Source organism: Schistocerca cancellata, chromosome 9 (assembly GCF_023864275.1).
Source record: "Schistocerca cancellata isolate TAMUIC-IGC-003103 chromosome 9, iqSchCanc2.1, whole genome shotgun sequence".
NCBI classification, from domain to species: Eukaryota; Metazoa; Arthropoda; class Insecta; order Orthoptera; family Acrididae; genus Schistocerca; species Schistocerca cancellata.
Window position 1 is genome coordinate 94,302,085 of NC_064634.1, and position 288,358 is coordinate 94,590,442.

Below are 288,358 nucleotides of genomic sequence, written 5' to 3' on the forward strand. Positions count from 1 at the left end.
TTTAGTGGTATAAGTACTATCCTTCCACAGGATGTACGCTACTGGCCATTAAAATTGCTACACCAAGAAGAAATGCAGATGAGAAACGGGTATTCATTGCACAAATATATTATACTAGAACTGACATGTGATTACAATTTTACGCAATTTGGGTGCATAGATCCTGAGAAATCAGTACCCAGAACAACCACCTCTGGCTGTAATAACGGCCTTGATACGCCTGGGCATTGAGTCAAACAGAGCTTCAATGGCGTGTACAGGTACAGCTACCCATGCAGCTTCTACATGATATCACAGTTCATCAAGAGTAGTGACTGGCGTATGGTGACGAGCCAGTTGCTCGGCTACCATTGACCAGACGGTTTCAATTGATGTGAGATCTGGAGAATGTGCCGGCCAGGGCAGCAGTCGAACATTTTCTGTATCCAGAAAGGCCCGTACAAGACCTTCAACATGCGGCCGTACATCATCCTGCTGAACTGTAGGGTTTCGCAGGGATCGAATGAAGGGTAGACCCACGGTTCGTAACACATCTGAATTGTAACGTCCACTGTTCAAAGTGCCGTCAATGCGAACAAGAGGTGACTGAGACGTGTAACCAATGGCACCCCGTACCATCTCGCAAGGTGATACGCCAGTATCGCGATGACGAATACACGCTTCCAATTTGCGTTCACCGCGATGTCGCCACATATGGATGCGACCACTATGATGCTGTAAACAGAACCTGGATTCATTCGTCGTTGAGTACACCACCGCAGGCGCTCCTGTCTGTGATGCAGCATCAAGGGTAACCGCAGCCATGGTTTCCGAGCTGACAGGCCATGCTGCTTGCAGACGTCGTCGAACTGTTCGTGCAGATGGCTGTTGTCTCGCAAACGTCCCCATCCGTTGACTCAGGGATCGAGACGTGGCTGCACGATCCGATGCAGCCATGCGGATAAGATGCCTGTCATTTCGACTGCACGGCGTTCTTTATTACCCTCCTGAACCCACCGATTCCATATTCTGCTAATAGTCATTGGATCTCGACCAACGCGAGCAGCAATGTCGCGATACGATAAACAGCAATCGCGATAAGCTACAAACCGACCTTTATCAAAGTCGGAAACGTGATGGTAGGCATTTCTCCTCCTTACACGAGGCATCACAACTACGTTTCACCAGGCAACGCCGGTCAACTGCTGTTTGTGTATGAGAAATCGGTTGGAAACTTTCCTCATGTCAGCACGTCGTAGGTGTCGCCACCGGCTCCAACCTTGTGTGAATGCTCTGAAAAGCTAATCATTTGCATATCACACCATCTTCTTCCTGTCGGTTAAATTTCGCGTCTGTAGCACGTTATCTTTTTGGTGAAGCGATTTTAATGGCCAGTAGTGTATAAGCCCTAGGAAAAGCCCAGGATTTTTTAGAATTCTATGAATTTTTCAATATTTTAGTTTTGAGTCAAATTTTTGTAATTTTGACTGGTCGGAACTGATACTCTCACAAAGAATTTTATTTGTAGCCCACTACTGCATAAAAATACTGCAGCAATAAAACAAAAACATAAAAGAGAGCGAAACACCAATATAAAACTTAGGTTGCAAAGAGAATGTGACATTTACGACAGAAAACACAAAGTGCACACAAGCATCCACTGACAGCACAATGGTTCAAATGGCTCTGAGCACTATGGGACTTAACAGCTGTGGTCATCAGTCCCCTAGAACTTAGAACTGCTTAAACCTAACTAACCTAAGGACATCACACACATCCATGCCCGAGGTAGGATTCGAACCTGCGACCGTAGCAGTCGCACGGTTCCGGACTGCGCGCCTATAATCGCGAGACCACCGCGGCCGGCTGACAGCACAATGTATCAAAGGCTTTAGGACAAAGACTATGCAGTACTTACAAGCGAACCTTCTTACCCATTCGCCAAGTGTACAAGTTAGGCGGCTCGACAACATATTCCTGTCATGTGACGCACATGCCGTCGCCAGTGTCGTATATAATATATCAGACGTGTTTTCCTGTGGAGGAATCGGTTGACCTATGACTTGCGATCAAATGTTTTTGGTTCCCATTGGAGAGGCACGTCCTTTCGTCTACTAATCGCGCGGCTTTACGGTGCGGTCGCAAAACACAGACACTAAACTTATTGCAGTGAACAGAGACGTCAATGAACGAACAGACAGATCATAACTTTGCGAAAATAAAGAAAGTAAACTTTTCACTCGAGGGAAGCTGCTCACGCTAACCACGGGACCACGGCACTCCTGAGCTCACATTGTCTTTGATGTTGCCTATCTTGCGCATGGAATACTCAGTTTGTATATTTTGCTTATTTTTTCATAGTTCCACACAACTTCTTCCTGTTTTCTCGATTGATCTGTGTTCAGTTTTTCAAGGCCTATCCACTGTGCCAACTTATAACTAAATCTGAGGGGGTGCGATGGGAGGTCCCCTTGTTAGTAACAACAAACTGCTTTCAATGAGCCTGGCATCACAACTGTTTAAATTAGGTTTGTCTGAGCAGTTGCTAGCAGGCTCAAGTGTAAGCACAGAGCTTAAAGTCACATATGAGTCACTCCTCCTCCCACTTCTCTCTGCTTGAAATACTAATAAGGAGCGCATTGGTGGCCGGGAGACCCCCCCCCCCCCCCCCCCCCCGCGGGGTGGTTCGGCTGGTGCTCCACAAGTTCTTTAACGCCACTACGGCGACTTGTGAGTGAATGAGGATGAAATGATGATGAATGACACACAACACCCAGTCATCTCGAGGCAGAGAAAATCCCCGACCCCACCGGGAATCGAACCCGGCGACCCCGTGCGCGGGAAGCGAGAACGCACGGACTCTGCTTGAAGTGTGGCTGTCAGAAGTATAAGCAGTAGCTGCGAGCAGCCAAGACGCTAGCCATAAAAATTTCACTTGTGTGCCCAAGCTGCCAGATTTGCGCATGTGTAGAGCAGTTGAGTTGTGGTGGGGGAGTATAGTCTCCACGTGACCAGCATTTACCTTTTGTAATTTTGCTGTTCGTTCTTCATTTACAGCTCTCGCATCAAAACGGATTTCTGTTATTGATAGCTATGAAATGAATTAAAATACATTCACAATATCAAGGAAGATTAAAGTATGTTATTAATGACAGTTTTCTAATTTTATTTTATTACCTCTTTATTGGCAGTCATGCATTAATCGCTTTGCACAACAATGAAGTTATTATTCGGTTTGCAGAAGAAATTTGGCTTTTATTATTCTTTTGTACAGAGGCAGTCTATTTATTTGATAGGAAGTGTTTCATTCCAGACTATTAGCTAATTTCAACCGTTTGCTGAATTTCAAGTGCTCATTTTCATCTTCTGGCACTTATGGAATTACGCCATCATAAAGAACCTAACATGAGATAATATGGTAATGGTGCTTCAAGAAAATTGGCTCACAAAAACCATACTGAAAAGCTTTTGCAGGATTTTGCATATCTGTCTTCCACGAAAAACAATATTTTTCGATCACAAGACAATTTTGACATTTGTCAGGTACCTCATTGAGACTTGACATTATTTCTTAATTGTGTTGTTTACATATGTAAGTAAATGTGCCTGCTGTCTCGTATTTAGTGTAGCTCATGGATCACTGTGACTGAAAAAGAGAACCAAACTTCTCTCTTAAACAATATGTAGAGGAGAGCTTTTCACGTAGTAAGTACAATACATACAGTATAATATACAAAATGTAAGACTTTGTTGTATCAAACAGTGGAAACTCGAGGTTGGTATATCAACACACACACACACACACATGCATGTGTGCCAATATACACATACAATTACACATACACATACACACACAACCACACACACATATACACACAAACAAGCACACATGATCTCTACCACCAGCAGCTCCAACTGAAGTGCGACTGTCACATGAACAGCAATGAGGAGTAGTGCATGTAAGGTGGTGGAATAGCAGGATATGTGTGGGGGAGAGAGAAAAACACAGTCTGGCAGAGCGTGCAGGGATTAGAGACTGCCTGGTGCAGTGCTGGAAGGTGGGGTGTGGCAGAAAAAATGGGAACAGGAAAATATACTAAAAAAAAATGGCACAACCATGAGCAGCTGCATGGAACCCTACTGTGCCATCGTGTTTATGAACCATCTAGAGGAAATCTCATCTGGTTCAGGTTCATCGATGGTATTTCCATGATCTGGACTAGGGGGCCAAGACACCCTATCTCCATTCCTTCACAACCTCAACACCTTCTCTTCCATCCACTTCACCTGTACCTCCTCAACCCATAGTGCTACCTTCCTAGGTGTTGACCTCATCCTCTCTGATGGCTCCTTCCACAGTTATGTCCACATTAAACTCATCAATCACCAACAGTACTCGCATTTTGACAGATGCCATGCCTCCCACACCCAGGGATGGTGTATTTGCAGTGACAAGAACTCCCTTTCCCAGTATGCTGAGGGGTCTCACTAAGGCCTTCACAGACAGGCACTATCTCCCGGACCTAGTCCACAAACAGATTTCCCATGCCATTTTCCCACACACCCCTAATCTCCACCATCCCCAAGAGCCACCTGCAGAAGAGAGCCCCCTTCATCACCCAGTACCACAGTGGACTGGAACAATTGAATGACATCTTTTGTCAGTGCTTTGACTATCAATCATCAAGCCCTGAAATGATGGACTTCCTAACCTACATCCTTCCCACCCCTCCCAAAGTGGCGTTTCATCAGCCACCCAACCCTGACACCATCCTAGTCCACCCCTAGGCAACTCCCAAAGTCAGCCCCTTGCCACTGGGATCATATCCCTGTGTTAGACCCAGGCGCGTAATGGGGCCCCTTAGGGATATGGCTGCAAGGGAGGGGAAGAAAACCGATGTGCACTCCATGTGCATACTGGGGGGAGTCATTCGAGATGTGGAAAGGGTCCTTCCAGTTGCCATGAAGGGTACAGGGTGCACCCATCTGCAGGTGGTCGCTCATGTCGGCACCAATGATGTCTGTCGCTATGGATCCGAGGAAATCCTCTCTGGCTTCCAGCGGCTATCTGATTTGGTGAAGACTGCCAGTCTCGCTAGCAGGATGAAAGCAGAGCTCACGATCTGCAGCATCGTCAACAGGACTGACTGTGGACCTTTGGTACATAGCCGAGTGGAGGGTCTGAATCAGAGGCTGAGATGGTTCTGCAACCGTGTGGGCTACAGATTCCTCGACTTGCGTCATAGGGTGGTGGGGTTTCGGGTTCCACTGGAAAGGTCAGGAGCGCACCACACACAGCAGGCGGCTACACGGGTAGCAGGGATTGTGTGATGTGGACTGGGCGTTTTTTTAGGTTAGATGGCCTCGGGCAAGTACAGAAAGGGCAACAGCCTCAAAGAGGGTGGGGCAAAGTCAGGACATGCGGGACCACGCAGCAATTGGTATTGTAATTGTAAACTGTCGAAGTTGCGTTGGTAAAGTACCGGAACTTCAAGAGCTGATAGAAAGCACCGAAGCTGAAATCGTTATAGGTATGGAAAGCTGGCTGAAGCCAGAGATAAATTCTGCCGAAATTTTTACAAAGGCCCAGATGGTGTTTAGAAAGGATAGATTGCATGCAACTGGTGGTGGCGTGTTTGTCGCTGTTAGCAGTAGTTTATCCTGTAGTGAAGTAGAAGTGGATAGTTCCTGTGAATTATTATGGGTGGAGGTTATACTCAACAACCGAGCTAGGTTAATAATTGGCTCCTTTTACCGACCTCCCGACTCAGCAGCATTAGTGGCAGAACAACTGAGAGAAAATCTGGAATACATTTCATATAAATTTCCTGGGCATATTATAGTCTTAGGTGGAGATTTCAATTTACCAGATATAGACTGGGACACTCAGATGTTTAGGACGGGTGGACAGAACATCGAGTTGCATTATACTGAGTGCACTATCTGAAAATTACCTCGAGCAATTAAACAGAGAACTGACTCTTGGACCTACTGATAACAACCAGACCCGAACTTTTCAACTCTGTAAGCGCAGAACAGGGAATCAGCGATCATAAGGCCATTGCAGCAACCCTGAATATGGAAGTAAATAGGAATATAAAGAAAAGGGGGAAAGGTTTATCTATTTAGCAAGAATAATAGGAGGCAGATTTCAGACTACCTAACAGATCAAAACAAAAATTTCTGTTCCGACACTGACAATGTTGAGTGTTTATGGAAAAAGTTCAAGGCAATCGTAAACTGCGTTTTAGACAGGTATGTGCCGAGTAAAACTGTGAGGACGGGAAAAACCCACCCTGGTTCATCAACAAAGTTAGGAAACTACTGCGAAAGCAAAGAGAGCTTCACTCCAAATTTAAACGCAGCCAAAACCTCTCAGACAAACAGAAGCTAAACGATCTCAAAGTTAGCGAAAGGAGAGCTATGCGTGAAGCGTTCAGTGAATTCAAAAGTAAAAGTATATGTACCGACTTGACAGAAAATCCTAGAAAGTTCTGGTCTTACGTTAAATCAGTAAGTGGATCGAAACAGCATATCCAGACACTCTGGGATGATAATGGCATTGAAACAGAGGATGACACTCGTAAAGCTGAAATACTAAACACCTTTTTCCAAAGCTGTTTCACAGAGGAAGACCGCACTGCAATTCTTCCTCTAAATGCTCAAACGAACGAAAAAATGGCTGACATCGAAATAAGTGCCCAAGGAATAGAAAAGCAAGTGAAATCACTCAACAGAGGAAAGTCCACTGTACCTGACGGGATACCAATTCGATTCTACACAGAGTACGCGAAAGAACTTGCCCCCCTTCTAACAGCCGTGTACCGCAAGTCACTAGAGGAATGGAAGGTTCCAAATGATTTGAAAGCAGTACAGGTAGTTTCAGTTTTCAAGAAGGGTCGTCGAGCAGATGCGCAAAACTATAGGCCTATATCTCTGACATCGATCTACTGTAGAATTTTAGAACATGTTTTTTGTTCGCATATCATGTCATTTCTGGAAACCCAGAATCTACTCTGTAGGAATCAACATGGATTCCGAAAACAGCGATCGTGTGATACCTTACTCGCTTTATTTGTTCATGAGACCCAGAAAATATCAGATACGGGCTCCCAGGTAGATGCCATTTTCCTTGACTTCCGGAAGGCATTCGATACAGTTCCGCACTGTCACCTGATAAACAAAGTAAGATCCTACGGAGTATCAAACCAGCTGTGTGGCTGGATTGATGAGTTTTTAGCAAACAGAACACAGCATGTTGTTCTCAATGGAAAGACGTCTACAGACGTTAAAGTAACCTCTGGCGTGCCACAGGGGAGTGTTATGGGATCATTGCTTTTCACAATATATATAAATGACCTAGTAGATAATGTCGGAAATTCTATTCGGCTTTTCGCGGATGATGCTGTAGTGTACATAGAAGTTGCAGCATTAGAAAACTGCAACGAAATGCAGGAAGATCTGCAGCTGATAGGCACTTGGTGCAGGGAGTGGCAACTGACCCTTAACATAGACAAATGTAATTTATTGCCAATACATAGAAAGAAGGATCCTTTATTGTATGATTATATGATAGTAGAACAAACACTGGTAGCAGTTACTTCTGTAAAATATCTGGGAGTATGCGTACAGAACGATTTGAAGTGGAATGATCATATAAAATTAATTGTTGGGAAGGTGGGTGCCAGGTTGAGATTCATTGGGAGAGTCCTTAGAAAATGTTGTCCATCAACAAAGGAGGTGGCTTACAAAACACTCATTCGACTTATACTTGTGTATTGCTCGTCAGTGTGGGATCCGTACCAGGTCAGGTTGACAGAGGAGGTAGAGAAGATCCAAAAAAGAGCGGTGCATTTCGTCACAGGGTTATTTGGTAAGCGTGATAGCGTTACAGAGATGTTTAGCAAACTCAAGTGGCAGACTCTGCAAGAGAGGCGCTCTGCATCACAGTGTAGCTTGCTGTCCAGGTTTAGAGAGGGTGTGTTTCTGGATGAGGTATCGAATATAATGTTTCCCCCTACTTATACCTCCCGAGGAGATCACAAATGTAAAATTAGAGAGATTTGAGCTTGCATGGAGGCTTTCAGGCAGTTGTTCTTCCCACAAACCATATGCGACTGGAACAGGAAAGGGAGGTAATGACACACCGTTGGGTGGCTTGTGGAGTATAAATGTAGATGTAGATGTCCTGTCACAGGTTTTTCTAACCCCATCAAAGGCTGACCCACAAGCAAAAGCAGCCAAGTTGTATACCAACTCTGCCACAATGATTGTGTATCTTTTTTTATTGGTACGACTACCAACCGGCTGTCCATCAGTATGAACAGCCACCACCAAACTATGGCCAAGAGCAAAGTATATAATCCTGTGGCACAACAAGCAACTGAATACAATGTGCTGAATTTCAATGACTGCTTCACAATCCAGCCATCTGGATCCTCCCATCAGCCACCATCTTTTCTGAACTGCGCAGATGGGAATTATCCTTACAAAACTTTCTTCAGTCTTGAAATTATCCTGACCTCAACCTATGCTAACCTAATGTCCTCACATGCTCCACCCCAACACTTTCAGCCCCCTTGTCCTATTACTTCCCCCTGTTTCACATTCCGTCTCTGGTTGCAGTCAGTTTATTTACTGATTGTCATTTTTTATTAGCAGTTTACTATTGCTATTTGAGTTTACATATTGTCATTTTGTCATTTGGAGATAGTGAATCAGCTGTGGATGCTAGAAACATCTCTGACATATTCTTTGTTTGAGTTCGATAGAGGGGTGACAGCAGTAATGGCAGCCAGATACATGTGCACCATGTTTGCAGATAATGCCATTGGACAGATCATGGCAAGAAAATGGTTTTCTTTTGAAATGAAAGGTTCTACACATTCAGAAAGACGTTTGGGTATTGAAGACTGTTTAAAGGCATTAATCCTCAATGACCCACATCAGTGTACTCAAGAAGTGATAAATAAGGCGAACTGTGATCATTACACCATCATGCAACTGTTGCATGCAGTGAGAAAGCTTCAAAAATTGGATGTATGGATAACGGATGCTCTAAGCCAAAATCACAATATCAGCTGGTGGCCATATGTGTATCTTTGCATGTTTGTCATCAACTAGCTCTTGAACAACGTTGACCATTCCTATACTGTGTTGTTACTGGTGATGAGAAATGGTATCTTTATGTTAACGTAAGGAAAAGAAAGGAATGGTTGAGTGTAAATAAACAGCAACTTCCTGTAGAAAGACTTGTGTGCATCACAAAAGATAACATTATGTGTCTTGTGAAACAGTGACTGTGTGGTGTACTAGTAACCGTCACTGCTGTTATTTATTGTCAACAAATGAAATGTCTTGCAGATGCAGTCCAAGAACAACAACCAGGAAGACTGTGTGAAGTGATGCTGCTACATGATAACAACTGCCTGCTTTTTGCTAGACTGACAAAAATCATTATACAGAAGCTGGGTTGTAAAGTCATTCCACACCCACCTAATGCACCTAATCTTACACCCTCAGACTTAAAGGAACTTGCTTTCTGAATGAAAATGGGCTTCAAACATGGCTCAATGAGTTCTTCGCCTCAAAACCATGTGATTTCTACAGTCCCAGAATTGAAAAGTCACCCCAGAGTTGGCAGACTGTTTTAAATATTGAAGGAGAATACATTATTGATGACTTAAGTCCGTGTTATGCGTATCTGTTGTGTTTATTAAACTTATGGAAACAAGTTATGAACTTTTGCACCAACCCAATACTTTGCAAATGCAACAGCTATACTTCGAGTTCATTGTTGTGATGATTCCACCATATGATGCTGGCCTCAGCATGGTTCTCATGGTAAGAACTGTTGACAGAGAGATGCCTTGGAAAAGCATCAGTTTTGAACTTTGCCACTACGCATGTGGGAAGGAGTCATGTACAGCCCAGGATGCAGGCAGTCAAGTGTTGCAGCGGATGTGCTGTGCTTTCCACTTCTGGCTTCTGTTCTGTAAACACAAGCCTACCCTGTTCTCTCATGTTCCACCCGGGACCTTGGTTGAAGGGCTATTTCCAAACAGATGCAAGTTCCTGAGCTACATCTTCTGCATCCCTTTACTCTGAAAGAAAACTATTATATGGCCTGATTTTTACCAGATTTGCACCTCTTGTTCTTAAAAGGAACTGAGCTACATGCCAACCCACCTATACCCCTCCTGATCATTCCTGTGTAATGCAATGGATTTGTGCACTGCCCTTTTTGGAAGTAAGTGGGGGTTTTTTGTCAACTCAAAACAGTACACAACAGTCATTTGTTTACCTTTTCATTCTTCTTGTTTTTCCCACCCACTCCATTTGACATAAGCTGTCACTCCAGCTGGCTTCATTGCCATAGCAAGTATGTGTGTATGTTCTGTACATGCATTTTTGAGTGAGATTGGATGTTAAAATATTAAAATCACAAAGCTGACTTCTGGAATTCAAAAACAACCATGAGAGAGTGAAGGAGATTAGAGGGACAAATCAAAGTTAAATGTATAACTGTGCTTTTAAACATTATTTATTGATTGAATTAAGAAAAGATATAACTATTTACATTTTAATCAAAAATAAAAAAGAGAAAATAAGTTTTTTTTAAATACTGCTGGTTTTCAAGAATGATAATGTACTCATTTTGTATAAAACAGTCACAAAACATATGAATAAAAGATAAATCCTATAATATGGAATTTTAAACAATTCTTTTTTATGTTACTGATGCATGTAGGGTGATCATTTTGATTGGAGGAAATCTGAACTAGTAATTTTTGAAGCTGTTATTAATAACTGATTGAAGATTGATTTAATATACTATAATACTGATATACATAGGTAACATAAAAATTACTAAATTTCTAGAACAATATTACAACCTTAAACATTTAAAGCAACTACTGAGAGAATATCTGCACTGTTGAAATGACCACCATACTGCTTGCATTGGTTGTTTCCTAGAAATTTCTGTACTCATTTTGTAATTCACATCAATTCTAATGCAATACAATGTCCTGTCAAATATTCAAACTATTGTATTTGTGAAACAGTGAAAGACCAAAAGATGGCCAAACAATACTCTTTATCAGAAATGCATTACTTGAGGCTATTACTGACATATATTTATATATATCTAGATATTATTGTCACAATTTATTATCTTTCTTTGTAGAATTAGGCAATGCAGAGAAACATGAGCTCTCTTGAGGTAGCAAACTCAACCACGTACCAGTAGGATCAAGTATTTTGAAATTACTGTAAAGGCTGCACCATATGTAAGGTAATAATTTCTTAAAGAATCATAACTGTATCATATGAACTCAAATTAATAATGGCAGCTAAATACATCTACAGAGAACAGAAATGATATTGATGAGCTGCATCAATCCTTGGACAAGATGCAAAGTTCACTGCCTCTATATCAAAGGAAATTATGCCTTTTGAAAACTAACTATGCTGTTTCAGTCTAAACATTGTGCTGAGTATTTTTAGTTACACATTCATGTCAAAGTGGCTGTATTGATTCAATACAAATAAAGCAAACTTGGTCAATAATTTTAAAATTAAATATATGCAAAATCTAAGCAACTGCTTTCCAAAGCTGTTGTATTAAAGAACACAAAATGTACATCGATCTTATGCACAATATAGACATATACATTTATATACATACTTTTTTCAAGGTTAATGATATTTACAGAGTAATTACAATAATTTAACACAACTTTAAATTATCTAGTTGGTGCTTTTTAATTATAATTGAGGTACTATTGTCTGTTATGATTAGAGAGAAATACCAGATTTGTTTCTGACCAACAGAAATTATCTTTAATCATTTATGAGGATAATTGAATGTGTAATTTAGCTCCTGTCAGACACTGACTACATACTATCTTCTGGTAGATCTCTTGCAAATTTACATAGGAAGCAAGCATAATATAATTTTAGTAGGAATGAGTCTGTGAACGAGTGTTCACATTATCACATGGTATATTTAAAATGAGAGAGCTAATTTACTTGCCCTTGATTTTGTTGCTGCTGTGAATTACACGTATGTTCATCACTGTTATTCCTTCATGTAACATAGGCACAAATAATAATATAAAATTGCGATCTGGCAGGTTGGCATTTAAACATGCTTTAATTTCTTTATATTAAAATTATTTCTATATAAAATGACTTTATCAGATCTTTTCAAAACAGAACTGCTGTCTTCATGACAGTATAGTCTTAGTTGTACTATTTTGACAAACTGGATACAAATTTTATAACTATTCTTTTATAGCTTGTTGAATTCTATTTTCAGCTGCAGCAGACAAACAACAGATGAATAATTTAAGAATGATTTCATTCTGAAAAATAGTCAGTTGGCATACAAATTGATGTTATGTAACAGTCAGCAATATATTTGATGGTAAGATTCTTATGTCTGGTATTTTGAATATCTGCATTTAATTAACTTACAATCTCTGTATAAGGTTACTCAATAGACTGTGAAGTACTGTAAAAATAACTTTACAGATGATGTAGTAACTAAAGACACTCCCCCTATTAGTTATATGTTATAATAACTGAAGATCCTTTGGAACCACTTTGCCTAACCTGTTGCGTCTGCGGCATTTTCAATGACTGTTCTGAGTCTTCATTTCAGAAACAGTCAGCAAACCTTTGCATCAGAAAGCATTGTTTCAATGGGGCTGCTGTAACCTTTTTTAAAAAGTTTTTTTTCAATAGTACAGCTATATAAGCTGCCATTGTTTGACTACAATAAGTTAATTTTTTTCTTATAACATTACATTGAGACACGAGCATAACAGTAACTACAGTTCAGTTTTAAAACACACAGCATCAAGCTGAAACGACCATTCAAATAAGCATGTATGTGGCAAGTAGTGCTAAACATGCCTTTGACAGACAACTGATGGTGTGGGTTCCAACTTCTACCTCTTTAGCATCAGTACTTATAAATCAGGTTCTTGAATATGAAGAACTCAACATAGTACACTGCTTATCTAAGACTCTGCACATTGCTGACAACAACACATATTAGCAACACTATTTTTTCAGAACTTTTAGTTACATAAAATTGAAGTACCTGCAGTTGTAACTAACAGCATCACATCTTTGAAGAACAGCAGACACAGATCACAACATTCATTGTACACATAATGCAAAAGTTCTCTATTAAATATTTGGTATCTCCATTACACTTAGCATCCTATCAGTCACTTCTCCATATCTCACTCAATGTGACGAAGACATCTACGGAAAACAGGTTTTGTAAAGACACTAATTTAAAGATAGCTGTCCACATATTTTTACGCAATAATGGCAATAAAGAGGGGAAAAGTGAAATATTTAACGTTATTCATCTCTTTCCCTACATATAAATAGTTATAATTAAGTCTTTGGTATGAATTTCTTTTAATACAAGAGGATCTGGCACGAATGCATCCCAGAACTTGCGGACTCTCTCTGGTTACACACAGTTTATTTGACACAAAAGTCACAGTCTAATCAGAAGTTTCCAGCTGTCACCTATGTGGCTTGCATTACAATCATGTCTGCACAGTGGCAACCATTGTCACTGCAATTTGAGCTCATGGAGGCATGTAAAAGCGTTCTCTGCTAAGGCGAGCAGGCAGGAGGCAGGTTGATTTTTGGACAGTGAGACGATCTACTGCAGCTCCTATGCTCTGTCCCTCACTCTTCTGTTTCTGAGCTGCATACAAAAAAAGATGTAACTATATAAAAAAATTCATGTTATCATCACAAAAATATAAATATATATGTAGTTTGTGTTTCTCAGAACGTACAACGTTAAAGTTGTCAAATTTATTGTAAAAGATACATAGGAAGCTGAAAAAGAATCATTAGCACCTTTTTCATACAAAAGTTTCAATAGATGAAAAAATACAGAGAACGAAAGTTTGAAATTAATTTATAGATATTACCACAGTACTATTTACAGTTATAATTTTTTATTACACAGGACCAAATTAAAATTACAGTGTAAGGTCATGACTATAAAAAAACTGCTGCAATGTACATTTGTACAGGCATTATTGCACATCAACAAGTGCAATATCACTTTTACATGTACGGATAAATGTATTTTTTGTACAGTCTTAGTTTCAGTGAGCTATGTTAAATATATTCTTACCTTTTAGTTCATTATAAATCTTTAGTCCCATATATAGTGGCGTCTGGGAACAAAATTTTTATTGCTGTGGTGTTAAGTTTAAAACTTTCTTTATGAGCAGTGCTGTAATAATGCTTGAAATGGTAATTTTCAAGTTTGAAATGCTTATTGTAGAGGAAAATAAAAATTTCATAAATGTATGAAGAAGGTACAGTTAGTATTGTTAAGTAATGGGGAACATGGGTCTCTGTTTGTCATCACTTCACTAAATCACATACCAAATAAAGTAGCAGTTTCACCTGACATGATGGAAAGGTAAGGATTTTTCAGCAGCTACATTACTTGTCCATTCTGTTTCACTTGAAAATAAAGTTTTGGACATCATGAAGTCCCATATCAGTCCCTGAATGCTATACTAAATTAAGATGTGTAACATGCTTTTCTTTTTAATTCTTCCTGAAGATTAGTACCTTAATGTTCAAATAGCTCTGTTGTGTTTTCCAGTATCACATTTGATTTTGTAAACCATGCATTGCTTATTTACAGATTTGAAGAGAAGAGAATTAGGGACACTGCCCTACAATGGCTTAAATCCTACTTACTAAACAGAAAGCAAAGAATTAACATCGCTTTAAATAGGGCAAATTATTATTCTGACTGGAAAAATATATCTCAAGGTGTTCCACAAGTCTCCATATTAGACCCAGTCCTATTTCTCTTGTATGTTAATGACTTACTATTAAATATCAGCTCCCTATATCCCTTGTTCATTCTATTTGGTACAGGTCTTACAGACTTGACAAGTATTCTATGATGGGTCACAATAGCATTTTGTAAGCTATCTCCTCTGGAGACTCTTGAATTTTGTTAGCATCCCACCAATGAATCGAAGTATGCCACCTGCTTTACCTATGACAGTGTATGTGATTGTTTCCTTTCATATCTCAATGAATTGTTAAAACCCCCTCAGGTATTTGTATGAGTTGCTTGATTCCAGTTGTGATGCATTGATACTGTAGTCATAGGATACTACATTTCTGAGTATTTAAAACAAGTCACCAATGCTTGCCCCTCTTTTGAAATCTTACCAAAATACTAAAAGGTATCAGATAGATTATATAATGGTAAGACAGAGATTTAGAAACCAGGTTTTAAATTGTAAGACATTTCCTGGGGCAGATGTGGATTCTGACCACAATCTATTGGTTATGAACTGCAGATTGAAACTGAAGAAACTGCAAAAAGGTGGGAATTTAAGGAGATGGGACCTGGATAAACTGAAAGAACCAGAGGTTGTAGAGAGTCTCAGGGAGAGCATAAGGGAACAATTGACAGGAATGGGGGAAAGAAATACAGTAGAAGAAGAATGGGTAGCTCTGAGGGATGAAGTAGTGAAGGCAGCAGAGGATCAAGTAGGTAAAAAGACGAGGGCTAATAGAAATCCTTGGGTAACAGAAGAAATATTGAATTTAATTGATGAAAGGAGAAAATATAAAAATGCAGTAAATGAAGCAGGCAAAAAGGAATACAAACATCTCAAAAATGATATCGACAGGAAGTGCAAAATGGCTAAGCAGGGATGGCTAGAGGACAAATGTAAGGATGTAGAGGCTTGTCTCACTAGGGGTAAGATAGATACTGCCTACAGGAAAATTAAAGAGACCTTTGGAGAGAAGAGAACCACTTGTATGAATATCAAGAGCTCAGATGGCAAACCAGTTCTAAGCAAAGAAGGGAAGGCAGAAAGGTGGAAGGAGTATATAGAGGGTTTATACAAGGGCGATGTACTTGAGGACAATATTATGGAAATGGAAGAGGATGTAGATGAAGACGAAATGGGAGATAAGATACTGCGTGAAGAGTTTGACAGAGCACTGAAAGACCTGAGTTGAAACAAGGCCCCGGGAGTAGACAACATTCCATTTGAACTACTGATGGTCTCGGGAGAGCCAGTCATGACAAAACTCTACCATCTGGTGAGCACGATGTATGAGACAGGCGAAATACCCTCAGACTTCAAGAAGAATATAATAATTCCAATCTCAAAGAAAGCAGGTGTTGACAGATGTGAAAATTACCGAACTATCAGTTTAATAAGTCACAGCTGCAAAATACTAACGCGAATTCTTTACAGACGAATGGAAAAACTGGTAGAAGCCGACCTCGGGGAAGATCAGTTTGGATTCCGTAGAAATGTTGGAACACGTGAGGCAATATTGACCTTACGACTTATCTTAGAAGAAAGATTAAGAAAAGGCAAACCTACGTTTCTAGCATTTGTAGACTTAGAGAAAGCTTTTGACAATGTTAACTGGAATACTCTCTTTCAAATTCTGAAGGTGGCAGGTGTAAAATACAGGGAGCGAAAGGCTATTTACAGTTTATACAGAAACCAGATGGCAGTTATAAGAGTTGAGGGGCATGAAAGGGAAGCAGTGGTTGGGAAAGGAGTAAGACAGGGTTGTAGCCTCTCCCCGATGTTATTCAATCTGTATATTGAGCAAGCAGTAAAGGAAACAAAAGAAAAATTTGGAGTAGGTATTAAAATTCATGGAGAAGTAGTAAAAACTTTGAGGTTCGCCGATGACATTGTAATTCTGTCAGAGACAGCAAAGGACTTGGAAGAGCAGTTGAACGGAATGGACAGTGTCTTGAAAGGAGGATATAAGATGAACATCAACAAAAGCAAAACGAGGATAATGGAATGTAGTCAAATTAAGTCGGGTGATGCTGAGGGAATTAGATTAGGAAATGAGACACTTAAAGTAGTAAAGGAGTTTTGCTATTTAGGGAGTAAAATAACCGATGATGGTCGAAGTAGAGAGGATATAAAATGTAGACTGGCAATGGCAAGGAAAGCGTTTCTCAAGAAGAGGAATTTGTTAACATCGAGTATAGATTTAAGTGTCAGGAAGTTGTTTCTGAAAGTATTTGTATGGAGTGTAGCCATGTATGGAAGTGAAACATGGACGATAACTAGTTTGGACAAGAAGAGAATAGAAGCTTTCGAAATGTGGTGCTACAGAAGAATGCTGAAGATAAGGTGGGTAGATCACGTAACTAATGAGGAAGTATTGAATAGGATTGGGGAGAAGAGAAGTTTGTGGCACAACTTGACTAGAAGAAGGGATCGGTTGGTAGGACATGTTTTGAGGTATCAAGGGATCACAAATTTAGCATTGGAGGGCAGTGTGGAGGGTAAAAATCGTAGAGGGAGACCAAGAGATGAATACACTAAGCAGATTCAGAAGGATGTAGGTTGCAGTAGGTACTGTGAGATGAAGAAGCTTGCACAGGATAGAGTAGCATGGAGAGCTGCATCAAACCAGTCTCAGGACTGAAGACCACAACAACAACCAAAATTGGATTGAATATTTGTGTAGCTTTTTATCTGGTAGTACTTCATTATAGATAACTACATCATCAACAGAAAGTCATAAGTTACTATTAATATTTTATACAAGAACATTAACATACAACATTAACATCAGGGGTTCCAGCACATTTCCGTCGGTCATCTTTGAAGTTACTTCTAGATCTGTTTATAACTCTCCATCCAAGATAAGAAACTGCATTCTCCCCACCAAGAAATCCTGAGTTGCACTTTTGATAACAAGCATATGTTTGGTACCAAGTCGAATGCTTTCCGAAATTCAAAGTACTGCACTGACCTGACTCCCTGATCCATGGCTTCCAGCATGTCATATTAGGGAAGTGTGAGTTGAGTTTAGCATGATTGTTTGACTGATGTTTCCAGAATCCATGCTGGTTGGCTCGAAGGAGGTCATTCTGGTCAAGATACTTGTTTATGTTTGAGATTTGAATATATTCTACAGTAGATGAATGTCTTCAAAAACATTGGATGGTAGTTTTGTGGGGCACTTTTTGTACACTTCTTGTATGCCGATGTAACCTTTGCTCTCTTCCAGCTACTGGACACAATTTCTTGTTCAATGTATCTGTGGCATGTTATGGTTAAAATACTGGCTAACTCAGCTGTAAATCCTGTGTAGAATTTGATTGGGGTTCCATTGGGTCCTAAAGCTTTTATCAATTTTAGGAATTTCAGCTGTTTCTCAGCACCATTTTCACTAAATTCTATATCACATTTTCAGTGGTGTGACAGTTAAACGGGGGCAATAGTCTTGGATTTTTGTTGGTAAAGGAACATTTTAAAATGTAGGTCATCATGTATGCATTTGCTTCCTACTTTCAGTTTGACAGCTATAAGTATTTCATTCAGCATCTGTCTATCTACAACTCTGTGCTTTGTTTTACATCTGTTTCTTTAGAAGTTTCTTTGTAATGACTGTACACCATGAAGGATCTATCCCATCATGAACTATTTAACTAGCTACCAGTACATATCTATCCAACACACAGTCAACTTAACTTTTAAACTTGTGCCGTAATTCTTTTACATACTCCTGCCTAGAGCAAAATTTTTCAAGTTCCTCTTTGTGACATGAGACTATTGCTTCTTTATCTAGTTTGCTCAACATTTAAGTTCTTTCTGTTCATCTTAGTGCCTCTTTGTATTTTGGTTAATCATTGTTGCTATGACTGCCTAGTAGTCACTGACATCACATTCAATGTAATAATTTTCAAATATATCAGGTCTATTTGTTGCCATTGCATATAATGTGTTATGTTTGTACTATGCATGGCCTCCTAAACTATCTGTTCTAGGTAGATTTCAGAGAAAACATTTAGCAGTGTTTAGGATGTCATGTCATGTCATACCAACCACTGACAAACCTATAGCTATCCCAAACAAATTGTTGGATGATTAATCTCTCTTCCGATGATGAGAGTATGATTGGGAAATATTCATACTAGTGAACTGTGAGTTTTTTGTTCATCTTGGAGTGAGTCTGGTGGTCAACAGAAAGCTCTGATTATAAGTTTATGTCAACCCTTGATACTGACTCTTGTCCAGACACTCTCAGATGCAAATTCAATTTCTGCCTTGGTGGATTTGAATTTCCTGTTACTGTGACAAATAGATCACCTCCATTTGCCATTAGCCTATCCAATCAGTTGATAGAGTTATCTCAAAAATGTCATTGCTACCTATTTTGGCATCTTGAATAATAACTGCTTTGGTGCTCTTGTAAATAATTTATTTAATGATTAGTTTCATAGCTTAGAAGCCATGTTACCAGGCCAACAACATTATCAGGTTAGATATGTTAACTCATGACATTAAACTTGTAACATAGATGGGTCTGAACAGTCCTTGCCTATGAGTAAATGACTCAATTAGTGATTTGTCAAGTAAGCAGAAAGCATGAGTCTATGATTCCTCAAGCATACCATGCATCTGGAAGGTCTCACATAACCAGTTAACCATTGGACTGAGGCTCAGAACCCATCAAAATTGCTGTGAATGCAGCAGACTGCGATGGATGGAGAAGCAGGCAAGAGAATCTTAATTAAAAGCAACACTAAATTTAAATCAAAGCATGGTATTTCGGTCTGAGTGGACCTTGCAAATAAGAAAAGCTCTACCTATCTCACACAGCACTAAATCAGACTTTGTTTTCCAACATACCAGTAGAGGAATGTTTTGATATTCTGAGAAAAGTGATGTGCGGGTCTAATGTCAATTCTGTGGAATTGAATGACTTGAGACCAATCACAAAACTATTTTCAGTTCCAAGAGACTCTGCATAAACAGACAGCTTAGCTACAGGGTCCCCTCTTAGTCAACTTTTGGCTGAAATATTCGTTCACCATTTTGAACAATAGTTTTTGAATCAAGAATTTTTGAGTACAGAGTGCAGATATTAAATATTGGTTCGGATACATAGGTGATGTGCAGTGTATGTAGACAGGCACTACAAGACAGCTCAACACATTTTTGCATAACTTAAGGAGAAGGTCAACAGAAAAATAATTGGTTCACAATGGAAATTGGCAACAAGCCCATAATCTTCCTAGATCTCATCATTGACAGCAATAAATGGACACATTGTTTCAGAATTTACAGAAAAACTACAACTACAGACACAGTAATACCTACTTGTGCACCACACCCAGTAAAACACAAACATGGAGTTTCCCTCTCAAAGATGCACCATCTCATATCTGTTCCCATGCCAAGAAAGCTTTCAAAGTGAAGTTAGATACAATTAAATTTATTGCCTCAGCCAATGGCTACAATCCTGTCCTAACTGACACATCTTGCATAGGAAACAAAACCTGAAAATTATATCACTCCTCTATGGTCCCTCTGCTGGCCCTTCCATTGTCTGCCAGAAGAGATGTTTAGTACCACACTTAGGATAGGTATCACAGATTCTAGCAAAAACACTGAAACCCTGCAACTTCACTTACCAAACAAAGACCAAAAACTCAAACTGCTAGAAGCCCTGGAATCCAGCAAACATCTGTCCCACAGTCCTGATTTAATCTTACATGACAAAATGCAGCTTAATACTTCCCCTCTTCTAAACTTCACGTAATAGTGTTAGTTTTCCATTACTTCCCAAACAGTCTGTTCCTTCATATTCCTCGATATTTATATGTTTATTCAGTTCATTTTATTTCATTATGACTACTTGTGTACTCAAAATGTTCTGTTGCTACATTTGTTATGTCTTGTTACAATTGTTACATCTTGCTTTTACTTGGTTTGTGTATCACCTTCTGTGTGTAATACTTCTTGAAGTAGTCTTATCAGGTACTAATTTTATTTTATTTTTGTTTATTTAATGTCAACTGTTATATAGGCACTGTTTATTGAGTTTCATGTTAATGTTTTTTTCTGGCTTGCTCCCTTTATATATTGTTTGACTTTTTACCTCATAAACTGCATGAATAGTGCAGTGTCAAAGATAACATTTACTGTGTGTTTGTGCCTCAGTCTAGATGAGTAACATCTTTTCCAATGCTGTTTACAAACGTTTGTTGATGTCCTTGTAAGTGGAAAATCTGTCATCCTGAATAAATTAATTCTGTAGAACATACACAATATAGTGCTTACCATTTATTACTTACAGACTTCTGTGATATAGATGTGAGCCCCAAAGTAAATGGTTTATCAGGCTGCAGTGGTCAAATGACAACAGTAAAGTATCCACATCAAGACTGATACAAAATAGTCAGCACTTCTAATTCTGTGATACTGATCCTAAGGGAAACTGTTCAGAGAGAATTTACTGGATGAATAACAGGAAGAAGGTCACCAAGCACACGCAGTAGATGAGAAATTCAAATCTTTCCTAAAAACTTTCTTACGATGCTATGAATTCCTTTAAAGAGGATAATGACAGTGTAAGCTGATAGAAAGGACAGATAACACCTTGAATCAAAGTATCTTGTGCCAGAAAGAGAGAACTTTATTTATTATTGAGGGCTAGCACTAATCAAAACTTAACTAGCAAACGGACTTGCCAATTTTCATAACACAAGCGGGCACAAGTATGCATTTAAAGAATAGCAGTCTTTACATTACCAAGGAAAATCATGGTTTAATTAAAAAAGTGATAAAATAAACTTACATAATATACACTAAAGCACTATATAATTTAATAGTAATGAAATAAATTTTCATATATTACTCTGTTCCCGTAGAAAGGTGTTGCCCAACAGTAACGACACACTCGAAGCATTAAACAGTGCAGTTGCATCAGATTCCAGACAGCCACTTATTCAATTGCACATTATCTCATAGAGAACTGCCTCATTTTAGGATTGTGTTGTAAGCTCATAATTTGGGTCATTTACTTGCAAAAATCATAATTTTTTCTGACCTAGATCACCTTTTATTTTATATTACTGCAGCTCACTTGGGCTTATGACAACACAGTTTATCACTGTGTTAACTAAAGCAGTAATGAATGGACAGATATTGCTCACAATTATGAAACAACAATCAAACAGTACAAAACAATTTTACTTGTATTTGGCACACTTTTTACATAGACGCACCTGCTCCATGGTTAAAGGTACTCTACAAGCAATATTGCAAAAGCTGACATTGTGTCATCAAAAGACAAAAGCTATGCACTCTGCACAAAAACTTTCATACTTTATTGTCTTTGTGAAAATGCTTTGGTTGATACAGTCTACATAATATGATACAATGCTTATACAGTCCTCAATGTGTTAATCCATACTTCCATACTAACATTATTAAATGTGAAAGTAACTTTTTGTGTAACATTTCATGACTAAACAGATGAAACAATGTCAGTGGAATTTGGTAATGAGCTACATCTTTTTTTTTACATTAGTGAACAAAAATCATGTTAAAAAATTATTAAATTTTTTGCACAATGTACACATTATGTAATGTATAGTGACTACAATAGCGCAATGCATAGATGCCTGCTCCTGCTGATGACCCTCTGCGCACACCACATGGCAGCAACTGCATTATGCAGTGGTGGAGGGGGAGGGGGGATAGGGGTGGCACATCATGAGCTATGCTTACCTGCACAGCTCTTCTAAAATATCATCATATTCTTTAGGAGACAAGATGCCTTTTCATCATAAGTGGAGGCATATAGCTGTGGCCAACAACAGGAAAGAAATTATGAATATTATTGAATTTCACACTCTTTTCACGGAATGCTGTAAGCATCACCATCATTAAATTTTTTTAATTTAACTGCTGCAAAACTCTGAGAGTAGATGTATAGTGTTTGTCCCATCATTTGGTTGTTTCTTATGTAATTGAAAAAGAAAGTCCAGCAAAGCCAAAGCAACTTGACTGCATCCCCTTGAAGATTCTGCACCCAATCAGGTGTAGGGAATCATGCCTTCTTTTGTTTGCTCCTTAGTATGGCTTATGATGCATGGATTGTATATTCATACTTGTCTAGCATAGAAAATCTAAATGATGGCTAGTTTTGGAATACATTGATTTTGTTGCATGGCAAAGCAAGTCTTAATGGCAGTTGGATTATCTTCCTCCATTACATCATAAAACCCCTTAGCACAAAACTTATTTAATCTGTGTCTATTTCATAGTTCATTCTTCTTCTCAGACATGTTTATGCTTTTATTTCCATTAACATGAACTTAAACATGGAAAACCCAGGATGGAATGTAACAGTATTATGAAAAGGATAGTTGCTACTCACCATATAGCGGAGATGCTGTATCATAGATAGGCACAACAGAAAGACAGTCAAACAAGTAAGCTTTGGGTAAAAAGGCCTTCATCAGAATTAGACAACATACACCCACACACAAACACATCTCACACACATATGACCACAATCTCTGGCTGTCTGGCCTGGGCTGGCCCCTGGCTGCGGAGACTGTAGTTGTGTGTGTGTGTGTGTGTGTGTGTGTCTGTTTATCTCTGATGAAGGACTTGTTGGCTGAAAGCTCACTTTTTGACAGTCTTTTTGTTGGGCTTATCTGCAGCTCAGCATCTCTGCTGTATGTCGAGTGTCATTTCCTTTTCATGGTATTGTTAAAAACCAAACTTTCAAGTGGAGGAGACATTGATGTGAAGAGTACTAAATGATACATTGAAATATTCATAAAATATATGCTTGTATTTTGATAAGGGGCACTGTTTCAGTCCTAAACTTGTTCTTCCTTCACAGAATCTCTGGAACATCCTATTGACTGTGAGAACTGAATGCAAATAATCTTTCATACACTTTTCCCTGCCTTGTGGTTCTTTCTGCATTTGCATTTCTTTGCATCATTTTTAATAGCAATAGGTTCTTATCCTTTCCTGATCTGTTATCTCTTTTCCACTGGCAGCCTGCATATTCATGATCCAGTTCATGGCAGGGGCAAGCTTTGCTCTTTCCTCCATAACCTCAGGACATTCTTACAAATCAGCTTCATCTGGTCCTTCTCAACTCAACAAGCTATCTTCTTAGATGTTGATCTCTGCCTCTTAGAATGCTCCATACATATTTTTGTTCATATTAAGTGCACCAACTACCAGCAGTATGTCAACTTGGCAACTGTCCACTGCTCCACATCAAAGTCTTCCTTACGGCCTCACCACCCATGGACACCACAGACTATAGTGGAAATCTGGAGTTGAAATACACCAATAATCTCACAAGAGCCTTTACTGACAGACAGTATCCTATACAGCTCATCCATAAACAGATCTCCCATGCTATCTCCTCTGACACCACTAAACCTTTTAGCCAGCTACCAAACAGCACTCCATCTGGCCTTCAAAACCTTAATCATTCACCAGGGCTTCTGCTACCTACCGATGTGCTCTGAGATGAGGGACATCCCACCCAAAATCCTACCCACATCTTCCAAAGTTTTGTTCCATTTCTCAACCAACCTACAGAATATCCTTGTCCACCCCTATTCCAATCCACCTCCCAGTCCTGCATCCCATGGGTCATTCCCTTGTGGTCGACCCAGGTGCAAGATCTGTCCCACACAGCCACCACTTCCTGTTTCTTACACTATGAAAGACAAGGCCACTTGTGAAAGCAGCCACATTATATATCACCTATGCTGCAATTACTGCACAGCACTCAAGTAGACATGACAAGCAACCAACTGTCTACTCACATGAAAATCCACTGTCAAACTGTGGCAAACTGAAAACTTGACCTTCCAGCTGCCAAACATGTTACACACCACAACACAAGTTACTTCAACAGTTGCTTCACCATGTGTGCCGTTTGGATATTCCCTTCAGACACACTGGTTTCCCTGAACTACACTAGTGAGAATAGTGTACTTAGTGTTCTCGCAGTCCTCCAGGCCTACCTGCCTCGTCTTATGTTTCCACTTCTCGCTCTTGTCCACACCACTCTTTCCCTGTCCACATAATTTCTTCTTCCACCCAACACTCTTCCTTCCCCATCCCCCCAATCCCCCCCCCCCCCATGCGGGCCTGACCCCCCCCTCTCCACCCCATGGTGCTTGCTTTCCTTCTGCCCTTCTGTCCCTCCTCTTCTGCTCTCTCTTCCCATTACAGTCATCTCCATCTCTTTCCTCCCTATCTCCTTACTCATCTCCACTTTACTCTCCTTCACCCCTCCATTTCTCCCCTTCCCTACTTCTCATATTCTCTAACCTCTGAATTCTTTTCGTCTTGTTCCAGAATCACTCACCCACCACACAGTATCCCACTACCCTCTTCTTAACCCACCAGTATCCTATCCAGCTTCCCAAGCAGTAAGGTGTGCCGGTTCCCGGCATGAATCTGCCCAGTGGATTAGTGTCAAGGTCCGGTGTGCTGGCCAGCCTGTGGATGGTTTTTAAGGTGGATTTCCATCTGCCTTCGTGAATGCGGGCTGGTTCCCCTTATTCTGCCTCAGTTACACTATGTTGGCAATTGCTGTGCGAACACTGTCTCCACATATGTGTACACCATAATTACTCTAACACACAAATATCTGGCATTACACTCGTCTGGTATGAGACATTCCTTGGGGGTTCACTGGGGGCTGAACTGCATAATAACCATGGATTTGGTGTGAGTGGAATGATCGTCATTTTCTTAATGAACACAGTATGAAAGAATCATTTTACAAACACTAATGCACTGAATTTAAAATAAAAAAGTTTTTTTTATTTATAAGGTAATAAACATGTAATAGAACTACTATAATACTTATTTACAATGAACACATTGCTGCTCTGAAATGGTGCAGAAGTTAGATTGTACTAAAACACACACACACTTATCTGCAATGAACACATTACTGCACTGAAATTGTGCAGAAGTTATATACACACAAATCAGTTGGTTCTACTGAGAAATTCATCAATGGAGTAGAAGATAAGGAAAGATAAACCTATGTTTCCAGCATTTGTCGACAAAAGAAAGCTTTTGACAACGTCGACTGAAACACTTTCTTTGAAAATCTGAAGGTAGGAGGAGTCTTATACAGGGAACAAAAGGCTATTTACAATTTGTACAGAAACAAGATGGCAGCTGTAACAGTTGAGGGGCATGAAAAGGAAGTAGTGATTGAGAAGGGAGTGAAACAGGGCTATAGCCTATTGCAAAAGTTATTCAGTCTGTAAATTGAGCAAGCAGTAAAGAAAACCAAAGAAAAATATGGAGAAGGAATTAAAGTTCTGGGGAAAGAAATAAAAACATTGAAATTTGCTGATGACATTATCATTCTGTCAGAGACAGCAAAAGACTTGGGAGAGCAGTTGACCAGAATGTATATTGTATTGAAAGGGAGATATATTATAAGATGAACATCAACAAAAGCAAAACAATGACAATGGAATATAGTTGAATTAAATCAGGTGATTCTAAGGGAATTAGATTAGGAAATGAGACACTTAAAGTAGTAGATGAGTTTTTCTAATTGGGCAACAAAATAACTGATGATGGCCAAAGCAGAGAGGATATAAAATGTAGATTGGCAATGGCACAAAAAGCATTTCTGAAGAAGAGAAATTTGTTAATGTCAAATATAGATTCAAATGTTTGGAAGTCTTCTCTGTTGATCCAAGACATCAAGGGATCACCAATTTAGTATTGGAAGGAAGTGTGAGGGATAAAACTAGTAGAAGGAGGCCAAGAAATTAATACAGTAAGCATATTCAGGAGGATGTAGGTTGCAGTAGTTATTCAGAGATGAAGAGGCTCACACAGGATAGAGTAGTGTGGACAGCTGCATGAAACCAGTCTTTGGACTGAAGACCATAACCACAACAACAACAACTACACATACAAGGGAAAAGAGAATTTTATAGTCTAGGCACATCTTTTGGTCTAGTGGTAAAGCAGCTGACTGGAAATCAGGAGGTCACAGAATTGAATCCTGGTGGAACCTTGGATTTTTCAGTGTGCATTTTATTGAGCCCTCACTTCTCAATCATGTGAGGTGTCACCAGAAATGACACATGGGTCAGATTCTATGTAAACCTGTAGGTTCACTTTCCCCAGTTGTATAACAAGTGTAGGTTAAGGACACACAGGTTGCCAAACTGACATCCAGTTGAAAGATATGCACCAGACTAGTGAGCCACACAAAATTATTATTTGTGGTCTACACAAAGGCATTCACAAGTTAACAGAAAATGCCAATTTTATTGTTTAGGTCTTTCAAGGCAGACTTTTTGGAATGATATCTTGTTTTGCTTGTATATAATCATTTATGTGTGCCATGATGAGTTCCCATTAAAGGGTTAGTGTCAGAAAATTTTACAGTGTTCTAAGTTACCATCTCAAAATGTTTTGAGAATAAAGAAAGGCAGGGGATGGATCTATAAATAAAGGTGTCTTGCTGTTCTTCATTTTCATAGATGGGAATTACTATCATATACTTTCAACTTTCAAGAAGTTATTATTATTAAAGACTATCACTTGCTTACAAATATGATGTCTTTTGGGACCTGATAAGCACGTTAGTTGTAAGTTATCTGCTGACTGTATACACCAACCATGATGTTACAAACTGAGGAGAATTTTTTAGAAGCCTATGAATGCACAATTTCAAAACTGAATAAGACAAAGTAAAGGCAAAATGTTGATCATTTACATCAACTTCTGAACCAAATTTTAGAAAAGGTTGAATACTGCCATGTCTATAAGCACTCCAAATCACAAGGTTTTAATAAATTATATGCATTCTTAGCGTTACAGCAAAGGTTGACAAATTCAGTAAAATTACTCTCAAGCACTTTTACTTTCTTTGCATAGCAAGCAGTTGTCATTAATAGAGTAGACTGGTACACCAGGCTGCCATATGCCACATTGCTTGTTATTGTAATGATGCTTACTAGTGGAAATAGTATTGCAATAGATTTTATTGCTGTCAGGACATCTACAGCTTAGTTTTGAACAAGTATTCATTTGATGTTCTCATGTTAATCTACAAAGAAGTATTCCAGGCTAAAGCAGAATGGATGACGATTTTGTGATCCTGAAAATGGCATACAGGTCAAAGAATGTTCAGGTGGGAGAAAACTCTGATTTAAAAAGAGGTTGCGTTGATCTGAAATGCAAAGGAAAAAGTATAAAACAGGACCTCTTATTAAATGCACTCATGGACTTGAGGTAGGTTTTGTGCCCAAAAGCTAAGGGAATGAAACAATGCAAAGCTACTGAACTCTGTTATGAAGATATTATCCAGTTTCATCTTTAGGTGACAACATTGAATAAAATAAATCAACATAAATTTCTGATAAAATTTATGAATGTTTCTTCACCACAGTGCAGAGTAGTGGACACCCAGAATGCAAAATGGAAGAAAACAGTGACAGTGAAGTATACCGTTAAAAAAAGGAATGACGAAGTAGTACCCGTCTGTACTGTCATTTTCCAAGGAGTTTCTGATTTGTGGGTTGGAGGATCGTTTATGCTACCTAATTCATTTCAAAGTAAAATTAAAGCAATAGCAGCCCACAGTTGCAAAAAAGAAATCTTTTGACATAGGTTTCTGCACTGCTATGTGTGCCTTCATCAAATGTAAAACACTCAAACTTGCATGTCATGTATAAAACTAAATATCAAGTGCTAAAGCTTTAGGCAAAAAATGTTTGAAATATTATACATAGAAGGCAAGCCACTATGGGCTGCTCACATTTATCAAGCTATGATAGCATCAGACCCTGTTGCTACCGTAGCTTGATACATGTGAGCAGCTCATAGTGGCTTGCCTTCTATGTACTCTATTTCAAAAATTTTTTGACTAGAGCCTTATCACTTGATATTTAGTTTTATATGTGACATATCAGTTGGATTGTTTTACTTCTGTTGCATGCATTCATACCACTGCTGAAACCTAGGTCAAAAGACTTCGTTTTTACTGCTAGTGCTTTAATTTTACTTTGAAATGAATGGTGTCTTAAATGTAGGGTGCAAGGTTAAAGACAATAGTGTGGAAGTGTTGGCCACAGAAGGAAGAGGTTCATTCTGTGGGAGCCCTGTACCCAGCCATAATATGAAGGATCATGGTTGTGTGCAGAGGTGTCTGAAAGTTGATGGAGACCATCAGCCACATAGTCATTATGATTCATGACAACTGCGGTAGTCTTCACCATATGCCTCACTGACAACAGCCAACCAAACCCCACTTAGAATCTTGTTTAAAACACTTTCAACCTCCTTCCAACTGTGATCTCCCTCCCCTTCCACCTAGACATCCTCGGTAATCTTTCAGGTATTTGTCACTTATAACCTGACCTCAGATTACTAAATCACTCCCCAGTGAGTCCAAAATTGCACACAGTATCAGTATCCTGAAAACTAATCCAGACTATAACATCTTTCCCACAGACAAAGGCTCCACCACAGTGATCATGAATTGTAGTGTCTATGTGGCTTAGGGCCTCTGCCAATTTTTTGACACCTCTGCACACAAACCTTACAACCAAGATCCCATCCCAGAAAAGCAACAGAACCTCCTACAGCTCCTCAGGACCTTACGTTCATCCCAAATCTGATACCTGAATTAGTGTCCCTCCTCACAGTAACAACTCTATGCACTACTACCTCTCACCTACTCCCCAACCTTCACAAAGCCAACCCCACAGGTCTCCTTGCTGGTTGATTAATGTGGCTATGTACATTGCTTCTATGGAAGGAACATCTGGCTTTGTTGACCAGCATCATTAGCTACTGACAGGTGTTAATATACATCAATGGAGACAGTTGAAAATGTGTGCCCCTACCAGGACTTACATGGCAGACGCTCTATCCATCTGAGCCACCGAGGACACAGAGGATAGTGCGACTGCTGGGACTTATCACCGGTATGCTCCCCGAGAGACCCACATTCTCAACTTATAGTCCACACACTACATTTGTAGTGTCCCTGCCATTATACCCATAACTTGCGGCAGACAATCCACCAAGTCCCGTAAGAGTTCAGGCAATTCATGTGCATCCGCACTGCAGAAGGTCATCAGCTGGTTAGCCTTAAACGACATGAAGATGGCATCTGTTCTTTCGGACATGTCCAAAAGTGCCCTTCCTGGCACAAATTAATAATACAGACATGATTGAACAATGGTACTGAGCATCTAAGCATGGTTGAACTACAGACAACATGAATCATTTACCTCCTTCCTGGTGGAATGACTGGAACTCATCAGCTATCAGACCCTCTCCATCTAATAGGTGCTGCTTATGCATGGTTGTTTTCTTATTTGGGTGGGTTTAATGACAACTCTGAACAGTCAATGTCTATCTTCAGGAGTTCTGGGACATGGGACATGCAAAACTTTTTTTGATGTGTGTATTTGATGAATTATGGCAGTGTTTGATTGTTAGTGACTGAAAAATTATGTAATATGAAGCAAATTTGTGACAATAATAAAAAATCAATGAGAGGAGAGATGGAGGGAAATTATATAAGTGATGATCATAAAAAGATAATGGATAAAGTAGGAGATAGTGGGTGAAAAGAAGATTAAGAATGTAATGGTTGAGAGGAGACCATTCTGTGCACCAATAAACAAACTGTCATAAAAGATGAATAAAGAAGAATTTGAATGTGGAGGCAAGGCAGAATCAGAAGAAAAACTTAAACCATGGTATACAGAAGAAAGGAAATGTTTTAAAATAGAGAAACTATGGGACCCTGAATAGGAATGGGTTAATCTGCATAAAGCAGAACCTAGGACTGTGAAACAGTCTGCAGACAGGATGGTACTTATGGTGCATTTTATTTGAATCAACTGTGGGTTCTTGGTGAAACATTGTAAATTAACTAAACAAACACTGTTTTTAGCCTTGTTTTAGAATTTATTATTAATGTTATCACACAACCTATGTCTCAGGTTATAACCCCATTTTCAAGTACATTACTGATTCCCAAAGATGATAATTCACAGATAAACATGATGACAAGGTGAAGATAATCATCTCAACTTCTTAAGGTATCAATCCATAGCTTAATGTGCATTTATGTCCATGACCATTTTTAACAAAGTACTTACATTATTACACATTCACCAATTATACTACAATGACTGGACCAAAGTTATGCATCAACCAAGATATTTTTAACTACGATGGACTGGGGCCCAAAGTTTTGCTTCTATCCTGGGTTGTGATCTCATCTAAAAGAGGTGAATAATTGAACTGGGTTTGCTCATTTTTAATTTCTAAAATTTCTAACTGGTTCAGTTTGGCCCTTTGTACAAGTCCTACACACAGAGGAAAAGGGGGCTAAACTCAAGATGGTGGCTATCACAATGTGGCAGACTGAGTCTATTGAGAAATACTTTAAAATTAAACAATAATTCACAGTTTTGAACATAAAGCAAAACCAATTGCATGAGAGTAATTATGACATCAAGGTGCACGTATTGAGATGTTAGTATTGTGTGTGTCACAAGAACTACTGAAGTCAGGTCATAACAGGAAATGAGTACTTTGATAAGAATCATTAAAAATTAATATCAGTTGAACAGTTCATGGACAAAGTATTAAATGATGGCTGAGGACACAAGCTATCATCACTAAAAGCCACATCTTCTTGTATATTTTATTTATGAAGTTATTATTTGTTATGTAAATGTGCCCCCCCCCCCCCCCCCCCCCCCCCCGCCTACTATGAGCTATGAGGTTGTCGTTGGTGTGGAGGCTTGCATGCATCAGCAGTGGTACATATAGCTGTGCCGTAGGTGCAACTACAATGGAGGGGTATCTGTTGAGAGGCCAGACAAATGTGTGGTTCCTGAAGAGGGACAGCAGCCTTTTCAGTAGTTGCAGGGGCAACAGTCTGGATGATTCACTGATGTGGCCTTGTAACACTAACCAAACTAGCCTTGCTGTGCTGGTACTGTGAATGGCTGAAAGCAAGGGGAAACTACAGCTGTAATTTTTTCTGAGGACATGCAGCTTTACTGTATGGTTAAATGATGATGGCATCCTCTTGGGTAAAATATTGTGGGTAGATCAGTTTGGATTCCGTAAAAATGTTGGAACACATGAGGTAATACTGACCCTATGACTTATCTTAGAAGAAAGATTAAGGAAAGGCAAACCTACGCTCCTAGCATTTGTAGACTTAGAGAAAGCTTTTGACAATGTTGATTGGAATACTCTCTTTCAAATTCTGAAGGTGGCAAGGGTAAAATACAGAGAGCAAAAGGCTATTTACAATTTGTACAGAAAGCAGATGGCAGTTATAAGAGTCGAGGGGTATGAAAGGGAAGCAGTGGTTGGGAAGGGGTGAGACAGGGTTGCAGCCCATCCCCTGAACATCAACAAAAGCAAAACGAGGATAATGGAATGTCGTTGAATTAAGTCGGGTGATGCTGAGGGAATTAGATTAGGAAATGAGACACAAAGTAGTAAATGAGTTTTGCTATTTGGGGAGCAAAATTACTTATGATGGTCAAAGTAGAGAGGGTATAAAATGTAGACTGGCAATGGCAAGGAAAGCGTTTCTGAAGAAGAAAAATTTGTTAACATCGAGTATAGATGTAAATGTCAGGAAGTCATTTCTGAAAGTATTTGTATGGAGCGTAGCCATGTATGGAAGTGAAACGTGGATGATAAATAGTTTAGACAAGAAGAGAATAGAAGCTTTCGAAATGTGGTGCTACAGAAGAATGCTGAAGATTAGATGGGTAGATCACATTACTAATGAGGAGGTATTGAATAGAATTGGAGAGAAGAGAAATTTGTGGCACAACTTGGCTAGAAAAGGGATCAGTTGGTAGGACATGTTCTGAGACATTGAGGGATCACCAATTTAGTATTGGAGGGCAGCGTGGAGGGTAAAAATTGAAGAGGGAGACCAAGAGATGAATACACTGAGCAGATTCAGAAGGATGTAGGCTGCAGTAGGTACTGGGAGATGAAGAAGCTTGCACAGGATAGAGTAGCATAGAGAGCTGCATCAAATCAGTCTCAGGACTGAAGACCACAACAACAACAACAACAACAGAAACCAGATGGCAGTTATAAGAGTTGAGTGGCATGAAAGGGAAGCAGTGGTTGAGAAGGGAGTGAGACAGGGCTGTAGCTTATCCCCAAAGTTATACAGTCTGTATATTGTGCAAGCAATAAAGGAAACAAAAGAAAAATTTTAAATAGGAATTTAAATCCATGGACAAGAAATAAAAACCTTGAGGTTTGCTGACAACATTGTAATTCTGTCAGAGAACTTGGAAGAGCAGTTGGATGGAATAGACAGTATCTTGAAAGGAGGTTATAAGATGAACATCAACAAAAGCAAAATGAGGATAATGGAATGTAGTCAAATTAAATCAGGTGATGCTGAGTAAATTAGATTAGGAAATGAGAGACTTAAAGTAGTAGATGAATTTTGCTACATGGGGAGCAAAATAGCTGATGATGGTCAAAGGAGACAGGATATAAAATTTGTTAACATTGAGAATAGATTTAAGTGTCAGGAAGTCTTTTCTGAATGATTTGTATGGAGTGTGGTCTTATATGGAAGTGAAACATGGACTATGACTAGTTCAGACAAGAAGAGAATAGAAGCTTTTTAAATGTGGTGCTACAGATGAATGCTGAAGATTAGATGGGTAGATCATGTATCTAATGAGAAGACACTGAATAGAATTGGGGAGAAGAGGAATTTGTGGCACAACTTGACTAGAAGAAAGGATTGGTTGGTAGGACACATTTTGAAACATCAAGAGATCACCAATTTAGTATTGGAGGGAAGCTTGGGGGGGCAAAAATCATAGAGGAAGACCAAGAAATGAGTACACTAAGCAGGTTCAGAAGAATGAAGGTTGCAGTAGTTACTCGGAGAAGAAGAAGCTTGCACAGGATAGAGTAGCATGGAGAGCTGCATCAAACCAGGCTCTGGACTGAAGAACACAACAACAAAAATATATAAATGTGACAGATCAGTGTATTCTCCACAATTACATGAACATGAACACAGCTTGGTGTTCCTAATACCATACACATTGTAACTAAGTATTGTGAATAACCTATTATGTGGTTCTTAGTTTACTTAATCAAACATTAAATTTGGCCTATATTAAAGCCTTTTGTTGCTCAAAACTGTAATTTAAATGGAATATTTGGTACCTCCATTGAATAGAGTGCAAAGAGATGCTTCTATTGAAGAGACCACTTTTGTTTTTATAATGTTTTAACAGAAATTCATTAGACTCATGATAATGTGAATAACTGGGGCAGGGGGAACATGAGAGAAAGACCTTTCATTTAACTTATATTGTAATTTGTATGTATTTTAAACAGTGGTCCATTTTCTGTATTTTATACTCATTATGAATTTTGGGGGGGGACCAGAAAGCTTATAAGCAAGAGTGATCAAAAGTTAGAGCATATGCAGTGTTGAACTTTGATTTTTTTCCCCTTCAGGTATAGAATTATTATTCAATAGACTGCAGGAATCTACTCATAATTATGTGATTTCTGATATGTTGATCAGCATAGTGAATGTTATTTATTCATGAACTGGCAAATATTTTGTGTTTTGCTTAACAGAATGGGACTCTGTATTTCATGGACCAATGTCATTTAAACATTAATTGGAGAATCTGATATCACTTTAAATACACAGTCTTCACTGAATTTGAAAACTTTTTCATTCTGTTTCATGATATTGTTTAATCATTTGGAGGACCACCATTTTAATTTCTGTGCTTTAACAGGTGAAATAAATCATCAATTCATTATAACATAAAAGATTTGGTTTTCACTATATCAGTTGCTTAGAAGAATACAACTTTTTTCATCATTTTATTAACACTTACTTTGCTGAAACTTGTGTATATTTAAATTTGCATTACTTGCTAATGCTTAGATAAATTTGACCAAAGGGTCACAGGACAATACTATTTTTGCTGTAAATTTAGTTGTTGGGCATGAAAGCAGACATGTGCAGTTTAACCCTATGACAATATTGAAGCAGTACTCCAAACAGAGCTGTATGTCATCTGACTACCTCCACTTTTAACCTCTTCACAGGGTTATTTAGTAAGCAGTGTTGTGGTAGGTCTGTCACAGGCTGTTATTTATTCAACAGTTTGATGCAGAAATCTGGCAGACAAGAGGATCAGAAAATGTAGTGACAGACATTTTATTGAGGAACAAGTATCTGGGAGGCGGCCAGTTTTAAAATTCTTTATGTTGAGGTAAGTATAATTTTCCTCTTGTGAATATTTAATTTGTGCTCAACTTTCAAGTGCCTGAGAAGGTGCCATTGTTAAAGTTGTGAATTTTGATAAGGATATATTTTCTTGGAGAGAATTTTATTTGTGTGTAAATTTTGCCTAGCTGTGATACATTGGAGAATGTTTAATGATGCTTAACATGAGTGATGTTACTTGAAGTGTCAGGGTGAAATTTGGAAGAGACTGCTGTAGAAGTGTAAATGGAGAGGACCCATTGAACTGAGTGCTTAAAATAAGTGATCAAGAGTGTGCCCCGTAAAAATGAAGAGGCAGATGAAACAGAGTAAGATATTCGCACATGTTAGAACACTACCTGTTGGTGTCACTGAAAGCCAGCAGCAGTGTATGATGAACTAAAACAATTGGCTGGAAACTACCAAGAAGTTGAAAGGCAGTGAACTATCGAGAGACGAGAGGAAGGTGTAAGAATTATGGATTGAAACAAAGGGAATGCTGGTGCAACATCATAATGTGATCTGATGTGATTTTCATGTTCAGTTTCATGTGTAGCTGTTTTATTTTATTTCTTTTTGGAAGAAGTAAACATACTAAAATGAACTTTTAAATGTTAAATGTTGTTAACATCTTTTACAATGTGAAATAATGGCTAAGTTACAAAAATGGAAATTTATTGTTGGTTATCATTGGGCATTCCCTTAATTTTTGTAATTAATTTTCTAAACAAAAAGTCAGCCTTGATTAAATTAACCATAAAAATGTCATTTTGTTGCATTAATAATTCAAAATCCTATTTATTACCAAATAGCTTTACTCAACAATGTTGGTAGGATGGAATTTGTAACCTTCAAAATTTGGAAGTTAAAATCCAGGATGGAATATTGACAATATTATGAAAAGGATAGATTGCTACTCACCATATAGCAGAGATGCTGAGTCACTGACAGGCATAACAAAAAGACTGTCAAACAAGTAAGCTTTCAGCCTTTCGGCTAAAAATGCCTTCATCTGACAGTTGCAGCAACATCACTGTTTCTGCAACTGTCAGATGGTTTGGCAATTCGTTTATATAAAAACAATGGAGGGCCTAACACAGTGCCCCAGGGTTTCGTGATAGGTTCTCTGTTGTTCTTGGTGTATATAAACAATTTACCAAACCATCTGAAAGTTGCAAAAAAGGTGATGTTCGCTGATAACACTGGCATTTTTATAAAAGGATTAACTGACGATAATCTACGGCAGAGTGTCTCTAGAGCAATAAATGAGACAAGAAAATGGTTTAGCGATAATGCTATCATCATAAATAAGGATATAACAGTATTGATGAATTTCAGTAATATTAAAAGTAATGCTAGAAGAAGAGTAAAAGCTGAGTTAGGAAACAACGTTATTGCACAAGCTCCATACATAAAATTCCTAGGTATGTTGGTGGATGAGCACTTGAGATGGAAAGAGCGTCTAGAAGTTTTGAATAAAAAACTAAGTAAACTCTGTTATGTGCTAAGAATGCTTCAGGAATGTTGCAACACTGAATCATTGCTGTGTGCCTATTATGCTTATATGAACAGTTTGCTTAGATATGGTGTGATCTTCTGGGGAAATACAGGTATTGCAAAACAAGCTTTCAAACTTCAAAAAAGGGCTATTAGAATAACGAAATGGGTTCCCTGTAGAGTGTTATGCAGGGAAATATTTAAATAATTTAAAATAATGGCTCTTCCTACCTTATACATCTATGAATGTGTCTGCTTTCTGAAAACTCACCAGGAATTTTCACCATTAAATAATCAGGTTCATAACCATGAAACAGAGATGATTTTCACAGAGACACTCACAATGGAGCGCTCTACCAAAAAAATGTAAACTACCAGCCCAAAATACTTTTTAGTACATTGCCTTCTACAACAAAGAAAATCAAAGAATTTCATAAATTCAACGTAAATCTTAAACAATTTTTACTAACACATAGTTTTTATAACATTGAAGAATATGTGAATATGGAAAAGTAATATTATTTATATATACTGACATGAAATAGTTATATTTATTATCCAAGTTTTTGTAACAAAATAAATATAATAAATTATATTGTAACTGACTACATCCATACAATGTATATTGTTAGTGGATGAAAAAAGATATTGAATCAGAACTACACAAAACACATACGCACACTCCTGCAAATGCAGCCCTCACATATATGACCCTAGTCTGAATCTGTCTGGCCTTGGCAGCCAGAGACTGTGAGCATGTGGATATGTATGTTGTCTAATTCCAATAAAGGCATTTTTGGCCAAGAGCTTATGTGTTTGGAAGTTTTTTGTTTTTGGTTAATGGTGTGGGTTCCTGTAGTCATGTCCTAGTTCATGAGCCACGGGCAACGTCTGAGTGGCCAAGTAAGTGGTCCCAACAGTCGGGATACCAGTTACTTTGGAATAAGGCTGAGCATCTCTGACATATTCTGAGTCGTGGTCACCTTTGTGCTCATACGGCAAAGACTACCTAATCCACCGGTTAGTCCCTCAAGCGTTAGGGGTAAAACCCAATGGGACTCGGGGCAAGTAAGGCTAGCAACCTGCTTCCCTGGTACTTTAAATATGATGCTGTCAACAATCAGAGCAAAATGCCTCGGACCTTTGGAGGTGACGGACTCCCACCTCTAACTGACAAACCAGGGACTCCTAAGATACAACTTGGCAAACAAATGGTAATGAGATGGGGAGCTATTAATATCAATGGGGGCTACTCTGGGAAGAAGGTAGAGCTGGCAGAGGCTGCAAGTAAGATGGGGCTGGACGTTTTAGCTGTTAGTGACATTCGGGTAAGGGGTGAGAAAGAAGAAGAAGTGGGAGAATACAAGGTCTACCTGTCAGGAGTCAAAGCAGGAATACCACAATGGGGTGTACGGCTTTACATCAGGAAAGAAATGTAACTCAGCGTAGTTGCAATAAGGTATGTAAATGAACGACTGATGTGGATAGATTTGACAGTGTCTAGCAAGAAAATTAGGATTGTGTCAGTATATTTGCATTGTGAAGGGACAGATCAAGATAAGATGGATAGTTTTTATGACGCACTCAGTGATGTAGTTCTTAGAGTAAAGGACAAGGACAATGTCCTGCTCATGGGTGATTTTAAAGCCAGGATTGGAAATCGAACAGAAGGGTATGAAAAGGTTATGGCTAAATTTGGAGAGGATATGGAGGCCAACAGGAACAGGAAACAACTCTTGGATTTCTGTGCCAGTATGGGCTTAGTAATCACATACTCATTTTTTAAACATAAGAACATTCACCGGTATACTTGGGAAGGCAGGGGAACCAGATCTGTCATTGACTATATAATAACAGATCAGGAATTCAGGAAGGCTGTGAGGGACACACGTGTATTCAGGGGATTCTTTGATGACACTGATCATTATTTAATCTGCAGTGAAATTTGGATTGTGAGGCCGAAAGTGCAGGAGGTCAGGTCCATATGTAGGAGGATAAGAGTGGAGAAACTTTAGGATAAGGAAATCAGGCACAAGTACATAACAGCGATCTCAGAAAGGTACCAGTTAGTTGAATGTAGTCAATTACAGTCATTGGAAAAGGAATGGACAAGGTACAGGGACACACTACTAGAAGTGGCTAAAGAATGTCTTGGAACAGTAGTGTGTAAAAGTAGGATGAAGCAAACAGCTTGGTGGAATGACACAGTCAAGGCAGCCTGTAAAAGGAAAAAGAAGGTGTATCAAAAATGGCTACATACTAGAGCTCAGGTAGACAGAGAAAGTTATGTATAAGAAAGAAACAAAGCCAAACAGATAATTGCAGCATCCAAGAATCAGTCTTGGGAAGACTTTGAAAACAGGTTGGAGACCATGGGTCAACCTACTGGAAAACCATTCTGGAGTGTAATTAGCAGTCTTTGAAAGGGAGGTAAGAAGGAAATGACAAGTATTTTGGACAGGTCAGGAAAACTGCTGGTTAATCCTGTGGATGCCTTGGGCAGATGGAGGGAATATTTTGAAGAGTTGCTCAATATAGGTGAAAATACGATCAGTAATGTTTCAGATTTCGAGGTAGAATGGGATAGGAATGATGATAGAAATAGCATCACATTTGGGGAAGTGGAGAAAATGGTCAATAAATTGCAGTGCAATAAAGTGGCTGGGGTGGATGAAATTAAGTTGGAACTCATCAAATACAGTGGAATGTCGGGTCTTAAATGGCTACACAGGATAATTGAAATGGCCTGGGAGTCGGGACAGGTTCCATCATACTGGACAAAACAGTAATCACACCAATCTTTAAACATGGAAAGAGAAAAGATTGTAACAACTACAGAGGTATCTCTTTAATCAGCGTAGTGGGTAAAATCTTCTCAGGTATTGTTGAAAGGAAAGTGCGAGTATTAGTTGAGGACTAATTGGATGAAAATCAGTGTGGGTTTAGGCCTCTTAGAGGTTGTCAGGACCAGATCTTTAGCTCACGGCAAATAATGGGGAAGTGTTATGAGTGGAACAGGGAATTGTATCTATGTTTTTTAGATCTAGAAAAGGCATATGACCGGGTTCCTAGGAGGAAGTTATTGTCTATTCTATGAGATTATGGTATAGGATGCAAACTTTTGCAAGCAATTAAAGGGCTTTACATGGATAGTCAGGCAGCAATTAGAGTTGATGGTAAATTGGGTTCATGGATCAGAGTAGTTTCAGGGGTAAGACAAAGCTGCAACCTGTCTCCACTGCTGTTCATATTATTTATGGATCATATGTTGAAAACAATAGACTGGCTGGGTGAGATTAATATATGTGAACACAACATAAGCAGTCTTGCATATGCGGATGTCTTATTTGTGATGGCAGATTCGATTGAAAGTTTGCAATGTAATATTTCAGAGCTAGATCAGAAATGTAAGGACTATGGTATGAAGATTAGCATCTCTAAAACGAAAGTAATTTCAGTGGGAAAGAAATATAAACGGATTGATTGCCAAATAGGAGGAACAGGTGGACGGTTTCAAGTACTTAGGATGCATATTCTCTCAGGATGACAACATAGTGTAGCAAAGCTAATGCAGTGAGCGCTCAGCTATGATCTACTCTCTTCTGCAAGAAGGAAGTCAGTACCAAGACTAAGTTATCTGTGCACCGTTCAATCTTTCAGCCAACTTTGTTGTATGGGAGTGAAAGCTGGGTGGATTCAGGTTACCTTATCAACAAGACAGGTTACGGATATGAAAGTAGCTAGGATGATTGCAGGTACTAGTAAATGGGAACAATGGCAGGAGGGTGTCCACAATGAGGAAATCAAAGAAAAACTGGGAATGAACTCTATAGATGTAGCAGTCAGGGCGAACAGGCTTAGATGGTGGGGTCATGTTACACGCATGGGAGAAGCAAGGTTACCCAAGAGACTCATTGGTTCAGCAGTAGAGGGTAGGAGGAGTTGGGGCAGACCAAGGAGAAGGTACCCGGATTTGGTTAAGAATGATTTTGAAGTAATAGGTTTAACATCAGAAGAGGCACCAATCTTAGCACTGAATAGGGGATCATGCAGGAATTTTATAAGGGGGCTGTGCTCCAGTATGAATGCTGAAGGGCATAATCAGTCTTAAATGATGATTGATTATATATATATATATATATATATACGGTTATAATAGAAGGAAACATTCCACGAAGGAAAAATATACCTAAAAACAAAGATGATGTGACTTACCAAATGAAAGTGCTGGCAGGTCAACAGACACACAAACGAACACAAACATACACACAAAATTCAAGCTTTCGCAACAAACTGTTGCCTCATCAGGAAAGAGGGAAGGAGAGGGAAAGACGAAAGGATATGGGTTTTAAGGATATGTTTCCCTCTCTCTCTCTCTCTCTCTCTCTCTCTCTCTCTATATATATATATATATATATATATATATATATATATATATACAGGGTGTTTCAAAAATGACCGGTATATTTGAAACGGCAATAAAAACTAAACGAGCATCGATAGAAATACACCGTTTGTTGCAATATGCTTGGGACAACAGTACATTTTCAGGCGGACAAACTTTCGAAATTACAGTAGTTACAATTTTCAACAACAGATGGCGCTGCAAGTGATGTGAAAGGTATAGAAGACAACGTAGTCTGTGGGTGCGCCATACTGTACGTCGTCTTTCTGCTGTAAGCGTGTGCTGTTCACAACGTGCAAGTGTGCTGTGGACAACATGGTTTATTCCTTAGAACAGAGGATTTTTCTGGTGTTGGAATTCCACCGCCTAGAACACAGTGTTGTTGCAACAAGATGAAGTTTTCAACGGAGGTTTAATGTAACCAAAGGACCGAAAAGCGATACAATAAAGGATCTGTTTGAAAAATTTCAACGGACTGGGAACGTGACGGATGAACGTGCTGGAAAGGTAGGGCGACCGCGTACGGCAACCACAGAGGGCAACGCGCAGCTAGTGCAGCAGGTGATCCAACAGCGGCCTCGGGTTTCCGTTCGCCGTGTTGCAGCTGCGGTCCAAATGACGCCAACGTCCACGTATCGTCTCATGCGCCAGAGTTTACACCTCTATCCATACAAAATTCACACGCGGCAACCCCTCAGCACCGCTACCATTGCTGCACGAGAGACATTCGCTAACGATATAGTGCACAGGACTGATGACGGCGATATGCATGTGGGGAGCATTTGGTTTACTGACGAAGCTTATTTTTACCTGGACGGCTTCGTCAATAAACAGAACTGGCGCATATGGGGAACCGAAAAGCCCCATGTTGCAGTCCCATCGTCCCTGCATCCTCAAAAAGTACTGGTCTGGGCCGCCATTTCTTCCAAAGGAATCATTGGCCCATTTTTCAGATCCGAAACGATTACTGCATCACGCTATCTGGACATTCTTCGTGAATTTGTGGCGGTACAAACTGCCTTAGATGACACTGCGAACACCTCGTGGTTTATGCAAGATGGTGCCCGGCCACATCGCACGGCCGACGTCTTTAATTTCCTGAATGAATATTTCGATGATCGTGTGATTGCTTTGGGCTATCCGAAACATACAGGAGGCGGCGTGGATTGGCCTCCCTATTCGCCAGACATGAACCCCTGTGACTTCTTTCTGTGGGGACACTTGAAAGACCAGGTGTACCGCCAGAATCCAGAAACAATTGAACAGCTGAAGCAGTACATCTCATCTGCATGTGAAGCCATTCCGCCAGACACGTTGTCAAAGGTTTCGGGTAATTTCATTCAGAGACTACGCTATATTATTGCTACGCATGGTGGATATGTGGAAAATATCGTACTATAGAGTTTCCCAGACCGCAGCGCCATCTGTTGTTGACAATTGTAACTACTGTAATTTCGAAAGTTTGTCCGCCTGAAAATGTACTGTTGTCCCAAGCATATTGCAACGAACGGTGTATTTCTATCGCTGCTCGTTTAGTTTGTATTGCCGTTTCAAATATACTGGTCATTTTTGAAACACCCTGTATATATATATATATATATATATATATATATATATATATATATATATATATATATATATATATATATATATATATATATATATAAAAAGAAAGATGATGAGACTTACCAAACAAAAGCGCTGGCAGGTCGAAAGACACACAAACAAACACAAACATACACACAAAAATCTAGCTTTCGCAACCAACGGTTGCCTCGTCAGGAAAGAGGGAAGGAGAAGGAAAGACAAAAGGATATGGGTTTTAAGGGAGAGGGTAAGGAGTCATTCCAATCCCGGGAGCGGAAAGACTTACCTTAGGGGGAAAAAAGGACAGGTCACTCGCACACACACACATATCCATCCGCATATACACAGACACAAGCAGACATTTGTAAAGGCCTTGCCAGCGCTTTTGTTTGGTAAGTCTCATCATCTTTCTTTTTAAATATATTTTTCCCACGTGGAATGTTTCCCTCTATTATATTCATAAATATATATATATATAGCGCTGGCAGGTCGATAGGCACACAAACAAACACAAACATACACACAAAATTCTAGCTTTAAGAGGGAAGGAGAGGGAAAGACAAAAGGATATGTGTTTTAAGGGAGAGGGTAAGGAGTCATTCCAATCCCGGGAACAGAAAGACTTACCTTAGGGGGAAAAAAGGACAGGTATACACTCGCACACACACACATATCCATCCGCATATACACAGACACAAGCAGACATTTGTAAAGGCAAAGAGTTTGGGCAGAGATGTCAGTCGGGGCGGAAGTACAGAGGCAAAGATATTGTTGAAAGACAGGTGAGGTATGAGCGGCGGCAAATAGAAATTAGAAATTAGCGGAGATTGAGGCCTGGCAGATAGCAAGAAGAGAGGATATGCTGAAGGGCAAGTTCCCATCTCCGGAGTTCTGACAGGTTGGTGCTAGTGGGAAGTATCCAGATAACCCGGACGGTGTAACACTGTGCCAAGATGTGCTGGCCGTGCACCAAGGCATGTTTAGCCACAGGGTGATCCTCATTACCAACAAACACTGTCTGCCTGTGTCCATTCATGCGAATGGACAGTTTGTTGCTGGTCATTCCCACATAGAACGCTTCACAGTGTAGGCAGGTCAGTTGGTAAATCACGTGGGTGCTTTCACACGTGGCTCTACCTTTGATCGTGTACACCTTCCGGGTTACAGGACTGGAATAGGTGGTGGTGGGAGGGTGCATGGGACAGGTTTTACACCAGGGGCGGTTAAAGGGGTAGGAGCCAGAGGGTAGGGAAGGTGGTTTGGGGATTTCATAGGGATGAACTAAGAGGTTACGAAGGTTAGGTGGATGGCGGAAAGACACTCTTGGTGGAGTGGGGAGGATTTCATGAACGATGGATCTCATGTCAGGGCAGGATTTGAGGAAGTCGTATCCCTGCTGGAGAGCCACATTCAGAATCTGATCCAGTCCCGGAAAGTATCCTGTCACAAGTGGGGCACTTTTGGGGTTCTTCTGTGGAAGGTTCTGGGTTTGAGGAGATGAGGAAGTGGCTCTGGTTATTTGCTTCTGTACCAGGTCGGGAGGGTAGTTACGAGATGCAAAAGCTGCTTTCAGGTTGCTGGTGTAATGGTTCAAGGATTCTGGACTGGAGCAGATTCGTTTGCCACGAAGACCTAGGCTGTAGGGCTGTAAAGGCCTTTACAAATGTCTGCTTGTGTCTGTGTATATGTGGATGGATATGTGTGTGTGTGTGTGAGTGTATACCTGTCCTTTTTTCCCCCTAAGGTAAGTCTTTCCGCTCCCGCGATTGGAATGACTCCTTACCCTCTCCCTTAAAACCCAAATCCTTTTGTCTTTCCCTCTCCTTCCCTCTTTCCTGATGAGGCAACCGTTGGTTGCAAAAGCTAGAATTTTGTGTGTATGTTTGTGTTTTCTTGTGTGTCTATCAACCTGCCAGCGCTTTTCAAATGTCTGCTTGTGTCTGTGTATATACGGATGGATATGTGTGTGTGTGTGCGAGTGTTTACCTGTCCTTTTTTCCCCCTAAGGTAAGTCTTTCCGCTTCCGGGATTGGAATGACTCCTTACCCTCTCCCTTAAAACCCAAATCCTTTCGTCTTTCCCTCTCCTTCCCTCTTTCCTGATGAGGCAACCGTTGGTTGCGAAAGCTTGAATTTTGTGTGTATGTTTGTGTTTGTTTGTGTGTCTATCGACCTGCCAGCGCTTTTGTTTGGTAAGTCTCATTATCTTTCTTTTTGGATATATTTTTCCCGCGTGGAATGTTTCCCTATATATATATATATATATATATATATATATATATATATATATATATATATATATATATATATATATATATACACTCCTGGAAATGGAAAAAAGAACACATTGACACCGGTGTGTCAGACCCACCATACTTGCTCCGGACACTGCGAGAGGGCTGTACAAGCAATGATCACACGCACGGCACAGCGGACACACCAGGAACTGCGGTGTTGGCCGTCAAATGGCGCTAGCTGCGCAGCATTTGTGCACCGCCGTCGTCAGTGTCAGCCAGTTTGCCGTGGCATACGGAGCTCCATCGCAGTCTTTAACACTGGTAGCATGCCGCGACAGCGTGGACGTGAACCGTATGTGCAGTTGACGGACTTTGAGCGAGGGCGTATAGTGGGCATGCGGGAGGCCGGGTGGACGTACCGCCGAAGTGCTCAACACGTGGGGCGTGAGGTCTCCACAGTACATCGATGTTGTCGCCAGTGGTCGGCGGAAGGTGCACGTGCCCGTCGACCTGGGACCGGACCGCAGCGACGCACGGATGCACACCAAGACCGTAGGATCCTACACAGTGCCATAGGGGACCGCACCGCCACTTCCCAGCAAATTAGGGACACTGTTGCTCCTGGGGTATCGGCGAGGACCATTCGCAACCGTCTCCATGAAGCTGGGCTACGGTCCCGCACACCGTTAGGCCATCTTCCGCTCACGCCCCAACATCATGCAGCCCGCCTCCAGTGGTGTCACGACAGGCGTGAATGGAGGGACGAATGGAGACGTGTCGTCTTCAGCGATGAGAGTCGCTTCTGCCTTGGTGCCAATGATGGTCGTATGCGTGTTTGGCGCCGTGCAGGTGAGCACAACAATCAGGACTGCATACGAACGAGGCACACAGGGCCAACACCCGGCATCATGGTGTGGGGAGCAATCTCCTACACTGGCCGTACACCACTGGTGATCGTCGAGGGGACACTGAATAGTGCATGGTACATCCAAACCGTCATCGAATCCATCGTTCTACCATTCCTAGACCAGCAAGGGAACTTGCTGTTCCAACAAATGTCTGCTTGTGTCTGTGTATGTGTGGATGGATGTGTGTGTGTGTGCGAGTGTAAACCTGTCCTTTTTTCCCCCTAAGGTAAGTCTTTCCGCTCCCGGGACTGGAATGACTCCTTACCCTCTCCCTTAAAACCCACATCCTTTCGTCTTTCCCTCTCCTTCCCTCTTTCCTGATGAGGCAACAGTTTGTTGCGAAAGCTTGAATTTTGTGTGTATGTTTGTGTTCGTATGTGTGTCTGTCGACCTGCCAGCACTTTCATTTGGTAAGTCACATCTACTTTGTTTTTAGATATATATATATATATATATATATATATAAAAACCAAGATGATGTGACTTACCAAATGAAAGTGCTGGCAGGTCGACAGACACACAAACGTTCATCTTTCCCTCTCCTTCCCTCTTTCCTGATGAGGCAACAGTTTGTTGCGAAAGCTTGAATTTTGTGTGTATGTTTGTGTTCGTTTGTGTGTCTGTCGACCTGCCAGCACTTTTATTTGGTAAGTCACATCATCTTTGTTTTTAGGTATATTTTTCCTACGTGGAATGTATCCATATATATATATATATATATATATATATATATATATATATATATATATATATATATATATATATATATATATATATATATATATATATATATATATATATATGGTTATAATAGAGGGAAACATTCCACGAAGGAAAAATATATTTAAAAACAAAGATGATGTGACTTACCAAATGAAAGTGCTGGCAGGTCGACAGACACACAAACAAACACAAACATACACACAAAATCCAAGCTTTCGCAACCAACGGTTGCCTCGTCAGGAAAGAGGGAAGGAGAAGGAAAGACAAAAGGATATGGGTTTTAAGGGAGAGGGTAAGGAGTCATTCCAATCCCGGGAGCGGAAAGACTTACCTTAGGGGGAAAAAAGGACAGGTATACACTCGCACACACGCACATATCCATGTGTGGATGGATATGTGTCTTGGTCAGTTCTGTGATTGTCGAGTAATATTAAAACAGGGCCATACAACTGTTCTGTATGAATATCTTTCATACATATTTAGCAGCTTCTCAGTATCTTACAAAAGAGTTTTATAACTTCGCACTTTGTTGTCATTCTATTTCATATCGCTACAGACTGATGAAGTGGATCCTTGATTTTACATTATTTGATTTCACATTGTTCACGATTCTACGCCACAAATTTGTAGCCCCTCTAAAAAGCCCATGAGATCAATGCTAAAAATTCCTCAATCTTACATTCCTTGTAAGATTTACCTCAGTTCATACTCAACATTTCACTCGACTTTGTCCTGTTTTCTTCCCGTTGATATTTGATGTAACGGAATGAGTTATAAGTGGCACAAAAGACAGGTGGTTCGCACCACGGGTGGTTGCAGAGTTAAGGGAATATTGTAGGCTATTGTGGAGAAAGAAGATTTGAGAGAGCAAATGCTGATGTAATCCTCGATCAGTGTTGCCAACACAACTTGCAACATTTAGCTTCACCGCACAATTATTACACAACTACTGCTAGGTTGCAGCAGTAATGGGAAAAATAGAGAGTCAACGAAAAGTGTTCTGGACTGAGCTAATACAGGACAAACGGGCCCTGCCACCACCTTTTCTTGTGCCACCTATAGCTTCAGTCTTATCTTTTTGCCTGTTCTTCTAATGTATTGTATTCCGCAACAATATCAATCATCAACTTTTCAGATTCAAACACTGAATCTTGAAGAATATGCTTGGTGATAGTTGAGAAAATGTCACCAATTTCTGGCTAGTGAACTCTTATTGGCTGGCGACTTGTTAAGTCACCCAAGAGCCAGCACAGCCACCACACCACACTACCACATACGAAATGAGCTTGCCTACTGCATGTGTGGAGAGGGGGAGTAGCCCTTCAGTGACAGGAGTGCTGGTAGGGGTGAAAGTATTTTGTGAAGAGCTGAAAATACAACACCAAAAAAATTTTGCATCATCCCGGTTCCCAAAACTCCTGAAGATAGTTGTTGACTGTAGATATTATATCACAGACACAGTCCCTTTGACTGTTCAGATATGTCACTAAACCCACCCAAAGGCATAAAAAACTATGTACGAGCAGCGCCTATTAGATGGAGGAGGCCCTACAGCCGATCAGTTCCAGTCATTCCAGCATGATGAATGAACACGGCTTGTGTTGTCTGTAGTTCAACCATGCCTAGACAGTCAGTACTGCAGTTCAATCATGTCTGCATTGTTCCTTTTGTGCCAGGAAGGGCTCTCAACAAGTGCAGTGTCCAGGCATCTCGAAGTGATCCAAAGCGATGTTGTTCGGACATGGAGGAGATACAGAGAGACAGGAACTGTCGATGACATGCCTCACTCCAGCCGCCCAAGGGCTACTACTGCAGTGGAAAACCGCTACCTACGGATTATGGCTCGGAGGAACCCTGACAGCAATACCACCATGTTGAATAATGCTTTTCGTGCATTGTGTTATGACTCAAAGTGTGCACAATAGGTTGGTTGATGCGCAACTTCACTCCTGATGTCTATGGCGAGATCCATCTTTGCAACCATGACACCATGCAGCGCAGTACACATGGGCCCAACAACATGCCGAATGGACCGCTCAGGATTGGCATCATATTCTCTTCACCGATGACTGCTGCATATGCCTTCAACTAGACAATTGTTGGAGACGTGTTTGGAGACAACTAGGTCAGGCTGAACACCTTAGACACAGTCTACAGTTAGTGTGTCAAGGTGGAGGTTCCCTGCTGTTTTTGGGTGGCATTATGTGGGGCCAACGTATGCTGGTGGTCATGGAAGGCCCTGTAACAGCTGTACGATACATGAATGCCGTCCTCCAACTGATAGTGCAATCATATCAGCAGCATATTGGCAAGGCATTCGTCTTCATAGATGACAATTCGTGCACCCATCATGCACATCTTGTGATTGGCTTCCTTCAGCATAATGACGTCACTCGACTAGAGCAGCCAGCGTGTTCTCCAGACATGAACCCTATCGAATATGCTTGGGATAGAAAAGGGCTGTTTATGGACAATGTGACCCACCAACCATTCTGAGGGATCTATGCCAAGTCGCCATTGAGGAGTGGGACAATCTGGACCAACAGTGCTTTGATGAATTTTTATATAGTATGCCATGACAAATACAGGCATGCATCAACGCAAGAGGATGTGCTACTGGGTATTATAAGTACCAGTGTGTACAGCAATCTGGACCACCAGCTCTAAAGGTGTTGCTGTATGGTGGTACGACATGCAATGTGTGGTTTTCAGCCAGCCATCGTGGCCGACCAGTTCTAGGCGCTACAGTCTGGTACCGCGCGACCGCTATGGTCGTTGGTTCGAATCCTGCCTTGGGCATGGATGTGTGTGATGTCCTTAGGTTAGTTAGGTTTAAGTAGTTCTAAGCTCTAGGGGACTCATGACCACAGCAGTTAAGTCCCATAGTGCTCAGAGCCATTTTTTGTGGTTTTCATGAGCAATTAAAAGGGCAGAAATGATGTTTATGTTGATCTCTATTCCAGTCTTTTGTATAGGTTCCAGAACTCTCAGAACTGAGGTGATGCAAAAATTTTTTTGATATGTGTATACAGATGATGTGCTATGACATAGATTTCACATGAAACTAGAACAAGGTTTTTGCGATAGCACCTTTTGAAAACTTTCATGTTCAAATCTTTCATGATACAGTTGCAACAACTGCATAAGCTACTGATGTCAAAACTTTTCACCGCAGATCATAAAGATTGGCAGCAGAGGTGGAGGGTGTGATGTGAAACTGTAGCACCTGAGCTTTCTTTCAAAATTACATTTTACAGTGTACAGAAATTAACTGAGCTGACTTCTAATAAGTTTGTAACGTTAACTGGAGAATATAAACTCATTTTTTCACATCTCTGTTTCTCTCGTCAATCCTAAAATAACACTTTAACAGTGGTGAGCATATGGAGTGCAGCTCATGAGAAAAGCATTAAGCAATAACAGCAATAGTGACACTGTGTATCATTAAGTAGACGTCTGCATTTATGGTCATGGTTTAACCACTTAGCTGCTGTGATGCTTTTGGTTTAGTTCAACATGTTCATCAAGTTTTGCTTTTTGTGAGTGATCACAAAGGATGCTCTCTCAAAAACGTGTTTTGGTTGTAGCATGTTGGAAAACAGCTTGGTTACCTTGTATCCACACGCCAATTTCATTTTTTATGAATTTTTACTTGCTGTTACACATCACTCATTTTTTAAGAACTAATGAAATTGATTACCACAAATTATCATGTAAACATTGTATTGTACATTTAATTTCCTTCTTTAGACAGATTTTATACAAATTATTGAAGAGGATAGCAATTTTTAATTGTGTATGCCAATTACATGTGTTTTTGCTCATATTTTGGGGGGTTTTAACATTTTTCTTGACTGCACATTTTCCTCAATTTTGCATATTTTAAGGCTGAACTGCAGAAAAATGTAAAATAGGGATTTCACAGTATTGCCAAATTTCTTATGACACAACTGACTTTATTTGTCTTGCACTTGTGAGAGTATACCAACATTTACACATTTCTACATTTACATGTACATCTACATAATTACTCTGTAATTTATACAATAAGTCTTGGTTTATAGAACCATTTTCAGGCTATTTCTTGATAATTCAGCTTTTGAATAGCCTGTGGGAAGAATGAACACCTAAATATTTCCATATGAGCTCCGACTTCTCTTCTTACAGTTGTCATTTCCCCATATTTAGGTGGTAATCAATAAAATATTTTCAGATTTGGAGAATTTCTGGAAAGATTTCACTGCAAAGAGAAACACCCCACTCACTTATCATTTCCATGACACTGTTTACCATTTTGTAATAATACAGTACAAGCTACCCTTCTTTGAAGTTTCTTGATGTCATCTGCCAATACTTTCTGGTAAGGATCTCATACCATGCAGCAATACTTCATCTTCTCATTGATCTGCCAATAAAACACAGTCTTTGTTTTGCCTTACTCACAACATTTTCTATGTCATGGTTTCAGTTTAAACTGTTTGTATTTAACTGAACTGACTAATTTTAAATTTTTGTGATTTTTCATGTAACTGCAATTTAAGAAATTTCTTTTTAGTATTCATGTGGAAGGTCTCACACTTTTACTGTTTACAATATTGTGAAAAGGGAAGATGCTACTCACCACATAGCAGAGATTCTGAGTTGCAGATAGGCACAACAAAAAGACTGTCATAAATAAGGCCTTCTTCAGTATCAGATGGCAAACACACACATACATACTCACGCAAACGTAGCTCACACACACGACTGCGGTCTGAGGCAACTGAGGTCACACTGCAAGCAGCAGCAGCAGTGCATGATGGGAGTGGCAACTGTGTGGGGGTTAGGAGGAGGCTAGGGTGTGTGGGGAGGGGGATAGCTGTGGGGAGCGCAGAGGGACAAGGTGGAAAGAGAGTAGGGCAGCTATGTGCAGTCGGGAGGTTAGATCGAGGGAGCAGGGGGGGGGGGGGGGGGGGGGATGGTGGTGGAAAAGGAGAGAAGTAAAAAGATCAACATGCAAACTAACCTTACATCTGCAGAAAGAACAACAGTCAACCATCTTAAAACTGATCCTGATCTTACAATCCTACCTGCGGATAAAGGCTCCACCACTGTTATTTTGAACTGCAAGGATTATCTGGCAGAAGGACTCCATCAGCTGTCAGATACATCCAACTACAAAACCTTGCCACACTGACCACATTCAAGAAATCCAGCAGGATCTCCAGTCACTCCTCAAATCCTTAGGCTCTTCCATGAACCTCTCCCTGGACTTCATCTCTCTTCTCACCCCTACCACTGCCCACACTCCCACCTTCTACATGCTTCCTAGAATCCATAAACCCAACCATCCAGGACACCCCATTGTGGGCAGTTACTGTGGCATCACTGATAGAATCTCTGCTCTCACAGACCAACACCTGGAACCTACCCTTCTATATAAAAGATGCCAACCATTTCTTGCAACGAGTCTCCACAGTTCCTGTCCCTTTACCACATGATGCCCCGCTTATCACTATTGATGCCACCTTCCTTTACACTAACATCCCTAATACCCATGGCCTTACCAGTACTGAAAACTACCTTTGCCAATGCCCAACCAATTCCAAATCAACTACGTCCATGGTCGCCATGACCAACTATTTCCTGACCTGCAATTACTTCTCCTTTGAAGGCATTACAGAGTACCTACAAACAAATCTGAGGTACGGCTATGGGCACCTGCATTGCACCATCCTATGCCAACCTATTTGTGGGCCATCTAGAGGAATCCTAAGTCCCTCAGCTGGTTCACATTCATTGATGACATCTTTGCGATCTGGATCGAGAGTGAGGACACCCTATCCACATTCCACCAGAACCTCAACATCTTCTCCATTTGCTTCACTTGGTCCTACTCAACCCAACAAGCCACCTTCCTAGATGTTGACCTTCTCCTCAAAAATGGCTACATCGGTACCTCCATCCATATCAAACCTACTAACTACCAACAGTATCTCCACTTTGACAACTGCCATCCATTCCATACCAAGAAGTTCCTTCGATACAGCCTTGCTACCTGTGGTCATCACATCTGCAGTGACAAGCAGTCCTCTTGAAATATATCGAGGGTCTCACTGAAGCCTTCAAAAACCATAGTTATCCTCCAAACCATGTACAAAAACAAATCTCCCATGCCTTATCTTTTCAGTCTCCCAGCACCTCACAAAGTCTCAGCATCCAGCCAAAGAGGACTGGAGCTAATGAATTACATTCTTCACCGGGGCTTTGACTACATCTCGTCGCGCCCTGAAATGAGACATGTCCTGCCAATTATCCTTCCCACCCCTCCCACAGTAGTATTCCACTGTCCACTGAACCTACACAATATACTTGTCCATCCCTACACCTTTGTGCTAGGACGTCTACCTGCAGGAGTCAAAGCAGGAATACCACAATGGGGTGTAGGGCTTTACGTCAGGAAAGAAATGGAACCCAGCGTAGTTGCAATAAGGTATGTAAACGAACAACTGATGTGGATAGATCTGACAGTGTCTAGAAAGAAAATTAGGATTGTGTCAGTATATTTGCATTGTGAAGGGTCAGATCAAGATAAGATGGATAGTTTTTATGACGCACTCAGTGATGTAGTTCTTAGAGTAAAGGACAAGGACAGTGTTCTGCTCATGGGTGATTTTAATGCCAGGTTTGGAAATCGAACATAAGGGTATGAAAAGATTATGGGTAAATTTGAAGAGGATATGGAGGCCAACAGGAACAGGAAACAACTCTTGGATTTCTGTGCCAGTATGGGCTTAGTAATCACATACTCATTTTTTAAACGTAAGAACATTCACCAGTATACTTGGGAAGGCAGGGGAACCAGATCTGTCATTGACTGTATAATAACAGATCAGGAATTCAGGAAGGCTGTGAGGGACACACGTGTATTCAGGGGATTCATTGATGACACTGATCACTATTTAATCTGCAGTGAAATTGGGATTGTGAGGCCGAAAGTGCAGGAGGTCAGGTCCATATGTAGGAGGATAAGAGTGAAGACACTTCAGGATAAGGAAATAAGGCACAAGTACATAACAGCGATCTCAGAAAGGTACCAGTTAGTTGAATATAGTCACTTACAGTCATTGGAAAAGGAATGGACAAGGTACAGGGACACACTACTAGAAGTGGCTAAAGAATGTCTTGGAACAGTAGAGTGTAAATGTAGGATGAAGCAAACAGCTTGGTGGAATGACACAGTTAAGGCAACCTGTAAAAGGAAAAAGAAGGCATATCAAAAATGGCTACATACTAGAACTCAGGTAGACAGAGAAAGTTATGTTGAAGAAAGAAACAAAGCCAAACAGATAACTGAAGCATTCAAGAAGAAATCTTGGGAAGACTTTGGAAACAGGTTAGAAACTTTGGGTCAAGCTGCTGGAATGCCATTCTGGAGTGTAATTAGCAGTCTTTGAAAGGGAGGTAAAAAGGAAATGACAAGTATTTTGGGCAGGTCAGGGAAACTGCTGGTTAATCCTGTGGATGCCTTGGGCAGATGGAGGGAATATTTTGAAGAGTTGCTCAATATAGGTGAAAATACGATCAGTAATGTTTCAGATTTCGATGTACAATTGGATAGGAATGATGATGGAAATAGGATCACATTTGAGGAAGTGGATAAAATGGTCAATATATTGCAGTGCAATAAAGTGGCTGGGGTGGATGAAATTAAGTCGGAACTCATCAAATACAGTGGAATGTCAGGTCTTAAATGGCTACACAGGATAATTGAAATGGCATGGGAGTTGGGACAGGTTCCATCAGACTGGATGAAAATAGTAATCACACCAATTTTTAAACATGGAAACAGAAAAGATTGTAACAACTACAGAGGTATCTCTTTAATCAGCGTTGTGGGTAAAATCTTCTCAGGTATTGTTGAAAGGAAAGTGCGAGTATTAGTTGAGGACCAATTGGATGAAAATCAGTGTGGGTTTAGGCCTCTTAGAGGTTGTCAGGACCAGATCTTTAGCTCACGGCAAATAATGGAGAAGTGTTATGAGTGGAACAGGGTATTGTATCTATGTTTTTTAGATCTAGAAAAGGCATATGACCGGGTTCCTAGGGGGAAGTTATTGTCTGTTCTATGAGATTATGGTATAGGATGCAAACTTTTGCAAGCAATTAAAGGTCCTTACATAGATAGTCAGTCAGCAGTTAGAGTTGATGGTAAATTGAGTTCATGGTTCGGAGTAGTTTCAGGGGTAAGATGAGGCTGCAACCTGTCTCCACTGTTGTTCATATTATTTATGGATCATATGTTGATAAAAATAGACTGGCTGGGTGAGATTAAGATATGTGAACACAAAATAAGCAGTCTCACATACACGAATGACTTAGTTGTGGTGGCAGATTTGATTGAAAGTTTGCAAAGTAATATTTCAGATCTAGATCAGAAATGTAAGGACTATGGTATGAAGATTAGCATATCCAAAACAAAAGTAATGTCAGTAGGAAAGAGATATAAACGGATTGATGGCCAAATAGGAGGAACAGGTGGGCGGTTTCAAGTACTTAGGATGCATATTCTCTCAGGATGGCAACATAGTGAAAGAACTGGAAGCAAGGTGCAGCAAAGCTAATGCAGTGAGTGCTCAGCTATGATCTACTCTCTTCTGCAAGAAGGAAGTCAGTACCAAGACTAAGCTATCTGTGCACCAGTCAATCTTTCGACCAACTTTGTTGTATGGGAGTGAAAGCTGAGAGGATTCAGGTTACCTTATCATTAAGGTTGAGGTTACGGATATGAAAGTAACTAGGATGATTGCAGGTACTAGTAGATGGGAACAATGGCAGGAAGGTGTCCACAATGAGGAAATCAAAGAAAAACTGGGAATGAACTCTATAGATGTAGCAGTCAGAGCGAACAGGCTTAGATGGTGGGGTCATGTTACATGCATGGGAGAAGCAAGGTAACCACGAGACTCATGGGTTCAGTAGAAGAGGGTAGGAGGAGTCAGGGTAGACCAAGGAGAAGGTACCTGGGTTCGGTTAAGAATGATTTTGAAGTAATAGGCTTAACATCAGAAGAGGTGTCAATGTTAGCACTGAATAGGGGATTATTGAGGAATTTAATAAGGGGGAACTATGCTCCAGACTGAATGCTGAAAGGCATAATCAGTCTTAAATGATGATGATGATGATGATGATGATCCCTACACAACCCCTGCTCCCAACCTTTATTTCAGGGCTCATACCCCTGTAATAGACCTAGATGCAAGACCTGTCCTAGACATTCTCCCACCACCGCCTACTCCATTCCTGCCACAAGCATCACCTATCCCATCAAAGGCAGGGTACCTGTGAAACCAGTCATGTGACCTACAAGCCTAGCTGCAACCACTGTGCTGCATTCTATGTGGGCATGACAGCCAACAAGTTGTCTGTCTGCATGAATGGCCACTGACAAATTGTGGCCAATAAACAAGTGGACCACCCTGTTGCTAAGCATGCTGCCAAACATGACATCCTTCAATTCAATCACTTCTTCACAGCCTATGCCATATGGAGCCTTCCCAGCAACACCAGCTTTTCTGAATTGCACAGTTGGGTACTTTCCCTGCAATATATCCTATGTTCCCATAACCCTCCCGGCCTCAACCTTCATTAATCCTTGTCCCCTCCCATCCACCCCTTTCTGTCACCATTCCAGCACTACACAGCCCTCATTCCTTCATTGCAAGCTCTCATTTTACTTGTACCTTTTCCTGCTATCACCCCCCCCCCCTCCCCACCTCTCTGCATCCGCCATCTAACTTCCCGACTGCACATAGCTGCCCTGCCCTCTTTACAATTCGTCTCTCAGCGCTCCCTAACAGAATGTCACTGTCCACTATGCCTACCCTACTATCCCTCCCCCTTCCCATCCCAGCCTCCTCCTTACCCCCACCCAACCGCCACTCCCATCATGCACGGGTGCTGCTGCTCACAGTGTGACCTCAGTTGCCTCAGACTGCTGTCACGTGTGTGTGAGTTACATTTGCCTGAGTGTGTATGCATGTGTTTGTTGTCTAATTCTGGAGAAGGCCTTACAGTCCAAAAGCTATTATTTGTGACAGTCTTTTTATTGTATCTATCTGTGACATAGCATCTCTGCTATATGGTGAGTGGTAACATTCCTTTTCACAATATTGTTACATTCCATCCTGGATATTCCATTGATTGACTTTTATTGTTTAGAATCAGTTGCCACTTTCTGCCACTTGTCTAAATAATTTTGCAGTTATTTTTGAGATTCTGATGACTTTACTAGACATTGAACAACAGCATCATATACAAACAATGAAATAGGGTTGCTCAGATTGTCTCTTAACTCAGTTACATAGATTAAGAACAGCAAAGGATCTATAGTACTTCCTTGGGGAACCCCAGGTATCACTTCAATTTCACTAGATGGTTACCCATTAATTATTAAACACTGAGATGTTTCTGACAGGAAATCACAAACTCAGTCACATGACTCAGACTGCACCATAGGCATGCTTGTGAGCAATCATGTCAGAAGTATTCTGGAAACTAGAAATGTGTAATCAAATTGAGATGTCCTCTCAATATCACTCATTAGTTCATGTGTGCAAAGAGCCAGTTGTGTTTCTCAAGAACAATGTTTTCTGTATCTGTGCTAGTTATGTGTCAATAGATCATACTTTTAGATATTTCATAGTGCTGGAATACATGTTACATGATTCTACTACAAAGTTATGTCAGCGGAATGAGTCAATAATTCAATGGATTACATCTATTTTCTTTCTTGTGAATGATGTAACCTGTGCAGCTTTGAAGTCTTTAGGTGTGGCTATTTTGAGCAAGTGGTTGTATATGGTTGCTAAAACTGGGTCTACTTTGTCAGCACATTCTGAAAGGAATCTAAATGATAAGTCAGGATAGAAAGACTTACTTTTGTTAAGTGACTTAAGTTGAACCAAGGCTGTATATGTTTGAATTACCCATGTTAGCAGCTGTTCTTGATATTAATTTTGGAATATTTAGTGCATCATCTTCGATGAAAGAATTTCAAAAAACTCCATGTAGTGATGCTGTCATTGTTAACATTACCATTCGTATGATGCATTGGAAATATTGATTGCGACTTGCTGCTGGTTTATCTTACATATGAACAGAACCTCTGTGGTTTTTTTGCCAGATTTCGAGGCAGAGTTCCATTGTGGAAACTATTAAAACCAGGTCACATTAAAATGTGCACTAAGTTTGTAGCTTCTGTAAACCATCAACAGTCTTGGAGATTTTGCATTCTTTGAAATCTGGCATGCTTTTTCTTATAGCTTCTGCAGTAGTTTCCTGTATCATGGGGGATCTGTTCTATCTTTTATTACTTTACTTCATGTCAAACTCAAATACCATAAACACTATTTCTTTGAATTTAAGCTGTATTTGGTCAACACGTACATAGTTAGTATGCAAAGAATGGAGATTGTCTCTTGGGAAGGCATCACGCAAATTTTTATCTGCTTTTTCAAAAGTTAATTTTCAACAAATTTGTATGTTACAATATTCAGTCCTGCTATAATGACCATCTGGTCACTAATTCCTACTTCTGTCATGACACTCTATTTGCTTAGAATTGTTTGTCACTAAGAGGTAATGTGTCCTATCATAACCATTTGCACTTTGTGTGGGCTTCTGAACTCATTACTCAACACAATTTTCAGGAAAAGCATTTGGTGAAATGATGGATTATATAGAGCTATTATAACGGTGGACCCATTTTCAAAAGTTCATATGTATTCAAGTACAAATCCAAAATGAAAAAGCTTTATACCAATGAAAAGATGAAGCTTCAAAAGTTTTGGCGGCAGTGGTGGGTGGGCTGTTATGGTTTCAGAAGTGGCCAGTAGAGTTTGCACAGCAATAGGACCATCATTCCATTTCACTGTAAGTTGTGAGTGAGATGGCGACTGTGTAGTATAAGGTTTTCTGCATTCTTTGCAGAAAGAACTGTAATGGGAATCATGTACCTGGACATTTTGGAACAATGGCTGTTCCCTCAAGGTATGGAAGATCCCCAGGACTTCATTTTCCAACAGGATGTAGCTCCACCCCATTGGCACTGTGATGTATGAGGCATTTTGAATGACTCCCTTCCTCAGTGCTGGATCTGTTGCAGGTGACTTGAGGACCTGGCTCTACACTTCTGGCCACCAAGTTCTTCTGACTTCACACCCTGCAACTATTTCTTACGGGGTTATGTGAAAGAAGCTCTTTATGTCCTGCCTCTACCAACCACTCTGAATGATCTGAGGAACTGGATGACAGCTGCTGTGCACTCAGCAACAGCAGATACCTTTCGCGTGTGTGAGCAGAGTTTGGCCACTGCATTGATGTTTGCTGTGCAGCCAGCAGTGGCCAAATTGAACATTTATAACACTTATTACATTTATAATTATTAAATAATGATTAAAAACTAATTTATCACATATTATTAAATTTATTAAACTGATATCAAAGATTATGAAAAAAACTTTGAAACTTCCTCTTTTCATTGGTATAAAGCTTGTTCATTATGGATTTGTACTTGAATAAATATGAAGTTTCTAAAATGAGTCCATCATTTAAAATAACCCTGTATTTTATGCCTACCATTGACTTTAAACATGTATTTTTGATAACATATTGAGAGTAGATTTAAGTTAGCCCCAACTGCAATTTTAAGAGTTGGGTATGTATTCATAAGAGATTCAAATTTTCTTTGAAACTTTCAGTGATTATGAAATCTCAGTTGGGTGATAAGGTAAAGGAACCAGTTAGTAATTTATTCCTTTTGTCAAGTATAACCTTTGTCCATACTGACTTACAACACCTATCTACTTCAGTTTTACTACATGATAAACTGCTTTTGACAGCAACTAACACACCACAATCTACTGAATTTAGCCTATCCCTCCTGAACCTAGCTAGAGCTGTGGCAAAAACTTTGGCTGAACTTAACCTCTGTCTTTACTCAGCTTTCAGTACCTACAATGATTTTTGTTTCAGTGCTTTCTATGATGCTTGGAGGTCCATCTCTTTCCCAACACAGCTGAAACAGTTCACCATAATAATAATGATGTTTCCTGTATTACCAATGCCCTGTGTTTGACCTGCTCTCTGTACCTGTTTTGGTACTTTTCCATGACCCTCTAACTTAAAAAATCTCATAGTTCAATCTACACAGCTCCCACTAGCCATGTAGGTGCTTCCTGTGTGCAGAAGACCCATGATCTATTAAATAGCTCCCAACACCTTTCAAGCAAGACTGAATGTCTTTACCACTCCAGATAGCTGCTGGAAAACAGAGAAGTCCTTGTTTGATCCAAAGCAACACATATTTATTATGCCAACAGGAGCCACCACCTGCAGCTGGCTACTCACTGTTCTCCTCATGGCATCTGGATGGACCCATTCCATATCTGGGTGCTTTTCCATTGTATATACATTGAGTGCATATTGGATTTGTTCCCCTCCTTCACAGCCACATCCCTAAGCAGCACCATCACATGTCTAACATTGGAGCTCCAAACAACCAATAATCCCACCCTCTGTGAATACGCAGACCTTGCAGACTGAAAGGCTTCTTCTGATACAGAGCAAAACTGACTGCAGCTGGCTCTGAATTTTTATCAGCCATAGATAGTGCCTGAACCTCTTTGTCAGACAAAATGTGAGGCCTTTTGATTGGTCTCCCAGAAAGTCTGCTACACTTGGAAACTACCTACCATTTTACCATGTATGAGGGGTTGACCACAATGTGGACAGTAACTGGGTCAACCACAGCAGTGTAATAGTCAATGGTCATGTATGTAGTGCTGCATGTTTGGCAAAAGGCTGAAGCTTTGTGACTGAAGACAGTACCATCTAGAGCTGTGAGCAAAGGTGTTTCAGCTCAGCTTGCATTGGAATACAGCATTCACAGTCCCTGTCCATGCCAAAGACAGTATACATTTATGCTGCACAAGCACAAGAAACTAAAACTACAGAAGCACTTGAACTAAGTCAAATGAGTAACTTACTTGTACATAGAAACTCGTAATATAGTGGACAAACAATCAACAAGGGTGATGCTGCTTGTACAGAGGTGGGTGCCTTACTGAGCTGTCTACAGTAGTTGCTGCCTACACAGATCAACTGGCTACAGTGCTACGTACTGTATAAAGCTACGCTATACAATTAATAACTGTGGGTCTACTCCTTGTAAAGACACAAATGCTCAAAAAATAAAAGATGAAATTGCAAAAGCACACAGACAAAGTTAAGTAATGTAAAGTATATAAATGTGTGTTTCTCCATATAAGAACTAGATGACAGTCTTTGGCCCAGGCAGATATTTTGTTGAGACCTAACTGGAAATTACTACAAATTTTACTGTATAGAATTTCTTCACAGATAACAGCATCACCTGCAACAAGCATTAGACGGCAAGTAACACAATGACGACAGTATCCTACCACCCTATTACATTCCCCTGGGCACACCATATAACACTTCATTGACTTTAAATGATTCTACACCTAGGATAATCTGTTGGGTCCAGCTGTCAAAGTTTTCCATCCAGTCACAAATATGGTTGGATAACATTTTAAGAATATATTTCTACAAAGAAAAATCTACTGACTCCAAATCAAATGGGTCTAGTATGTATCATGGATTTCTACTTCTGGTAACTGTAGGTCCTTTTTATTTGTCTTTGTTTAAAACTGTATGACACATATATACTTTATCAACTAAAGTCTGTCAACTGACTGTATATCAGTTATTCAGGTTTTTGTTCCAAATATGTATTTTTTATTTCAGAGCTAAAGCTCCATCATCAGGATATCTATGATTAACTCAAGGATTTCACCATTATGTATAAAGTAGATACACCTGAGGGATGTTACTTAGTTGTGTAAATAGAAGATTACAGTTTTTAAATAGCCCTCCAGTATCAGGGACACATTATTTATAGATTCAGAACAGGTGTGGACCATACCCTGTATAGTGAAGCTGCAGAACTCAATTTTTAATGTTCCCCCAATCTGAATTTATTTTTATTTTTGTGGTATCATTTGTTAATGTGATCCTCTATTTGCTTTGTTGAAGTATGATCCCACCCATGCAAGGATTGTGCATCATAATTGCAACATCTTCATGGTGTGAAATGAGTAAATTTTACAATTGTAGGACATTTTGAAGTAAAAAATATTGCAACATGTTGATCATTTTATGATTTCTTAAGTTATCAACACCTACATCCTCACAGATATTCTGCAGATCACACTTAAGTGCCTGGTAGAGAGTTCATCAAAGCACCTTCACAATAATTCTCTATCATTCCACTCTCGAACAGCACGCAGAACAAACAAACTCCTATATCTTTCTGTGCAAGCACTGATTTCTGTTATTTTATTATGGTGATCATGCCCCCCTATATAGGTTGCCATCAAAAGCATATTTTTCACATACAGAGGAGAAAGTTGCTGATTGAAATTTCGTGATAAGAACTCATCACAGTGAGAAACACCCTTGTTTTAATGATGTCCACCCCACATCCTGTATCATGATCACTACACTCTCCTCCCTATTTCTCAATAATATAAAATGTGGTGTTCTTCTTTGAACTTTCTTGATGTACCCCATTAATCCTATCTGTTAAGGATCCCACACCATGCAGCAGTTCTCCAAAAGAGAATGGACAAGTGCAGTGTAGGCAGTCTCTTTAGTAGATGTGTTGCATCTTCTAAGTGTTCTGCCAGTAAATCACAGTCTTTGTTTCACCTTTCCCACATTTTCTATGTGTTTGTTCCAATTTAAGTTGTTCGTAACTGTAATTCCTGGTATTTAGTTGAATTTATGACCTATTTTGATTTATCATGTAACCAAAGTTTAATGGATTCCATTTAGCACTCATGTGGATGACCTCACACTTTTCAATATTTAGGGACAATTTTCACACCATGCATATATATTTTCTAAATAGACAATAAATGACAGCATCATCTACAAACAACCTAAGACAGCTGCTCAGATTGTCTCCTAAATCATTGATATAGATAGGGAACAGCAGAGGGCCTATAACACTACCTTGGGCAACACCAGAAATCACTTCTGTTTTACTCAATTACTTTCCATTAATTACAATGCACTGTAACCTCTCTGACAGGAAATTATGGATCCAGTTGCATAACTGATACAGAAAGCCATAAGCACACAGTTTGATTATAAGCCACTTGTGAGGTACAGTGTCAAAAGCCTTCTGGAAATCTAGAAATACAGAATCAGTTTGAAATCCCTTGTCAATAGCATTCAACACTTCATGTGAGTAATGAGCTGGTTGTTTTACAAGAATGGTGTTTTCTAAATCCATGTTGACTGTCTGTCAATAGGACGTTCTCTTCAAGATAAGTCATAATGTTTGAACACTACAATATATGTTACAAAATCCTGCTGCATATCAATGTTAATGATATGGATCTATAATTAGTGGGATACTCCTACTGCCTCTCTTAAACATTGGTGTGACATGTGCAACTTTCCAGTCTTTGAGTACGGATCTTCCATTGAGCGAGCAGTTGTGTATGATTGTCAAGTGTGGAGTTATTGCATCAGCATACTCTGAAACAAACATAATTGGTATACAGTCAGGACTGGAAGACTTTTATTAAGTGATTTAAGTTGCTTCACTACTCCAAGGATATCTACTTCTAAGTTACTCATGTTGGCAGCTGTTTTTATTAGAATTCTGAAATATTTACTTTGTCTTCTGTGGTGAAGGATTTTATGAATGCTGTGTTTAGTAACTCTGCTTTACCAGCACTGCTGTCGATAATATTTCCATTGCTATCATGCAGAGAAGGCATTGCTTGTGTTTTGCCACTAGCAAACTTTACATATGACCAGGATCTCTTTGGGTTTCCTGCCAGGCTTCGTGACAAAGTTTTGTTGTGAAAACTACAGGGTCTGTTCAAAATATTCTGGAACTTTGTCCACAAAATTTTTCTATGCTTACCTTTTACTCCTTCGAAATACTCTCCTCTACAATTGATACTCAGCTGCCATTGCCATTTCCAGTACCAGAAGCAGTCTTGGTATGCCTCTTGCTGGTTCACACAAAGCACTGCCTGTGAATTTTCTTTTATCTAGTCTCTCACTGTAAATCTTCATCCTTTCGGTGGGGTTTTCAACTTTGGATTCTCTTAAGGAACAGCTCATTCTCATTTGCACAATCCAAAAGCTGTTCACAGATTGCAAGGCAAAGGTCTTTCTGGGCTTGACTTGTGAGCTGTGGGATGAACTTGGAGGCAACACAATGCATTCCAAGATGCTGTGACAAGATTTCATGACAAAATCCAACTGAAATGTTACATTCTTCTGCAATCTCTCAAACAGTCAGTCTTCAACTGGCACACACAGTTTTGTTGATGTTCCTGACATGAGAATTGTTGGTAGAGGAGTCCTGAATGAGAGTCATCTTTAACTTCCATCTGGTCATTTTTAAACTGTGTGAACTATTCATAACACCAAGTATGGCTTAAGCACTCATCACCCTAGCCTTCCTGCATCATTTGGTGTGTCTCTCTAAAGGTTCTTGAGTTTGTGACAAAGCAAGCTGGGATAATTTTAATTCCTCTCTTGTTTTGTCATCTGCCTTCTTAAATTGATTTTTTCAGTTTTTACAATTTGATATTAACATACATGAATATAATATGTTTTTTGTAAAAGAGGAAGGTTGGCCCTCAGTTCTAAAGGTCTTAACATCAGATCTCATTTTGTGCTTAGTTTTATGTATGTAATTGATTTTTCTAATTTATGTTGATTATTCCTAGTTAGTATCTTTCATTATAGGGAGAAATCAATAACTGTTTCATAACTTAAATTCTATTGTTGACATATAAACAAATATAAGTTCTGTAATAATTGTAAACATTTGGAAGACAAAATGCTAGTAAACTAAAAGTATCTATTTGGCTCTATTCAGAAACATGTTAGCAAAACCAGCCCTTGATTAATTCCAAAGTAATTAACAGCTTTTGTCAAAAGCATTGTTTGCATAACTATATTTGTTAATTTCATGATTTAAACAAATAATTTGGCCTAACTCTTGCAGTAGAAGAAACTGTTAAAAAGAAACAATTTTTCAGTGTATTCAGTTAATTGAGTGAGCTAAGTTTTAATTGTCATTTCTGTAAATTTAACTTTAAAGAATGTTTACTTTCGGCACCTATTATTGTGATGATATATAAGGGCCTGATTTTTGGTCATGAGACAGTCAGTTCACAGCCGAGTTTCAGATGAGTAACCTGTGCTGGTTAGAACAACAACAATGTTTCAATTTAACTGTGAAATAAGTGTTAAACAATTAGGCCACATGTAAAAACCAATGACAGTGACTGCTCCATATGTATCTGATTATTCTTCAAGAACTGTGAACTTTGTGGTTAGGTTTTACTGCTCTTAGCTGTTCAACAGTAAACTATCATAGCAGTGTGTGGAGTTTTGGCTGCAAATTTTAATGAGGCTTGTGGAAAGTTTTAACAATAGTGCACTGGCCATATAACTGTGTAATATTGGGGGTTGTGCCAAGTGAAAATTAAAGTACTGTGAAACGTAGCTGTGCACCTGTCAGCTATATAATTTGCAGTAGTGTGTGTTGGAATCCACAACCCATTTTTCAGCCAATGTAGCAACACAGTACGTCAACACTGAGGACAACAACCAAAATAAATAAAGCAGGTGCGACCACCAGAGTTTCATGCAAAATTTAATGCAGACACATTGCTTCTCTAACTCTTGCACCTCAAAATTCACAAACTGTGCAACACAACTTTCTACTCAATACAGCACTGAACAATAATAAACAGACATGCAACAATTAAACTCCCAGCAGTTACACATTAAACACAGGCATGTGCAGGGATACCTACCACATTTTGCTCCAACACACCAATAATGTGAAATTATGAATGTTTCAGAATTTTTTGAACAGACCTCATATTATAAGCATCTTACGCTGAAGACCCCACTAAATATTGAGCTTCAGTAAAAGATCACCAGTCTTGGAGATTTTGCATTTGTTTAAATTTGGTATGCTTTCCTTGTTGTTTCTGCAAAAATGTTCTAAAACATTTTGTGTACCAAGGGGGATCAGCTCTGTCATTTGTTAATTTATTTTTTATAAATCTCTCAATTGCTGTTGATATTATTTCTTTGAATTCAAGCCACATCTGGTGAACACTGTTACGTCCTTCACAAAAATTTTAGCTGAACTTATCTCTGGCTTTAGCCAGATATCAGTGCCTATAACGACTTGAGCATCAGTGCTTTCTATTACTGCTTGGCACTCTGGTTCTTTCCCAGCACTGCTACATTTGTTTTACATATATACAGTGATTTATAATCCACTATGATCTCTCTCTCTCTCTCTCTCTCTCTCTCTCTCCCTCTCTCTCCCTCCCCCCCCCCCCCCCACTCCCCATCTGTTAAACACAAACACACACACACACACACACACACACACACACACACACACACACACACACACACACATGCCATACTACATTCATTGTATGTTAAATTCTTTATATCTGTGGGTAAATGGTCAAAAATGTTTTGTACACCATATTAAGGCTGAGTGTGAGTAATGGGTAACATAAAATTTTCGTGATGTGTTTACACTGTGGCTGATGGTTTACAACTGACTTCATAAGGGAGTAAATTTACTGTGAGACTGTTGTCAGTATGCCCAAATGTTTAAAGGTCTGTCTAAAAGAAGATTCCAGGGTGGAAGCCAAATGTCATCCTTCTATGTAAGAAACACTTTTCTTCCATATTGAAGTGATGCCTCAGAATACAATGCCAAAAGACATAAGTGAATGAAAGTGGGAAAAGTAAATCAATTTTTCAACTTTATACCCTCAAAAATCTGATATTATCCACAACACAAAAAGTTGCAGATCTGATATTTAAGATAATCTTCAACATGTGTAACTTCCAGCTCAGGTTCCTATCAATGTAAACACCCAAAAATTTAAAATATTTTGTTTCATTTACTCTTGCTCATTATTTCTAAGGTGTCATCAGGTCTTGTACAATACTGAATTGCTTGTATCGTGTTTCATCTACATTCAGTGACTAACCATTCCCACCTCCCATGTCCACCCCTATTAATAATTTTCAGAAGCTGTTAGCCTCAAACATTTCCAGATCTTTCTGAGATACTATAATTCTGTTTTCATCCAGATGATTTTTGACAAAGTCCTCACTAAACTATGTATAGTCTCTTTTAATATCTATATTTATTTATTTATTTATTTATTTATCAGCTTATGAAGTACATATGTGGAGTAAGTCCAAGTACATATTTGCTTTGTCAGTTTTCCAATAAAATACATTACTTTTACTGAATCTAACTACAGTTTTGCTAAGATAACTAATAAATTTTAGCCACAACATTTCTGAACATTAACATCATAATAACAAAATTTTAGATACTGTAAACTGAATTAATCATATTAATTACAGAGGTATCTGTGTGGCTGCCCCTATTACACTTCAGTAACTACTGACAGTACATTTGAGCCAGTATGCCTTGTCTGCTGGGACATGGGCCGATCTTTCAGAGAGGTCTGTACAAGTACACCAGGTGGGATTGGTTGTCACTGGGAAACCCAATGTTAGATGAGTGGTGAAGCCATTCAGAGAAATAGCAGGTGGGTCAGAAAGGAGGCCAGTGTCCAAGCTGCTTGCAAGGGGGGCCTTATCCAAGATGTGGAGGAGGTTCTGCTGGCAGCAACTGAGCATACTGGGTGCACCCAGCTGCAAATCATGACTCATGTTGGCATAAATGACTCCTACTGCCTGGGTTCAGGGGTGATCTTCAGTTTCTACAGACAGCTGGCTGATTTGGTAATGACAGCCCGCTTTGCTTGTGGGGTGGAAGTAGAGCTATCATTTCGTTGCATCATTCCCAGAACTGATCACAATCCTCTGGTTTGGAGCTAAGTGGAGGTCTTAAACTAGGGGCTCAGGTGATTCTGTGATGACCCTGAATGCAGATTTCTTGACCTCCAATGTCAGGTGGGAAAATTTAAGATTCCTTGTAGCATGCTCTAAATTCAGGAGGTTGCTATCAGGGTAGCATAGTACATGTGGTGTGCACATGTGGTCTTTTTAGATTAGATAAATCCGTTCACAGGCCCAAAAACTCACATTTTGAATCCAGACAGGGTAGCATTAATCGTATCAGAGAATGAAAATGTTAATGTAGTATTAGTTTTTAGATTAGATAAATCCGTTCACAGGCCCAAAAACTCACATTTTGAATCCAGACAGGGTAGCATTAATCGTATCAGAGAATGAAAATGTTAATGTAGTATTAGTTAACTGCAGGAGTGTCTATGAAAAGGTCCCAGAATCAGTCTCACTTATAAATAATAACAAGCCCCACATAGTAGTAGGAATAGCTAGGTGGCTGAAACCAGATGTCAGTAGGTATGAAATTCTGAACTCCGACTGGAATGTTTATTTCAAAGGTAGGTTGAGCACTGGTTGTAGTGGAACATTTCTAGCAATAAAAAATATGTTAATGTCTGGTGAGATTAGTACAGATTCAGAATGTGAAATACTTTGGTGAAGTCAACTGTTAAAGGCAGATAAAACATGGTTATCACATGCTTTTATAGACCCCTGCCTCAGCAGCAGTAGTGATGGAACATCTGAGTGGAAACTTGAAGAATGTTTCATGTAAATGTCCTGGTCATGTTGTAATTTTAAATGGAAAATTTAACTTACCAGCTATAGACTGAGAGACTCAAGTAATTATGATGGCTAGTAGGGGCAGAGAATCATGCAAAATTGTTTTGAGGGGCTTATCTGAAACCAGAAAACCAACTCCTGAAAATAACATATGAGACCCACTGATAACAAATTGACTCAGTGTAGAAAAGGAAATCAGTGAGATTAAGGCCATTACAGCACCACTGTATACACCTGTAAATAGGAGTACAAAGGAAGGTAGGAAGATCTTTCTGTTTAACAAGAGGTGACAAGAGTCAGATTTCAGATTACCTGACAGGTCAACAAAAAAATTTCATAACCAGCATTGACAATGTTGAATATCAAAGGATGAAGTTCAAGAGCACCTTACAAAATGTTTTAGACAGGTATGTGCCAAACAGAATTGTGAGAGATGTAAAAGATCAACCATGGTTTGATAACCATGTTAGAAAGCTACTACAAAAGCAAAAAGGGCTTCATTGCAAATTTAAATGTACCCAAAGTCTCACAAACAAGCAAACACCAAACAAACCATAATTAGCATAAGGAGGGCAATGTATGAAGTGTTCAATGAATTTGAAAGTAAAATTCTGTCTACCAACTTGACAGATAAGAAGTATTACTGTTATGTTAAATCAGTAAACTGATAAAAATTCATCTGTATAGACACACTGTGACCATATTGGTACTGAAACAGAGAGTAGCACAGAAAAGACTGAAATACAAAACATCTTTTCCAAAAATGTTTCTCAATAGAAGATCGCACTTTAGTTCCTCCTTTAGATCATGACACGTATGGCAAAATGAGAAAAATCAAAGTAAGTGATGAAATGATAGAAAAGCAAGTGAAATCACTCAACAGCAGAAAGGCTGCTGGACCTGACAGGGTGCCAATTGAATTGTACACAGAGTATGTGACGTAACTTGCCCATCTTCTAGCAGAAGTGTACCTTGGGTCTCTAGAGGAGCAAACTGTTCCTGATGATCAGAAAAAAGCCCAGGTCATTTCACTTTTCAAGAAGAGTCCTTGAAAAAACTCACTCTTTTATGTTCACATACGAGGTGCAACAATAAAGTTTTGAGACTGATGTGAAAAACAAATGTTGATTACCGTTTTAGTTAAGTTTAGTGTTGTCTCCTTCAAAGTAGTTACCTTCTGATTGCACACACTTTTTCCAGTGCTTCTGACATTGATGGTAACATTTCTGGAACTCATCTTCTGTAATATCCTCCAAGACCCTCGTCACAGCTTTTTGGACATCTTGTGTTGTTTGAAAATGGTGTCCCTTGACCTCCGTTTTGACTCTTGGAAATAGAAAAAAGTCACACAGAGTGATATCTGGTGAATAAGGTGACTGTGGTAGTACTGAAATTTGTTTTGAGGTTAAAAATTGCTGTACTGACACAGCAGTATGGGATGGCACATTATTGTGATGCAGAATCCAATTATCAGCAATATTGGCATGGACACGAAGAACTCTTTTACGAAGTCTTTCTAAAATTTCTTTGTAGTAATATTGGTTAACTGTTTGTCTAGGAGGCACCCATTCTTTATGAACAATTCTCTTGGAATCAAAGAAGCACACAATCATGCATTTCTCTTTTGACCCTGACATGCGAGCTTTTTTAGGTCTGCGTGATCCCTTTGAGCACCATTGGAAACTTTGGCATTTGGTCTCTGGATCATACTGAAAAAACCAACTTTCATCACCAGTGATAATATGGCTCAACAATTCTGGATTGATTTCTGTTTGCTCTAATAGATTGGCTGCCACATTTTTCCGTGGTTCTTGCTGTTGTGGTGTGATATTTTTGGGGACCATTTTTGCACAAATCTTTCTCATACCAAGATCTTCAGTTATCCTTAGACGAACCATTTCTTGATAGATGTTCAGTTCTTCTGCAATCATTTTCATGGAAAATCTTCGATCAGATTGTACGAGTTCACGCACCCTGGCCAAGTCAACATCCGCTCGTGAGGTTGATGGTCGTCCACTGCGGTCTTCATCTTCGACATTTGTTCAACCTTCACTACACATTTTATGCCAATGAAAAACTTGAGCTTTTGATATAACCTCCTCTCCAAAAGCCTTCTGAAGCTTACCATAATTTGTTGTCACGTTTTCACCCAATTTAACACAAAATCTAATGGCATACTGTTGTCGCACCTCGTATTATGACATTTCTAGACACCAGATATCTCATCTGTAGGAATCAACATGGGTTTTTAAAACAGTGATCATGTAAAACCCAGCTCACTCCATTCCTCTACAAGACCCAGAAAGCAGTAGATACAGGCACACAGACAGATGTCATGTTCATTGACTTCCGGGACGTATTTGATACAGTTCTGCACTGCTACCAAATGAACAAAATATGAGTGTATAGAAAATCAGACCAACTGTGTAACTGGATTGAAGAGTTTCTTGCAAACCACCACATGTATTTCTGAATTGAGAGAAGTCTTTAGACATAAAAGAAACTTTGCATTTGCCCAAGGGGCTCTTATAGGCCCATTACTTTTCACAGTACATATAAATAACCTAGTAAACAATGTCTGAAGTTCCATGAGGCTTTTCATGGACAATGCTGTTGTATACAGAGAAGTCACAGCACTAGATAATTGTAGTGAAATGCAGGAAGACATGCAGAAGATTGATGCTTTCTGCAGGCAGTGGCAAGTGAGTCTCTGTTTAAGCAAATGCTACATATTGTGAATAGACAGGAAGGCCCATTATGGTGTGATTGCAGAACAGTCACTGCAAGAAGCTACTTCCATAAAATATCTAGGTGTTTGCCTATGGAGCAGTTTGAAGTGGAATGACCACATCAAATTAATTGCAGGTAAAGCAGATGCTAGATTGAGATTTACTGGAAGAGTCCTCAGGAAATGTAGTCCATCACCAAAAGGGAGTAGCTTACGAAATGCTCACACAGTCAATGCTTGCATGTTGCTCATTAGCCTGGGATCCACACCAGATAGGATTGATAGAGGGTATAACGAAGATCTAAAGAAGAGCAACATATTTCATTGCAGGTTCGTTTGGTAAGCACAAAAATGTCACAGAGGCACTCAGTCAACTCCAGTTGCAAACACTGCAAGAGAAGTGTTCCGCATCATGGTATGGTCTACTGTTAAAATTTCAAGGATATATGTTCCTTGAAGAGACAATCAATATACTGCTTGCTCCTACAAATATCTTGTGAAAAGAAGATGAAAATAAAATTAGAATGCTTGGAGGACATATATATTCTTACCAGTAACTATTCTTCGAGTGCACCATGTGTGACTGGAACAGGAAAAGGGGGAAGTGACTTGCAGAGTATAGATGTACAAGTGTTAACTTTCCTTTCCCAAATGAGACACTAATAATTTATACAGGTAGCATTGTAGTTCTAATAGAGACAGATTCAATGGGATTTCACTCTTCAAAATCTGATTACTAATTCTGAATTGATTACAGTAGTTAGCACTGACTGCCGTCTTATGCAAAAGTTATGAGACAACTTAAGGACCATAGGCTCCTTCTACAATGAATTCTCTTTACTGATGAAGGTATCTTTACAAGTCATGGAGTGTGAGAAATTTGCATTATTTGGACACTGAGAATCCACAGAGGTTGAAGTAGTGGTAACAAAGGAGGTAGTGGAGTGTGAATGTTTAGTGTAGGGTTCTCAGAGACTACTTGATTGGTCTTTACATCATTAAAGCAACCTTAGCAGGTAAAAGATATGCAAAATTTCTTACCAAAGTGCTACCAGCTCTCCTACAGGAAGTTCCACTTTTAATATATTGAGGTAGGTGGTACTAACGTGATGGATGCACAGCCCATTATCCATATGTGGCTGGCATAGTGCTCATCAAGCTCTTCCCTGGTTGCAGGGAAGGATGTGAAGGTGTCCAGTTGCCTCGTACAGTCACCTGATTTGATGCCACTATGCACAAGTTCTGGCAACCCAAGATGATTTAAAAATTGCATTGTTGCTGTATGTGCAATTGTATCAATGGAATGGCTTCAGTTTTTGCACCCAGTGGCTGCAAATGAGTTTTGAAGTTGATGGTGAGCATTCAGAACACTTGATGACATAAACTTTTCTCCACCATACCATTCTGCAAGCAGACTTTCTTAGCTGCATAAAGCTGGAGCACACTATCAGCCTGATGCAACATCTCTGAATAACAATACGGAGTTTCAAATAAGACAACAGTCAGTTTCATGTTCAAAACAAATAAATCCTAAGTTTTAAGTTGTTATTTCTCAGAAAGTATATACCAGATTTTGAAGAATGAAATGCTGTTAAACTTGTGTCTTTCAGAGCTATGATACTACTATCATAAAATCAATGTTTCAAAAAATGAAGTTGATACTGACATCTCTGATATTAATATAGCTATGAAAAGAGTGAGGGCTTTTTCACTATTCATTTAGTTGAAAACAGAACTACGGTATCTTAAATTGTTCAGGCAATACCTGAACAGCTTAGCTCAATCACCATGTATATAAAGAACAAGAAGGGACCCAATATTGATCCCTTCAGCACACCTGTGTTAATTATTCCTCAGTCCAAAGATACTGTTTCAAAATGCAACACTCAGAATCCTTTTAGTGAAATAGGATGAGAACTACAAGGTGTACAACTTTGCTACTGCCGTTTGCTAATAGGTGGCAACAATGGTAAGTAGCAGTCAAAATAAACAGATCACACACATCAGGCAGTTAGCTTGGATCTCAGTCAACATAACTTTATTCAAACATTAGTCGATTTGTGTCTGCATCATCAAGTTGTCCTTGATTGAAAATGGCAGTTTACGAGCCTAATTCTCGTCATTTGTGGGAGGTGTTACTGTTTTGTTTCAATATAAAGAAAACAGTGGCTGAGTCTCATTGAATGCTCTCAAGTACATATGGTAAGGACACTATTAGTGAAAGTTTCACTGCTTCAAGAACAGTGATTTTAATGTCTTAGACCAGCATGGTGGTGAAAGAGAGAATGTTTTCGAAGATGCCGAATTGGAGCTATGGGCATGATTCAGAAAGAAGGAACTTGGGTCCCGTGTGAGCTGAAACCAAGAGATGTTGAATGACTTTGTGTGTTTGTGAACAGTTGCTTCAGAGGCAAAAACGGAAGGGATTTCTGCATCGCATTGTGACCGGGGAGGAAAAATGGGTTCATTACGATAACCCTAAATGCAAAATATTATGGGTATATCCCGGCCATGCTTCCACATTGACGGCCAAACTGAATATTCACAGCTCCAAGATCATGCGCTGCCTTTGATGAGACCAGCTCGGCGTTGTGTACTATGAGGTGTTAAAACCAGGTGATACAATCACAGGTTCTCATTATCAAATGCAATTAATGCATTTGAGCAGAGCATTAAAAGACAAATTGCCACAATACAGTGAGAGGCACAATAAAGTGATTTTGCAGCACAACAACGCTCGACCCACATTGCAAAAGAGGTCAAAACATACTTGGAAACATTAAAATGGGAAGTACTACCACACCTGCCATATTCTCCAGACATTGTTCCCTTTGACTATCACCTGTTTAGATCAATGGCACATGGCCTGGCTGACCAACACTTCTGATCTTGTGAAGAAGTCACAAACTGGATTGATTTGTGGATTGCTTCAAAAGATGAACAGTTTTTTTGATGTGGGATTCATACACTGCCCAAAAGATGGGAGAAAGTAGTGGCCAGCATTGGAAAATACTTTGAATGATACATGGGTAACCAATTTGTTTCATTAAAGCCTCAAATGTTGGGCAAAAAATGGCAGAAGCAAAGTTGTACAACTTGTATGTACCAGCAGGATCCTTGATACTACAATATCTGAGCTTCTCAAGGAGAATACTATGAATTGGCACAGAAAATATTAGTTTGCAATATTTTGTCATTAAAATCTTATTTATGAGTTGAAAAATCTCAAGTTCTGTGGATAGATGATTTGAAATTCATATTGTGACCAATTCATCATCATTTCCTGAATACGTAATCTTTTCCATTACCTTTGGGAAGGACATAAATAATGACAATTGTCAGTAATTATTAATATCTGTCTTACTACCTTTCTTGTAAAGGGGTCTGACAATAGCATATTTCAGTCTGTATGTGAATAACCCTTATGGTAGTAAAATACCTTTCGTATATGTGAAAAAAATATTTTGCCTACATCTGAAGAACAGGATTTTAGTACCAGTACTTTACTTGAGATATTATCTATGCTGTGAATTATCTATGCTGTGAGAGTTTTCAGTCTTGTGGGAGTTAATTACATTCTTAATTTCCATGGCTGAGCATTGTGTTGTATGTATGTATGTGACATTGCTTTATCCCTTGAACTGTTCATTCCAATGTCCTGAGCTACTTCAAGGAAGTCATTATTAACATGCTGTCTACCGAACTCCAAACCCACTACCTCATTCCTCATAGACCTTACCAACTATATTCTCACACACATCCATTGCACAACCATGGGCACCCACATGGCACCATCCTATGTCAACGCTTTTATAGGTTATCTAGAGGAAATCTTCGTAGCCTCCCAAGACCCCAAACATCTTGCCTGAAGGTTCATTGATGATATCTTCATGATCTGGACTGAGGGCCAAGACACCCTGTCCTCATCCCTACACATCCTCAGCACTGTCTCACCTTCATCTGATCCTCCACAACCCAATGTGCCACCTCCCAGGTCTCTGATAGCTCCATCCATACCTCCGCATATAGTAAACCTACTAACCACCAACAGTACCTTGATTTTGACAGCCTCTTCCACAGCAAAAAATCGCTTCCATACATATTGGCCACCTGTGGATAGCATACTTGCAGTGATGACAGTTCACTTTCCCAGTATACTGAAGTACTGAGGGTCTCAGGAGGGACTTCACAAACAGACCCCCTCTCTCCCCTCTCCTCCTACCCCCTCCCCCCCACAAACAGATTCCCCATGCCATATCCTTACACATCCCTAATGCTTCCACCACCCTCAAAGTATCAGCTGCAAAGGATATCCTTTTCCAGTGCTTTGATTACCTATTACCATGCCCAAAAATGAGGGACACGCTACCCAAGAACTTTTCTACCTCTCATAAAGTGGTTTCTGTTGTCCACCCAACATACACAACAGCCTTGTCCATCACTATCCATCCCACGCCCTTGTCACAGGTGTCATATCCCCATGGAAGACCTAGCTGCAAGACCTGTCCTATCCACCAGTCCAGCACTTCTTACTCCAGGCCCGTCACCACAGGCTTATCCTATCCCATCTGAGGCAGGGCCACCTGTGAAAGCAGACGTGTCATATACCAATTCTGCTGCAATTTGCTAGACAGTCTGTTTATGTCAGTATGACAAGCAACCCAGCTGTCCACTGGAATGAATGGCTACTGCCAAACTGTGACCAAGAACAAAGTTGACCAGTGGCTCAAACAGGTGAGCAAACATATTGGGTTTTGGTCGCTGCTTCATCCAGATCCTTCCCTCCAGCATCAGCTTTTCTGAACTATGCAGGTGGAAGTTATCCTTAAAAATCCTTTGCTGTCAGAACCTTCCTGCCTTCCACCTCCACTAACCCACTGTCCCACATACCCAACTGTTTCCTCTTCCACTGTCCTGTCACTCCCTCCCAATCTGTGCTTCCACATCATCATCATCGGGTGCCTTGCCTCACCAGCTCCATTACCTATGTGCCTGGTGCCTAGCCCGTACACCTGCCACCTTTCCCTCTGACATTCTTAGTCAGCAAACCTGCTGCCTACCTCTGAGCCACTAGGTACCCACTTTGGCCCCTCCTCTCATCTCCTGCATCTTTCTGCTTCATCAACTTCATCCGATACAACTCCAACCTCACCCCAGTCCACCTGCCAAAATGCAATCTGTGCATTGTGTTTCCAGCCTGCACAATGTAGGGGCACAAGTGCACGTGCATATGCATGTGCGTGTTCGTTTTTGTGTTTGTGGGTGAGTGCATTTTTGTTTTTGTGTGTGTATGGGTACTCTAACTCAACAAAGGATTTATTGAGAAAGCTAGCAAGTTTTATTTCTGTTTTGTGTATCCTGTCAATTACTCAACTCTCCTGCTATTCAGTGAGTGTTTTACTGTACTTCTATATTATTTAGTGTTCCAGAACTTTCCTTACTATTTTTTGAACTGCTATTATTTATTATTTTCATTTTTTTAATAACAAAATTCTCATATTAACTGGTTTTCTGATTTCTGTATTGCCTATTTAATGACAGATTTTGTATTTACTATCTGAACTATTAATTTCAGACATTTTACAAATAATAATAATGCTTCATATTGTCTTCGTTTTGTTCCTGGAACTGTGAATTTTTTTTTACATAATGCAAAGTTTTTTCTTCTTCATGACACAGAGTAGGCTTTCCAAAGTTGCTTGCAAAATATATTTAGTTTTGATTAGAGTTAGACCTGCAGATTAAAGTTCTCCCTTACTAGCACTAAACTCTTTCACCTCAGGTGTTAGCCACCCTTTCTCTTGATGTACACTTGTGGGGATAAGAACATGCAAAGGTCAATATGGCATCTGAAATAAGAGAGTTAGGAACAAAATGTGTGTTTTATATCTTCATTTTCAGTTTAAGATATCTTTTGTGGTATCTGGTTTAGCTGATGTATACTTTTTGGTGTCTGGTAGTATGCTAATAAAGTGATTTAATTCTGTTGCAACATTAAGTGAGTGTTGTTGCCCCTACTTATCTGCATGGAATTTCCCACATCGGTGATCCACAACAAGGGTACTGAAATATTAGTACGTCAGTAGCGAATAATGCTATGTTCCTGCCAAACAATGGATCATGAAACTAGACAAAGTTTACTGGGACATTTTGCCTAATCAATTACTGTTTTTAGCGGACTACAAGGTGTGACAAATGATATGGAGCAAATTATTTGTGAGGTGAAAAGTGAAAGTGACCATGTGAAACATTTGGAATAAATTAATATGGCATAACACTCAGATTTTACTGTGCTCATAAGTGAGATGGATCAAAATGCCTCAGTACAAAACCATACTCACTTGCTTGAGCCAAATTGTCATGTAAAATTTAACTGCCAATACTGTATCTCAAATGTTTGTGCTTTCAAACTGAAAATTGAGGAGATGAACCCATTCTCCCCCATGTCGAACCTGGCCATTAGGTCATATTAGAAGAATTACAGTTTATCTCCCATGGCACACATGATCAATGGGGTACCATATGACGAAACCCCCAGATCACATAACCTAGTGCCTACATGCTACGTTTAGTGATGTTCCTACAACATGGTGTTCATTACCTAACTGCAGACTTGGTTAAAAACTGCGAAGACTGTCGTGACTACCCACAACATTGTTAAGAATACATCAAAATTTTCTGCTTTGTTGCGCAATATTTGTAACTAAAACTTCTGTTAGCTGTGATATCATCCCATCACTTTCGATTATTTGCAAGTTTGACACAGCAGAGGCAGCCTTACTGCAATTGTTGTGCAAATCACTGGAGCAACAACTTAAGTAGGTGATTTATACAGAAATTCTAAATTGCACAACACCTTGCTAGTTTTGGCAACATATATGGCAATTAGTGGACACTACTCTTATGCTCGATGATGCACTGTCTGCAATATGGACAAGCAAGTTACCTCCTGAAATCCAAGTTTCTTTGATTTCAAATGAGGGCGATATCTGTGAGAACAAATTATGGATTGCCAACCCAACTTTTGCTCTTCCAAATCAATGACATAACTACGAGGGTGGTTTGAAAAGTTCTTGAAATCAACACGAGAAGTCAGTGCTAGCGCAACGAGTTGTTTGTGTGATATTCATTGGACTGTTGCCTGTAAACACATGCCATGTCAGTGCTCTTGGAAGAGAACTGTGGTGGTGACACGGCTCTGTTGTTGTTCCTGCTTAGTGATTTGCGAAGATGAAAAAAATCGAGATTCGAACTGTGATTAAGAACTTTGTAAAGAAAGGTATTAAAGCAAAGGACATATATGCTGATTTCCAGAATACACTGGGAGACTGTACTTTTTCATATTCAACTGTTGCCAAGTGGACAAACGAATTTAAATTTGGTCAGGAGAGCTTAGATGATGATCCGCGCTGTGGTCAGCCAAGATCCGTCACTACTCTAGAAATCATTGCAAAAGTGCACAAAATGGTCATGTAGGACCATCAATTGAAAGTGCGTGAAATTGCTAATGCTTGCCACATATCATCTGACAGGGTAAATCACATTTTAGCTGAAGAATTAGAAATGGAAAAATTATCTGCAAGATTGATGCTGCGACTCTTGACACTGGATCAATGCGCGCCTGCACACGTGTCGTCGCCATGGTAAAATTACACAATCTGGGGTACGAATTATTGCCACACCCACCTTATTCACCTAGTATGGCTCTGTCAGACTTCCATGTGGCATTGCCATGGCGAAATTACACAATCTGGGGTATGAATTATTGCCACACCCACCTTATTCACCTGGTATGGCTCTGTCAGACTTCCATGTGGCATCGCCATGGCGAAATTACACAATCTAGGGTATGAATTGTTGCCACACCCACCTTATTCACCTGGTATGGCTCTGTCAGACTTCCATCTCTTCCCATCACTGAAAATTTTTCTTGGTATATGAAGATTCACTTCAAATGAAGAATTGATAGTTTACAACTATTTTAGAGGCCTAGAGGAAACTCATTTTCAAGGTGGGATCAAGGCACTGGAACATCACTGGACCAAGTGCATTAATCTACAAGGAGACTACCTTGAAAAATAAAGAAATTTTTCAATGATGTAAGTACTTATATTTCTATTCTGTTCCAAGAACTTTTCAAACCACCCTCGTACATAGGAATCAACGGTGACCTACAGCAGCAACAGGTATTATGCACCATATTACAGCAACCAGTAGCCAAAATGGAACAAACACATCTGTACAAACATGGTGAGGCCACCAGATATCTCCCAGATTCCCCATGATTAGCTGCGCACAGTGAACTGGCCCCAACTGATGTCACTCAGGGTTACAATCACACAGCTAGCAGATGGCATGCGGGTGTTGCCTTCATTCCTATTTCAGAGCAGACACTCACAAGTAAGTTACATTATGTTTACAACCAAACAGTCATGATCTCCAGTAGGCATCATGGGTCATGATAACATGCAACAATGCCTATGTCTCAAGCATGTAAGTCAAACGAGTTTGCCTCAGTTTTCCAAGGACAGTGGCAGATTATACATTCTTGATAGAAGCACAGATAGATATTTTCTCGTCAACCCAAATTTGAAGTAAGCACAATCCCAAAGACAACTGTTCTATCTCATACCTCAGGTTCCCTTCTACAGCTCTGGGCAGCAAATGATACACCTATTAAGCTGTATGGTTCTACTAGATGCACAGTCCATTTAGGTCTGAATGCCCTGTTACATGGACTTTCAACATGGCAGATGTCAATGAAGCACTGCTGGGTGCTGATTTTCTACATCATTTCTACTTGTGCCCCACTTGAACAGATGGAATAATAGTGATGATTCCGCACCTAGTGATCAGCAGATCACTTGTTCCTACACCTCTGATGTCAAAAGATTCCTGTACCTCATCAACAAAACAGTTTCAGGAATATTACTGTTCACTAAAGAAGCAGCTGGGTACTTTGGAACAGATGTATGCAGACATCAAGAATGAACATTCAAATTTAGAGAATGAAAACTGTTTTACACAAAATTTTGAGAGGCAAAAGCAGCGAGCTAGATGAGATCAAGCATCAGCTTTTACATTGAGGATTAGCACAGTTTCCAAAACCAAATGACCTCCTCCTTCAAACAGCCAACTCAACACAGTTCTGCAAGATATGTAGACACTAAAGAGTATGACAAACATATCTAATGGCTCTTGCAGAAATGGTAAAGAATTTATTTACCTAGATGAGAAACTAACTCAGACTTTGTTGGAGTTGGATGCTGTGGACACAGGGGCTAGAGAAGATGTAAAACAGTTACTTAAAGATGCAGTTCGAAACATTCACAAATGTATTGAGCAGTTGGAATTGTCAGTGAACATCCCTAGTCAACCCTACTATGAACTTCGAGCAGTAACTAGCTAGCAATTACATTTCAGTGATATTGATGTCAGTAATCACCACTTCCTCCCAGTGTTACAAGTGCTTTGTCTCATTTTCCCATCTTCCCACACATTTGGGTATTATGTCCATTTATTTCTTTTACTATTATAACAGTGGACAGCACTGTGTGACAGTGACAGGTTGCATATTGGTTTTAACTGAAAAAATAAAGCCTGAGAAAATCTCTGTCTCGTTTAGCACTTCAGAATGGTCTGTCAGTAACACAAGGTCACACAGCTGGGCACAGATGCAAATTGGAACCTTATAAAGTAACAGTATTGCATCAACTGACCAATTCAGATAGCATTGCTTGTTATCTATAGTGCAACATTGTACTGCACTGTGTCCATATTAAGGGGGTTGATCCTGAAATGCTCTTTTTTCCTGAGCAACCATGGCTGCACTTATTGGTGTACATGAATTCACAGACTAATCCATGTTGAAATCTAGGAAATCCTCTTCAGTTACATGAAGAGCCTCTACATTGTGTGAAAAGGGGTCTGCAGTGTGCAGTTAGTGCAACACAGATTACTGGACTGATCTCGTTCTGTCAAACCATAACTTCTCATAGGTGTGTGAGCAATATATTGCAACCATTTTTTAGAAAACTAACATAAAGACCTATGATTATTTCATGCAGGACAAGAGTGAAGATAGATTTATGGCAGTATTCCAAGGTGTTTCTGTCAGCAGGAACTACCCTGCCATGAAGAGGGTCTCATCTAGTTATTGAACAACTTGCCACTTGCCACACTGTCAGAGCAATGGGCTGGAGCATCAAGCTTCCATCACAGTATGGCTACAGTGTGTCGATCCCCGCAAATAAATAATAGAACTCAAACCCAACTGGTGTAATCCACGAATTTGTTAGTCAGTAATGTTTGGGAAATTAATTTTATTTATGCCATTTTTTTATGTGTTTCTTCTTAAAGAATGCTCTGAATGATTTCAACTTTCTTTTGGAATGGTTAATTGTTTTATTTGCAGTACACACACTTCAATGATTGTTAACCAACAAGAACACTTCGTAATACTGCTCCAAATGTATATTTTATTCTTGACTGCTGAAAAAACTGGCACAAGTAACTTTACGCCTAGGTATTTACAATTCTTCCAATTACATGAATCACTTTCCATGGTCCCAGAGAGAAGGATTTATGAGGTGTGGAAAGAAATCAAGGACTGCATTTTATTTATTTTTAATGTAATGAAAATGTCTTACAAATTTTTTTATTGAATTTCTTCACCTCAGGTCTCACAAATAGTATCATAACCAGTTCTGACTTCTTAGTAAGTCATGATCAGATCAGGTTTTAAAAAGAAAGAAAAGTTGGAACAGAGAAATACTAGGAAACTAAATTACAAAATCAAACTGACTTGTAAAGACAACTACATGCACTTGATTATATTACATAGTAACTCATCAAAGTGTATCTAAACATGTACATTGACAAGTTATTGTGAAGTGTATTCAAATGTTTGTAATTGTATGTAGGATCTAATTTGAATTTGTAGTTTTGTTCTATAGCATTTTACCATCCTTTTTCATTCCTTTTAATCAGATCATCTAATCATGACTTTCCAAGTAATTGAAACTAGGTGTGATACCAGCTGTGTTACCTGCAGTTGAAAAATAAAGTAGAAGAATTTAATTTAGAAAACACACTCAGTGCAGTATGTGTAAGAAATAACTTACTTTTATGGACGGTTATAGTGTGAGGGTAATGCCAAAAGTAAGGTCTCCTATTTTTTTTTATAAGTACATAGACCTGTTTATTTCTACAATGGTTTACATCAGTTTTCAGCTTGAACATTTAGCTAATTTACGACATAATCACCAGTTCTGTCGATGCATTTTTGTAGATTCTGTGGCAGTTTTTGTATACCCATGTCATACCAGCTCGCCACTATGCTGTTCAGAAAGTTGTGAACCTCTTCTTTCACCTTATCGTTGAAGCTGAATCACTTTCCGGCCAAATTTTCTTTTAACCTAGGGAACAGGTGATAGTCACTGGGCACCAAGTCAGGACTGTAGGGTGGGTGGGCGATTATGTTCCACTGAAACTGTTGCAGGAGAGCAACAGTTTGCTGAGCGATGTGTGGGCAAGCATTGTCATGGAGAATGTCTATGCCCTTGCTCAACATTCCTCTTCTACAGTTCTGAATTGCCCATTAAAGTTTTTTCAGAGTCTCACAGTACCTGTCAGCATTAATTGTGGTCCTAGTGATTCAGCTCCAATGACGAGGTGAAAGAAGATGTTCATAACTTTCTGAACAGCATGGCAGCGAGCTGGTACGAGATGGGTATACAAAAGCTGCCACAGCGTCTATAAAAATGCTTGGACAGAAATGGCGATTATGTCAAAAAATAGCTAAATGTTCAACTGTAAACTGATGTAAACTATTGTAGAAATAAACAGGTCTATGTACTTATAAAAAAAAGGAGACCTTACTATTGGGATTGCCCTTGTATTATAGAGTTAATACTAATTACATTATAACTGCTGTACTCTTCAGAACTCTCCGGAAAATTGTTGAGTTCTGTCTTAAACTGCATCACATTACTCATAAAATTTTTAGAATGTTCTGGAAGGATGACGCATAATGTGTTTCTATTGTAAGCTCACAATATCTTTTGGTAGACCACTCTATCTTTGACATTGTGTTCCTTTGAATTTGGTATGAGTTATGTGACAGATATTTTCTGAAATTTTCTGTTGCATCTTTAGCACACCTTTAGTAGTATGGGCTGCTGGATATTATTGTGGAGGCAGGTGTGAACTGGCAGGTAGCAATGGTCGAAGGAAGTCTGAAGTGGGACGTCGATCTTGAGAGATGTGTGGGACCATGGTAATCATTATATTTAGTATGGAGTGGTTACATTGCTTTATCACGGTAGTGAGTTAAGAGATTTATAGGTGGGAATTGAAGAATTCAAGTGAAAGAAAGTACTAACCCTCAATATAGCAGGGATTAGTTTGATCATGTTATTTGTTTCATTTTCAAATGCACCACATGCTTGTAATAAGTGGTGTCACCTCTACAGCTAGAAAGAACTGTCAAAAGTGTTTTGTCTTACTGAATTTCTGTTCTTGGTTTTGAATATAACCAACATATCAAATGCAGTAACACAAAATTACACTCTTGTGGGTTAGCACTTTCTTTTGCTGATCTGTTTAAGTGATAACTTTCAAGAAACTGGCTTATCAGTGGTAATAAGTGTGAGACAGTGCAAGTGACAGATGAGAGTATGTGGTAACTGCATTACTGATGTTACCATACAAATTTTAGGAATAATAAAATTCAGTAACTTAGGGCATTGTTTTTTTTTCACGAACCAAATTCCATTTAATAACTGTGTTACTGTGCAGAGCTTAGGAACTGAATGTGCCTAGGTCATAATCGTACATAATAACTTGAAGGCTTATGAAGTTAGTGCATTTGAGACATCATGATTCAATCCTCCTTACCTCTCTCTTGCAACAATAGTTTACACTATCTACAAGTCTCCTATCTGTGCAAGTGTTAAACTCTTGAAATCTGTGTAGAGGGCACTTTTGTTCCTAGTAATATATTCATTATAATCATACTTCACACTTTTTCAAGAAAAGAGAAATAATAGTAACAACAAATAACGTTGTTGTATATGTATATTGTGACACAACTATCGAAATTCCATAAATATTCCTACATTTTTAAATCCCCTATAATGGTGATCGGGGATGTTGTAAACGTAGCTGATATTGAATTCTAAGAAAAAGATTTTAGATTGCAGCAAAGTGATTTATGATGGTCATCAATACATACCACCAACATAACATAAAACTACTGGAAAGTTTATAATCAATGACAATGTGAAAAAAATTAAAGAAAAGAAAAGAAAAACAGACATGCTACTGAGAATAACCACAACTATTGGCTGCTCAGAATCTGGTGGTACACGCACTGAAAGGTGTATGCTGTGTACAAGTAAAGCTTATTTTATGTTTTGTCTCACACTACATGTATGAATATGCAGCATAGTGAAGGTAAGGAAAAGAAAAAAAAAATGCTGCTAGAATTATGCAGATGAAAAGAGAGGATTCATAAAAATGTTATTTGTTGTAGAACTTCAGTGCTGAGAGATTTATGTACTTCAAGATGGAAGACTGAAGGTAGAGAGAGGATGTCTTAAAGTAGAGAGAGGATGCTATGGGTTCAAAGCTGCTTTGCCACAAACATCAAACAAAAAAAGGCCAAAATGTCACTTCACAACTGCCAGTTAGCAAAGCGGCATCTCTTCTAAACATACATTATTCATAACTGATGCCGTACCTCTTCTGATGAGGCAGTTTCCCAGCCTGGAAAGCAGCGGAACTGTCGTCCACCCGGTGCCACCTGCTGCCACCACCGATCACGCAACTGCCGCCCCTCGCTCGCCTCCTGCCGTCGCCATCTTCCTTCGCATCGCTCCCGCCACTCCCACCGCGGCCACACCTCTTCAGTTCTGCTTGCCAAACGTCACACCATATGTTCGTTACATGTCTATGCCTGCAGAACACAAGACACTTACACTAGTCTACACTCTCTCTAGGTGAAACTCTGAGCAGCAGTGTCATTTTCTTAAATTCTACTAATGCTGGGAAATAACCCTATAAATTCTAGTGTATTTGCATATATGGAAATACTGTTGTATTTAAAAATGTGTAAATTTACTGAATATAAAAAGTTCAATTTAGATGGGTGAAGCAGTGATGGGCACATAGCAGCTGCACTACAGTGAATGTAACTGCTGCTGAGCATTTATTTAGTCTTGTTTCACATATTGAGTTTTCACTTGCTTTGGCATCAATGGAGTATAGTTTATGAATGGAAGAAAAGTCATTGTTTCATTTTGTTTGGGACCATTGGGTGTTGCTTGCAGTCTTTAAATTTCTCCCTTAGTCTCTCATATTTCTGGTGAGATGTACTGGAAATGTAGCTACAGCTTCCCACAATCAGATTAGGCTTTCTCCACACACACTGACCTGTTGTTTCTGGAGTCTCATTAATCCAGTCATGGAGTTCCTCATGTAGAAGTGGAGTATACTTGAATGCAAGTTGATAAAATAATGCCATTCACAGATACCGTTGTTTACAGAAAATTTCTCAAAATGATTTAAACCTAATGTGTGGCCCAGTTTAATGTGTGACTTTAGTAAGAGATCATATTAACTTACTTCATACCAAACAACATGACAAAGAATTACTCATTTACAAACTTAAGTATCATTTTAATTGATTTACATGAACAGGAATGGTTGCAGGAGATTGCAAATGAAATCTAGGCATTTGATTGTCTCTGCTAGAATGAAACATTTACCACTTGGTGTAAAGGTTAATTATGTACTTTAGCAGATGGTTTTAATAATTCTTAAGTACCACACGAATTACTCAGTAATTTTTCTTAAAATTAATGGAAGTTGTAGACTACTAATGATAACAACTTCTTTCCTAATATCATAACAGTTATGTAGGGCAAGTTGTGCAATTTTTTAGTGACAGTCTCAGAAAAAGTATCAAATGTCACTCGCAGGAGTGAATGCCCAAATGAGGTGTGTGAAAATGTTAACTCCATCCACAGGCCCAGACTGGCCCATTGGTACTGGCTGACTGCTGTGCCATCCTCCGCCAGTGGCATCGTTGGATGTGGTTTGGAGGGGCTTGGTGTCAGCACACTGCTCTCCCAGCCGTTGTCAATTTGCATTACCTGGAGCTGCTACTACTCAGTCAAATAACTTCTCAGTTGGCATCATGAGGGTTAGTGCACCCCTTTGCAGTCCTCCCACCAAGGACAAATCCCTGGCAATACCAGGAATTGAATACGGATGCTTCAAATGGCAGTCAACCATGTTGTCCACTCAGCAATGGAGGCAGACAATGAGGCATATGACGTTAGCTATGCTTTGTGCTATTATAGATTTAGAAAGATATGTCAAAATTCCTATTCAAGCAATTTTAACTTATGGAGTAAATTGCTGCAAGAAACATTATCCAATTGATTTCATTCGAGTGACATCAAATTGTAGTAGGATTCTGGAATACATACTGTGTTCATACATTATGAATTACCTTAAAGAAAACAGTCTGTTGGCACACAGTCAGCACAGACTCAGAAAATATCATTGTAGGAAAACATAACTAGCTCTTTATCCTCAAGAAGTAATGAGTGCTATTGAAAGGGGCTCTCAGATTGATTCCAAATTTCTAGATTTCCAAAAGACTTTTGATACCATCCCTCACAAGTGGCTTCTAATCAGATTGTGTTCCCATGGGGCATAAACTCAGTTGTATGAATGAATTTGTGATTTCCTGTCAGAAGGGTCATATTTCATGGTAATTGACAGTAGGCCATCAAGTGAAACAGGAGTGACACATGGTGTTCACCAAGGAAGTGTTATAGGCACTCTGCTGTTTCTAGCCTATGTAATCTAAGCAGCTATCTTAGATTGTTTGCAGATGATGCTCTGATTTAACATTTAGTGAAGTCATCAGAAGATCAAAACCAGTTGTAAAATGATTTAGACAAGATTTCTATAAGGTGCAGAAAGTGGCAATTAATTCTAAATAATGAAAAGCTTGAGGTCATCCATATGAGTACTAAAAGTAAGCCATTAGATTTTAGTTACACAATAAATCACTCAAATCTAAAGGCTGTCAGTTCAACTAAATACCTAGAAATTACAATTATGAACAACTTAAATTGGAATGATCACACAGAGAATGTCGTGGGGCAGGCAAACCACAGACTGTGTTTTACTGGCAGAACACTTACTATGTTTTATTGACAGAATGCTTAGAAGATACCACATTTCTGTTAAAGAGGCTGACTGCACTACACTTGTCCATCCTCTGGTAGAGTATGGCTGTGCAGTATGGGATCTTTACCAGATGGGATTGATGAGGACATCAGGAAAGTTCAAAGAAGGGCAGGTTCCACAGCCACGAGGATCTCCTCAGCACGGATCCATGGAACAAAAAACTAATCTCATCTAATCTAATCTTGTGTGGTCACAAAATAGGGGAGAGAGTGTCATGGAATAGAAAAGCAAGAAGGGTCGGCAATCATTAAAACAAAGGTGTTTTTTGTTGCAGTGAATGCAAAAATATTTTGTTGATGCCCACCTACATAGGAGAAATGATCATTGTAACAAAATAATAGAAATTAGAGCTCACACAGAAATATTGAAGTGTTTGTTTTTCACATGTGTTATTAAACAGTGGAATGGTAGAGAGTAAAATGGGAAAGAAACTAATTTGTTAGCCATATAGCTGCAACTATAGATTATGAGCTTTATTAAACTAATGGGAGGAAATGAGATTAAACTAAGGAACAAGTTCAGTGTCATAGAAAATAAAGATTATAAAGACATAAAAAAAGGAAATAATTTAACAAAAGTATTTAAGAAAACAGCAAAGGACACTGCAAATATAATAAAGGTAAATGAAAAGGAAATCTCAACTGGAATGAAGTTGCAGTTGAGTAAGTGTTTCAAGCAAATGATGATAATAGGAACATTTGAAAAATATCTTGGAGAGGATGTGAGCAGATACAGTGAAAACAAACTGAGATACGAATCTGAATCTGAGTTTTACTGTCCCATCATTTACAGACTAAACTGTTTGATGTACAGTACTGGTCACTCATTAAAATTTATAATTATATTTTTAAACTGTTACAGTTGTTGGAAGCTCTGTTATAGATTAATGTGAAATACTGGATGCAGAATGTGATCGCAACAACAGAAAACTGCACGAGTATAAAAAGTTTATATTGGATTGGCATCACATTTCATCAGTTAATTTGGCAGATGTTCCAGCAGCTAACAACAATGAGGAACATAGAGGCATGTAAAGAAATCTTCAAAGATTGTACACAGATCAAGAGATCAGAGAGGTGATAAAGAAAATAATAAAATTCTAGAAGCTGTGCACATCAGACATATAAAACTAGTTGAGGTGTGTAAAGAGAGAAGTAGTATGACAAATGAAAAGGTGCCTGGAGATTGTGGTGTTTGAGTAGAAATGGTTAAATCTGGGAAAAAAGTAATACAAAATTAACTTGCAAATTAGTTTACAGGATGTCTGCAGAGGAAGACACTTCCACAAAACCAGAGTAAGGCTGTTATTATTGTACTTTGTACAAAAGGTGAGAGACATAAAAATAGTGTATGCAATATTCACTGAAGATGTCACCAAACACAGAGAAAAATAGATTTTAATCAATCAGAGGAATAAGCTCTCTTCAAAAGTAAATATAACACAATCGACCATTTCAAGTTGTGAACAAATTTACAGCAATCAGTATGAATTGCCACTTTTCTAAGGATTCATAGACAAAGTTTCTGACTTATTTCAACAAAATCTGTAGTAACAGCATTTAAGAAACAACATACTAATTCAGTCTAGGTTAATATACTGACAAATATGTACATCACTGTTAAAGCTTTCATCAGATTATGACTGTGTAGTGAGAGATTTGAAATGCTAAGAAGAGTGACACAAGGGGGAGATTAAAACTATTCTCGTTGGTCTTAGTGGAAGTTCTCAGATCCTTAAAAATGGGAAAATGAAAAATAAATGTGTGTTAATGGAACATATTTGGACTACATTCATTTTGCTGACACTGTACTGTTGCCTCTACTGCAGATAAACTTCAAAAATGAATGGAAAATGTTAATAGAGGAAGTAGACCTAAAAATCAAATACAGTAAGACAAAAAAATACATAATCAACACATCAAAAAAATTTTTTGCAGATCAACAGTTAAGTCATAGAACAAATTGATGAATAGTCACATTTGAGGAAACTGAAGACTACAGTTTAATGGACAGCAAAACAGATTAGTACAAGAGTAAAAGTGATCCTGAGTGCACTTGGTAAACTGAACAGCATTTTCAAAATTAAGTTTCCTCTGTGTCAGTATGTAATACTAAATTTAAGTTACAGCAATGAGACATTGATTTTCAATGAAGACTTTAATGTAAGGATTAATCAAGAGGAGGCAATCACTTTGTGTAACAGTTAAGTCTAACAGGTGGCAACAGTGATGAGAAACTGTCTGTTTCTTCTTTTCTTGGATCATCACATCAAACTGCCACGCATAGCCACTTGTGCCAAAACAGGCAATAAAGTGCACTTTAACCAGTAGATTGGGGTGGCAGTGTAGTTAACATACCTACAACATTTCCTCTCATTTCTGTTCCCCCCTTATACATTAATGTACACTGCAGATTCCTTAATGACAGGGTACCCCAATGGTTAGCACACTGGACTCACATTCGGGAGGACAACAGTTTGAACCCATGTCTCACCATCCAGATTTAGATTTTCTGTGATTTCCCTAAAATTCTTAAGGCAAATGCCAGTATGGCTCCTTTAAATGAGGGCAGCCAATTTCCTGCCTCATCTTTGACACAATCTGAGTTTGTGTTCTGCCCCTAATGATCTTGATGTTGATAGAACATTAAACCCAATCTTCCTTCCTTCTTCCTTGTAGATTTCTTATTGAACCATACGACAGTCTTCAGTTTTTTGCTAAGGATTCATAATTTTACTACCTGTGAATGAAATTACAGTTTCCAAGCAACCTCAGAATTAACCACTCTACAACCCTGTTTGGTTGTCTGGACTGGTTATAAGTTATTAGCACACAATAATCTGTACACAGCAGATTATAATTTCAAATCAATTTACTGCCAATTTTAGCTATCCAGTGCTACCTTAAAGAATTAAACACTGATGAATCTGTGTGGGGGACATACAGTCTCTTTTTACCAAGAAATGTTTAACATGTACATGCCTTCAAGATTATTTACTGAAATAATTTAGAATCTCTGGTGGTAAGTAATACACAATCTTGAGGACAGCAAAAAGTTGTACATGACCAAGGATTAAATTTTCATCTGTGTTCTGACTACTTATAAATCCTCGAACTACTCACTGCATACAAAAGTAGAATAGATTATTTTCACCGCCTAAAATGGCATGTATGGAGAGGTAATGACACTGTGGTGTCTCTGGAGTGGAGCGCCCTATCTTTGACTCTTATTTCTTTGGACTGCTTCATGCTAGCTCATTCTCAATCGCAACTTGTCCTTCTGCCATGTTTGTTTGTTTTGTCTCAGAGATTAATAAATGCATATTGGATACTTTGTGTGTGTTATTACCAACCAATCATACGTGACAACCAGAGTGGTGACCCCAGCACCATCGTCATCTCATCGCGAGTTATTTTGTGCTTGTTTTTGTCATTTGCAAACTTCATGTGCCAGCCCATGTTGTTTCTACCACAATGGATCTACCAGTGTCTTTTGCTGAAAGTGTCATGCACCCTATTAACTGTGCATGCGACTGTGAATGGTCAAGTGTACCTAATGAGAGTTTGGTTAAAAGTGAACAATTATTTACGGCCGGCCACTCCAGCAGCTACCTAACCTTAACCAGCTCAACATAGCCACCATCTAGCATGGCAGCACAAAAACAGTCATGACATGGACAGTGCATGCCACCTAATGACGTTGTGGACATGTTTCCTGTTAAAGACATTGGGGTTTATCCTTCATCTACGCCATTACCTTCAGGATGATTTGACATACTGACAAAGTTTCAGAACTGTGATTCGAACATTTCTATGCATGGGGTAGCAAATTCTTATTTGCCTAGTGCCGCAGAAACTGCTTCACCCCCCCCCCCCCCCCCCCCCAATACCACACATCATCTCAGTGATGCCGATTGCCTAGACCGTGCCGGTTTCTGTGACTGTTGCACCACAGCTGCCTTCCACCCGCTTTCATTACAGCACTGGCCATTCCGCCCACACCAATTCCCAGCTCAGCCCCTCTGTGGCAGTGCCGCAACCACCTTCCACCCACTGTTGCAACGGCACTGGCTGTTACACCCGCACTGTGTTCTTTGCCGGGCCTGCAGTTTGGATACACCATGCCAACTTTCATGCCTCCCCGTCCACACCGAGTGGTGCATGTGGCTGACACCCCACACAGACTTTGGGTGTTCCCAAGCACCCTGCTTTGCAAAATGATAACCCAAAGACTTGGTTCACCTTAGTGGATCACCTACTGGACATCCAAGGCATTTTGGATGACGATGCCCATTTTGTCTGCCTGGTAAGTCACCTTAATGCTCATTTGGTCCTCATCAGCGACTTGCTTCTCTCACTGCCCGCCTCCCACAAGTATTCGATGGTGAAAGCACTGCTCATCGAGCACCTTTCTTGCCCTCTGGTGGAGGCTATTCACAACATTATTCACGATGAAAATCTCGATGACTGCACTCCTTCACAGCTTTGGTGGTGCCTATATGCGTTAACTGATTATCAAGCAGTATCTGATGCCACACTTTGGGCATTATGGATGGTCAAAATGCCTTTGGATCGGCAGTTTCATCTACTCTCTCACACCACTGACCAACTTGAGGTTTGTTTAGGCATGGCAGATCAGTCTTACGCTTTCAACCACCACTGCCTGTCATGGACAACACCTCCATCACCCTCAGGTGGCACACCAGTTCCGCACTCTGCCTGCAGGGGCCAGCACACTCGCCTCGGTGCCTCAGCTGCCATTCAGGAGCTGCCACCTAGCAGCCGACAGGAGACATGTTTGTGGCCTCCTGACAGCCACTGACCTCACCCAGGTAGCAGCCCAATCAGCTCCGCACCGCCCCACTTACCGGCACCGGCATATCCGCTGTGCTGGTTCCACACTACTTGTGGGGAAACCATCCACAACTGCCGTGCACCTTGCACCTACCCAAATGATTCCAGTGGGCATGTTTAGGTGCCTCATCCTGCCACGTTCCTTCACGGTGCCTACTGTCCAATGCTGCACCTCTTGCTTCAGTGATGTGACACCTCTATGCCACAGACATTGCAGTCCATGGCTCCATCAAGATGCCACTTTGCCTATAACCAGTTCACACCTTCCCTTGGACCTCCCACATTGCCGACATGGATGAAACTCTGATCAGGTTGGATTTTCTACATCATTACAACCTTTCACCAGATCTGCAAGCTGCTGTACTCCGCCATGCATCTGGCTCTACCGTTCTGTGCTCACATGAGTTCAGTATGACTTCGTTTTCTGACTCCTTGGCTATGCTTTCCACATGTGCATCCCTGCTCAAGCGCATTACTGCACAGCTCTCTGACATGTCAGATGTGTGCTCACAAATAGTTGAACTCCGTACCCAGATCGCTGCCTTATGCACCCACATAGACTCTACCTCCACTGAGTTGTCACACACATGGCATACAATACGTTGCCTATCTGCAGAACTGCAACAAGGTGATCCAACACACACCTCTATTATGTCTTCTCACTAATCAGTGAACTGACATTGCCTGCGGATCCCTTCTTGACCCCTCTGGCCAACCCCCCTTCGCGACTGACAGCGATCAGTAACGGCACCACCGATGGCCCACCTGTACCTTATAAGGCCAGGCACCTTAAGCTTCCAAACATCTTCGTGCCAAGGAGATCATTCAGGATCTGTTAGCTTCAGACATCCTCTTCCCCTCCGATAACAACTGGTCTTCACCCATTCACCTTGTTCCTAAAAAGGACGGAACCTTACACATGTGCAAGGACTACAGGTCCCCTAACACTCATACCATTATCAATAACTACCCAATTCCTAATGTACAGAATTTCACACAATTACTACATTGTTCTAATTTTTTCTCTGTTTTAGACTGTTGCAAGGCATACCATCAGATCCCTATGCATCCATCGGATATTCCTAAGATGGCCATCATCACATCCTTCGGCCTATTTGAATACTGTCTTAGATGATATACTGATCTTTTACTCCTCAACTGAGGACCATCAAGTTCACCTTGATGCGTTTCATTCGGCACTTGCTGACAACAGCGTGGTGATCAATGATGAAAAATCTCAACTGTGTTCCACATCAGTGACCTTGCTATGCCATACTGTTACCACCAACAGCCTCTGACAGACGAGTTCTCGTGTTGAAACCATACTTCATCTCCCTCTTCCTGAGGATTATGCTCAGCTCTGTCGTTTTTTATCGCCACCATATTCCTCAGGCTGCCTCCATCCAAATGGCCCTCACCAATGCCCTTTCTGGCAAAAACACCACTGGAGTTGGAGTGGACCACACCCATGTTCGACACATATGGTAACCTTAAAACTGCCCTCGCCAAGGCTATCACACTTGCCCACCCTGATACTGAGGCCCATGTCTCAATCACTACCAACACGAGTGACTCAGCTGTGGGCGCTGTTTTACAACAGCACACCGCCAACTCCACCCAACCCCTCTGCTTCTTTTCCAAGAAACTGACTAAGAGCCAATGGAAATGGTCTGCTTTCAACCATGAGCTTCTCACAGTGTCTGAGGCGATTAAACGTTTCTGTAATACCTTGATGGGTGACCTTTCATGATCTATACAGGTCACAAGCCACTCATGGATGCTATTTGTAATCCTGCTAAGGACCTTCCACTGAGGTGTTCCCACCATATTGACTACATCTGTCAGCACTCTTCTGACATGTGCTATATCTTCGGCATGGAGAATGGTGTGGCAGACAACCTTTCTCACATCTGCATGCTAACTGCACTGCTGAATCTGGAGGAGCTTGCTCGACTTCAGGCCAAAGATGATGATATACAGCAGCTAACATCAGACAACAAGTTATTGCTCTCTGTCCAGCCCCATATACTACACGCGTGGACGATCCCTGTCTATTGTGACACTTCTACGGGCACACCTCACCCTCTGGTCACTACCACCCTTTGTCACAGGGTCTTTACTGCCTTGCACATCTTGGCCCACCCTGTAATGTGAGCTACAATGCGGCTGGTTACAGAGTGCTTTGTCTGGCCTGGTGTGAAGCATGACTGCCGTACTTGGACCCATGCTTGCATCCTGTGCCAGAGCAGCAAGGTCAGCAGGCCTGCTCAATCTCCATTGGGCAAGTTTGATAGGGTGTCTTCGGCATGTCTATATCTATGTCGTTGGTCCCCTCCCTCCTTCTGAGGGTTACAGATACTTCTTATCAATCATCAACCACGTGACCTGCTGGGTCAAGATGATCCCTCTTATTGACATCACAGCCGAGATCATTGCACATTCTTTTGTTTTGGTGGGAGTTGCTCATTTTGTCTGTCTCCTGTCCCTCACAACCAACCAGGGACACCAATTTGAATCCATCCTCTTTGCACGACTCTGCAAACTCTGCAGCACCACCAAATTTCACACCACAGCTTACCACCCTCAGGCAAACGGCCTGGTCGAGCAGTGGCACCACACACTCAAGGACGCACTTATGTGCCATGGTGCCCTATGGTCCGAGGCCCTCCCATGGGTCCTGGTGGGTATTCACTCAGCCCATAAAGAAGACTTGAACACCTCGGTTGCTGAGATTCTATATGGTGGACCCCTCCTCCTTCCCAGTGAGTTTGTCGAGGATTCACTGTCAACCACTACTGTGGATCTTCCCGCTCTGGTTGAATGGATTTGTATGCACATCACTTGCCTCCACCCCCTTCCCCCCTTCCGTGCCCTCACTGCACCCCGCCTCTGCTCATCCACAAGGACCTTGATACATGTGACTTTTTGGTGCTGTGGGATGACACCGTGCAAGCAGCCTTGCAGCCACCTTATTTGGGTCCTCATTGGATGCTACATCACGGTATGAACATGTTCATCATCCACCTACACAGACGTCCACTGACTGTGTCTGTTAATTGACTGAAACTGGTGTGGTCAGTCACCGACCTGCCTCCCGACGCTGCCAACTACCTTCAGCCGATGTCTCTCCACGTGTGCAGCTGTTGGAACCATGGGACCCTTGCACCGCAGATCCAATGTGCCTACTTCTGATGCCAGTTGCTGCCTTCAACTGACGTGATGGCACGAAGATTATGAATTTGTCTGATGAAGCTTCCCTTCGCTGTGCTCCACACTCTTGGGAGGGGGGTCTGTGGTGTCTCTGGCACAGAACGCCCTATCTTTGACTCTTACTTCTTTGGACTACTTTATGCTAGCTCATTCTTGGCACACAACTTGTTCTTCTGCCATGTTTGTTTATTTTGTCTCAGTGATTAACAAATGCATATTTGGTACTTAGTGTGTGTTGTTACCAATCAACCATATGTGATAACCACAACACCATGGCAAAAATTTCAGTGGATACATGGGGAACCCTAAACACTTTCATCCTATAATACTCTGTTACCTAATTACTGATGAAGACAGTCAAAAATCAACTGAATGTTGGTTGATCATATGCCATGCATCATGGATGATTCAAAGTCATGAGTGGTAATACTTTACGGGTCAAACTGACAGCCCTCTGCAAATGTGTGCACACATACCAATGTATCATGTTGATTAGGTCAACTTTTCATTCATTCTTTTTGTCACACCTAGCTGATACTAGTGCTAAATATGCTACATGGTTATTAAATACCAGTCATCCATTCCGCATTGTTCAATCATGTATCAAAAATAAGGAATGGCAACTATTCTTACCAGCTTGTAGAGCATTTTATATGAAATAATGCTATGGACTGGGAGTTTCATTCTACTGTAATCAGTATAAAAAGTTTGTTTTGAAGTATAGAAATTGATTGATAACATGTTGTAATGTGACAGAGTTGACCTAAGTGCTTTAGAAGGTAGGCAATGGTTTTTAAACACTGCTGCTCAGATTTCACTTATCTTTGAGAGACTTCTTGAATTATTATTAAGCTACTCCTGTATTTATGTCACAAAATAAAAGACTGGTTCTGAATTTTTCACAAAAGCAAAACAGCTTGTGAAAATACTGAGGAATAATGGCACAGGAAATGTAGATGATGGTAACCCTAAAACTACTGATACTTAAGGCAACTATTTCACTATATTAGTCATGGTGTTTCATATAAATTGTTTGCCTCTGTAACTTACAAAAAATATGTGAGAAGAATATTTATTGAGACAGGTTCACATAACAAAAGCTACACTTTCTGTGGCATTATCAACATAATTTGTTGAGTTAATTTGCAGAGAGTTACAGTAACAAAATACAGTTGTTTAAACAGAACTTTAGTTTTTCTGTTATATAGCTGTTGTATTTAAACCAGCTGTGTACAAATCAAATTAAATCACATTTCTATGTGTTTAGTTTGGGAGCTATAAAACTTCAAAGTGTTAGGGGTGGATGCGACATGCTGCCAATAATAGTTGCCTCTATGCAGAGAGGTGTTCTAGAGGTGGAATTTTGATTTAAGTGAGGTGTTCAAATGTTTACCAATGTTTCTGAACACACAATGCAATATGCCTTCTAAACAATCCGCAGACAAGATGTAGCATAGCCAGTGTCAGGGAACTGCAAGCTTCCTCGATGTGCTGTTAGATGTCATGTTCAGACTGCAGACCATTGCCTTACACTACAGTATACATGGCAGATTGGACTGTACATGCAAATGGGGTTCAGTGTGCTGCAGATATTGATGTTGAATAAACATGGCATACACATACGAGTATATTGACATATTACTGACCCTCAGCGAATGCCGACACAATGCCAATGAACCAGAAATGGTGGATGCCATGAGATATCCTTGTTGAAGAGCTCCAGAAGACATTATGTTCTTATGTGTTGGACAATGACTTTGGGAAACAAGTAGTTTGAGAAGGTGTTGTGGTAACAGATGTACACCAGCAAGAAGTGATGAGATGGAGGAATTTGTTTTAGCTGTGATACACCATGATCCCCGTGTCAGCTTATGAGGCATTTCTGCAGTCACTGATATGAGCCTTACATCTGTGTGGCGTATAGTACAGGGTCACTGGTTTCACCCACACCACCTGTCACTGACACAGGATCTGCAGTTGGAGAGCTACTTTCTGCAAATTCAACATGAGTAATTTCACTCTGGACCATCTTACAAAGTGTTATGTTCTCCAATGAATACATGTTCACAAATTATGGTGCAGTGAAATATCATAAATGCATTACTGAGCCACAGATAATCCTTGGTGAGTAGGTCTTGTCAGTCATCAATGGAGGTGGTCTATTAATGTGTGGTATAGAATCCTTGGGGATGAAATCATTGGTCCACACTATTTTGCAGGTACACTGACAGGTGAGACATATCACACTTTTATCATGGACAGTTTAGGTGCTCCCCTTGAAAATGTCCATCTAGACATTAGAGGCTGTATGTGGATGTAGCATGAATGTTGCCCAGCCCATTCTGTGTGTGATAATTTGCAAGAACTGAAAAACAGATTATCTGGAAGGTGGCTGGGGTGCTATAGTCTTCAGGAATGGCCTGCACTGTTGCCCAATTTAACAACAGTAGATTTTGTTTTGTGGGGATATCTAAAGAATAATGAGTGTAACACTGAACCCATAATTCCAGATGGCTTCAAATGGTGCATTGGGGAAGTTTGTTGCTCCTTGACAAAGGCAGTGTGACATCTTGTCCACAGGTACTTTATAAGGCACATTGTGTTGCGCATTCAGGAAAATGGACACATATTTCAACACCTCACTTTAAATCAACATTCCATCAGCACACAGCCAAGAATTTTGTACAGCATGTTGTATCCACCCCTAACATTTTGAATGTTTCTGGCTCCCAAATTAAACATAATAGAAATATGATTTAAACTGATTTGTACACACCTGGTTTAAGTGCATCAGTTACATAACAGGAAAAAAAACAATGTTTCACTAACTCATTGCTGTACCCTTCAGGAGATTTGTACACAGTTGTTTTAAATACATCAGCTACATGACAGAAAAACTAAAGTTCTTTTTAAAACATTGTATCTTATTGCTGTACCTCTCAGGAAAATAACTCAGTAAACTTATTGATAAACCTACAGAAAGTATAACTTTTCTTATGTGGACCTGTCTGAATAAATATTCTTGTCATGTATTATTTTGTAAGTTACAAAGGCAAATAATTTATCTGACACACCCTGCATATCTTTCCAGTATAGTTTCACTTTCTTAGCATCTGTTACTTGAGTTTTGAATCACTGGCAGAAATTCGTTAAACAGTTACTAGCAGAGAAAAAGATACTGAGCTTTTTTATAATCAGTCTCATTTTTACTGGCAGAAGTACTCAATGTAACAATTTAGTGATTTTAAAGCATCATAAGCAGAACTAGTGGACAGGCTGTTTTTGTTCACTTGTCAACTTTATCATGGATTATTCCACAGAACACAATAATCAGAAGCAACAAAATGTTCTACTAAATACTTGCAGTGATGAACCATCTATATGAATGATAGTTGTCAGTGACTCATAGTCTACTCTGGTTCTGTGTGTTTAATTTTGACTGCTGCCTTTTAAAAGTCGTTGGAATTTTCTACTTATTTATTATCAGCTACGTAGCATCATTTCTCTGAATTTGTGTTGTGAAAATTAATGCAGTATGTATGCACTGGAACTCTTTCCATGCCACAGTGCACAACTGTTACACATGCAAGTTAGTGCCTGACTGTTAGTAATACAAACAAAGTAGACTAATAGATATTAAAAATTTCACAATACATGAGAATATTACCATCATTTACAAGCTACATCAAATACGCATATCATAGGGGAGTTAATTCTCAGTATTTGTTAGAATAATTACAAACAGTAGTGATAATATCGTGCAATATTTCACAAGTTTCTGTGGTATGTTACTCAAACAGCAAGCAATGCAAGTGTGGCTCAGTATGCCTGTATATTGTATACAATATTTTATTTGTGTGACAAATGTTTCAGTAGCTCAGAAGCAGACATGTTGTGCTGATTACAAAGAAAATCAATCATGATGCACCTTCTCACAACAAATGTAGGAGCATGCTCCTAGTAAAATACTTGTTAAAAACAAAACAGATATGGTACAGTGAAGGTCATACAATCTGAACTCATTGTTCATCAGTAACAATGAAAGCTAACAGTTTCTACAAGAACTGACACTGCTGAGAGATAGTGTGTGTTTTTTTAACATCTCTTCATACTACTTGCATTTCAGTGCTCACCTCTTGCAGTGATCAGCAGTGCTTGTTTCAAACCAGAAGATGCTATCGTTGATGGATGTGAGTGAGAGAACAGAGAGTATTATTGATGTTAGCACAACACATATATTTATATATATATATACAGACAGGCAGACAAACCAACTGTTCTGAGTGGAATATGTGCGACATACCTGAATAACGCACGACACGACGTCTGTCCTGTGACTCGACTCGTCTGCCTCTGGAGAGCACCTCCGAGTACTGTCCGTCTCTCTCTCACTTTCTCACTCTGTCTTTACTTGCTTTTTACAAACATTTTATATTATTTTTACAGATTTGGCTTCCATAGGCATTGTCCTAATTTGTTGTGAGATGGATGAATAAATAAAAACTCCAGTTTTATTTCTCCATAAAAACATTCACTTTTCGAGAACTAGCAACACGCTAACAGATAAAAGTAGATATATGTGTGCATTGTACTGTGAGGGAAAACTATCCAACCAGTTTTTAATAGACACTGTGAGATTCTTTATTTCTAATTCTTTGGCACTGGGTTGCTTACGTTCTTTAAATAATTTTGTCTGGATTTTTTTGAGTGTTGAAAGACTTGCAAATTGCTGTCTTCCAACCCTCTTCCTAGCAGTAATATGAGGAAGAAATGCCTAATGTACAAGAGAGCAATCCACGTCCATACGTACTCCCATTTGACGTGAGGTCTTTGTTCTGGCAGCGGAAGCCTTGGAACCCTTCTGCGCATCTGCAACATAAATGAAAATTCCATTTCCTTGTTGCACAATTGCACAATGAATCACTGTAAAACATTCAGTTATCTATTCATAGTACATAAAGATCTTCTGAGAACTACAATTTTATTTTCTTCAGAAATGGTACAGTGACCAAAACAGTAATATAAAAAGGATTACTAATAAGTACAAGTCATTTAAAAATCAGGTATCAGTAACCATTTAAGGGGCACATTAAGTCATAATTGATTAAACATGAATATCAAACTGAAAGTTTTCCCTCTGCTAATTTAACTGCATTTTTTTGTTGACTTCATTAGTTTTGGCAGCTTTTTTGTGTCTTATAAAGACTGAGATTTTTTGCTAGAGGACAGAGGTAAGGCTGTAGAAACATATGTAGCTTGGGGACAGCTAGATACAGCCATAGAGAAATTAAACAAACATTTCAAGAAAAGAAAAGCAGCTCTGAATATCAAGAGCTCAGATGGAAAGCAAGCACTAAGCAAAGAAGGGAAGCTGAAAGGTGGAATGAGTATATAGAGGAACTACACAAGGGAAATGAAGGCAGTATTATAGAAACAAAAGAGGTTGTAGATGAGATGGGAGATAATGCTACTGTGAGAAGAATTTGACAGAGCACTGAAAGACCTAAGTCGAAACAAGGCATCTGGAGTAAAGACATTATTCAGGACTACACATATCCTTGGGGCAGCTAGCAGTAACAGAACTATTCCACCTAGTGGGCAAGATGCGTGAGATTGGCAAAATACCCTCAGACTTCAAGAAGAATGTAATAACAACAATTCCAAAGTAAACAGGAAGATGTGTTAAGTAAAGGTAAGCCCATGTTTATGGCTTTTGTAGATTTGGAAAAAGCTTTTCACTATGTCAACTGGAATAAACTCTGAAATTCTGAAGGCAGCTGGGGTACAATACAGGAAGTGAAAAGTATAAAGGTATACTCATGTTGTACGGAAACCAGATGACAGTTATAAGAGTTACGGGGCATGAAGGGGCACAGTGGCTGAGTAAGGAATGAGGCAGCATTTTAGCCTATTGCTGATTTTATTCAATTTGTAGATTGAACAAGCAGTAAAGGAAGCCAATGAAAAATCTGGAGGAGGAGTTAAAGTTCAGGGAGAAGAAATATAAACTCAATTTTTTTCAAGGGGGCATTTGCCGGTGACATTGTAATTCTGTCAGACACACCAAAGGTCTTTGAAGACCAATTGAATGGAGTGGATAGTGTCTTGAAAGGATGAACATTATCAACATCAAAACAAGGGTAACGGAATGGAGTTGAGTTAAATCAGGTGATGCTGAGGGTCTTTGATTAGGAAACAAAGACACTAAAACTGGTAGATGAGTTTTGCAGTTTGGGCAGCAAAATAACTGATAATGACTGAAGTAGAGAGGATACAAAATTTAGTGTGGCAACAGTAAGAAAAGCATTTCTGAAGAGGAGAAATTTCTTAACATCAAATATAGACTGAACTGACAAACTGCCTATTTGCTTCTGTCTTGGGTTCTTTGGCCAATGTTCGTCTGATGATTTTACTGACGTTTTGCCAGCACGAGTGGCTGGCATAGTCAAAGCTTCACCCTCCATTGCCGGTGGTGAACTGGAGCTGAGCTTGTGGCCACAGACTATATGTGTCAAAATGGAAAAACAAAATATTGGGAGGGAGAGGATTTGGAAAAAAGATGACGTCTTCAACAAATCTAGGTGCACCGTTATAACATACATTAAAAACTATAGAACTTTAATTTGAAGTTTTATTTTTTTTATTTTTTTATTTTTTTTATTTATATATGTTACACAGACTGACGCACCAACATCTGAGGGCTTCTCCGTGGTCATTTCCGGTGCGGTTCTCCTCTTGCTACCTGCGACAGTCGTTTGCTGCAGTACGGTAAGACAGGATCTGTTTACTTTAAGGCTTTCCTCTTTCTTGTTGAAGCTGTTCCTGTGTATGTGTATTTCTACAGCTTCTCAAAATAAGCGGGTGTGATAGTGCTTCTCTACAGCCAGAACTTCCGTGTCGGAGAATTTTATTACATGGTCTTTCTCATTCAGTGCGTGCTCTGCCACAGCCAATTTCTCCACCTGCCCCAATGTGCAATGTCGCCTATGTTCTTTGATCGTGGTGTTGATTGATTGTCCAGTCATTCCAACGTAAACTTTTCCACATGTGCATGGTAAGCGGTATATTCCTGACACTGCAAGTGGGTCCCTTTTATCCTTTGCCAATCTAAAACATTCTTTGATCTTTCTTGTCAGTTTGAAAATTGTCTTTACGCCATGTTTGTGCAATATACGGCCGATTCTGTCCGTCACTCTGGGAATGTATGGCAGAAAGGCCGTACCCGACATTTCTTTTCCTGATTTCTTATATCGCCGAGTGTTTGGCTATGTTACACTTCTAGTATAATTTGTGGAGTACCCATTGCTCCTCAGAACACTTTCCAGATGGTGCATTTCATGTTTGAGGTGCTGCGGCTCACATATTCGTCCTGCTCGCATTACGAGCGTATGAAGGTTCGAAAGGATATCGGGTGCAGTAGTTAGTCACAGATGTAGGGGCTTGCAAAGGATAGACTAGCATGAAGAGTTGGATCAAACCAGTCTTCAGACTGAAGACCACAACAGCAACACAAATGACTGACACATAAACCTACCCAACAGGTGCACTCTGATTTTGATCAGCTTTGAATATGTTGTAGTGTACATCAAAATGAGAGACACAAATTTTTTTTATACATGTCCATACAGCTGTTAAGGGTGTGAGACACCCGGATGAAAAAAAAATTAAGTTTATATTTCTGGATGAATACCATTGAAACAGTAACATATATAAATAAAAAAAATAAAAAAATAAAAAAAAATAAAACTTCAAATTAAAGTCCTATAGTTTTTAATGTATGTTATAACGGTGCACCTAGATTTGTTGAAGACGTCATCTTTTTTCCAAATCCTCTCCCTCCCAATATTTTGTTTTTCCATTTTGACATTTCACAAATATCAAAATGTACAACATCATTAATACTAAGTTCAAATATATATGTACGATAAAGTGACACTCCAAAACGCATTTGCCAGAAATAAGCTAGAGTACCTCTAAATCACTCTACATGGGCCTGATATGTGTTCACTTCAATTTCAATTGTGATATGTGTTGCTTAAAGCATTTCCCACATATATCTGTGTGTGTGTGTGTGTGTGTGTGTGTGTGTGTGTACTTCTTTTTTAATTTTTTTCTACTCAGTTTGTAATATTTTCAGATTTAATTAATTTATGTTTGAAATTATTTGTAAATTATTGTTGTAACATTATCATAAATTTGTGCAAAAAAGAGGAAGTGCAGAATTGCTTGGGTCAAAAAAATGCAGAATGTACTTTAAATTTTGTCAACCAAGCATACAACCACACATGTCTTTGCTGTACCACTTCATTAAATATCACTGAATTTTGTGTTAATGATGATATACATTTTCTATTGGTCAAATGTTGAAAGGAAAACAAAATAGTAAGTGGATTTAAAAAAAATACTTTTTCAACAAATCGTGGTGCACTGTTACAACATAAATTAAAAACAATAGAACTCTTGTTTGAAGTTTTTGTGTATCTGTTACCATTTCAACTGTATTTGTTCAGAAATATTAAAATTAACTATTTCAAGGTGGTGTTACACCATGTTAAACAGAATGTCTCTTATCCTGCACTGTACTAAAAAGTATTCAAAGATGATCAAAATCAAGGTGTATCCCTTTGGTAGGTTTACTTGTGAATATTGAACAGTGAAGTTTTTTGAATATTACTAACAAAGTGGCAGATGAAGTGACATTCTGATGACATCTTCTAGGTTTATCAACCAAGTGGCAGCATATTTTTGATGCAAGTGAGTTTTTTTATTAATCCTCTTCATATCTATATAACAGATTTGAGGAGGGAGTTACTAAGCAGTTAACAGAAGAGGAGATTCCATTGAAGACTGAAGTTAGTTCAGTCAATGTAGTCAGATTACTGATCCCAAAAGGCTAGTATTTTAGCTCCATCTTAGGCCTACCTTTTTATCTGTTATTTAGTTAATTACTTGTATAAGAACATGAATCATCTAGCATGCCATCTGGATCCCTATTGCCTTTCTACTGAAATAATGGTAATAATGTTTCAGTTTTGCTTTTACAGAAGTACATACCAGAAATTAATATGTAAGAGACAGTAATGCAGGTGTATCAGAAATCACAAGGTTTTACCATCAGTAGAGTGTCTTTCATGCAATAAAAAAAATTAAAAATGGTTTAGAGCTTGTTCAGCGATGTATTTTATTGGATCATTCAGAGTGTTTTGTGGAAGTAAACCTCGATATATTTTCATGTGCCTGTGGCCATTTGTGTAACAGCCAAGAAGCTCCTATGAAAATGTGTAGTTCCAGATTGTGATACATGTACTATGTAAAGATTTAAGTGCACTCAAAAGAATACATGTAAATGCTGGAGGACATGGAACAGCTTTTGACTGATCATACTGAAGTTTTAAGGTATAAAGTAAAATCTCTATACATTAAGCCTCAAAAATTCTATGGCATAAAGTAAAATCTCCATACACCAACCTTCAAAAATTCTATAAGTCCACACTCTCTCATTACACGAAGTAATACATGTGTGCCACTAATAAATAAGTTTGACTCTCTGTACTGTGAAAATGCATCAAGGGAATCTGTAACATATAACTGAAGAAGATTTAAGGGACTCAGTCTATATATACAGGGGTAGTGATGGTTCACTCCTGACACATATTATCAAGCATAAAATATGAGATTTTTGTGTCAGCAAGTCATGAGAGAGCAACTCCCAGCAGCATGACTATTCAGCTAGCCACTGATACTGTGTTTCAGACCTTCTCCACAGCAATCACAATTTAAAAGCATTCAGGAAATATACATGAAACCAGATGTTCCAATGCAGGAAATCATTAAGGAAGTTGTAATGGACTATAGAAAAACCAATAACTATTGTGCTGTATTAATTGGAGGTACAAGTGACATTTATAGGAATGATCTAGTGAATGCTGCCCACAGTCTAAAGAAGCTCTGGCCACAGCTGAGAACCAGAGCATAATGAGATACAACTTAAACATTATGTCTGCTTTGAATGTAAACACTGAAATTCATAAGCTAAGAGGCAGTTTCAGGAGGCCTACTAAATATATCCAAATACGAGCTTTCTTAGTGTAGATTTTCTTGACAGGTGCTGCCATGCTGCTATACAAAACATAGCATCCTCTGAAAAGAAAGGACAAGACATTTCCATTTGGAAATATCAGTTAAGTGTTGGATGACACTAACCAAACAAAATGGCAACATATCACACTGGTCATTCCACTGGGCTAGTCTGGAAAAATCATGCCGCATATAAATCTGCCATGGACGCAGAAACAGCAGCAGAGTCAGAAATGATGGATAGTGAACAGCAAACTATGAAGTACAGCTTATCAACACTAACTGTACAACAAACATCCACAGCACCAGCAGAAGCAAGCAGCACATCATGGCCAGTGAGGCTCAGATGGCTTGTGCTTTCCAAGAAATTTTGATGTCACACAAGGAAAGGGCTGGAACATGACACTGCAAAATGTGAATGCAATTGTAAACATTTCCTATGCTAGTCACTCACAGATTTTAAGCGTAAGCATCCAAAGGCAGAGAAACAAATCATTAGCACTTGATTTTTTTGATTTTTTTAATAAACAGTGTCAATTGTGATTGTATTTATATTGTGGGTAATCAATGGTGTCAATATTGATTGGATGTAAATTGTGGAACACTGCTACAGGAAAGTTGGACTAAGTAATATCAACATACATCTGTATAAATTATCAAGTCAATACTGGTACTGCAGGAATGATGCAAAAATGGGGGAGTACATATCTTTGGTAAATCATGTATCAGATATAAAAGAAGGTGTGAAACAAAATTCTTTAGTGTAGGAAAAAAAAAAACACCTGCCGTGAAATTGTATTAAGTGTGGGGTAAAGTCATTGTCATTGCAGTTTATAGACAAATATTCACTAATCACTTAAAAACACTGCTGGACATTCTATTTATTGAAGGAAATACTTCAGTTGTCTGTGTGGACTTCAGTAAAAATTAAATGTTGTGTGACTAGGGCCTCCCGTCGGGTAGACCGTTCGCCAGCTGCAAGTTTTTTGATGTGACGCCACTTCAGCAACTTGCGTGTTGATGGGGATGAAATTATGATGATTAGGACAACACAACACCTAGTCTCTGAGCGGAGAAAATCTCTGACCCAGCTGGGAATTGAACCCGGGCCCTTAGTATTGACATTCTATCACACTGACCACTTAGCTACCAGGGGCGGACACTTCTGTAAATCTCATGAAGAAAAGGAGGCTGAAAGATTAGTTCTTGAATCTCTTATTCAGGTTTATAACCTATAACAATGAAAAAGTCTGCATACTCATAGACAACATCCTTGTTAATATTAAACCTATGAAAGTAGGAAATAGAAAATTCAGATTTAGGCATATCAAGTGACAGTTCTCTTGCCTTCAAAATGCCTTCAATACTATTGAAACAAACAAAAGCACATTACACATATAAAAGAAATATTTCTACAGAAAACTGTGCAAAATTTATAAATATCATAGGTAATGAGTTTTGGAAAAAAGTACTGTCACTAGCAAACACAAGTGAGGAGTATAATGCTATTTCCTGAATCATAATGGGAAACTTTCCAAAGAAGCTTGTGGTTGTGATGAATGGGCATAGATAGAGGATGTATGCCAGCAAAAAACTGTAACTTATCACTAGTCGTGACCTAGGTACCTTGTTTCATAACACATGTCATCTGTACTCTACCTCCTGATGCCAGTTTCTCAGAATGCCACAGATGGAAACGTATCACAAGATGCGTTTGGTTCTTGGTACCCAACTAACTTAAATTTACATGAATTTCTATGGTCTCAGCATTTCTTTTTCTTAATCATTCCTTGTCTTCAATCCCTTTTATTTTCAATCTATTTTATTTTCTGACCTGTCTATTTCTCTCCCTGCATCCCCCTGCCCCCTCACCTATCTACCACATACGATACACTTTGCTCTCCAGCCTTATTGATTCTTGCACTGTTGTAATATCCATCTTGCTTATTACTGTATCTTTCACATTTAAGTTCTCAGGTTTTCAAATCTCCTGTAGAGCACGCATCAACAATCAGTCTTTCCTTCTCAACCCTTCTAGTAAGTCACCTCTGACATAAAATTCGGGTAACTTTTCTGTAACTCTCCCCATTTACTAAACCTTGCCAGTCTTTTTCCTTCACCCCTCTTACTTTCTCTTCAACTGTTCTGCCAGAAGAAGGCACAAGTGGCTGCATAAGCTTGTGTACTTGGTGTCTTTTATTGAATCATTTATGGTTAGACCATATGAGGTTAAAGTGGTGTTTGATTTCAAAATAGCTCCAATTTGATGTGTTCGACAGCAACATTGTGGAGAATTAGTTCTTGAGCCACTTATAACAGCTTGTTAAGCTTTAACCATCCACTTATTATAGGCAGTGGGGTGATACTGTGAGGATGAGTTGACACTTTTGATGCTATAGGTGTCATACTGGCAAACACCAAAGCTATTTATGTTTATTAACAATTCTATAAACTGCCTAACTAGTTCTGTTTAGCCTAGGTAAGTAGTTAGAACCTGTTTCACCACCATCATCAGAAATTTTATTTTCTTGCACTGAATTTATATGATGTTGCATTATCTTTGGAAGCATTCATATAATACTTATTTTATGCATATGGTGAATTAATATTGTGCATATTTCTAATTTGTAGCTATGTACAGAATAATTTTGGGGAAATTCAATCTGTAGGACACTAGTGCAACCCATTGTTGAGTACTGATCGAGTGTTCAGAATCCACACAAGGTTGGATTAGAGAAAGACATCGAATCAGTTTAGAGGTGGGCTGCAAGATTTGTTACTGGTAGGTTACAACAACACACATGTATTACAGAGATGCTTCGGGAACTCAAATGGGAAGCAATGGAGGGAAGGTGACATTCTTTAGGGAACCGGTATTTGAGGCTGTCAGCAGAAAGACTCTTCAGCCACTAAAATACCTCTCGTGTAAGGCCACAAAGATGTGATTAGAGAGATTAGGTCTCATATGGAGGCTTATAGCCATTTTCTGCCTGCTTTATTTACTGAGTGGAATAGTGCGGTGGTTAGCACACTAAACTCGCATTCTCAAGGGCAATGGTTCAAGCCCATGTCCAGCCATTCTGGATAGATTTTCCAGGATTTCCCACAACTGCTTAAGGCAAATGGTTCCTTTGAAAGGGCTCAGCCACTTTCCTTCTCCGTCCTTCCTTAATCTGAGCTTGTGCTCCATCTCTAATGACCTCATTGTCAATGGGACGTTAAACACTAATTTCCTCCCTCCTCGTCCTTGCTTTATTTGCAAGTGGAACAGGAAAGGAAATGTCTAGTAATGGTACAGGGTACTCTCTGGCTGCTCCATATTGTGGCTTGCAGGGTATGTACGCAGATGTAGTCAGACTGTGTAAGTTGTTTGTTATTCCCTGAAATAAAACTACTGAATCTACCGTTACTATAAGCACATAAAACAATAATTTTTCAAACAGAATGCCTGGTAGCCTCTAATGCTTATTGCTAAAACAACTCCATTCATAATCATAGAACCAGAAGTTGCCATAACATTCATGTCCCCCAAACCAGAACTCCTTCCTGTCAAAAAAAGTGCCCCATAACAACTTACCAGTCTACATCAAACTGGAAAAGAATGTAACCTGATTAACAACAAACTAAAATTATTTCTGATGGTTTTTGATCGTCGGATGATATAAAATCATTGGGTACTTAAGATAATTATAAATAATTATACATACGCACATTAAAGTATAGAGCATATCAAAGTCAGATTTTATATTATCTTTGATATCTCTGATGGCTGTAGATATTACAGGATCAAACATGAATAAAGAAGTTGTGTTGTACTTACTGGCAAGCTAGCTCTCCTACAGCCTTAATCAAGATGCATGTCCCGCCATTCATGCAGTATTCGACAGGGCAAGGTTCTCCATAGAACGGTGGTATCCTGTCTGTAAAGCACCAAATACAAGCAAAATAATTGCAGCTTGGAGACTGAATACCATTAAATTATAATGAGCATATACCCAAACCAAACTATGTTAAGTTGCAACTCAGCTATAAATGTGTAAATAACTACACTCCTGGAAATGGAAAAAAGAACACATTGGCACCGGTGTGTCAGACCCACCATACTTGCTCCGGACACTGCGAGAGGGCTGTACAAAAAATGATCACACGCACGGCACAGCGGACACACCAGGAACCACGGTGTTGGCCGTCGAATGGCGCTAGCTGTGCAGCATTTGTGCACCGCCGCCGTCAGTGTCAGCCAGTTTGCCGTGGCATACGGAGCTCCATCGCAGTCTTTAACACTGGTAGCATGCCGCGACAGCGTGGACGTGAACCGTATGTGCAGTTGACGGACTTTGAGCGAGGGCATATAGTGGGCATGTGGGAGGCCGGGTGGACATACCGCCGAATTGCTCAACACGTGGGGCGTGAGGTCTCCAAAGTACATCGATGTTGTCGCCAGTGGTCGGCGGAAGGTGCACGTGCCCGTCGACCTGGGACCGGACCGCAGCGACGCACGGATGCACGCCAAGACCGTAGGATCCTGCGCAGTGCCGTAGGGGACCGCACCGCCACTTCCCAGCAAATTAGGGACACTGTTGCTCCTGGGGTATCGGCGAGGACCATTCGCAACCGTCTCCATGAAGCTGGGCTACGGTCCCGCACACCGTTAGGCCGTCTTCCGCTCACACCCCAACATCGTGCAGCCCGCCTCCAGTGGTGTTGTGACAGGCGTGAATGGAGGGACGAATGGAGACTTGTCATCTTCAGCGATGAGAGTCGCTTCTGCCTTGGTGCCAATGATGGTCGTATGCGTGTTTGGCGCCGTGCAGGTGAGCGCCACAATCAGGACTGCATACGACCGAGGCACACAGGGCCAACACCCGGCATCATGGTGTGGGGAGCGATCTCCTACACTGGCCGTACACCACTGGTGATCGTCGAGGGGACACTGAATAGTGCACGGTACATCCAAACCGTCATCGAACCCATCGTTCTACCATTCCTAGACCGGCAAGGGAACTTGCTGTTCCAACAGGACAATGCACATCCGCATGTATCCCGTGCTACCCAACGTGCTCTAGAAGGTGTAAGTCAACTACCCTGGCCAGCGAGATCTCCGGATCTGTCCCCCATTGAGCATGTTTGGGACTGGATGAAGCGTCGTCTCACGCGGTCTGCACGTCCAGCACGAACGCTGGTCCAACTGAGGCATGGCAAGCCGTTCCACAGGACTACATCCAGCATCTCTACGATCGTCTCCATGGGAGAATAGCAGCCTGCATTGCTGCGAAAGGTGGATATACACTGTACTAGTGCCGACATTGTGCATGCTCTGTTGCCTGTGTCTATGTGCCTGTGGTTCTGTCAGTGTGATCGTGTGATGTATCTGACCCCAGGAATGTGTCAATAAAGTTTCCCCTTCCTGGGACAATGAATTCACGGTGTTCTTATTTCAATTTCCAGGAGTGTATATGGGAAAAGGTTACTAATTATTGAAGCTGAAGAGTTTTTACTTTTGTAATTCTCATCAAGTTGTCATTATCCTCATCAATTGAAATAAAAGTTCTGAATATTTCAAAATGTTATTGGTAGTGAGATTTTATGGTGGTTGCTCATGGCAAAATTTTTGCTCTGTTAGATTGTGTAGTGGCTGTTGTCAAAACTCTGTGCTGCATATTAGTAGGAATGTAAATAAAAAGCCAATAAACCATGATGTTGGAGGCGTTCAGATGAGATAATGTTCCCCTCAGAAACATAATGAAATTTCTATTGAGTTTTCAGTATTTTCCATACAATTGTCCTGTTAAAGAGTGCATTATGAATTACATTGTAGCACTGTACAACCATTTTGTAGTAACCAGTTATTTAACTTACATCTACAATTTTTTTCCATTATGTTACCTTTAGATGTCCTCATTTCAACCTCAAAAAGCAGTGAGACCCTGTACATTGGCCATCTGGTCAATCATTTTAAACAATTTCTGTTCCTACTTTATACACTCATTCCTATGTAACCTGTTTAAGACTTTCAGTTCCATAAGTGAAGCTTTGAATGTTGACTTTGAATTCTTTCTGGAACTACATCCATACTCTGCAAACCACTGGGAAGTGCATGGCAGGGGAAATATTCCATTGTACTTATTTGGGCATTTTCCCACTCCATTCTCGTATGGAGCATGGGAAGAACAAGTGTTTAAATACCTCGTTTTGTGCTGTAATTAATATAATTTTGTCCTCACGATCCCTATGAGAGCAATAGTTTGTTATAGAAATCCTCACGAACAGGCCACGAAGGCCCAATGGTACCGACCAGCTCCCATGTCGTCCTCAGATCACAGGCGTCACTGGATGCGGACATGGAGGGGCATGTGGTCAGCACACCACTCTCCCGGCCGTGTGTCAGTTTCGGAGACCAAAGCCGCTACTTCTCGATCAAGTAACTCCTCAGTTTGCCTCACAAGGGCTGAGTGCATCCCTCTTGCCAACAGCACTTGGTAGACCAGATAGTCACCTATCCAAGTGGTAGCCCAGCCTGACAGTGCTTAACTTTGGTGATCTGACGGGAACCGGTGTTACCACTGTGTCAAGGCCATTGGCAGTGTGTTATAGGACTGGTGCTAAAGTCATTTTTTAAAGTTGGTTCTTTGTAAGCAGACTTTCTTGGGACAGTTTACATCTGTCTTCACAAGTCTGCCAGTACACTTCTTTCAACATCTTTGTGACATTCTCCCGTGGCTCAGACAAATTGGTGCTGCCCTTGTCTGTTTACGTTTAGTATCCTCTTTTAGCCCTATTTGGAATGGGTCCCACACACCTGAGCGGTATTCTAGGATGGCTCACACAAGTGATTTCTCAGCACACTCCTATGTAGACTGATTGCACTTCCCCAGTATTCCACCAATAAACCAAAGTCTGCCATCTGCTTTACCCATTACTGAGCCTTTGTCATCATTCAATTTCATATCCTGACCAAGTGTTATGTGCAAGTACTTGTATGAGTTCACTGAGTCCTCCTGGCATTACAGTCACAGGATACTGGATTCATTTGATTTGAGAAGTATACAATTTTATGTCTCTGAACATTTAAAGCAAGTTGCCTATGTTGGCATGAGTATGAAAACTTAACAAGATCTGACTGAATTTTTTGTGCAGCTACTTTCAAATTGTACTATTATAGGTAACTGGATATGATGTTACTATTAATTCTGTCTGCAAGGCCATTAATGTACAACATAAACAGCAAGGAACCAAGTACATTTCCCTTGGGCATTCCCAAGGTCACTAAACAAACTTTTTTGATTGCAGCAGAGAAGAGTGACTGTAAAGGATCTGTGGATCAAGCGAGTACTCATTTATCAAAAGCTATTAGCAACAGAACGCTGCAGACCTTGTGTTATGGGAAACGAGATTAAAAGAGTAACCAAGTCAATAAGAAATAAAAATTCTGTTGGTGTGAACAATATTTCTGAAAAAATATTTAAATGTTATTATAAATGCCAAATGTGTGACTGTCGTTTTTGCAATGGCTGATTTTCGTGAACAACGTGCGGCGGGGAAATTCTGCTTTTTGCTCGGAAAAAGTGGAACAGAAAGTCTTTAAATGTTGAAAACGGCGTACAAGGACGATGATATGGGGAAAAGTCAAGTGTTTGACTGGTTTTCCCGTTTCAAAAATGATAAAATGTCAGTTGATGACAAACCTCGTTCTGGTCGTCCTTCCATCGCCTGAACACATGAAAATATTGAAAACATTGGTGCAACCATCATCAAAGATCGACGACAGACCGTTGAAGCAGTTGTGGAGCTGTCGGGAGTGACTTGGAGTACAGTGCAGCGACTTGTGACAGAAGATCTGGGAATTAAAAGGTTGGCTGCGAAATTCGTAGCACGACTAACGATTGCTGAAGAAAAACAATATAGCGTAAAGCATGCTGTGCTTTGAAAGATGAGCCCCAAAAGATGCAATTTTTTTTTTCAAAAATTATCACAGATGACGAATTTGGTGCTATGGTTACGATCCTGAATCAACGCAACAATCAAGCCAGTGGAAGACTTCAAGTTCGCCTCGTCCCAAGAAAACTCGATAGGTTCAAACATTAAAAAAATGCTGATTTTTTTTTTTTTCGATATGAGAGGAGTCGTCCATTCAGAGTTCGTTCCACACGGTCAGACAGTTATCCAGGTTTTCTACTTGGAAGTTTTGAAAAGATTGCGCAACAGTGTGCGGCGGAAGCGAACTGATTTGTAGCAGTCAGGTGACTGGTTTTTTCCATCATGACAATGCCTCTGCTCACACAGCGCTGTCTGTACGACAATTTTTTACCAAAAATGATATGATCCCCAGTTCCTCACCTCCATACTCACCTGACCTTGCTCTGTACAATTTTTTTGTTTGTTTTGTTTCCTAAACTAAAAAGATACATGAAAGGAAACTCTTTTGCTAATGTTCCTGAGGTGAAGAGAGGAAACGACAGAGGCACTTTTAATTATCACACAAGATGAATTTAAACAATGTTTTGAAAACGGAATAAAAATTAGAATAGTGTGTTAGTGCAACTGGAGAGTACTTTGAAGGGAATTTAAGATTTGTGCTTAAAATGTGAATAATCAAGTTAAAAAAGTTTGGTTTGCTTTAGGTACCCCATCGTATAAGACCAGACTCAAAGCCTTATGAGACATAGTCAATACATCCCTGTAAGGAGGAATTGTTCCTGATGGACTAAAATTGGCTGTAGTGGTACCATACATTTAAAAAAAAATGACAAAAGTAAAGCCACAAACTATTATCCAATTTCCCTTTTAACGGTCTTCCCAAAAATTCTGAAAAACTCATTCACAGAATGACTGTCGATGATCTAAACTTCCACACATCCTCAACAGATGTCAGTTTGGGTTTCATGATGGTCTTTCTACTGAACAAGCAATACTCTCTTTCAACAATCAGGTTTCAGAAAACATTAACACACAAATGTCACCAGTAAGTATCTTTTGAGATCTCTCGAAAAGCTTCGATTGTCTAGAAAGGTGGAAGATTATGGTTTAGTAGGATCTGTCAGTTCATGACTTATATCGAGAACGTGCATCATCTGTGTGGGGAACGTTAAGTTGTGATGTGCCATAAGGCTCTGTTTTAGGTCCACTGTTATTTCTTATTTTCATAAATGAGCTCCCACTTTGTTCTCATATAAAGAATAAACTTATCCTTTTCAGTGATGATACCACAATTATCATTAATGAATTATCAGGAAATAGTCATGAACAAACTGTGGTCAAAGTTTTCACTGAAATCTTAAACTGGTTTTCTTCAAATGGACTCACACTTAACGCACATAAAATCCATTATACAAGGTTCTATACATCACAAAAATTAGCCAATCCACATTCTTCATCTTTTTAAAAGACCTGGTTCAGCAACATTTGCATTATGGTGGTCACTTCAGTATATGAAGCAGATGGCATTAAGGCTTACTACTTTCGCTATTTTCATTAATGTGATTGTATTCAGGTGGAACCAACCTCCTGCAAAACAAGAGAGAATAATGAATGGTGTACCTGTTTCGAAGGATGGGGATTCTTACTACTGACTTAAAGCATGTTTTTTTACCTTGTTGACATTTGTCTGTAATAACTTTTCTCTTTACAAAGACAACAGCAAATATCACAACCACAACACAAGAAACAAAAACAGTCTAAAAATGTTGAACTGAAAAGTTATAATCTGGTTCAAAAAAGAGTTTATTATTCTAGCGTAAAGACTTTTAATGCACCCCCCATTATATATTAAATGTTTTCATAAACAACTGCCCTAATTCAAACAAAATCTCAAAGAGTACCTAATAGACAAATCTTTTTATGCAGTTGATGAATTTCTGAGACAAAATCAATATCTCTGCTAAACTTACAATCACCTTAGAAAGGGATTTGATTAATTTTATGTCCGGATATTTAATTTAAAAATTATTTTGATGCACCACTTAACAATGAGTGGAAACTACAGTGCCTGTAGCATGTTTTTCATCTTTTTTGTCGTTGCTAACCTTAAAAAACTTTGGAACTAGTCTTGACAAATTTTATGTCAGTAATTCTATTTTAAATATGTTTCCCCACTCAAGAACAGTAACCTACTATGTGTGTATCATATTTTACATATTTATTGTCTTCCTAAATATGTTTTATGTTCGAACTTTTACTGCCCTTATGCTTGGACACTATAATAGACAAGCGAAAATTTGGTTTTTGTGCTTATGTATTTACTTATTGTAACATTTAACATAACTTTGCAGCCTGTATACATTACTCATCCTTTCAAAGTGAAACAAAATTTTCCATTAATTTATTTTATATTCTGTAAATGATATTTTATTTGCATTACATTGCTATTGCCATCTAAGTTATACTCGAAATCCTTAGAATTTGCCACGTTCCATATCCTACCTGGATCTACGAAACACACAATAAAAATTTAAAAAAAACTTCTACACCTATCGATGACTCTCCACCCAAGATGATTTGCTGCATCCTCAGTACACAAAAAAAAAAAAAAAAAAAAAAAAAAAAAAAAAAAAAAAAACCTCAATCCAGTAACAAATTTCTCTTAATACACCACAATCGTACTTTGGATTACTAGTGCGGGTATGGTACCGGTACTGAGCCTGATACTTTTCGGTAACTGAGAAATGCTGCATCTATCTGACTGCCTTGATCCATATATTTCAGTATGTCTTGTAATGGAAGTGTAAGTTGAGTTTCACATGATCGGTGTTTTCAATATCTGTGCTTGTTGGCGTTGAGGAGGTCATTCTGTTCGAGATGCCTCATTATGTTTGAGCTCAGTATATATTCTGAGATTCTACAAAAGATATGTCACGGATATTGGACGGTAGTTTTGTGGATCATTTCTGGTACCCTTCATGTAGACGAATGTGATCTGTGCTTGCATTCATTCTACTATGCACATTTTTTTCTGTTAGAATTATCTATCACGGATTATAGTAACAGATGGGCTAACTCAGCTGCAAATCTTATATGGATTCCATTTGACCCTGGGTGGGGATGGGCAAACAACATCGATATATCAAAATATATATACTGTCTCACAACAGTATTGAAATATGTCACCAATATCTACATAATCTCTAAATTGATCAATCTATATTAAAATTGAATATCGAAGGTGATATATTTCATGACAATATATTTCTTGACTCATAGGCACTATAGTTCTCATCGGCAGTTATGTTTAGAATCTAACAGTAAATGTCTTACATTGTACTTAATTTCATAGAGTACTACAAATCAACACCAGTTTTAAACATGAATGTATCTGTACCGCATATTGACGGACATTTGTTACTTCCATGTGTCATTTCTACCATCAAAATAAAAAAAAAGTAATTATCGTGTGGCACTGATGGCCGGGAGGCCCCATCCAGGGGAGTTTGGCCGCCAAGTTGCAAGTCTTATTTCAGGTGACGCTACATTCGGCAACTTGCATCTGTGTCAAGTGTTGGTGATGATGAGAAAGGTTCAAGATGCATAACACTGTTGGTGACAGCACTGTATGAAAATGGTGGAAATTACCACCCCCTGCTTCCAGCTATAGGGCGGTATGTGTGCTCTCCTTACCTCCTGAGTGTCTGGATCAGGAAAAGACAGACGGACTGTAAAAGTAAGGCTGACCCTGCACAAAAGTCACACACATTACTGCACTGGTATTTAATGGAAAATGGACTCTTGTTGCCTGAAATGTTTATGATAGGTACAATATTTCATGCACCGAACACACATGAAAAGTATTTCACTCCTGAGATTTGTCACGCTTAGAGATGGGCCAAAAACACCGATGTTTGAAAATATCGGTATTTTTCGTGATAATATAGAAGCCTTTTACAAATATCGGTACAATATATATCGACATCTTTAAAAATTTACCCAGCACTATCCTAAGCCTTTGTTCAGTCTTAACGATTTCAGCTGTTTCTCGATGCTACAGGCAGCAATATGTTCCCCCTCATCTTCCCAGTCGTACGAAAACTAAAGTGGAACAATACTTCTTTGTTTTCCTTTGCAAAGGAACATCTGAAAAGAAGAACTGAGCATTTCTGTTTTTGCTTTGTTACTCTGAATTTCAGTTCCTGTCTTATCTGCGAGTGACTGGGCACTGACTTTGGTGCCCCTAATAGCCTTTACATACGACCAGAATTTCTTTGGGTTTTGTGAAAGCTCTTTCGAAAATAGTCACAGACGGCTTCGCATATTGCTCTCTTGACTGCCACATGCATTTAATTCAGCATCTCTGTATCTATAGCTCTATGTTTTGTTTTATACCTGTTATGCAGTAGTTTCTGTTTCTTTAGAAGTTTCTTTACAGTGACTGTGTACCATGGAGGGCCCCTCCCATCATGAAGTGCACTACTGGATATATATCACTCCCATGCATGGTCAACTATTCATGTGTGGTCAATTATTTTTAACTTAAGCCATAGTTACTCAACATGCTTCTGTCCTGAGCTAAAAGTTTCATGTTCCTCATTGAGATATGACGCTATTGGATCTTCGTCTAGTTTTTTGAGCATATAAATCTATCTACTTGTTTTAGTTACGCTCTTTACTTGGATATTCATTGTTACTATAATCACCTCATGGTCACAGATACTAGTTTCAGCGTGGACACCCTCAAAGAGGTCGAGTCTATTTGCTGTCATTGCATTTAATATATTTCCGTCATGAATGGTGTTCTGAACCATTGTTTTTTACTCATCTTTGATACGAAGTTTTACCCAAACGGTCTTGTATGGAGCTTCATTCTCTATCTCAGTGGATTTGAGTTTCTTGTCTACAGCAACAACTAAACCACCTCCATTTCCCATTAGCCTATCCTTTCGGCACACTCTTAAATTTTCTCCAGAAGTCTCACTGCTATCAACTTCAGGTTTTAATTAGCTCTCTGTACCTATAATATTTGAGCTTCAGCGCTTTTTAGGAGTTCTTCAAATTCTGTCACTTCATTGTGAATGCTTCGGCAGTTAACCGCTAGCATTTTAGTACTCTCACCTGTGGCGGTCAGCTACCTGGTAGTTGTCTAGGACGTGTAGTGCACGCCTGACCCATTTAGGGGAACCTAAAGCTCTTAGCCCTGGGGCACATGTCTAGGAAGGCATAGCCCAATTTCTCACAGAACCCTCGCAGTCTCTCATTCAAGCCTTCCACTCAGCTCAGAACCAGGGGGCCACGATCAGTTCTGTGGACAATCTGCAGACCGTGAGCTTCATCGAAACTCTGTGAGCTAGTATGGTATTCTCAACTTCCTCTGCTTATCGCTGGAATGATTCAAGATGACCTCAGTCCCCAGACGACAGACCACGTTTTTTTTTCTTTTCAATGTGTGCCACAATTTGCGGTTGGTTGCATCTTGTTGCCTCGTTGGCTGCCAGAATAGCATTTTCTGCATGCTGAATGAGGCTGCGAGGCATACTCACTGAGAGCATCTGATGTTCCTTTCCATCTCTTGCTGCCATTACGTTAAGGGGTACCATTATTTGCCAAACCTTTGAACTGCCGACATTTAATAGACCCCCCCCCCCTACCCAATTGCATTCACCTTGGCTTGTCACAGGACACAGCACGTTTCCCAACAGGTGAGGTGAAGTGAGTGTAATTGGCTCAGTTTCGGTTTTAGTGGAACACAGCACCTCGAACTTGTTGGTTAGATGAATGGATGTAACATCTTGAGTTCTCCATGTTCCCTGTTACCTCTATATATAATGTGTAGACCTGCCATTGAGACGCCATTCGCAGTCAAGTGGACAAGTAATGATGGTTCCTGCATTTCCCACAGAAGAGACAGTATCCACAGGAGAGGATAGTACTTGAGGCACCTTTGGAACCTCTCTGAATTTTCGGCTTTCCTTTTGTTCTCTTTGATTTTGGTTTCAGACTAGATAGATAACTGAAAAGATGGAAATTTTCAGCCCGCTAATATGGCTGGTTATGCGATCGCGATGTAAAGATGGGAACAGACTAACATTAAGACATAAATGGGTATGCATTTTGCATGTACGATGGCATTTTTTCCCCAGTTGAGTAGCGCTCCTGTTCAATTGGATTGGAAATAGATGGAAAACGCAGCGTTTTTGCGTGCAAAATTTATTGTTTTCAGTTGATTTTATCGTCTCGGAAGCCCGCCCCCCACGAGTATAAACATGAATGAGGAGCAGAATGAGATTTTCACTCTGCAGCAGAGTGTGCGCTGATATGAAACTTCCTGGCAGATTAAAACTGCGTGCCGGACCGAGACTCGAACTCGGGACCTTTGCATTTCGCGGGCAAGTGCTCTACAAACTGAGCTACCCAAGCACGATTCACGCCCCGTTCTCACAGCTTTACTTCTGCCAGTACCTCGTCTCCTACCTTCCAAACTTTACAGAAGCTCTCCTGCGAACCTTGGAGAACTAGCACTCCTGAAAGAAAGGATATTGTGGAGACATGGCTTAGCCACAGCCTGGGTGATATTTCCAGAATGAGATTGTCGAATGTCATTCAATTGAGACCACTATCATAATATTCAATTGTAAGTATAGTGATCAATTATATATGTGACCAATTACCTACGATAATTCTGTCTAGGAGTGCTCGGTTTGCAGTGCCAGTGTCCTACAGCGGTAATGATTCACGTTTCCCATTAACAGTAGGAGCTGTCCAAATGGAAAGGTCTGTTGGTAGTGAATGAATGTAGCTGACTTAACCGTATCGTTCTCCAGACGGCCGAACAGCGAACTAAAACTTAGTATGTGTTGGTAGCTTTCGTGATAGTGTGGAAACCTGAGAAGATTCAACACAGACATGTGTTTGCGCTGAACCATTATCCCTCCCACATAAATTGTTCAGCTGACTGCTTCTTCACATTTCGCATCTTTATTTAGTTGAGAGGACATTGATTGTGGTGTGTGCATCTAGCAGGTAAAAGACAGTTGGAATACATGTTTGCTGGTTCTCTAGACATGAGAAACACCTTAGTCGACTTTGTAAATTATACGGATGATTTGGAATCTGTTACATCACTGTCATCAGTGTTCGTGAGTGGAAATATCAGTTTCCTCTATTTTTTTTTCGAGTTGTCATGTAAAGGTCTTCGCAGGCAGGATATGTTTCTAGTTACTCCATTGTTTACAGCATGCTCCAACTAGCTAAAGTTTAGGGTTTCTAGAGAAATAATTTCCAGTCTATATCTTCGGAATTATGCCATGCAAGCGATACTGCTATGCAAGCGATATTGCTATGTGCTTGATGTCGAGAAGTACCGCGAAAATGGTATGATATTCTAGCAAACCATGCGAAATTAGATATGTTATTGTAATCACAGAGTCTGGAGATGCATGTAGAAAAGCGAGCAAGCAAGTAGATCCGGACCAGAAACAGTAACGCATTTTTGCTGAGGGGGAAATGAGTCAGTCTTTGCACAACAGTTCTGAGATTGACTTTGATCCACTGAGGACCCTCTGGTCATGCGTTGGTCTGGATGACCGCCCGACCTTGTGGGAAATATCTAGTGCCGCGAGTATACCTATGGTGTATGTGCTTACGCTGTCTGTCTTTGCGATATATGTACAAATGATGTAAAAGGGGTGATTTTAAATTGCACAGGATACAAATTGTATGTTTACTACATCGACACAGAACACGATGATATATTGCTGGGTTGGAGATCAGTTTCACATTCTAATATTCAAGCTCCTGTCCTCTTTGGGAGAGCAGTGTAATTGAGTAAGAGTCTTTCCGTGTTTGACGATATGTAGGACAGTTTGCAAGGTTTAATTGTTTGTTCAATATGACGATCTGTGTAAAATAGTTTTTTTCTGCTGAAAGTCTCACCTGCAGAAAGAAAAAATGGTGGATTGTGCTTCCACATCAGTGGCATCAGTAATTAGGTGGGTAAATTCGATAAGAGCCAATCATAAACATTCATTCACGAGACATCCTTTGCACTGGAATATAGGAGTCTGTACATAGCAGTGAGAATGTTATCGGCACCCTTAAGTGTTCCCTCGCATTTTCCTTGTCGTTCTGTCAATAACGATGTTGATTACAGTACACCAACCTGTGTCGGTGATGTCTTTCCAAGCATTATGTCCGTGGGTGCGGTATTCATTATCACACATAGTGCCGGACGCCTGTCCTTCATAAAACTTGTTTGAGAGAATCTTGCAGGATGCAGCACCTTCCAGAAGCACTGATTCTAAGATTTTGTCAGATAAATTCCTAGGACTGAGGATTATCAGGGCATACAGCTGGTGTGAGTGTAGGCATACCATAATTTTTTCAGGCACTGTACAGATATAAAAGATAACTGCACTGTTTGTCTGAAATGAGTATATATTGCAGTGCAAAGTTACTATGGCTTATGTCGTGGCATGATCAGCGAAAATGAGTGTGTGTCCAGTCATGAGGGAGTATAGGTTCAGCACATCGATAACTGTGAGTGTATGAGACAGATTTTTATGTGAAAAATTATGTGTGCTATAGATAGTGAGATTCGTTCCAGAACCACAGCTCTCAAGAGGAGACATTACCTGTACATCAACTGGCATCAGACTGTAGCAGCAATCATAATATTTAATTGTAGTGACACTGGTAAATATGTTCCTGGCTCTCAATATTCTTGTGAGTCTTGTATGTCTTTGATTATCTGTAGACAATGTTTGTGGGGTTTAACTGCCAGTGCAATATGGCGATGTGTAGAGAATAGTTTTTTGCCACTGAAAGTCTTATCTGCAGAAAAAAAGGGCAGACAGTGCGCCCACAGTGGAGTCACAGCAGTTTGATGGGTAAATTCAGTCACGGATGGGCTGTCCTGTTAGGATTGCTAGGAACAATGCACCCTGTGCTATTCTGGGAAGCATTGCAGCATCTCTTGGCACTGGACCCGCACCTCAGTTATGCATCATCATGCCAGCAATGGTGCCTAAGTGAAAATTTATTTCGACGGAATTTCTCGGCTATCAAGTATGAAAGGGATGACACTGCCTCATGCTTGCAGGTCCCGAATGGACACCTGTGCATCAATGGTCAGCTGATGGCCACGTCACCACTTCACAGGGCCTGCCAATGCACGCAGACACTGGTGTTGGCGTCAGGTGTCGGATGGCCGAATGTATTTTTTGTTAGTGATCTTTTGTTTAAACTATATTCCATTGGTTTTACCGACGAAGAGGGTGCTGTGATTTAAGAAAAACTACCCCATACATGTGAAGAATACCAATTTAATTTATTTGCATAAATATTTGTATCAACGTGGTGTTAAGAGTACAATAGTAAAGGGGCTGGTATGTGTGAGTGGGTGACATGGAACAGAACAGCAGGTTAAGTGCAGAACACTAGGTCAATTTGTATAATTTTTATGTAAAATGCAGTACAATAGTTTAAAGGGGTGGGTGACAAAGAAGAATGCGCCACAAATGGGGTTCAAAAGCATGTGAAATTCGAAAACTGTACCAGAAAATGGTGGGAGGACATAACTCATTACTTAATTTGGTATCGAAGGTGGTACAATAGTTTAAAGAAATGGGGGTGACATGGAAAACCACTTAACAGAAAAATAGGTTAAGTGGCAACAAAAGGCCAAACCTTAGGTTAAGACAGCCAGAGTACAGTGCCAAACATTAGGTTATGCAACATGTTTGCCCCATGTAACTGCTTCTTACAAGACCTTCATGTTTCCAAACAGCAGAGAATGACGAGCAACAGAAATCCAACCCCATAAACTGAATTATTTATAAATAAACAATATATCCTTGAATTTCTTGTTAGAAGATCATGACTTCCACGAATTTCCATATATTCCATAGACTGCCTCGAATACCCTAAATTGTATAAATAAACAATATTCCACACAATGTCTAAATTGTTTAAACAATATTCGATACACTACATTCGAATTCCCTCTAAATGATCGATCAACTGAGTCTTTTTCACGCCAATTGCCGGGAGGGAGGGTGGGAATGGTGGGGGTTTACCAGAGGGGGGGTGAGGTTAATCAATTGATCAATTTAATTAAGTAGTTAACCAAAATGATAAGAATGAGTGGGACCTGTTCCAATAACTCAGACCTGAAAGTGTGCCTGCAGCGGAGGGGGAGGGGGTGGGGGAACAATAAGTTAAGTGCCTGTCAATCAAAAGGAAGGTACTTTTAGCAGAACAATAGGTGAAGGACCTGTCAATCAAAGGAGAACAATAGGTTAAGTAACTGTCAATCAAAGGAGAACAGTAGGTTAAGTAACTGTCAATCAAAGGAGAACAATAGGTGCCTAACTGCCCCTGATGTAGGCAGCCCGCACTGACAAAATGCACCTGTATGAAGGTTGTTCCACTACTAACAAGCTGAGAGGGGCACTGAAGGCGGCCCTGGCGCGGAATCTGTACATTGAATCTCTCATAATTAGTAGTGGAAACAAACTAATTATATTCATTTTAAGGGTATGGCATCTTATGTATGAGGGATAGAGGGAAACAGGGCTGGGAGGGGAGGGGCGTGTTATGATATCGGCTTGTATGTGAAAATGGGTTTTCTCGAACCGGCCCTGTTCATGGAAGTTCGAAACACAACTCTCAGCCGGTGAAGTCATGGCTATAGCCTTGTGAGACTCTGAAGGCGTTATTTCTTTTCAGTGTCCTCCGCCTTCGCAAACGATCAAATCTGAAGTCTATTGTGAGACTTAGGAAATTGATGAAAAGATAATGGAATGTTCGTGGCACTAGAATGCGAACACACTTCTCCTTTTCGCAGTAACATGGTCACGTGTGAGTATGTGCACCTGAGAGGAAATCTCAAAAATTCAGTCGAATGTTATTCCTCGTCCAACCTACAGCCTGGGTCTCACAACTTCTGACTTCCACCTCTTTGGTTCACTGATGGGTGACTGTGCAGGAAGCACTACAGCAATGGCGGGGAAGTTATTGATGTAGCAACAGCTCGGCTGAGACGCACGACAATAGAGTCGCGGCATGACAGCAGACAAGCTCTCAAATTAAGGTGACGTAATGCATTTGTGGTAAAAGAATACTACTCTTGTTTTGGAGGAAGAAAAATATTTGCATTATTTATTGAACGATCGTTTATCTGACAAAAAGAGATCATTTAGTAAAACTTATTGACTAACAATTTCTACGTATTAATCACTTGCTTGTTTGCTTTATTTATATTGTTCAACGATTAAGTAATGTTAGAAGCGGAAGGAGGGCTACAGAAACTAAAATTTACAATCCTTGGCCTATTTTTGTACTGTACCCGAGTTTCCAGATCTGCTGCTCAAGCCTAACTGGAGGGTCTGCTACAAACAAAGCCGTTTACATTGATGTTGCAAGAAGTGGTCGTCGATGTCGAGAGATTTAGAGAAATTCGCCACGTTGCTTACGTTGCAGCGGACGTCATTAACGTCCAGACATCCACACGATCTCTGGCAGAACGATGAGTCAGTTGTGACAGACGAAGGCCGTGAACGGTCGTATGTCCGAGTCTCGACTTTCAGGTCAAATTTGACGCGACAAGTCTGGCGATAATTTTACATCAGAATGCCGTCGCGAGGAACTCCTTTTCTGTGATCTGGCTTTACTGGTACACTGTTCTATACGTTCTCTGAATTTGTATTGATTGTAGCGATTTTACTTTCACACGTGTATTTCTGACACATATCCTGGCAGAAAGCAGAGTCAGCATTTCCATGTGTAGATTGCCTTTAGGATTGCTCGTAGCCCACAGATACGTGTAGAACGCTCACGACCCTATCTCTAGAATATTCTACATGCAAACCAACATGACGGAGAGCAAAAAGCCGAGTTTCTGTCATTACACACTATGCGAAATGGAGCCCCAGTTCAGTTTATCTCGTTTTCTGCTAAAATAATTGATTTTCGCGTTTCTATCCATAATTCGGTTTTTACACAAAATAAATCTTTATGGTTTATGACTTTTCCTTAACCCAGTGCTGATAACGAAACAATATCATGATAAGAATACGGTGTATTAAAAAAACATTGCTTATATTCAGGACTTCTGTAGTGAGTTAGATAACATTCTATCGCCCAAAAATCTTCGTCATACACTGCGTTTCAGGTCTGAGGACCAATATATTTTTACGTGATAGATATATAACGATCCTTAACATGCAGTTCGTAATATGTACTCACAAGTAGATTCTTTCAATCAGAAACCGATTCACGTCTGCTTGGTAACGATATTACTCCTAACCTTCGGCTTGTAAATTCACTGACTTCATCTCGAAAAATGTTTTCGCAAATCATCGTTTGTTTTTATAACAACTTTAACTGTAGAATGAAATTTTACTCCCTTTAATATCTTTCGGTAAAACCAAATGTTGCACATAATTTCACGGCCAGAATAAAGATATCTTTACTGAAAACTAAAATACTTATAACACATATTTGCAAAAATTGGCGAACGACGCCTGGGGAACATATTACAGAAAAGAAACAAATCAGAGAATTTAATAAAAAGATGCCATAAGGAATCTTGGGAAAGAATATTCTTCATGCAAACCAACATGACGGAGAGCAAAAAGCCGAGTTTCTGTCATTACGCACTATGCGAAATGGAGCCCCAGTTCAGTTTATCTCGTTTTCTGCTAAAATAATTGATTTTCGCGTTTCTATCCATAATTCGGTTTTTACACAAAATAAATCTTTATGGTTTATGACTTTTCCTTAACCCAGTGCTGATAACGAAACAATATCATGATAAGAATACGGTGTATTAAAAAACATTGCTTACATTCAGAACTTCTGTAGTGAGTTAGATAACATTGTATCGCCCAAAAATCTTCGTCATACACCGCGTTTCAGGTCTGAGGACCAATATATTTTTACGTGATAGATATATATAACGATCCTTATCATGCAATTCGTAATATGTACACACAAGTAGATTCTTTCAATCGGAAACCGATTCACGTCTGCTTGGTAACGATATTACTCCTAACCTTCGGCTTGTAAATTCACTGACTTCATCTCGAAAAATGTTTTCGCAAATCATCGTTTGTTTTTATAACAACTTTAACTGTAGAATGAAATTTTACTCCCTTTAATATCTTTCGGTAAAACCAAATGTTGCACATAATTTCACGGCCAGAATAAAGATATCTTTACTGAAAACTAAAATACTTATAACACATATTTGCAAAAATAGGCGAACGACGCCTGGGAAACATATTACAGAAAAGAAACAAATCAGAGAATTTAATAAAAAGATGCCATAAGGAATCTTGGGAAAAATTAATTGCTAATGCTGAACCTGACATTCGCAGAAGACAGAACTTACGAAACATATGAATAAAATGGATAGAGGTACTGAAACATCAATATGATAACTGAAAATTATTGATACAATACAGAAATTTGTCGTATGACGAAGATAATGGAGGAAGTTACTATATAAGAAGTAACTCTGTAGATCGAATAGACATAAAAGAATTAAAAGTACCCCTTCAATGGAACAAAAAAAGAAAAAAAGGTATAAAAGCTACTGGCCTAAATGGAATTAATGCTGAATTAATCAAATAGGATTTTGCTTTCTCCATGCTTTAACTGTGTCCTGAAAGAATTGTCCGTACCTAACGAATGGAAGACAGCTGAAATTATTTCTATATTTTAAAAGGTGACAGGAAATTATAGAGGAAAATGTAATAAATACAGGATACAAAATTTACAGGAATATTCTTAATCAAAGACTGCAAACTACCGCTGACGAGATGATGCCTGAAGACCAGTCAGGCTTCATTGAACGGACGATCGTGTAATGGTAATATATTTATAATAAGACAAATTGTTGATAAAACGCCATGAATTTAACTTGTAAACTGAATCAGAATTTATCGATTACGGGAAAGCCTTTGATAAGGTAAAATACCACATCAGTGGAAAATATTAGAAATTAAAGGCTTTTCTAAAAAACTTATTAATACCATAAAGAGTCTGTAGGTGTATACGAAAATCGTTGTAAGTAAAGGCTAAAAAATAATGGATGAAATTTCAATAAACCAAGGTGTTCGACATGGGGATAGTCTATCTCTCACTTTCTTTAAAGATCTAGCATGGCATGTGATCTCGAATCTCTCTCATTTTACCTTCGCCACCTTTTGTGGGATATACGTAGGAGAAAGAAATATATTGGTTGATTCTTCTAGGAACGTACGCTGTCAGAACACCGCGACGCAGAACACCTCTCTGGCGCTAGAGTTGGCTTAGCATCTCCGCGACGCTTTCACGCTTACTAAATGAAACTGTGACGAAATGTGCTGCTCTGCTTTGGCCCTTTTCTATTTCCTCTATCAATCCCATCTAGTAGTCCACAATTGACGAGCAGTACTCAAGTATTTGTCCAATAGAGGTATTGTAAGCTTCATCGTTTGTGCTTCCTGAGCATTCTTCAAATGACTTACAGTTTGGCATCTGCTTTACCTCCGTTTAGTTTTATGTGGTCGTTCCACTTTAATCACTCCTCACGTATACGTCTAGACATTTTATGCATGTGACTGTTTCTGTTTATTCACAATGTATTACATTTTTTTTTAATATGATGAAGGCCAATTTCTGCTCCCTAGGGAAAAGTCGATGCTCTGCAGGTCTTCCTAAGTTTCGCTACAATTGTCTAGCGTACCTGTATACAACACCATCATCCAGGAAAAGCCTCATGGAGCTTCCGATGTTATGTGCTACGTCATTTATATAAACTGTGAAAAGCAATGGTGCTGTTACACTCTTTTAGGGTACGCTCTAAGTTACTTTTATGTATGAAGATTTCTATCCATTGAGGATGATTGTTTTGTTCTACTTGCTGAAAACTCTTCAGTCCAGTCACAGAAATCTTTTCACTTCACGAAAGTAATTCATTATCTGTTTTAAACGAACAACTTCAGTTCAAAGACAAACATTTCTTTGAGCTTTTCGATGATCTGCTTTAGAATGTTTACTCTTCTGTCCTTTGTTTTTTAAAATTATTAAGACTTTTAGGAAACATTTTATCTTTACACTGTAATTTTATTTCACCAAACATTATTTTATGAATGACTATCTGTTTTGGAATTTTTGCTTATTTTCTTTCAGACTGCATATTGCTAATTCACATCCTTTTATTTTTGACACTATGGCTCATAATATTATAATTTTAAATTCCTTCCATTTTCATTATTTTTATTTGTTTATAAGACTGACATATAACTTAAGGAATAGCAATGCCTTTTAAAAGTTGTCACATGTAATTTATATACCAACTTCATAGACAATATTTCATATATATGGACAAGTACTTCGTATCGTATTTGTGGAGCATGTAGTATACATGTTAGCTAAAGATTATTGCAGCCTACTCATTGAAAATCGTTTCAATAAAGACATGTTGCTGCTCAATAATACATCGTCTGACGTGGCAGTCTTCGCCATTCCACTATCGCAACAACATCGTTGGAAAGAAGCCTGCTGCCACATCTTTGCATTGGCGTTTGTCCTCACCATGGCAACCACTAGCTCGGCTATAGACTTTACAATAACTTCAGTGGAAAGAAGCCTGCTGCCTCATCTTTGGAACGGCGTCCAACTTCACCATGGCAACCAGTGGTTCCAAATGGTTCACTAACAGGCCTTGAGAGGGCAATCCATGTACTGCCAAACCGAAGTTCATTTATCCTACATGTTTAAATACACTCCTGGAAATGGAAAAAAGAACACCGGTGTGTCAGACCCACCATACTTGCTCCGGACACTGCGAGAGGCTGTACAAGCAATGATCACACGCACGGCACAGCGGACACACCAGGAACCGCGGTGTTGGCCGTCGAATGGCGCTAGCTGCGCAGCATTTGTGCACCGCCGCCGTCAGTGTCAGCCAGTTTGCCGTGGCATGCGGAGCTCCAGCGCAGTCTTTAACACTGGTAGCATGCCACGACAGCGTGGACGTGAACCGTATGTGCAGTTGACGGACTTTGAGCGAGGGCGTATAGTGCGCATGCGGGAGGCCGGGTGGACGTACCGCCGAATTGCTCAACACGTGGGGCGTGAGGTCTCCACAGTACATCGATGTTGTCGCCAGTGGTCGGCGGAAGGTGCACGTGCCCGTCGACCTGGGACCGGACCGCAGCGACGCACGGATGCACGCCAAGACCGTAGGATCCTACGCAGTGTCGTAGGGGACCGCACCGCCACTTCCCAGCAAATTAGGGACACTGTTGCTCCTGGGGTATCGGCGAGGACCATTCGCAACCGTCTCCATGAAGCTGGGCTACGGTCCCGCACACCGTTAGGCCGTCTTCCGCTCACGCCCCAACATCGTGCAGCCCGCCTCCAGTGGTGTCGCGACAGGCGTGAATGGAGGGATGAATGGAGACGTGTCGTCTTCAGCGATGAGAGTCGCTTCTGCCTTGGTGCCAATGATGGTCGTATGCGTGTTTGGCGCCGTGCAGGTGAGCGCCACAATCAGGACTACATACGACCGAGGCACACAGGGCCAACACCCGGCATCATGGTGTGGGGAGCGATCTCCTACACTGGCCGTACACCACTGGTGATCGTCGAGGGGCACTGAATAGTGCACGGTACATCCAAACCGTCATCGAACCCATCGTTCTACCATTCCTAGACCGGCAAGGGAACTTGCTGTTCCAACAGGACAATGCACGTCCGCATGTATCCCGTGCCACCCAACGTGCTCTAGAAGGTGTAAGTCAACTACCCTGACCAGCAAGATCTCCGGATTGAGCATGTTTGGGACTGGATGAAGCGTCGTCTCACACGGTCTGCACGTCCAGCACGAACGCTGGTCCAACTGAGGCGCCAGGTGGAAATGGCATGGCAAGCCGTTCCACAGGACTACATCCAGCATCTCTACGATCGTCTCCATGGGAGAATAGCAGCCTGCATTGCTGCGAAAGGTGGATATACACTGTACTAGTGCCGACATTGTGCATGCTCTGTTGCCTGTGTCTATGTACCTGTGGTTCTGTCAGTGTGATCATGTGATGTATCTGACCCCAGGAATGTGTCAATAAAGTTTCCCCTTCCTGGGACAATGAATTCACGGTGTTCTTATTTCAATTTCCAGGAGTGTATTTTTAACGCTTCTTAATTGACAACAGCTCTTTAATAAGCTAAGTTTAGTGTGTATTTATTTTTAATCCTTTTCAAAATTTCCTTTAACTAAGAAATTTTTAATTGTAATTCGACATAACTCATTGGTTAGTAATGACATCATGCTGTCAGAAGTGGGCGTAGCCTCCATTATATATAGTAAGACGTGCGCTGGTTTCTCCAGTAGTGATTCTCCAACAGAAAGAGGTTCCTATTCAATGGTAATCCATCGTTTCATAGCTTTATAGCTTCATGTATTTTCTTTAATGTATGTAGCCCTCTAATTAAAGCTTTGTATACAACTTGTAGGTCTGAAGATGATCACAGTAGTGGTCGAAACCTGTCACTTTGATAATTAAATCGTAATCTAGACTGTTTTTAATAGTAAACACAGCTGGTGTGACATTCCGTATTTTGTTCGCTAAGCGCGAGTCAAAGAACACAGCATTGACCTGGGCGCCTGATTTATTGCTTTCTGGATCTCGTGGACGAACAGAGCGTGCTCCGTTTCACACGATCGTTGTTTTCGGGCCCCATGTTGATTTCTACAGAGGAGTTTGTAATCTACAGCCTAAGGGAATACCGTAGCCTCCGGCGGAGTGGCCAAGCCTCTAAACCACAGCCTCGTGCAGCACACTAATCGCCGACGGGCAGGTGCGCCACGGCACCGAATTGTCTGGGAAGAGAGGAGCGCCCCGCTGCCTCGCGACGCGCTCTTATTTCGGGCCGTGAACTTGCCTTACTCCGGTTGCGTCAGTCGTCGCTCGTCGCGCGGACCTTTCAATGAAGGCGCCAATTGCGGCTCAATTTAGCTGAGCTATGGCCTGTGTGCGGCGGCGGGCGGCGACTGCGCAGCGACTACGCCCTAGCTCCACGTGAGCCTGCCGTTGTTCGCCAGAGGTTCGAGAGAGCGATGCTCTCAATACACGCAGAGCTGCTGACTATCCCAGAAGTCGTCTGCCAGACTGTTTGCTGATACTGTTGTCCAGAGGGGAAAAATAGTTCAAATGGCTCTAAGCACTATGGGACTCAACATCTGAGGTCATCAGTCCCATAGACTTAGAACACTACTACTACCCATTATAATTGCTACACCAAGAAGAAATGCAGATGATAAACGGGTATTCATTGGACAAATATATTATACTAGAACTGACATGTGATTATATTTTCAAGAAATTTGGGTGCATAGATCCTGAGAAATCAGTACCCAGAACAACCACCTCTGGCCGTAATAACGGCCTTGATACGCCTGGGCATTGAGTCAAACAGAGCTTGGAGGGCGTGTACAGGTACAGCTGCCCATGCAGCTTCAACACGATACTACAGTTCATCAAGAGTAGTGACTGGCGTATTGTGACAAGCCAGTTGCTCGGCCATCATTGACCAGACGTTTTCAGTTGGTGAGAGATCTGGTGAACGTGATGGCCAGGGCAGCAGTCGAACATATTCTGTGTCCAATAAAGGCCCGTACAGGACCTGCTGCAAGCGGTCGTGCATTATCCTGCTGAAATGTAGGGTTTCGCAGGGATCGAATGAAGGGTAGAGCCACGGGTCGTAACACATCTGAAATGTAACGTCCACTGTTCAAAGTTCCGTCAATGCAAACAAGAGGTGAACGAGATGTGTCACCAATGGCACCCCATACCATCACGCCGGGTGATACGAATACACGCATCCAATGTGCGTTCACTGCGATGTCGCCAAACACGGATGCGTCCATCATGATGCTGTAAATAGAACCTGGATTCATCAGAAAAAAATTTTTTTGTCATTCGTGCACCCAGGTTCGTCGTTGAGTACACCATCGCAGGCGCTCCTGTCTGTGATGCAGCGTCAAGAACAACCGCAGCCATGGTCTCCGAGCTGATAGTCCATGCTGCTGCAAACGTCGTCGAACTGTTCGTGCAGATGGTTGTTGTGTTGCAAACGTCCCCATCTGTTGACTCAGGGATCGAGACGTGGCTGCACAATCCGTTACAGCCATGTGGATAAGATGCCTGTCATCTCGACTGCTAGTGATATGAGGCCGTTGGCATCCAGCACGGCGTTCCGTATTACCATCCTGAACCCACCCATTCCATATTCTGCTAACAGTCTTTGGATCTCGACCAACGTGAGCAACAATGTCGTGATACATAAACCGCAATCGCGAAAGGCTACAATCCGACCCTTAGCAAAGTCGTAAACGTGATGTTACGCATTTCTCCTCCTTACAAGAGGCATCACAACAACGTTTCACCAGGCAACGCCGGTGAACTGCTGTTTGTTTATGAGAAATCGGTTTGAAACTTTCCTCATGTCAGCACGTTGTAGATGTCGCCACCGTTGCCAACCTTGTGTGAATGCTCTGAAAAGCTAATCATTGCATATCACAGCATCTTCTTCCTGTCGTTTAAATTTCGCGTTTGTAGCACGTCATCTTCGTGGTGTAGCCATTTTAATGGACAGTAGTGTACTTAAACTAACTAACCTAAAGACATCACACACACCCATGCCCGAGGCAGGAATCGAACCCGCGACCGTAGCAGCAGCGCGGTTCCGGGCTGAAGCGCCTAGAACCACTCGGCCACAGCGGCCGGCTCTAGAGGAAAGTAGCGACGTTGGTCGTGTATGGATATGCACAAGAATTTGGTCAGAATTTCCATTAGGTTTAATGAGTGAAGGCTCCCTTTAAATGTGAAGAAATGCAAGGTAATACGAGGGCTTTTCGAAAAGTAAGGAACGACAGACCGCGCAATAGAAACCACAGTGAAAATCAAAACCGTTTTATTTGCAGTAGTTAGCTACAACTTCCAGCTACTTACCTCCATAGTCGAAGATTCGACTTAGATGTTTGTTGTAGCATTGTACCAACTTTCCAATTCCTTCGTTATAGAAGGCAGCCGCCAGTGCTTTCCGCCAGTTCGCTACGCTGGCCTACAGCTCATTGTCTGTACCAAAATGTTGTCTACATAGCCAGCGGTTGATGTGAGAAGAGATGAAACTCAGAGGGAGACAATTACGGGCTGTATTGTTGGTAATCAAATATTTCCAATTGAAAACGATGCAGAATCATCGTCATTACCCCTGCAGAATGAGGCTGAGAGTTTTCTTGAAGAAGAAAACGCACGAGATACTAAAATGTAGACTTTCACGGCCGGAAATATCATGTCCATTATAATTATCCGGGCTGTTATGCCGTGGTCGGTTGATGAATTCTGTGTCGATTCCCAACGTTTCGTCTCCGACTGCGGGAGACATCTTCAAGACGGAGACGAAACGTTGGGAAACGCACGAGAGTTATGTAATGTTGACTGCATGGCTTCAGGCGAAATGTCTCACCAGGCTTTCGTACTTGGCGGGAGACACTATTGTTCTAGGTATCTCTATGCGCTACCTGTGTGCTCAGAACTAGAAAGAACGACGTAACGCGATCGACGGGAATACTAGAGACACTGCCAAACACATGGGATTTTCACTGTGGTTTCCATTTCGCGACCGACCGTTCCTTACTTTCCGATTAACTCTCGTACTTAACGCAAAAGTAAAGGGCCTGATTAAATCCTCCCGTGCAAGCTCTGCTCTCTCTCTCTCTCTCTCTCTCTCTATCTATCTATCTCTTACTAAATAAAAATTTATCGCTATGTACGTGGGAGTCACTGTAATATTTTGGTATTCTGAGGAAAAATTGATGATTGAAGTGTCGTGAAACGATTTCACCGGAACGAAAAACGCCTCTCTCTTAAGGATTGCTACCCAACTTGCTTATTACAGTAGTAACACTCTGTCGCCTGTTTAGCGATAATACGATACGAGGTACCCTTATTTAAACTCTTTCGATGTTCTCTGTCAGCCCTGTCTCGTAGGGATACCATGCCACGAAGAAATATTCCAGAAAAGTATGAACAACCGTAGTGTATAGGTAGATTTTTACATCTTCTGTCTGCCAACAAAACAAAGTTTTTGTTTTCTCTTCCGTACATTATTTTCTTTGTGATGGTTCCAATTAAAGTTGTTCTTATTATTTACTTCAATCTAAAATCTTTAAATTTGTGAGATTTATTTCGTAGCCGAGAATTAATGGAATTTTTTAGTACTTGTGTGACGCACCTCACACTTAGTACTATCTTGTGACATTTGCCATTTTTCACAATACGCAGATACCTTGTCTAAATCATTTTTGACAGCATCACCAGAAAACAGCCAGCATTGGCTGTTTAGATTCTCTCCTAAACCTTTTATGAAGATTGAGAACAACAGAGGTCCCAGGGAAATCCCATATGTCATTTCTGCTTCGCTACATAACTTCCCATCCATTACTTTCTGCCAGAGAATTAGGAATCCAGTCGTACAACTGAGACTATACTCCATAGACACGCAATTTGATTAGTAGCCACTTGTAAAGAAGGATGCGAAAAGCCTTCTGGAAATCTAGAAAGATAAAATCAACATGAGATCCCCTGTTAACAGCATTCGTCTGAAAAAAAAAATCCTTTGCGTTTCACAAGAACGGTATTTTATGAATCCGTGCTGTTTGTGTGCTAATAGATCGTTTTCTTCGACGCATTTCAAAAGGTTGGAGCTAAATAATTGTATATGTTCCCAAATCCGGAGCACATCATACCATTTTGAAGTAGTCAGGGGTAATAGGCTGAAGTGGCCGTGCGGTTAAAGGCGCTGCAGTCTGGAACCGCAAGACCGCTACGGTCGCAGGTTCGAGTCCTGCCTCGGGCATGGATGTTTGTGATGTCCTTAGGTTAGTTAGGTTTAACTAGTTCTAAGTTCTAGGGGACTAATGACCTCAGCAGTTGAGTCCCATAGTGCTCAGAGCCATTTGAACCACCAACCATCAGGGGCAATATTAAGAAGTGGGACAAACGCTTAACGTTAGTAGAAAAGAAGGCGAATGGAATACTTAGTTTGGTTGGATCTATTTCTAGGAAGCGCAGTGCGAGCGTAATGAATTTTAACAAAGATGGTCGGTAACGTAAGTGGAAATCTCCCTACGAAAGGTGTCTTTTGCGAAACACTTTTCGATGGACATAGAAAAACGATATTCGGCAAATAATGTGCGACAGTTCTGCTGCTACCATCGTATACTCGTATTGCACGCTAAGATCATGTGAACAAGATAAGAGAGATTAGGCTCCCTACAGTTACATTCATTTACACTGTTGATTACTTCTGTACCTACTGTTAAATGTGCCCGTCTTAAGATGGCAATGATTTTAGTACAATATTATTTTATTGCGCATCCCAACCTACGCGGCGTTTACAACTTCATTTTTTCGTATTACTACGTCGCCAGCAACCTTAATAACAGCAGATCCCATGCGTCTCTGTCGCAGGCACAGGCTCTGTTATAAGCGAGCTTCTCCGTTGACTCATTGAGACAGAACAAACCTCTGACGTTGCTTGCCGCTGCTTGGCTTGTCTTACGTCACTCAGCGGAGACTATTGTTGTCCCATCGCCTGACCTTCTACATCAACATCTACATCTACGCTTAGCAAGCCACGTTAAGTTTGTGTTGGAGGGTACCCACTGTCATATTTCTCCTTACCCGTTCCCTTCGCAAATTACTCTGATTTTTTCATCGTGGTAATTTCGCTAGATGTATGTGAGAAGAAGTAACATGTTGCTGGGTTCTTACTGGGCCTTAAGCCCTCGAAATTTTAACAGTTAACCTCTGTGTGATGTACTACGTCCCTTATTGCAGCATCTGTCTTTGGGGTTTGATGAGCATTACCGTAATGCTCTCCTGCCGTGAAGAGACGTGCCGCTCTTCTTTGGATCATTTTTTATCGCCTTTACTAAACCATATTGGTAAGGGTTCCAGACTGACGAGCAATAGCCAAGAATCAATTGAAAGACTGTTCTGTAAGTCACTTCTGTCGAAGATGAATTAAATTTCCTCAAGATTTTCCCAGTGAATCACAGTTTGGCATATACTCTTGCTGCAGCTGGTTTTAATTGGTCATTCCATCCTAGGCCGCAGTGGATGGCACCTCCTACATATTTTACAGTTGTTATTGTTTCCTATGACTCATCGCCAACAGTGTAATACTACAGTAATGGAACTCGTCTCCAATATATGCACAGTATGCCGGCACGGTAGCTCAGCGTGTTCGGTCCGAGAACTGGCTGGGCTTTGGAATAAAAAAACCGAGAGAAAGGATCAATAACGAACTTGAACGGATGTCATGTGGCGTCCGCTACGACCAAATACAACGAACAATGACGAACAAAATGAAAACAAAACAAAAAAAAAGGATTAGAGCGCCTGCCTAGAAAGCAGGAGATACCGAATTCGAATCCTGGTCGAGCAAACGTTTTCAACTCTCCCTGCTGATTTATCTACGTCCCGTACGCAGCTGATGCTTGTAATTCATTGACATTTCATTCTTCAGGGCGTCACCATCCTCCATGGTGTCTGTTCTTTTGGACATGTCCGAAGAAACGGACACCATACACATATAGTCACGGAGATCGCAAGCCAAGGATCATTTCTGTGCGGGTGCAGACATACGCTCGAAATCATGCCGGAGTAGGCCTTGCCACGAGCATTGAGATTAATGGGCGGGGAGCACTTCTTTCGTGGTGTGTGGAGTGAGTTGAGAATCCCAGTATGCTAGGGGGTAAGCCTGCGCAGCGGCGCTAATTCCTTTTTCCTCGGTGGCTTAGGCGTTAGAACGCCAGCCGAGTGAGCAGGAGATCCCGGGTTCGAATCCTGATCGGGCACACATTTTCAACACTCCCCGTTGATTCTATCAGTGATGTTTGCAATTCATTGACATTCCAAATGTAATATTCATTTGCGTTTACAGTCTTGTATCACGCTCCTAGTGCTTTCCCGAGGTTACTTTGCTTACTTCGACTTCGTCCCGCTAAAAACAACGTTTTAGTATCTGTCTGACACCCTGACTCGAATCCAGTCACAAATCTGGGCCGATTCTCGGTAATCTTGTCCATTAAGCCACAGCGTCGTATGTCATGTCAGTCATCTGCCTTCCATTCATTTTCCTGCCCTCTTTTCGCAGGCTTTTATCGCTTTACACTCATAAGAACATCACACTGTCCTGTTCACAGTATGTACGGAATTCATGAGCAGTATTGCTTTGTGTTCTGTACATAGAAGAAGCATAGAAAACCTCCAATGCAAACTTACCAATAAGTAGCGTCGCTTGTTCCAAATGTTCCGCAAATCTCATTTCAGCCATTTGCTTTGTATACGAGCAGTGCCTTTACTGTGATATCGTATTATGTCCACCCCAGCGGGGAAAACACACGCAGTGCCGCCCAGAAACACATTCACTGTGTGACGCAATCTATCCGACATTCATGGTGATACCTTCTCTGCCTTTTATTTGATGATGCATATTTGAAATAAACACTCAATCCTCGCAAATCTACGTATCATTGACGACAGACCGCCACGTCTGCGTAAACTAAATTGAAGGCACGGGTGCAAATTAATAAATTTTATACTCAGAATGTTCACATTTTCTTACAGTACAGCGTCTGTGAATCCATAACTTCTAGTTCAATCGATGTGAAAATTTTATATGCAGGTTCCTTCATTATTGTTTATCTACCCAATAAGATCCTTAGCTCCATTCCCGGTTTCCTTTACTCATATGGATCAGTCACATTCTCTTTCCTTTTAATTCTTTACATTCTTACGTTCTGTGATACTGTACTACAGGGGTTGGACCGTACTATGGAAACACGTTGAGAAATGCATGCTTAAAAATAAACTCAGTTGCAAGCCAAGCCTGCAGGTGGTGCCGTCGTATTTGGCCATGAACGGCGTCTGTACAACACTCTGAATGCGTTGCATGTGTCACTCCTGTTCGAAACAGTGTGTAAGTAGGCTGTTTAGGTTTTTATGTTGGTAACGCCACGTAGCCCTCTATATGAAAATCACTGACTGTGCTGTGTGAGGTCTGTGGCTGGTCTGCATTGTTGCAGTATTGCTATTGTAGTGTTGGTCAGTTAGATGTTAACAGCGTGTAGCGTTGCGCAGTTAGAGGTGAGCCGCCAGCAGTGGTGGATGTGGGGAGAAAGATGGCGGAATTTTGAGAGCGGACGATCTGGACGTGTGTCCATCAGAAAGAGTAAATTTGTAATATTGGATATCATGGACTGATATATATATATATATATATATATATATATATATATATATATATATATATATAAAATGACTTTTGGAACACTATTAAGGTAAATACATTGCTTGTTCTCTATCAAAATCTTTCATTTGCTAACTACGCCTATCAGTAGTTAGTGCCTTCAGTAGTTAGAATCTTTTATTTAGCTGGCAGCAGTGGCGCTCGCTGTATTGCAGTAGTTCGAGTAACGAAGATTTTTGTGAGGTAAGTGATTTGTGAAACACATAGGTTAATGTTAGTCAGGGCCATTCTCTTGTAAGGATTATTGAAAGTCAGATTCCGTTGCGCTAAAAATATTGTGTGTCTGTTTAGCGTTGATCAGAATAGGTAAAGAGCGAAATGTCTAAGTACGTTCAGTTCTGCTCAACTGTTTGAAAATTAAATAATGTAAGAGGTTTATCAGCAGAGTAATTCATTAATTTTTCTAAGGGGACGTTACAAGTATTCTGTGTACTTGTGAGTGCATTATGTCGGAGCTATGTGAATTCGAACGTGGGCAAATGTTTGGTGCTCTTAACGTGGGTGGTTCTGTAACCAAGGTAGTCGAAGTGTTTGATGTTTGAAGAGACACCATGTCGAAGATTTATACCGCATACAGAGAAAGCGGGAAGCATCATCCGCTAAGTCAGGACTGGGACAAAAAGTGTGTGTTGAGTGGTAGTGACAGACGGTCATTGACTATAATATGACGAAAAATAAAAGGACGACAACAGCAAAGGTCACTGCAGATCTGAACGTCTTGCTCGCCAGGGCCAAAACAACTCGGAGGATGCACATAATCAGCGAATTCTACACAGAGTAAGCGAAAGAACTTGCCCCCCTTCTAACAGCCGTGTACCGCAAGTCTCTAGAGGAACGGAAGGTTCCAAATGATTGGAAAAGAGCACAGGTAGTTCCAGTTTTCAAGAAGGGTCCTCGAGCAGATGCGCAAAACTCTAGGCCTATATCTCTGACATCGATCTGTTGTAGAATTTTAGAACATGTTTTTTGCTCGCGTATCATGTCATTTCTGAAAACCCAGAATCTACTCTGTAGGAATCAACATGGATTCCGGAAACAGTGATCGTGTGAGACCCAACTCGCTTTATTTGTTCATGAGACCCAGAAAATATTAGATACGGGCTCCCAGGTAGATGCCATTTTCCTTGACTTACGGAAGGCGTTCGATACAGTTCCGCACTGTCGCCAGATAAACAAAGGAAGAGTCTACGGAATATCAGACCAGCTGTGTGGCTGGATTGAAGAGTTTTTAGCAAACAGAACACAGCATGTTGTTCTCAATGGAGAGACGTCTACAGGCGTTAAAGTAATCTCTGGCGTGCCGCAGGGGAGTGTTATGGGACCATTGCTTTTCACAATATATATAAATGACCTAGTAGATAGTGTTGGAAGTTCCATGCGGCTTTTCCCAGATGATGCTGTAGTATACAGAGAAGTTGCAGCATTAGAAAATTGCAGCGAAATGCAGGAAGATCTGCAGCGGATAGGCACTTGGTGCTGGGAGTGGCAACTGACCCTTAACATAGACAAATGTAATGTATTGCGAATACATAGAAAGAAGGATCCTTTATTGTGTGATTGTATGATAGCGGAACAAACACTGGTAGCAGTTACTTCTGTAAAATATCTGGGAGTATGCGTACGGAACGATTTGAAGTGTAATGATCATATAAAATTAATTGTTGGTAAGGCGGGTGCCAGGTTGAGATTCATTGGGAGAGTCCTTAGAAAATGGAGGTGGCTTACAAACACTCGTTCGACCTATACTTGAGTATTGCTCACCAGTGTGGGATCCGTACCAGGTCGGGTTGACAGCGGAGATAGAGAAGATCCAAAGAAGAGTGGCGCGTTTCGTCACAGGGTTATTTGGTTAGCGTGATAGCGTTACGGAGATGTTTAGCAAACTCAAGTGGCAGATTCTGCAAGAGAGGCGCTCTGCATCATGGTGTACCTTACTGTACAGGTTTCGAGAGGTTGCGTTTCTGGAAGAGGTATCGAACTTATTGCTTCACTCTACTTAAACCTCCCGAGGAGATCACGAATTTAAAATTAGAGAGATTCGAGCGCGCACGGAGGCCTTCCGGCAGTCGTTCTTCCCGCGAACAATACGCGACTGGAACAGGAAAGGGAGGTAATGATAGTGGCATGTAAAGTGCCCTCTGCCACACACCGTTGGGTCGCTTGCTGAGTATAAATGTAGATGTAGATGTAGATGTAGAATTGCAGAGCGAGCTGGAATTCCAAACCCACACATGAGTGATACAAATGCCCGAAACCGGACAACGTGGCGCCGAAGCTCTGAAACCTGATTGTGGAGCAGCGGAAGAAACTCATTGGGTAGGATGAGTTTTGTTGCACAGTTTCCAACATCTGGCTGTTTGCGTCTGGTGTACGTCGTCCCAAGCCAACGATACAGACTGTTTGCTGCCGAGAGTGAAGGGTGACAGGGATTTGGTGGTGATGATTTGGGCCCTACGGTTGCTCTGCAAGGTCGCATTACTGACAAAGGTTGTGTGACCAGCTTGGCCGATCAGGTGCGTCCCGTGTTACATTGTTTGTTTCCCAGTGGTGGTGCTGTGTACCAAGATGACAGGACCTCTTTTCACACGGCTCGTATCGTCCGGGCTGGTTTTGCACGAGGATGAACTGTCGAATCTCCCCTGGGTACTAAAGTCACCAGATCTCAATATTATTGAACCTTTGTGGTCTGCTTTGGAGATAATGGTGCATGATCGCTACTGACTTGTGTCGTCATTACCTGAACTTGTCACTATTTTGCAGAAAGAACCGTGTAATATTCCCTTGCAAACCATACAGGTCCTGTATTTATTCATTGACTGGAAGCTATTTTGAACGGTTATTATACATCGTATTAGGCATGGAAGTGGGTTGTGTTTTTGGTATTTCATATTTTTGTCCACCTCTGTAATTTTCCATATGGTTTACGTTCTTGTCTTTTCATCGTTACTGATTTTATTTCTCATTTTACAGAACCTTTCGTGGGCCCTTTATGTAATTCTTCCGTTCCTAAATCCACACTGTTGTGCAGTTTTTCTGCTTCTTCCATGTTGTGTACATAGTTCCGCGTAGTCCGCGCATACACAACTTTCCCACTAGAGCGCGCCCCGCTAACCACAACAGCGCAGGCGCAGCGCTCGTCCATCTCCGAACTACGAGATGGCGCTGTCTTAGAGACGGACCAAATTCTGCTTCCGCCAATCCGCGTATTAATATGTAACGCAGCCAATGAGATTGCTGCTAATGTAGAACCTTTTCTCCTTTCGGATTACACTTGCACAGTGATACCTGAACGCTCGATGGTATTATAACGAGTGTACAGACCTCCGATTAGTCAGTCTGCATAGGTCTCTAGTCAAGTTTCAGTCTGCGCCTAATAAGATTATCATATTCCTGTACACAGCCATGAAGAGAAATGTATAGACACTTTGTCAAGTATCAGAGATATGTGAGAATATGATAAACGTACCAAGACCAAAGGAACTTCAGATTGTCAATTGAAAATAGCATCCAGAATCAAGTTAAGTAAGGTTTATGATTATTATTATTTTAATAAATGTGTGTGAAAATTAATCAAGTTCTGTTTAAAGTTGGTCACCGTCTACTCTAAGCGTGCAAGTGGCATTTCTATCGTCTGACCTAACGGCAGAAGATAAACACGCTACGATAAGACAAGACATATTGCTGACACTCGCCTACTTTGCTGGAGTGACAACTCAAATAATCTGATGGTGTGTGTACCGAAGGTCTTACAGTACGCACACCACATTCCATCTATTGTTAAATCTAGTGAGCTGTTACGGTCTCAATCGATCTCCTCGTTTCTCTTCTTGCATCTCTTCTACCTCTGGTTGCTGTTTGAGGGTTTTTCGGGGTATCTGGCTGGTCTTCATCCGTAATACATGGTCTTTCCAACATGTCCTGCACTGCGTTGATAATGGGTTTTACTTTGACATCGTTAAGGATGTAATCAGATCTTTTCCTGTCCCACAGTTTGTAGCGAGCTGTTCTCCTCGGTGCTCAGTAGTTTCAGTTTGTCCTCTGTGGAGCGCCGCTGGCATACCAGACAATTGGTTTGCCCAGGGTTTCTTTATCGTCTGGGACTGGTACGCCACTAAACAAGAGCTGATCTCGAAATGCTAGTTGTTGGTCATGTGGCTTCGTGAAGTTTGTGACTGGTTTAAATGACGTTTTAGTGAATGTATTATTGTTGTCAACATCGAGTACCGTGGGTAAATGGAGCAAACTTGTTTCAAAACAAGCCACACAACGCATATGTCGGCAATTGCATAGTTGTGCAAATACACTCCTGGAAATGGAAAAAAGAACACATTGACACCGGTGTGTCAGACCCACCATACTTATTCCGGACACTGCGAGAGGGCTGTACAAGCAATGATCACACGCACGGCACAGAGGACACACCAGGAACCGCGGTGTTGGCCGTCGAATGGCACTAGCTGCGCAGCATTTGTGCACCGCCGCCGTCAGTGTCAGCCAGTTTGCCGTGGCATACGGAGCTCCATCGCAGTCTTTAACACTGGTAGCATGCCGCGACAGCGTGGACGTGAACCGTATGTGCAGTTGACGGACTTTGAGCGAGGGCGTATAGTGGGCATGCGGGAGGCCGGGTGGACGTACCGCCGAATTGGTCAACACGTGGGGCGTGAGGTCTCCACAGTACATCGATGTTGTCGCCAGTGGTCGGCGGAAGGTGCACGTGCTCGTCGACCTGGGACCGGACCGCAGCGACGCACGGATGCACGCCAAGACCGTAGGATCCTACGCAGTGCCGTAGGGGACCGAACCGCCACTTCCCAGCAAATTAGGGACACTGTTGCTCCTGGGGTATCGGCGAGGACCATACGCAACCGTCTCCATGAAGCTGGGCTACGGTCCCGCACACCGTTAGGCCGTCTTCCGCTCACGCCCCAACATCGTGCAGCCCGCCTCCAGTGGTGTCGCGACAGGCGTGAATGGAGGGACGAATGGAGACGTGTCGTCTTCAGCGATGAGAGTCGCTTCTGCCTTGGTGTCAATGATGGTCGTATGCGTGTTTGGCGCCGTGCAGGTGAGCGCCACAATCAGGACTGCATACAACCGAGGCACACAGGGCCAACACCCGGCATCATGGTGTGGGGAGCGATCTCCTACACTGGCCGTACACCACTGGTGATCGTCGAGGGGACACTGAATAGTGCACGGTACATCCAAACCGTCATCGAACCCATCGTTCTACCATTCCTAGACTGGCAAGGGAACTTGCTGTTCCAACAGGACAATGCACGTCCCCATGTATCCCGTGCCACCCAACGTGCTCTAGAAGGTGTAAGTCAACTACCCTGGCCAGCAAGATCTCCGGATCTGTCCCCCATTGAGCATGTTTGGGACTGGATGAAGCGTCATCTCACGCGGTCTGCACGTCCAGCATAAACGCTGGTCCAACTGAGGCGCCAGGTGGAAATGGCATGGCAAGCCGTTCCACAGGACTACATCCAGCATCTCTACGATCGTCTCCATGGGAGAATAGCAGCCTGCATTGCTGCGAAAGGTGGATATACACTGTACTAGTGCCGACATTGTGCATGTTCTGTTGCCTGTGTCTATGTGCCTGTGGTTCTGTCAGTGTGATCATGTGATGTATCTGACCCCAGGAATGTGTCAATAAAGTTTCCCCTTCCTGGGACAATGAATTCACGGTGTTCTTATTTCAATTTCCAGGAGTGTATTTTCATCGCAATACAAAGATTCATAAAGGTAATAAATCAAATGAAATGCAATTATTCTGTTATGAGCAACCTGTTACAAAGGGTCCCTTATACCAAAATACCCAGGAAATAACTTGGACAGCCTCAAAAATTTTGTCGGTGGTGTTTGGGTTGGCCCTGTATAAAGCGAATATCCTGTCTATCCCGGCAGGTAGAAGTTTTAACTCCTGAAGTCGAAGTCGGTATTTGAAGTGGCTTGAAAACCGAGAACATTTTAGTCAGCTGATTTTTCTGATGTGTAATTTAGAAGTACGCTACTGTCTACATCTACATATATACCCCGCTAGCCACCAAGCGCTGTGTCGCTGTGGGCACTGTTCTTCGCGCCGAAGTCCGAAGTCATATTCCCCCCCCCCCCCCCCCCTCTGTTCCACTCGCGGGACAGCTGTTGTGGCCGAGCGTTTCTGGGCGCTTCAGTCTGGAACCGCGCGACCGCCACGGTCGCAGGTTCGAATCCTGCCTCGGGCGTGGATGTGTGTGATTTCCTTAGGTTAATTACGTTTAAGTAGTTCTAAGTTCTAGGGGACTGATGACCTCAGATGTTAACTCCCACAGTGCATCGATAGCAACGATGCCACGGAATAGTTTCTCAAGGTGGTACTACGAGAGACACAGACGACAGCGCCCTGTAGCCGGTGCTGTCGAGGTCTACGAGCTCCGCGACTGCTTCAGCCCATTTGATCAGGTGCAGCCAGCCAGGACACTTCGCTTCAGCACCGCACCTACGTACAAAGTTATGTAATCGTTTCTCGCCTTGTTTTTGCATCAATAAACCACGTTCTTGCAGTACCGACTTGTATTACCTTTTCCCGTTCCTATCCACGCGCCGCCTCCCAGGCGGGATACAAAATTAAGTCCCGTAGTGCTCAGAGCTTTTTTTTTTTTCCACTCGAGGATCGCGCGAGGGAAAAACGACTGTCTGAACACCTCAGTACTAGCTCTAATTTCCCTTATCTTTGAATGGTGATCACTGTGCGATTTGAAAGTTGGTGGTAATAATACACTCCTGGAAATTGAAATAAGAACACCGTGAATTCATTGTCCCAGGAAGGGGAAACTTTATTGACACATTCCTGGGGTCAGATACATCACATGATCACACTGACAGAACCACAGGCACATAGACACAGGCAACAGAGCATGCACAATGTCGGCACTAGTACAGTGTATATCCACCTTTCGCAGCAATGCAGGGTGCTATTCTCCCATGGAGACGATCGTAGAGATGCTGGATGTAGTCCTGTGGAACGGTTTGCCATGCCATTTCCACCTGGCGCCTCAGTTGGACCAGCGTTCGTGCTGGACGTGCAGACCGCGTGAGACGACGCTTTATCCAGTCCCAAACATGCTCAATGGGGGACAGATCCGGAGATCTTGCTGGCTAGGGTAGTTGACTTACACCTTCTAGAACACGTTGGGTGGCACGGGATACATGCGGACGTGCATTGTCCTGTTGGAACAGCAAGTTCCCTTGCCAGTCTAGGAATGGTAGAACGATGGGTTCGATGACGGTTTGGATGTACCGTGCACTATTCAGTGTCCCCTCGACGATCACCAGTGGTGTACGGCCAGTGTAGGAGATCGCTCCCCACACCATGATGCCGGGTGTTGGCCCTGTGTGCCTCGGTCGTATGCAGTCCTGATTGTGGCGCTCACCTGCACGGCGCCAAACACGCATACGACCATCATTGGCACCAAGGCAGAAGCGACTCTCATCGCTGAAGACGACACGTCTCCATTCGTCCCTCCATTCACGCCTGTCGCGACACCACTGGAGGCGGGCTGCACGATGTTGGGACGTGAGCGGAAGACGGCCTAACGGTGTGCGGGACCGTAGCCCAGCTTCATGGAGACGGTTGCGAATGGTCCTCGCCGATACCCCAGGAGCAACAGTGTCCCTAATTTGCTGGGAAGTGGCGGTTCGGTCCCCTACGGCACTGCGTAGGATCCTACGGTCTTGGCGTGCATCCGTGCGTCGCTGCGGTCCGGTCCCAGGTCGACGGGCACGTACACCTTCCGCCGACCACTGGCGACAACATCGATGTACTGTGGAGACCTCACGCCCCACGTGTTGACCAATTCGGCGGTACGTCCACCCGGCCTCCCGCATGCCCACTATACGCCATCGCTCAAAGTCCGTCAACTGCACATACGGTTCACGTCCACGCTGTCGCGGCATGCTACCAGTGTTAAAGACTGCGATGGACCTCCGTATGCCACGGCAAACTGGCTGACACTGACGGCGGCGGTGCACAAATGCTGCGCAGCTAGCGCCATTCGACGGCCAACACCGCGGTTCCTGGTGTGTCCGCTGTGCCGTGCGTGTGATCATTGCTTGTACAGCCCTCTCGCAGTGTCCGGAGCAAGTATGGTGGGTTTGACACACCGGTGTCAATGTGTTCTTTTTTCCATTTCCAGGAGTGTATATGCTCTATATCCTCGGCGATGATCGGATTTTGGAATTTAGTGAGCAGCCCCTTCCGTTTAGCGCGTCGTCTATCTGCAAGTGTGTCCCACTTCAAACTTTCTATGAGATTTGTAACGCTCTCACGATGGCTAAATGGACCAGTCACGAATCTTGCCGTTCTTCTTTGGACCTCCTCAATCTCTTGACTCGGACCCAACTGGTAAGGGTCCCATACAGACGAACAATACTCTAAGATTGGACGAACTAAAGTATTGCAAGCAATCTCCTTTGTTGTAGGACTGCATCACTTCAGGATTCTACCAATAAATCGCAATCTAGAGTTCACCTTACCCGTTACTTGTGTAATCTGATCATTCCATTTAAGATCATTTCGAATAGTCACACCCAGATACTTGACGGATGTTACCGATTAAAAAGACTGGCATTTATTTTGTACTCACACATTAATGGGGATTTTGGATTTGTTACACTTACTAATATTGAGAGATAACTGCCAGTAACTACACCACGCATTTATTTTCTGCAAATTCTAATTGATTTGTACACAATTTTCGTGTGATACTACTTTCCTGTGGACTACAGCATCATCGGCAAACAGTTTAATGCCGCTGTCAATACCATCAATCACATCGTTTATCTAAATCGTAAAAAGCAGCGGACCTATTACGCTGCCTTGGGGCGCACTTGATGTTAAGCTTGTTTCTGCTGAAGTCTCCCTTTTCAGGGCGACATACTGCTCTCTGTCTGTTAGAAAACTTTCTATACAACCGTGTATGACATCGGACAGACCGTAAGCGCGGACTTTTTGGAGCAAGTGACAGAGCGGAACTGAGTCGAACGCCTTTCGAAAGTCGAGGAATATGGCATCAATCTGGGAGCCGGTATCTAGAGCCTGTTGTGTATCATGCACAAAGAGGGCCAGCTGTGTCTCGCATGACCGCTGTTTCCTAAAACCGTGCTGGTTTCTGCAGATGAGCTTCTCAGAGACTAGAAAGGTCATTATGTCTGAACACAAAATATGTTCCACGATTCTGCAACAAATCGATGTCAGTGAAATTGGCCGGTAATTATATGCATCCGATTTTCTACCCTTTTTATAGATTGCTATGACCTGGGCCTTCTTCCAGTCCCGTGGAACTTTCCTCTGTTCCAATGATCTCTGATAGATGATGGACAAAAATGGTACACTAAACACATAGTCAACATAGAATCTTACGGGGATGCCGTCTGGCATGGATGCCTTCCTCGCCTCTAAGAGTCTAAACTGTTTTGCAATCCCAGATACACTAAATACTATGTTAGCCATCTTTGCGTTTGTTTGATAACTGAAACGGGGAATGGTGATGCAGTCCTCTACCGTAAACGAGTTTTTGAAAACTGGGTTTAGAATTTCGGCCTTCTGTTTATCGTCATCCATTACATTACCCGTACTGTCAGCAACAGAAGGTATTGAATTATTTGTAGCGTTCATAGATTTTACGTACGACCGAAATTTTTTGGGGTTCTTTTTAGAATCTGCAGATAAAATATTGTTTTCAAAATCGTTAAAAGAGTCTCTCATCGACCTTTTGACAGCTGTTTTCATTTCGCATAATTTCTGTTTGTCAGCGGGGCAGTGAACACTTTTAAAACGACTGTGCAAAATTCTCTGCTTTTGAAACTTCCCCTTGGAAAAATTCATGAATTACGTTATTTGATTTTCAAACAGCGGAGCAAAACTCAACGTACTCAGACATTTCTCTCTTTACCTATTCTGATCAACACTAAACTGACACACAATATTTTCAGCACAACGCAACCTGACTTTCCATAATACCTACAAAAGAATGGCCCTGACTAACAATAACCTATATCTTTCATGAATCACTTACTCACAAAAATCTTCGTTAGTCGAACTACTGCGATACAGCGAGCGCCAATACTGCCAGCTAAATAAAACATTCTAACTACTTAAGGCACTAACTATTGATAGGCATAGTTCGCAAATGAAAGATTTTGATAGAGAACAAACAATTTAAAATCGAATCTAAATGTCAAAAAGTCTGTAATGACGTAAAAACACAAATTTTTCCGCGTCATGAAAATGCATTAAAGAATCACGAAGCAGCCATAAAGGAAGTGCAAACTATTGTTCATGAAAATCACGACACCTTGCAGTTGTATCTACAGATTCGGTTATGCAACTTGCAAAAACTCAGGAAAACTTAAAGGACGTAGTAGATACGTTTTCAACACAAATGGACACTCTGAAACTTGGTTCAGAAAAACACACTGAGGAAATCAATTCATTATCGGAGAAAGTAGCCGAACTTTCGGATCAGTTCACTAACTTGTGCCCTCCTCGGCGTACTCGGGACGACTGGCTGGAACCACAGCGCTCTCAGAAAAGGGAGTGGGGAGTATAAACAAAACAGACTCGCTGCGGTCATCTACAAACGTAGATGATGATCTGAATAACACAAGACCCGTAGCTTTCACTGACACAGAAGAGTATGTCCAAATTAAGAAAATTAAACAAAATCAAAATCAAATTAATACGCAACACAAAAGATAAATCCGGGAAGTACAAGATCAGATGGCACAAGTAATACAAGAATTACATATTTCAGAGGAGACTCACGCTCCAACACGGGAAGAGGGACTTAGAAATATGGAAAAGCCACAAAATAATAACACAGGGCATTTCGGAAATTATGAAAGAAATTGGCAAGGTGCACCGAATTTTGAGATGGAACCGCTGACACGACGTAACCATTACCGATTTGCGACTCGCCGACACGATGACTTTGACTATAAGCTGTTCATTACTACACGTAAATTCAAAACATTTAAGAATTCTGGCCACGACATTCATCCACTGGCATGGCTTCATGAATTCTCTCATTTTTTTCCTCCCAACTGGTGATTAGAGCACAGATTAGAATTTATGTGTGGCTATTTAGAAAATGAACCAGCTGTAAGATGCGATCGGTCACTCACGATTGTCACAGTGAAGGAGAATTTTATCATGCCTTCCTCTCAGCATATTGGTCTCAAGCTACACAAGACCGAGTAAAACATAGCATCATAATGATGAAACATTTCGAACAATCTGAATTTTCCAGTCTTGTGAAATATTTTGAAGACATGTTTCACAAGAATCAGTACCTGTCAAACCCATACAACCCTCAGAACTCATCAACATTTGCTTAATCAAATTGCCTGAACATTTACGACATGTAATCTTGGCAGGACGGTGCAAAGACGACAATGAAGCTTTTCAGAGACTGTTACAAGAATTGGAAATTGACGCTGACAATCGCGGGACGCGAAAACAGGAACACAACAATTAAAGAGAGATGGCAGAATTTTGAGAGTGGACGATCTGGACGTGTGTCCATCAGGAAGAGAAAATTTGTAACACTAGATATCATAAACTAATATATATATGATGACTTTTGAATATTATGAAGGTAAATACATTGTTTGTTCTCTATCAAAACCTTTCATTTACTAACTATGCCTATCAGTAGTTAGTGCCTTCAGTAGTTAGAATCTTTTATTTAGCTGGTAGTATTGGCGCTCGCTTTATTGCAGTAGTTCGAGTAACGAAGATTTTTGTGAGGTAAGTGATTCATGAAAGGTATAGGTTATTGTTAGTCAGGGCCATTCTTTTGTAGGGATTATTAAAAGTCAGATTGCGTTGCGCTAAAAATATTGTGTGTCAGTGTAGTGATGATCAGAATAAGTAAAGATGGAAATGTCTGAGTACGTTGAGTTTTGATCAGGTGATTGAAAATCAAATAACGTAAGGAGTTTACCACCACGGTAATTCATGAAGTTTTCTATTGAGACGTTTCACTTACTCAGCAACTTCCTAATATGTTTGTTGAACCAAGGTGGATCCTTTCCCTCCCTTATATTTTTGCTAGACAGATATTTCTCTAGTACATGGTGGACAATAGCTTTAAATTCCGACCAAAGATGCTCAATATCTTTGTGTCCCGCAGTGAATGCTTGGAGTTGACTGTGAAGACATTCATTAATGACACTTTTATTTGCTTCCCCAAACAAGAAAACTCTACGCTGTTTCTTTGGTTCTTTTGCATCTTCCACTGACATACCGCAATAGGTGCCTTACGTAATTTTCTGCAGGAGACCAAGACTGAAATTAAAATTCTCGAATCAGAAACATACAAATTTACAGTAGCCATACACATCAATATATATATATATATATATATATATATATATATATATATATATATATATACAAATTGTATTTATATTACATGTGCCCAGTACTTTGCAACCTCCAAGGCGCTTGGAGTGGCTTGCAGGAGATCAATCTTCGTGCAGGATGTAGGGCACAAAAGGCACTGGAGCATGTGGCTTGTGGTTTGTTCTTGCCCACAATCACAGGACGTATCTTCTGTTATGAAGCCCCATCTCTTCAGGTTGTCTCTGGATCGTCCAACTCCTGATCGTAATCTGTTTAAAGATTTCCACACCAGCCAGCTCTCGTTGTGTCCAGGTGGGAGTTCTTCAGCTTCTGGCGTGTGCAGGTGAGGCGTCGACTTCTTCCATAACTCCAGCCTTGCGTTCTCTGGTGAAATGGTAGGCTTTCAGTCTCTCTTTGTTGGCAGCCACTGTTCTGCGTATCCATGGTGGCGCTATTCCAGCCAGGTAGCAGAGCTTATAAGTTGGGGCAGGTTCCGTTGAGAGCAATGTCTCCTTGTCTGGCATGAGATGACCTGAACCAGACTGGAGAAGCATATTCAGCAGTAGGAAAGCACAGTGCCATTGCAGAACAGCGAATAGTTTGTGGATGTGATCCCCACTGTGTCCCCACTAGTTTGCGAATTAGGTTGTTTCGAGCAGAGATTTTCATTTTGGTGTTCTTGCAGTGACTTTGAATCTCAGAGTTCTATCGAGAGTGACTCCCAAGTATTTAGGTGCGTGATGATGCTGGAGTTGGATGCCTGACCATGCAATATGTAGCTCACGATTAGCTTCCCTATTCCTTAAATGAAAGGCACACACTTGTGTCTTCGAAGGGTTTGGTCTGAGATGGTTCCGATTGTAGTAGCTTGACAGTGTTCTAAGTGCTGTTGTCAGGTTTCTTTCCACTCTTTCAAAGCATGAGCTCTGCGTAGCAAGGGTAGGTCATCTGCATATAAGAATCTCCTTGTGCCTGTGGTCAATGGCTGGTCGTTGGTATAGATGTTCCCTGAGGTAGACCATTTTTCTGCGCTCTCCAGCGACACCATCTTGGTCCTTTTCAGGACCACAGTTGACCATCATATCGATGAATATAGAAGACTGAAATGAACTTCTACCAAGCGTAAGTGGCTTATGCGCAGAGTACGGAGTGAAGGAAGGAGGACTGCATACGATAAGCACGTTATGGAATACGCTGGTACATACTGGTTGTGATCACATTGGTAGTGTTAGCGGCATATGAGGTGATAAGCTTAGGGACTGGGGACAGTGAGAATTGCAGGCGCACCCTTGAGAAATGCAGAGGTACTCACTGACGGTAACCACAGTGGAAGTGCTGGCCTCGGAGCAGGTTGGTACATACTGGTTGTGGTCACATTGGTAGTGTTAGCGGCATATGAGGAGATAAGCTTAGGGACTGGGGATGGTGAGAAGTGCAGGCGCACCCCTGAGAAAGGCAGAGGTACTCACTGACAGTAACCACAGTGGAAGTGCTGGCTGCGGAGCAGGTTGGTACATACTGGTTGTGGTGACATTGGTAGTGTTAGCGGCATATGAGGTGATAAGCTTAGGGACTGGGGATGGTGAGAGGTGGAGGCGCACCCTTGAGAAAGGCAGAGGTACCCACTGACGGTAACCACAGTGGAAGTGCTGGCCATGGAGCAGGTTGGTACATACTGGTTGTGGTCACATTGGTAGTGTTAGCGGCATATGAGGAGAAAAGCTTAGGGACTGGGGATGGTGAGAAGTGCAGGCGCACCCTTGAGAAAGGCAGAGGTACTCTCTGACGGTAACCACAGTGGAAGTGCTGGCTGCGGAGCAGGTTGGTACATACTGGTTGTGGTGACATTGGTAGTGTTAGCGGCATATGAGGTGATAAGCTTAGGGACTGGGGACAGTGAGAAGTGCAGGCGCACCCGTGAGAAAGGCAGAGGTACTCACTGACGGTAATCACAGTGGAAGTGCTAGCCGTGGAGCAGGTTGGTACATACTGGTTGTGGTCACATTGGTAGTGTTAGCGGCATATGAGGAGATAAGCTTAGGGACTGGGGATGGTGAGAAGTGCAGGCGCACCCTTGAGAAAGGCAGAGGTACTCACTGACGGTAACCACAGTGGAAGTGCTGGCTGCGGAGCAGGTGCCGGGCACGACCGCTCGGCACTCGTAGCGGCCCGCATCCTGGAGCGTCACCTTGCTGATCAGCACCACCGACCTCCACCTGCAACACAAGCTCTCCCCGCTCACCACAACTTATCGTGTACACTAGCCGATCAAAAGTGTCCGCACACCGCTATGTAATGCGGAATGAAACACTAGTTGTCACGAGGGGCGAAGCAGCTTTGGCGGGGAGTGTCGTGTCGTCAGGAGAGTAGCTGTAACAGCAGAATGGGTCAGTCGAGAGACCTGAATGACTGTCAACATGGAATTCTTTTATCTTGGCAGTTCGCGCATGCCCGCCCAGACACGGGAGATTGCTGCATTGCCAGTTGTACCCGCCAAGAGAAGCAGCGCCATAGTATAGTTCGCAAACTTACGTTTAGGGGAGGGCGCGCAGTTTATGAAGTAAAGTCACCACAGCCGCATTAACCCTTTCGCTGCTACAGAGACGTGCTCCCCGCATTCCCCGATGTGTGCGATTTTGTCATCATTGCACTGCTCGCCTGTGTAGACACATGGTGTTTCGACTGCTTTGACACACTTTATCATTCGATTTCACAAATACTATTTGGTCCAAAATTTGATTTTTACACATCTTCTTGACTGATGCCTTCTCCCCATAAATGACTTAATTTTGTTTTGAAGTTCAATGCAGTTATTGTGCAGCATTAGATGTAGTAAACCATTGCACGAAATTTTGAAGAGTTTGCAGAGTTAAAAGTCCATAGCGTATAGTTGCCATTAGAAATTTCAAAAAATTACATTCAAACGAATAAAATTCATGAAGTGAGACACTTCGATATTGTTTTTAAATAAAGAAAATATTAAGCCCCGAATAATATTTGAACTCAGAACCTTCCACTTCGCGGCCATGCACTTCAACCATTACGCTAACGCAGCTCACATTCAATACTTCTCCCGGAGGACTTAAAAATATCATGCAAAATACCAACAAACACTGTTGGTATGACTATGAAATACTCACGTTCCGTCGAAGTACAATAGGAAATAAACAATTACCACTGTTCTTTATTGCGAAAAAGCGGTTAGTGAGAATGATACAAACACCTTTCCTTGCTATCACCTGAATTAGGAGGCCTATTGCTTGTTTGGTTTAATTAATTAATAGAATATGAAGCAATTGGTATAAAGAATGCTTTTTCCAAACTTTCTATAAAAGAAAGTCTGCTATCAAGACACTGCTTTTGTTCAGTTACTTTATTTATGACTGAACGTTTCTAAAACTGAAGACACTTGTCCGTGATCTGCACTGCAGTCGAGCTCTGGCAACGTCGTTCTCTGTTCATTGGCTGACTGTGTTTTGTCACGTCAGATGCGCAGAACCAACCTAAACTTGGCCGCCGTCATAAATGACGCGCACTTTAGTCACTATGTGTAACCTAAGTAACAAATACGCCTGGGACGTTTCAGCCCTTTTAAAGCTGCCCAAGTTGGCTGCTGAAGTCTATTCGCCGAGAGCTGGGACGAAACATAAACAGTGTCACGTGAGCGACTACGCTCGTTTCCAGAGAAAGCATTCGGCGTTCACGTGATACGTAGGGGTGTGGAAAATCCTTGGAGCAGGCTTTGCAGCTAGCGGCGTTCGGCTGGCTACCGAGCTGTCACAGCGGACCATGAAAAACCTGGACAACAATGTACAAAATAAATTTAACAATAATGTTAAAATAATGTTAAACTGAGTTCATTCTGTCGAAGCAGATTTATTTTCATTCAGGTTGCTAACAAAACGCTCCATTCAAACACAATTAATTGTTAATTTTAATAACAATACCAGTAATAATAATGATAAAGGACGAAACAATGTTCACTCTGCCGAACTTGAACTGTTTTCATAACAAACCGCTCCTCTCTCTCCTCTATAATGCAGTCTAATTTCCACATTTGAGTTTCCACTTTTTCTACGACATGGAGGACGCACTTGTTCCAACCCTCTGCAGTCACTGTTCTTACTGCTTCTTCTAGCAGTACTTTAACTTTCGGCGTTTTGTATGTTTTGTTTTTCGCTGCAACATAGCCTTTGATTCTGGCCCACACTAACTCGATGGCGTTTAATTCACAGTGCTACGGAGGAATTCTGAGAACAGTTTTCCCTGCATTCTTCGCCATTTCATTTATTATGTATTCGTTGTGCGCTGTTCTGTGATTTTTAACTATATCTAAAAGTTATTTCTTCAACATACCGTCTTCGAAATCGATGTTTTTAGATTTTAGCCATTCTGATATTTCGTGCTTATTGGAATTCGCATTGGGAACTTTTTCTTTTCTCCGAGAATGGTACGGCGCGTTATCAAGAATAATGACTGCATTTTCCTGAAGCCGAGGAAGAACATCTTGAAATGACTTCGCGAAGGTTTCGGCGCATATCTCCTCCCGATAATCTCCACTTTTCTTGGATTCGAAAGTCCACAAACATCCTTCAACGAACCCTGCTTTGCTGCCAATGTTTGCGATAATCAGACGTTTCCCTTTACCTGATGGGCCCTTGCTTCCAGTGGATAATCCGGACAGAAAAGCTTGTTTTGAGGAATTTATAGTGTCATTTACCCAGACGTAACTTCGGGTATGTCCTGCGTTCACCCACGTCTCGTCCAAATAGTGAATGGGTCTGCCTTCATCTTTCAACCGTGTAATGGTTCGAAGACAACGCCGCCTCCATAAAATGATGTCAACCCTGTCTATTAGCATGCTATCGCGCCCACGCCGGACATATTTGAAATTCATTTCTCTCAATAACTTATAAAATGTAGTTCTCCGAAAATTGCCCAGATCTGCATCTTCGTTCACGACCGTAAGCACTTTGACAATTGTTGGCAATTCGTTACGAAAAAAAAAAAAATTCGTGTACTTTCCTTCGTATCGCATTCCTATCGAAGTCATCAACACTTTCAGAAAGTTTCTGTCGTAATTTTCCTTTCTTGGGAGACTTCAAAGAGTGTGTGGCCTTGTACTCACATATCACACGATACACTGAAGAACGTCCAACACCTGTAGCTGCAGCTGTTTTCGAAACATGCGATGCTATTGGATGCGCACATAAATGGTGAATGCTCAGCGTGACTACAAACACATATACTTACTCTAATAATCAACAACTAGTCTTTCAAGTGTCTTAATAGATGAACTTAAGGTATCCTGAAATCGCCGCTGTACAACACCCACTAACGACCTCACACCTGCAACTGAGACGGCCACACTGACTGAGCGCCGCGCCTGCGAACCGCACAATGCATCGCTCATAAAGGAGAAACGGTTGCACCCATCGCATTCGAACAAACTACATAATTAAATTAAAACCTTTCTCGCTTACACCCCCACAAAAAAATTTAAAGGGGAAAAGTTTGTCACTTACTATATTTCGGTTGATGATTTGGTAAAAGTTCTGCATCAGACGTGAGATTTTAATTTATTACTTCACTAATACTGACTCTATTGGGCAGAAAATTTGCAGACGTCGTCAACATATAGTAATGAAGGCAGTTATAAAATTATTTTGCTGTGCGACGCACAGTTTATGAGATATGGCGTGATAAATATAGAGTAACGCGAAAAAACAACTTTTCATGAAAGCTTAAATATTTCTCTTTTTCAGTGACAATAAATTTTAATGTAACGTAAAAAAAGGTATCGGAAGGTAGTTCTCGGATCACTTTATCATGTTCAGGTGCCAAATTATAAAAAACACGACTTTCATTTTTTAATTTCTGACGCCCCTGCCTGACCTCTCGACGACAGCGCTTTGGTCACGCGCCTTGCCGTGTTTACAGTACGTCTCTTGTTTTGGTGAATGGAGTATAGTAAAGTGACAAGCGAAAACGCGTAGGAACAACCACTAGTAAACCGATACAACGCAAGCCCCATGTACTGACGGACAGGGACCGCCGAAAATTGTGAAGGGTGGTAGTAAAACATCGCATGAAATCAGTCGAAGGAATCACTCCTGAGTTCGAAAGTGCTGCCAGCAGTCAAGCTCACAATGACTGTGCGTAGCGAGTTAAAAAGAGGGAGGTACAAGGGTCGAGCAGCTGCTTATGAGCCGCACATTTCTGTAATTAATGCTGAGCGATGCTTGAGGGGGTGTAGAGAACGACACCACTGGGATCGGATGCAAGAGTCTGGGTGTGACAGATATTTGGACAACATCACCTGCCATCACTTATAGTGCAAACAGGGGAGTATGGAGGAGGTGGTGTTGCGTTTTGGAGGTATTGTACGATACTATGGCGACTGCAGACGCACGTCAGCCCTGAGTTCGATCAAGAGGTCCTAGCTTCGGGCCGCAGTCAGGACATTTTTGCTTTGACGTCATCAGTAACCTTGAACCTTGAACCAGCATCAAGTCAGCGGCCTTGAATGTATGACGTCTTCAGGAGGGCAGGAAAATTAAAAATTAAAGATGGCGGATGGCAGCATTTGGCAAATTATTCTTTTTTATTCAATAAAATTGCAGCCAAATAGCCATATACAGTTACTTTGCTTAACATTTTACATTTTTGCATATTCATTTATCGATTTCACTCTTTTACTACACAGTTCTATGCGATATCGTTCACAGGCTTCGTTACACAGTTTACATACACATTTTGTTGTTGGGTCGTAATAAGTTTTGTTTTTGCAAATTAGATGATGAAAGCCGTAGATAGAAAATCTAGTTACGACATATCGCAGCTCGAAGTTTGGTGCTGTCCATGAGCGGTTCGTCATTGCTTCGGCGCCATAGAAATCCGGCCATACTTTTTCTCGTTTGTCCTCCATGATATTCAGTTGATTTCTGGAAGTCCAGGTGTTGGCATCATATATCGAAGTCTGATGTCTTCAATTAGGAATGTCTCTCTCACTAGCAGGTACACTAGTCTAGATCTTGTTGTCTTTGAGAGACCTAGTGCTCTTTTTAGATAAGTCGATTTTACCTTTTCTAGTGTTTCTAGATTTTTTTTCTGTCAGGTGGTCCCATAGGACCTCCATCCCATAGGCCAGGATTGGCAAGATTTTTGCGTTGAACAATTTCATGGCTGTTTCTAGACTGAGTAGGCGGATGTTTTTGATGTCCTGTATCGCTCTTATTGCTTGGGCTGCACGTTCTGTTGTATGTTTTGTGAAGCATTTGGCTGTTGGTTGCAATGTCACCCCTAGGTACTTAAAGTCTGATGAGATTTTTATTTTTTGTCCTCTGATGTTAGTTTCCGCATTCTTGGGTGTTTTGCCTCCTTTTGTGAAAACCACAATTTCTGTCTTTGTTATGTTTATGTGTAGTTTGTGTTCACTGCACCATTTGTCTATTTTCTCAATGATTTTCTGCAGCTTATATATATCTGTTGAACCTACGGCTATTTCGTCAGCATATGCATATACGTATACATCTTCTTCATTGTCTCCAATTCGGAGTACTACTTCAGTGGCAAAAATGTACAGCTAAGGGCTCATTGGGTCACCCTGTAAGATTCCGTTCGATTGTAGAATGAGGTTCGAAAAAGAGAGGTTGTCTGATATTGCGATTAAGTTTTATTCGAGGACTGACTTGATTATTCTTGCCCATATGCTATACTCTCCCATTGTGTTTTCCAGTTTTCGGACTATGAGATCTCTTTCCAGTAGGTCAAAGGCTTTGGTAAAGTTTATGAACACTGTGTAGAACATTTGTTTCTTTTGTAGCTCTTCGTCGATGTTGTTTAGAAGAAGCCTGACCGCCGCAAGTGCCGCCGTAAGTGTTGATCTTCCAGATCTGAAACCCATTTGTCGTTCTGGGAGATGACTGTCCACAGAGGCTTGGATTTTTTGTGTAATTATCTTCGAAAAAATCTTGAACTGAGTATTTTCCAGGGCTATGCCTCTGTACTTGTTTGGGTCCGTTGGGTCTCCTCTACCTTTGTAGCTAACTTTTATTGTCGAGTCTTGAACTTGTCTCCATTGGGTGGCAATTCATCCAAGTTCAAGGCATTTGTTGAATAGTTTGATCCATACGTGTTGGAGGGCCTCTTTCGCTTCTTTTGTATGTTCATTAGCATATTATCGGGTCCTGCTGCTTTATTGTTCTTCAGTGCTTTTATTACTTCTTTTACATCTTCTTCATTCAGAGATTCCCATACATTGTCTTTTTCCTTAGTTTTATGTTGTTTCTCTTTCTTTGGGGGTGTTTTGATTCCTCGTTTGTTCAGTATCTCATTGATGTGGTCTCCCCATTCCTTCATGTCTATATTTGGTGTATGAGGCAATTTTCTTGATCTTGCTGCTATGCATGGGTCTTTCTCTGCTTCATCCGCTTCTCTTTTTGCCCCTCTTTCTATGTATTCTTCTTTCTTCTCTTCTATTACTTTTTTGTAGATTCTCCTCTCTTCTGTGTACAGGTTATATGTTTCCTCGTCGTGCTGGTTTCTTAATCTGTGGAGCGTTCTTAGAACAGGGTTCCTTTTGCTGTAGCATTCACCATCAAACCATCTTTTTGCCGTCCTTGTTTTTTGGTTTGTTTGTATCACTGAATTTTTTTAGGAGGTCTTCTATTTGGTCTGTTGCTTTTTCAAGGTCTCCTTCCTCTATTAAAGTTTTTATTTGTGTTATTTGTTCTTCCTGGTTTGCTAATTTTTCTATATCTATTTTTCTTTGTGTGACTTGGGGGGTCTTTCTTGCTGGCGGTGATGTCAAATTAAAGATGAATAAAAAAATAAAAATCAGAGATGTTGGAACTAATCTACTTTGTAACACTTCCACCTTGCCTCCTCTCTACCCCTTTCCGGCAATCAGAGTGTAATACTTTACAGACCATTGAAATCAGTCAGCCAATCACAATGCAGCCGTCTTTGTTGCCCAAAAGCATCCGAAAACTTTGAACTTCTTTTTGCTCTATGTTCAGAAGTATTTTCACAAAGATTACATAAATCAGCACTCACATCAGTGCAAACTTCGAATTCTGTAATATAGGTGGTGTAAGGCACAACGGAGCCTCACATTAATTATTTTACACACCTAAATTGTCATATGATTCTTGTCAAGTGTACCAAGGCAGGCAGATAGGGCGTCATCGAAACTGAACTCGCTGACTGAGCTTATTACTTGTTCTGACAAGCCTTGTCTTGCTGACATCCAATGCGTCTGACTCTCGGCTCAGCGTAGAATGAAACTACAAAATACACATGGGCACTGCATCTGATCTAATTTACAGCTTAAAGTGCACTTGTTGACGAGAATCACCAAAGTAAACATTGTTATTCCCATATCTAAACTTGTCTCTAAAGCCGATATCAAAGTCAGCCAAACATTATACTGACTCCATGCTAGGGTATTAGAATTTATCTTGTAGCACAAAAAGTTTGTCACCCCTTTGAACTCTAAAGTAAGTGCCCTAGCTGGACGGAATGACACTATCTGGTGAAGCTTTATCATTACCCGTCTGTGATGCAAGTACTTTTAGGTTCATATAGTGTATTACGTTTTCTTGTCATGCAAAGTAGATATTAATTTTTTTTTAATTGAGATGTTTGCTTGTAATCAGATCATATGCTGATTGATCATTGCGATTGCCAATATGCCTCACAGTATCGTTGCACGAAAGATTAGTGTTTAAAAGTTGGATTTTGAACTCTCGACGAAATATTTTCAGCAAACGGGTTGCTACAGAAAAGCCAAGTAGAAGCTGAAAAGCTACATTAATGGCCACAAAATTTGCTACACCACGAAGATGACGTGATACAGACGCGAAATTTAACCGACAGGAAGAAGATGCTGTGATATACAAATGACTAGCTTTTCAGAGCATTCACACAAGGCTGGCCCGGTGGCGACACCTACAACGTGCTGACATGAGCAAAGTTTCCAGCCAATTTCTCATACACAAACAGCAGTTGACCGGCGTTGCCTGGTGAAACGTTGTAGTGATGCCTCGTGTAAGGAGGAGAAATGCGTACCATCACGTTTCCGACTTTGATAAAGGTCGGATTGTAGCCTATCGCGATTGCAGTTTATCGTATCGCGACATTGCTGCTCGCGTTGGTCGAGATCCAATGACTGTTAGCACAATATGGAGTCGGTGGGTTCAGGAGGGTAATACGGAACGCCGTGCTGGATCCCAACGGCCTCGTATCACTAGCAGTCGAGATGACAGGCATCTTATCAGCATCGCTGTAACGGATCGTGCAGCCACGTCTCGATTCCTGAGTCAATAGATGGGGATGTTTGCAAGACAACACCATCTGCACGAACAGTTCGACGACGTTTGCAGCAGCATGGACTATCAGCTCGGAGACCATGGCTGCGGTTACCCTTGACGCTGCATCACAGACAGGAGCGCCTGCGATGGTGTACTCAACGACGAACCTGGGTGTACGAATGGCAAACCGTCATTTTTTCGGATGAATCGAGGTTCTGTTTACAGCATCATGATGGTCGCATCCGTGTTTGACGACTTTGGAAGCATGTATTAGTCATCGCCATACTGGCGTATCACCCGCAGTCATGGTATGGGGTGCCACTGGTTACACGTCTCGGTCACCTCTTGTTCGCATTGACGGCACTTTGAATAGTGGACATTACATTTCAGATGTGTTACGACCCGTGGCTCTACCCTTCATTTGATCCCTGCGAAACTCTACATTTCAGCGAGATAATGGACGACCGCATGTTGCAGGTCCTGTACGGGCCTTTCTGGATACAGAAAATGTTCGACTGCTGCCCTGGCCAGCACATGCTCCAGATCTACCACCAATTGAAAACGTCTGGTCAATGGTGGCCGAGCAACTGGCTCGTCACAATACGCCAGTCACTACTCTTGATGAACTGTGGTATCGTGTTGATGCTGCAGGGGCAGCTGTACCTGTACACGCCATCCAAGCTCTGTTTGACTCAATGCCCAGGCGTATCAAGGCCGTTATTACGGCCAGAGGTGGTTGTTCTGGGTACTGATTTCTCAGGGTCTATGCACCCAAACTACGTGGTAATGTAATCACATGACAGTTCTAGTACAATATATTTGTCCAATGAATACCCGTTTATCATCTGCATTTCTTCTTGGTGTGTCAATTTTAATGGCCAGAAGTGTATATAATATTTATATCGCGAGTATCTTTGTTCAGTTTTTCCATTCCCTCTGTAGTATGATATTGGTGCTACATTCAAGTAACCATTACAGAGAGAGAAAGAGAGGGCTACAGAGAGAGAGAGAGAGAGAGAGAGAGAGAGAGAGAGAGAGGTAGGGAGAAAGAGAGAGAGAGAGAGAGAGAAACGTTTTGTACTGTAAGATAAAGTTAATACCGTAGCACTGGGTCTCTATAAAGTTTGACTGAATTTCAAAGAGGGTAGTTGAAAGCATGTATTACTCCTGTTCAGGATGTTCTGTGTGACAAGATGACAAACTTTTTGAGCTGCAAGATGAAGCTAATACCATAACAAGGGGTCAATATAATGTTTGTCTGACTTTGATACAGATTTTTGAGACGAATTTATACATGTGGTAATTCTTGTCAGCAAATACAAATAAAAATGGCTCTGAGCACTATGGGACTTAACATCTGAGGTCATCAGTCCCGTAGAACTTAAAACTACTTAAACCTAACTAACCTAAGGACATCACACACATCCATGCCCGAGGTAGGATTCGAACCTACGACCGTAGTCAGCAAGTACACTTTAAGCTGTAAGTTAGATCAGCAGTAGTACCAATGTGTGTTTTTCAATGCAGTATGAGTGTCAAATTATGCCGAAAGTCAGGATCAGCAAGACAACATTTGGTGCAACAAGCATATGCTCATTCAGCGAGTTCAGTATTACTAATTCCTTCCTGCTTGACTGTTCTGTGACACTTGACAAGCATCACAGAACAATATAGAAGTGGAAAATAAATAATATGAGGCTCTGTTGTGCCTTACATCATCTGTAGTACAGAAATCAAACCTTGCTCACGCGTGAGTGCTGCTTTGCGCAATTTTTTTGGATAAATACTTTTGAACATTGCGCAAAAAATTGAGAGCATTCGGATACACTCTACTTTTCAACATGCTGCAAAGAAAACTTCAGTGAGTTGGGACATTTTGAGCAGTATCAAAAATAATTCAAGTACCACACGTGATGCATATTTCTGGATAAACACTTTTGAACATGGTGCAAAAAACAATTCAGTGCGTTCAGATACTTTTGAGCAACAAGGTGCCGGCAGTGTTATGAGCTGTTTCATTTTAATGATCTGTAAAGGACTAGGCTCTGTTTTTCGGAGAGAGGAAGGGAAGACAGAGGAGTTAAGAAGGGAACTGGGCTAGTTCCACCATCCTGGATTTTTTCATGTTCCTGCCTGTTATCCACCATCTTAAATTTTTAAATGTCTTATCATCTCCCATCTTGATGACATCATACATTCAAAATTGTTGATGATATCATGTACTCAAGGTTATTGGTGATGTTATAGAAAAAACTCCCTCATCGGGTCCTGGAGCTAGGACCGCTAGATAAATGTGGAAGGATATAAACAAATTTTACAGCATGACAATGCATCCTGTCTTAAAGCAGAAACTGTGAGGCTACGATTTGTGGACGATAACATTCCTGAAATGGTCTGGCCTGTCCAGAGTTCCTGCCTGAACCCAGTGGAACACCTATAAGATGAGGTATAAAGTGGACATAGCTCCATACCTCAGCGTCCTGTATCACTACAACCTCTGGTTTTGGCTCTTGAGGAAAAATGGGCTGCCATTCTTCCACGGACATTGGGACACCTCATTGAAGTGACCCAGCAGAGTTCAAGAGGCAAAAAGGCGAAGGGTCCGTGATCAGACAGTGTACACCTACTCTCTGTGAGCACTGAAGTTACTCGAATAACGAAAAATGTGTGCACGTAGATTATCCTTTCGGGTGACCGAGTGCTGGGGCACATCGTCTGGGCAAAGTGCTTCAAAACTTACTACTGTCATTAATGTCTTATGTATTATTTGTGGATCTCGCATGCTTAATAATTTCTCTTCTATACAGAAAATGTATAACGTCGAATGGGGCAGCATGTTTCCCATTCTTAGGCAGTGTCTTATCAACTGTAATGACAGAAACTTATCCCAGTTTCCGTCTGCACGCACATTTTTTTTTTAAAAAAACGGCTCTGAGCACTATGGGACTTAACTTCTGAGGTCATCAGTCCCCTAGAACTTAGAACTACCTAAACCTAACTAACCTAAGGACATCGCACACACCCATGCCCGAGGCAGGATACGAACCTGCGACCGTAGCGGTCGCGCGGTTTCAGACTGTAGTGCCTAGAACCGCTCGGCCACCCCGGCCGGCCTGCAGATTACAATTGTCAGCATCTACATTTAGATACATACTCTGCAAACCACTGTGAGACGTGGGGCAGAAGGTAGTTATCATGGTATCACATATTAGTATTTCTTCCCGTTCCAATCGCGTATGGAGCGCTGGCAGAATGCATCTTTGCGATCCTTATGTTTGTGCTACGTATGGGACGGAACAACATCGGCAGATTCTTCACTTAATGCTGTTTCTTTAAAGGTGCGATGTTGTTGGAGAATCCCCTTCTGGGATAGCCGAGTTCGTTAAAACGCCCACTTCCAGGACATGATGAGGCGCGTCGATTCAGATCAAATCCGCCTTGCGTATTAACGGCGGGTTCTGGTGTGCCACCCAACCTGAATGTTGTTTTTAGCCGGTTTTCCACATCCCCTTGGTTACTAGAACACTAGATGCAGTGGGATGGCGAGGGGAAGGAGAGGGTAGACGGGGTTGGGGGTGGGTGGCGAGGAGGACGATAGCATGGAAGTAGCGTTAAAATGCCGTTGGGAGTGGCGACCCCATCGTAATCATAGCCTGTATACAGGTATGGCTGGTTCTGCGTGAGCATTGAAGATGTACCATACCAATGCCGACACGGGGTCCGCTGGAAACAGGGCACCAGAAAGAAGGAGAAGGAGTCCTATTTGGTATGGGTGCCACACACTTTGCAGTGTGTTAAGACGGGTCGCAAGATAGTAAGTAGTCTCTCTTGTAGACTGCGCTGAATTTCCCCCCTGTGGTGCCAGTAAGCCATAGTCCACCACTTGCCGTATCCATGACTGGTGAGTCTCTTGCACACACATGCAAACTGTAATCACCCAGATACTTCTCTCAAATGGTAAATTCCAGTTGTGACCCATTGATGTTGGGGATAAAGGACGCTTTTCTTCGTTTCGTGAAGTGCACAGTTGTTCATTTCTGTACATTTAAAGCAAGATAATAATCTTTTCACCACTTTGAAATCTTGTCATGTTCTTACTGAATATTTGTGCAACTTTTTTCGGACAACAGTTGTTTAATTACTGATAACTGCATCGTCTATGAAAAATCTGAGGTTACTATTAATACGGTCTAATCAGGTCATTAAAGTCTACAGGAACTGCAATGGTTCCGTCACATTGCCATGGGGCACGCCTGAAGTTATTTATACTTCTGTCGATGACTCTCCGTCAGAGACAAAATACTGCGTCCTCAGCAGGAAATCCTCAGTGGGGTGACAGATTTTGTTTGATGCTCCGTATATCTTACTTTTGATAGTAAATACTGGTATAATGCCGAATCAAATGCTTTCTGGAAGTCAAGAAATACTGCATCCATATGATTACTTTGATCTATGGCTTACGGAATGTCATTTGAGAAAACTGCAAGTTGGTGTACTACGCGTGATTGATGTTTTCAGAATCCCTGCTGGTTGGCTTGGAGAAGATCATTTTGTTGGACATACACTAAGTGATCAAAAGTATCCGAACACCTGGCTGAAAATCACTTACAAGTTCGTGGCGTCCTCCATCGGTAATACTGGAATTCAATATGGTGTTGACCCATCCTTAGCCTTGATGACAGCTTCCACTCTCGCAGCCATACGTTCAATCAGGTGCTGGAAGGTTTCTTCGGGAATGGCAGCCCATTCTTCACGGACTGTAGCGCTGAGGAGAGGTATCGATGTCGGTGGGTGAGGCCTGGCACGAAGTCGGCGTTCCAAAACATCCCAAAGGTGTTCTATAGGATTCAGGTCAGGACTCTGTGCAGGCCAGTCCATTACAGGGATGTTGTTGTTGTGTAACTACTCCGCCAAAGGCCCAGCATTACGAACAGGTGCTCGATCGTGTTGAAAGATGCAATCGCCATCCCCGAATTGCTCTTCAAGAGTTGGAAGCTAGAAGGTGCTTGAAAGATCAATGTAGGCCTGTGCTGTGATAGTGCCACGCAAAACAACAAGGCGTGAAAGCTCCCTCCATGAAAAACACGATCACACCATACCACCACCGCCTCCGAATTTTACTGTTGGCTCTACACATGGTAGCAGATGACGTTCACCGGGCATTCGCCATACCCACATCCTGCCATCGGACCTCCACATTGTGTACCTTGATCCGTCACTCCACACAACGTTTTCCCACTGTTCAATCGACCAATGTTTACGCTCCTTACGCCAAGTGTGGCGACGTTTGGCATTTACCGGCATGATGTGCGGCTTATGAGTAGCCACTCGACCATGAAATCCAAGTTTCCTCACCTCCCGCCTAACTGTCATAGTACTTGCAGTGTATCCTGTTGCAGTTTGGAATTCCTGTGTTATGGTCTGGATAGATGTCTGCCTATTACACATTACGACCATCTTCAACTGTCGGCGGGCTCTGTCAGTCAACATACGAGGTCGGCCTGTATGCTTCTGTGCTATTTCCACTTCACTATCACATCGGAAACAGGGACCTAGGGATGTTTAGGAGTGTGGAAATCTCGCGCACAGAAGTATGACACAAGTGACACTCACTCACCTGACCACGTTCGAAGTCCGTGAGTTCCACGGAGCGCCCCATTCTGCTCTCTCACGATGTCTAATGACTACTGAGGTCGCTGATATGGAGTACCTGGCAGTAGGTGGCATCAAAATGCACCTAATATGAAAAACGTTTTTGTTTGTGGGTGTACCGATACTTTTGACTAGATGTTATAATCACTGAAATAACATCACGTACCTTCTCAAACCGTGAAAATTCATTTCGTTTCCTCCTCCACTCCTGGGTTCTTCGCTTTTCTTGTCAGGCAGTGTTCTCTCATCTTGAATGGGCTCCAGAAATATTTGTTATAAATGGTTTTCAGAGAAAGTGGGTTGTATTATTTCGGAGGATGTCACTCCCACCACTTACAAAACTGCAATAATCTCAATCTGCTGTTGGATGATTAAAATCTTCTCCAATGGCGACAGTATAATTGGGAAAAATACGTACTAGTAAGATGAGACTTACTCTGAAGTTTTCAGCACTGATGGGATGGTACAATAGGTCATAAATCAGGAAAGGTTCTGCGAAACCATCCGTAAAGCCATGGATTTACGATGATCGCTGTACGTTAGATGTACATAAAAAAGGTCAGCATCATCTACTACATATGTTTCCCAGGCCATTATTTAGTGCGTGGCTGAGGGTGCATCATAGCAAAATTATTGATGTTCGTTCAAAATCCATTCCCGTATTGAACGAGAAAAAACTGACTGACTGTATGCCTCTGTAAGTGTCTCAGTCTCCTTTATGTCATTTTCGTGATCCTCACACGAGATACACGTTGGTGACAGCATATTTGTTGCACAGTCATCAGTGAATACAGGTTCTTTAAATTTATCCAACGAGATCTCACGAGAAATAAATCGTCTCTTCCACAGATTGCCTTTTAATTACCCGAGTATTTCTGTTACACTTTCGTGCTGTTTCTGTCGATCTGATGAGAATCTCTGAGTTCGTTCGCTGACTCTTCTAACACCTACATGATAAGGACTCCAAACACTGGAACAATATTTTGGAACTGGTCTCAGTAGCGTCGTGTATGCGATTTCCTTTACAGATGCACCGCACTTCCCCAGAACCCTTCCAACAAACTTGTTTTTCATTCGATTACCGAAGACTGACTAAATGTCATCGTCCGATTTCTTAACCCATGAATGCTTACAAGATTTGACATGTTCAAGATGTTCACCACTAATCTTGTAATAAGATACTATCGGGATCTTATCCTTTTTTTGTTTACAGGTAGTATCTTACATTTACCTACATTTGAAGAGAGCTGTCTTCATTATACCAAGAGGAAATTTTGCCCGAGTCTTTCTGCAGTTCGTTACTCTCGCCCAACGACGATACTTCCGTGCACACAAGAGCATGGTTAGCTAACCATCTTGTGGTATTGCTGATCGAATCTACTGTGTCGTTTATGAGTACTGAAAAATATCACAAATCCTACTCCGTTTCCTTCGGGCACGACACGGTGTTACTTTCGTTTCCGAGGAACATTCACCGTCTAGTACAATATACTTCTCAGTCAAATATTCCTCAAGTCAGTCACAGATACTTATATTAAGCTAGACGCTTAATGTTCCTCGGAAACGAAAGTAACATCCTGTGTACCCCAAGGAAACTGAGTAGGACATCTTATATTTTCAGTATTCATAAACGATATAGCAGATTCGGTCAGCAGCACTATAAGATGGCTAGCTGACTATGCTCTTGTGTGTACGGAAGTATCGTCGTTGGGCGTGCGTAACGAACTGCAGAAAGACTTGGGCAAAATTTCCACTTGGTATAATGAAGGAAGCTCTCTTCAAATGTAGGTAAACGTAAAATAGTTCCTGTGAAAATGACTCTGTATGATCATATGTTGGTCAGCAGTATCGAACGTCTTTTGGAAGCCAAGGAAGTCTAAATTGCGACAAAAATATAAAAAAAGTTTGACACCTTTCGTGTTATTCAAAAACCCTTCATACCAGGTCAGTAGAATAACGACATTTTATTTTATTTCTTTTCGGAAGGGCAGTAGAATAACATTTTGTTTTATTTCTTCTGGGTTGGGCAAGCTAAGGACCACGTGCCGATTTCAGTTCTTCTTCCGTTGTTCTCTGCATATCTTCTATTACTCTTTCATCTGTTCACTATGTTTTATCTTGCTGTCTTCTAACTACTTCAGACTAATTTTTTCCCACTGCTCTACCTTACAATACTTCGATATTCAATACTTCCTAAAAACTTTTCTCTCAGTTGTTTCCTCAGTTTTTATATTATTTTTTATACCTTTTATACTTCGTGGATCCAAATTTGTTAACTTTTTATTCCACAAATTTTTGAAGATCTTTTTGGTTAATCTATTGTCTTATATTCGATATAAATTCAAAAAAATACCAGTTTCTTGTAAAATTGTTTTCCTGTTTCTATAAATACCATCGTTGCTTCATAGTTTTCAACCTTCCACAGTTTTCCTTGGGCCTAATATTTTGCTAATGAGTCGCTGTTTCATTATTTCTAATTTACCTAAATTACAGTTTGTTGCTAGACATTCACTTTCTAATAGGTATTCTGGCTTGACTGCTGTATTGTAGTACCTTATTTTTGCGTTTTTTTCACAGGAATTTGTTATTATAGAATTCTTCAGTTATACCACACGCTGATCCCAGTTTAAGTATCCTTTATAACTTGGTGCACGTTCACCTCGTGCCAGTTTCAGGTTGGCCGTCTAACGGCTTCCAAGGGCAAAAAATTTTTTATTTTCATTATTTCAAAAAATTATTGCCCAAATTTAATAAATTTAAAATGCTGTCTTAATCTACTCATTTAGAGCTATAACTTAGGTTGAAATTTTAACAACTCTTAGACAAGTATTACAGTTAGAAGCTGCGTATGTATCTTTAGGCAGCGTAACTCGTGGAGGGCCAGTTACACATAGTATATTCATCCAGTATTTGAGAATGAGTGCACTCAGGGACTTCCTACTTTACACATAATTTTAAATCTTTACGAAACTTTCTACCGCTGACATCCCCCACAAAATTATGAAAGGGAATAAGTTTATCGCTTTTTTCGCTGTTCATGTACTAAAACTTGAGAAACAGGCGTGGCGTTTTACTGTATTGCTGCCGAACTACTTACTCTATTCGCAACACAACCTGCAGACATTTTACACTTACACCATTGAACGCACCTGCAAAATTATGTCTTTGTACGATAAGTAGTACAGAAGACATGAAGTCATAAACATTAAAACGAGTGAAAAACTACACTACTGGCCATTAAAATTGCTACACCAAGAAGAAATGCAGATGATAAACGGGTATTCATTGGACAAATATATTATAGTAGAACTGACATGTGATTACATTCTCACGCAATTTGGGTGCATAGTTCCTGAGAAATCGGTACCCAGAACAACCACCTCTGGCCGTAAAAACGCCCTTGATACGCCTGGGCATTCAGTCAAACACAGCTTGGATGGCGTGTACAGGTACAGCTGGCCATGCAGCTTCAACACGATACCACAGTTCATCAGCAGTACTGACTGGCGTATTGTGACGAGCCAGTTGCTCGGCCACCATTGACCAGACGTTTTCAATTGGTGAGAGATCTGGATAATGTGCTGGCCAGGGCAGCAGTCGAACATTTTCTGTATCCAGAAAGGGCCGTACAGGACCTGCAACATGCGGTCGTGCATTATCCTGCTGAAATATAGGGTTTCGCAGGGATGGAATGAAGGATAGAGCCACGGATCGTAACACATATAAAATGTAACGTCCACTGTTCTAAGTGCCGTCAATGCGAACAAGAGGTGACCGAGACGTGTAACCAATGGCACCCCATGCCATCACGCCGGGTGATACGCCAGTATGGCGATCACGAATACACGCTTCCAATGTCGTCAAACACGGATGCGACCATCATGATGCTGTAAACAGAATCTGGATTCATCCGAAAAAATGACGTTTTGCCATTCGTGCACCCAGGTTCGTCGTTGAGTACAACATCGCAGGCGCTCCTGTCTGTGATGCAGCGTCAAGAGTAGCCGCAGCTATGGTCTCCGAGCTGATAGTCCATGCTGCTGCAAACGTCGTCGAACTGTTCGTGCAGATGGTTGTTGTCTTGCAAACGTCCCCATCTGTTGACTCAGGGATCGAGACGTGGCTGCACGATCCGTTACAGCGATGCTGATAAGATGCCTGTCATCTCGACTGCTAGTGATACGAGGCCGTTGGGATCCAGCACGCCGTTCCGTATTACCCTCCTGAACCCACCGATTCCATATTTTGCTAATACTCATTGGATCTCAACCAACGCGGGCAGCAATGTCGCGATACGATAAACCGCAATCGCGACAGGCTACAATCCGACCTCTTATCAAGGTCGGAAACGTGATGGCACGCATTTCTCCTCCTTACACGAGGCATCACAACAACGTTTCACCAGGCAACGCCAGTCAACTGCTGTTTGTGTATGAGAAATCGGTTGGAAACTTTCCTCTTGTCATCACGTTGTAGGTGTCGCCACCGGATCTTGTGTGAACGCTCTGAAAAGCTAATCATTTGCATATCACAGCATCTTCTTCCTGTCGGTTAAATTTCGCGTCTGTAGCACGTCATCTTCGTGGTGTAGCAATTTTAATGGCCAGTAGTGTAATTCCATAAGGGCCGGGTGCCTTCCTTCTCTGTAGGCTCTTTATTGTTGAAGCGACTTCCTGTGTTCTGATGCGGACATTTTGCTGTGACATTTGTGCCTCATTCGGTAGGAAACAGTATGCAAGAAGTTGTGTTCAATGATTGAGACAATGTTGGAAAGGTAAAAAATTTCAGTAACTGGTGGGAGACATCACAAAGGGAGCTCCGTCCTTACACAACAGCGGTAAAAATCACAATACCAAGAAGAAGTAGTGTAACATAAACGAAGTTGGTAGGTGTGTTTCTAAATCTGAAAGATGATGTCTATTCATGTTTCGCGCCAGTCACAAATGATTGGCGCAAGTAGCGTCACTATGAGGATGCAAATCAGGTTTGGTTTAAATATACTCTGTAACGGTCGTGAGCATTTGATACCTTTGAGACTCGACGTCGTGAGTTGATTTTAGTCAAGAATGCCTTTTAGGCGACAAAGACACCGTTGTCAACACCTCACTGAGTTTGAACGAGGTCGTGTAATAAAGCTACGAGGAGCTGGACGTTCTTTCCGCGATACCACAGAAAGATTTTGGAAAACTGATGAACTGCCGGTCACCTCATTGGTCAATAAAATGACCTTGTCCTTAAGGTGTTGCATTCTTTTTTCCGGCGGTATATTATTAGGTAGTGGCTGTTGCTTTAAAAGTATAGGCTATAGTCCGACCTTTATCGAAGTCGCAAACGTGATGGTACGCATTTCTCCTCCGTACACGAGGCATCACAACAACGTTTCACCAGGCACGCCGGTCAACTGCTGTTTGTGTATGAGAAATCGGTTGGAAACGTTCCTCATGTCAGCACGTTGTAGGAGTCACCACCGGCGCCAACTTTGCGTGAATGCTCTGAAAAGCTAATTATTTTCTTATCGGAGCATCATCTTCCTGTCGCTTAAATTTCACGTCTGTAGCACGTCATCTTCGTGGTGTAGCAATTTTAATGGCAACACATGCAGAAATTTTACACTTATACCACTGAACGTACCTGCAAAATTATATCATTGTACGATTCATAGTCCAGGAGATATGAAGTTATAAACATTAAGACGAGTGAAAAACTAGCTTTTGCTTAAAACGGAGAGGAAATTACCAGGACTGTGCTGTGTAATTAGAGCACTTAGCGACGTCTAATAAAATGTAAACATAATTTGAAACCTTTCCTAGCCAGCCGCGGTGGCCGTGCGGTTCTAGGCGCTTCAGTCCGGAACCGCGGGACTGCTACGGTCGCAGGTTCGAATCCTGCCTCGGGCATGGATCTGTGTGATGTCCTTAGGTTAGTTAGGTTTAAGTAGTTCTAAGTTCTAGGGGACTGATGACCTCAGATGTTAAGTCCCATACTGCTCAGAGCCATTTGAACCATTTGAAACCTTTTCTAAACTTTTTTCTCGACTACACGCTTAACTTTAAATGTTTAACAAAATTAACTCATTTCTATAGTAATCAGGTGTTTGGAGCTATTTTATTCGTGTGAGTTCGACTGTGTAAAGAATCGGGGGTGAGGGGCTGACTGTTTTCTTTTAAGAGATCGATCTGTATTACAGCAGATGCGGCATGTGACGACGCTGTATTCAATGTAGGCCCCACGGCAGAAATTTGAAGTCCCTATCTCGAAAAGCCTACGAGTAAAGGGGGTCAGGAGCACCGGAAAGGTAGCACGGGCGAGATGGGAGCTCGATCGCAGCACAATGGTAGTCGCATTCATAACAAGGAAGCGGCGTGGCCGCAGCGGGCGGGCAGCGGAGGCGGAGGCGGTGGCGGCCGCTGCTATAGTTAGCAGCCCGGCGGCGCGCCTGCGGGCGCCAAGAAAAATAGAAGCGCTCCTGTGGCGGCGGCGGCGGCGGCGGCGGCGGCGTACTCCGGCCCGGCTGAGTCAGCCCACCCTGTGCACACGTAAATCTTGAGTAACGACCCCGCCCAGCGGCTGTCATCCACCGTGCCAATTTCCGTACAAGTACCGTCTCCTGCGGCGTGTCACCAAACAGGCCGGCCGCTGAGTGAACAGTTCGCAGTCAGCTTCCACACCGACGATGACGCGTTGAGGGAAAACCACCCCTGTGCGACACAGGTTACTTCATTCGTACACATCCTGGAAATACACTAATTTGCCTCGGACGAAGACGTACCGCAGGATAGAATCATGGTTCCGTAGGTAACAGCAAACTTTTTCCCTGAAACCTTCGACGGTATTGTCTCTCAGTGGAATAAACGTATTACCAGCTGTAGCTGTTACTTCTGAAATAATAAACAGTTTACTTGAAACTTCCTGGCAGATTAAAACTGTGTGCCCGACCGAGACTCGAACTCGGGACCTTTGCCTTTCGCGGGCAAGTGCTCTACCATCTGAGCTACCGAAGCACGACCCACGCCCGGTACTCACAGCTTTATTTCTCTCTCTCTCGCAGGAGAGCTTCGGTAAAGTTTGGAAGGTAGGAGACGAGATACTGGCAGAAGTAAAGCTGTGAGGACCAGGCGTGAGTCGTGTTTCGGTAGCTCAGATGGCAGAGCACTTGCCCGCGAAAGGCAAAGGTCCCGAGTTCGAGTCTCGGTCGGGCACACAGTTTTAATCTGCCAGGAAGTTTCATATCAGCGCACACTCCGCTGCAGAGTGAAAATCTCATTCTGGAAACAGTTTACTTGCTTTTCCCAATCTCCCTCGTCTTCACATCACTGCCTCTATTATTTTTATTCAGGTATTTCACATCCAAAAAACCATTCCGCGGCCCGTCTTACATTCGTTTATCCAGGTACATGAGAGGTTCTATTAAGGTTACTTGGGCATACTCCACGTTAGTTTTATTTCTGTAGAACATTCACCATGCAGTGTGACGTATTAGATTACACTGAGGTGACAAAAGTCGTCGAATACGACCTAAGAAGCCAACCTCGGGGAAGATATGTTTGGATTCCGTAGAAATGTTGGAACACGTGAGGCAATACTGACCCTACGGCTTATCTTAGAAGCTAGATTAAGAAATGGCAAACCTACGTTTCTAGCATTTGTAGACTTAATGAAAGCTTTTTACAATGTTGACTGGAATACTCTCTTTCAAATTCTGAAGGTGGCAGGGGTAAAATACAGGGAGCGAAAGGCTATTTACAATTTGTACAGAAACAAAATGTCAGTTATAAGAGTCGAGGGACATGAAAGGGAAGCAGTGGTTGGGAAGGGAGTGAGACAGGATTGTAGCCTCTCCCCGATGTTATTCAATCTGTATATTGAGCAAGCCGTCAAGGAAACAAAAGAAAAATTCGGAGTAGGTATTAAAATCCATGGAGAAGAAATAAAAACTTTGAGGTTCGCCGATGACATTGTAATTCTGTCAGAGACAGCAAAGCACTTGGAAGAGCACCTGAACGGAATGTACAGGGTCTTGAAATGAGGATATAAGATGAACATCAACAAAAGCAAAACGGGGATAATGGAATGTAGTCGAATTAAGTCGGGTGATGCTGAGGGAATTAGAGTAGGAAATGAGACACTTAAAGTAATAAAGGAGTTTTGCTATTTGGGGAGAAAAATAACTGTTGATGGTCGAAGTAGAGAGGGTATAAAATGTAGACTGGCAATGGCAAGGAAAGCGTTTCTGAAGAAGAGAAATTTGTTAACATCGAGTATAGCTTTAAGTGTCAAGAAGTCGTTTCTGAAAGTATTTCTATGGAGTGTAGCCATGTATGGAAGTGAAACATGGACGATAAATAGTTTGGACAAGAAGAGAATAGAAGCTTTCGAAATGTGCTGCTACAGAAGAATGCTGAAGATTAGATGGGTAGATCACATAACTAATGAGGAGGTACTGAATAGGATTGGGGAGAAGAAAAGTTTGTGGCACAACTTGACTAGAAGAAGGGATCGGTTGGTAGGACATGTTCTGAGGCATCAAGGAATCACCAATTTGGTATTGGAGGGCAGCGTGGAGGATAAAAATCGTATAGGGAGACCAAGACATGAATACACTAAGCAGATTCAGAAGGATGTAGGCTGTAGTACGTACTGGGAGATGAAGCAGCTTGCACAGGATAGAGTAGTATCGAGAGCTGCATCAAACCAGTGTCAGGACTGAAGACCACAACAACAACGCCCTAATATCGTGTCGGACTTCCTTTTGCCCGGCGAGGTGCAGCAGCTCGACTTGACATGGACTCAACAAGTCGGTTTTAGGGAAAATGAAGAGAGCAAGTAATGGACTTCCTGCCGTGTTCTGTGTCGTCCCGCAACATTAATACAGTAACCAACCAGGGAATTGCCTTTCCATGGGCTACTGGTAACACCACAACTCAAACGGCTGTGTTTGGAGTAGTGACTGGAAAGCGCTGAGGGCTGGTGAATGACGTCGCACTATCTTCAGAGATGAATCTCGGTTCTGCAATACCCATGAGTATCATGGTTGGCGAGGATGATGGCGACCTGTAGTGAGGTCCTATTCTTCCAATGTTTTCGAGAGGCACAGCAGTGTTACTCTTGGCTCCATAGTATGGGGAGTGATCGCTTATGACATCAGTTCACGGGTGGTAGTGATTGAGGAGAATCTGACAGTCGCCGACATCCTGCGTCTTCATGTGTCACCTCTAGTTGTGTACACCTTCATGATGCCGTTTTTCAACAGGTTAATGCTCATCAGCACACGAAAAATACGTATGGATTGCCTGGGTGGTGTTGAGATTCTCCTGTGGTCAGCATTATCCCTAGATCCGTTCGCGATGTAATATGTGTGGGACCAGTTCGGACATATATCAAGGACCAGTTACAACAGTTGATGGTCAGTCCTGCACAGGAATGGAGACATTGGCTTTATGACATCCTTCCCAATCGAATCAGCGCTTCCATCCAGACCAGGGAGCCAGCAACTCCGTACAGATAAGTGGGTTCATAATACCAAGTTCACTGTGAATTTGAATCGATTTTGTAATCACTGCAATAATATCACGTAACCCCTCAAACAGTGAAGTTTCATTTCGGACCTACTTTCCTTTTAGGTGCTTTACGTTTTCTGTCAGGCGGTGTGTTTTAGAATGGTAGGAAGTTGAGATCGCAAACATTTACCTTAAACGAAAGAAATAGTATGGAGAACAGTAAGAAACGAAATAAATGTGGAAAAGCGGTGTAAATGTTGAGCAGTATCCGAACAATTGTGAAAATAAATGATGGACCTCCACCCGGTCATCCGACACTTATCGCACAGGATTTGAAGAGACATGTTAAGAATGAACTCTTGCAGTACATCCTTTCACCGAGGATCACATACTTCCTGAGCGCAAAAAAATTGAAACTGATGCCGAAGTGACGAAAGCAGTGCAAACCGATGGCTTAATGGATTGGCGGCAGCCGACTTCGAAATGAGAATTCTTAAGCTAGTGGACAGATATGACAAAGGCAAATAATGGAGAGGATTTGTAGACTGTTTTGTAAGTGGCTTGTTTGTCGTTAGTAAAATAAACTGCTTCAATTTATTAAAGCCAAACGTCGTAATTTTCTGGTTTCTGGTACATTAAAAGTGTTCCTTGGCGTTTTTTCCTTTCTGCAATGATTAAGAATTTTCTAGAACTTCTTTCGTGATAGTCCCTCTAGCTGCCATCATTGGCTTTTTACATGACGCAGAAAAAAGATATCATGGCGTTAATTTGGCATTGTGGTGCTACAGTCGAAAGTGTTGCCAGTCAGCGAGGAGTTCCTCTTAAGGAGCCGGTTGCAAGAATTTTTTAGATTACGACAATCCTTAACAAAACTCTAGGAATTTCCTAGAGGAAGGGCCAATCATTTCTTCGAGGGTGTGAACTTTGCACTAGCGTTGAAGATAAAAATTTTGGGCAATTAATGTGAAAATGACATTTCATACAAAACGTATGTCGAGAATTATTTTCTGTTTTCGTTTATTACTACTGTCTTACTTAACAGTTACTAATTAGCTTGTTGGAACAAAAGTTAATTCATGCTCTCTATAGATTAACAACAATGAAAACAAGTCTCCCTTACATTCTGTTATTGAAAACATTGCGTCATACAGTACACCATGTCGACTACACAGCCGTAAGTCTTGTTATATTAACCAACAATATTGCATTAATTATAGCATAATCGATGTAGTAGTCTAGTTTTAATCGCTAAGTATCACGGAAACGGACACCTATGTTACGGATTAGCATCAGACAGTGCGCTCCAAAGATTCGAAGCTATGCAGTTCAAAGCCTTGCCTATGCTCACTGAGCGGTTCATGCCAACACCAACCAACCACCGTTAAAATTGCGACGAATATTCTTCTGCAAGAAATTCCTCCTCTTGTGTCTTGACGAAAAAATCTGAGAATTAATATCCCATTGTGTCTGCAGAAGGTACTGGACAAATATGCAACTTCCATCCGTCGTGGCTGGATATACGAGGTGCGACAATATAGTAATAAGACTGATTCTCTTTGCAAGATGTGGCAACACTGCACACTTGCGTAGGTACAATATCTTTGACCTTGGTCTATGAGCTGCTTCTAATTGAAGCGGCACATCGATGCAACTGCTCAGTCGTGAGTTGTGCTGTAATAAGTTAACATATGTTTGTATCTCTCATCAAGGAAATGGAACCGCATAATATTGCGCAATGGTATGCCATTTCTTTTTGCGTTAAATTGGGTGAAAAGGCGACAACTTATAGTAAGCTTCAGAAGGCTTTTGGAGAGGAGGTTACGTCAAGAGCTCAAGTTTTTCGTTGGCATAAAATGTTTAGTAGAGGCAGAACGAATGTTGAAGATGAAGACCGCAGTGGACGACCATCAACCTTCTTTGCTTCTTTGATTCCAAGGGAATTGTTCATAAAGAGTGGGTGCCTCCCGGACAAACAGTTAACCAATATTACTACAAAGAAATTTTAGAAAGACTTCGTAAAAGAATTCTTTGTGTCCATGCCAACATTGCTGATAATTGGATTCTGCATGACGATAATGCGCCATCCCATACTGCTCTCTCAGTACAGCAATTTTTAACCTCAAAACAAATTTCAGTACTACCACAGTCATCTTATTCACCAGATATCGCTCCGTGCGACCTTTTTTCTATTTCCAAGAGTCAAATTGGCGGTCAAGGGACACCAGTTTCAAACACCACAAGACATCCAAAAAGCTGTGACGAGGATCTTGGAGGATATTACAGAAGAGGAGTCCCAGAAATGTTACCATCAATGGCAGAAGCGCTGGAAAAAGTGTGTGCAATCAGAAGGGAACTACTTTGAAGGAGAATACACTAAACGTGACTAAAATGGTAAGCAACATTTTTTTTCCACATCAGTGTCATTACTTTATTGTCGCACCTCGTATGAAAATGCAGACATTAACGCACCAGGTGTGCAAAAGCCCTCTTCCTCAGCAAAGATTCAACTAACGCAACAGCTGTGGAATTTATGTCTCACTTGGTGTATACAGATGTGCCAAAGTCTAGTGAAGGGGATGGTAGTGGTTTTTGGATGCCGTGGAGCAAACAAGGACATACAAGATGGATCCACACTCCACAGTTGTTCTAGCCGAGCTGACTGCCACTCTGGAAGCCCTACTACTCGCACAGAGGTCCACAGCAGACCCAATAGTTATGATCTCTGATAGTACGTCAGCTCTACAACTAATTAGAAACTATCATTATAGTTGTACCAACCCCACAGTTGCAGCAATTGTCGACGTTGTGTTTCGTGTGAAAAGGAACAGTCGCAACGTCGTGATGATGGTATGGATGGAATGCCACTCTGGTATATCTGGAATTGAATAAATAGACGCCCTAGCAAAGCAGGCATCTCTGGATGGACTAAGTAAATATGATAAACTGCCTCTCACAAATATAATACCTATACTCAGAAAGCGGTTATCATCGGACTAGCAAGAGAAGTGGTCGCGGACATCAAAATCGAAGGCAGTCACTACGCACTAGTTCGCCCCGCGATTCCAAGAGTACCATGGTGTAAGAAGATAGAAACGACAACGAGCCTCACGACAATTACAACACGTCTGAAATTTAGTCAATGAAAGTTCAACAAACACCTCCGTCGCCTCATCGTATGCGCCACCCGCCTATGTGTTTGCGGAGAGCAAGAAAAACCGAACCCGAAAAACGCACCAAATAAATGTCCTTGCTAGTAATCTTAAGTCTCTTGCTCATAAGTTCCCAAGCAGCCTCTAAACCTTGTTAACATCCAACAATGTGCCAGCTTGTAAGCTACTGTACTAGTTCGTCAACAGTGCCAACATCCAGGTATAGCTCCTTGCGCTGCTAATCTAATGCTCTTGTACTTAGAATGCGAGGGGAAGACGAAAACTCAATAACCTGACTATATCCCTACGTAATACTCTGCAAAAAATGGAACGGTCAACTTCCAGATGTACGTCACTATGTACCTCCTACGTATACCCGTTTGAATACGTATGTAACTACAGGGTGTTTGAAAAATGACCGGTATATTTGAAACGGCAATAAAAACTAAACGTGCAGCGATAGAAATACACCGTTTGTTGCAATATGCTTGGGACGGCAGTACATTTTCAGGCGGACAAACTTTCGAAATTACAGTAGTTACAATTTTCAACAACAGATGGCGCTGCAAGTGATGTGAAAGATATAGAAGACAACTCAGTCTGTGGGTGCGCCATTCTGTACATCGTCTTTCTGCTGTAAGCGTGTGCTGTTCACAATGTGCAAGTGTGCTGTAGCCAACATGGTTTATTCCTTAGAACAGAGGATTTTTCTGGTGTTGGAATTCCACCGCCTAGAACACAGTGTTGTTGCAACAAGACGAAGTTTTCAACGGAGGTTTAATGTAACCAAAGGACCGAAAAGCGATACAATAAAGGATCTGTTTGAAAAATTTCAACGGACTGGGAACGTGACGGATGAATGTGCTGGAAAGGTAGGGCGACCGCGTACGGCAACCACAGAGGGCAATGCGCAGCTAGTGCAGCAGGTGATCCGACAGCGGCCTCGGGTTTCCGTTCGCCGTGTTGCAGCTGCGGTCCAAATGACGCCGACGTCCACGTATCGTCTCATGCGCCAGAGTTTACACCTCTATCCATACAAAATTCAAACGCGGCAACCCCTCAGCGCCGCTACCATTGCTGCACGAGAGACATTCGCTAACGATATGGTGCACAGGATTGATGACGGCGATATGCATGTGGGCAGCATTTGGTTTACTGACGAAGCTTATTTTTACCTGGACGGCTTCGTCAAGAAACAGAACTGGCGCATATGGGGAACCGAAAAGCCCCATGTTGCAGTCCCATCGTCCCTGCATCCTCAAAAAGTACTGGTCTGGGCCGCCATTTCTTCCAAAGGAATCATTGGCCCATTTTTCAGATCCGAAACGATTACTGCATCACGTTATCTGGACATTCTTCGTGAATTTGTGGCGGTACAAACTGCCTTAGACGACACTGCGAACACCTCGTGGTTTATGCAAGATGGTGCCCGGCCACATCGCACGGCCGACGTCTTTAATTTCGTGAATGAATATTTCGATGATCGTGTGATTGCTTTGGGCTATCCGAAACATACAGGAGGCGGCGTGGATTGGCCTCCCTATTCGCCAGACATGAACCCCTGTGACTTCTTTCTGTGGGGACACTTGAAAGACCAGGTGTACCGCCAGAATCCAGAAACAATTGAACAGCTGAAGCAGTACATCTCATCTGCATGTGAAGCCATTCCGCCAGACACGATGTCAAAGGTTTCGGGTAATTTCATTCAGAGACTACGCCATATTATTGCTACGCATGGTGGATATGTGGAAAATATCGTACTATAGAGTTTCCCAGACCGCAGCGCCATCTGTTGTTGAAAATTGTAACTACTGTAATTTCGAAAGTTTGTCTGCCTGAAAATGTACTGTTGTCCCAAGCATATTGCAACAAACGGTGTATTTCTATCACTGCTCGTTTAGTTTTTATTGCCGTTTCAAATATACCAGTCATTTTTGAAACATCCTGTATATGTGTGGCTGTAACACTCAACTCTGGTTCATATACACTATTCTCCTATTCTGTCTAAATGGTATTAATACACCTGCACAAATATTCAGTTCTCTATGCGAAAGTTGTGTAGCAGTTCTCACAGGAGATGCAAAGAACATTTTATTGTTAATTTAGATATATAGTAATTAACGTTGGTCATTTGTTAATTCTATGTTACATCGTATAATTATACGAGGGTAGGACTTAAATAATTTCTACCAAAATAGTCAAAACCAATTGTAATATGACTTTTCCCTGTGGTTTGCTGGCTGCATGGGCAAGTTTCAAATGCTAATAAATCGTGTCTAACGATGCCAGCCTTGGATAGGAGTTTAAAGTTTGCCTACCTTTGGATATTAAGCTTAATTATCTTGAGCTATTTACCCACCAGCTGCTCTCTACATCGACATGGATGCTCTGCAAATCACATTTAAGTGCCTGGCAGAGGGTTCTTCAAACCATCTTCACAATTCTCTATTATTCAAATCTCGTATAGCGCGTGGAAAGAACGAACAACTATATCTTTCCGTATGAGCTCTGATTTCCCTTATTTTATCGTGGTGATCGTTTCTCCCTATGTAGATCGGTGTCAACAAAATATTTTCGCATTCGGAGGAGAAAGTTGGTGATTGGAATTTCGTGAGAAGATTCCGTCGCAACGAAAAACGCTTTTCTTTTAATGATGTCCACCCCAAATCCTATATCATTTCTCTGACACTCTCTCCCATATTTCGCGATAATACAAAACGTGCTGCCCTTCTTTGAACTTTTTCGATATTCTCCATCAGTCCTATCTGGTAAGGATCCCACATCGCGCAGCAGTATTCTAAAAGAGTACGGACAAGTGTAGTGTAGGCAGTCTCCTTAGTAGATCTGTTACATTTTCTAAGTGTCCCGCCAATAAAACGCAGTCTCTGGGCCGGCCGCTGTGGCCGAGAGGTTCTAGGCGCTGCAGTCCGGAACCGCGCTGCTGCTACGGTCACAGCTTCGAATCCTGCCTCGGGCATGTATGTGTGTGATGTCCTAAGGTTAGTTAGGTTTAAGTAGTTCTAAGTCTAGGGGAATGATGACACCAGATGTTAAGTCCCATAGTGCTCAGAGCCAGTTGAACCACTTTTTGTGCGTCAATAGACAGTTTTCTTCGATGTAATTCATAATGTTTGAACACAATATACGTTCCAAAATCTTGTTGCATATCGACGTTAACGATATGGGCCTTTAATTTAGTGGATTACTACTACTACATTTCTCGAATATTGGTGTGACGTGTGCAACTTTCCAGTGTTTGGGTGCGGATCTTTGGTCGAGCGAGCGGTTGTATATGATTGTGAAGTGTGGACTAATGCATCAACATACTCCGAAAGGAACCTAACTGATATACAGTCTGGACCAGAAGACTTGCTTTTATTAAGTGATTTACTCCGAGGATATTTACTTCTACGTTACTCATGTTGGCAGCTGTTCTTGATTCAAATTCTGGAATATTCACTTTGTCTTCTTTTGTGAAGGCATTTCGGAAGGTAGTGTTTAATAAATCTACTTTGGCAGCACTGTTCTCGATAGTATCTACATTGCCATCGTGCATTGAAAGCATTGATTGTTTCTTGCCGCTAACATACTTCAAATACGACCAGAATCTAATTGGATTTTCTACCAAGTTTGGAGACAAAGTTTCGTTGTTGAAACTGTTATAAGTATCTCGCATTGAAGTTCGAGCTAAATTTCGAACTTCTGTAAGAGATCACTAATCCTGGGGATTTTGCGTCTGTTTAAATTTGGCACGTTTGTTTCGTTGTTTCTGCAACAGTGTTCTAATCCGTTTTGTGTATCAAGGAGGATCAGCCCCGTCGTTTGTTAATTTATTTGCTATAAATCTCTCAATTGCTGCCGATACTACTTCTTTGAATTCAAGCCACATCTGGTCTACACCTACATTATTAATTTGGAATGAGCGGAGATTGTCTCTCAATGTTGCTTTTGCTTAACAGTTGTCAGCTGCGGGAAAGCAGATTAGATAAACAGCCTTTCGTGCGCTCGCAGCAAATTTGCTGGGTACGAAGACCCTTGACTTAGTATCAGGTTTTGCATGCGCCCACTATATCCCATGAATAGTTACACTACTGGCCATTAAAATTACTGCAAAAAGAAGAAATGCAGATGGTAAACGGGTATTCATTGCACAAATATATTATACTAGAACTGACATGTGATTACATTTTCACGCAATTTGGGTGCATAGATCCTGAGAAATCAGTACCCAGAACAACCACCTCCGGCCGTAATAACGGCCTTGATACGCCTGGACATTGAGTCAAACACAGCTTGGATGGCGTGTACAGGTACAGCTGCCCATGCAGATTCAACATGATACCACACTTCATCAAGAGTAATGACTGGCATATTGTGACGAGCCAGTTGCTCGGCTACCATTGACCAGATAGTTTCAATTGGTGAGAGATCTGGAGAATGTGCTGGCCAGGGCGGCAGTCGAACATTTTCTGTATTCAGAAACGCCCGACAGGGCCTGCAACATGCGGTCGTGCATTATCCTACTGAAATGTAGGGTTTTAGCAGGGATCGAATGAAGGGTAGAGCCACGGGTCGTAACACATCTGAAATGTAACGTCCACTATTCAAAGTGCAGTCAATGCGAACAAGAGGTGACCGAGACGTGTAACCAGTGGCACCCCATACCATCACGCTGGGCGATACGCCATTATGGTGATGACGAATACACGCTTCCAATGTGTGTTCACTGCGATGTTGCCAAACACGGATGCGACCAGCATAATGCTGTAAACAGAACATAGATTCATCTGAAAAAATGAAGTTTTGCCATTCGTACACCCAGGTCCGTCGTCGAGTACACCATCGCAGGCGCTCCTGTCTCAAATGCAGCGTCAAGGGTAACCGCAGCCACGGTCGCCGAGCTGATAGTCCATGCTGCTGCAAATGTCGTCGAACTGTTCGTGCAGATGGTTGTTGTCTTGCAAACGTCCCCACCTGTTGACTTAGGGATCGAAAAGTGGCTGCACGATCCGTCACTGCCATGCGGATAAGATGCCTGTCATCTCGACTGCTAGTGATACGAGGCCGTTGGGATCCAGGACGACGTTCCGTATTACCCTCCTGAATCCACCGATTCTGTATTCTGCTATCAGTCATTGGATCTCGACCAACGCGAGCAGCAATGTCGCGATACAATAAACCGCAATCGCGATAGTCTACAATCCCACCTTTATCAAAGTCTGAAACGTGATGGTACGCATTTCTCCTCCTTACACGAGGCATCACAACAACGTTTCACCAGGCAACGCCGGTCAACTGCTGTTTGTGTATGAGAAATCGGTTGGAAACTTTCCTCATGTCAGCACTTTGTAGGTGTCGCCACCGGCGCCAACCTTGTGTGCATGCTCTGAAAAGCTAACAATTTGCATATCACAGCATCTTCTTCCTGTCGGTTAAATTTTGCGTCTGTAGATCGTCATCTTCGTGGTGTAGCAATTTAAATGGCCAGTAGTGTGTTTTGAGTTCCGACGACGTTGCTAATTCATTCTGTTGCTATAGCCCAAGTGGCTCTGTTACCTCACAAGTTACCCGAAAAGTCATTTCTTAATTAGAGTGTCATTTTATGTTTTCCTACTATAATAGTACTACCGTGTAATAACTTATTTGTGACCTTTTTGCGGTCTAATGCGAGTGATTTCGTCAATGTATAAAAAATATGCAAAATGGTTTTGTGGAAGAAATCTGCAGCTTACTTTTCAGTAAGTTATACATTCATCATCAATCGGATTAATGACAGCTGTTGCGATGGAGAGAGGTACTCGAATGAATTGCAAATGAAATAGTTCAGTGTGTGAAGTAAGGCGATGTCGTCGGATTTTCGGGATCCTGTACTGACTGTCAGAGTAAAAGTAGAATGTAGGATGAGGAAGATGCGTGGTACTGGCTATTCTCTGTCTCTCTTTTATTTATTTTTAAGCAAACTGGGCTTTTCGCGTGTCGCAGTTTCTGGTATCAGCGGACGGCGTCGACCATCAAGAGTTGCAGAGTAAACAGAAAATGATATGATCCGTATCTGCACAGACGGCGAGGTAGGAGAGGGACTGCTGTAGTGGGTGAGAGAGACTCCTTCGTGAACGACTACACTGCAATAGGGGAGGTGCAGCTCGACAGATGGAGCCCATGCATAAACGCATATCTCGTGTAATTTAGTAGCTACAGCTGTTGTTGTTGTTGTGGTCTTCGGTCCTGAGCTCTCCATGCTACTCCTTTGCTATCCTGTGCAAACTGCTTCATCTCCTAGTACCTGCTGCAGCCTACATCCTTCTGAATCTGCTTAGTGTATTCATCTCTTGGTCTCCCTCTACGATTTTTACCCTCCACGCTGCCCTCCAATACTAAGTTGCTGATTCCTTGATGCCTCAGAATATACTACTTTAAGTGTCTCATTTCCTAATCTAATACCCTCGGCATCACCCGATTTAATTCGACCACATTCCTACAGCTAGCTAGTATGAAATGAATCGTATTAACAGTTTACGTCAGTACGGCCAGTAATTCGACAAATATGGACGTTTAAAGTCGATACTTTCTCACTAGAGTGCTCAAAATGCATAGTCACGTAAGCAAAGATTCAATCAAAGTAAAATAAGTCCGACCATCCACTGCTAGAATAAAATCTCGTAAAACTAAAAATGGGTCAGAAATGTAGCACTGTGGACAATGTTGCCTACTACGATACTGCCAGTGTAAGATAAAGAAAAACGGGCACGTGTGATACCCTGTTTGGTATTATTATCAAAAAATAAAAATTCTTCTCCTTGTGCAGCTTTCGTGCAGTAATGAAGCGTGGGGCATTACTGTTATCTACATCCCCCAACACCCTCCTTTTTTTATTCTGTTTGTTGTGGAATTAGAATAATTGGCAGTTCCTGCAACCCTCTCAAGCACACCTTTTAATCAGATTTTTGCTTCCTTGCTTGCCTCTTCCGACATTAATTTACTGACTTTCCGCGTATTCAAACGTGCCTGATTACGAAAAACTTTCCCTAGTCTTGTGGTGCGCAAATACTTCAGTACAATGTTGTGTGATAAAGAGGTAGCAGCGAGAACGCTCGTAAGTCCGCACGTCAGCAGGTGACGGAAACGACCGGAGGCTATGCGCTCCACTTTCTAACACAGCAGTGTCCTTGATGGGAGGTTCACGTTAAGGGAGCTGGTTCGTGAACACTAGGGGAAATCTGGAAAATTTTGTCAGTTTTCTAATTGGTGTAGCTCAAAGAATAAGAGCTGTAAGCCCTTGTGATGTTTGCAATCTTTTAACAGATCTGGTGGAAACACTTTGGTATATGAACGACATGTTTTGGTCTCACACCAAATTCTTAATTGCATTTAGTGTTGCAACAGAAATAAAGCACGTTAATTATTTTATGCACAGCATACAATCACGTATGTAGAAATAAAACCTAATTAGAGGTTGATTTTTTTCTGGGAGTTCTTTACACAATTATGTTTACAGTAGACTTTCAAAAAGATGTTGCTCAATTTTTTAATAGTGATTATAAAAATGCCAGTAATTATAGTTTTTATCTAAAAAGTCTTTAATTTTCAAATTTCTGTCGGAATATACAAAATTTCAGCCATCTGTCTTTTACAGTTTTTAACCAATGTGTACCAGAACATCCAAAAAGTGAACGTCCGGGAAATTAAAATTAAAGCTTGCTTGTTTGATGGCTCCCAATACTGATTTCTCTTCTTCGAAGAGTTGCCAGGGGTCAACGCCAGTTAAAATGCTTTGCATATTTAGTCCAACAGGCACTCTGATCAATTCGATAACCTTAAACCTTGACACTGCACCACAACTGAAGCGTAGCACAGCATCCAGGACACCTATTTTCAAAGTATTTAGTCCAACCAGAACAGTTTTTGGTATCAGTTCCCGTATAGAGTTGTTAAAACTTTCATCTGGGTTTTGAGTCCTGCAGTGTAATTACTTGTCATAATCTAGTGCACTAAGAAATATGGCCCGCATCTCGTGGTCGTGCGGTAGCGTTCTCGCTTCCCACGCCCGGGTTCCCGGGTTCGATTCCCGGCGGGGTCAGGGATTTTCTCTGCCTCGTGATGGCTGGGTGTTGTGTGCTGTCCTTAGATTAGTTAGGTTTAACTAGTTCTAAGTTCTAGGGGACTGATGACCATAGATGTTAAGTCCCATACTGCTCAGAGCCATTTGAACTAAGAAATATGGGACTAAAAAGTCATGAAAACAAACAAGTGAGAACAAAATCATGTTTCTGACAGAGCTGTCTGTGTCACATTGTCGCGTAGTCATGTGTGCATACACTTTTAATTCCTCTAGTTTTCGGGCTTTGTCCGGTGCAGTTTCCTCGAAGAAAACTTTATCTTATGCAGAAAAGTACAGAAAATTTTTAAGAAAAAAATTTAAAAATTCTGGTTTTTTTTGTACTTGTTTACATGCTAATGCCCTTAAATGAAATGCGGTCGTTGACAAGTCTGCTGCCGTCGTTAATTTAAGAATAAGTGTCCAATCATATGCACGTGTTTCTTTGCCTACAACACACTAAGTGTCCTGTACCATCAGCAACATAACGGGCAACTAACATGACCCTTCCAAGCGTGTTGGTACTTGTATGCCGCCTCTTCCTCCCAGCCGTTGTTCCTTATCGCCTCTCTCTGCGGGGTCCCTGCCACTTGCACTCAAACCTATAGCACCATCATAGACAAGACTTCCGTGAATTGCGGGTGGATGTTGAGCGGTCAGACATCAAAATAGCTCCCAGTTCCATCGGCGTCTGGTGAAGTCGATGCCACTACACTTCGCCGCCGTCACCACTGCGGAAGGGACTCTACACGCTGCTAAGAAGCTGTCTCTAACTCAGATGCTCTTGTATTTCTCTCGTTTGACGAAAAATGCTGAAGGGTACACTGTCGGCATCTACCAGCACATTACCAACACAGGGACGAGGTCACCAGTTGTAAAAGTAATGGCCGGGTCATCTCAAGCGAATGTCGTTGCCACCATTCTTGATCACGATATACAGGGTGGTCCATTGATAGTGACCGGGCCAAATATCTCACGAAATATGCATCAAACGAGAAATTTACGAAGAACGAAACTCATCTAGCTTAAAGGGGGAAACCAGATGGCGCTGTGTTTGGCACGCTAGATGGCGCTGCCATACATCAACTGCGTTTTTTTAAAAACAGGAATCCCCATTTTTATTACATATTTGTGTAGTACGTAAAGAAATATGAATGTTTTAGTTGGACCACTTTTTTCGCTTAGTGATAGATGACGCTGTAATAGGTACAAACGTATAAGTACGTGGTATCACGTAACATTCCGCCAGTGCGGACGGTATTTGCTTCGTAATACATTACCCCTGTTAAAATGAACCGTTTACCAATTGCGAAAAAGGTCGATATCGTGTTAATGTGTGGCTGTTGTGATCAAAATGCCCAGCTGGCGTGTGCTATGTATGCTGCTCGGTATTCTGGACGACATCATCCAAGTGTCCGGACCGTTCGCCGGATGGTTACGTTATTTAAGGAAACAGTAAGTGTTCAGCCACATGTGAAACGTCAACCACGACCTGCAACAAATGATGATGCCCAAGTAGGTGTTCTAGCTGCTGTCGCGGCTAATCCGCACATCAGTAGCAGACAAACTTCGTGAGAATCGGGCATCTCAAAAACGTCGGTGTTGAGAATGCTATATCAACATCGATTGCACCCGTACCATATTTCTATGCACCAGGAATTGCATAGCGACGACTTTGAACGTCGTGTACAGTTCTGCCACTGGGCACAAGAGAAATTACGGGACGATGACAGATTTTTTTGCACGCGTTCTATTTAGCGACAAAGCGTCATTCACCAACAGCGGGAATGTAAAAAATGTTCAAATGTGTGTGAAATCTTATGGGACGTAACTGCTAAGGTCATCAGTCCCTAAGCTTACACACTATTTAACCTAAATTATCCTAAGGACAAACACACACTCCCATGCCCGAGGGAGAACTCGAACCTCCGCCGGGACCAGCAGCACAGTCTATGACTGCAGCGCCTTAAACCGCTCGGCTAATCCCGCGCGGCGCGGTAACGTAAACCGGAATAATACGCACTATTGGGCAACGGAAAATCCACGATGGCTGCGACAAGTGGAACATCAGTGACCTTGGCGGGTTAATGCATGGTGCGGCATTATGGGAGGAAGGATAATTGGCCCCCTTTTTATCGATGGCAATCTAAATGGCGCAATGTATCCTGATTTCTTACGTAATGTTCTACCGATGTTACTACAAGATGTTTCACTGCATGACAGAATGGCGATGTACTTCCAACATGATGCATGTCTGGCACATAGCTCGCGTGCGGTTGAAGCAGTATTGAATAGCATATTTCATGAGAGGTGGATTGGTCGTCGAAGCACCATAACACGGCCCGCACGTTCACCGGATCTGACGTCCCGGAATTTCTTTCTGTGGGGAAAGTTGAAGGATATTTGGTATCGCGATCCACAGACAACTCCTGACAACATGCGTCAGCGCATTGTCAATGCATGTGCGAACATTACGGAAGGTGAACTACTCACTGTTGAGAGGAATATCGTTACACGTATTGCCAAATGCATTGAGATTGACAGGCATCATTTTGAGTATTTATTGCATTAATGTGGTATTTACAGGTAATCACGCTGTAACAGCATGCGTTTTCAGAAATGGTAAGTTCACAAAGGTACATTGGAACAACCGAAGTAAAATGTTCAAACGTACCTACGTTCTGTATTTTAATTTAAAAAAACCTACCTGTTACCAACTGTTCGTCTAAAATTGTGAGCCATATGTTTGTGACTATTACAGCGCCATCTATCACAAAGCGAAAAAAGTTGTCCATCTAAAACATTCATATTTCGTTACGTACTGCACGAATATGCAATAAAAAATGTGGGTTCGTATTTAAAAAAACGCAGTTGATATCCGTTTGACCTATGGCACCGCCATCTAGCGCGCCAACCATAGCGCCATCTGGTTGCCCCCTTCATGCTAGACAAGTTTCGTTCTTTGTAGCTTTTTCGTTTGACGGTTATTTCGCGAGTATTTGGCCCGTTCACGATCAATGGACCACCCTGTATAGAAAACAATGCAATGCTTTAAACCCGTTTGTGACACCTGTTAGTAGGCGAAGATCATCGTTCGTGTGCTTAATAACGTTCCCATTTACGAAGCTCTCGTGCAAATCTGCACTAATACGAAGAACCCGTCCTACTGTCAATTTTGTCAGAGAGTAGAACTAGAGAGGCGGCAGCGGGCAGTGGGTACTTACGCTTTATTGCGGATCTTGAGGTGGGTCGGCGCGCCCTTGCCGCGCGAGTGCGCCGGCGCCGGCAGCAGGCGCGCCCTGTCGCGGTACCAGGAGAAGCTGACTGCGCCGGAGGAGGAGGAGGAGGAGAAGGAGGGGGAGGAGGGCGCCGACGCCGACGTCCGGCGGGGCCGCCGGCCGTAGCCGGGCCGCTGGCGCTGGCGCTGGCGCTGGCGGGGCCGCTGGTGCTGCCGCCTGGCGGGCGCGCGGCACACCAGTCGCAGGCGGTCGCCCTCGCGCACGCTCACGGTGGCCGGCAGCGCCTGCAGCGACAGCCGCGGCCGCGAACCTGCAACGCGAACAACAGACACGCTAGAGAGGTGCCCGCGAAGCCGAGAGACCAGCCACACCAGTGGGCTAGTGCAAAGCAACGCTTTTAGTCATGCGGTTGCCAGCACGACCAGCAACGCACGGTGGCTGACACAAACCAGTACTCCATGAGGATGATGTCCGCCTCCGTAGCGCAGCGGTAGCGTTAAGCCGTAGGCACACGGACCTTGCTGCCGAACGTTAACGTTGAGCGTGCCAAGTTCAACGTGCTGCTGAACGCTCAGGAACGGTGCGAATTGTGCATACGGTACGTGGGCCCCATCGTGACATACGGTATCGCGACGCACTTAGCGGCAGTTGTGGGATGTTTCCAGTTCGTAAATCACACTGTTTACTTAACGGGCGCGCGCAAGATTCCCACGTTAGCTCTATTAAAACGCACATTTCCTGCATCGTCCACGAAAAGGAAAGTACAATGTCCAATAAATAAGGACACAGGCTTATAAAGGTTCCATTACAAACAATGCGGTACTAATTTGGTTATTGGTTGTTTCATCATTCCCACACTTTAGTAAAACCCCAAGGTCAGTCTTACGTGAGGACTGTTCCTACCCCCCAGTTGCAGAATCTTTGCAACATGTGAATTACGAAGCGTAAAAGAAAAAAGAGCAAAATATCTTTATACAAGTAGCGCAACCTGTCCTTTAGATTAAGCCAATCGAATAAAGTCACCCCTCAAAAAATGGTTTACATAACAACAAATATTATAATACATACTTATATTAAACTAATAATAAAGTATCAGAACCCAATTAAATCGCGAATGCTAAGAAAAAAAAATATGCAGGCGTCGAGACTCGAACCGCCGCCGCAATTAACACCTCAACACAGGACACTGACGCTACCCATTACGCTACACAAGAACACCCGAGAGACCGCCAATTTTTTTATGTTAACTGTTGCTGACAACCTTAATCGTAGATATGTTACTAAATGAAATTTAATTATAGGAAGTTGTACCAAGAACAATGCGTTTTGGGTGGATCTTCTGTGCATCGCTGCCTTTAGATAGCCTACTCTCATAATACGCAAATTACAATACGAATATGATGTTTGTCATTATTTTATTGGAACGAATCACACAGTTAACAACGGGTTTTCCAGTGATTCTCAATTTGCTGGTGCCCAGAAACGGCATACATACATATAGGGTTGAAATGAATGCCAATATGGCGCCTCACAACTCTGTACTGAAGGGAGACGGCGTACGTGTGACGTAGGTGACGTTGTGACATCTCATTGGTCAACGCTCAGACGCACGCTCAGAATATCTGACATGTCAGATATTGCTCTGCACGTTCAGAAAGACTCCCGAACGTGCTATTCCACGCTATGACGTCAGAAACTCGGCACGCTCAGCGCTCAACGTTCGGATGCTCGGTCCGTGTGCCGACGCCTTTACCGTCTCCCACGCAACGGGGCCCGGGTTCGATTCACGGCAGGGGATTGGGTGTTGTGTCCATCATCATTGACATGCAAGTCGCCGAAGTGGCGTCAACTAGTGATGGGGAGCTCGTGAAGGAGTCGTTCAAATGAACGCTTCACTCTAGTGAAGTGTGAACCAATCACTCAGTTTCTGTGAACTGGTACTTCAAACTCTTCACAGATAGCACACTCCACACTTTTTTCTAGTTCGTTCACTCACTCTCTTCCCCTCTCCCTCTCCCGCTACATCGGCGCTACGTCACTCATCCTCCCTTCGCTTCAGTCCTCCCTCTACTGCCTGTCGACGAATCGCGCGGTGTTTGTGGGGAACGATAGGTTTACGAGGGGTTGGGGAGGTGAGAGGCGAGGGGAAAGCAGCGTCAGTTGCTTCCTGCAGTGCTGACATCATTACCCGTGACTATTGGTGCAATTAAACTTCACGTCTACGGATAGCCTACCGTTGGCAGCGCTTGCAGACAAATGAATATTAAAGATACAAACGAAGAAGCTGGCTGTGTGAGCACGCACAGCCAACATGAAAATAAAAGGTTTGTTAATGACACTGAAAGAGGAATTTTACTCGAAATCTTACCAATGACTACAGGTGACAGTCTACGTTTTGAATCCGGAGGGTTATTATTCTCAACAAAAATAAAACCTACAGGAAAACGTCCCGAATAATTACTTAACGTAGGTATATAGACTTTGTAACAGTGGTAAACATACTCATTCTATTTTGCATTAAATTTTAAAAGGAACATAAAATTGGACTGCATTTCGTTGGTAGCCCTAGTTTTCAGTCCATGAATACAACAAATAATGTTTCATTTGGCAGATAAAGACTTTTTTGGGCGCTTCATGAGAAAATGTCGAGCAAGATTAAATGTAATACCTTCTTTATATGTGACAGGCTTCTCTGTTTATCTTTTCTTTGTCCCCTTCGACCATGTTCTATTTAATTCAGACGCTGTAAGAGCGTAAAACGTTGCGTGCACGTTACTGAATCGTTCGGCCACCTGTTGGTGAAATTATGAAGTACTACGAAGCTTTATTGTACCAGCGGGGCGAAGCGAGCGTAGCCGAGGCTGAGCGGCGAACTGGGCAACTTCGCCAGGCTTCCGTACTTCATTAATGAACTACTTCATTTGAACGCTTCACGGCAAAGAGTGAAATGAATGAAGTAGTTCACGGCAATGAACGAGTTCGACGCATCTCTAGCGTCAACTACAAAGACTTGCGATACGGGCGAACCCCGAAGGGGATATCCCGGCCAATAAATGCCATACGATCATTTCATTTCGTCAACATGATCAGTCACAGTGCGGTGTCAAATCCTGCAACACGACTATCTACTGGTGCAGTTCGAACACTTCACAGATCGTGAAATCTCGGGCTAACGAATTCTGTTCGTCTATCTCTATCATGTGTCACCGAGTGAGGTGGCGCAGTGGTTAGGCACTGGACTCGCATTCGGGAGGACGACGGTTCAACCCCGCGTCCGGCCATCCTGATTTAGGTTTTCCGTGATTTCCCTAAATCACTCCAGGCAAATGCCGGGATGGTTTCTCTGAAAGGGCACGGCCGACTTCGTTCCCCATCCTTCCCTAATCCGATGAGACCGATGACCACGCTGTCTGGTCTCCTTCCCCAAACAACCCAATCCCAATCTATCATGTGTCAACGCATTATTAATGTATTATGGATTTTAAACATAGAAATAACCGTAAAACAAGTGCTGCGGTATCTTACAGAGAACAGATCATATGTAAACACAGCCATTACAAATGGTTCAAATGGCTCTGAGCACTATGGGACTTAACTTCCCAGGTCATCAGTCCCCTAGAACGTAAGAACTACTTAATCCTAAGGACATCACACACATCCATGCCCGAGGCAGGATTCGAACCTGCGACCATTGCCGTAGCGCGGTTCCAGACTGTAGCACCTAGAATCTCTCGGCGACAGCGGCCGGCCCAACGACTGCGTTTCATTGGCGGCAAACACAGCCATTAAGTAACAAATGATCACAATCATGGTTCACATGATTCTGTCTAATCGTGGAGCGTTAAGCCGTCGGCACACCGACCGTGCTGTCGAACGTTAACGTTGAGCGTGCCAAGTTCAACGTGCTGCTGAACGCTCAGGAACGATGCGACTTGTACATACGGTACGTGGGCCCCAACGTGGTATACGCGATCGCAACGCACTCCAGCGGCAGTTGAGGGATGTTTCTAGTTCGTAAATCACTCTGTTTACTCAACGGGCGCGCGTAAAATTCCCACGTCAGCTCTATTAAAACGCACATTTCCTCCATCGTCCACCAAAAGGGAAGTACCATGCCCAATCAATAAGGACACAAGCTTGTAAAAGTTCCGTTACAAACAGTGCGGTACAAATTTGGAATACTTTTCCGCATAATATAAACATTATTTCATCATTCCCACATTTTAGTAAAACTCCAAGGTCAGTCTTACTTGATTACTATTCCTACCCAGTAGCAGATTCTTTGCAACATATGAATTACGAAGCGTAAAAGGAAAAGGAGCAAAATATCTTTATAGAAGTAGCGCAAGCTGTCATGTAGATTAAGCCAATCGACAAAGTCACCCCTCAAAGAAAGGTGAACTTACATTTACATAACATCAGATATTATAATATATACTTATATTAAACTAATAATAAAGTATCAGAACCGAATAAAAACGGGAATGTCGGGAAAAAAAATTGGGAGTGTCAAGACGCGAACCACCGCCCGTACAAATAGCTCTATTCAGGACATTGACACAACTTTTTTTTTATATTTTGTTCGTTGTTGATCGTTTTGTTTGGTCGTTGCGGACGTCATGTAACATCCGTTCAAGTCCGTTGTTGATCCTTTCACTCAGTTCTTTTTTTTTTTTTTTTACAGAGGCCAACCAGCTCTGTGACCGAATACGCTGAGCTACCGTGTCGGATCAACGCTCAATGTTCGGCTGCACGGTCCGTGTGCCGACGGCTTTAGCTCATCCTGCGATCTAGTGACGGGTGATCGTTCTATATTCACAACGGGTCTTGGAGCTGTTATTTATTCTCGCGATCGCAACCAAAGTCAATTTAACATGAATTATTTCGTTTATTAAGCATTAATCTCGAAATTCTCATTTGCAGTTCATATAGTAAGCTATTATAGTCTCTAGCAAATAACCAAAACATTGTATTGGTATTAATCTGAGCAAAGCTGACAATTTTGCACTTTATCTGTCTGATATCTCTTCCATCCCTGATGACCCACAATCTGATTACTCACTTTTCCCTTCCATCCTCGAACATACAAATACTGCTGCCCCACCCCAGCATCCAGCTTCCAGTACTTGGACGACATACCACTCCACATACAGTATTAAATACGCCAATTACAGCAAGCGACATGGAACAAGTACTCCACAAAAAGCGCAACACTTTCCCCGTTCACGTCTGCATTACCTACCAAACCTCACCTGAGTGTTTACCAAGGCCTTCGAATCCATCCTCTCCCGACTCATCCTTCAACATTTGAACCAACACTATTTTCTTCTCGTTAACCAGTGTTGCTTCCGTTCTTATTTCTCCTCTGATGACCAGCTCCTGCATCTCACCGATCTCCTACCAACTCAACTCCCATAATTCCGTTATTTTTGTCTCCCTCTACCTAGAAAAAGCCTACGACCGTCTATGGCATACCGGTCTCCTTTTCAGACTTCAGCCTTACGCATTTCCAGTTAACGACGGGCCTTATTGCATCCTTCTTATCCAAGCGCCCATCCTTTGTCACTATTAATAACACCTTCCATCCCACTGCAGGACTGGCCCAAGGCTCTGTTGTCGACTGCTTTATCGCCTCTACACCGCTGATATGGCGAAACCACCTCCAAGAGTCCACCTCCTTCAGTATGCCTATGACACCGCTTTCCTCGTCCTCTGCTCTACACTCCAGAATCCCAGCGATCCCTCCAAATCCTCCTCAATCAGTTCGTGTCCCTCTGATCACAAAGTATGCCGCCACACCTTCACGAACACATCCCTCCGTCCCGACACCTGCACACTACTCCATATCCTATCCCAGCACAACTTCAACCAACTCCTTCTCCCAGACAATGAGATCCGCCCCGATATTTATCCCTCCTACCACTTCAACTCTTCCCCACTTATCCAACTTCACAACAGGGCTCCTATCTCCATTCTCACCCCTTTCCTCTTACAACCACTACCCTGCCTACCAGATACACTACCCCTCGCCCTCTGTCTTTCCCATCGACTGTATCTCCCACTAACTCAGCTCCTACCTCTCATCTCCATAGTTTTGCTACGTTTCTACCCACACCCCTTAAACCTATGGAATATACTCTATCCTCCGGCAGTACCCCTGACAGTAGAGCAGGTCCTTCACATTTTAAGTGAAAGAACAGTGCTTCGTTATTTTTATCAGAGTAATTTCACCTTCTTGCGTTATGTTTTAACATGTATGTATTTCCGTCTTTTAACTGTCCGTCTTTCATTTTTAATTTAAAATACAAAACAGCCACAAATTTTGTTTGTATTTCTCGTCGTAAATTTTTTAAATCACTTGACTGAAGAGCGGAGAATTTTATTGCTGAGAGCCCACCCTCCCGCCTATATGGGGCGAGGGTGATGAAATAACAATAAAGAAAAAAATATTGGGATGAGAGTCGAGTAACATTTTTGAAGGACCATACTTTCGTCTTTGTTAGCTTTACATAATCATCATAAAATGCTTACATGTGATATTCATAAATAGAAGAGTTTTATGCCTTGGTAGGATTTATTACTATTTCTGACTGTATTCCACGATGTCTTTTTTTCAAGCGGAGCTATAGTTTGTTCTTGTGGCAATTTTTTTGATCCTCAGGATCGATTGCTTTCGCGCCACGTGGGTCAAATGTCACGTGACACTTCGAGCAACACTCGATAGTGTATTGAGCTCTGCGGTGTATCGGGATATCTCGAGGTCGTTCGAAGGCGACTATCGTTTTCCCAGTCCTTCCAGTCACACTTGTGGGATTACACGAAGACGCGTTACAGCACGACTACTCACATTAGTGGGCTAACACTAAAACACCCACTTTTGACAGACAACAAAGGCTACAAATAGAGCAAGCCGTTGTTGTAGTAGCTCATCTCCAACTGTGAGTGGCGGATCCCGATTCCCTGCACATGAAGCAAAGCAATCCCACTTTTCTTTTTTCCATATTTCTGATTTACAGCTGATCTCTGACTATCTCATTATAAATAGAGATCTCATTTACCTCTCAAATACCTTACCCATAATAACTATTTAACTCAAGGCTGAAAAAATTCACCCACTTGTCCGTGTTGTAAATTTAGACTCTTTCTTATGTATCATCTACACCTACAATCCCTTCCCTTCGCGGCACTAGCAACCGATTCCACCTCCTCACAAAAATGTAAGGAAAAACCCCTAGCCGTTGAACAAGAATTAATCCTCCCCTTCAGTCCATCCGAACAGCTCTTGCCGCTAGATATATTATTCCCTTAGTTGCCACTTGCAATCAAACTACCAATTCCTTTAAGAATCTCTGTATCTCCCAACAAATCACAGCACTCCGTGTTCGACCAAATGCCACTCTCACATATTGCGAATATCTATACTCTTAGCCAGATACCAGTGTTAACTACAACAATTACTTAACGCTCTGCAGTAGAGCTTGCCAGTGGATTCAGTTAACGACCGATAAGTCGGGCGCCCCTTGTGGTTATCTCCGTTACTGCCATTATGAGCCCGGCTGCAGCAGACGAAGCAGCTATGTGCTATACCTGAGGTGGGGGGTTGAACCGTAAGTCTTAGCTCAGGCAAACTACTAGACACTTTACAGTTGTTACTCTATCCAGTGAGTCATTGTCAAGATCTTAATTGAACAGTAATGTGTTTTACCGCCTGTTTACGTACAGTAAGTTACATTAGTGTGTGTTGAGAGTTAACTGTCAGACCCTGCAAAACGCAATGACCTAGCGCAGACCTTCCTACTATTTAGCCGGTATTGTTACTTCCCTTTACCACCATAAAGCAACACTCTCACAGAACTTACTGGAGACTTTTCGCCTGAGAAAAATTAAAGAAAATTAATACTCTATTTCCACAAGAACAAATTGTGTGGATAAGTGGTCTCTCTCACATCACTGCCATGCAAACTCTGTGAGACTCGGTAGGTGCATTACACTATCTCAATATCTGTTGAAGTGCCTTAAAGGGAAATATGAATTATATTGGCTCCAACGATTTGTTCCGAGAGGCCATAGCATCTTCTCTATGATGAAATTTGTTTCCCTTTGCGATGTGACCTGGGACAGCTTTCAGTGGCATTGGTTTTCGTAACTTGATGGGCATGAAAGAAAAGGAGTGGTTGAGAAACGAGAGAGGCAGGATTGTAACGTATCCTATACCGACTTCGTACGTAGAGAAATCAGAAAAGATAACTAAGGAGAAATCTGAAAAGAGAATAGAAGATCAACGGGAAAAACTTTAGTTATTCCCTTCATTATCGAGCGCATTTTAAAAGTACAAGACGGCTACAATTGATTAATTGCTCTGTGTTAATGTTAGTTAACAATGAATGATCCTCAAAAAATATTTGAAACCATAGTGAATTTTTGTAGATGGTGTAATATGTGATAGCTCAGAACTTAAACACGACATTTATACACACAAATCTGCAGCTTCATGTTGTTCTATTGCAAAAAACAATTATATACATTACACGTATTCCTCATATTTGCTATAAATTTCAAGATAGGTCAAAATACACACTTGCTGTCAAAACTTTCAACAATTGTAAGTAAATAATTCAAAATACTTAAACAAAATTACCATGGCAAAAGTTTTCAAAGCACTTTTGCTTTTCCTTATATTACCACACAGATCAGTGTTGAGTTAATATTACTTGTCCTAATTTTATTTTATTTTTTGTGGAATGTGTAAGGCAATTCCTGATATTACGGAAGCAAAGAAACATGACAATCAAGTCTGGTAATAAGCAAAAAGAAATTATATAACCTCACTTACACTGACGTAAACGAAGTTGGCATTGAATCCCGGGGTCGGCTGCCAGGATGTCATCGTAACAACGACGTATGAAAAGCCCTCTAGTGCTTAAGTTCTTACGATCGGTGTGCGAATACATAACATCCTGGCGGCCGACCCAACAGAGGGCGCTGATCATTGATATGTCTTTTCTTCAGTTGTCGTATAGACATTTTATCTTTCATAGGTAATTTGTAAGTTGCTACAGGCAATGTATTGCGTATATTTATTTTTGACCGTAAATTCACCATAAAAGTGTCAGACCTATTATCTTTATATATTTCCTTTTAGTAATTTTATATGGGTGACTGTATTCGTCTTTTACTGTATCACAATTAGTTTCTATAATAGAGATCAATATTTAAAAGTCTGCTACATGTATTTTACCTCATGTGTTTCTATCAGATTATGTTTCTTACCTAAATGAATACATCTAAGCCCACAGTAGCGACATCTCTGTAGGATGTAGGCAAACAGATTTCTGGTAGCTACGGTACTTCAGTAGCCAGTTGCAAAAATGACTGTGGGTACGATGTGGCCTATTCTACACCTTATTTTAGACCTAAGTGTCGAAGCTGTGCTGAGTATATTTAAGTTCTGACGATGCCATTACGGCCTTGTCACATTAGGACATGGTGTAGAAGAGGTACGTTTTATCATATTTTATCTGTACATTTTCCTGGTTTATGATAGTATCACATTAGGACATGGTGTAGACCAGGTACGTTTTACCGTATTTTATCTGTACATTTCCCTGGTGTATGATAGTATATTGTGATACGTTATGCTGTATTGTGTTGAAAGACGCACTGCCCACTAGGTGTATATATTTTTGTATTGTATAACAGAGGACGGCCATTACGGATTGAAACCGGTCATCGTCAAAAGAATTGATATTGTGATCAAAGGCTGGAATAAAAAACATTTGACAGTTTCATATTCGCGACTACGTCAAAATGGTTCAAATGGCTCTGAGCTCTATGGGACTTAACATCTGAGGTCATCAGTCCCCTAGAACTTAGAACGACTTAAACCTAACTAACCTAAGGACATCACACACATCCATGCCCCAGGCAGGATTCGAACCTGCGACCGTAGCTGTCACGCGGTTCCAGACTGAAGCGCCTAGAACCGCACGGCCACAACGGCCGGCCGCGAATATGTCGCAGCTGGTGAAAAACATATAAGTCAGAATCGTTTAAAAGTGAATACAAATAAGTTATCGAAGTAAAAAAATACTCACAGAAGTTATCATCACAGTAAGCGCGTAAAAGGGAGGTTGCCTGGATTCAACATAAAAAAATTTAAAAAAAAATGTTGTGATAAGGAGAGACGATATTAATTATTCTATGTCAAAGACATTCGGGTAATCGATGACGACATGCATGTCATAGACAAAATTATATAGGCTACAGGGGTTTGCTACCATTTCCGAAAATCATAACTTTGAAGATACTACAGATTTTTATCGTCAAATGGGAATCGGCTTGGACTGCATCAAAATGGCAAAAGATCATAAAAAGGCGTAATGTGTCAGCTGGTGTACAGAGTCCAAATCTGTGACAATGGTACTGCAGAATTATCGACGCTAGTACGGGAGGTCATCACCGGCAAAAACTAGCATAAGGAGGCGGTTCAAAAGCTTTAGACAGACAGTGTCAAAGACCTTCCTCGGAATGTGCGCCCTCCCGTGTCTTAAGCGTGTGCTGACAGAGTGCAAGCTGCATTTGAACGCAACCCTCAGGTCAATTCGTCGTGCATCACGCGAGTTGCAGGAAGCAAGATCAACTGTTCATAAAGCGTTACATAAGCGACTGCGCCTCACTGCGTACAAAGTGGAAATGTTCCAAGCACTGCAGCCAGACCATCGTGCTATGTGATATGAATTCGCTTATTCTATGATGACCTCCTCCGCTGACAACGACTACCCAGAAAAATACCTGTTTTTAGATGAATCAACATTTCACATTTCAAGAAATGTGAATCGCCACAACATTAGGATTTGGGGCTCCGAAAAACACACACAGCATACGTAAACACGTCCACGATAGCCCGAAGCTTAGTGTGCGGTGTGATCTAATGCACGAGAGGTTGTTGATCCCATTTTCCTTCGCAGAGAAAACCATAACCCGAAATACTTACCTAGACGTGCTCGAACAGTTCCCGCTATCACAGATCGAAGAGCTGCAGACGTCCATCATCTTTCAGAATGATGGTGCACCCTTACATTGGAGTTTGAACGCGCGGGATTTGCTGAATGACACGTTTCCTTAGAGGTGGATGGGTTCAAATGGTTCAAATGGCTCTGAGCACTATGGGACTTAACTTCTGAGGTCATCAGTCCCCTAGAACTTAGAACTACTTAAACCTAACTAACCTAAGGACATCACACACATCCATGCCCGAGGCAGGATTCGAACCTGCGACCGTAGCGGTCACGCGGTTTGTAGCGCCTAGAACCGCTCGGCCACCCTGGCCGGCAGGTGGATGGGTCGTGATGGTCCCATAGCATGGCCCCCGCGCTCTCCCGATTTCGTGCCATTATTCTTTTTTTGTGGGATTACGTCAAGAATGGCGTGTACCCAACACCAGTCAATGACATTCCTACCCTTCGTGCACTAATTAATGAAGCAATCAGAATTGTTGATGCTGCAGTGCTCACTCGTACGTGGGCAGAACCCAACTACTCTCGTGATGTTCTACGAGCGACGATTCTGGCACACATTGAATTTCTACAGGAAAGAGGATAGGGCGTATTTTAATTATACACTGAAATAAAAAGTTTACCTTGGCGCCAGTCGGTTCATGTGGTTACCAGTGGGAGTCTCTCTGGTGCTGTTAGCTTTACTCAGTAAGTGTAGAATCGATAACAGCAGCACGGCTGATCCCGGCGGAGGTTCGAGTCCTCCCTCCGGCATTGGTGTGTGTGTTTGTCCTTAGGATAATTTAGGTTAAGTAGTGTGTAAGTTTAGGGACTGACGACGTTAGCTGTTAAGTCCCATAAGATTTCACACACATTTGAACATTTTTTGATAACAGCAGCAAAAGGTGTTTTCGCCAAGAATACGGCACTCCACCAAAATATTCGTCAATGGCACCAGCAGTTCCAGAACACTGGTTGATTTATTTAAGGGGAAATTATGGAGGTTTTGTGAAACATTCCGTCTTGGCGCCTTAACTTCCAACAACTTTGTGCGTATTGCGACGCTGCATAACAACACCAGTGAATGACGTTTACTGCCATACATGCTCGCCAGAGTATGAGAGAAGTTTGAGTACCATGTGGGTGTTTCTTTTGCGTCCGATAAAATGCACACTGAATATTTGCGAAAGATAAATACAACTTTTGTACTGAGCGCAATAGTAAAAAGTATACCCCCTGTTTCAACCGTCATTCGTATAGAAGATATAGACTTGTGAAATTGGTTCAAATGGCTTTAAGCACTATGGAACTTAACATCTGAGGTCATCAGTCCCCTAGATTTAGAACTACTTAAACTTAACTAATCTAAGGACATCACACACATCCATGCCCGAGGCAGGATTCGAACCTGCGAACGTAGCAGCCTCGTGGTTCCGGACTGAAGCGCTTAGAACCGCTCACCCACAGCGGCCGGCTTGTGAAATTGGATGAATCTTATTATAACAGCCTGTATTATGAGAACGTTTGCCAGGTTGTCGACCGATGTTACCCATATCCTATCACATATTCATATTATTATTTATGTATCAAGCATAATAACGCATTGCATTTCATTAGATTTTTTTCTTTAGTCAACGATCGCCTGTAAGCGACGTTCGATTACGAGGGTCACTCCAAAGAGGCAATCAATGGAGTGGCGTCATGCAAATTCACCCAACGAAAAAAAAAATTCAAAACGACACCTTCTGCTGGAAAAGTCATGTCTACGGTGTTTTTCGATTCCGAAGGACTCTTGCTTGTGGACATCATGCCTAGTGGAACCACCATAAATTCTTATGCATATGTGACGACACTGAAGAAACTTCAAGCTCGACTGAGTCGTGTTTGACCACATCGGTAAAAGCTGTTGCTGTTGCACGACAATGCACGGCCACATGTCAGTCAAAAAGCCACAGAAGCGATCACAAAACTCGGATGGACAACACAGAAACACCCCCCTTACAGTCCTGACCTGGCTCCATGTGACTATCATCTCTTTGGGAAACTGAAAGACTCTCTTCGTTGAAGAAGGTTTGAAGATTATGACTCCCTTGTGCACGCTACCAAACAGTGGCTGTAACAGGTTGGTCCAGAATTTTACCGTGTGGGTATACAGGCGCTGGTTCCAAGATGGCGTGAGGCAGTTGAGAGGGATGGAAATTATATGGAGAAATGAAAATATTGTTCCTAAAGGATGTATCTACACACTCTAATACTTTCAAACGTGTAGAATAAAAGATGGATTAAAAAAAAATAGTGTGCATTTCTTTTGGAGTGACCCTCGTAATTTTTTGAACGTTCCTTGAAGGTCTATATGGAAATATCTGCACTTAGCAGTATCTTCTTATATGTTCTACGTAGACAGATATAGTACATACGTATCTTTTGCTGGTTTTCATATCAAGATGCATTACTGAATGTCGCAGCTTTTTGTTTGTAGTTCTCCACAGCCAGACAGCGAAGCGTCTTGGATATCTTCAAAGCTTCGGATGCGACTAGTGACAATACGTACAATCCCACGAATACTCGGAGAAATTTCTCTGTGTCAGCACAGTAATAATAATAATGGCGTGTGACGAGGGCCTCCCGTCGGATAGACCGCTCGCCTGGTGCAAGTCTTTCGATTTGACGCCACTTCGGCGACTTGCGCGTCGATGGGGATGAAATGATGATGATTAGGACAACACAACACCCAGTCCCTGAGCGGAGAAAATCTCCGACCCAGCCGGGAATTGAACCCGAGCCCTTAGGATTGACAGTCTGTCGCGCTGACCACTCAGCTACCGGGGGCGGACTGTCAGCACAGTATGATTCAGGAAACCAAAGGACAGCGGATCAGGAAGGGATCATCATACCTAAAAGCGCTGTGACGTCTGTCACGTAGCACAGTGCCAGCAACTCCAATCTGGGAGCGGTCAATTCGCAACGTGCTCGTTAAAGGTTCAGAGCGCATCTCGTTCTGTTGTGATGACGTCGAGGCCACGCTGGCCACAAACAGAAAATCTTCAAAGGCGTCCGCCGCCGCCCGGCTGCGAGGGGCCCCCAGCGCAGCACGTCACGTTTGGCGGGTCAGCCTGACATCCAGGGGAACGCCGCGACAAGGCGCGCTGCGAGTGTTATTGACCTTGTCACGCATTCGAAATTTTCGAGTTGCGTCTCTCCCTCTAGTAAAGAAAAATGTCATAGGAAGCATGAGGCGACAATAAATTGATCGCAGGTTCAAGACAAAACTTCCGTCTGAACATAGCTAATGGGCGTGGTCAAAACACTGCTCGATGTTATCGTACATACAGCTTTTCTACAAACGTACTACTGTCATTGTCTTCACTAATCCGTCACACATGTTCCAGTCTTCCTAGTCACCATATTCCTCTGTCTGGTGCTTCATCCCTTTCCCTGCTTGCGAGTTCTGGATTTTTTCTTTTTCTTCCATCTGCATGACCGTTGTTAGAAAAACGATGTGCTACACTCTTGTTTGCTTTGGTATTGTGTTTCATACAGTCTCCCTGTGGTCTCTGACACTTTCATCCCTTTCTACTCCTCCTGTAGCTAAACGTCCGCTTCAAGTACTTTCACGTCGTCCTTCCAATTTTTCGTCGTAGCTTAGTTCAGTTCATACTCAACAAAGTAATGCAACCGTGTAGCTTCAAGAAATTCAGTTATAATTCTAGGCCATCGACTGAAAGATACAGGTTTTCGTTGGCAGTGGCGCATTTGGTGTGACGGAGAATGAATTGTTTCACTGCCCGATGAAGCTGAGGTCGCCGTTTCGAAGGTATCTGTATGTGTTTTCAATATGGGTCACTTGTCTCTACATCACAGTATTCCTACGTGGCGTCCGATTGTAACTTAACGTGTTGTGTATCCTCTAAAAAGAAAAAGGTGTCACTAAATATGCATAGTGAGCTGGCTTTACGCATTTTCTTCACAAGATATGAATAGTGAGCTGCCGGCCGCAGTGGTCGAGCGGTTCTAGGCGCTTCAGTATGGAACCGCGAGATCGCTACGGTCGCAGGTTCGAATTCTGCCACGGGCATGGATGTGTGTGATGTCCTTAGGTTAGTTAGGTTTACGTAGTTCCAAGTTCTAGGGGACTGATGACCTCAGATGTTAAGTCCCACAGTGCTCAGAGCCATTTGAACCATTTTTGAATAGTGAGCTAGCTGTACGCCTTTTCCATTTCTTTTAAGTTTCCAGTCTTCGGTGCGGTCCTGTATTGTGCTGAAGGCATAGATATTGAATTAAATAAATTCCATAGGATTTACAGCACAATAAGGAGACCATTAAAAAAGAAAACCCGGAAGGACACATATGCTTCAAATGCCTCTGAGCACTATGGGACTTAACATCTTAGGTTATCAGTCCCCTAGAGCTTAGAACTACTTAAACCTAACTAACCTAAGGACATCACACACATCCATGCCCGAGGCAGGATTCGAACCTGCGACCGTAGCGGTCGCGCGGTTCCAGACTGTAGCGCCGAGAACCACTCGGCCAACTCGGCAGGCTGAAGGACACATATCTCAGGTTGTAAAGTGTAATGGCTGTCTCTATGCTACTTTGATTGAAGTGAGTCGTAGATAAACCGCTGGAATTAAATTTACGTGAAGATGGACTTAGAGATGAAGATATTAGAGGAGAGTTGCAGATATACAACCTAAATGATGAAATACAACTAGGTAAAAATGGAAAGACCGTCTAAAACATATGTGTGAAAGAAGACCACCAAAAGCAGCAAGTAGATGACGAGGCAGTCGGAAGTCGAATTGTGAGAAGACGAATAAAAAAATTGGTAATAAATCCAGCAAAGTTAGAAAAGCATCACTAAAGCCTCATCCTAGTTGGAGGGAAGAAGAGAAAAAGACCAGCTGATCATTTCGTCCCTGTAGAACTACTGACACCCACCATTCTCTAGAATCTTTTCTTTATATCTCATCTTTCCCCTGTTTTTCCCTCTACTGTTCCTCCCAGCGTAAGATAAAAAAATAAAAAAACCTCATATATCGCTAAGATGTCCCTTCTTTTGGGAAAGTTGTTCCATAGATATCTACCATCACCTACTCTTTGTAATAAAAAGTAACTTATTTCGTACTTCACCTGTCCACTTAATTCTGAACATACTTCGATAGTAACTCATTTCAAATGCTTCCAGTTTCTGCATCTCCGTATTTCCGGTGCCCACATTTCACTTCCATACACTCCTGTGCTCTGGTTCAACACGTCCAGAAACTTCCCCTTCGGTTCCACATCAATACCCGACACCAGTAGACCTACATACAGAAGAAAAACTTTTGTCGCCTGCATTGCTAAGTCGTTTCCAATTTTGATGTTAAGCAAGTGGTTATTCTCCTTTTGATTGCTGCTCATCACCTTCGCCTTTACTTTTCTTATCCTTATTCTGTTGGTCCTATCGACAGGTATTCTGAGACTTCTTTACGACCGCCAGAAGAGCTATCTAGTTCTGGTATTTGGTCCTTTTCTCAGATTTTCTTTCGCTTACTTCATTGGTGTGCGGCTAAGCTTCCAAGATACCAAAAAAGGCCTCTTCTCCATTCTGGTAACTTCACTGTGAACGGGGAATGTTGTCTCTGAAGTTGACCAACATGCACAAAAAAGGAACAAAAAATAAACAAATCGCACCTGGATGGAAATAAGCCCTGTGTGGTCGATATGAGAAAAGTTCACTGGTATGGCAGCTATAAGTTTGCATTTTTCTCTTTTAAGTGCTGCTTACCAGCTTTTGCTCCATGCTGATGTTTTATCGAGGTGTAACTGGACATTATTTTAATTTTTTCCAGACAGAACTGAAAGGGTCGGCGAAAGAAAGTGCTGACACACGACTGAGTCATTTTGAGATTACTGTATGAGAATATGTTGGTTAAATTCACAGACAAGAAGATCAATATAATTAGACAAACAATTTATGTAGTAGACAGTTTTCCCTAGCAGTGCCAATAGAACTGCACTAATGGCCATTAAAATTGCTACACCAAAAAGAAATGCAGATGATAAACGGATATTCATTGGACAAATATATTATACTACAACTGACATGTGATTACATTTTCACGCAATTTGGAGGCATAGATCCTGAGAAATCAACACCCAGAGCAACCACCTCTGGCCGTAATAAAGGCCTTGATACGCCTGGGCATTGAGTCAAACAGAGCTTGGATGGCGCGTACAGGTGCAGCTGCCCATGCAGTTTCAACATGATACCACAGTTTATCAAGAATAGTAACTGGCGTATTGTGACGAACAAGTTGCTCGGCCAACATTGACCAGACGTTTTCATCTGGTGACAGAGCTGGAGAATGTGCTGGCCAGGGCAGCAGTCGAACATTTTCTGTATCCAGAAAGGCCCGTACAGGACACGCAACATGCCGTTGTGCGTTATCCTGCTGAAATGTAGGGTTTCGCAGGGATCGAATGAAGGGTAGAGCCACGGGTCGTAACACATCTTAAATGTAACGTCCACTGCTCGAAGTGCCGTCAATGCGAACAAGAGGTGACCGAGACGTGTAACCAATGGCACCCCATACCATCACGCCGGGTGATACGCCAGTATGGCGATGACGAATACACGCTTCCAATATGCGTTCACCGCGATGTCGCCAAACACGGATGCGACCATCATGATGCTGTAAACAGAAACTGGATTCATCCGAAAAAATGACGTTTTGCCATTCGTGGACCCAGGTTCGTCGTCGAGTACACCATCGCAGGCGCTCCTGTCTGTGATGCAGCGTCAAGGGTAACCGCAGCCACGGTCTCCGAGCTGATAGTCCATGCTGTTGCAAACGTCGTCGAACTGTTCGCGCAGATGGTTGCTGTCTTGCAAACGTCCCCATCTGCTGACTCAGGGACCGAGACGTGGCTGCACGATCCGTTACAGCCACGCGGATAAGATGCCTGTCATCTCGACTGCTAGTGATACGAGGCCGTTGGGATCCAGCACGGAGTTCCGTATTATCCTCCTAAACCCACCGATTCCATATTCTGCTAACAGTCATTGGATCTCGACCAACGCGAGCAGCAATGTCGCGATACGATAAACCGCAATCGCGATAGGCTACGATCCGATCTTTATCAAAGTCAGAAACGTTGTGGTACGCATTTCTCCTCCTTACACGAGGCATCACAACAACGTTTCACCAGGCAACGCCGGTCAACTGCTACTTGTGTACGAGAAATCGGTTGGAAACTTCCCTCATGTCGGAAAGTTGTAGGTGTCACCACCGGCGCCAACCTTGTGTGAATGCTCTGAAAAGCTAATCATTTGCATATCACAGCATCTTCTTACTGTCGCTTAAATTTCGCGTCTGTAGCACGTCATCTTCGTGGTGTAGCAGTTTTAATGGCCAGTAGTGTACGTTTTTCTCGCATTCACAACGTTACTTTTGCACCTAGTGGCGAAAATCGGAACTAATTTTTTTTTTTCCAGCGTAAATCGGTTCTGCATTAACGCATTAGAATACCTGGCAAGTTTCGCAACCGTACGATAATTGCAAGCTACACTGGTCCTGTGTGAGTAGCTGCATCTTGATTATAACCACTCGTTATGTGTTGGTTATGCAGAGATGAAGTGCCTCGTACAACACAGGCGATTGTGTGGAGTCGCATCACGCCTGTGTAAGAACTGATGACGGTAACGACAAGTGGTGAACGGTCAGCTCCCCTGGCGTCGCAGGTGCTGCGGCAGCACGCGGGCCCTCTCTGGCGGCAGAGCCAGCCCCGTCCCGGCCGCTGGCGCCCACTTCCGGCGCGACAGCTGCGCGCAACTGGGGCCGCCTTCCACTTAACTCCTCTTTGCGCTCGCTCCCCAAATAAATCCCTCCTCATATTTTTCCTTCCTGCTTCCTTAGCCGACCAGTTTACCTACAGTCTCCCTGTCTCGTGGCCTCTCACGCCGCATCGCCTGCATTACAATGGGCGTCCCACAGGGTTCGACCATTGCCACCCCACCCCCCCGCCCCCCGCCCAATGTTACTGCTTTGTTGTTGTTGTTGTTGTGGTCTTCAGTCGAGAAACTGGTTTGATGCAGCTCTCCATGCTACTCTATCCTGTGCAAGCTTCTTCATCTCTCAGTACCTACTGCAGCCTACATGCTTCTGAATCTGTTTAGTGTATTCATCTCTTGGTCTCCCTCTACGATTTTTAACCCCCACGCTGCCCTCCACTAAATTGGTCATCCCTTGATGCCTCAGAACATGTCCTACCAACCGATCCCTTCTTCTACTCAAGTTGTGCCACAAATTTCTCTTCTCTCCAATTCTATTCAATACCTCCTTCTTAGTTATGTGATCTACCCATCTAATCTTCAGCATTCTTCTGTAGCATCACATTTCGACAGCTTCTATTCTCTTCTTGTCTAAATTATTTATCGGCCACGTATCACTTCCATACATGGCTACACTCCATACAAATACTTTCAGAAACGACTTCCTGACACTTAACTCTATAGAATGAAAGAGCTTCTGTAAACTTTGGAAGGTAGGACACGAGGTACTGACAGAAGTAAAGCTGTGTGGACGGGGCGTGAGTCGTACTTGGGGAGCTCAGTTGGTTGAGCACTTGCCCGCGAAAGGCAATGTTCCCGAGTTCGAGTCTCGGTCTGGCACACAGTTTTAATCTGCCAGGTAGTTCTACTTAACTCTATACTCGATGTTAGCAAATTTCTCTTCTTCAGAAACGCTTTCCTTACCATTGCTAGTCTACATTTTATATCCTCTCTACTGCGACCACCATCAGTTATTTTGCTCCCCAAATAGCAAAACCCATTTACTACTTTAAGCCTCTCATTTCCAAATCTAATTCCCGCAGCATAACCCGATTCAATTCGACTACATTCCATTGTCCTCGTTTTGCTTCTGTTGATGTTCATCTTAAATCCTCCTTTCAAGACACTGTCCATTCCGTTCAGCTGCTCTTCCAGGTCCTTTGCTGTCTCTGACCGAATTACAATGTCATCGGCGAACCTCAAAGTTTTTATTTCTTCTTCCTACTACGAATTTTTATTTCGTTTCCTTTACTGCTTGCTCAATATACAGGATGAATAACATAACCCAGTCTCACTCCCTTACCAACCACTGCTTCCCTTTCATGCAACTCGACTCTTATAACTACCATCTGGTTTGTGTACAAATTGTAAATAGCCTTTCGCTCCCTGTATTTTACCCCTGCCACCTTCAGAATTTGAAAGAGAGTATTCCAGTAAACATTGTCAAAACCTTTCTCTAAGTCTACAAATGCTAGAAACATAGGTTTGTCTTTCCTTAATCTGTTTTGTAAGGTACGTCGTAGGGTCAGTACTGCCTCACGTGTTCCAGCATTTCTACGGAATCCAAACTCATCTTCCTCGAGGTCGGGTTCTACTAGTTTTTCCATTCGTCTGTCAAGAATTCGTGTTAGTATTTTGAAGCGGTGGCTTATTTAACTGATAGTTCGGTAATTTTGACATCTGTCGACACCTGCTTCCTTTGGGATTGGAATGGCTTTGTGCTAACGATTTCCATCCCCCACCCCATTATATATGAATCCAAAGGCAGACTTAGTCCTGTTTGTAGATGGTATAAGCATTGCTGTCAACGCAGAAAAAAGTAAAGAATGTTTTTGTGAAAGCTGTCGGCTGGTTATGTACAAATGGGCTAGCTTAAATCCATAAAAACAGAGGTTATCCACTTTTGCAGTATCATAAATGCCCTTCTTATTAACCTAGCACACCAACAAGAAATAATAAACATGATAGAATGTTCTAAGTCTTTAGTTATGCATAATAAAGAAAACATAAACTGTAAAAACCATGTAGTAGACCTGCTAAATCGTTTAGGTTCGACTAGTTTTGTCATAAGAATAACTGCCAACTTTGGGGATATAAAAAAGTCAGTGAGTTAACATATTTTACGTGTTATCATTCACTGATATCTTATGGGATAAACTCTCGGGTAACTCCTCACTTTGGCAAAAAGTAATCTTTGCACAAAAGAAAATAATTAGAATCATGTGTGGGGATCGTTCACTCACGTACATCTAGAAGGCATCTCTTTAAGATGCTGAGAATATTAACCGTAGCTTCACATTACCTTTATCAACTTACGAATTTTGTTATCAACAGCCCATATGAGTTTCAGAGTAAAAGTAATATTCACAAGCACGTCACTAGAAGGAAAAATGATCTGCATTACCCTTTAACAAATCTAACTTTGGACACAGAGGGATGAAACATGCAGCTATATAACTCTCTGACTGTGTGCCCTTAGGAATAAGATGTCTGCTAGCTAGCAGAAGTATATCCAAATGTAGATTATGTGTGTTTCGCCTTAACAGCTCATTCTACACTATAGAGGAATTCTTGATATGAGGAAGCCATTATTTTTGCAGGGTGATATATATGGTGAGTCAAGAGGAAAGGTGCATGCCTTGAGATGCGATAATATTAGTGATTCTGAACGAAAAACTTCATTTGGATATGTGCCCTATTGCTAATGGTTTCCGAGATGGAACACGTCTATTATCACTTTTGTACGTTTTTCTTTAATAACTCGAAAACCGCATACTCCAACGCAGACGTGTCTCAGTACACAATTGGATTAAATTAAATTTGCTGCAAAACAGGTCCTATTTATTTTTTTGTCTACGACTAACAGTTGGCGCGGAGAGATCGCGGGAATATTGAAAATCTCGCGCGACGCGAGTGCGCTGTAGCTTAGGTACTTTTTGTAGGCCAGATTGACGTAGTTTTCAGACTTGATAGACCACAATCGCCCTGTATCAAAATGTTCGTCTCAACTTCCTCTATATTACTGTGGTACGTTGTAAACAATGACAATGAATAATACAGATAATAAATAGAGATGTACGTAAAACATGTTCCATTCGGAATAGGGCATATATCCACATCAAGTTTTTTGTTCAGAATCAGTAATGCTATCACCCATCAAAACACGTACCTTTCCTCCTGACTCACCCTGTTTATACACTCCTGGAAATTGAAATAAGAACACCGTGAATTCATTGTCCCAGGAAGGGGAAACTTTATTGACACATTCCTGAGGTCAGATACATCACATGATCACACTGACAGAACCACAGGCACATAGACACAGGCAACAGAGCATGCACAATATCGGCACTAGTACAGTGTGTATCCACCTTTCGCAGCAATGCAGGCTGCTATTCTCCCATGGAGACGATCGTAGAGATGCTGGATGTAGTCCTGTGGAACGGCTTGCCATGCCATTTCCACCTGGCGCCTCAGTTGGACCAGCGTTCGTGCTGGACGTGCAGACCGCGTGAGACGACGCTTCATCCAGTCCCAAACATGCTCAATGGGGGACAGATCCGGAGATCTTGCTGGCCAGGGTAGTTGACTTACACCTTCTAGAGCACGTTGGGTGGCACGGAATACATGCGGATGTGCATTGTCCTGTTGGAACAGCAAGTTCCCTTGCCAGTCTAGGAATGGTAGAACGATGGGTTCGATGACGGTTTGGATGTACCGTGCACTATTCAGTGTCCCCTCGACGATCACCAGTGGCGTACGGCCAGTGTAGGAGATCGCTCCCCACACCATGATGCCGGGTGTTGGCCCTGTGTGCCTCGGTCGTATGCAGTCCTGATTGTGGCGCTCACCTGCACGGCGCCAAACACGCATACGACCATCATTGGCACCAAGGCAGAAGCGACTCTCATCGCTGAAGACGACACGTCTCCATTCGTCCCTCCATTCAAGCCTGTCGCGACACCACTGGAGGCGGGCTGCACGATGTTGGGGCGTGAGCGGAAGACGGCCTAACGGTGTGCGGGACCGTAGCCCAGCTTCATGGAGACGGTTGCGAATGGTCCTCGCCGATACCCCAGGAGCAACAGTGTCCCTAATTTGCTGGGAAGTGGCGGTGCGGTCCCCTACGGCACTGCGTAGGATCCTACGGTCTTGGCGTGCATCCGTGCGTCGCTGCGGTCCGGTCCCAGGTCGACGGGCACGTGCACCTTCCGCCGACCACTGGCGACAACATCGATGTACTGTGGAGACCTCACGCCCCACGTGTTGAGCAATTCGGCGGTACGTCCACCAGGCCTCCCGCATGCCCACTATACGCCCTCGCTCAAAGTCCGTCAACTGCACATTGCCTAATCGGCATGCTACCAGTGTTAAAGACTGCGATGGAGCTCCGTATGCCACGGCAAACTGGCTGACACTGACGGCGGCGGTGCACAAATGCTGCGCAGCTAGCGCCATTCGACGGCCAACACCGCGGTTCCTGGTGTGTCCGCTGTGCCGTGCGTGTGATCATTGCTTGTACAGCCCTCTCGCAGTGTCCGGAGCAAGTATGGTGGGTCTGACACACCGGTGTCAATGTGTTCTTTTTTCCATTTCCAGGAGTGTGTGTTAGTGTGTGTGTGTTTTCTATGTCTACCCGTCCTGTAGATATATATGTTCTATGTTGACACGTTCCACATCATAACGTTTATCACGAATATGATCTATGGAAATAATAATTAACAACTAATTCTCCAAAAAAATCTATCACTCTGTTACTGTATTACTGTATTTGGAAAATATCGACGTCTAATACATATTACGCAGCCACTATACAGTGCTTGGCGGACGGTAGTTCGAACTAGTGTTGGTAATTGAAATGACGGTGGAAAGTGTCAACCTCCAGTTTACTAAAGATTAGTCGTGTCAAATTATCTGTTGTGCTTTCGTGTTTACCACACACTGGTAACAAACAGTTCCGGTACGATCACTAGAAAATGCTGCCTGCTATATAATTAGTTCGGTCTTATTATATGTCTCTGAATTTAACCAGACATATAGCATGTAGCAACGCAAAATGTGATCTTGAGGTTTAGCAATTCCTTCCGCCGACCCCTTCAGTGCTATGTTCCGATCCTTTCACGTACTGAGCGAACGAAAAATGACTGAGTATATGCCTCTCTGCACAGCCGAATCTCATTTGATTCTCATGCGCGAGCACACACACACACACACACACACACACACACACACACACACACACACACACACACACACTCAGAGAGAGAGAGAGAGAGAGAGACACACACACAGACACATAGAGAGAGAGAGAGAGAGAGAGAGAAACACACACACACACACACACAAAAACGCACTCGGAGATACCCATGCACGCAGACAAAGTTTTATTCTGACAATGGACACGCGTGAAACAGCAACTTTGTAATTCTCAAAGAAGTGCAGCGAAAAACTCGAAGAACAGTCTGCAGGTGTCAATGGAATCAAAGGCGTTTATCCCTCTGAAAAGTATCTTTAAAAATATGCAATTTCGTCCTACACCAGTATCACGAATACTGTCGAATGGCATGGATGGCTTGGAGATGCCAAGGGGTCGGTTTAGCTGCCTAATCGGAAAGATTTTTCTTCTTTCGTGCACAGTGACACATTGCTGTCGCGAAGTTAGGAAGTTGTGTGTCAAATGTATCAGTTGAGTGTAGGTGATTGTGTAGGCGTGTATACGGGGTGTCTTGATTGTTTTATATGATGATGGAGAGAAAGGAGAGGGTAAAATCCGGAGAAGGTGGGACGCAGTCGTGCTCAGCGTCGCCATTTGGCGGAGGATAGATCACCATCAGCAGCCTTACATGCCCTCACTTCATGAGACATTATGTTGAAGTTTGAGATTCCAACCAGGACACTGGTGGAAACTCCTATGATCAGAAGAATTACGTCACCAGTTCCCTGCCGCATACGGAGCCGAAGAAAAATGTACAATCCCTATCTCCCTTATCTTATTATCATGAGCCCTATGCGAGATATACAACGGTGGCAGCATAATACTTGTACAGTCTTCTTCCAATACAGTTTCTAGAAATGCCTTGCATGCTTGGCAGGGACTAGAAAATACTGAAGAAATACTCTAAAACTAGTCGCACTAGCTTCTTGACGCAATATTTATTACACATCCAGCGCACTTTTCCTTAGAGCCCTTCCAACAAACCTAAGTTTCCCATTCGCCTTCCCCACTAAGTAGTTTGCATACTCGGCACATATTTAGCATTATCGCAAAATACTTACACAGTTTGATTGTTCTAGAGTCTAGATATTCACATCTAATCTCACAGACGGGCCCTATGGGTTCTTGTTATGGCACTGTCTTTTGTTTATTCACATTTAAAGAGAGCTGCAATTCGTAACACCAAGTAGAAACTTTGTTCAAGTCTTTCTGCATTTCCATATGATCGCCCAATTACGGTACACACAAGTATCGTAAGTGAACAATTTGACAGTGCTCTGATCCTATCTGATGAAGCCTTTATGCTTGTGTTAGAGGCCGTTTACTCTTCTTTGGTGTACGGTCGGTGTCACTTTATTTTCCGTTCGACATTCTACCAACTGGGCTCTGTTAATCGAAAACACATCGAGAAAATCGCATATCAGTGAAGATACTTCGTACATCATACTTTTGCTATTATCCCACGAAGCCCTGGGGATTTGGTGCTACAAAAAGATGATGAAGACCAGTTCGAGAGATAAGAGTTACCAACGAAGAGGTGCTCAGAAGAGTACGGAAACCAGGTCTCTCCGGAGACAAATGGAAAAAGAGAAAATAGGACACATTTTAAGGCACAGTAACGTCGTTGGAACTATGGTACAAAGATCTATTTGGGGGTAGAATCGCCGGTGACGGCCAATGATATTAGAACATGCAGAAGATTATGTACCACACACACGGAAATGAAGAGGAAGGCAGACAGTAGAGTGGGCTGGCGTATTGCTGCAAACCAATCTCGGGCCCGAACACTAAAGGAGATGACGAAGGAAAAGGAGAAGAAAGAAGAGTATATGCCCCAGTGTCACATGCCTTTCGGAAATCTGCTCACCTACATGCTCATCTGCAGCTGCTATTCGCAAAATATGGTGAGTGAATGAATGACAATAATAATAATAATAAAGATACCACTTGGCTGAATACCTCTGGATTAAGTTTTTCTCTTATCCGACGTTCTGTCATGAATGAAACGCAGTAATTAAAAAGTTTTAACAACATGTAGTCTCTCGTTATTAGCGACCTAAAAGGGTATTACGGACGGGATGGGTTACTGATAAAGCAAGCGTGTTTCGCACGAGTAATTATTCCTGAATTGAGTTTCTACCAGAGTTCCGTACATCGACGACTTCATCTCATCAACAAAGGAGAAAAATGCTTTAACAGTGAGATGTGGCGATAGCGCTGGTCGTGGGACAGCATCTCATCTTTCGTTCTAGAGATACAGGTGTCTGCCAGTAATGTGAACGTTATTCCGTCTTTTGCGACTGTAATAAGGACTTACTTGTACTAGACGCGTTTCGCTTCTTTACTGGTCAGTATTTTGGCTCTTACGATACTTCCATCCCTACTTCTACACACAGGAGTTCGATTCAGTGCAGTGCTGCGTGCTAAAAATCGAAATCCTGTGTGTAGAATAACACATGGAAATAACGTAACAGCCAGAAAACTGGCCGCTGAAGAGGCGAAACGCGTGTAGTACATAATTATAAGACTTTCACTATAGTCTCAAGAAACAGAGTATCTATCATATTACTTGCAAAACTGCGACTGCTGAAGATAGGTGCCACATTAATATCCTAGTAGTGCGATGCAACACATCTTCCCGCGGACGGCTTTCCCACCCATACTTGTCCTCCATATCCACAACCAAGGACTATCCTCCATCCTAGACACTCCTCTCCCGTATGCTTTGTCTCCTACCACCCATTACACATCCCCATATACCAGACCACAAACTCCTTTATCATCCCACTTCTCACAGTACCAGTTAACAGTCCTCCTCCCAATTTATGCTTCGTAGTGCATATTCCACAGCTTAGTGCAGTGTAGTTATTCGTTTTCTTTACTGGCATTGCCATAACCGAGAACTTAAATTTACAACTGCTCTTTTTGATAATTAAAAATGTACATAATTTTTCACTTTATTATTACTTTTTGACAGCGGATGCACATTTTTATACTCTCGGTTGAAGGTTACCATGTTCAGCCCCACAACGAAATGGCCATAAAAAATATCAGTCCTGATATAATAAACTGTATTTATTTCTAGCATGTATGACTTACGGTATATTTAGTCGGCTTGTAATTATGTAGATACTCCTAGTTATAATTTGTTTTTTTGCTATCGCTGATACTGTTGATAGTGTTCGTTGAAACGCGTTAATCGCGTAAGGTATTTTGATAAATTTCGATCTATACTGAACACTACTACGCCCAGTATAATCGCTTACCTAATAAGGACGTTTTCCCGCACATTGCGTTAATCTGGTGTGCTAGAATTGTGACAACAATCGTAAATCTTGTGACAAAGTTCAGCTTTGTGTTAAAAAGCAATAGTTCTGGGTACAGCAATCTTACAAATTAAGATAGGACAGTATTAAGAAGGATATTTACGTCTAATAAAAGACTGCCACCACGAAAGCAGCTGCTGAAGATACTGTGCTTCTAGACAAAATTGTGTCTGGAACTGCCTACACAACATTCACGGATGAGCTCCCATTTTCAGACTTATAAACCATGCCACGCAAAGGAGAGGCTTCAGTTTGCAACAAGTACTCAACTAGGACTAACTAGCTGTGGTAATGCGTCATTTGACCTTGTAATTCTATTTTCTCGATGTTTGTTATAGCAGAACGTGCTTGCCATCTGGAGAGCAGTGGGATGAACTAACAGTACAGACTTCCTTCCAACTTCTTCATCCAATAAGGCAGGCAGTTATAGCAGTACAGAATATTCCCCAATAAAGCGGCTGTACTGAAAGCGGGAAGTCTGACGGCAGACAGAAAGTAAATCGTTCAAATTTCACATGTAGCTGGGACTAACGGTTTTCAAGCAGGTGCGACGATGTTATTGATGTGTGTCCAAAAAATGGTCCAAATGGCTCTGACTACTATGGGACTCAACTGCTGAGGTCATTAGTCCCCTAGAACTTAGAACTAGTTAAACCTAACTAACCTAAGGACATCACACACATCTATGCCCGAGGCAGGATTCGAACCTGCGACCGTAGCGGTCTCGCGGTTCCAGACTGCAGCGCCGGAACCACGCGGCCACTTCCGCCGGCTATTGATGTGTGTAAAATTTAGGATGGTTACTGAGTGTTTCCTTAGATTATGAGAGCAATGCGCACACAGATAGACGAAAAAGTTGACAGAAGAGAAAATCGTCAATGAAGATAAAGAGCGCAATGGGAGATAGTCAGCTGTGACCGTTTGCACGAACAGTGAGCTAGAGGACGAGTTGATTCAGGCGGACGGCTGTATCACAGCCTCTGACAAGGGAACCTTCCCATCGCACCCCCCTCAGATTTAGTTATAAGTTGGCACAGTGCATAGGCCTTGAAAAACTGAACACAGATCAATCGAGAAAACAGGAAGAAGTTGTGTGGAACTATGAAAAAAATAAGCAAAATATACAAACTGTGTAGTCCATGTGGAAGATACGCATACTCAAGGATAGCTTGAGCCCAGGAGCGCAGTGGTCCCGTGGTTAGCGTGAGCAGCTGCGGAACGAGAGGTCCTTGGTTCAAGTCTCCCTTATGTGAAAAGTTTAATTTTTTATTTTCAGACAATTATTATCTGACGTGTTTTCCTGTGGAGGAATCGGTTGACCTATGACCTTGCGACCAAATCTTTTCGGTTCCCATTGGAGAGGCACGTCCTTTCGTCTACTAATCGCACGGTTTTGCGGTGCGGTCGCAAAACACAGGCACTAAACTTATTACACTGAACAGAGACGCAACGAACGAACGGACAGATCATAACTTTGCAAAAATAAAAAAAGTAAACTTTTCACTTTAGGGAAGACTTGAACCAAGGATCTCTTTTTCCGCAGCTGCTCACGCTAACCATGGGACCACGGCGCTCCTGAGCTCACACTTCTACCTTGCCCGATTTAGGTTTTCTCGTGGATGTGATAATCACTGCCAAGAGTTTGTCACATAAACTGCAACAAATGAATGTAACAGTTTCACAGTCGCATAGTTATCTCTGTGCTCTGTCAAAACATGTTTTTAACGTTTTCAAATTTTTCCGTGTGTAGACCGTCAAATCCTGCATATGTCCAAGCAAATCTGAACATGTCCTGGAATTTTGGAGAGCGAAGTTGATTATGTGTGAATGCTTGAACTTTGATAATTGAAAATAAAAATAATAAACTTTTTCACTGGAGGGAAGATTTGAACGAAGGACCTCTCGTTCCGCAGCTGCTCACGCTAACCACGGGACCACGGCACTACTGAGCTCGCGCTATCTTTGATGTTGCCTATCTTGCACATGGACTACTCAGTTTGTATATTTTGCTTATTTTTTCATAGTTCCACACAACTTCTTCCTGTTTTCTCGATTGATCTGTGTTCAGTTTTTCAAGGCCTATCCACTGTGCCAACTTATAACTAAATCTGAGGGGGGTGCGATGGGGAGGTTCCCTTGTGAGATTGCTGCGCGACTGAGCTGTGGCCACAGTTCCGTACGGATGATGGTGGAAAACTTACGGGTATCATCACAGAAACATAAAAGTCTGCTCTGATTTGTGTTGGGAAAAAATCTTGATCTCAATTGGCTTCAACCTGTTGAAATGAGGATAACAGGGAGCTTTTTTTTGGTGCAGAATCGACGAACGAGTCACAGCCATTCTACAGGCCTAAGTATAAGATTCAACTACCAGCAAGAAAAGTACTCAGACACGAAAGAAGCTCAGAGAAACCACTGAGCAATCACAGCCATTCCCCAAACCTAACAAGGGAACCTCCCCATCGCACCCCCCTCAGATTTAGTTATAAGTTGGCACAGTGGATAGGCCTTGAAAAACTGAACACAGATCAATCGAGAAAACAGGAAGAAGTTGTGTGGAACTATGAAAAAAAATAAGAAAAATATGCAAACTGAGTAGTCCATGCGCAAGATAGGTAATATCAAGGATGGTATGAGCTCAGGAGCGCTGTGGTCCCGTGGTTAGCGTGAGCAGCTGCGGAACGAGATGTCCTTCGTTCAAGTCTTCCCTCGATTGAAAAGTTTAATTTTTTATTTTCAGACAATTATTATGTGTTCGTCCGTCCGACGCGAGGTAACTGCGCCGTAGTTTGGGGACGTTGTATGAAAACGTTAAAAACATATGTTTTGACAGAGCACAGGGAAAACCGTGCGACTGTGAAACTATTGCATTCATTTGTTGCAGTTTATGTGACAAACTCTTATGTTTTCATCACCTTTTTTGGAGTGATTATTACATCCACAAGAAAACCTAAATTAGGCAAGGCAGAAGAATCTTTTTACCCATTCGCCAAGTGTACAAGTTAGATGGGTCGACAACATATTCCTGTCATGTGACTCACATGCCGTCACCAGTGTCGTATAGAATATATCAGACGTGTTTTCCTGTGGAGGAATCGGTTGACCTATGAACTTGCGATCAAATGTTATCGGTTCCCATTGGAGAGGCACGTCCTTTCGTCTTCTAATCGCATGGTTTTGCGGTGCGGTCGCAAAACACAGACACTAAACTTATTACAGTGAATAGAGACGTCGATGAACGAACGGACAGATCACAACTTTGCGAAAAAAAGAAACAAAATTTTGGACTCGAGGGCAGACGTGAACCAAGAGCCTCTCGTTCCGCAGCTCCGCACGCTAACCAAGGGACCACGGCGCTCCTGAGCTCATACTATCCTTGATGTTACATATCTTGCACATGGACTACTCAGTTTGTATATTTTGCTTATTTTTTTCATAGTTCCACACAACTTCTTCCTGTTTTCTTGATTGATCTGTGTTCAGTTTTTCAGGGCCTATCCACTGTGCCAACTTATAACTAAATCTGAGGGGGGTGCGATGGGGAGGTTCCCTTGTAAGTATGAGATTCAACGATGAGCATAAAAAGCACTAAGACACTTCAGAAGGTTAGAGAAGCCCAGAGGAAGAAGAACATTCGATATCAATCGGTATTCATGACAATTAATGAACACTTTAAGTTTGGTCCGTAGCAGCCAATTCACCATGCAGCTGGGATATGGAGCCTTCCACTTCTACCTGTTTGATCCAGTGAAGGATAGTGTTTCGAGGCAACGATTCGTTGACAGGGGTGGAGAAAGTAAATATGAACACCTCTGTACTGAAGTAAGCATCTACCTTTTTCTGAAGGGTACTCCGCTGTAGAATTTGACGATGTGAGGAATACACTTTCGTGCGATGTGTCACCAACAAGTAAGACAGCTCGATGAAACTTGGACCATACATAGAAAGATATATTACAGTGAAGTACGGAAGATATTTGAAAGAAAAATACTCAATGAGACCAAGAGAAATAGCACTTTGTGTGAACCCATTTTTATACTGATTGGTTGATGTGAGATGGAGGGAGAAGAGGTAGGCGGAGCATCTTCATACTTAAGCGTATGCTCGTCGCTTGCTGGCACCAATTGACATCACAGCATCTGAGAAGATTGCTCCACCTACCATCTTCGAAGGATGCCACGGGTATAACACGTATTATTGTATTTTTCCCTTATAAGCATTTTGTCTTATTTTATTGTAAATCTAGTAACGTTTCTGTTACTTTCTAAATTAAATTACAGGTCTGATGACGGTCAGGTGATATGACCGAAACTGGTCACCTATGTTCGTGTAACATACGTGGTGTGATTAAGACTGAATTTTAAAAACAAAAAAAATTTAATACTGAAGCTGAACACCGTTTTGCTGGTAGATGAACATTTAAAGACAAAATCATCTTTTGTAGTGGTGTTATGTAACAAACGCCTCTCGCTCTTTAGGTTCGTAATTGCAGATACACTCAGTCGCAAAAGTATTCGGACAGCACGTAACGGTGCATAATTTTGCAGTTTGCCGCATGAACAAATACAGAAATTGCACTTTGCAATGTATTTGAGACTCTGGGTACGACGTCGCAACGTGAAACACGCGTCAAACACGAAGAATTGTTGTTGGACATGTGTCTGTTACGTAATATTTCCTGAAAACGGCACGGGAAGGTGCAACAAAAGTATTCGGACAAAGGCGGACAAAGTGAGAGAAAAGTTCATTCCGAGACGCAGAGAGGGTGAAGCGACTGCAGTGTGTCCGACATTTCCGCGAGACGATAGCGATGATTAGTAAACACGGATCGCGAGCCTGTGCAGGTCGACGATGGGACGCACAGGGAAGTGTTCTACGTTCGAGCAAAGGCAACTTGTCGTTTATCAACACGCGAAGGGGAAACCTGCAGGGAAATTGCCGCAATAGTGAACATGAAGAAAAGTACAGTTCACGACATTATTAAACGGTTCGAGAAAGAAGACCGATTGGAATTCCGTTGCACTACAGGACGGCCACGGACATTTTCACAGAGAGACGAACGTGTGATTGCGCGAAAGGTACAACAGAATCCGAAAATATCTGCCGCACGAATTGCAAGTGAGGTGGAGGGAGACCTTGGTATAAAAGTTCATCCCGAAACCGTGCGGAGAGTACTACGACGATCGCAGTACCATGGTCGAGTGGCACGGCGAAAGCCGTTCATAAATGCAGTGAACCAGAAGAAACGTATGCAGTCTGGGAGGGAATACTCCGAATACGATCAGGCTTGGTGGAATCGGGTGATATTTTGCGACGAATGTAAATTTACATTATGGCAAAGCGACGGAAAGGCAAACGTGTGGCGAAAGACCAATAAAGAGCTGAATCCCAGGAACCTCAAACCGACAGTAAAGTTTGGAGGTGGGAGCATCATGGTGTGGGGATGCGTCCGGCAATGGTGTGGGTGATTTAGTGTTCATTGATGATACGATGAACAAGGAAGCGTATTTGAATATACTGCGAGGACATTTGAAGGAGAGTGCACGAGATCTAGGTATTGCAGACAACTTTCATTTTTATCAGGATAATGATCCCAAGCATACCGCGCATATTGTACATATGTGGTTGGTCTTCAATTGCCCGAAAGCATTGCACCCCCCTCTCCAATCACCAGACCTTACCCCAATCGAACATTTGTGGGATGAATTGAAACGGACCGTCCGCGCGGACAACATCTACACGAAGGAGACCTTGAAAGAGAAACTGCGCCAAGAATGGGCAAATATAGGCCCAGATTTCACGAAAAAACTCGTGGAAAGTATTCCTAGTAGATTGGAGGAGGTATTGAAAATGAAAGGTGGACCCACAAGGTATTGACATTTTCGTCGTATAACTTATGAACATTTATTGGACAGTGTCCGAATACTTTTGTAGCAGCAGGGTGTGCAGGATGTTTCATTTTCGTTGTTAATTTTTCTATTATTTATGTTTTGGAAACGAAATAATACAATAGTTCTTTTGTGATTAATGTTGTTACGCATATATATTGCTAATAAATATGTTTTGGTTTCATAGTCAGTGTTTCTCGAGTACTCATTGTGAAACTTCCCATTGTCCGAATACTTTTGCGACTGAGTGTATCTGATGATGACAATATCCGAAACGGCGTAATAAGCAAAGAAAGTTGTTAAGTGACCTAGAAGGTTTTATCCACAAAACAGTAAACAAAAAATAGCCTCTGCTGCGCAGTAATACGCAGAATATAGATGAAAATGTGGCCGTCTGAAAGAATCGGGGCAGACTGTTTGTGAGTTGCGGCAGAGAATCGCATTGACCCCTGCAGGACTGCGGCGGCTTTGGCCCAGCGCGGGGCCCCATTTGACGCGTGACGTGATCGCCCGCAGATGCTCGCCTCTGGCCGGGCAGCGCTGCCGCGCACAGTAGCGGCCGACGTTTTCAGAACGGACCGTAGCGCGCCGGGCGCCAGCCACACAGCCACGCAGTCTGGCTGCCGTCTGCCGCCGCCGTTACAACTTATTTAGCAGCCGCTGGGACGGGACGGGACGGGAAGAGGCTCATGGCTTCTTCTTCCTCCTCCTCCTCCCCCTCCTCAACCACCTCCAGTGTCCCGTCGCTGCAGGAACGCGATAATTACCCACGCGCTCCCACAGTTCCCTCGCTCTTCCAAACGCTCCTGCCTGCTTCTTTTAACTTTCCTAAAAATGATAGGAGCTAATCCTGTGCCGTCCAGGCTGGACCGCTATCTCGAAAGACGGTAATATTTGCAGTATGAAGCAAGAGAAGAAGATACATGAGCCAGTTACACTTTCTTTCTCGAGAACACCCACGACGTGTTCCGGCATCTATCGCGCGTCTTCTGGTACGCAGTAAGATGGGCAAACTCGTTCATCCTTGGGAACTAGTTCACTGCTGATCGTTCTTTTTTGGGAACCATTCATTTTTACTCTTTCGTCGTTCATTTGTGCTTGGTATATGGTTCTTATGAAAAGCTGAAATAATAGTAGTGTAGGTGACTGAAGGATGGAGGGCACCATACGGGGGTACTGGCCTCCCCCCTGGAGTATAGAGTTTTTATTCATTACAGAATTCTTACACACTTTTAGAAGTAATTGCTGTGATTCTGCAGAACCTCTCGTTTAGCCAACTGTAGCGTTGTGTGGCTGATCGCAGGGAAATAATATACAGGGTGGCGCACGGAAAACCTGCCCGAGTACAGACTGCTCGCCAATTACGGACGATGTGTTGCCAGTTACAAGCAGATACAACAAACAGACAAACATGCAATAATTAGGCAGTGAAGAAATAACAAGCTAATGCAAGCAACAATGGCGAAACAATCGATGACGATGTGTAGAGAGCTGGAGAAGAGAACATGAAAATCTCACGCGACGCGCATGGGCTACATATAGCACACGTTCTTGTAAACCTGTTGGTGGCTGTTTCCCAACTTAATAGACCACAAGTGTCTTCGTCTCGAACTCCACTACATAGCTATGCTACGTTGTAAACAATAATCGTTTACACTCTATATATACTTCACGTAGTCTCTGAGTTCGTAGGCGAAATAGACTTTATGGAAGCATAAAATAAAATGTGGTTTTCTCGTCATCCTTGCGTCACACGCTTAGTAAAAATTAGGTTTTTATGTTGCATTATTAAAGTGAATGCAGCAATAATAATAATAATTAAGTTCGCAGTAAGAAAGTTTTTGGTTTGAAAGCTCCTTCTGAACAAATGTTTTTGAGATAATAAGTAAATACGATTTTATGGCAATCTATGTCTTTTCAAATGGAGAGGCACCGCTTTTGCTGCTGAGCCAAAATAATCTATAACCCACTTCTTTTTTTTTTTTTTTTTCAAGGAAACCAAACTAGCAGGTAATGCAAATTGGAAACAACCAAACTTAAAAAATAATTAGAGCCTTCCTAAATGTAATGTTTTGTATATGAAAGATACACGAAAAGTTTTATATGAATTTTCTTACACTAAAAATTAAGCAAATTATTGAAAGTTAGTTCCTAAATCAAATCGATGAAACCAAAAAATATATGACTAACAAAAAAAACTTGCCTTTTTATAAGTATGTCTTCTGCTGTTCATCGATATAATGAAGTGAGCTGATATGCCCTTTTGTTACCTGAAAAGACGTACCTATTACATACAACGTGATTTTTATGTAATTTACGTAACTATAAAATACTTTTTGATTACCTGTCGTGGATGCTTAATAGCCAGTCCCAAGTGCAAGAACAGTTTGGAACACATGCAAAATGGGCGAGCGCAATGAACGAAACGAACAACTGGATACTGAACTAACTAGGAGCAGTCGGCAGTGGAACTGAGACAGGTGGTCATGCGAAGAACGACGAGTGCGGCCAAGGGAGACCGAGACGAGCACGCGACCGAGGCTGGAACGAGAACTGCCGAAGTGACCGCCGCGACCGAAGTGAACTAGTGAACTATGAACCGATTGTTCCTCGTTCCCGGGAACTATAAGTAGACCGCCGCGACCGATGTGAACTATGAATCGATCGTTCCTCGTTCCCGGGACGCCATTTTCTTGTGTAGTAGTAAATATTGATGCCAGTGGAGTGCGTTTTCTGTTCTATTCAGTTATTTTGGGGAATATAATAATACACTGTAGAAGAGAAAGTGGCTTGCGGTCGGTACCAAAAAGTGTTGCAATCGAGTCGCAACACGATAGTTTCCGCGAAACCAACATCGTCCAAACAGCTCAGTACCAAAACTCACAAGATCCAATATGGGGATTGTCAAAACTTACATGTTCCATAGCTTATTAACAAAACTCACATGATCCATAATATAACCTTAAATAATTGTAATTTCTCAATAAGCAAACATAATCTGAAATATACATAATGATTTATAGCATTGTTCTTGCACATACTGATGTCAATATATGGGACATGAGCACGATGCATGTAAAACACGTTTTTAGTCATTTGTGAAAATTTATGATTCTGGAGCATGCGAGTTATGCTTCTAACCTACTCAAATGTGTCGATAGGGAACATTTGTTGTGAACGAGCCTTAATTTTTTGTTTGTTTGGTTGGTATGACATCTGTGAAAAATATTTGGTATACATCAAGTCATGGAACAAACATCATATGTTTTCATCGTGTTAATAATGTCGAATTTTGTACCAGAAAGTGATGATTTGCGGAAAGCATTAATTTTTTGTTTTCATTTGGAAAAAAAAGTGCTGCAGAGTCGCATCGAATGATTGTCGAGGCATATGGTGATCATGCTCTACCAGAAGCAACATGCAAAAGATGGTTTCAACGGTTCAGAAATAATGATTTTGATGTAAGAAACGAAGAACGTGGAAGATCACCAAAAAAGTTCGAAGACGCCGAATTGCAAGCAGTACTGGATGTAGATGATACTTTGAGTCAGAAGCAAATGGCAGCAATGCTAAATGTTGCACAAAAACAATTTCTGACCGTTCGAAAGCTATGGGAAAGATCCAGAAGTGTGGAAAATGGGTGCCACATGAATTGAATGAAAGACAGATGGAAAACCGAAAAACCGTTTGTCAAATTTTGCTTCAAAGACATGATAGAAAATCAATTTTGCATCGAATTGTTACTGGCGATGAAAAATCGATTTATTTTAAGAATCCTAAACGGGAAAAATCATGGGTTAATCCGGGACAACCATCAACATCGACTGCAAAACCAGATCGATTCGGCAAGAAGACAATGCTCTGTGTTTGGTGGGATCAGAAAGGTGTGGTGTATCATGAGCTTCTAAAAACCGGTGAAACTGTGAATACTAATCGCTACAGAAAACAAATGATCAATTTGAACTATTCATTGATCGAAAAAAGTCCAGAATGGGCCAGAAGACATGGCAAAGTAATTTTTTTACACGACAATGCACCTGCACACAAAGCAAAACTGGTTCAGAATACAATCAAAACACTTGACTGGGAGATGCTACCCAACCCGCCGTATTCAACAGACTTGGCCCCTTCCGACTACCAGTTGCTTTCATCAATGGGACACGCATTGGCTGAGGAACACTTCGATTCCTACGAAGAAGTCGAAAATTGGGTGTCTGATTGGTTTGCTTCAAAAGACCGACATTTCCACAAATTGCCAGAAAGGTGGTCAAAATGTATAGAAAGCAATGGTCAGTACTTTGAATAAAATGTTTTTACTTTTCAATTCAAAATTAGTGTTTCATTTTCACAAAAAAAACGCTCATTTCATACCGGTACACGTGGTATACAAAAGTCTATTCGCGAGTGTCCAGTGGATATTTTGTTGACACTCAAACATGTGACATCGTTTCGGATGGGAACGAAGTTTCTCGTCACGGCATCCTGAAACAGTGTGTTCAAATGTCTTATTTGCTGTGTCAAACTACAATAAAAACTCGGGCCTTCCACTACAACCTCCTCCGTCTCTTCCCACTCCATTCACGGATGGAGTTTGGTAAGAATGACGGCTTATATGCCTCGCTACGAGTTGTCTGATATCATCTGCAATTCTGTCGGGTTTTTGAACTTCTCTATCAGGTTTTCGATAGATGTGCGGTGCCTTCCTTCGAGTGGAAACCAGTTAAGAATTTTCAACATTTTTTACTGAACACTTTATCGTTATCCCAAGAGTGAGGACCGAGCGAGGTGGCGCAGTGGTTAGACACTGGACTCGCATTCGGGAGGACGACGGTTCAATCCCGCGTCCGGCCATCCTGATTTAGGTTTTCCGTGATTTCCCTAAATCACTCCAGGCCAATGCCGGGATGGTTCCACCGAAAGGGCACGGCCGACTTCCTTCCCCATCCTTCCCTAATCCGATGAGACCGATGACCACGCTGTCTGGTCTCCTTCCCCAAACCAACCAACCAACCAACCAAGAGTGAGGACCATTCGTGCAACCATTCTTTGGTACCCGACCGATGTCTCCTATTTGATCTGATACGGGTCTTATACGCCTGACTCACATTCAAGGATGGCCCGTAAACATGTTTTGTATGTTGCCCCTTTTATGTACAATTTGCAGTTTCCCACTATCTTCCAGTGTCTGCCATTTCCTTTCCCGAAAATTGAGCCTAACGGTCGTTCTATTTTGTGTCTCTACAAATTGCTACGCTCAAATATTTTTAATAAATGACTGACACCAGTTGCAGCTCATTCACGCTGTAGTAATTTTTTACCCGGTGTAGAAGTATGAAACCGGACTTTCCCCATAGATGGTGCTTTCCGTCAGTGTAGGGTCAATGACACCACGTCAGCAGCTCCATCTGCTTCCTGTAACGGCTGACGACGAATATCAACACACGGTAACCCAAGTTCCATACATCGTTATCTGTTTCAAACCCGTAAACACGTCGAGTTTTATGCCTACGAACTACGATTTGCGGTCAGCATTGGTTTCCTGTTACCATTAGAAGAAAACTGCTGCAGCAACGCATCGAATGCTCGTCGAAGCTTTCGGCGAACATGCTCTTGGGAGAACACAGTGTTACGAGTGGTTCAAAAATTTCAAAAGTGGTGATTTTGACGTGTAAAACGATGAGCTCGGGAAACCACCGAAAAAGTTCGAAGACAACGAATTGCAGGCTTTGTTGGATGAAGATGATATTCAAACTCAACAGGAACTAGCGGAACAATTGAATGTGAGACACAAAGCAGTATGTCTTCGGTTGAAGACTATGGGGAAGATGCAGAAATTGGGGAAACGGGTTCCGCATGATCAGTATGAAAGACAGCAAGCAAATCGAAAGACCACTTGTGAAATACTGCTCGCCAGATACAAAAAAAAGTCGTTTCTCCATCGAATAGTGACAGGTGATGAAAAAAGGATATATTTTGAGAATCCTAAGCGTCGTAAATTATGGGTGATCCAGGTAAACCATCGACATCCACTATAAGACCAAATCGCTTTGGAAAGGAGACAATGCTCTGTGTTTGGTGGGATCAGAAGGGTGTCGTCTATTATGAGCTGCTAAAACCTGGTGAACCCGTTAACACTGATCGCTACAAACAGTAAAAGATAGATACAAATCGAGCATTATGTGAAAAACAACCGGAATATGGAAAAAGGCAACACAAAGCCATATTGCTCCATGATAAAGCCCCACAGCAAAACGAGTCAGGTAAACGATCGAGGCCTGCAGTTGCGAAATACTAAGGCATGCGGCTTATTCTCCAGACTTGGTTCCATCCGATTATCATCTATTTGCGTCACTAGGACACACTCTCGCTGAACAACGCTACAATTCATATGAAAATGTACGAAAATGGTTCGCAGACTGTCGGAGAGGTGGGAGAAATTTGTAAATAGCAATGAAAATTATTTTGAATAAAATATTGTTTATCAGTTTCAAACAACAGACGTGTATTTATTGCAACCAAATTCCAGTTTCATACTTCTACATCTAGTACGTTAGGTGAATCGCAAAACTTCTCGTTTCTCAACATAAGAAATACTGTCAGTATTTGCACGAATACGATATTGTGTACAGATCTATCTGGATATTACTGCAGTTTTTCTCAGACTGAATGCCTTTGTAGATCATCTGTAAGAAGGCTGAGAAGGAAACTAATGCTATCCGATAAATCGTGAATGTATAACACCAAAGCAACAATCTTTCTTCACTCCCCTGGGACGTACCAGATATTACTTAAGTATCTGGAGCTGACTCTCCATCCAGGAAAAAGTGCTTTTTTCTTTTTGTAAGGAAATGTTCCATCCATTTGCAAACTTCGTTAGTTATCTCATTGTAACGTACTTAATGTGCATTAAAATGAAGGATTTGTGTCTCAGTGTTTGACCAGCCAGTGACTGAAGGCAACGCCCGCACAGTAATTTACTGAAGCTCTTAGACCGTTTTTAAATGCGGAATTGACGACGTACATTGAATCACATTATAAAAACTGGCTCTCGGTGATGAAACATTAAGAAAAATCTTGTGTTGCCTTATTTACGTGGATACGACGGCGATATTGGAAGTAATCAGTACTACGCGGTCAAGTTACTTTAATGTGATCACCACCTATGTTCGACGTCATCGCGCAATAACAACTCACAGCCGACATGTGGCAGCACTAGCAGTGGAGGATATACGGGGTGGCAACTACTGAACTCCATGAAAAAAACGTTAATTTATTTACAAACTACGACGTGCACACATTTTATTCAACATGTAAACGTCATTACAGATATTCGGATTTAGGTTATGACATGTTCGATATGTCTGCCATCATTGGCGATGATCTTGGCGCAGACGAATAGCTGAACTGTCGGAACATCGATGCTGTCGATGACCTCCTGAATGTTTTCAGCTCAACAACGGTTTTTGGGTTATTGCTGTACACCTTGTCTTTAATACACAAAAAGGAGATGCATGTGTTGAGATTCGGAGAATACGACAGCCAATCGAGGTCCATGCCAGTGGCCTCTGGGCATCCGAAAGGCTGAATGCGGTTCCCAAAGTGCTCCTCCAGGACATCAAACAATCTTCTGCTTCGATGGCGTCGAGCTCCGTCGTGCATGAACCACATCTTGTTGAAATCAGAGTCACTTTGAATAATGGGGATGAAATCATCTTCCAAAACCTTCATGTACCGTTCAGTAATCACCATGCCACCAACGAATATCGCACTAATTATTTCGTGACTGGACATTGCACACCATACAGTCACCCGTTGAAGATGAACAGACTTCTCGATCGCAAAATGCGGATTCGCAGTCCCCCAAATGCGACAATTTTGCTTACTGACGAACTCATCCAAATGAAAAATGGCCGATTCCCATTATGTCCCGCTGCCAACCTTGCAGTTTGAACATCCTAACGCAGACCGTTCACAAGCTATGACAATTTTATTTCATATAGTTCATTAATTGTCACCCAGTAGCAAGCCCGTTGGATAGACACTGAAAAAGTGCAGTAGTTGTAGTAATGCGGAAACGGAGATACTGGGTATTTGTGGTAAGTTCTATGGGACCAAACTACTGACGTCATCAGTCCCTAGGCTTACACACTACTTAATCTAACTTTAACTTACGCTAAGGGCAACACACACCCATGCCCAAGGGAGGACTCGAACCCCCAACGGGGGGAGCTGCGCGAACCGTGGCAAGGCGCCTGAGACCGCACGGCCACCCAGCGCGGCGGTACCGGAGAGATTTATCTGACGTTCAAGGGTATGATTAAGTTACGCTCCACTAAAACTACGGTTCGATAGTTTTGGTAGCGAATATAAATGACGTAGTAAACTGTAGAATTACCAGTGGTACTGGTAGCATTGTTAGGGAAAGAAACATACATGAATGTGTGAGAGAGCAATTGGGAGCCGACGGCTTCTTTCTGTTTCTTTCTTTCTTTGGTAGTTTGTTTTGCACATAATTAGAACCGCACATTATTCAGTGCTAGTCCGTTGTGTACTTTATATCCTTACAGACTATAAATTGCATTTTATACATAATAAAAATTAGCCGACCGCGTAACTTCTGCGCTTTTATGCAACCAAAGAAGTAGCTTCTGATGCAAGTACTGTTTACATGCACAAACATTTAAAAAATCTGGACAATTATTATTATTTTGCATTCAATAGAACATTCTTCATCATGATCACTCACAAGAGAGTCGTGTTATTGGTGCTAAATCCGAAAGTTCTGTATCAATAAGAACTACAAGTTTTATATAAGTTTGACGAAGTAATGAAGCGATGTTTGGTTAGTTTTTATTTTGCAGATTCGTTTTAGTATTATCTTCTTTAAGAAATTGCGTTTTCTAGCGCAATATGATAAATCTCTATTGTTTTCTTTTATGTTTACTGCAGCATCCCTCTGTTTTACGTTACAAATCAACACACATGGAATAAAACCTTAAATTAAACGCTGACCATTTCGATTTTGCTATTACGCTGTTTGTTTTTAAGGCAGAACAAAAACGTCCCGTAGGACGGCCGTTTTGATATCGTCTCTCAGTTTCGAGACGGTTCATCGCTTCCTGTTTCCAAAAGGAACCAGTAAGACACTGCTCGCACACAAGAAAAAAGCGATCGATTTGAGATAAGGCCCAATAGGTATCCGACAAGCCTGGTGTACAGGTAATGCGGGTACGTCCATAACTGACTAAAGCTAGTAGCAAGACTACCGTAGATTACGCTTGCATATGGTAGTCTACGGTAGTTTTATGTCTCTAGGCACGATCATTGGCTTTTGGCCCAATGGTGGAAGCATTTCCGAAACAGGTAAGTCTGTAAACTGTTAAAGTATACCGTGCATGGCAAAATGGCGCCTTCCAAAACCGGCGCCGAGGCAACTGCAGTGCACCAGAGGCCATAGACAGCAATGATGATCGGCTGGTGAAATGTGTAGATCGAGGTTAGCATATCTGCCTACTAAGTAAGAAGAGCGGAGTTCGAGTCCCGGCCGCAGCACAAATTTTAATTCACTTCTTCAGCTTCCAACGTTATCGTAGATAAATTAGAGACTTAAATGTCTCAGGGAACATTTAATTTAAGATCTATACGACCACATGCAATATAGTACTTCCCTATTACGTCCAATTCTGGGATGCTATTCCATTGTCGGAAAGCCCTAGTAATAGTGACAATATAAGCAGTGGTTGGGAAGGGAGTGAGACAGGGTTGTAGCTTATCCCCGATGTTATTCAATCTGTATATTGAGCAAGCAGTAAAGGACACAAAAGAAAAATTCGGAGTAAGTATTAAAATCCATGGAGAAGAATAAAAACTTTGAGCTTCACCGATGAGATTGTAATTCTGTCAGTGACAGCAAAGGACTTGGAAGAGCAGTTGAACGAAATGGATAGTGTCTTGAAAGGAGGATATAAGATGAACATCAACAAAAGCAAAACGAGGATAATGGAATGTAGCCGAATTAAGTCGGGTGATGCTGAGGGCATTAGATTAGGAAATGAGACACCTAAAGTAGTAAAGGAGTTTCGCTATTGGGGAGTAAAATAACTGATGATGGTCGAAGTAGAGGGGATATAAAATGTAGACTGGCAATGGCAAGGAAAGCGTTTCTGAAGAAGAGAAATTTGTTAACATCGAGTATTGATTTAAGTGCCAGGAAGTCATTTCTGAAAGTATTTGTATGGAGTGTAGCCATGTACGGAAGTGAAACATGGACGATAAATAGTTTGGACAAGAAGAGAATAGAAGCTTTCGAAATGTCGTGCTACAGAAGAATGCTGAAGATTAGATGTGTAGATCACATAACTAATGAGGAGGTATTGAATAGAATTGGGGAGTAGACGAGTTTGTGGCACAACTTGACTAGAAGAACGGATCGGTTGGTTCTGAGGCAATTTAGTATTGGAGGGCAGCTTGGAGGGTAAAAATCGTAGAGGGAGACCAAGAGATGAATACACTAAGCAGATTCAGAGGGATGTAGGTTGCAGTACATACTGGGAGATGAAGAAGCTTGCACAGGATAGAGTAGCATGGAGAGCTGTATCATACCAGTCTCAGGACTGACGACCACAACAACAACAACAAGGGGAGATGTGAATTAGAGTTTGTGTTGAGGAGGCTAACTGCCTTATGTAGTTTGTGCAGCCATGTTGACCACAGATCTGTGGTGGTGTAGTGGTTAGCGTAACTGCCTACGAAACGAGACGACCATGGTTCGAATCCCGGCCGCCGTAAAAATTTTAATTCAGTTCTTCAGCTTTCAACGTTTGTCGTGGAACTGTTGAGCGACTGACCGCACCGATGAACCAAGGGCTGCCAAGTGTCATCTCAACGACTGGCCCGCGAACTCTGGTGTTTATGGACCTCCGCAGCAGGCAGCTGGCTCACGCATCCGTGCTGACTGCTGTCCATCGGCGATGAAGGCTGGAATTTGCACACCAGTACCGCAACTGGACGTCCACTGCGTCATGGCACGTGATCTTTTTGAATGAATCACGTTTTGTGCTCATCGGACAGATGACCGTTGGCGTGTACGGCGTGAAACGTCTGAAAGCAAACACCGTGCATGCGTTACGGTCTGGGGAATGTTTTCGTGGCACTCTAAATGAGCACAAGTATGCATCTATCCTTGGGTACCATGCCCATTCCTACATGCAGTTTATTTTTCCTCGGCACGATGGCATCTACCAGCAGGTCAATTCAACGTGTCAGACAGTTGGTACTGTACGTGCGTGATTCGAAGAGCACCAGGATAAGTCTACCGTATTCCCCCAGCCACCAAACTCGCCGGATTTAAACCCAGTCGAGAATCCGTGGACCATCTCCATCGGGCTGTGGATCCTCTACCGAGAAACCTAGAGCAGCTTGTCCCGGCAATGTAGTCGGCATGGCTCCACATCTCTGTCAGTGCCTTCCAGAAAATTCCGCAGTACACAAGGTGGTTATTCAGTCTTTTTACAAGTCGTCACGTTAATGTCACTGGACGGTGTATGACAACAGGAAACCAAGCATAAAATTAAATTGTATGCCGAGGGTTACCGAAAAAGATCCAGAATTATCGTCGGTGAGCTGTCGTTCATTATTGCTTGATGATTATCCCCTACTACAGTTACCGGACTGTTACCACTTCTATCTGCTAAGAGCACATCCCCAATATATACAATGTTCACTGAAATATAAGAATGTTACCATTCTTTCTGTTCCCTAGTGTTTATCCCGTCTAGTACGTGGCCTGCTATTTCAGAAATTGGCAAATTTTATTTTATTACCAAGCTTTGTGGCCTGATCCTCTTCCAGACGCCACAGCTATTAAGGTAACCTAAGAGAAGGAAGCCGTGTTCGCCTCTGTCTGCGAACTGTGTAAACTGTGTTTTCTTAACTGTTTGTATATGGTATTCTTTGAGGTGGAATTTGTCTAAACTTTTTCTAATCTGACAAAAACCCTCCTGCTCAAGTACAGCATTTTAAATCCCATTACTCACTCACTGTCTATTGGAAAATAATGAGCCATTCGAAATTTGTGATCTACTATGTCCTTCCAGGTCGAAACTCAACGAAACTGTGGACGTTATGAGACATTAAGACATAATATTATGTTTATTTGGTGACTGATTTGCGTCTCCACAAATATGAAAGACTAAGCAACAAAGGGATTACACAGGACTCTTATTTTCTACGTGGATGAAGATAAAAACTGGGATGCCGTTCGCTCGCTCGATTAGAAGAAATGTTTCCCACATTTGCAAGACCATGAGAAAAATTTCATTTCCCAATAGGAAGAAGCATCACCGCACTAGCACCTGTACAAAGGTGCATTTCTTAACAATGCATCGACCGAAATTTCGGGAGATCGCAAGATACGCTATTTTTTAATTTATTTATCGTGGGAATTCGCAAGGACTGTGTCTATTCGCCTCCCATTCCGACAACTCTGGATGAACTGCGACGCTTTGTAGTGAAGACACTGTTTTGGAACAAGTTTCAAAACATTGTACAGGACATTGGCTTAAATGTCATAATATCTAAATGGTCACAGGTTCCTTCTCTTTTGTTACATCACATACAAAGTATTAAGTTATGTAAACACGCCAGAAAAAAATCCGTGGCTAATGGAGATAACATTTATATTCCGCTCATCTATACCACCGAAGACCTTGAGACTTATTCCAAAATAGTATTTGTTTTTGTCATTGTAGTCAAAATTATTATCTTCTATGCTATTTGCACGTATGAGATTCTGGACCCCATTTTTGGTCACTTAAGAGTTTACAAAGTGCGAGTGAGCTTGTTATACGACGACCGCTGCAGACCTCCACACAAACTATGAGCAACGTATTAAAATAGTGTTTCGTTTTTTGCTCTTCTTCCTCGGCTACCTTGGCTTCCTTGGCTACCCGAAAGTGGTAAACACAACACGTAAATGCCGTATTTCTTCAGATACATCCACCTGATGATGGAAGTTTACAGTCTGAAACGCGTAGTGAAAATAAAATAAGTTGCGACTGGTAAAAGTAAACTTGTTGTCTCCAACGGACGATTCTTTTGAAAGTTAAACTTTGGACTTTTATGCGTAATTTAAAATTTACCTCAAGTCTCTGATCTTCGTGTGAAATCGACGAATCTTGAAATACCGTGTACTTTATCCATTACTCCAGTACAGGATTTTTAAAGTTTTTGCCAAATAATCCCATCGACATCGGTACTGAAACTCAGCTCGCTCTGTTCCTCCATGATTCCATAGCGTTGATGCCGTGTTGCTTGACTTAACGAAGGCATTTGACACTGAGTGAAAGAAGTAGGAGCTTATCGAGAATCGCAACAGATCTGCAACTGGATCCAAGACTTTCTAGCATATAATAACTCAACACACCGCTCTCAACGGATCAAAATCGACAGATGTAAAGATAAATTCCGGAGTACCCCAAGGAAATGTGATTAGACTGTTACTGTTTACAATGTAAATAAATGATGTAGTAGAAAGCGTCGGATGCTCTTTAAGTCTGTCCGGTTGTCTGTAACAAAGTGGCAACGCCAGAAAGACAGTATCTATTTGTAAATGACCTGCAGAGGATTGATAAATGGTGCAGGCTCTGGCAGTTGACCCTGAAGGTAAACACATGCAGGATATATTGCGTATCCAGAGGAAAAAAAAGTGCTATCGTACACTTGAAAGACTTGCACCAGGCGAATGGTCTACCCGACGGGAGGCCCTAGCCACAAAGCATTTCCATTTTCTACACTGTTGATGAGAAACCTGCTTGAAACAGTGTCAACCAACAAGTATCTAGAGTAACTATCCAGAGCGAACTTCACTGGAATGACAATATAAAGCCAATAGTTACTCATTCACGAAGGAAGCGGCTTAATGGTGCTTGTTCGACTGATTCTTGAGTATTGTTCATCAATATGGGAGCGTTCCCGTGTAGGACAGATAGAAGAGATAGAGAAGATCCAACGAAGAGCGGCGCGTTTCTCTACGGAATCGTTTAGTCGGCGCGAGAGCATTACAGAGGAATCGTTTAGTCGGCGCGAGAGCATTACAGAGAAGCCGAACAACTTCACTGGCAGGCGCTGTAAGAGAGACTTTGTGCATCGCGGACAGGTCTCGAATTGAGATGTCGAGAGAGCACTTTACTGGAAGAGTCGGGCAGCATATTACTTCCTCCCACGTACATCTCGCGTAATGATCACGACGAGAAAATTCGAGAATTAAGAGCCAAGACAGAGGATTACCGACGATTATTCTTCCAGCGCGCCGTTCGCGAGTGGAACAGGGTAGAGGGGTTCAGTTAGTGGACCAGAAGTATGGCCCGCCCCAGACCATTAGGTGGCTTGCGGGGCACTGATGGACGAGGGGTGTTGAATAGGTAATGCAACATATTTTTTCTCTGGAAGCAGGTTGGTTTCAGGGTACCAATGCACGTTACTATCCCTCCACTTTTGGCATCAAAACCCTGTTCTTCAACATAACCTCCTTAGGCAATCTTACTAGGAGCGCTGTATGCCCTCGGGGTAACAGTCTATTGGCCGAAGTCGCAGCCAGCGTCTTGTTGCATGAGTAACCCTACTCAGCATCCTTCATGGGTCAAACATGTGGAAGTCTTAGGTGGTGAGGAACGCAATGAGCACACAGCTTTGAGAACCGTAACTCGAGGACGAGTGTGTCAGCATTACCAACACAGACTTCCAGTTGAGCAGCGAGGTGTTTGACTGAGATTCGTCATCACCGCGAATGAGAGTGTCCGTACGTTCCAACATTGCAGGAGTCACGACAGATGTGTGCAGCTAGGCGGTATGCACGAGACCGGATAGGTTTGTGCGACCTTTGTGGGATGATAACAGACGCCTCGCCGAATGACTCACCGTGCTTTTGTGCACTGCCAGGTATCCGTAGACATTCCGCAAGTGCCTATGAATATCTGCGAAGCTCTGATTTTTGCGCCAAAATTAACTCAATGACACTTCTCTACTCGGAATGCACCTCCGTGACAGACACTTACAAGGGGAGGCCACGACATTTGGAACGCGGATTTACTGCATACTTCGTACACTCGTTGTACTCCATAAGGACAACAAAATGTGTACGCAGTAGCCCGTACTTCTCAAGCGTTACTGATAAAATCGCAAGATAATTTCGGTCGTCAAATGTATATCTGTGCGTGGCCATTTTAACCATGAAGCGGCAGCAGCCGCGTGGTGCCGGCACGGTTGCTCAGCGTGTTCGGTCAGAGGGTCGTTTCGAATACGGGACGGCAAAGGACGTTTGGTATTTGGTGCGCCAGATATTGGCTATTCTCACACGCACGACTCCCGACAGGATAACTACCCGATCACTTCTTTTCCCCGATGAGATGTATTTCCCAAGAGCAAAAACGAACTGTGTAACGTGGATTAGCGGCCACGCTGTTCACTACCCATTCGGTAATGGCGAAAAGACAGTACCCGATTTTTGGTATTACCTCAACGAACGACATTATGCGATCATCAAGAACCCTAAATACAGGGAATATTTTTCTAATTTTCTTTGGACCGCATTCCATAATCCGCCACGCAGCTGGAATATCGATGACATGAGAAGATAGCCATAGCACCCCTTTACAGTTCCCTTTTTTTATGAGACTGAACAACAACGGAAATAACACAGCATCGAGACGACAGTAATCGAAAAATTCGCAGCGGGCTATAGTATGGAGCATCCTTATGTCGTAACGGGACGACTTCCTATTATTCTGTTTATGTAGCCGAAGAGGAACGGCTTTCCTTTATCTATTTGTGTAAAATTAAAAAAACAGAAAAACAAAAAAAACAAAAAAGTGGTAAGGGGTCTGGAACGTTCCAACCCGGCCGGCGCTGGAATTTTCAGACTTCCGAACACTAGCCTCCACCTCTGCCCTGGCATGTGGCGCATGCCGGGTACCCCCGTGGGGTCCGTGCTTCGAATCCCACGTGGAGCTCACTCCCACACTACAAACTAAACCTGATTATGCTGTTGCAAACACTCACTTTAAATTTTAATACGCACACTTTCTTCACCAGACCACATCTACATATATTTTCAAGGTACTTTCTACATAATATACCTCACTGTCAAAAGAAACTGCATAGTGTCATGAACATTTGTAGGATTACAAAATGAAATAAATTCCTTACTAAAAAAGAGGGTTAGCAGCCCTCAGTAATAAAAAAAACTGAGTTAATCGATCAACAACGAACATAAACTGATGTCTTACGACGTCCGCCCCGAGCAGATGCAACGAACGAAAGCGAACAAAAATGAGATTAAAAAAAAGAAAAGTGGTAAAAAAAAGTGTGTGCGGCTAGAGCATTAGCATTCTCTTCTAATAAAAGAACTGAGCGAACGGAACACAGTCATTTTCTTTATTATTTATATTACAATTGATATAATGGGGAAAATACGTGTAATCGGATAACTTTTATTAAATTTACAATGTTATTTGGCAGATTACTAATTTTTATGGAATAAGATTTTCACTCTGCAGCGGAGTGTGCGCTGATATGAAACTTCCTGGCAGATTAAAACTGTGTGCCCGACCGAGACTCGAACTCGGGGCCTTTGCCTTTCGCGGGCAAGTGCTCTACAATCTGAACTACCAAAGCACGACTCACGCCCGGAAATCACAGCTTTACTTCTGCTTTTTATTATCACAAATAATGTAATATTCATAACTACCGACCAGTAAACGGCCAAACGCATAAAGTGATACTGAAAATGTATGCTTGTCCGTGATTTAAGAACTCCCTTATACCTGGAAGGAGCCCGAAACGACTTGTTACTTCCAAGTTTTGACCGGCACAGACGGCTTTCGAAATATGTACTATTAATCGTCGCTTTCGACTTTACGGGTACAAGTTGGAGGATGGTATTTTTCGTACAAACATGGAAAACGTGAAGTTAAACGGCACCAGCTACATTGAATAAATGCTATGTTTCCTCATACGCAAGGTCTTTTCACGTCTTCCGCGGTAAAACAAACTTCGTAAACATTTTCAAAAACCTCTCTTTCAGGCGATAGTTTGGAAGCGAACCATGCATAACACAGTATTTCCTTAAAAATTGGCTCTGATAATTGGTTATGCAGTATCGAGTGTATTTTAATAGCGTCTTTCAAGAAACAATTTCTCGTTCTCTTTCGATTAAATACGAACAGTTTTGAAGACACGGACAAGCACACATTTTCAGTATCAATTTATGCGTTTGGTCGTTTACTAGTGGGTAGTTATGAATATTATATTATTTGTGGTAATAAAAATTAGTAGACTGCCAAATAAAATTGTAAATTTAATAAAAGTGAAACGTGCCCTTAGAAAAATTAATGAATGACTGTGCTGATAAACCTCTTACATTATTTGCTTTTCAAACAGCTGAGCAAAACTGAATATACTCAGACATTACTCTCTTTACTTATTCTGATCAACACTAAACTGACACACAATATTTTGAGCGCAATGCAATCTGACTTTTAATAGTCCCTACAAAAGAATGACCCTGACTAACAATAACCTATACCTTTCATGAATTCTTACCTCACAAAAATCTTCGTTACTCGAACTACTGCAATACAGCGAGAGCCAATACCGCCAGCTAAATAAAAGATTCTAACTACTGAAGGGACTAACTACTGATAGCCATAGTTAGCAAATGAAAGATTTTGATACAGAACAAGTAATGTATTTACCTTAACAGTGTTCAAAAGTCATTATATCAGTTGATGACATGCAGTCGTACAAATTTACTGTCTCTGATGGACACACGTCCACATCATCCGCTCTCAAAACTCCGCCATCTCTCTCCCCACATCCACCACTGCTGGCGGCTCACCTCCAACTGCGCAACGCTACGCGCTGTTCAATCCCGTCTCCGGCCATCCTGATTTAGGTTTTCCGTGATTTCCCTAAATCGTTTCAGGCAAATGCCGAGATGGTTCCTTTGCAAGGGCACGGCCGATTTCCTTCCACATCCTTCCGTAACCCGAGCTTGCGCTCCGTCTCTAATGACCTCGTTGTCGACGGGACGTTAAACACTAATCACCCCCCGCTACGCGCTGTTAACAGCCAACTGCCCAACACTACAATAGCGAACAACAATGCAAACCAGCCACAGACCGCACACAGCACAGCAAGTGATTTTCATAAAGAGTGCTACGTGGCGTTACCAATAAAAAAAAACCTAAACAGCCTATTTACAAAAGTCCATCCGATTACAGGTATTTTTCCCATTATATCAGTTGTAATAGAAATAGTAAAGAAAATGACTATGTTTAAAATAAAAATAAAACTGACGAACGGAACTAGATCCAGCGATCTAGCTGCTTCAACGCCAACCACTTTAAAAAAAAAAATTGATCTATAATGTTCTCCGAATTTGTTCAGGGCGGACGTCCGATGACACCCGTTCAATTTTTTCGTTCATGCGTTCGCTCAGTTTTTTATTAGAAAGGAAAGCTAACGCTCTGACCGAACACGCTTTTTTTCCGCCGGCACGGTAGCTCAGCGTGTTCGGTCAGAGGGCCACTGAGTTAACGGATCAACAACGAGCTGAAATGGGTGTCTTTGGACGTCCGCCTAGAGCAGACACAACGAACGAAAACGAACGAAATGAGATTTAAAAAACAAAAAAAAAAAAAAAACACGCTCAGCTACCGTGCCGGCACCACTCGGCTGCTGCCGCTTCATGGTTAAAATGGCCAGGCACAGATATACAGGGTGAGTCACCTAACGTTACCGCTGGATAAATTTCGTAAACCACATCAAGTACTGACGAACCGATTCCACCGACCGAACGTGAGGAGAGGGGCTAGTGTAATTGTTTAATACAAACCATACAAAAATGCACGGAAGTATGTTTTTTAACACAAACCTACGTTTTTTAAATGGAACTACGTTAGTTTTGTTAGCACATCTGAACATATAAACAAATACGTAATCAGTGCCGTTTGTTGCATTGTAAAATGTTAATTACATCCGGAGATATTGTAACCTAAAGTTGACGCTTGGAACCTCCGACGTTCAGTTGCGTGTTGTAACAAAGACGGGCATAAATTGGCCAGCCCGTTTTCCTGATCTTACACCTCTGGACTTTTTTCTGTGGGGTACGTTAAAGGAGAATGTGTACCGTGATGTGCCTACAACCCCAGAGGATATGAAACAACGTATGGTGGCAGCCTGCGGCGACATTACACCAGATGTACTGCGCCGTGTACGACATTCATTACGACAGAGATTGCAATTGTGTGCAGCAAATGATGGCCACCACATTGAACATCTATTGGCCTGACATGTCGGGACACACTCTATTCCACTCCGTAATTGAAAACGGAAACCACGTGTGTACGTGTACCTCACCCCTCATGGTAATGTACATGTGCGTCAGTGAAAAAAAAAAAATACAAAGGTGTTAGCATGTGGACGTAATGTGCTGTTCCAGACTCTTCTGTACCTAAGGTCCATCACCGTTCCCTTTGGATCCCTACGTAATTCGGTGCTCTCCGATACACACGATCGAACAGCGGAGGAGTGGTACTCAAGCGTCAACTTTAGGTTACAATATCTCCGGATGTAATTAACATTTTACAATGCAACAAACGGCACTGATTACGTATTTGTTTATATGTTCAGATGTGCTAACAAAACTAACGGGGTTCCATTTAAAAAAACGTAGGTTTGTATTAACCAATTACACTAGCCCCTCTCCTCACGTTCGGTCTGTGGAATCGATTCGTCAGTATTTGATGTGGTTTACGAAATCCAGCGGTAATGTTAGGTGACTCACCCTGTATATTTGACGACCAAAATTATCTTGCGATTTTTTCAGTAACGCTTGAGAAGTACGCGCTACTGCTTACACATTTTGTTGTTCTCATGGATTACTGCGAGTGCACGAAGTTTACAGTAAATCCGCGTTTCAAACGTCGTGCCCTCTCCTTATCAGTAAAGACTACGTACAGCGTCGCCACCTCTCGGAACTTCATGAAACTACAGGGGGTGAAGCGGGAATATTGCGTGATGTCCCACAACAAATTCCGCATTTTCCAACCTAAATTGGCCAGCAAAAAAAGAGTGCTGCATTACTTGCTGAACGCCCCTCGGAGACACACAAAGTACGGCGGCGCAGTGCAGACGCCTGCATCGCGCCCGAGAGGCAGTCGGAAGCCGGAGAGGATGCCATTAGGCGTGATTTACCGGGCGCGCGGCTCATACTTCACACATTCCGAGTCTCACGAGACGGCATGGCTAAACGCTTAGGTAACACTGTCTCATTTTATAGCAGTCGGACGCAACTGTGCTCAGATTTACGAGCGCCCCTTGAAGCCTTCCCACATGAAACACAAGTGAGCAACTCGTGTTACTAGGATGATTTGTGCAGTGGGAGTTTCATCTTTCATATTAATTGCTGCAAAGTGGCGAGCCGCTCGGTAAATATTGTAGTTGTGGTGCTAGTCGGAAGTACTTTATAAGCTTTGGTGGGAAGATGTGCTAGCAAACGGAGCTCCGTGCGTCATCAAAAAGTAAGTGCGATTAGCGTAACCGTACCGCTCGCCATAGCTAGGACCAGTATAACCTTTCTTCCGCCGTCGGTTCTCTTTGAACTGCAACACGTCTGCTTCGGCCGATACTGTTCGTGTCAACAGTGCCGAAGTATGGACGCGAAGCACGTGGTCACGTTAAAGATATTAAAATGGATATAACTAGTTAGGACAGAGGCGAAATACTATCGGGAATAATCTCATCAGACATCGTATCTGTAAGTCTGGTTGATAAGTTTGTACTCTTAAGTAAAGATTAACACTCGTTAAATAATAACGATTCAATACATACATACATACATACATACAGCTATATCATATACTGTAACTAGCTGTGCATCATGGTCATACAGACCAGTCTTAACAGGAAAAGTTTTTATTTGATTAAATTTATCTTGGTCTATCAAAAAATTACTGTCAAATGGTTCAAATGGCTCTAAGCACTGTGGGACTTAACATCTGAGGTCATCAGTCTCCTAGACTTAGATCTTCTTAAACCTAACTTAGGACATCATACACATCCATGCCCGAGGCAGGATTCGAACCTGCGCCCGTAGCAACAGTGCGGCTCTGGACTGAAGCGCCTAGAACCGCTCGGTCACAGAGGCCGGCGTTATCTATCAGTGTGCTGCTTTCCTGTACCATCTGAGTAGGAAAATCAATAACTGATGTCAAATTGAGAGAACCAAGTAATACTTCAAGGTCAAGCTTTCTATCGGACTCTTTCAGAAAATCTACGTTGAAATCCCCACAAAGAATAATTTGCTTTCCTTTGTCTTACAGGTAGCACAAAAAAAATCCAAGTTTCTCAAAAATAGTTGAAAATTTCCCAATGGGGACCTATACATAGCAACAATTATAAAAGTGCCATTATTTAGTTTAAGCTCACATGCACATGCTTCTATATGTTGCTCTACGCAAAATTTTTTAGTTTCCATATTTCTCACACTGTGACTGGTTTTAACATATATGGCAACCCCTCCTCTCTCCATGTGCTGAAAGCTTATGTCCACCTACATTTATCATTTCCAAACCTGTGACAGTAAGATGCTCAGACAGGCATAGTACATCTATTCCACCTTCAGTTTCTAAATCTTCTAAACAAACAAGAAGCTCATCTAGTTTATTTTTTAATCCCCTGATATTCTGATGCTTATATTAACGTTATTTTTCACTCTGCTTTTATGTGAATCCTGTGATATACTAACATTTTTTTCACTATACTGTTATGAGAATCTTGTGATATTTTCACATCTCCACTACCTGCCTGTCTGAAATTCTCATTAAGTTTAATTTCAATCAATGTATGATGACTGGACACTGGTCTTAGCATAAAAAGTACTCCCATGAGTTTCAGTGACCCCCCCCCCCTTTAAAAATTTTGGTATCATCCCAGCCAGTTTACCTTTCCATTTCCTACTGAGATACAGGCCATGTCTTGTGAAGACTCACCTACCAATACAACATGAACCAAACCTATGCCTGACAAAGTAGCCGCCCAAAGCAGCTGATCTAGCTCCATATTGACCCTCCTGACAGAGCTGTTCAATCGGAGCTGGTCATACATTAAAGCAGGAACCAAGCCAACATTTGTATGGTTCGTTGTAGATGCTACTTTTACCAGGTAATATTGTAGCCCTGGTCCCTATCAATACTGTTTTCCGCTCCACCCACTACCACAACATGATCCTGCTTTGTAAGCCCCTTGCAAAATGATCCTACATCCTCTATCACTTGGCTAAGACATGCACTGGGCTTGAAAATACTTGTGACCTGGTACCTGTCACCTAATTTTTCCTGCAAGATCTGGACTACACCTCTTCCATGGCTACTACCTAAAAACAGCACTTTCCTCCTACTTTCTACTTTTTTTTGCAACAGTTGGTTTCCTAGTGAAGGTCTGTTGAGTGTTGACTACACTTACATCTACTTGAGCCTCCTCCTTAGCTGACTGAGGTAGCAAGGCAAATTTATTGTTTGTGCCAATGATGAAACTGTCTGATATTGTTCTCTTTCTGTGGCCCTTACTTGCTACCACTTCCCACCTGTCTTCACCCTCGTCCCCTCTTAACCTCATCAGTTCATGTCTAGTACTATCCAGTTCAGCCTGAAGGGCTTAAGGCTCTAATCTTCCCTTCCTGTTCCGCTATTTTCCTATCCCTTGAACATAATCTGCAATACCATGGAAGAGACCCATTTACTTCCCCAATTCCCATGACACTACATTCACCGCAGTGCAAACATCTGACACAACAGCTGCACAGAACCCCAGAACTGACTTTTATAGGGCAGCTCAAACACTTCTCGCTCATGGTTGTTCACAATATTTTTTACAAAATTTATCTAGGCAATAACTGTAATATTCTATTAACTACAGATCACAAAAGTCACTAAAGTTATGTGGAACACTAATATACGTGTATAATACTAATGCAGTTAAGCGAACGTTAAGAATAAAAACTTGTATACCCGAAAAATTAGGCCTAAGATAGTGTATGCGTGATACGTATTTTACGCGTTTTGAAAGGAAATAAAATATAGAACTTGAAACCTTTAATTCCTCGAGTAGATACGGCACTACTAAATATATGTATAATGAAAACAACTTAAATTCTTCACTTTTGTGTGGCTGTGGTGACGGTCAGTCAGTACAGTAACTGTATTTATCACTGTTTTTAAGAGACTTTTTTTTCCTGTGAACTGAACAATGTCAGAAATACAGATTTTCCGTAATTTTGCCGAGGCAGAATTCCGTGAATGCAGATGACACGGTCGAGTTCCTTTCTCAACCCTGTTTGTAATAGATGCGTCATGAATGGGACGTTCAACCTGAATCATACTTTTTTGTACTGCCCCCGTATTTAGATGCCTTCGTTAACGGTTTCCCACCAGCGCATGAAACATCAACTGGAGTCATACTGAAAGTCGTTCAAAAATGGTTCAAATGGCTGTGAGCACTATGGGACTCAACACCTGAGGTCATCAGTCCCCTAGACTTAGAACTACTTAAACCTATCTAACCTAAGGACAGCACATACATCCATGCCCGAGGCGGGATTCGAACCTGCGACCGTAGCAGCAGCGTGGTTCCGGACTGAAGCGCCTAGAACCGCTCGGCCACAAAGCCTGTCCTGAAAGTCGTGAACAACTCTTAGTTACAACTGAAATTCCAATAATTTATTAAGAAAATGCCAGCATGCTTAGTTACTTTAAGAATAGTTTGCTACCAAGATGCTGAAGTAAATCGCAAGATTGAAAAGCCGGCCGTAGTGGCCGAGCGGTTCTAGGCGCTACAGTCTGGAACCGCGCGACCGCTACGGTCGCAGGTTCGAATCCGGCCTCAGGCATGGATGTGTGTGATGTCCTTAGGTTAGTTAGGTTTAATTAGTTCTAAGTTCTATGGGACTGATGACCTCAGGAGTTAAGTCCCATAGTGCTCAGAGCCATTTGAACCAAGATTGAAAATGTAAACAAGCATGTAGACACAATCAGAAACGAAATTAGGAAAATAAGACTAATGTTCTATGCACACATCCAAAGAATGAGTGCTAGCAGACTGATAAGAAAAATTGCAGAGCATTTTGAAAGATTTTTCGGGAAAACCCAACTGACGTAACAAAGTACATGAAGAGATAGAAAGGTTATCATTAACAAGGAAGGGAGAATAAAACTGGAAACAGAATTAAGAGATGGGAAGGTTTCCAAAGGAAACATTTCCAAAAAGAGAAGGAAGAAAACGAATAGTGGGAAAGAAGAAATGAACATAAAGAGGAGTATTGGAGAATGCGTAAAGTTAACGTAATGGTTTAATTGTGGCCGTTAGCGGCCTGCAACGAAAGTAGAAGAAAGTACTACATTATGCCTATCTGCAGACTTTATATGTTGACACATTATGACGTCGCTAATTTCTATCACGTGACCGCAGGCTATAGTTAAAATTGTCAACATCGATGTTTCGTCTCGGTACCGCGCATTCATTTAATTCCTTGTGAACGAGGAAAAACGTGCTGCTGTAATTCATATGAGACTTCAGTGTTCACGTGGAGATATTTACATGGGTGACAGGAGTGTTAGCAGATGGGTGAAGCCCTTCAAAGACTCGGGATGAACCTTGCAGCGGTCTCCTGCAACTGTCCCCAAGGTTCAAATGGTTCAAATGGCTCTGAGCACTATGGGACTTAATTTCTCAGGTCATCAGTCCCCTAGAACTTAGAACTACTTAAACCTAACTAACCTAAGGACATCACACACATCCATGCCCGAGGCAGGATTCGAACCTGCAACCGTAGAGGTCGCGCGGATCCAGACTGTAGCGCCTTTAACCGCTTGGCCACCACGACCGGCTGTCCCCAAGGTACACGACAAGGAAGTAGCTATTGGGTTCGATAGAGAAGACAAGTGTGTCACTGTGAATTGACTCATAATAAAACTTGCAGTACGACATAGTGCAGTGCAGGAAATGACTCAAACCTTGGATCATCGAAATGTTTGAGCCCATTAAGTCCCACGTTTATTCACCGAAGATCCCAAAGTTGAGAGAAGAGCCGATATCCCAAGTGATCATCAGAGGAATCTAAACGAAGAGGACTTTTTTTTACGAATACCGGCAACGAAAGGTGTTTCCGTCATTTTGAACGAGAAAGCGAAGACGATTCTGCAATACGGCAACGGGTGACGTCAAACTACCCGGAAACTGTGGCAGTTTAACCTGACTATTAAAACCGCCAAAAATAAGCGGTTTCCGACGTAACCGATTTTCGGTTTTTTATTCCCACTGTTTCATGCAGCAAACGTAGAAATCGATTAAATATTCAAAAGTTTTTACTCCCTGGTTTCAAGACGCATAAACTCAAAAAATTACATTAAACAGGGAAATAAAAGAAAACGTAGTCCGTCCGCCATTCGCTGCTTTTCTCGGAAAGTGATGACTGAATGCTGCAAAAAATCACCAGTATTCTAAATTTTTGTGACTCTTCCTGAAAAATCAAGTTGTATCCGAGGATCATACCACTATTTGGGCATTACGAATCGTCACTACTAAAGGGTGAAAACTGAGGCTCAAGAACTCACTATTTCGTGTTAATATTGTCCGATTTCAAGGTCTACAAACAGATGAAGGCATGTTATGTCGACACAGAAAGCAGATCAGCTACTTTCTATTTTCATCACAAACTATAAGTGAATTTTTAAGGCTTAAGTTTTCTCCTCACATGATGTCACAAGCTTGTTGTGGCTGCTCCCGTTTCTAATCTTTTAAAGGTAATGGAAAATTGTACTTCGTTGATCCTGTACTTCGTAAAATAGTTTCAGGCTAGGGATGACGCCATTCTGTAATACAACTCATATCCGACGACGGCAGCTAGAAACTACCATATAGACCAGATGAAAAAATCTCGCAAAATGCGTGTGCTCGTGCACACGTACCATCTAATAGGCCACACCACATTATTGTCTCAGCAACGCTATAACAATTCTTATGCCACGTATTTGTTGCTCGTTTCTGTCGGCATTCTTATTAAAATACCACTGACCACTTTACCAAACACAGCGAAGTGGCGCAGTGGTTAGCACACTGGACTCTCATTCGGAAGGACGACGCTTCAATCCTGCCATCATAATTTAGGTTTTACGTGTTTTCCCTAAATTGCTCCAGGCAAATGCCGGGATGGTTCCCTTCAAAGGGCAGGGCCGACTTCCCTTCCCGTCCTACCCTCATCCGATGAGACCGATGACCTCAATGTTTGGTCTCTTACCCCAAACAACCCAACCCAACTTCTCCCATTTTGCATTGTATCGTAATTAAAAAAATGGCTCCAAGCACCGTGGAGGAGGAGGAGATTAGTGTTTAACGTCCCGTCGACAACGAGGTCATTGGAGACGGAGCGCAAGCTCGGGTGAGGGAAGGGTGGGGAAGGAAATCGGCCGTGCCCTTTCAAAGGAACCATCCCGGCATTTGCCTGAAGCGATTTAGGGAAATCACGGAAAACCTAAATCAGGATGGCCGGAGATGGGATTGAACTGTCGTCCTCCCGAATGCTAACCACTGCGCCACCTCGCTCGGTAAGCACTGTGGGACTTAACATCTGAGGTCATCAGTCCCCTAGACTTACAACTATTTAAACCTAAGTATATCACACACATCCATGCTCGAGGCAGGATTCGAACCTGCGACCGTAGCAGCAGCGCGGATTCGGACTGAAGCACCTAGAACCGCACGGCTACAACGGCCGCCCTGTATCGTAATATTTTAAAGCAATGGAAATTTTACGAATAAAAATTTATTTAAAACCAAAACTTTTGGCTCTGCTGTTATTGCTATGCGATATTTTTCTTTTTATCCGGATATTACAAAAATTAGGAAAAACTTCTGCTAAACCGTTGCCAAACAAATACGGAAAAATACCAGTTATTCAGAACTGAAATACCTGTATCAGTCTTAACCGGTCGGTTTTTCCCATCTTTATTGTATACCCCGCTCTGTGCCATACCGAGCGAGCATTCAAACTCGTCGCTGGTTTCAGTACATTAATCTTCGTGGAACCTGTTCCAGCTCATCTATGGGTTGTGTATATTAGTCTGGACATACTTCTACCGCAAGCCCGTTTTGAGACTTGCAGAGCGGTTAGAGATGGTTCAGATGGCTCTAAGCACTATGGGACTGAGGTCATCAGTCCGCTAGACTTAGAACTACTTAAACCTAACTAACCTAAGGACACACACACATCCATGCCCGAGGCAGGATTCGAACCTGCGACCGTAGTAGCAGCGCGGATCCGGACTGAAGCACCTAGAACCGCACGGCTACAGCGGCCGGCCTGTATCGTAATATTTTAAAGCAATGGAAATTTTACGAATAGAAATTTATTTAAAACCAAAACTTTTGGCTCTGCTGTTATTACCATGTGATATTTTTCTTTTTATCCGGATAATACAAAAAATAAGAAAAACTTCTGCTAAACCGTTGCCAAACAAATACGGAAAAATACCAGTTATTCGGAACTGAAATACCTGTATCAGTCTTGACCGGTCGGTTTTTCCCATCTTTATTGTATACCCCGCTCTGTACCATACCGAGCGAGCATTCAAACTCATCGCTGGTTTCCGTACATTAATCGTCGTGGAACCTGTTCCAACTCATTTATGGGTTGTGTATATTAATCTGGACAGACTTCTACCGCAAGCCAGTTTTGAGACTTGCAGAGCGGTTAGAGATGGTTCAGATGGCTCTAAGCACTGTGAGACTGAGGTTATCAGTCCGCTAGACTTAGAACTACTTAAACCTAACTAACCTAAGGACATCACACACATCTATGCCCGAGGCAAGAGTCGAACCTGCGACCGTAACAGCAGCGCGGTTCCAAAGCGCCTAGAACCGCTCGGCCACAGCGGCCGGCGCGGTTGGAGAAACGTGTATAAAGAAATAGAAGCTATACAGGAAAAAAAAGCGGAAAAGTCTTCAGACGAAGGCTAAGTATTGGTTAGCCTAAAAAATTAATATTCATAATAGTGGACTGCTCGTGACTTTCAGAAGTATCCTTGTTCTCTGTTCATCACTGAGTACCATGTGTGAGTGTAATGTAAGGGCCCTTTCAGTGCACCAGCTGTGTGGTCCTGCGACCGCCTTCCGTAGAATTTCCGCATAAGGCAGCTGACCCCTCTCCCGAACGGCCGAATTCCAGAGCACCGGAGGGCGCAGTTAGTCCGAGGAGACTGGAGAGAAGGGAAGGAAGGGGACCACCGCCAGAGTGGCGTGATGAAATAGATCCTTTTCGGAAGAATAGCCTCGTCCCGGTCGGGCCAGGCGGCACGGGCACACAGAAGATCAGAGAAGGAAGGATATCGGCCTGTGTTTGAGAGAGAGAAGGAGAAGGGGGGTGGTGGGGGGGAGGTGCGGAGGGGAAGCGGCGCGTGCGTTTGTATGCTGCGGGCGGCGCAACGCGACAGACGATTGTGTGCAAATGGGCGCCTCCTGGGCCCGCTATCTGCAGCCAGGCTTGGCGCGGTCTCCATGCGTGCGTACGCACACGCGCGTGCGTGCACGCAGCGCAGCCCAGGCAGGGGCGAGGGCGGGGTGGGGGCGTGCTGCAAGTCTCCGCTCTGGGATAATAAGTCAATCCGCTCAGAAAGAACGAAGTCATTCTCAAATGGGGCACGAACTGTTACGTACTCTTTGGAGACGGGTGTGGTTTTCAGCGTGGCTGGTGAGCGCTCAGAAACGGTCGCATGGGACACGACAAGCTCGCCAACGACTTCGCTGCCGCGGCGCTCTTGGCTGTTGTTGGCTACATCAGGCGCACCGCACACACACACACACACACACACACACACACACACACACACACACACACACACGGCAGCAGCAGCAGCGTTGACGTCATTAGTAATTCTCAAAGACATTCTAGTTGTTTTTTATTGTTGTTGTGGTCTACATCTCCATATACATATATACTCCGCTAGCCACCAAGCGGTGTGTGGCGGAGGGCACAATTCGCGCCAAAGCCATATTCTTTTTTGATGATTCTTCCGGGTTAAGTGGCCGTGGTCCACGGAATTCTTCAATTCCTAACGTTTCGTCCAATACTACGTTGGACATCTTCAGAGGTATGGCTGGTCCTGCTGAGTCCCGACGACTGACGAGTCGGACGTCGGAGAGCGGCCTAAATACCGAGGAAAGTGGGCGTGGTCTAGCTTGCACATAGTAGCAGAGAGAAAACTGGTCAAAGATAACTACGTGCAAGCTAGACCACGCCCATTTTCCTCGGTATTTAGGCCGGTCTCCGACGCCCGATTCGTCAGTCGGCAGGACTCCGCAGGAGCAGCCATACCTCTGAAGATGTCCAACGTAGTATTGGACGAAACGTTAGGAATTAAGAATTCCATGGACCACGGCCATATAACCCGGAAGAATTATCAACAACAGTACCATCCGGTCGTGAAAGCCTTCATTGTATGATTAAAGTCATATTCCCCCCCACTGTTCCACTCGCGGATCGCCCGAGGGAGAAACGACTGTCTGAACGCCTCTACATCTACATCTACATCCATACTCCGCAAGCCACCTGACGGTGTGTGGCGGAGGGTACCTTCAGTACCTCTATCGGTTCTCCCTTCTATTCCAGTCTCGTATTGTTCGTGGAAAGAAGGATTGTTGGTATGCCTCTGTGTGGGCTCTAATCTCTGTGATTTTATCCTCATGGTCTCTTCGCGAGATATACGTAGGAGGGAGCAATATGATGCTTGACTCCTCGGTGAAGGTATGTTCTCGAAACTTCAACATTATTAGCATACCCACGCGTGATGTCGCATATTAGAAATAACTCATCGTCTGCTATAAACCCAGCCTCACAGACAAGCTGCTGGATTTGAAGGACAGTTCATTACAGCGAATGAAAGAGTACTGCGTGCACAATGTAATCATATGAATATTGTTGCAACAGCTACTGAACTTCAGCTATTAAAACCCAATGAGCATATTACACTCACAAATTTGAAATTCAGCGCTTTTAAAATCAAGGATTCTCGACAGTAGCCAGTAGAATAATGGTCGTACTGTCACTGCTTTGCGCCTCCGGCGCTGTGGTAACAAAGTTCTGATAATTCCCAACACCAACTGAGCACTTACTTCAGTCAGAATCTAACTGTCTCGCATTAGCGATCTCTCCCACAATAGGCACCTTTCTTCTGTATACAAAATCATTCCCAGTAATGGTAGTGTCTTTTGGATAAATTTTTAAAAAAATGTCAAATCATAACATAAATAGTCATTTTCTCAAATTCTAAATGCAGTAAAAGGAAGAGCAGTGTGTTCCATCATCTTGCGACTTTAATTTCATATCCACGTACCACCGAAATTATTCCGAAATTTCCGTTGGAAAGCAATGTTCTATGCTTGTCCTGTCAATTAGAAGGTCACGCAATTTCGTATCCGCTTATCTGTTCCGGATCATTAATTACACACATCCAACCGGGTTTTAATAAATATTGTTTGACAGAATTTAAACCTCTCATTCAGAACCTATTACGCTGAATAGTTACGCACACGCATAATTGCAATTTTAATTCGAGACAAAAGTTTATGAGCTCATCGTTAAAATTTTAAACATTTGTTCTCTCTTGTTCAATTCCATCTTAACGCTTTTTTATGCTGAATCTGCTTTTCTGCTCTGCCTGATACTTCTATGAACAGTTTTAGGCATACAGACTGAAACTTTCTCTTCGGGAACTTAATTTGGACCTGACTGTTTTCGAATTTGAGATTGATAGTGAATTTTATTGTTCCCGAATAAAAGGGCATTGTTCTTGGCACTTAGATTTGAGTGCATACTTTGAAAAAAAAAGTACATCATTACGAGTTTAATTCGTGCCAAAGCATTGAATAGTTGTTCGACTAGTTACTCTTTGGTGCGTTTGAAATACAGACTTCGTAAAAGATAACATTTTGCTAGAATCCTAATTGCTCTAAAATCGCTTACTCCTCAAAATTATAATATTTTCTCACTCCTATAAAAGGAAAAGCATTAAAATAAATTGGATAATTGCGTTTAAAATTTTATGAGTTTTCTGACACACCTTTTGTTAGCTCGTGCTACAGTAGCTTTCTCAAAGGCTACAAATAATGTGCACCAGTGTCGTACACATAAAGACAAAAGATATTACCACAGAAAGGCCGTTGGCACAAACCACGACGGGGACACGTATTGGCCAGAGGGCGGACCCGAAATGTCATACAAGGAGTGACGACCCGGCACTCTGACCGTAAGCTACTTGCAAAGCGACACTAACACCACCTTCGGACAAAACCTAGCGCAGCCGGTCAAATCACTACACAGAGAGTGGACAGAAACAGTCTGAAGGGCTTTCACGGGTGTTGCAGGGTAGGCTCTGCACGGAAATAATTGTTAAGAAAAAATCGATACGTCGCGCTGTTTCCGAGTTCAATAGCACTAAAAGTTAGACATTCAGGCCGTTGCACATGCAAATTCAAGCGGCCTGCCAGAGACGGCGCCGCCAATTGGGTTGGGTTCCTAAACCCGAACAAGACAGTGTACACGGAACCGTAGTGAGGATCGAATCCAAATCAAACTCTGAGCAGTCTGCTGTGCTATCATCTGCGCTATGACAACAACTGACAGTAATTGTATCTGGCGGGCCGCTTGAATTTACACGCAATGAAAGAAACCCTATTTTTTGAAATGGCCGCCATTTTGTTTCCTATTATTGTTGTTGTTGTGGTCTTCAGTCCTGAGACTGGTTTGATGCAGCGCTCCATGCTACTCTATCCTGTGCAAGCTTCTTCATCTCCCAGTACCTACTGCAACCTACATCCTTCTGAATCTGCTTAGTGTATTCATCTCTTGGTCTCCCTCTACGATTTCTACTCTCCACGCTGCCCTCCAATACTAAATTGGTGATCCCTTGATGCCTCAACACATGTCCTACCAACCGATCCCTTCTTCTAGTCAAGTTGTGCCACAAACTTCTCTTCTCCCCAGTCCTATTCAATACTTCCTCATTAGTTATGTGATCTACCCACCTAATCTTCAGCATTCTTCTTCTGTAGCACCACATTTCGAAAGCTTCTATTCTCTTCTTGTCCAAACCATTTATCGTCAATGTTTCACTTCCATACGTGGCTACACTCCATACAAATACTTTCAGAAACGATTTCCTGACACTTAAATCTATACTCGATGTTAACAAATTTCTCTTCTTCAGAAACGCTTTCCTTGTCATTGCCAGTCTACATTTTATATCCTCTCTACTTCGACCATCATCAGTTATTTTGCTCCCCAAATAGCAAAACTCCTTTACTACTTTAAGTGTCTCATTTCCTAATCTAATACCCTCAGCATCACCCGACTTAATTCGACTACATTCCATTATCCTCGTTTTGCTTTTGTTGATGTTCACCTTATACCCTCCTTTCATGGCACTATCCATTCCATTCAACTGCTCTTGCAAGTCCTTTGCTGTCTCTGACAGAATTACAATGTCATCGGCGAACCTCAAAGTTTTTATTTCTTCTCCATGGATTTTAATACCTACTCCAAATTTTTCTTTTGTTTCCTTTACTGCTTGCTCAATATAAAGATTGAATAACATGGGGGAGAGGCTACAACCCTGTCTCACTCCATTCCCAACCACTGCTTCCTTTTCATGTCCCTCGACTCTTATAACTGCCATCTGGTTTCTGTACAAATTGTAAATAGCCTTTCGCTCCCTGTATTTTACCCTTGCTACATTTAGAATTTGAAAGAGAGTATTCCAGTCAACATTGTCAAAAGCTTCCTCTAAGTCTACAAATGCTAGAAACGTAAGTTTATCTTTCCGTAATCTTTCTTCTAAGATAAGTCGTAAGGTCAGTATTGCCTCACGTGTTCCAGTATTTCTACGGAATCCAAACTGATCTTCCCCGATGTCGGCTTCTAACAGTTTTTCCATTCGTCTGTAAAGAATTCGCGATAGTATTTTGCAGCTGTGACTTATTAAACTGATAGTTCGGTAATTTTCACATCTGTCAACACCTGCTTTCTTTGGGATTGGAATTATTATATTCTTCTTTGGTCCAAATAACTTAAGCGAGGTACAACTTCTAAGGAATCTTATACACTTCGTTAACGTCAACTTAATTTTGATTCCAGACGAGCCGGCTGACCTGTGACATACCGCGCTTGGAGATCTACATCGACATTTTGTTTCGTTCCGACGGCACTTCAACCTTGGCTTTTCGACATTTCAGGTCTAAAAAATTCCAGTTTGTAGAGGAAATATCAATAAACATTTTGACCAAATTTGACATTGATACCTTTAACACACCCCGAGAAAAAAGTTCTCAAAGAACATTCTTTTTTCGGGCCAAAGATAGTAAACCTCCCCTTAAGAAAATATATCGTTCCATTTTGTGAAATAAAGCATACTTGCTCCAAGATTTCGTTTGTTACGAGGATTTTACATACATAAAAATTTTGTATCCGTTTGCGTACTGTCATTTGCAGAAAACCTCGTTTCTAAATCTTGTACCGTTCACCAAGTAAGAAAGGTGTTACGTCTTACGTGAAATAGTGTACTATATGAACACTGCGTTACGGATATCGCTGTACGGAACCGAATCGTAAGGCAGCCACATGGGACGCCAACGCTGCGCATCGTGCCGCATAACGAAGCAGAAGGAGACAGCCACTCGCAGTAGAGTTCGCAGAACTGTATTTCGGAACGCGGACTTTGCTAGGAAAACATACAGCGGCAGCAACATCAAACAGAAGGCGCGTGCCGATGACAAGTTGGCCGCCTGTTGCCGATGCACCCGCAGCGGCGCAATATTGGGGCTCGCCCTTGACAGACTTTGGAAGAGGCGCCGAGCGAACACTCACTAACGAGGGAGGCGTTCGGAAAACGTGTGACAATGCTCGGCTGGCCAGTGCCTGAGGCACCAGAGTCATTGCAATGATGATGATTTAACGGGACTCAGCTACGAGGTTATCAGCCCATTCATCCTCATGCATGAAGCGAAGAGCAGTAAAACGAGAGAGAATGTTTAAAAGTTTCAAAAATTTGTAGCTCTAGTACATTTAGTTAACACAAGTTATAAGTAGCTTTATATAACATAGGACTAAAAAAAAGGCGAAATATACAGCTAATAATAGTGATAGGATTATTTCGGCGTAATGGGAGAGGTAAAGGCGTGTCCATATGAGAACGGACACAGCTGGAGACACCCGTCGCCCCAGAATAGCCCCAGTGCGAGAGGCGCTTCATCCACTTCCCCCAAGGCGTGAACCCCCAAGTAACTTAAGCAGATGTCTCAAAAGTCTGTGCAATATGCCCTGGCTGCTGCAAACGTGTTTGAAATTTAAAGTTTTCGCTCAAGGTAAGATATAACTGTGCCGACGGTGGTGTTCGTGGATTTTCGTTATTACTACGTGAATATCAGTACGGTTCTATATGTGGCATTTCTTCTTTTATTATCTGTTCTACTCTCGGAAATACGGCTTAGATGTTCCAGATGGAGACTGTAAAAAAATTCCTTTTCATCAAAGAAAAGTTATCTGTGCACCGTTCAATCTTTCGACCAACTCTGTTGTATGGGAGCGAAAGCTGGGTGGATTCAGGTTACCTTATCAACAAGGTTGAGGTTACGGATATGAAAGTAGCTAGGATGATTGCAGGTACTAGTAGATGGGAACAATGGCAGGAGGGTGTCCACAATGAGGAAATCAAAGAAAAACTGGGAATGAACTCTATAGATGTAGCAGTCAGGGCGAACAGGCTTAGATGGTGGGGTCATGTTACACGCATGGGAGAAGCAAGGTTACCCAAGAGACTCATGGATTCAGCAGTAGAGGGTAGGAGGAGTCGGGGCAGACCGAGGAGAAGGCACCTGGATTCGGTTAAGAATGATTTTGAAGTAATAGGTTTAACATCAGAAGAGGCACCAATGTTAGCACTGAATAGGGGATCATGGAGGAACTGTATAAGGGGGGCTATGCTCCAGACTGAACGCTGAAAGGCATAATCAGTCTTAAATGATGATGATGATGATGATGATGATGATGATCAAAGAAAAGATAGACAACAGTGCTTGTTATCAGGGTAAACGCAAGTATACGAGGTAGTCTCAACACATGAAAACTACCGACCTGATTTTTGACACTTTGCGGTTTTCATAGATAATGCCAAACAGAAGAATTCTTAACTTGAAGTTTACGAGAAAGATAAAAACGTTCTTCCATCTTCATTCTTACGGTTACTTTCTTTGAAACACCGTGTATAAATCGAATCGACAAAGGGGTGGAATTGATTGCACATTTACGCTTGGAATGCTCCATTTGCTGTCTCAGTCCAATTTTCCCCACAAAAATAGCATCTGTTGCAGAAACGAAGCTATTCCTGAAACCTACAACGCCGTAGTTCGCGTTGGTGTTTTCAGACAGTCTCGTAGCCCACTTTACAGACATCGGATCGTGTGTTTGCGAACTTCCATAGGGTGTTAGGAAACCTATTTCAGATGTGTAGATGTCCACATGTTAAAATAAACTGCTCCTGTGGAAGAATAACGAACTGTCTATGGGGTTAATATACCCTCCCGGAAAGCCACGCGTGTTAGCAGCTGCCCCCAGATCGTATTCGTCCGGGGATTAACGACGATGGTCCGTGTGCCGGCCAGTCTGGTTGTGGTTTCATGCGGTTTACTACATCTGGCTAGGTGAATACTGGGCTGGTACCCGCATCCCGCCTCAGCAACACGATCCCCAAATATTCAGAAAACGTTCGCACACTTCCACAGGCGGACAGTTGAGGCAGACAAATTCCGTCCCGGCAGTTAACGGGGTGACGGCAGGAAGGGGATCGGGCCACCCCCTCCAGTTAACAATACCAATACCGGGCTGACCCCGTGTAGGTACGGGATAAACGCAAACGAAAAGCACTCCGCTTCCTTTGTCTTTCAATATTATCACATTTCTCTTATGCCTTTGTAAAAAGTTTCAGTGCGCACATTAACAATGTATCACTGTGCTTATCTTTTCGATAGCTTTCGAATGCCATTAAAAAGAACATTGCTCTATTTAAGAATCTTGGTGGTGAGGATTAAACATGTTGTTGTTGTTGTTGTGGTCTTCAGTCCTGAGACTGGTTTGATGTAGCTCTCCATGCTACCCTACCCTGTGCAAGTTTCTTTATCTCCCAGTACCTACTGCAAACTACATCCTTCTGAATCTGCTTAGTGTATTCATCTCTTGGTCTCCCTCTACGATTTTTATCCTCCACGCTGCCCTCCAATGCTAAATTTGTGATCCCTTGATGCCTCAGAACATGTCCTACTAACCGGTCCCTTCTTCTAGTCAAGTTGTGCCACAAACTCCTCTTCTCCCCAATCCTATTCAATACTTCCTCATTAGTTATGTGATCTACCCATCTAATCTTCAGCATTCTTCTGTAGCACCACATTTCGAAAGCTTCTGTTCTCTTCCTGTCCAAACTATTTATCGTCCATGTTTCACTTCCATACATGGGTACACTCCATACAAATACTTTCAGAAACGACTTCCTGACACTTAAATCTATACTAGATGTTAACAAATTTCTCTTCTTCAGGAACTCTTTCCTTGCCATTGTCAGTCTACACTTTATATCTTCTCTACTTCTACCATCATCAGTTATTTTGCTCCCCAAATAGCAAAACTCCTTTACTACTTTAAGTGTCTCACTTCCTAATCTAATTCCCTCAGCATCACCCGACTTAATTCGACTACATTCCATTATCCTCGCTTTGCTTTTGTTGATGTTCATCTTATATCCTCTTTTCAAGACAATGTCCATTCCGTTCAACTGCTCTTCCAAGTACCTTGCTGTCTCTGACAGAATTACAATGTCATCGGCGAACCTCAAAGTTTTTATTTCTTCTCCATAGATTTTAATACCTACTCCGAACTTTTCTTTTGTTTCCTTTATTGCTTGCTCTATATACAGATTGAATAACATTGGGGATAGGCTACAACCTTGTCTCACTCCCTTCCCAACCACTGCTTCCCTTTCATGTCCCTCTACTCTTATAACTGCTATCTGGTTTGTGTACAAATTGTAAATAGCCTTTCGCTCCCTGTATTTTACCCCTGCCACCTTTAGAATTTGGAAGAGAAGATTCCAGTCACCATTGTCAAAAGCTTTCTCTAAGTCTACAAATGCTAGAAACGTAGGTTTACCTTTCCTTAATCTTTCTTCTAAGATAAGTCGTAAGGTCAGTATTGCCTCACGTGTTCCAATATTTCTACGGAATCCGAACTGATCTTCCCCGAGGTCGGCATCTACCAGTTTTTCCATTCGTCTGTAAAGAATTCGTGTTAGTATTTTGCAGCTGTGACTTATTAAACTGATAGTTCGGTAATTTTCACATCTGTCAACACCTGCTTTCTTTGTGATTGGAATTATTATGTTCTTCTTGAAGTCTGAGGGTACTTCACATGTCTCATACGTCTTGCTCACCAGATGGTAGAGTTCTGTCAGGACTGGCTCTCCCAAGGCCGTCAGTGGTTCTAATGGAATGTTGTCTACTCCCGGGGCCTTGTTTCGGCTCAGGTCTTTCAGTGCTCTGTCAAACTCTTCACGCAGTATCGTATCTCCCGTTTCATGTTCATCTACATTCTCTTCCATTTCTATAATATTGTCCTCAAGTATATCGCCCTTGTATAGTCCCTCTATATACTCCTTCCACCTTTCTGCTTTCCCTTCTTTGCTTAGAACTGGGTTTCCATCTGAGCTCTTGATATTCATACAAGTGGTTCTCTTTTCTCCAAAGGTCTCTTTAATTTTCCTGTAGGCAGTATCTATCTTACCCCTAGTGAGATACGCCTCTACATCCTCACATTTGTCCTCTAGCCATCCCTGCTTAGCCATTTTGCACTTCCTGTCGATCTCATTTTTGAGACGTTTGTATTCCTTTTTGCCTGCTTCATTTACTGCATTTTTATATTTTCTCCTTTCATCAATTAAATTCAATACTTCTTCTGTTACCCAAGGATTTCTACTAGCCCTCATCTTTTTACCTCCTTGATCCACTGCTGACTTCACTACTTCATCTCTCAGAGCTACCCATTCTTCTTCTACTGTACTTCTTTCCCCCATTGCTGCCAATTGTTCCCTTATGCTCTCCCTGAAACTCTGTACAGCCTCTGGTTTAGTCAGTTTATCCAGATCCCATCTCCTTAAATTCCCACCTTTTTGCAGTTTCTTCAGTTTTAATCTACAGTTCATAACCAATAGATTGTGGTCAGAGTTCACATCTGCCCCTGGAAGTGTCTTACAATTTAAAACCTGGTTCCTAAATCTCTGTCTTACCATTATATAATCCATCTGATACCTTTTAGTATCTCCGGGATTCTTCCATGTATACAACCTTCTTTTATGATTCTTGAACCAAGTGGTATCTATGATTAAGTTATGCTCTGTGCAAAATTCTACCAGACAGCTTCCTCTTTCATTTATTAGCCCGAATCCATATTCACCTGCTATGTTCCCTTCTCTCCCTTTTCCTACATTCGAATTCCAGTCACCCATGACGATTAAATTTTCGTCTCCCTTCACTATCTGAATAATTTCTTTTATCTCATCATACATTTCATCAATTTCTTCATCATCTGCAGAGCTAGTTGGCATATAAACTTGTACTACTGTAGTAGGCGTGGGCTTCGTGTCTATCTTGGCCACAATAATGCGTTCACTATGCTGTTTGTAGTAGCTTACCCGCACGCCTATTTTTTTATTCATTATTAAACCTACTCCTGCATCACCTCTATTTGATTTTGTATTTATAACCCTGTATTCACACGACCAAAAGTCTTGTTCCTCCTGCCATCGAACTTCACTAATTCCCACTATAACTAACTTTAACCTATCCATTTCCCTTTTTAAATTTTCTTACCTACCTGCCCGATTAAGGGATCTGACATTCCACGCTCCGATCCATAGAACGCCAGTTTTCTTTCTCCTGATAACAACGTCCTCTTGAGTATTCCCCGCCCGGAGATCCGAATGGGGGACTATTTTACCTCCGGAATATTTTACCCAAGAGGACGCCATCATCATTTAACCATACAGTAAAGCTGCATGCCCTCGGGAAAAATTACGGCTGTAGTTTCCCCTTGCTTTCAGCCGTTCACAGTGCCAGAACAGCAAGGCCGTTTTGGTTATTGTTACAAGGCTAGATCAGTCAATCGTCCAGACTGTTGCCCCTGCAACTACTGAAAAGGCTGCTGCCCTCTTCAGGAACCACACGTTTGTCTGGCCTCTCAACAGATACCCCTCCTTTGTGGTTGCACCTACGGTACGGCCACCTGTATCGCTGAGGCACGCAAGCCTCCCCACCAACGGCAAGGTCCATGGTTCATAGGGGGGATTAAACATAGAAAAAATACTATAAAGGGTGATTAGCTGTCCCTACCCATGGGTCCATGCAACCTGCAATGCCTTCAGATACCACAAACAAAATTTTCACACTCTCGCTCGCTATGCACCAACTATTAGTCCTACAGAAAAATCAACAGGGCCTTTTTGTAGTAAATTTAATGTAGTTAAACTTTATACTGGGATACGTTTTCGTTAGAGACTGGTTTCTGAATTATTCAAGAGAAACATACAAAAGGTACCTTCAAATGCGTGTTTCTTCAATATATCGAAAACCTTGGCCTCCAACGTAAACGTATCCCATTACAAACTGTAATTACATTAAATTTCCTACAAGAAGGTCCTGCTCATTTTTTTCTGCAGGACGAATAGTTTGTACGTAGCGAGCAAGATAATATGAAAATTTACTGTATGGTCTTTGAAGGCATTGCGGGTTGCATAAAACCTATCGGTAGGGGTAGCTGAATCACCTTGTGTATAGTGTGTGTCAAAATCTTCACATCAAATATGTAGAGGTGATAGATCATGTAATGGGATAACAACTTTTCCCAGAGGCAAAATGTTCACGGCGCTTACCAGCAATTATAGGCTTTTTTCATTATTGATGATGCTCCTGAGAAGCGGCAGTGCGTAAGCACTCTGCTGTGTGCAAATGCAATGTGTATTGCATGAAAAGGAGTACAAAGAGCAAAATGAAAGCTTCTGATTTGCGACTAGAATATCTTTCTCCTCTTAGATACACTTATTCTCAAGGTCTTCTTGTTAAAAGCCGCTTTATCAATTTACTGAGGTAGGTAGTATATACCTCGTTACCAAACCCCATTAGTTTGGTGAAAGCTTGTCGACACATAGTGACAATGTACACATAATTGAATAAACAAATACGGAAAAGCATATTTACAAGAGTAAAAAGTTTAACTGTTACAGGTTTGTACATAATGTTTTAAAAATTGAATTGAATTGAATTGGAAAATAATTAAAAGTGCCTTGTCTTACAATTCTCACCAATTCTGAAATATCTTCATCAGCAAGACATATTTATAATTTACGTACACCATTAAAACCTACAGATTGTGACCAGTACTCTTGATGAAGTTAACTATCACTTCATATAGACGAACGTCTTTAGTACACAAAAGAGAAGAAGCTGATTGAGGAAGATGGTAGCCCATACTCAGCAATATCTTCAGAAAGACCAACCGTTCACGGTCAAATTTGGGGCACATAAATAAGATGTGGTTGACATCAGCTTCCGACTCAGGTTCACACTCACATGCTGGTGAACTGTAAATGTTGATCCGATGTAGATGTTGTGGGAAAGAGGCATGATTGAAGTGGTAGAAATCGTGGACCGGTCCAGATGTGTCCTCATGAACCACGGCTGTGAAGGAATGCGAGGTTGTAGCACTGCGTAATAACCGCCTTTTGTCTGTTGAAAAACGTTCCACATTTCCTGCCATTGTTGTCTTGCGTGATCCTTGACTTCGCGTAAGTAGTCTGTATAAGGAAGGTGCAGATCCAGGACGGTGCCTAAGGTTGCCGCTTGTTTGGCTAATGCATCAACTTCATCATTATAGAGGATATCAGAGTGGGAAGGTACCCACAACAAATGGATCGTCCGGCCCGTTTGCAATTCCCCATCAGGGACGGGCTGGCAGCAGCATAGACGCTGCTCTTCAGCCAAGAGACACTACAAGTAGATAGGAAGAAATTTAAAACAATATAAAGAAGAAAACACGGCGGAATGTAGAAAAAAAGGCGGAACATAAGAGAAGAAAACATACAAAAAGCGCTGACTGTAAAACGGAGGTAAAAATCTAAAAAAGTATTTTACACAAAAAACACACTGTAAGGATTAAAAGGCACCATTACGGCCGGAGCATAAAAAGTCGCAGAACGATTAAAACAGCCATGGACGGCGTAGCACTACGCACGGAGCAATCAAAGCTTGTCGTCTTTTTTTTGTTACTATAATTTCACTCCCCAAAATGGGGCGGGCTGGCAGCGGCACAATACTACGCTCTTCAGCCAAGAGAGTTACAGAAAAAAACATAGTCAAAGGAGAAAATAACACATAACATAGAATGGAATAAAGTGATGAATAAACAAGAACAAAAATAGATGAGTATAAATGGTAGATTTAAAAACAACATAGACGAGAACCACACACACAGGCGGAGGATGAACACTGTGAGTCTACATGAAAACAAAGAAACACCACAGTGGGAACACAAATGAACGATGCTGGAAACACTGTTGGTGCTGGTGGAACGTAGCACTGCACACGGCACTGGAGAAACACGAGAAACAGGCACACCACAACGAAAACGTTAAAAATCACTGCACCGAAGGGGACCTACCACCGTGTGGAGGGAGGAGGGGGGAAGAAAAGGGAGGGAAGAGAGCTTGTCGTCCCAGGGCAAGCAAATGTAATATAGACAGCACGCTTATTCTTAGGAGTTCTCCCGTTAGTTTTCCTCCTTCATTGTTGCTTCATTGTTCTAACCACCTGTGTGCTAAAATTTATCCTTGGCCTCTGCTAAAAGGGAAATAACTTCTCTGACTTCAAGCAAATCTCACGGAAATACGGGGATAATTTTCTCTCGATAAAACACACAGATTACACCAAAAGTCAGGGGACAGTAATGTGCTCTTACACAGATGGCGATAGTATCGCGTACACAAGCTATGAAAGAGCGTTGCACTGGTGGAGACGTCTTTTGTACCGGGTTATTACAAATGATTGAAGCGATTTCACAGCTCTACAATAACTTTATTGTTTGAGATATTTTCACAATGCTTTGCACACACATACAAAAACTCAAAAAGTTTTTTTAGGCATTCACAAATGTTCGATATGTGCCCCTTTAGTGATTCGGCAGACATCAAGCCGATAATCAAGTTCCTCCCACACTCGGCGCAGCATGTCCCCATCAATGAGTTCGAAAGCATCGTTGATGCGAGCTCGCAGTTCTGGCACGTTTCTTGGTAAAGGAGGTTTAAACACTGAATCTTTCACATAACCCCACAGAAAGAAATCGCATGGGGTTAAGTCGGGAGAGCGTGGAGGCCATGACATGAATTGCTGATCGTGATCTCCACCACGACCGATCCATCGGTTTTCCAATCTCCTGTTTAAGAAATGCCGAACTGGCATTCTGCTTTAGCCTTTTCCGTAAGATTTTCCAAACCGTCGGCTGTGGTATGTCTAGCTCCTTGCTTGCTTTATTCGTCGACTTCCGCGGGCTACACGTGAAACTTGCCTGCACGCGTTCAACCGTTTCTTCGCTCACTGCAGGCCGACCCGTCGATTTTCCCTTACAGAGGCATCCAGAAGCTTTAAACTGCGCATACCATCGCCGAATGGAGTTAGCAGTTGGTGGATCTTTGTTGAACTTCGTCCTGAAGTGTCGTTGCGCTGTTATGACTGACTGATGTGAGTGCATTTCAAGCACGACATACGCTTTCTCGGTTCCTGTCGCCATTTTGTCTCACTGCGCTCTCGAGCGCTCTGGCGGCAGAAACCTGAAGTGCGGCTTCAGCCGAACAAAACTTTATGAGTTTTTCTACGTATCTGTAGTGTGTCGTGACCATATGTCAATGAATGGGGCTACAGTGAATTTATGAAATCGCTTCAATCATTTGTAATAGCCCTGTACTTCAGTGATTCATACGAAAAGGTTATCAGCGTGCTTATGGTCGCACGACAGGAATTAAGAGACTGAATGCGGAGTGGTACTTGGAGGCAGACGCATGGAAGATTCTATTTCGGAAATCGTTAAGGAAGTGAATATTCCGAGATCCACAGTGCCAAGAGTGTGCCGAGAATACCAAATTTCAGGCATTACCTCTCACCAAGGACAACGCAGGGGCCAACGGCCTTCACTTAACGACCGAGAGCCCCGATGTTTGCGTAGAGCTGTTAGCGCTAACAGATGAGCAACGCTGCGTAAAATAACCGCAGAAATCGATGTCAACGTACGACGAGCGTATCTGTTAGGGCAGTGCTGCGAAATTTGGCGTTAATGGGCTGTGGCAGCGGACGACTGAGGCGAGAGCCTTTGCTAACAGCCCAACGTCGTTTGCAGCGCCTCTCCTGGGTTCGCGACCATATCGTTTGAACCCTAAACGACTGGACAACCGTGACCTGGTCAAATTATTCCCGATTGCAGTTGATAAGAGCTGATGGTAAGGTTCGAGTGCAGCATAGATCCCACGAAACCATGGACCTAAGTTGTGAACAAGGCACTGTGAAAGCTGGTGGTGGCTTCATAATACTGTTTGCTGTGTTTACATGGAACGGACTGGGTCCTCTAGTCCACGTGAACCAGTCATCATCATCATCATCATCATCATTTAAGACTGATTATGCCTTTCAGCGTTCAGTCTGGAGCATAGCCCCCCTTATACAGTTCCTCCATGATCCCCTATTCAGTGCTAACATTGGTGCCTCTTCTGATGTTAAACCTATTACTTCAAAATCATTCTTAACCGAATCCAGGTACCTTCTCCTCGGTCTGCCCCGACTCCTCCTACCCTCTACTGCTGAATCCATGAGTCTCTTGGGTAACCTTGCTTCTCCCATGCGTGTAACATGACCCCACCATCTAAGCCTGTTCGCCCTGACTGCTACATCTATAGAGTTCATTCCCCGTTTTTCTTTGATTTCATCATTGTGGACACCCTCCTGCCATTGTTCCCATCTACTAGTACCTGCAATCATCCTAGCTACTTTCATATCCGTAACCTTGTTGATAAGGTAACCCGAATCCACCCAGCTTTCGCTCCCATACAACAAAGTTGGTCGAAAGACTGAACAGTGCACAGATAATTTAGTCTTGGTACTGACTTCCTTCTTGCAGAACAGAGTAGATCGTAGCTGAGCGCTCACTGCATTAGCTTTGCTACACCTCGCTTCCAGTTCTTTCACTATGTTGCCATCTTGTGAGGATATGCATCCTAAGTACTTGAAACCGTCCACCTGTTCTAACTTTGTTCCTCCTGTTTGGCACTCAATCCGTTTATATTTCTTTCCCACTGACATTACTTTCGTTTTGGAGATGCTAATCTTCATACCATAGTCCTTACATTTCTGATCTAGCTCTGAAATATTACTTTGCAAACTTTCAATCGAATCTGCCATCACAACTAAGTCATCCGCATATGCAAGACTGCTTATTTTGTGTTCACATATCTTAATCTCACCCAGCCAGTCTATTGTTTTCAACATATGATCCATACATAATATGAGCAACAGTGGAGACAGGTTGGAGCCTTGTCTTACCCCTGAAACTACTCTGAACCATGAACTCAATTTACCGTCAACTCTAACTGCTGCCTGACTATCCATGTCAAGACCTTTAATTGCTTGCAAAAGTTTGCCTCCTATTCCATAATCTTGTAGAACAGACAATAACTTCCTCCTAGGAACCCGGTCATATGCCTTTTTTAGAACGTGAACCAGTGACAGAAGTTTTTTATGTGCGGCTGCCTGGAGACGCTTTGCAGCTATTCATCGACTTTATGTTCCAAAACAAAGATGGAATTTTTATCGATGTTATTAGACCACAACAGTTCGCGATTGGTTTAAAGAACATCCTGGACAATTTAAGTGAATGATTTGGCCACTCAGATCGTGCGACACGGGACGTAGTCGAGAGATCAGTTGGTGCACAAAATCCTGAACCGGCAGTTATGGACGGGTGTTGAGGCAGCATGGCTCAGTATTTCTGTAGGGGTCTTTCGACGACTTGTAGAGCCCATGCCACGTCGAGTTACTGTACTACGCCTGGCAGAAGGGTATGTCCAGACACTCTGTGACCAAAATGGTACTGAAACAGAGGATGACGGACTGAAGGCTGAAATACTAAATGTCTTTTTCCAAAGCTGTTTCCAGAGGAAGACTGCACTGTACTTCCTTCTCTAGATTGTCGCATAGATGACAAAATGGTAGATATCGAAATAGATGACAGAGGGATAGAAAAACAATTAAAAACGCTCAAAAGAGGAAAGGCCGCTGGACCTGATGGGATACCAGTTCGATTTTACACAGAGTACGCGAAGGAACTTGCCCCCCTTCTTGCAGCGGTGTACCGTAGGACTCTAGAAGAGCCTAGCGTTCCAAAGTATTGGAAAAGGACACAGGTCATCCCCGTTTTCAAGAAGGGACGTCGAACAGGTGTGCAGAACTATAGACCTATATCTCTAACGTCGATCAGTTGTAGAATTTTGGAACACGTACAGGGTTATTACAAATGATGGAAGCGATTTCACAGCTCTACAATAACTTTATTATTTGAGATATTTTCACAATGCTTTGAACACACATACAAAAACTCAAAAAGTTTTTTTTAGGCATTCACAAATGTTTGATATGTGCCCCTTTAGTGATTCGGCAGACATCAAGCCGATAATCAAGTTCCTCCCACACTCGGCGCAGCATGTCCCCATCAATGAGTTCGAAAGCATCGTTGATGCGAGCTCGCAGTTCTGGCACGTTTCTTGGTAGAGGAGGTTTAAACACTGAATCTTTCACATAACCCCACAGAAAGAAATCGCATGTGGTTAAGTCGGGAGAGCTTGGAGGCCATGACATGAATTGCTGATCATGATCTCCACCACGACCGAGCCATCGGTTTTCCAATCTCCTGTTTAAGAAATGCCGAACATCATGATGGAAGTGCCGTGGAGCACCATCCTGTTGAAAGATGAAGTCGGCGGTGTCAGTCTCCAGTTGTGGCATGAGCCAATTTTCCGCGGGCTACGCGTGACACTTGCCCGCATGCGTTCAACCATTCTTTGCTCACTGCAGGCCGACCCGTTGATTTCCCCTTACAGAGGCATCCAGAAGCTTTAAACTGAGCATACCATCGCCGAATGGAGTTAGCAGTTGGTGGATGTTTGTTGAACTTCGTCCTGAAGTGTCGTTGCACTGTTATGACTGACTGATGTGAGTGCATTTCAAGCACGACATACGCTTTCTCGGCTCCTGTCGCCATTTTGTCTCACTGCGCTCTCGAGCGCTCTGACGGCAGAAACCTGAAGTGCGGCTTCAGCCGAACAAAACTTTATGAGTTTTTCTACGTATCTGTAGTGTGTCGTGACCATATGTCAATGAATGGAGCTACAGTGAATTTATCAAATCGCTTCAATCATTTGTAATAGCCCTGTACTAAATGTCCTTTTCCAAAGCTGTTTTACAGAGGAAGACTGCACTGTAGTTCCTTCTCTAGATTGTCGCATAGATGACAAAATGGTAGATATCGAAATAGATGACAGAGGGATAGAAAAAAATTAAAATCGCTCAAAAGAGGAAAGGCCGCTGGACCTGATGGGATACCAGTACGATTTTACACAGAGTACGCGAAGGAACTTGCCCCCCTTCTTGCAGCGGTGTACCGTAGGTCTCTAGAAGAGCCTAGCGTTCCAAAGTATTGGAAAAGGACACAGGTCATCCCCGTTTTCAAGAAGGGACGTCGAACAGGTGTGCAGAACTATAGACCTCTCTCTCTAACGTCGATCAGTTGTAGAATTTTGGAACACGTATTATGTTCGAGTATAATGACTTTTCTGGAGACTAGAAATCTGTAGGAGTCAGCATGGGTTTCGAAAAAGACGACCGTGTGAAACCCAGCTCGCGCTATTCGTCCACGAGACTCAGAGGGCCATAGACACGGGTTCCCAGGTAGACGCCGTGTTTCTTGACTTCCGCAGTGCGTTTGACACAGTTCCCCACAGTCGTTTAATGAAGAAAGTAAGAGCATATGGACTATCAGGCCAGTTGTGTGATTGGATTGAAGAATTCCTAGATAACAGAACGCAGCACGTCATTCTCAATGGAGAGAAGTCTTCCGAAGTAAGAGTCATTTCGGGTGTGCCACAGGGTAGTGTCGTAGGACCGTTGCTATTCACAATAAATGACCTTGTGGATGACATCGGAAGTTCACTGAGGCTTTTTGCGGACGATGCTGTAGTATATCGAGAGATTGTAACAATGGAAAATTGTACTGAAATGCAGGAGGATCTGCGACGAATTGACGCATGGTGCAGGGAATGGCAATTTTTTGAATCTCAATGTAGACAAGTGTAATGTGCTGCGAATACATAGAAACGAAGATCCTTTATCATTTAGCTACAATATAGCAGGTCAGGAACTGGAAACAGTTAATTCCGTAAATTATCTGGGAGTAGGTATTACGAGTGATTTAAAATGGAATGACCATGTTAAATTAATCGTCGGTAAAGCAGATGCCAGTCTGAGATTCATTGGAAGAATCCTAAGGAAATGCGGTCTGAAAACAAAGGAAGTAGGTTACAGTACACTTGTTCGCCCACTGCTTGAATACTGCTCACCAATGTGGGATCTCTACCAGATAGGGTTGAGATAGAGAAGATCCAACGGAGAACAGCGCGCTTCGTTAAGGATCATTTAGTATTCGCGAAAGCTTTACTGAGATGATAAACTCCAGTGGAAGACTCTGCAAGCGAGACGCTCAGTAGCTCGGTATGGGCTTTTGTTGAAGTTTCGAGAACATACCTTCACCGAGGAGTCAAGCAGTATATTGCTCGCTCCTACGTATATCTCGCGAAGAGGCCATGAGGATAAAATCAGAGAGATTAGAGCCCATACAGAGGCACACCGACAATCTTTCTTTGCACGAACAATTCGAGACTGGAATAGAAGGGAGAACCGATAGAGGTACTCAAGGTACCCTCCGCCACACACCGTCAGGTGGCTTGCAGAGTATGGATGTGGATGTAGATGTAGAGGAGATATCCCAAGACTTTTGTCACCTCAGTGTAACTTCTACAGCAGACCGTGCTGCCTCCTATATTTTAAACACCTTTCCTCCGAGCTACGACACATCTTTCCACTATGGCTACGAAGAAAAGACACGAAAAAAGAGCTCCTTCAAAACAAGTGACGCTCCAAGACAAAATAAATTCATGACAAAGACAAAAAAGGTAGTTTAGAGGCTATTGCAGCTACTGTATCCACTGCTTTTTGCTGCAGAGTACTTAGAGAAAGAAACACATATGAAACTGAATTCGACTAAGGGAAAGGATATACAAATCGTTCATTCCACTCTTATTCTATAAATGTAGTACTTCTGGTTTTTGTCACATTAAGAAGTCGACACACAAACCAAAAGCACGTCGTCAAAGCGGAGACCTCACACCTATTTGATGCAGTGACTGATGGCCTTGCGGAATCTGTAGAGGATGCCAGGAGTGGATCAAACGTCATCAAGTGTTGCCTGTACTAGTTTGACGAGAACGTGGCTGTGCTATAAAGGCACAATATACATGCTACTTATGATGTGACTCCACAGGAACAAATAGAGCGGCGTGAGGTCAGGCAGCAGTTGTGCTCATGGCGGAGGTCCGCCTCTCCCAATCCACTTCAAACGAAACAAAGTGAGGTGATGGCACACACGTCGGTTAACACATGAGGCGCGCCATCAAGTTGAAACCACGTTTTCGCTCGTACGTTGAACGGAATATCTTCTAGCAGCTCGGGTACATCATTTGTCAGAAATCTGTGATACACCTGGCTGTCTAGATGAGCTGGAAGAATTGCGAGTCCAATACTTGTCCGTCGGTGATGTCAGCCCACAGGCTTATCGAAGACTGTTTTTGGTTATGTGTGGCTGTCGCCTGTTGGGAAGGTGCCGCTAAGCGTCCACTGTCTCTAGCCTCACCGTACAACAAACGCATAAACGCCAGTTCTGCCGAGGACTGGTGCGGTGTACGATGCCCAGGGAGCATCAAGACACTAGTGTTGAGACTCTGGCTGACAGCGGCAACGACTCAGCTGTGATGGCATGCACACAACTACCGCTCTTGCGATACCATCTTCCGCAGCAGGTGCAGCGCTCCGCCTACGCCCTGTTACGTAGAGCAGTTGACTGAATTATAAGCGACACAAATCGCATATGTACGCCACAGAAAGCCAACCGTCCGCATCTAAGAGTCATAACCAGTACTAAAAAGACATCTAGCGTCGCCGGTTAGCGTCAGCGAACATTTTGTCTCCAACAACAGCTGTTCTGCATGACCGGGATCTATCACTCCTAAATATCTTACACAATGACTCTGAAACACTTTATATACACACCGCGTTTCTCATCTCACAAGATCCTGCTTAGAATTTCCGCAACATCGAACGGCTGATAAAGAGTCTGTCAAGTCAGTTCCAACTTCGGAACAGTTCGACTTGATCAAGGTATCTAGATTCTACTTCTGTCAGTACCACACTCTTTAACCACATGCAGGCATGGAAAACAGGTGACTGAGTAGAAAATCTACAAAAATATGCTAACGGCCAAGAGTACCTAATTAGTAAGGCCTTATCTATGGCCCGCTGTTCACCGGGAAGTCGATGCACTAAACTTGTGAATTGCTTTCTGGGGATGTGTGTAACATTCACAGCATAGTATCTTACTTGTTTCCATAATCTTGTGGTGCTACTGTCCCGTCAGTCTCCGCTTCAGATTAATTAGTAGCGTATGGCTTATTAAATATTTTGACCGACAGTGCATGTGTTTCTTATTGAGGTGAGTGGATCATATATAGTTTTCGGATTAACGTCTCTCGACCATTCCTCAGCAGGAAGTTTCGCTCTCACGAACCGCAATAGTACCCCAATTCTGTCCTGCTTGTAGGGTTGAACAGCAATGCTGCGACCGTTGATTGACTTCAGAGCTATAGTGTGGGTGGGGATAGCAACCCACAGTCTATTATTTCGGCTGGTCGGCGAAAAGTAGTTTTGAATGCAGGAAGCATGGCAAAAAGCTGAGTATTCTCGTAATTCGTTTCACAAGGAAAAGCTGGGATAAGAAAAGCCTCCTGGAGTTTCGTTGCGCAAGAAAGAAACCAAATGAACAATTGCAACAGATTCATTTTTTATTTATTTTACGTGATCTGGATTAAAGCCTTTAAGCCCTCTCTGCATCGACGGGGGTTTTTCACATGCGATATCTTTTACACCGCGATTACTTACAGAAAGTCCGCCTCCGTGGCTGAGTGGCCAGCGCGGTTGACTGCCACGCAGAGCACCCGGGTTCGATTCCCTAAATGAGGGCAGTGGTTCGGGATGCACTCAGCCTCTGAAGGCCAACATAGAAGCAAAAAAAATGGCTCAAATGGCTCTGAGCACTATGGGACTCAACATCTTAGGTCATAAGTCCCCTAGAACTTAGAACTACTTAAACCTAACTAACCTAAGGACATCACACACACCCATGCCCGAGGCAGGATTCGAACCTGCGACCGTAGCAGTCCCGCGGTTCCGGACTGCAGCGCCAGAACCGCTAGACCACCGCGGCCGACAACATAGAAGCAACTAGACAGATTATTAGCGGTTGTAGAGGCAAGAAACAGAGAGAGTAGTGTGATGACCACGTGCCACTCCATGGCGCCATTGGTAAAGAATGACACGGCGGTCGATCGGTCCCGACTGGCCCGCCTAGAGCCAGAACGCAGACTTGCCTTACTTACAGAATGATAATTATACTATGAAACCTGTAATAATAGAATTTAAAAAAAAGATGTGAAACAAGATACGATTTTATCTAATGTCTTTTGGACTAACAACACTGACAAGTAACTAACAGAAACAATCAGTAGCTCCACCCCTCTTATGACTCGAACTTCCATGTATCACACAGCTTCAGACGTCTGATTACCTTAGAAATAAGGTAATGTATTAAATATTTGAAGTCAGTCATATGAAACCTTTGTGGCTGAAGATGAAAAACTTTAATTATATTGGTACTTTATAGCAATGGGTAGCAAATATATTTATTAGTGGGTAAATAATTTATTTAATGCCATATTTGATGTTGAAGCTGTAACATATGAAAAACGAACATTTAGCAAGAGATAAATTGTTTTCTTCTGTTTATTTTGCAGGACTGTAACGCGAAAAGTTTATAAAAGGTTTGAAAAAATATTCGAAGTTTCTTGGAGGTCGTTAAGGGATCTCATTCTCAAATATTGGGTCAACATATTATGCGTAATATGTATGCAGTGAGTAAGATTGCCTCACGACGTACCTCGTATGTACACAGTTTCTAACATTAGTACTCGATTTAATGTATTAAACTTTTAACGTAAAATTATAGCTCGTAATCAGTGGATTATGGCAGCATTTTAAATTCTGTCGGTAATTATACGGAACACAGAAAAACCAAACGTTTTGCTCCTGGAAACCCTTAGATAGGAAACCTGCAATTGTCACCTTTTGACCGTTTTAGCCGTTAATTATAGCAGCAATACTAGAGATAATACTGATGATGGGCTATTTCTTGCCGACGAATATGTTTGTCATCTTCGAAATTCGTTTTCTATGGGATCCTACGTAACTGTAAAGGCCAATCTTGGAGTTGCAGATTTTTCCACATTGTTGACACACGTTTGTTCCTGTGGGGACTGGCTGCGTAGCATTTCTTGTTTTCAGGAGTTCGCGTTGTTCCCTAGCATTGCGCTTGTCAGTTTCTGTTTTCCGCCTCAGTTACTCGAAGCACTGAGTTCCTTCCCAAATACTGCGACGCCAAACTGGACTATTATGTGCACAAGTTTCCCAGTTACCAGCTTCAATTAGATCTCTTTTCGTGATGTCCTTTAGCACATGTTTTTATCGTTTCTGTGGCCTTCCTAGTTTTCCTTGGCCATCCTTTAGCTGGGAACGTATAATTTGTTTTGATAGGATACAGGCTCGAACAATGAGGGCCGTCCAACGGAGTTCATGCTTGATGATCATGGCTTCAATACGAGTAGAGACTGATTCCTCCGGAACACTGACGTTAGTAAGCCGATAATGCTATTTCACCCTTAGGATCCCTCTCAGGCAGCACTGATGGTACTTTTCCAGACATCGTATGTGCCTTCTGCAAGTAATCAATGCTTCGCACCCATATGTGTGAGATGGTATAACAGTAGTTTGCTTTACATAGCACTTGGTCTTAATGCTGATGTTATGTTTATCAAAGACCCCTACCCGAAGCCGTACTGGCACATTTGAGGCGGTTTTGTATTTTAGCATCAATATTCGCATTTGCTGAAAGCTGACTACCGAGATATGGGAAATAATTTACGTTTTACAAGATTCTGCCTTGGACTGTGTGATTCTAGGGAGTATGGCGATAGAGTTGGGTGCAGGTTGATGAAGGATCTGCGTCTTCTGGGTGTTAAAGCATAATCCATTGTTCGAATATGCTTCATCAAATGCATTTAGCATTGCTTATAGGTTTTCGTCTGACTTGGCAAGATCGACATTTTCATCTCATATTGATGCATATGTTGACTGTAGTGGATACTTTAGTATTGGCCCGTAGCCTCTTTGAGATTGAAAAAACTACCATCAGTCCTGTATTCTATTTCTATGCTCTTTGGCAGCATCCCACGACAAGATGAAGTATAGCTCCAAAAAATATTGAAAACGAAGTGTGAGCTATCACACACCCATTGTGATTCGGAAAGTCTTTCCGTGGCTATTGTTGACAAGAAACATGTCATTCATGTTACCGTGCAGCAATCTAACATTCATGTTACCGTGCAGCAGTTTAATAATGTTAATTTACTTCACAGGACAGCCTATTTTATCTAAGATCTTTCACAAGGCATCTCCTTTGACTGAATCTAAGGCCTTGAAAAGATCTATGAAAGCCATGTACGGAGGAAGCTGTTGTTCTTTGCACTTTTCCTGCCTTCGTCTGGCACAGAAAATCATATGTGTGGTATTGCGATTAGGTCGAAATCCACGCTGTGTTTCAGGCAAGCAGTCTTCAGCGAGAGGTATCTCGCGGCTGGACAGAAATCGAGCAAGTATTTTTCCAGCAGTAGATAGAAAGGATATTCCACGGTGGTAACCACTGTCAGTTATGTCGCCTTTTGTTGAAGATGGTGAAACGCCCGGCTTAACCCGCAGGACAGGACAGGTAGTTTAAATTGTGGAAAGGGGCCAAAATAAGGGGCTCTCAGTTACACTCGAACATACAACTTTATTATTTGATCAACTATTACAAGAGTCCAAAAACATTTTTTGTAAACTCACAGCTTTAATCTTTGGGACTTAATTACCAGCTGAAAGCCACTTTAATTTAAAAATGGCTGAAGGCCAATAACTTAAAACGCAAGCATAATCAGAAATTGTTCACAATAAAGGATGACAGCCAAAAACAGTTGCAGGATAATTTTTTTTTTATTAAAATTCTTGACCAAGGTTTCGGTACATATAAATATACCTTCGTCAGAAGTAAAACTTCTAAAATTACATCATGTAATGGAGAATAATAAAAACAATTTATGCCAAAGGCGTCGTCAGTAATTACATGATGTAATTTTAGAAGTTTTACTTCTGATGAAGGTATATTTATATGTACCGAAACCTTGGTCAAGAATTTTAATAAAAAAAAAAATTTATCCTGCAACTGTTTTTGGCTGTCATCCTTTATTGTGAAGAATTTTAACAGTTGCTGCCGCAGCCATGTTATAATCATGAAATAATCAGAAATTTAAAAGGCTAGCCTTATCTTACAACAGTTTTTTATTTAGGCTGAAGGCCCAAAGAATCTGAGATTTTCAGAGCAAACAATTTGATTTCAAAATCGGCTGAAGGCCGAAAACTCCATAACATTATTTTTTTAAATACCAAAGGCCTTACGTGGGGAACAGTTCTTTAATTTAGGCTGAAGCCCTTAAGAGCAAAACAACTCAAACTCAAAATTGGCTGAACGCCCAACACTTAATATTCAACAACATTAAAACCTCTAAAATGCCAAAGGTCTTACGTGAAACAGTTCTTTAAATTAGGCTGAAGGCCCAAAGACTCTTAAGGGCAAAACAACCTTAATTTTTTAAAAAATCGGCTAGAAGCCATATAAGTATAAACAACAAGATCAAATAAAATAAGGCAGTACACCAAAGGGCGCTCAGATGTTCGAGGGTCGGCCTGGACTTCAAACACTAACGCTCGCTTAGGTGAGACAGGCGGTCGGGCCAATCATTCACGATCCGACAACCCAACAGACCGACAGTCAACGGATCCACCGGCAAAATAACTTCCACTTCACCTGACAGGGCCACAACAGGGAGTCCAACAGAACGACGTAGAAGATATTGGCTCCCACAACCAATCATACATGGAGCTGTCAAACTAAACACCGTGCTAGACGGCAACAACACGATGAGGAAACTACACTGCCTGAAATTTACGTCAACGGCCAGGACAGGTAACCGGAACGTTAACGGCCACAAGGCATAAGATTCCGCTGGTGCACTTCAATTCCAATAACCAAGTACAGTGAAACTCCACCGGAGGATGGCTAGAATTTTCCAACTTGAAAACCACGTTGTTGCTCGCGAGAATATCCCAACAGCCGACGAACTCCAAACGACACAATGTGAACAGTCTTGACTTGCTGGTAGATTAAATCAAAAGTCAACTTTCGTGTCCAGGGTCGGTGAACCATGGACCACGTAGCAATGGGAACAGCCGCACACACTCCGACACCGCGTAGAGACCGCCAGCGGCCCTGGCCAAACTACGTCCCGCTGAGAATTCCTCGCTGCTCCACGCCAACCGACCGACTGGTCGCACACGCACTATAAGCGCCAGGTCAAAGATAGCCCAAGGTGCGAATATCGATACACACCGCTGCTGCCACCCGCAGAAGGAGAGGATAACAGCACAATCGCGATAATCGCTGGAGAATAAACACAGAATTGCAACGAAGATTTAATCCAGCGCATAGCATGAGCCAGCCGCGGCTCAGATGGTAACTATCATTGCGTCCCTGAAATCAAGAGGAATGGTTTCAGCGCTCATACTTCGACAATGAGAGTTGGTACATGTTCAGCGACGATACGTCCACCTTCTTCGAAAAATCCAGCAGAAATTCCATCTGATCCGACAGCTTTGTTGTTTTTTAGATGCTAAATAGCTTTCTCAACTTACAGAAGAGAAGGAACTTCGCCAAGATGAGGTTTTGTAGGTTCTTTCGGAATTGTGAAAAGTGTTATTTCGTTGACCTCTGGGCCTTTATTCAAGAGTTCATGCAAATGGCCTTTCCATCTTGTGGAAATGGAAAAGCTGTCAGGAGAGTGGAGCCTTCTCCAGATTAGATTTAGACGGTGAGTTACTGGGCCATAGTTACATAGCTTTCGTCATGCTACAGGAAGCTTGAGTGTTGTTAGTTTCCGCTAGCTGTTGTATTTCTTGAGATATCGTCGCCCACTATTTGTTTTTCAGAGCAAGAGTTTTCCTCTGCACTTCCCGTTTCGCTTCTTGACATTCCCTTTTTTTGGTGATTGACTTAGGATTGTTCTGCCAAGCCTGGCGAGCCTTTGTCTTTTTGTTTAGTAGCGCCTGAATTTCTTATTCACTTTCGCCAAACCAGTCTTGGTGTTTGGTCTTGCAGTATCCAACTGATTCTTCAGTAGCGGACACTATTGAAGCCTTCAGGGCTGCCCGTGTTCTTCAATGCTTTCAGGATATTTATCCTTTTATCCAACATTTTCTGGAATTTTGCTTTGTTACTACTATCCTTAAGATGTTCTGTACTCGTTTCAGATCTTGCAAATTTCCTCTGTTTCCGACGATGTAAGTGGATGTGAAGGGTCGTCACCTCACAGACAGTATCAGTCGGTTGTCCTCAGCTTTCGTGATTATGACATCGCGTTGGTCTCGGGCGCACACAGTTACTTAATCAATCAGCTGCCAATGTTACTGCTATTACTACTACTACTACTACTACCACCACTACTATTACTACTACCGCTATTACTGTACTACTTGATAGTAATCATAACAAGTGGCAGTGACAGTAGAAGATACAGAATGTGTTATGGCTATTCATAAGTGACTTACCGATTTCTGAAGGAGATACATCACGCTTCATGGGAGCTCTGGAAATGAGGAAGGGCTGGTGGCAAAGAAGGGTATGTAATTGTAATGGGGTAAACGAGTTGTACGGAGATCATACATTTACTTTTTAATGAGGAAATTGAATTGAACTATTCTCCCTTTTTAGACAATATTAGCACTTTCGTTCATAAACGGATATCCATAAAAATATTCATTCCTGTGCACACAGTTGTACTACAGTGTACGTTATTTCATAGTTGCTGTCATAAAGAATGTCATAAGCACATACGATCTAAACCGTTGTTGTTGTGGTCTTCAGTCCTGAGACTGGTTTGATGCAGCTCTCAATGCTACTCTATCCTGTGCAAGCTTCTTCATCTCCCAGTACCTACTGCAACCTACATACTTCTGAATCTGCTTAGTGTATTCATCTCTTAGTCTCCCTTTACGATTTTTATCTTCCACGCTGTCCTCCAATACTTAATTGGTGATACCTTGATGCCTCAGAAAATGTCCTACCAACTGATCCCTTCTTCTAGTCAAGTTGTGCCACAAATTTCTCTTCTCCCCAATTTCATTCAATACCTCCTCATTAGTTAGAATAAGTATCTCCTGATAACGACGTCATCTTGAGTAGTCCCCGCCCGGAGATCCGAATGGGGGACTATTTTACCTCCGGAATATTTTACCCAAGAGGATGCCATCATCATTTAATCATACAGTAAAGCTGCATGCCCCCGGGAAAAATTACGGCTGTAGTTTCCCCTTGCATTCAGCCGTTCGCAGTACCAGAACAGCAAGGCCTTTTTGGTTAGTGTTACAAGGTCAGATTAGTCAATCATCCAGACTGTTGCCCCCGCAACTACTGAAAAGGCTGCTGCCCCTCTTCAGGAACCACACGATTGTCTGGCCTCTCAACAGATACCCCTCCGCTGTGGTTGCACCTACGGTACGGCTATCTGTGTCGCTGAGGCACGCAAGCCTCCCCACCAACGCAAGGTCCATGGTTCATGGGGGGGAAGATCTAAACCGTAACTGTCTCAAAACAGTCAACAGAGATAACTTAATAAGAAGTCGAGAATTGATTAGGTAAGAAGTTGACATGTGTTGATCTTTGTTTGGCTGGCATCTTTGGAATCAAATGTGTACTAGAAAATGGGATCATAAACCGAAATGCAGACCATGCAGAAATAGTACAGTTTTGTGAACCAAGGCAAAAAAGTATTTAGTTTGGTTAATACTACAGTAAACAGCAGATTTTGTTTGCTCCTCATAAATTATCAACAGTACATACATTATTAATTTGAAATAAAAGAAAAATGGTTAAAATAGAGAAAAAAATCCCGTTTATGTTTGTTTACAGGATGAATCAACTTAGGTGAACAGAGAATAGCTATGTTTCGGCACAAAGACTAACAACTTCCTCAGTTTTATTTATCAGTCACAGAAGGCTTATTCCTGGTTTCTTGTTTATTTACACAGCAATTTGTACCAACGGGGATTTGGGAGCAGCAAAACGAATGGTTAAGAGGAAATAAATTACACAGCCTCTTCATCTTTTTTGCTTGCCTATTCCTCTGTCGCGTCTCGCACCAGGCTTCAGTCGGCAGGTATCGACGACAATCAGAAGCCTTCGGTCCAGTGGGATATTTGCCTCAGCACATGCACCTTTGACGTTTTATATTACCGTAACAAAGTAACAGCAACAGCTCCTTTGTTGAAAGGAAGTCGTATGTGTAGGCGCCAGCTGAGTGAAAAAGCGCTCTGTCGCCACATACACCACGTCTGTTCGAAAGGAAACAAGACTAGGTTTTAACGTCCCATCGAGGTCGTTACGGACGGATCACAAGCTCGAATTGCTTCAAGGATGGGGAGAGAAATCGACCGTGCTCTTTGAAAGGAACAATCTCAGCATTCGCCTCGAACGATTTAGCGAAATCGTGGATGGCCGGGAGCGGACTTGAAGCGTCGTCCTTCCGAATACGAGTCCAGTGTGCCATCTCGTTCTTTACCTCTGTTCGGTAGTAGTCGTCTTCTTATGATGATGCTGCTTGGACGAAATGACATTATAGGAATAGAAATAGCGTTGTGACAACAGTGTGTGTTTGCAGTCGCGAATCGAGAGAAGAGCTTTTTTTTCGTAAGGAAAAGATAGGAACACGAGGGTTAGATGAATTCAGGTACCCCTCTCGGTTAGTTGTTAAACTGTCTTTCTTTCTTGTTTTTTGGGTCCGTTTTTGTGACTCTCATACCTGCAAAAAAAATGCTTCAAATGGCTCTAAGCCCTATGGGACTTAACATCTGAGGTCATCAGTCCCCTAGACTTAGAACTACTTAAACCTAACTGACCTAAGGACATCACACACATCCATGTCCGAGGCAGGATTCGAGCCTGCGACCGGAGCAGCCGCTCTTCCACCCTGGCCGGCCACACACCTGCGCCCTTGGCTGAGACTATTGCACCACCCATTCGGTACGACCGTGGATTGAGATGACAAACTGATTATTCGAATAAAGAAAGAAAGAAAGATTTGGGTTTAACGTCCCGTCGACATCGAGGGACACGGGCTGTTTTCTTAAGGAGGGGGAAGGGAATCGGCCGTGTCCTTTCAAAGGATTCATCCTGGCATTTCACTGGAATGATGAAGGGAAATCACGGAAAACCTAAATGTGGATAGTCAGACTCGAATTTCAACCGTCGTCCTCCCGAATGCGCCACCTCTCTCGGTGATGATTTTTTGAGAGTATGAGTGAGTTCCGTTGCCATTTGTGTCTTTAATGTTCGACAGAGGTCACTGCTAGAGACCGTATGTCAGCCATTACTACTCTTCGGTCGTACTGCGTTGCTACGTGCAGCGCATGTCGTCATTGCCGTGGAAGGAAGCAAGATATAGTTTGACGCCTTTGAAGGAGGAGGTTATTACAAACGAAACAGTTCATTTTTGCAGCGTGACAAAAGACATTTGTCATAGCCACTCTCGAAATAGTTTACTGAAACCACAGAAAATCTTAGTCATAATGGATCTACCGGGATCTCTGCTCCTGAATGCGAGACCAGTGCGTAAACTGCCTGCGCCACATCGTAACGTGACAGAGCTGAGAATTACATTACATGAAAAATTTAGGACTGAATATAGTAAATTTTTATAAAAAAAGAGAAAGTTGATGTCTTTGGATGGTAGGCGTAGCAACAGACTAAACTTAGTATTATGTTCGAAAAGGGGTTACTCACCCTCGCAAATAAAGGAATAGTATATTTGCTGAGTCTTGCTTCTTCTCTTTTACATTGTACATGAATTCAATGGATCAAGCGAATAGGTGTCTTAATTATTTTTAATTTGACTTACAACATCTCGCTATAATACTTATTAGATCAATAACATTCGAGGAGAGTTATGTGGTGAAAGTTTTCACGTGAATACTGCATTATACTTTCTTAATCTGTTCTCTAGTGTTGTCCTGCATAGGTAATATTTTTCTTTAACTCTGATCATCATCACACATCAGTTTCACTGTTAGAGTATTTCTGTGTTCTTGACATCCGGTATATCCTAAAAGCCTTGTGCCATACTGTCCAACTTTCGTTGGCCCTTACCTCCATTGTCATTGTGTGGCTTCTCCCCAATTCTACCCCCACTTTCCTGGTGGTGTCATCCCTCGCGCGTTCTTGCGTTCTTTTTAATTATTGTTTGTTTAGAACGTCATCCGTCCAATTAAGAAGCCTGATCACCATTAGTTACTCCATTTCTCGTATTTGTGCTCTCTCAGCACGCCACATGTAGAGATTCAGAAAATGCTTCGCAAATTTGGGTTAGTTTACACTGTCAGTAGCACTGGCATTAATATAAAGTCTTTCTTTTCACCATTTTAGTGAAAATTTTCAATCTTGAATATCCCCTTTTATTACCCACACGTGAGTTTTGAAGGTTACATAATTTCCTGCCTTTGTATTTCATTCCTGCTCTCCTTCGATGTCGAAAATATTAACTCTCTCGTTTCTCTGACCGTAATAATAAGAATTACCACTCTAATAGCTGAAGTGAAACTCTCTATCCTGCTGTCGTTCTCTGCATCATTATAGTCAATAATTTAGGTGACAGACGCGCAAGTGATTCCACGCTTTTCTCTATAGGGATAAGGTTACATATATATCATTACGTTTGATTGATAGAGTACGGACACTGAGTTTCTTTGGTACAATTCAACAATTCTCTTCTCGATTCCAGCATGCTCTCTTATGGAGAGTGAAGAGGGGTAGCGTAGCCGGCAGTTGACGATGGCGTGTTGTAGGTGTCGCGTCGGCTCTGTTGTTTGCAGTTAATATCGACAGATACGTTCAGCTTCAAGCAAGCAGACAAAATTCATAGTACGTAAGAGTACACATGTGACCGTACTCAAGTTCAGTACCAGCTTTTAGAAGTTTGCCATATTAACATGCCGAAATGGAATTTTGTAAGTCAAGAACTCAAGCGGGAAAGGAAGATCACATGTTTGCTTACTGTGCAGATAATGTCTACGCTTCTGCTGATAAAGGATATGTGTGAAGAGATGAGGTGATCTGGGTGCCTTCAGTAGAAACGTATACTTTCAATGTTTGCTTACGTAATGAATTCACAGTATTTGGTGCTGAACTACAGGGTGTTTCAAAAATGACCGGTATATTTGAAACGGCAATAAAAACTAAACGAGCAGCGATAGAAATACACCGTTTGCTGCAATATGCTTGGGACAACAGTACATTTTCAGGTGGACAAACTTTGAAATTACAGTAGTTACAATTTTCAACAACAGATGGCGCTGCAAGTGATGTGAAAGATATAGAAGACAACGCAGTCTGTGGGTGCGCCATTCTGTACGTCGTCTTTCTGCTGTAAGCGTGTGCTGTTCACAACGTGAAAGTGTGCTGTAGACAACATGGTTTATTCCTTAGAACAGAGGATTTTTCTGGTGTTGGAATTCCACCGCCTAGAACACAGTGTTGTTGCAACAAGACGAAGTTTTCAACGGAGGTTTAATGTAACCAAAGGACCGAAAAGCGATACAATAAAGGATCTGTTTGAAAAATTTCAACGGACTGGGAACGTGACGGATGAACGTGCTGGATAGGTAGGGCGACCGCGTACGGCAACCACAGAGGGCAACGCGCAGCTAGTGCAGCAGGTGATCCAACAGCGGCCTCGGGTTTCCGTTCGCCGTGTTGCAGCTGCGGTCCAAATGACGCCAACGTCCACGTATCGTCTCATGCGCCAGAGTTTACACCTCTATCCATACAAAATTCAAATGCGGCAACCCCTCAGGGCCGCTACCATTGCTGCACGAGAGACATTCGCTAACGATATAGTGCACAGGATTGATGACGGCGATATGCATGTGGGCAGCATTGGGTTTACTGACGAAGCCTGGACGGCTTCGTCAATAAACAGAACTGGCGCATATGGGGAACCGAAAAGCCCCATGTTGCAGTCCCATCGTCCCTGCATCCTCAAAAAGTACTGGTCTGGGCCGCCATTTCTTCCAAAGGAATCATTGGCCCATTTTTCAGATCCGAAATGATTACTGCATCACGCTATCTGGACATTCTTCGTGAATTTGTGGCGGTACAAACTGCCTTAGACGACACTGCGAACACCTCGTGGTTTATGCAAGATGGTGCCCGGCCACATCACACGGCCGACGTCTTTAATTTCCCGAATGAATATTTCGATGATCGTGTGATTGCTTTGGGCTATCCGAAACATACAGGAGGCGGCGTGGATTGGCCTCCCTATTCGCCAGACATGAACCCCTGTGACTTCTTTCTGTGGGGACACTTGAAAGACCAGGTGTACCGCCAGAATCCAGAAACAATTGAACAGCTGAAGCAGTACATCTCATCTGCATGTGAAGCCATTCCGCCAGACACGTTGTCAAAGGTTTCGGGTAATTTCATTCAGAGACTACGCCATATTATTGCTACGCATGGTGGATATGTGGAAAATATCATACTATAGAGTTTCCCAGACCGCAGCACCATTTGTTGTTGAAAATTGTAACTACTGTAATTTCGAAAGTTTGTCTGCCTGAAAATGTACTGTTGTCCCAAGCATATTGCAACAAACGATGTATTTCTATCGCTGCTCGTTTAGTTTTTATTGCCGTTTCAAATATACCGGTCATTTTTGAAACACCCTGTATATGCGATCTCGAGGATGCTGGAACAGATGTGAAGTACTCATTTTACTAAATTCTTCGTGTGCTCTGATTTGCTTCAGTATATCCATCACACGTACGCAGCACACCAACAAGTCCAGACGGTCTACAACTCTCTTATTCACCTAAAGAGACGGGGAAAGTGGTGTCATTCTGTTTTGTGCCGGAGCACGTGGGAATGCAAGGAAATTGAGCAGCAAATGAAGCAAGTAAGAATGCCGGTATTAAAAACACAATTGCATGATGTGGTGTTCCCATATATGCAATCACCTTGCTGTTGTGACGCAAGTTCATACGTCAGTATGAGGTAGCGAGGCTACAGATGAGGTACAACGAATTTCACTCGGCGAAAGATACTATATGGCCGTGGTATTTCCCCTCCCGAACGCTGAGCGGGAAGTAGTAATTCTATGGTCTGCACTCGGACGAATAGATTCCTTCTCCGCCGAGAGCACCCACTACTGTGCATTGTTTGTGGCGTGCAGCTATCAGTACAGCCCATTTTAACAGAATGTTTTCTTTTGTCAAGAGATGAAGGCTGCAACTCTCTCAGGAACTGATCTGCCCACCGTTTTAGGAGATACTGAAACGATTGTGATCCGTGTTTTAAGACTATATGTATCATCAGTTCTTCTACAATGATTGTAACTTGTCTTCAGGCCGGCTCCTACTATTTCTTTCACAGTGTTCAGCCAGTCACCACAGACCCTTGCTAGTTTATTTTAGTTGCAGTATTGTATTTTAACTCTGGATTTTACAAAATGGCTGTTGAGTGCGTCTCATGTATTTTACGCTTGCTTGTGAAAGTATGAGTGGTGAGTGCAAGCGAACGAGAAAGGGCCAGTATGGATAAGATTTCCGTTGCATATTTTACTTTTCCAAAGTTACTTTTAAACATTTTAACCACATTCGTCTCAATATCAGTAAGTGCGCTGATGAGCTCGATGTTAAGGGCTTCATATGTACAAGGGCGTCTGAAAAGTAGTGCCTAAGAACTTCTTTTGTAAAAAGCCTTAAAGATTTCCAAAATATAACAAATGTTATTAACATTCTACGCCGTTATTCTTGTCGTCTGCATATTTATTTCTCAATATAGTCGCCATGGCGCCGAACACATTTCTCCCGATGAGAGACCAGTTTGCTGACGTCATTGTAGAATGTTAGACTTTGTTGGCGGAGCCACGACCTCACCTCTGCCTGCACCGCTTCATTACTGTCAAATTGAAGTTCTCGAAGGTGTTCTTTAGGTTTTGGAAACACGTGAAACTCGGATGGGACCAAGAGGGATCTATATGGACCACGGTCGATGACAGCGTGTGGTCTGGCTGAAGTACAGGGTGCTCCGTGTGCTGACGAATTCTTCGAATCCAAAATTCTATTAGAACACCGTGTTTCCCACGCGCCGAATAATTATGTTACACACCGCCATGTTACAGGCTACAATTCGGAGCCCTCTAGCGGCAGACGGCTGCAGATAGGTAGGCATGAAGAGCAAAGGCTTAGAATGTCAATAATGTGTGTTTTATTTAAAAAGCGTTAAGATTTTTGAAGTGTTGG

At 41.9% G+C, this 288,358-nt stretch overlaps 1 protein-coding gene and 1 pseudogene across 1 annotated transcript; both read right to left on the minus strand.

Moving 5' to 3' along the window:
• Positions 1–10,520: 10,520 nt before the first annotated feature.
• On the minus strand, positions 10,521–205,481 carry LOC126101213 (uncharacterized). Its single transcript, XM_049911905.1, has 7 exons — positions 205,406–205,481; positions 190,995–191,319; positions 153,162–153,280; positions 109,203–109,302; positions 100,116–100,174; positions 84,718–84,889; positions 10,521–13,717 (listed from the first exon to the last, which is right to left on the minus strand). Exons 1-7 carry the CDS (start codon positions 205,479–205,481, stop codon positions 13,699–13,701), a joined length of 870 nt encoding a protein of 289 aa, XP_049767862.1. The 3' UTR covers positions 10,521–13,698.
• LOC126102551 (5S ribosomal RNA) lies at positions 111,847–111,964 on the minus strand (annotated as a pseudogene).
• Positions 205,482–288,358: the final 82,877 nt, after the last annotated feature.

What these genes read in the sequence shown, in the direction of transcription:
- LOC126101213 (XM_049911905.1), bottom strand. Translation starts at nt 205,481, where the DNA reads ATGCAGATGGAAGAAAAAGAAAAAATCCAGAACTCGCAAGCAGGGAAA. An exon ending in GCACCAGACAGAGGAATATG is followed by an intron (nt 191,320 to 205,405) that starts GTGACTAGGAAG and finishes TTCGCGTTGCAG; the next exon opens with GTTCGCGGCCGCGGCTGTCG. An exon ending in TTCCACTGTGGTTACCGTCA is followed by an intron (nt 109,303 to 153,161) that starts GTGAGTACCTCT and finishes GGTGCTTTACAG; the next exon opens with ACAGGATACCACCGTTCTAT.